Source organism: Eulemur rufifrons, chromosome 14 (genome assembly GCF_041146395.1).
Source record: "Eulemur rufifrons isolate Redbay chromosome 14, OSU_ERuf_1, whole genome shotgun sequence".
NCBI lineage: Eukaryota > Metazoa > Chordata > Mammalia > Primates > Lemuridae > Eulemur > Eulemur rufifrons.
Window position 1 is genome coordinate 16,713,529 of NC_090996.1, and position 233,696 is coordinate 16,947,224.

The 233,696-nt window shown below is 54.3% G+C and overlaps 7 protein-coding genes and 1 pseudogene across 11 annotated transcripts; 5 read left to right on the forward strand and 3 right to left on the reverse strand.

Moving 5' to 3' along the window:
* The first annotated feature begins 10,520 nt into the window (after window positions 1–10,520).
* Window positions 10,521–18,576, forward strand: ZFAND2A (zinc finger AN1-type containing 2A). 2 transcript variants are annotated; one of them, XM_069485875.1, is made up of 5 exons: window positions 10,521–10,737; window positions 11,737–11,834; window positions 12,306–12,400; window positions 14,404–14,535; window positions 17,542–18,576. In XM_069485875.1, exons 2-5 carry the CDS (start codon window positions 11,780–11,782, stop codon window positions 17,746–17,748), a joined length of 489 nt encoding a protein of 162 aa, XP_069341976.1. In that variant the 5' UTR covers window positions 10,521–10,737; window positions 11,737–11,779; the 3' UTR covers window positions 17,749–18,576. The 2 variants fall into 2 exon arrangements, with proteins under 2 accessions (XP_069341976.1, XP_069341977.1); XM_069485876.1 differs by having other exon boundaries at window positions 17,635–18,576.
* Window positions 18,577–20,605: 2,029 nt separating this feature from the next.
* On the forward strand, window positions 20,606–21,153 carry LOC138394061 (signal peptidase complex subunit 1-like; annotated as a pseudogene).
* Window positions 21,154–32,393: 11,240 nt separating this feature from the next.
* Window positions 32,394–155,733, forward strand: C14H7orf50 (chromosome 14 C7orf50 homolog). 3 transcript variants are annotated; one of them, XM_069486654.1, is made up of 7 exons: window positions 32,394–32,443; window positions 32,900–32,964; window positions 42,993–43,084; window positions 43,714–43,843; window positions 148,910–149,103; window positions 154,018–154,099; window positions 154,979–155,733. In XM_069486654.1, the coding sequence occupies exons 3-7, from the start codon at window positions 43,077–43,079 to the stop codon at window positions 155,165–155,167; spliced, it is 603 nt and encodes a 200-aa protein (XP_069342755.1). In that variant the 5' UTR covers window positions 32,394–32,443; window positions 32,900–32,964; window positions 42,993–43,076; the 3' UTR covers window positions 155,168–155,733. The 3 variants fall into 3 exon arrangements, with proteins under 3 accessions (XP_069342755.1, XP_069342754.1, XP_069342756.1); XM_069486653.1 differs by lacking the exon at window positions 32,900–32,964 and having other exon boundaries at window positions 32,400–32,443; window positions 154,018–155,047; XM_069486655.1 differs by lacking the exons at window positions 32,394–32,443; window positions 32,900–32,964; window positions 42,993–43,084; window positions 43,714–43,843; window positions 148,910–149,103 and having other exon boundaries at window positions 154,025–154,103.
* Window positions 81,281–105,014, reverse strand: GPER1 (G protein-coupled estrogen receptor 1). Its single transcript, XM_069486657.1, has 7 exons — window positions 104,921–105,014; window positions 94,880–94,987; window positions 93,750–93,839; window positions 93,526–93,630; window positions 85,287–85,401; window positions 81,688–82,881; window positions 81,281–81,458 (listed from the first exon to the last, which is right to left on the reverse strand). Exons 1-7 carry the CDS (start codon window positions 105,012–105,014, stop codon window positions 81,281–81,283), a joined length of 1,884 nt encoding a protein of 627 aa, XP_069342758.1.
* On the reverse strand, window positions 112,044–127,366 carry GPR146 (G protein-coupled receptor 146). Of its 2 annotated transcripts, XM_069485862.1 has the most exons (3): window positions 127,292–127,366; window positions 117,998–118,261; window positions 112,044–114,515 (listed from the first exon to the last, which is right to left on the reverse strand). In XM_069485862.1, the coding sequence occupies exon 3, from the start codon at window positions 114,489–114,491 to the stop codon at window positions 113,490–113,492; it is 1,002 nt and encodes a 333-aa protein (XP_069341963.1). In that variant the 5' UTR covers window positions 114,492–114,515; window positions 117,998–118,261; window positions 127,292–127,366; the 3' UTR covers window positions 112,044–113,489. The 2 variants fall into 2 exon arrangements, with proteins under 2 accessions (XP_069341963.1, XP_069341962.1); XM_069485861.1 differs by lacking the exon at window positions 117,998–118,261.
* Window positions 155,734–162,167: 6,434 nt separating the features above from the next.
* Window positions 162,168–167,266, reverse strand: CYP2W1 (cytochrome P450 family 2 subfamily W member 1). The gene is made up of 9 exons (XM_069486988.1): window positions 167,093–167,266; window positions 165,829–165,991; window positions 165,399–165,548; window positions 165,117–165,274; window positions 163,777–163,950; window positions 163,335–163,473; window positions 163,075–163,259; window positions 162,515–162,656; window positions 162,168–162,355 (listed from the first exon to the last, which is right to left on the reverse strand). Exons 1-9 carry the CDS (start codon window positions 167,264–167,266, stop codon window positions 162,168–162,170), a joined length of 1,473 nt encoding a protein of 490 aa, XP_069343089.1.
* Window positions 167,267–172,496: 5,230 nt separating this feature from the next.
* COX19 (cytochrome c oxidase assembly factor COX19) lies at window positions 172,497–177,909 on the forward strand. The gene is made up of 3 exons (XM_069486196.1): window positions 172,497–172,586; window positions 173,315–173,430; window positions 177,158–177,909. Exons 1-3 carry the CDS (start codon window positions 172,505–172,507, stop codon window positions 177,236–177,238), a joined length of 279 nt encoding a protein of 92 aa, XP_069342297.1. The 5' UTR covers window positions 172,497–172,504; the 3' UTR covers window positions 177,239–177,909.
* A 10,593-nt stretch (window positions 177,910–188,502) lies between these two features.
* Window positions 188,503–232,605, forward strand: ADAP1 (ArfGAP with dual PH domains 1). Its single transcript, XM_069485864.1, has 11 exons — window positions 188,503–188,626; window positions 201,372–201,502; window positions 208,005–208,096; window positions 215,021–215,103; window positions 224,449–224,561; window positions 225,496–225,642; window positions 229,636–229,719; window positions 230,050–230,112; window positions 230,817–230,888; window positions 231,094–231,322; window positions 231,411–232,605. Exons 1-11 carry the CDS (start codon window positions 188,545–188,547, stop codon window positions 231,437–231,439), a joined length of 1,125 nt encoding a protein of 374 aa, XP_069341965.1. The 5' UTR covers window positions 188,503–188,544; the 3' UTR covers window positions 231,440–232,605.
* Window positions 232,606–233,696: the final 1,091 nt, after the last annotated feature.

The following is a 233,696-nucleotide window of genomic DNA, read 5'->3' on the forward strand; positions in this document are numbered from 1 at the left end:
TAATTATGAAAGAACAGACAAATAGATCCATGGAGCGGGATAGTAAGACCGGAAATGGATCTACACAAATACAGTCTACAAATAGAGTCTACAGCATAGCCCACATGGCAGCATGTGTATGTCAGAATTCACTAGCGGTGTGTTTAAGATCTGTGTACAGCACGTTCCCATATGCACATCCCTAAAGCTCAGAAAGTCTTGGCTGGGCACGGTGGCTCACATCTGTAATCCTAGTACTTTGGGAGGCAGAGGCAGGAGGATGACTTGAGACCAGGAGTTTGAGACCAGCCTGGGCAACATAGTGAGACTCCATCTCTACAAAAAATTTAGAAAACTTAGCTGGGCATGGTGGTGTGTGCCTGTAGTCCCAGCTACTGGGGAGGCTGAGGCAGGAGGATCACTTGAGCCCAGGAGTTTGAGGCTGCAGTGAGCTATGATTGAGCCACTGCACTCCAGCCTGGGCAACAGATCGAGAGCCTGTCTCAAAAAAAAAAAAAAAAGATGAAGAAAAAGAAAAGAAAACACAGAAAAAAACCCAGGAAGCACCTGTGTGCCTCAGAATAAGTCCTGTGGCCCACCATGTGACTAGCCAACCCGATCACACGTCTCTGTCTGGACTCGAGTCACAACACTGAAGCCGGAGCAGCACCTGCCCCACTGGGGCCCTGCATGGCCCTGGGGCCTCCTGACCTGCCCCCAGCACGCCTGGGACACACCCACTCCACCTGCGCCAGCCTTTCTACTGTGAGACACAAGCTGGGGTACGAAGTGGGGGTGACTTTGCCAAGGGCACCCTGTTCTGTTTTTTACCCCAGCCACTAGCTGGTTCCATCCAGCTCAAACCAGAGCTTCCAAAGTACGCTGTGTGCTCCGCGTTTAAGATGCCCGGCTGAGTAGCTGCCAATTACTACACGGAAGAAGGGAAAGGACCTTAACTGTGTTTTATGCCTTTGCCCTGCCCGGGAAATACCGGGCAGGTGGGAAGAAACGGGCTGTGTGCGCAGCCCTCACGGTGAGCGCGTGCAGGCGGCTCGGCAAGGCTGGCCCCGCCTGGTGCCTGGCCCCGCACCGCACCGGCAGGTGGGCAGACAGAGCCGTGGCGTAACTACTCATTACCTCGTCTGTGCCTGTGTTACCGAGCGCAGCGCCTCCTTCCCGGCCCATTTACGTTTTGTAAAAGCTGCATCGCTGCGGTTCTCCCTGTGCCTGCCTGGCTGTCCTGGCACCTGGCACCTTCTGTCCTCCTTCCTGCTTGGACTTAACAGGCATGGATTTCCATCACGTGTGCTCTGAGCAGGCTTGTGGGAGGCCCTGGGGTGCACCGAGTCCGTGACAACTGAGGGACACACTGGGTGGCGGGGGAGAAGGCTCCTTGAACCCTGGGTGTCCCTAGGCAAGGGGCTGGAGCCAAGCCATTCAGAGAACCGAGCCCCGCAAGAGGCCTGGAGCGTGTTGTGAGCCTGTCCATACAGGAGTGGTCTTCTACTCCCAGCTACCTGGACCCTCGGTTTTGCTGCAAACGCCATCCTACGCCAGGAAGTGTTTAGTCCCGGGGAGGCCCAGCAGAGCCCACCTTCCTGCTGCTGACCGCCGGACAGCCCACCCTCGGGTGGCCGCGCACCCAGCCACGGCAGCCCTGCCAGGTTTCACGTGTGTGTCACGCCACCGCTTCTCACCACGCCTGAATGTCCGGAAGCTCCCCTGGAGGCCCTGCTCCACCCGCTCTGGGATATAAAAGGCCGGACGGTAACCAGAGAGGGCAGGAACTTGGCCCGACAGGAGGAGCTGGTTCAGGCCCCGTGTCTTCCAGCCCCTTGGTCCACCTGCCCGTCCAGAAGAGGCAGCACAGAGAGGTGAGATTCTGCAACTTCCTCTTCAGCTTAACCCCGAGCCATTGCAGGGCGGATTCCTAAACAAGCCCAACTGGGGTTTTGGGGGAGGAGAAAACGCCTTCTCTGTGTACCCCAAACTGCTGGTTCTGGTTCTTGTGCTAAAGCAGTGACTGCCCGGTGGTGTTGGTGAGTTGGACCCCTGCCAGCTCTGCCCTTCTCACGAGACAGAGCTCAAAGCCCTTTCTGCTCCGCCTGGCTCTGCTGGCCCCGCAGATGGACCCGAAGCGCCAGGGACGCAGCACAGGCCCCTCCAGGCCAACACCATCCCACGCCCGACGTCAGACCCCGACCACTGAGCTGTCTGAACTCCTGCCAAGAGCTGCCTGGGAGGCTGGGGCAGTGGCTGTCAAGCACCCAAGCTCTGCTGCTAACTCAGGCGGCGATGACCACCTGAGCGGTCACCCCAAATGAGGGGCAGCAGAGCCCTCTCCTGGGGATGCCTGGCTGCTTGTGACCCCAGGGCCCAGCAGGAAGGGCCTAGTGACTTATGGCTACAATGGCCCCCCGCTGCCTCCCGACCCGTCCACAGCAGGGCCCCCCTCCAGGCAGAACTCTCTAGGTGTAATCACGGTACTTTTGGAAGGGCCACACCAGCGGGGCTCAGGCTGGCGTGGGGCTCACTGTCAGCAACAAAGACCATCCTGGTCTAGAAAGAACAAAGTCTGCTTTCAGCTGAGATTCTTTTTTTTAATAAGCATGTTTTCACTTTCCATGCAGCTTATCAGCTAAAATCCTATGCTTTTGTCCCTCCCCCAGACACCCAGAAAAGTGTCCCGCGGGAAGCAGGTCCCAGGAGATCCCTACACACCATCTGGGTGGCTTTGATGTCCCTGAGTTATAACCAGCAAGGCACGGTGTCCCTGCCGCCACTGGGTGTGGCGCCCAGAAGCGACGAGCGTCCTCCTCTTCCTCTGGACTGCAGGGGGCGCCAAGTCCCTCTGAAAGTCAAGCTCGAGTTTGTGGAAAAAAGAAACAATGTTGCAGTCCCAGCCAATATGCACAGATTAAAACAATGAACAAAAAACTAGCTGCCAACCAGCAGATCTTCCCACAAAGAGGCTGCAGGGGCTTGAATATTTAATGCAGAGATTCGAGGCGTAGCCAAGGGGCTGGGAACGGAACTGGAGTCACTGAGAAATCAGGACGATTGTCACTTACTCAGCCACCCCTGGCGGAACACAAACCGATGGCCCTGCCTCACTGTTACCAGCGCAGGCAGGTTCTCCAGCCCGAGTCCTCCTGAACCGAGTCCAAGGGAACCTGAGGGAGGGATTAGCAGGGCTCAGACCAGAAGAGCATTTTTGGTTTATATTCTTTTATTATTTGTTTTTGAGACAGAGTCTCACTCTGTTGCCCCTGCTAGAGTGCAGTGGCGTCATTGTAGCTCACTGCAGCCTCAAACTCCTGGGCTCAAGCGATCCTCCTGCCTCAGCCTCCCCAGTAGCTGGGACTACCGGTGCATGCCACCATGCCCAGCAAATTCTTTCTATTTTTAATAGAGACAAGAGTCTCGCTCTTGTTCAGGCTGGGCTCAAGCAACCCTCCTGCCTTGGCTTCCCAGAGTGTTGGGATTACAGGCGTGAGCCACCCTGCCTGGCCCCAGAACAGAATGACATTTTTGGCGTGGAAATACCAGAAATGCTATAGCGTGAGCATAATCACTGCTGAATGAAACAGGAAAAATAGCTTTCCAAGCCGGAGCAAGAGTACCTGCCTGTTCAGGACAAGGACAAGGGGGTGGCCTCAAGTGTCCCAAAGTTACTTGAGAGCAATTCTCGTAATTCCTCCCAGTAAGTACAGCATAAGGATCGAAATTCAAAAGGAGGCGCCTTTTCCCACGTTAGCGCCTGCGGTGCCAGAGGAGCATTGGGCGCCTTGCAGAACTGACCTCGCCTTGGAAGCTGAGCCTCTGTGAATCAAGATACTGTAGCCGTAGTTACAAACATTGTCAAAATGTTAAGACTCGGGTTAATGTACACAGCTCACAATGTATCTCCTCGTCTTAGTGACCAAGTTACAAGAGAAAGTGGCGGAAAATCCCAGCTCATGTCCGGCAGAGGGAACCGGGTGGCTGCGGGAGGCGGCGGGGCGTTTTTTCCACAAGCTTTCAAGATAAGAACAAGCGTTGCTACCTCGCAGACAAAGGCAATGTCACATCTGAACTTTTCCTGTCGAAACCGTTTTAGGTTGATGGGAGGTGGCAGCCGTGGCTCTGAGACTCCTGTCCACGCCTCCCCCTGCTCCCCCGACGCCACCGCTTCTGAAAACTGAGAAATCGACACTGGTGGGAACCGCTAACGAGACGACAGACTTTGTTCAGGTTTCCCAGTTTTCCCAGCCAGGCCTGGACAGAAAATCTTTTCTAGTCGCTTCCCATGTTTGCCACCCGCTGGGCCAGAGCATCCTCTTGGTGGGAAGAAGAGAATTTGGGTCTATTTCACACCAGCAAATAAGCTCCACTCGGAACAGACGTAGTGCTCAGGTTAAAGGAAATCAATGCGTCCTGGGTGCTCAGCGCCAATAAAGGAATTATTCTGATGGGAGGTTAGAGAAGACTTTACAAGAGTCAGTGTTTTTACCACATTCTCAATGCTGTCTTGTTTTTCTCTTTTCTTATTTTCTGTTTCTTTTTTCTCTGTCACCCAGGCTAGAGTGCAGTGGTGTCATCGCAGCTCACTGCAACCTCAAACTCCTGGGCTCAAGCGATCCTCCTGCCTCCGCCTCCCGAGTAGCTGGGACTATAGGTGCACACCACCACGCCTGGTTAATTTTTCTATTTTTAGTAGAGATGGAGCCTCGCTCTTGCTCAGGCTGGTCTTGAACTCCTGAACTCAAGCGATCCTCCCACCTCGGCCTCCCAGAGTGCTGGCATTATAGGCATGAGCCACCGCACCTGGCCTAATTTTTCTCTTTTCTAATATCGGATTTGCATTTCAAGTCATATACAAAATTTTATATGGACAATTCACACTCATCCCTTATGTTGGGACAGACATTGATCAGGGGGTGCTCTAAGACATGCCTTTCCTGGCAACACGGAGAAGAATATGGAGATGGAAGTCCTTGCATTGGCTTATTAACCAAGGACGGAGTCAGCTAGAGTCCTGTGACCCAGCCTGTGTGATTAAAGGGTCCCTCGGGCTAGATGACACCACGTCAACAACTAAGAGATGGAAGGAGAAACCACGGGTCGTCTCCACTCCACTCAGCTGCTTCTCAGTGGCTCGGGAGCCTGAGCAAGTGTATTTTTTATTCCGTGGGGCTTCTGCTTACTTAAAAATGTGTCCCGAGGCAAATGCTCTGCTGCATCTCCTGTAGTTTATCTCATAATTACTTTCTGGGATTAAAATCTCTGCCGAGCTGTCTTTGCATCTGTGAAATATTTATGTTGTGCATCACGTGTCTAGAGGAACACAGACTTTGATTTCTGCTGGCAGTTTTTACTCTGAGTCCCACATCTGCCTCAGTGACTCGCGTGCCAGCGCCTGTGGCAGCAGCCAGGAGGGGACCTCAGGCAGAGGACAGAGCACCTGCAGGCCGCTGCTCTTTAGGAGACAAGTGCTTAGGGACACTCATCCTGCCTGCCCCTCCTTCCTTGTCGGTGGCACCGTCACTTTGGAATACTCCCTCTGCCCCATTTTACGTGACGGTAGTGGGGCCATCAGTCAGTGTCCACGTAGAGTGGACTTTGATTATGGTGACATTATGTCCAGGTTTTCCCAAAGGAGTCCCTGTTTATGTCTATTGGTCCAATAAAGTATAGATAGCACCCCGTTTTCATTCTCAAAAGTGTTCAAATTAAGATCACATTAATCACCCTAAACATGACCCCAGAAACCACCAGGGCCCATCGGCGGGTTCCGACACAGATGTGGGAGGGAGACACTCGCTGTGCTGGCCCCTGCAGCCGGGGTGCCAGCAACTACATCCCTGTCACGCAGAGGAGGCCACCCTGCAGCAGGGCAGAGGCCACACGCAGGGGTGAGGGTGTCAAGGACCACATTTGAGTTTCTGGATCCAGGCACATCTGAAATTAAGGAGCCAATAAACTCCCCCTTTGGCAGAATCTATTTTGAATTGGTTTCTTGTCACTTGCAATGGAAGACTCCCAGCCAACACATGATCTTGGCTTCAGCAACCTCCCTGGGCCCCGCCCCAGCCGCCATGTTCAAGGGCCCATGGACCCCTCCCCGCCCCCCCAGCTCTGCAAAACCTTCCCGGACACTCTGGCCCTCCCCTTCAGGATTGCCCTGGGGGAAGTTTATTCTCAGTGCAGACAGTGATTACAGCCTCTGGCAAGAAACCTCATAATTACAATGTTTGCATTTATTGTCCAGTTGTTCCAGGATGTGGGATTGTTTTCCTACCAGAGCAACAGGACTGTAAACTCCTGAGAAGAGACAGGAGCCAGCCTAATCTTTTCTTCTGTTTCCATGAGGCCTGACAGGGTGCTGTGCACACAGCGGGTACCCAGTAAATATTTGCTGAGGATATGAATTATAAATGCAGAGGTAAATTGACTATGTGTCCAAGCAGAAGAGAGAGTGCCCTGGGGGAGTGGGCAGTGGGGAGTCGCCTGTTTGACCTGCTGGCCAGGGAAAACATCTGTCGTCATTCATGAGGTGTCCAAGCTTCTGTCACCAAGACTGCGCTTCCTCTGCACACATTCGCTTGTCACCCATTTCAATCTGACCTCGGCCTGCACATCTGGGGCCCGTTCTATAGGTAGCAGTGACCTCCCTCAGCCTATATCTAACAGGTACTTGCAGTCTTGCTCCTTCTGGAAAGTTCTCCCCTTGGCTCCGACAACACCTCCCTCTCCTTATTTTCCTCCTGAGTCCTTCGGTTGCTCATTCTGAGTTAACTTGGTCAGTTCCGCTTTCTTTGCTCTTTAAACATTGGATTTTCCTAAGGCTTTGGGCCTGGGACCTCTTCCCCTCGACGCCAGATCCTTGCCCCGCAACACCTACGACTCAGTTGCCGTGTTTATGGGGATGATCTCCCGCTTTCTCTCTCCAGATCAGACCTCTCCCATCAAAGTACTAACCAGGCCCGACCCTGCTTAGCTTCCGAGATCAGGCGAGATCGGGCACATTCAGGTCAGGCCAGACCTCTCACCTGAGTTCCAGACTTGAGTATCCAGTTGCTCATTCACCAACTTTTCTCTTTTGTCTCATAGTTGATGTGTCCTAAGTTGAAATACTTTTTTCCCCCGCTTATTAGCAAGAATGCTTTTGGCTGCAAATAATAGAAAACAACAACTACAAAAATGCCTTGAACAATAAGGGCTATGTTATCTCCCATTACGAGAAGGGCAGAGACCATGAGACTGGTCAGCAGCCCAACAGCGTCCTGGGTTCTTCCCACCTCTCTGCTCGGCAGTCCCTGTGCTCTGACTTGGCCCCGAGGCGTGGCCCTTCATGTTAGCAAGAAGGCTACTGTGGCCAAGTATCACAAAAGTATCTCCTGGAAGAGGAGGGCTATGTCCTAATGGGCATTTTTTTGATATCCGGGGGCCCCTCTCGTCCTGAAAGACTGGTCACGTGCTCACGCCGAGCCTGCAGGGGAAGCTGTGAAGGGAAGCGAAGTTTCTACCTTCTCACGGCCACTGGTCCACAGCACCAGCGTCTTGCTGCGCCCTTAGCCTCTGCTCTGTCTCTCCTCAATCCACCCCCACACGCTGCAGCTGGACAAATTTGTTAAAGGGCCGTGTGTGTGGTGGGCATAATGCTAATGTGTTTTCTCGCCTCCAGCACTGAGAAGTGTTCTGCCATCAAGACTCGGCTACAAGGTGACACTCATACAGCTGCACGGAAGGGGAGAGCGGATACTGCCAAGACTAAGGAAGTCGTTGCTCAATTTTGAGTGTTAAGTCTAAACTTTTCGGAGTTCATAGCAAGTCACAGTTTTAAAGCAAGGCTTTCAAGAGACAGAGAAAAGGGTTTTCTTGGACTTCATAAGCAGCCTGGGTTTTACATATCACAAACCAGAGCTTGGGAGATTTGCCCTAGAGCAAGAAACCTGAGACTGTGAGGGAGAGGAGGTTTCCTGTATCATGGGAGAAAATCACTTCCCAGGGCTGGAGGAGAAGTCTAGAGAGTTCTTAAGCATCACCTGGGTCGTGATGCTATGAGCCTGAGAACGGACCTGGTGCTCAGCCCACGACCCCCAGTGCAAGGGGGTTGGAGGTGGGCACAGTTAGAGGAACGGAGAGGCAGTGTGGGCACACAGGGGTTGGTGCCTGGAGATGTCTGGTCCCCACGGCTCCCACGTGCGGGAGACTGCAGTAGGGGACACAGGGTGTGGTCAGGCGGGGGTAGGATCGAGGTGGTGCCCTGGGTCCATGCTCCTTGCACACAGGGAGAGCCCCACGTGCCCACGCGCCCCACGTAGAAGGCCGAGGGTTGTTGAAACAGACGTGATCTGGGTAGGACAGGCTTACATTTCAAGTTGTGAGCTCATGATCGGGCCGTGGTGGACTCAGGAGCCTGGGTTTGAGCCCTGGCTGCTCTTGGGCATGTTTCTTAACACCTCTGTGCCTCGGTTTCCTCAGATGTATAACAGGGATCACAACAGTGACCCACTGGTCACTCTGAGGAGGAACACTCTGGCCCCGTGATGCAGAATCAATGTGCTGTGGACATGGTAATGCTGTGGACGCTGGAAACTGGACACTACGATCTGCGACCTCTCCCTTTCAGGTAGACTTCTTGAGACTGGCTAAAGCCTTCCTGCCCTCAGAGGGTCGTGGCATTGCAGATGGCATCTTAGGAAGGCTTCGTGTATAAAAGAACGCCCTGGACCTTGATGTGTTAAGAAATAGGTGTGAGGTGGTCACCTTGCTCATGCTTGGTGGTATTCCCCTTTGTTTCTTGATATGCAGATGTTCAATTAATGACAAAAAACTGAATTTTAAAAATTCTGACTCAATAGTCTTTTTTTCTCCATACATACAGCACAACCTGGTCATATTTAATTTTTTTTTTTTTTCTTGAGACAAGGTCTTGCTCTGTTGCCCCAGCTAGTGTGCAGGGGTGTCATCACAGTTCACTGCAACCTTAGGCGTGTTAATGACTCAGCATCTCATGGTTACAAGGACATCTCCAAGAAGGGAGGGGGCCATGACTAGGCAGGTCTGACCCCCCTACTCATGGCCAGCAACTCAGCTTTACGGTATTTCTGGGGTCCCCTTGGCCAAGAGGGGGTCCATTCAGTCAGCTGCGGTGCTTAAGATTTTTAGTTCACACTGTGAAACCAACGTATTGTGCTTTTAATTTTCAAAAACGTAAGTGTCACATTCTCATTTCTGGGCAACAACTCAAAAGTTCAAGTAGTTAGTTAAGGGAGCAGATTATAAAAAACATAGATTGGACAATGTGGTGAAACTAAAACAAACAAACAAAACCATGTAGGGGGTCAATGAAATTTGTTCACAGGGCTGGTTACAAGGGTGGGGGTTTAGGGGTTTTTAGTTCGGAAGGGTGATAGGCCATCCTGTCTGCAGCCTGCTTTCAAATGGTTCCAAAAAAGACTAATGAAAAAGGAATACACATGTATTCCTTGTACAAAGGAATGTATTTCATGTACAAAACATAACACACACACAGTTGATCGTCATGACCTGTGGATTCTGCATTTGTGAATTTGTGAATTTGCCTGTGTACTAACTGTAATCTCCAGATCAGTACTTGTGGTGGGTTTTGGGGGTCAGATTGTGCGCCAAGACTCCATAAACTCGAGTTGCCCGTGGCCACTGCCCCACTGCTTCAGCTCGCTTGCTGTAAACAAGTGTCCCTCCCGCAGCCTTCTTAGTGCCATGTTTTTCACATTTTCGTGCTTTTTAGTTGATTTCGCCGGTTAAACAGCCCCCAAACGAGTGCCCGAGGGCTGCCTAGTCCCCATCCCACCGCGGCTGCCGTGTGTGTCGCGGAGCTGTCGGGGGACTCACAACGATGAGTCAGCAGTAAGTATTAAACAGGCGCCAGAGACACACACACAGAAACACACACACACACACACACACACACACACACGGGCTCCGCTGGGACCCAGAACATCCCTGGCAAAGCAGCAGGGCTCCCCTCGCCCCCGTACACGAAACAGGTGTGTACAGGGGCGGAGCGATGGGGCAGGTGGGAGTCCAGGTGATGTGGATGGAGACATTTTTGGTAGTATTCTTGCAGTTTTTCTCTAAGTATGAAATTACTTAAAAATACATTAAAAAAAACCAAAAACACAGAGGCATTCTGTCACACCGCAGAGCGGGCGCAGGACGCCCTGGCGCAGCCCGTACCCCTCGGGCTCTCGCGGGGCACAGTGATCCTCTAGGCCGGAAGCCGGGACCGCCTCGGGGCGCTAGCCCTTCCGCCCTGACTCAGCTCTGCGGCGCCTCGTGTCGGCCCCACTGCGCCTGCGCAGAGCCGCGTGGCCGTGACTCGGCGCCCAGGAGAAGTGGCTGGACCCTTCGAGAAAAGGGGACGGAGGGGCGAGGAATGGGCGGGTCGACCGGACCGCGGCGGGGCGGGATTGGCCGGCTAGCTAGGGACGTGTCGGGCCGCTGGGCCGGGGGGGGGGCGGGATTGGCTGGCCTGCGCGTGACGTCATGAGGGAGCGCCGGGAATCCCCGGGCCGAGCTCGCTCTGCGACTAGGCGGCCACGCTTAAATACCGAGGGACCGGAGGCGGCGGGATGTTTCGCTGTGTGGTGGGTGCTGGCGGGCCTCTGGCTCCCGACTTTTTCCCTGTGTCGTCGCTCCTGGGGCGGACCACGGAGAGGGGCGCCCGCTGTCTTGTCTCCGCCACCGTTCGCTTGCCTCGCTGCTGCCGGTGTTCCCGCCGAGAGCCAGGTATGGGGTCGGGGCCGCCTGCGTTCAAGCGCTGTGTTAGGTCCTGCTGGTAAACGGGGGGCAGTCCCGACCCGGCCCCCCGCACTCAGTGGAGCTGCTCGTAAAGTGAGCGGTCTGTGTTGGGGGCCATGCTGCGTGCTGGGAAAGGAATACTCGTCCTGTACGGGTAGAGGGTGTGTACCTTAGACGGGGCATGCTGAGGGTGTCAGGAAAGACCCTTTTGCGGAGGTGACACCTGAAACCGAGGCCGTGGGGGATGAGTAGATGTTAGTGGCAAGAGGACAACCCAAGAGTGTGGAGAGAGCTGAAGGGAAGACCCGGAAAAGGTCGTGGGGACTTGAATTCTGGGAGCGACAGGAGTTTTGAGAGGTTTGGTGGGTACCACATCACGAGGGGACCTCGTGAGTCCTGCGGTGGACTTAAATGCTCTCTCAGGTGCGGCACCTTCACTATTTGTCTACCTGTTTTCCGTGGTGAGTTAGATGCTCGTGCTTCTTGCTAATCAGCTACAGGTTGATGTCATCAAGGAATAATTTCAAAGTAAAACTCAGTGCATAAGGGAGTTAGGCAAGGGACAGAGTTAAGTCTCCCCTGGATAGGGTAGTCAACTAATGTGATTTAGCACTTAGTAACAGAGTTTTGTTTATGTCAACAAGTATATCCCATAGGTGAAATTGTGACTTAAAAATCACTGAGGTTGTAATTTTCACTGGCAGCTGTAAATTGAATATAGGAAGCCTCTGTCAGGATGAGCTGGAATATGGTTTAACTAAAATCTAAATTCAAGGTGAGCTTCATAGACTAGGAATTACAAGGACTAAAAAGCAGCCTCTCCTAATGGAGTTGATTCTGAGTGGCTGAGACCTGGTATTTGTGCTAAAACTCCATCTTATGCTGCCTACAGAAAGTGTTGACTTTAACTATAAATTAAAATCCTGGTGATTAAGTTGAGATAGTCATTGCTTTTTTTCTTAACGATTCTAATTCTGATTCTTGCAGGTGATACGTAACTCTGCCATCAGTGTTTTGAACACTTCTCGTAATGGAGTTTCCCGATTTGGGGAAGCATTGTTCAGAAAAAACTTGCAAGCAGCTAGGTAAGCACTTTTAAGAGAATATTAATAAAAGATGTATTTTATTGACTATTTCATGGGGGAGAACTAGTCCTCTTACATTGATTAGCTGATAATTCTCTGTGTCTTGGCCTTTCTGGCTTTTCTGCGTTTGGGAAGCATGCATGGTGCAGGTTCTGCTCAAACATTGTTCGTTATCATCCACCTAAGGCCAGGTATGAGGCTGGCTGCCAGGGCTAAGTGGATACGTGTGTGCTGCTTAAATACTTGTGATACCACATGAAATGGGATCTCCCTTGAGAACATAACTTCATAGTTTCTTGAATGTTGTTTGGCATTGTGAAATTCACTACCCCAAAACTGTTTTCTCATTTGTGGTCAGTGAGGATGTATTTATCTCATAGTCACGAAACACTTAGTGTAGGTAAATACCTACTTAGTAAGCTCTGTAAGTCTTCTAGTCTTTAAAACACTTTACTGTTTTTGCTTTTTTAGATTTTCTTCCACTAAAATGCGATGCATGTAAACAAGACTTCTGTAAAGATCATTTTACATGTGCTGCACACAGATGTCCCTTTGCATTCATGAAGGTAATTCAAAAGGTTCTAATCTTCAGTCTAAAGCTGAGCTGGCCAATATAGTAGACACTTGCAGCATGTGGCAATTTAACTTGAAATTAAATAAAATTTAAAATCTAGTTTTTCAGTCCCACTAGCCAAAAGTATCTAGTAGCCACATGTGGCCAGCGACCACTGTGTTGGACAGCACAGATGCGGAGCACTTCTGCCATCGCAGGAAGTTCTCTTGGACAGCATGGCTCTAAAACGACGGAGATTTTATCTTCAGGGATGCCTGGAGTCAAATAGTTGTAATCTTACTTTACCTTCACTGCTTGTTTTACGTGTTAAAATACTTGGTTCCTTTGATCCATTACATGAAGGAATAATGTCGCTGTATCTTCATGGGGTGCAAGAAATGTTTTAATACTTGGAATCTAATTAGGCATTAGAGATGCTTGTTCATTTGGGTAAGTTTGCAGCCTTGACATCATATTCAGGTGATCCAAATAAAGCACAGTAGAAACTGAAAGATGGCTTTAAGAACTAGCTCTCGGCCGGGCGCGGTGGCTCACGCCTGTAATCCTAGCACTCTGGGAGGCCGAGGTGGGCGGATCGTTTGAGCTCAGGAGTTCGAGACCAGCCTGAGCAAGAGCGAGACCCCATCTCTACTAAAAATAGAAAGAAATTATATGGACAGCTAAAAATATATATAGAAAAAAAATTAGCCGGGCATGGTGGTGCATGCCTGTAGTCCCAGCTATTCGGGAGGCTGAGACAGGAGGATCGCTTGAGCTCAGGAGTTTGAGGTTGCTGTGAGCTAGGTTGACGCCACGGCACTCACTCTAGCCTGGGCAACAGAGTGAGACTCTGTCTCAAAAAAAAAAAAAAAAAAAAAAAAAAGAACTAGCTCTCGTAAGTCCAAAGTTTGAAGACCCTTACTGGCTTTTCAGATGGCTTCCGGCCTCATTCACTTTGTTTCTGGTGGTCCACAGATTGTCTCAGTGAACTCTGCTCCGTTACCCTGGAGGGGTGAGAAATATGGGTGACTCAGCATTATATGCTGTGATCCTCTTGCCCTTTCTAGGCCCTCGTGGTAGGTGGGGGAGGATGACTCACTGCCCATGTTTACCAGGCACTGATGACCAAGCCGGGCTACCGATCGCTTCCGTCCCTGGGCCCTCCCATGTCCCTGCGTGGGGAGGAGTCTGGTTAGAGGTCATCTAGTAACCTTTATTTCTTAATTTGGGGAACTGGTCCACCGACGGAGCACCACCTGGTGGCTCTTTCAGCTTAGCCCACAGACAGTAAGGCCCCATAATTCCGTGGTTACCTGCTACCCATCCCATGTCAGTTGCCACCTCAGTTTTCTTGTTGGCTCAGATGTTTAAGTGTGCTGGGTATTCAGCTGCTGGGTGGTCCAGTCACCCCCTCCAGAGTCCCCACAGTCTTGGGTTGCAGCTGGCGGTGGTTGTTATGTACCTGACAGCTCAGTCCAGGTGTGTGATCCCTGTCCACTGATGAGTGAATCTCTCAGTGTAAAAGCCACATGGGAGGCCACAAAAGCTGGGGAATTTTTCTTCTTTCTTTTTTTCTTGCTAAGTACAAGTTTGCTTCTAAACTGGGGGATCTTTATGATTTGTGCTTTCACCTGTCATCTCCACTCTGGAGATGTTCGGTAGGTTCTCCTCTCACCTGGGCAGTTCAGGACAGACGGCCGTCCTCAGGTAGTCCTTGGTTGATTTCACCAGCTTCCTCCTTGGCTGCCGTTTACTTCACTGTCTTAGGGTCACTTCTGCAGTTGATTTGCAGTCCCTTATGTGTAAATTCCATTGGGTTTCACTCCAGACACCACACGTTCTGGGGATGCCTTGCTGTTAACCCCTTCAGCTAGCAATGATTCATTCTCATGAGTGGTGGGAATGTAAGTTTTTTGTACCCTGTTCGAGTTTGAGTGCACCATACAATTGCACCTTTTTCTTTGTGAGTTTTGGTTGTCTGAATCTCAGATGTCATCTTACATTCACTATTTTCAGGATGTTCATGTCCCGGTGTGCCCACTGTGTAATGTCCCCATCCCGGTAAAAAAGGGAGAGATACCAGACGTGGTGGTCGGCAATCACATGGACAGAGACTGTAAATTTCAGCCTGGGAGGAGCAAGAAGAAGGTAAGGAGGGTTCTGGGTGAGTCTATGATCTGTGAATGTTGGTTTTTCCCTTGGGGGGGGTGGGGGGGGGTCAATTTTCTAACTATGGAAACTAACCCCAATAGCTTATATACAGACTGAAACCCTAATGCTGTGTTGTTTTCCCAAGTTGTGAATGGCGTGAGTTTTCAAAGTCATATGAACATTCTGTAAATATTAGGGGTCTTAGCTTAGTGTCTTCTTTACAGGAATTTACCATTTTTTCCCCCAAGATGTAGAATTAATGTAGTTTTCTAGAACCATCCTGTTAATGTGTGTTTGTTTTCTGAGGTCCTCCTGATAAAACTTAAGAGGGTGGAAAATTCAAACATTTGGTGTTCTTGCTTTGGCAGCGTCAGGGTTTTCATTAAGTTATTCATCTGTTCCTTGGTAATAAAGGCTGTTGGGAAAAACAGGCCCAGGTCGCCTCTGGCAGCTGCCTTCCTCTCTCAGCGAGTCTTGTCTGTGCTGTCTCCTTTCGCTTCACGACTGTGTTGTTGCTTCCTGGGTTCCTCTCATTTGCTCTTAGTTGCGGGCGTCTCCTGTTCAGAGTGTAGCTGAGGTTCAGCTCTACTCGTCCTGACGCAGTTACACTTGTTCTCCCCCCATGGAGCTGGGCTGTGCTGTCGCTGGCTGTCCAGGTCTCTGCCACTTTGAGGGCCACAGCCTGGAGAGCCCCCTGGCCTTTTTCTCTGGATCTACATTTCCCGTGTTTTGCTCTTTGAGTTTATTCCCATGTTTTAGTGGAAGCACATTCTCTGGTCACCTCCCGGGAGCAAGAGTGAGAGATAAGTCAAGACCATGCATTTCTCAAGGTCTTTATTCTCAGCTTCTACTTCATTGGCTGCTGAGTGTAGCATCCTAGATCTGAAGTCTTCCTGGGATGTCTGATGGGATTGCTCCGTGCCTGCTTCAGAGAATTCCCAGGCCATCCTGACTGGTCCTCCGTGGGTCCGGTTTTCTCCCAGCAGCTTGGAGGATCTTCTCCTTGTCCCATAGTTGGAAGGTTCACATCAGACATTCCTAGCTTAGGTCCATTTGGGCATGCAGTGGACCCTCCTGGACCCTGGAATGTTCTCTTGCATTTCTTTGGTTTCCTCTGCTCTCTTCTCTGCTCTCTGGACTCTTAGTACTGTGGCCTGGGGCTGGCCGGTTCTGCCTGCAGGCTCTGCCCGGGTTGCTTTTGCTCCCTGCCTGCTCTGGAGCTGACTGCTTGTAAAGCGCAGGTGGATTCTGGCCTTCGCTGTCGCTCACCTTCCTGGTCCACTCCCTCAGGAAGCCCCTGAGCTCCGTCTTCCATTCTTCCTCCCCCATCTGGAGGGCCAGCTCCTGGCCTCCAGAGTCTGGGAGTCAAGTGGAGAGCAGCTGGAGTGTGTGTGAGCTTGCTGCTGTCCTCTCGAGGTCTGATTCCCAGGACAGCAGCCTGGGGCTGACCCTCCAGAGCAGCAGCAGAAGCCTGCTCCTGGCATGGGGTGGAGATCACGGGGTCTGCTTCCCAACCAACCTGCAGCGACTTCTCCGCTTATGGTCCTCACCCTGCGCTTCCAGTGCCAGTTTCCAAGCCTTTGGGGTTTTTGTTTCACGAATAGGTTGCTGCTTGGCCTTCCTGTTGGCTTACAACTTGACTCTTCTTTGCCAAGTCTATTGCTACTCATCCACGTGCTTTTTAGCTTCTGAAATCCTGGAGCTGTTTTCTCCTTACTCTTTGCCCTTGAGGGTTTAATCTCAGAAAATCTTTTCTGTCACTTTTGTGCTATTTCAGGAAGGGGCAGGACCAGTACATGTGTTTAGATCTTCCTCCTTAGCCAGAAGTCCAAGGGGAGATGCTTGGCTTGACTCCTATGGAGTGTGTGTCCCATCCGCCTTCTCCTGGGTCTGGGCCAGCCGGCTCCGCACTGTGCCCTCCTGTCGGCCCTCCAGGTTCATTCAGGCTGTTCCCGTCCGAGGCTGGCTGCTCCTCCAGGTGCACAGCTCCTCCTGTCGTCTTGTTCTCTGAAATGAGCACGTGGGCATTTTTGGTTTTTAAAAGAGCTTTTCTTCTAGAGAATTGGCTTTTGTCAAGCTTAAATCAGTTTCTAGTCATAGATCATGTTTTGTAGTGATCAGTTATCTTAATACTTTATATTAAATTGTGTACAGTTACATTACTATACACGTGAGGCCCATTAACTTCGTCTTCGGCTTCAAACCTGAGAACAAAGCCCCATCTACCTAGTCTGCCCACAGAGCCCTTTGTGTGGAGGCTCCCTCCAGCCCCACTGCCCTCGTTTAAACCCCCGGCCGGCCTGCAGCGCTCCCCGCACACCTGCCTCCCCCAGAATGGCACCAGTGTCTGCCCACTCTGGCACAAGTGCACCCTCTTTCGTGTTTCTCATGCCAGACACCGTGTTCTGCCCGCACCCTCATCCCTGCGCTTTGCATGTGCACAGGCCCCTGCACGGCCACTCAGGACAGCCCCGCTCACCTGCCTTGCTTCGGGGCTGCCCGCAGGCTGCTGGACATGCTCCCCACGTTGCTCGCCGCCTTACGGGAGCTGGAAGTGCCTGGGAAGTTATATCACTGCCTGCCCCCACCCAAAGAAAGTGACTAGTGCGTTTGGGGGACATAGATATTCCCCTGACGGGAGCAACCTCCACTGCCCAGAGCTCCCCAGAGCCAGTTACCCTGTGGAGCTATGCTTGTCACACCCTTGTGTGGCTGCCTTTCCCTGCCCAGGTCCCAATGTCCCTGTTGTCTCTTGTCGCTTGGGAACAGCTCTGGTCCATCTTGACACGAATCCCCAGCTTAAATGCAGCCTGTGTATTAATATTTGCCACGTGTAAAGCCTTTCTGCCTCCTTAGTGTTCCTCTCTTTACCTGACACTGGATGGTTGAATGGAAATGTGACATCTTTGTTCCATGTAGATAAAAGCTGTTTCTAATTTGAAAATGAATGGTTTTATTGAGCTTTTTAGAGAATTGCTTATTGAAATAACTTTGCTTTCTCAGATTTTTACATACCGGTGCTCAAAAGAGGGATGCAAGAAAAAAGAGATGCTGCAGGTGGCCTGTGACCAGTGTCATGGCAATTTCTGTATCCAGCACAGACATCCCCTGGACCACAGCTGCACACAGGGGAGCCGCCCCACCAGCAAAAGCTGGGTGAGAAGAGACTCCCAGTCGCGCCTGGGCTGGCTTGAACACACAGTAACATGAGTGGAACCCTGTCACCTCCAAGGCGGGGCGGGGAGCGACCTAGAGCCTTGCTCCATACTGAGTGGTGGCTCTGACATATTTGCTGTTAGGGTTGGGTGACTATGACAAAATTAAAGTTGGATTCTAGTTGCATTAGTTTCCTGTGGGTACTGTAAAATACAAACTGGGTGGCTTCTTTTTTTTTTTTTTTTTTGGACGAAGTCTCACTCTGTTGCCCAGGCTAGGGTGCTGTGGCGTCAGCCTAGCTCACAGCAACCTCAAACTCCTGGGCTCAAGCAATCCTCCTGCCTCAGCCTCCCGAGTAGCTGGGACTACAGACAGGCATGTGCCACCACGCCTGGCTAATTTTTTCTATGTATATTTTTAGTTGTCCAGCTAATTTCTTTCTGTTTTTGGTAGAGACCGTGTGGCTTAAACAGAAATCGATTCTCAGTTCTGGAGGCTGCAAATCTAAGGCCAGGGTGTCGGCAGGTTGGCTCCTGGGGGTTGAGGCGGAATCTGCTCCATGTCTCCCTCCAGCTTCCGTGGTTTTCTGGCAATCTCTAGTGTTCTTGATGTGTAGACATGATCTGCCTTCGTCTTCATGTGGTGGCCTGTGTCCTATGTTCCCTTTAAAGGACACCAGTCCTGTAGTCCATGCTGGTGACCTCTCACTTCTGTAGAGACCCTATCTCCAGATAGGGTCACATTCTGAGGACTGAGGTCAAGGTTCCAGCATGTTTTTGGTTGGAGGGGAGGGGATTTGATTCAACCCCTACCGCTGGTATTGTCAAATCAGTAGAAACATGGGCCTAAACTTGCTGTTGAATAAAAATAGAAACATAAGTTACTTTCTGCTTGCCTTTGCCTTTGATTGTTTCTTATCTTCTCCAAGAGCCAGGCTGAGCGGTAACTGCACACACCTGGGTGGGCTTTTTTTTTGTTGTTGTTGAGACAGAGTCTCACTTTGTTGCCCAGGCTAGAGTGAGTGCCGTGGCGTCAGCTTAGCTCACAGCAACCTCAGACTCCTTGGCTTAAGTGATCCTACTGCCTCAGCCTCCCGAGTAGCTGGGACTACAGGCATGCACCACTATGCCCAGCTAATTTTTTCTATATATATTTTTAGTTGTCCATATAATGTCTTTCTATTTTTAGTAGAGACGGGGTCTCGCTCTTGCTCAGGCTGGTCTCGAACTCCTGACCTCGAGCGATCCACCCGCCTCGGCCTCCCAGAGTGCTAGGATTATAGGCGTGAGCCACCGCGCCCGGCCTGGGTGGGCTTTTTGTAAGCTCGTGCAGGAGCTGAGGGAACACCATCTGACCCCCCCCCCCCAGGTGCCCATTGGTGAGAGCTGCTGAATCTAAGCCATCAGGCCCTCTAAACACCCTGTCTCCGCGTGGGCCGGCCCAGCAGCTCAGGTACTGTCCGAGTGGCACGTGTGAACGTGGTCACTCTTGCATTTGGTGCAGCAGCTCTTCGTCCCCGTAGGGAATACTGAAAGGTCATTGTGCAGTCAGTCACCAACTTACTTTGTCATGAGGACAGGTGACACAGGGCTGGAATGCCACATTACAAATGCTGCTCGTTCCAGCACAAGGTCCACTTGAGCAGTAACACTTGTAGTTGGTTTCTGAAACACCTCATTTTCTCTGTAAGAACCTGATCAACTACTAATAGATAAGACAAACCTAAACTACTCTCTTCTCTGTTAGGTGGAAAGTAAAGTGATGACGTGATTTCTCTGTCCAAGCTGGCACTTTAGCTGGCGGTGGGTCATCTCAACTGTGTAGATAACTTCTGTGCTCTGGTACCTTCATACTTCTCGTGGCAAACAGTCTGAAACTTTTTTTTTTTTTGAGACACGGTCTCACTCTGTTGCCCAGGCTGGAGTGCCGTGGCATCATTGTAGTTCACAGCAACCTCAAACTCCTGGGCTCAAGCGATCCTCCCACCTCAGCCTCCCGAGTAGCTGGAACTACAGGTGTGCGCCACCACACCTGGCTAATTTTTTCTGTTTTTAGAGAGACAGGGTCTCGCTCTTGCTCAGGCTGGTCTCCAACTCCTGAGCTCAAGCGATCCTCTGCCTCTGCCTGCCAGAGTGCTGGGATCACAGACATGAGCCACCAGTCTAAAACTTTATCAGAACTTTTCCAATGAAATATATAAATGATTTGGCAAACTAAACAATTTGAAGGATATTATGTTCCAAGGTGGGTCAAGTTACTGTACCAATAAAATAAAGTGGCTTACAGAGTAGAGGATCGGAGTGAGCCAGATCAGAGGGCGACTCTGCCCTGGGCTGAGTCAGTCAAGGACCTGGTTTTCTGGAAGTTTCTATCACTTAAACACCAGACAGCTGCCTGTAGCTCTGTCTTCCTGTGGCTTCTGTAATGATGTGGTCTGAGCACCTGCCTTGCTAAGGGTCCTTGTCTAGAGGAGCCTGCAGTCTTCCACCCACGGTCCCTGGGAGCACAGCCATGCGCGCATCCCTGGCTCTGAGGGGCCGGGACTCCACTTCGTGGAAAGGTGTTTGGCAGGACTGCTGGTTGTTGACCTTGCCACCACTGACTTCTTAAAATAGGCATGATTGTCAGTAACAAGCTAGCCTTCGAGACAGTTTATTTGCACCTGGACATGATTTCAACACTAAGAAAGTCACAAAATGCCACCTGTTGAAGACAAAGCTCTGTCTGGTGTTGGAGTGATAGAAACTTCAGGAGTGACTTAAAACTACAATAGCAGGAAGAGAGCATAGCATCCTCCAGTGCTGGAGGTCACAGGGGCTGGGTTTTACGGGTTTGGAGAGCAGCAAACCCAATAGAAGCCGGCGGAGCGGGGGTAAGCTGGGTGTGCCCACAGTCCTTCCGGGTTTACAAGATGAGCAAGTACACGCTTCGTGGCCATGACTTTGTGAAGTGATGAATGCATAGGAACATTGACATCAACACTAGTGTTAGGTTTATGCTGATGGCCTCGGTGACACGTTGAGAGTGTTCTGATTGCTCTCCCGGGCTTGGCAGGCCGGCCATGAGACACAGTAGCAGACCCCGGCCCTACTGTCGTCACTGAGCCTCAGTTGCCCTTGCCCGGCAGCCTGCCGCCTGCGCTCTCCTGCCCACCTGGGCCATCGTGCTGGAGCACCTGAGCTCGCTGCCCACGTAGGTGGACTACAAGGCCGGATGCTAGCCGGCACGTGTTTCAGGGAATTCTTTTTCCTGCAATAGTTGGATTTATTGACGGGTACATGGGTGTACTGTTTTAGTTACGGCTGGATTTGCCTTTTCATGTTTGCTGACACTTCCTCCCTGGCCGGTCTATCGCTGACATCCTCTCACGTGGCACCTGTTCAAGACGCAGGCACAGAAGACAAGAAGCCAGGGGAGAGGAAAATTGAGGCTAAAAATAATTGGGGTTTTCATGATTAGCACCTGCTTTTGTTTCCGGTGATAGGAGCTAAATTGCTCCATACCCAGAATATGAGCTAAAACCACCTATGCTGTTGCAGCAGCTGTGTAGAGATTTAGTTCTCTTTATGTTTCATTTCTTTTTTGTTTGTTTGTTTGAGAAAGTCTCATTCTGTCCCCCTGGGTAGAGTGCAGTGTTGTCAGCATAGTTCACAGCAAACTCAAACTCCTGGGCTCAAGGCATCCTCTTGCCTCAGCTTCCCGAGTAGCTGGGACTACAGGCGTCACCACCCTGCCTGGCTAATTTTTCTATTTTTAGTAGAGATGGGGACTCACTCTTGCTCAGGCTGGTCTGGAATTCCTGAGCTCAAGACATCCTCCCATGTTAGCCTCCCAGAGTGCTGGAATTGCAGGTGTGAGCCACCGAGCCTGGCCTTTATATTTCATTTCTAACCCAGGTGGGTTTTGACTTATAAGTAATTTAGACCCTCTTTTCATAATCTTCCTCTGAAGTGTGGAACAGAACACAGAACTATGTTTCTTTCAGGTATACATAAATAATGAAGAAATGCCTTACAAAAGACAGTACAAGTTAATTATCAAAGTTTCATAATTCATCATGAGTCATTAAACTTTTTAATGTTTCTAATTAAAACTCAGTGCAAAAAAAAAAGTGGTCTCATTTCTTGGGACCTTGGGTGTCAGGAAATAAGATGAAACAAAATACCATCCAGGGTCCGTCCCTGTAACCCAGCTACACGTTCCAGACATCTGGTGGGACAGCTCACTGTGCCTGGACCAACAGAATTCCAAGCCGTTACATCCTCTTTTCCCTGGTTTCATAGCTTCAAAATAAAATGGGATCGTATTCAATTTCCATTCTACAAATAGGTGATCAAAACTACATCCGTGCTGTCTTTCAGTCCATGACAGACTGCATGCATGACGGTGGTCCCGTATAATGCTGTATTTTTACTGTACCTTTTTATCTTAACCTGACACAAACTTATTTTTTGCTTTTATTTTTCTTGTATTGCCATAATTGCACGTAGTGATCCAGTAAGGGTAATTATCAAATCTGTCACCACAAACATTTATCATTTCCTTGTGTTGGGAACATTCAAAATCCACTCTGCTATTTGAAAATGTCCAATAAACTTAGTTACCCTACAGTGCTACAGAACACTAGAACTGTTCCTCCTATCCAGCGATACTATACCTTTTGTACGTTTAGGTGTGTTTGAAAACACAAATACTCGCCCTGTGTAACGATCGCCTGCGGTACCCAGCACAGCGTGCAGCGTCGTGGCTGAGGAGCCACAGGCCGTGCCATGCAGCCTAGGTGTGAAGTGGGCTGTCCCATGCAGGTGCGTGTAAGCGGCCGTTGATATTTGCTCTAGGCCAGTGGTCCTGAAGCCTCAGTGTGCATCCGAACACCTCAAGGGCTGTTCCACAGAGTGCTGGGCCCCGGCCCGGAGTTGCTGATTCTGTGGTCCGGGGGAGACTGAGAGTTTGCACTTGCAACTTCCAGCTGATGCTCCTGGTCTGGGAACGGCCCTGAACAAACCACTTTTCTGCATCTCCGCTCTCCCCTACAGCAGCCACTAGCCACGTGTGCCGTGGAGCACTTGGAATGTAGCCAGCACGACTGAATTAATCTTAAGTTTAAAAACTAACAGCTCAGTTCAGAATTTAGAAAACTTTTAAACATGCGAGGGACTTGGGTATGTGAATCTATTTGGTCAACTGTAAACTTTGTGAAATCTAATAACAGATCGGGTGTCTGATGAAAATTTTTTTGAATTTTTCTATTTTAAAAGAAAGTCTTCGCTGAGTGCAGTGGTGCACGTTGGTAATCCCAGCACTTTGGGAGGCTGAGGCGGGGGGATGGCTTGAGCCCAGGAGTTCGAGGCTGCGGTGAGCTGTGATTGCGCCACTGCACTCCAGCCTGGGAATCAGTGAGACCTTGTCTCTAAAAACAAAACAAAAAAAGTCTTGAGAAACAATGTTGTGAAAATTTAACATCCAAATTGAGATGTGTCCAAATTAAGAATCAAAACCACACTGGGTTTTGAAGACAACACAAAAAAAACTTAAAGTATCATTGTTACAAGTACTGTTTACATGTTGGAATGATATTTTAGACATGATAGTTTAATAAAGCATTAACATTAACTTCATGTTTTGTTTCACTGTGACTACTTGAAATGTTAAGAAGAGATTGGCAGCTCGTGTTACATTGCTGTTGGGTAGCGTTCTAGATCACCCACCAAAGGACAGAGGCCATTATCCACGTTTTATCAGGAAAGGATTGTCACTTTGCTTATTTTTCTGTATTCCGATCTGACTGGAATATCGAAGTGTAAAACTGAAGAGCTTTCAGAGACGCTCAGATCACGTAACATTTATTTTAAGCACGAGGTGTTACTAGTTAGACCTTCGAATAGCCCAGAGGGTGTGAGTCAGGGAAGCGCAATGCCCTGTTCCGACCCTGCCCGCCCGCTCAGCGTCTCCTGCTTCCAGTGGCTTCTGTGCGTTTACAAGGGTCATCTTCACAGGCAGTGACTCTGTGCTGTGCTCTGTGCTCCCTGCTGCTTCCTCCGTGGGCATCTCCCGCTTGCACACGCAGCCTGGTTCACAAGCAGCTGCCTGCGTGCCAGCGTATCGATGTGACTTTCCTGCCATGTGCTGTCGCTGTGCACTTAGCGATGTCTCGTTGGTATTGCTGTGCTGAAGGGAACATAGATCTTAAATCCCGATCAATTTCCCCACATCCTCATCAACTATGTTTTTACTGGTATAGTTTTTTCCTACCTGGCGACAACATGCCTGACTTTGAATGAGTACATCTCTCATAAACCAAGTCGGACATCTCTTTCTAATAACTGCCCACTGGAAGAACGTAAGCTACGGGGGTCAGCAGGTGCCGGTGCTGTCGCGCTGCTCACAGTGGGGCTTGGGTCTGCAGGTGGCAGGATGCCCAGGGATGGGGGAAGCTACCCGTGTATTTTAAGTGTCGGTAGAAAGTGCCAATCAATATTAATGGTAGAAAGTGTGGAGAAATGTTTTAGTGGTAAAACTTTGCATCAGAGCATCACACAGTGCAACTGGATCTGTGGCTGGTGTGACGTTCACAGGTGCCGAATGTTTTCTCTTGCTGGGATGGACACTCGGTATCAGGTGCTTGACGTCTTCAGTCGTAACTGCCTGGCCCACAGCAAGCTGAGAAGCGTGCCACGTGATGTGGCATTGTTCCCACCTCGGTTGGTTTCCTGTTTTCCCCTGGCACAGCCAGTCTTTCCAGGTAGGGCCCAATGCCAGGCGATCGCTCTGGTGTCTGGTGTCTGGTCAGAGCCCGGAAGACAGGTTGCTACTTGCAGTTCTGGCATTTGGGCTGCAGTATCGAACATTTTCACAAGATGTCCCCAAAAGGCCTTTGTCTGAAGCCGGGGTAGGCTTGACAGTGTCAGATATCGATTCCCGATGAGAAATTCGGTACGGCGTCACAGGAAGAACGGATATAGCCAGCCCATCAATCCTAACTCGGTTTCTGTAGATTAACAATGTTAAAAGGGCTTGGGGATATTTTTTAGTGTATTTTTAATTAACTTTCCAAATGTATTCTTTGCAAAAAGCCTGAGACCAAACTTGAAAGATTGGTTCTAAAATGAGTTACTGAAATAGGCCAGTGGCTGAAATATTCTTCCTTTTCTAACTTCTGAGCTCGAGAATGAGGATCTTTCACGTCCCCAGGCCTGCAGATGTCCCGAGAGCAGCACTGTGCTCGGGGAGCACGAGAGAGAAGCTAGTCTGAGTTCTCCGCTTGGTCCCGTGTGAACTTCTGGCAGATAAATGTTGATTTGCTTTGTTTTGCTGAAAGGATATAAAGACTTACAAACACAGTTTATTACACAAGGTGAATAAAGCAAAGAGGAGAGTGTTTAGGCCATGATGTTAGCTGAGTGTTGTTTAGGGAGATTGTTGTTTTTCGTTTCTTCTGTGTGAGTGTGCTGCCCTTCCTGTTTTGTCAGGACGGCGGGATCGGGGAGCTCTACTGACATTTGGAGAAGGCGACACACACTCTTAAGCCACATTATGAGATCTTAGAATACATCAAAAGCTACAAAAAGTACCCTTTAAAATGACCTTTTAAAAACAAACATACCAACAGCAAAGCAGCCGTTTAATTGTACATTCTGGAGGTTTCATTCCGAACTAAACTAAAGCTGCTTTTGTAGATAGTTTTGCTGTGGCTGACTCTTAAGAAGGGGGGGAAAAAAAAACAACCAAAACCGTAACAGTTCATTAAGAAGAAGATATTCATTCACGTACCAGTGTTTCCCTTTGCTGGTTTTACGTAAACATCCCTGGAGAGTGTGAGCGGTTAGAAAGGTGCCTGTTTCTATAGCAATCAGGTAGAAAGCTGATGGAATTCTAAGGGAAAGGTAAAATTAAACTCTACCAGACTACCCGGTGTTAGTGCACACTCAGGGTGTCCACTTTTGTCCTGTCCGAGGGTTTGCCCTGTTCCCCAGGACTTCTGTGCTGTCTGTGCTTAGTCAACCACGACGTGGCGGCAGCCTCTGACTCTTGGTTCTGTCGACACGACATGTTGCCTGCGCTGCAGACCCCGGGGCTCGTGGAGGAAGGTGAGTCTTGGAAGTCTGGTCTAAAGCAGTGGTTCTCAAACACATTCCAGTGTCAGAAACCCAACCGGTGTCGGTGTTCTGTGGCAAACCAAGAAACACAGCTCAAATAAATTCAGTATTCTGGCAAACTGAGAGACGACATACGCTGAAATCTAGTCTAAGAAAACAATAACAAACATCACAGATGAAAGATGAAGTTTGTAGGAAGAAAGATAAATGGAAAAATTGTATTACCATATGTTTTGCTGTAAATTAGAAAAGACATTTTTATTTAATTTGAGGGCCACAGGGCCTTGGGAGATGGTAAAGAATATTTTGCAAGAGTTGTTATTAAATAACAGCTAGTGTTAATAATATAGCAGGATTATCACATTTCCTGATGTTCAATTATTTAAACTATAAGCTTAGAGCAGGATCATTTGTGATTTTTTTTTATAGATCTCAAAAGAATAGTAAAGTTTGTTTAAATGAGCACTTGCTTATAAAAGTATAAACTCCATCTACATAACCAGGATGGCGTCGTTATGTGCAAAACTGCTTCTCATGTGGCCAAAGAATGATTTTGTGATGATTAGTGGAAATTGCTATGACTTCCGGTTTTGAGCGTCACATGTTATTTCTGTAGTATTATTATTATATGGCTCACAGTTACGAAACAGGTGTCGGCTTGTGTTTGGCGAATATGAAGCGTGTCCACAGGCCGTCAGGGTGGTTGTGGAAACCCTGGAGGAATCTTCATTAGAAACATTTTATCCTCTTCAGAATCAAAAGCAAAATGAGTATTACAACATCTGCATTTTACTGGCTGCTGTGTGAAGCGGAGGTGGGTTAGAAGGCCGAGTGGGGTGAGGAGACCCCTGCCGGGCGTGGCAGCAGAGGTGGTGGCTGCAGGCGAGGGACAGGGGAGAGAGGATGACACCAGTGCTTTGCGCTTTGGCTCGCCCATGCGAGAAGGAGCAGGTGCAGGAGGCAACGTGGTGTTTGAGGTGCTGGTCAGACCACGGTGTAGAGGCCACGTAGGCGAGTGGACATACAATTCTAGAACTCAGCAGGAGACGAGTGGGCTGGAGGTGGCATTCGGGAGCTGTCATCATGGGGTTGGGCTGAAAGCCATGGTAATGTGAAATCACGGGGAGTGAGGGAGGGAAGGTAGGAGGAAGGGAAAGTAGCAGTTCTGGGCCCAAGACTGAGCTCTAGGGAATATTGCCATTGAGGAAAAGGGAAAACAAGAGTTTAGTATCTTAGAGATCAATAACGTAATGTTCAATAATGTAGGAAGTGAGTGATACTTCCTTAAGATCATAAACCTCCTCAAACAATAAATGAATGCAGTAAGGTAATAGGGTATAAAACTAACACACAGGAATCAATAGCCTTTGTTCCCATAAACTAATCAAGAAATCAAATGAAGAAATATTGGAAGAGAAAAAGTCCCATTTACAATGGCAATAAAGATGAAATAATTAGGAATAAACTTAAGACATGAAAGACCTATATTGGATAAAACTTCGAAGCATGTATTTCATGTGTCTCATGAAAGACACGGAAGTAGATGCAAATCAGTGGGAAGACAGTCCTTGTTCTTGGAAGACTCAACACCCAGGAAAGACATGAGATGAGAGTCTGCAAGGACGGCCCTTGGACATAGAAAGGAGTGTTCAGCTTCATTCATTCGGGGCCCATCTGTAGTCTCCCCACCACCGCCTGGGATCAGCTGGTTCTCCAAGGAGCCCTGGTTCATTTTAGTGGGAGGATGGTACTTAGAAACCGCTTTCTGGGTGCTAGGAATGCAGTTGGAATGTCCTTCAGCATTTCCAAAAATAAAAATAAAAATGAGGCCAGGCGTGGTGACTCACACCTGTAATCCCAGCACTCTGGGAGGCTAAGGCAGGAGGATCACTTGAGCCCAGGAACTTGAGGTTACAGTGATTTAAAATGATGCCACTGCGCTCTAGCCTGGGTGGCAGAGCAAGACCCCGTCCCCAAAAAAGAATTATTTTTCTATATCCTCTCTCAAGAAGATGACTTTCTGGGCTTTGACATGATGGCAGCCTTCAGCAAGTGGTGGAGATGCCGTAACTGCCCGGGTCGCAGGTACAGGGAGGGGTCAGGGCGCTTGGAGGGGTAGGCGTGTTAGAGCAGATGTGCTGTGAGAGACCAGAGGACCCAGCAGTAACCACTTCCCCTGAGAGCCCCACGGCCCCTGCTGTTCACTAAAGCAGTAGGGACTGGATAGGGGCCCACACTGCTGAGTGGCCCAGTGGCGGCTGTCCTCTGCGGGCCAGGCTTGAGCGGAGGGGGACTGCGGTAGAACTGCACGCCCAGTGCCAAGTGGGGAAGTCAGAGCTGGGAGGTGACTTGCTGTCAGAAGCACAGTGGGTGACACTACCTAACAGGCAGCAGGGCCGGCATGACAACCCAGAAACAAGGTGCACAGAGACCCTCCCTAATGGCTGACAGACTGTGGTGTCCCTAACGGTGAGACAGAGGGGGCAACAGACAGAGAGCTTGATTTGCGTGCTTAACACATATGGAGAGCTGATGAGCGAAGGCTGCTGTCAGCCACCGCCAGAGGAGGTCACAGTCCCGGGTGAGTTTGCAGACACAGCTGGTCATTTCCAGACGGACATGGGTCTGAGTCCCCCTGAGGATCCTGCAAGGCCAAGGCAAGTGTGTAAGATAAATACTCTCCCAGTCCCTCCTCCCAGGAACCACGGGCCCAGAGGAGCTGCACACGGACAAGGCCATCTGCAGAACTTTGGAGGCCGGTGGATACAGGGTTCAACTTGGTGCTGCTACCAGGGGTCCTGGCTGCCCTGTTAGATGGGGCCTGACAGTGGCCAGGTGATACATGGAGTCCTGGGCCACGTCTGTCTCACAGTGGGTCCAGTGGAGCCACAGACTCACACTGTGGTCACTTGCCCATCCCTAAATGTGAGTCGAGATGAGAACACTTAATAGCCGACAGACCTTCCAGTCGGATCTCTGATCCATGGAGTAAGAGCTGCTGCAGCAGGAAAGGCCAGACAGAGCCCCCTGAACACCCTTCCCGGCCAGGGCAGAAAACCAGAAGCAGCACCTCATCCTGGGTGGCGTTGCAGAGACCAGCGCCCTTCTTAAATACTCAGGGGACGAGGGATTCCCTGATGGACGATGGCGAGTGCTGCCACTGGCTAAGTGGTGGCCCCTAATCACATCTGCTGTGCCGGGAGTGTCTTCACTCAAACAGATCAACACGGCCTTTGGCACCCGGTTTATGACTATTGATCTATCCCCATCGAGAGAGAATTGAAAACCATTTGTATTCTCATGGGAGGCACAGCAGTTCACATTTATTGTCTAGGGGCTGCATTCACTCTCCTGTTCTCTGTCACAGCGTCACAATGGACAGTAGCTAAAGGGACATTGGATGTCTTGACATTCCAGTGACCCACTGTATTGATGGCATGATGCTAGTCAGACCCAGTGACCAGCAGATGGCGAGTACTCTGGGTGCCCTGATAAGATATGCATGTCAGAGAGCAAGATATAAACCCCCGAGCCTCAGGAAGTGGCCACACTGGTGAAGTTTTTAGGCGTCCCACGGTCTGGGCCTGCCAGAACATCCCCTGTAAGTTCAAGATCGTGTTAGTGCACCTTTTACTCTGGAGGTCACAGCCTCTCAGATGGCCCCATGGATGACCACCTCCTGGTGCTCATGCTCTTCTGGAATCCTCTCTTCTGGAGTATGAACTGACCAGAGCTGAACTTGGGACTTTTTTTTTTTTTAATTAGAGACAGGGTCTTGCTATGTTGCCCAGGCTGGTCTCGAACTCCTGGCCTCAAACTATCTTCCCACCTCGAGTTCCCAAAGTGCTAGGATTACAGGGTGAGCCACTGTGCCCAGCCGAGACTCACTTCTGATGGACAGAACATGACAGAGTGATGGAGGCCACTTCTGACATTAGGCTGCAGAGGCTGTGGCTTCCCACTTGTACGTGTCCTCTGTTGCTCACTCTTTCCTAGGGAAGCTGGCTGCCAGGCTGTGAGCTGCTCCGTGGAGGGGCCCATGTGCCAAGGAGCTCAGGGAGGATTTTGGTCCGCAGCCAGCGAGGACCTGAAGCCCTCAGTGCAGTGACCTCCGAGGACGGAATCCTTCTGAATACGTGCGAGTGGGCTTGGGGGGGGGGGTTGTCCCAGACAAGCCTTCCGAGGAAAACGCAGCCCTGGTAGACAACTCAACGACACTGTGACAAACCTTGAGGCAGGGATGCAGAGCTATGCCACACCCACATTCCTGACCACAGAGACTGAGATAATAAATACTTGTTCTTTCAGGCTGCTAAATTTGGGGTTAGTTTGTTATACAGAAACAGAAAACAAAGACAATCTTCTACCTCTAGGAAAGAGTTCTCTTTCTCTTGCTTGGCAAGATTTGGAGTTTGGAGGCAGCATATATCATATTTAATATGGCCACCAAGCACTTACTGGGAAACTTGGAAGTGTGCTTTTTGAGTTTTGAGTGGAGCTGCCCATCATGGGCATTTTCAGATCCATGAAGTTGTAATGTTTGGTGGGTGTGTCAGCAATCCATTGTTCCATGAAAATGGGATGTCATTTTTCTTGATTTTCTCTATTTTCTATGGAGTACTGGACATAATATATGAACAATTATCATTTGGAGCCTAGGATATTATCCTCTTCTAGAAAGAATATACCTTTTCTTCTCTCAGCTGGCTAGTTTGGCACCAGCAATAAATCCTGAATCACTTGAATGCAATTTCAGAAATTGAGGTGAATTTAAGGTGGGTTTCATGAAATCCCTGCAAGGGCTGGTCTATTTCTGGTTCACATTCACTCCTGCAGTGTAGCCTTCCAGGGTCTCAGCCAAAGATGGGGCATTTACAAGAACCCCTCCCCTAAGTAGTCCTGGACTGTGGTCCCCCAACCCACAAAACTCAAAATCTCTGTTTAAGTTCTCACCCTTTCAGCTGCCTCTTCCAGAATTGACTGACCCCTGAGTGAAAAATGGCCCCAAACGTTGGGCTTACCTCGGGGTTTCCTTTTGCTTCTGTTTTTTTGGCTCCATAATATTTTACTACTAAATTAGCACTTTGATGCCATAAAACAGATTTTTAAAAGGTCATATATATATATATTTTTTTCTTTTTTTTGAGACAGGGTCTTGCTCTGTCACCCAGGCTAGAGTGCAGTGGCATCATCATAGCTCACTGCAGCCTCAAACTCCTGGTCTGAAACAATCCTCCTGCCTCAGCCTCCCAAGTAGCTGGGACTACAGCCTCCCAAGTAGCGGGGACTACACTCCGCTAATTTTTTCTATTTTTAGTAGCGACGGGGGTCTCCCTCACATAGGCAGTAGAGGGAAGCCCCAATCTCCTTGTTGCATCTCCTACCTTGAGGGAACCACTAATCTGAATGTACTGTATAGTTCTTATGGCTATGTCACTACTACATTTGTATACATTCATACACAATGTATAATGTTGACATTTTAAAATTGTACACAAATAGTGCTTAACAGTACCTGTCCTTTTTATTTTTTAGCATTGTCAATCTAAAAGGAAGCAGCTGAGGAAAATTGACATGAGTGTGTGCATGTGTATGTCATATAAGTGCTTGAGGATAGCAACCCAGAAGCATAGATGCAAGTTGCCCAGAAAATACATTCCAATTAGCAGCAGTTACAAGTGCATTATGTTTTTTTTAAAGAAAGGGTCTCACTCTGCCCCCAGGCTGGAGTGCAGTGGTGTCATCATGACTCACTCCAGCCTGGAACTCCTGAGCTCAAGCTATCCTCTCTCCACCGCCTCCCAAAGTGCAGGGATTACCGGTCTGAGCCACTTCGGCTTTTTAAAAAAGGCAAAAATGGAGGACAAGGAATGGGTTGATAAAAAGTCCTTTGTCAGGAATTCTCATTGGCTTACAGAAATAACATTGATTAGTGATTGGCTATACATTGTTAAGCTACAGGGTGTGGTTTTAGTGACTGGTGTGGCATTGTCAGGTCAATTTATGGCTACTTGTGGCAACAGCAAGCAGTTTCAAGAGATGAATACACAACTCAAAGTGGGGAGTAGGACGCGATGTCTCATTTTAATCTCCTGGGGCCTGACAACGAAAGGACTTGCATTCCTCAGATAACAGTTCTTTTCTTTCCTCAGTACCCACCCTGTTTGCACCCTGATTTTTAAAAGCTCAGCATTAGGTTTGAGACCATCCCTTAGAACCCCTGCGAGAGCTCCAAGCGCGGCTGCCCTGGACCCTCGCTGGGGCACCCACCCCAAGCTCCCGCACGCCGGGCAGCCCCGCGGGCACTGGTCGGGGCTGCGGCTCCCACACCTCCCCGCATGGACCTTGGCGCTGGGGGCCGGAACCCGCCCGCCTGCAGGTACCCAGGGAGGGAAGCTGCCTTGGCAACCGGCTGCTCTCCTAGCAACCAGCGGCCCCCAGAGATGGCGTCATCATCCCGCGTCCGGGCCGGGCCCCGCCCCCGTGAGGCTGCCGCTTGCCATTGGCTCGCGGGAAGACGGATGCAGGTCTTGGCCAATGGGAGGCACCGCGCGCCCGAGGGCGGGACTGGCGCGTGGCCTGGGCTCAGGGCTCTGCCGGAAGCCGGCGTCGGCGGCGCGGCTGGCTCGTGCGGTGGGCTCAGGTGGACGCAGGTAGGCGCGTGGTCCCGCGGCCGGGTGGCTATGAGGGCACCGCGGCGACCCCGAGCCCCGGGTGGGCTTTTGCGAGTGTCCGCGGGACTGCGGCCCCTACACGTGGGTGCGCAGGGGCCTCGCGCGTTGGGACCAGGGGCGGCCCTGGGGTCCGCGGAGCTGTGAGGAGGGCGGCCCGGCCTGGGGTCCGACACCCGCGTCTGCCCTCGGAGGGCCCAGCGAGGTGGAGCTGAGGACTCCGCTGGGTTCTAGGCCGCAGGGCCGTCGGCCCTTGCCATGGCGGTGGCCTTAGTGTTTTACTCTGTGGATGCGAGTGGCAGTTCATTAAGCCTTAGCTGCCCTGCCATGCTTTTAAGCTCTCACTTTCTATCATAAGCACGCTTTGCGTTTCCTTTCATCTTTCATTCATTTACACAACATTCATTAGGTTCCTCTTATGTGTCGGCACTGTTCTAGGCGCTGGGCGACAGCTGTGAACAGAGTGGAGACAGGTGAGCCGGCGTTCCAGAGGGGAGAGACAGGTGGGTAAGGTGCACACGTCAGGTGGTGGTAGGCATCACGGAGAAGGATCAGAACGGGGAGCAGGTGCAGGAGGAAGACACTAGAAGAACATTCCAGGTAGAGGAGACAGCAGGGAGTCCTGGGGTGGGGGGGTGGCGCAAGTGAGCAGGAGAGAGAGAAGAGGTGAGGTCTCAGAGACTTAAAAGGCCTGCAAGGACTTTGACTTTCCTCCAAGTGAAAGGGGAAACCTTGGGAGGTTTTCGAGCAGAGGTGAGACATAATCTGACTTAGGTATTTTATTTTATTTTGTTTATTTATTTTTTTAGAGGCAGAGTCTTGCTCTGTTGCCCAGGCTAGAGTGCAGTGGTGTTTTCATAGCTCACTGTAACCTCGAACTCCTGGGCTCAAGCGACCCTCCTGCCTCAGCCTCCCAAGTAGCTGGGGCTACAGGCATGCGCCACCACACTGGGCTAATTTTTTATTTTTTTGTAGAAATGGGTATTGCTATGTTGCCCAGGCTGGTTTTGAACTCCTGGCCTCCGGCGATCTTCCTGCCTTGGCCTCCCAAAGTGCTAGGATTGCAGGCATCAGCCACCGCACCTGGCTGATTTAGGTATTTTAAAAGTCATTCTGGATGCTGTGTTGGAAATCGACTGGAGGGGCAGAGACAGAATTCTGTGAGAGATCAGTCAGAGGCTATGAATGAGCTATATGGAAGGTGGTGGCTTGGACCAGGATACTAATGGTAGAGGCAGTAAAAGGTAGTCAAATTGTGGATGTATTTCAGGAGCCAATAGGATTTAGTGGTGGGTTAGAAGACTGTGAAAAAGAGGGGAGTTGTGGATGGCACCAGGGTTTTAAGCTTGAGCTAAAATTTGAATTTCATCAGATGGCTGTTTATGGAGAGGACAGACACTGGGAAGGTCAGGTTTGTGGAGGATGCTCAGGAGTTTTGATTATGACATGTTAAGTTTGAGATGATATGTCTATAGGTGAGATAGATAGACATATATATGGCGCTATATATATGGTTGGGTTGGCAGTGTAGTTCAGGGAGAGGGTTAAGAAGAGACCTCTAAATATAGAAAGCTAGAAGTCATCAGCATCTATTTTACATTTGGAACCACATGACCCACTGAGATCACCGAGGGAATGAGAAAGCTGAGCACTAAGCCTGGGGTCATCCAGTGTTCAAGGTCAGGGCAATGAAGGGGCAGGTGTGGTGTCTGCGCTGGGCACCAAGTGAAAAACGCATATCAAGAGGGAAGGAGGGATCAACTGTCAAACGCTGCTGGCAGGTCAAGTAAGTTGTGTAGTGAGGATTGGCAATGGGATTGAGCCACCTGGGTGTCACTGTGGTAGGGTGGTTGGGGCAGAGGGCTGATGGGGGAGGGTGCACAGGTAGGTGGGGAAGGAAGTTAGAGACAGTGCAGTTGGACAGCTCTTGAGGATTTTGCTGTAGAACAGAGGTGTGAGACTGTGTGGAAGGGCATGTAGGGTCTAGAGAATTGTTAAGATGTGGAAGATCATAATTGATTCAGTAGAGGGAAGAGCTGATGACACAGGAGAGGAGGAAATTGCTTAGAGTGATGCCCTTGAGTAGATGGGGGTGGAAAGAGAGGAGACCTCTTGCTGAGTGGAAGGGTTAGTCTTGATAGGAGCGTGGACGTGCTGGTTGATGGGCAGATGTGGGAGCTTGTGGGAGTTCCCTCTAATTACTTCTGTGTTGTCAGTGATCAGGAGGTAAGGCCATCCACTGAGAACACAGAATCTGGAGAAGATGTTGGAGATTTTGGGGATTAGGAGAGGTGAAGGGGTGAATCAGTCTGGAAGAGGAGCTAGAGTAGGGAAGTGTAGTGGAACTGCCAGGCAGCACTAAGATCTCCTAAGGTGAGTGGTTTTGAATTTAAACTGAGACAGTCAGCCTAGTCTTGTGGGTTCCCCAGCCACGTGAAGTTCCAGGCGTGGAGCAGACAACAGGCGGGTAGGCACCATGAAGGGAGAGAGGTACAAGGGAGCTGCCAGTGTATGTGTGAGGGAGTGATGACAATGCTGGTCCGTGGAAATTGTGGGTGTCAGAGCAGAGAGGGATGAGGGACATTAAAACATAGGATCAGCTGGGTGCAGTGGCTCATGCCTGTAATCCTAGCACTCTGGGAGGCTGAGGTGGGTGGATTGTTTGAGCTCAGGAGTTCAAGACCAGCCTGAGCAAGAGCGAGACCCCGTCTCTACTAAAAATAGAAAGAAATTAGCCAAACAACCAAAATGTGTACACACACACACACACACAAATTAGCTGGGCATGGTCGCACATGCCTGTAGTACCAGCTACTTGGGAGGCTGAGGCAGAATGATCACTTGAACCCAGGAGTTTGTGGTTGCTGTGAGCTAGGCTTGATGCCACAGCACTCTAGCCCAGGGAACAGAGTGAGACTCTGTCTCAAAACAAACAAACATAGGATCAACAGGTACAGGTCTTAGTGGAGTTGTTGAAAGATTATTGGACTCTGGGGTGCCCAGAGGAGAGTGGCTGGAAAGGACTGGAATGATGGGAAGTGGGCTTGGTGAGTGGGATGCTTGGCATTGAAACGGCGGTGGGCTTGGAGTTACTGCAGTGACAGGCTTTGGTATGGCCATGGGAGGGAGGGAGGGAGCAGGTAGAGTCAGTGAGCAGAGTGGCAGAGACCAGGGAGGCTGCTCCTCTAAGTGGGTGAGTCAGAACTGGGCTTGCCATGGGTTGGCGTAGACGGGCCAAGCCACAGTCCTGGTGCAGGCTCTAGGGCCAGCTCCTAGACTCCTCCACTGATCTCTTAGGGTTTGTGGATTGTGAGGGCCCAGACCCGCTTTCGAGGTAGGCTTTGCCCAGTGAGTTGGGAGGTGCCCCTCTCTCAAACCTGCCAGACCACAGCAGAGGTCACTTAGATGTGCTGGGTGAGAGCCACAGCTGCAGCTGTGGGTGGTATTTTCAGGTTTAAAAAAAGATTTTGTTTTTCCCCTTTAGGCAGATTTATTTTTTGAGGTTCTGTGGAGTTTCTTTTCAGCCCTAGAGACCTGCAGGTTTAGCCTGTTTTTGTGGTCTTATCCTCACTGGTGACAGAGCCCATTTCCCTCCCTGTCTTCCTCCTGCTTGTCTGACCCTTCTGTCTGCTTTCTGCTTGTGGCACTGTTTGCTTCTTTGAACACTTTTGAGCTGGTATTTTAATGTAATTTTTTTTCTTCTTTTATTGTAGAAATTATAGAAAAGTATAAGAATAAAACATTCTTATGATCCTACCCTCTACAATGTTAATATTTTAGTGTATTTCCTTCTAGTTTTTTCCTTTGTGCATATTTGTATATAATTTTTCTTACAAGATGAGGGTCATGTTGTGTATGCGTAGATTTATACCCTCTTTTCATATTACTCATATGACGGAGTGTTCTCTGACACAGTCGTTGATGGTTACGTGTAGGAGTATTCCTTTGCACAAAGGAGTCATTCATTTACCCAACCTGCTATTTGTGGACATTTATGGTGTTTTTAGTTTTTTAATATTACAGATAGTGTTGCCATTATCACCCTTGTATATAAATCTCTCCCCATGATTATTTCATTAGGATAAATTCCTAGAGGTGGAATTACTAGACCAAAGAACTTGATGGACTTGGTAAAGATTATAAAATTACCTTTAGAAAGGCTGTACCAATTTATTCTCCCGTTAGCAGGGTGTGATAATGTCCTTTTCATCATTCTTGGCCAGTAGTGGATAATATAATTTTAAAAAATGTTCTATGTAAAAAAATGACATTTTAAGACCTACCAAATTAGCTAAGAGCTTTAGGAGGCTGAGGTGGGAGGATTGCTTGAGGCTAGGAGTTTGAGCCCAACCTGAGCAACATAGCAAGACCCCATCTCTACAAAAAAAAAAAAAAAAAATTAGCCGGGTGTGGTGACACATGCCTGTAGTCCCAGCTACTTGGGCAGGAGGATCACTTGAGCCCAGGAGTTGGAGGCTGCAGTGAGCTATGATCGAGTCCTGCACTCCAGCGTAGGTGACAGAGTAAGGCCCTGTCTCAAAAAAAAAAATGTGTATATAGTTAAAACACTCAAATGGTACTGGAAGACTTAAAAACAGCAGTCACCTCTCCTCACCTCCTGTCATGCTTCTCAGAGGCAAGCCCAGTTTAATCTTCTAGCTGTTTAGACTAGATTTACTTCTATATTTCTAAATAATATGCTTATCGTGAGATTTTTTTTTTTGTTTACCAATTTTGGGCTTAATCTGTTGATGTCCTACTCTGATAGGTGTGCCTCAGTTTCCTCATCTATGTGCTTACCTCATTGGTCACAAGAAGTAAATGGCTAATGTATGTAAAGCACTGGGCATACGTACTGATTTTAGCAGTGATTACGAGGATGGTTAGTGTTCTTAACATCCTGCTCCCTCCAGACCCTCTTCCAGTCACCACATACAGCAAAGAACTTCAGTTGGCATTGTTTTGTAGAAGTTAATCTGAGTCACTAGATTTTTTTTTGCAGAAAGGCCTGTAAGGAAAAAATAACATTGATAAGATGTCTTGATGCTTTCTGACACAGTGACGTCAGGCTATCTATGCGCTGCTGCTACTGCCTTGGCTGGTAGACATGACGCACAGCTTTGATGGCACAAATATGGTTCTCTACAACAAACCCTTCAGCAAATGTATTTCCCCTCCATTTATTTTATTTATTTATTTTTAAAACAGCACTTGGGTATTATATTTTTAAATTTATGGTCAATAACTTGAGAGAGATTACAGTTTGTGGGTTTTTTTTTTTTTTTAGTGTATTTAGGGGTTGTACAGCCATTACCACAGTCTAATTTTACAATTTTTTCCCTTTTCCCAAAAGAAACCCTGTACTCATTAGCAGTTACTCACTCTTCCTTCCCCCTGTCCTATCCCAAAATAACCACTAATCTTCTTTCTGTGTCTATAACTTATCCTGGACATTTCATATAAATGGGATTATACAATATATGGTTTTTTGTGAGTGACTTCTTTCACTGAGTATAATGTTTTCAAAGTTTATCTATGTTGTAGCAGGTGTCAGTATTTAATTTCTTTTTGTGGCTAAATAATATTCTGTATGAATATGCCACATTTTATCTGTTCATCCATTGGTGGGCTTTTAGCTTGTTTCCACCTTCTGGATATTATGGATAATACTGCTATGAACATTAGTGTACAAATTTTTATGGGGATGTGTTCATTTCTCTTGGCTGTATGGCTAGGAGTGGAATTGCTGAGTCACATGGTAACTGTATGTTTAACTTTTTGAGGAACTGCCAGACTGTTTTCTAAAATGGCTGCACCATTTATGTTCTGTCAGCAATGAATGAGGGTTCCAATTTCTCCACATCTTCATCAATATTTGTTACTGTCTTTTTTATTCTAGCCATCCTAGTGAGTGTGAAGTGGTATCTCCCTTGATTTGCGTTGCCTAAATGACTAATGAAATTGAGCATCTTTTTTTTTGGAGAGAGCCTTGCTCGGTTGCCCAGGCTGGAGTATAGTGGTATCATCATGGCTCACTGCAACCTCAAACTCCTGGGCTCAAGGGATCTTCCTGCCTCAGCCTCCTAAGCAGCTGGGACTATAGGCACATGCCACCATGCCTGGCTAATTTTTCTATTTTTGGTAGATGGGATCTCACTCTTTCTCAGGCTGGTCTTGAACTCACTCCTAACCTCAAGCGATCCTCCCACCTCGGCCTCCCAGAGTTCTGGGATTACAGGCTTGAGCCACTGTGCCTGGCCTTGAGCATTTTTTTATGTGCTTATTGGCCATTTTTGTATCTTTTTTGGAGAAATGTCTACCTGAATCCTTTGCCCATTTTTAAGTTGGGTTATTTGTCTTTTACTGAGTTATAAGAGGTCTTTATGTCTTTTGGGTACAAGTCTCTTGTTAGATAAATGATTTGCAGCTATTTTATCCAATACAGTGGGTTATCTTTTTACTTTCTTGCTACCATCATTTGCAGTACAAAAGTTTTAAATTTTGATGTAGTGCAATTTATCTGTTTTTTCTTTTGCTGCTTATGTTTTTGGTGTCATATCTAAGAGCCCATTGCCTAATCCAAAGTCATGAAGATTTACTTCTAGGAATTTTATAGTTTTAGTACTTACATTTAGGATTTTGATCTATTTTGAATTAATTTTTGTGTATGGTGTGAGATAAGGCTCCAGATTCATTCTTTGGCATGTGGATAGCCAGTTGTCCCAGCACCATTTGTTGAAAAGATTCTTTCCCACTAAGTTGTTGTGGCACCCTTGTTGAAAATCAGTTGGCCATAAATGAAAGTAAACATCATTTTCTGTAGTAAACATTCATTGTCTCAAAGCTATGAGTCACTGTCTCTTAGAACCATTAAAAGAAACATTTCTATAATATGGAAAAGTCTTTTCCCCTTTTTTAGCAAATAGACTTAGTGATTGAGTTTTTTAATGATAACATACAGAATGAATATAGATTTAACTTTTATAGTAACTGGTATGTAAATATTTGCTGAACTTTTCTTATTTCTCTCACAAGGTAATTGGCTGGTGCAGTCCTTTGTCTTTTCCAAGCCCCTGTGTGAACAGTCTCTCATTCTTTCAAGATTTCTTATTACACTGCTAATTGAAATTTGTAGCCTCTGGCTTCAGATACTTTTTTTTTTTTTTTTTTTTTGAGACAGTCTCACTCTGTTGCCCGGGTTAGAGTGCTGTGGCATCAGCCTAGCTCACAGCAACCTCAAACTCCTGGACTCAAGCAATCCTACTGCCTCAGCCTCCCTAGCTAGGACTACAGGCATATGCCACCATGCCCGGCTAATTTTTTTCTATATATTTTTAGTTGTCCGGTTAATTTCTATTTTTTAGTAGAGACGGGGCCTTGCTCTTGCTCAGGCTGCTCTTGAACTCCTGACCTCGAGTGATCCTCCTGCCTCGGCCTCCCAGAGTGGTAGGATTACAGGTGTGAGCCACCGTGTCTGGCCTGCCTTCAGATGCTTTTTAACGATAAGGCTTAATTAAAGAATGTGGAGCTTGGAATTTCTTGATTCTGTAATAGTAATATTCTTTCAATGTGGTATAATCAATGACAGCCCCAAACAGAACAGAGGAAGTCCTTGGTGCTGGCTCTGTCGTTTGGCACGGGGCCTGCTGCTGTTTGACTGTTTCCTTGGTTTCTGCCCTCGCCTGGAACCCCAGGTTCACCTTGTACTCCCCTGGCTCTTTCTCACAGATAATGGTATTTAGACCCAAATTTGGGCACCGGGTGTACTCATTGCCCCTGAGCCCTTTCCATTATGATCATCCTTTTTGAAATCACTGCTTTCCTTTAACCCTTTCTTGCTTTCCTTATTTTTGTGTAGCAGTTATGTCTGTCTGTCTTCCTGAGAATGTGAGCTCCATGCGGGCATGTGTGTGGCTGTCTGGTCCAGCCTGGAACAGCTCCTGGTCTGTGAAATGCACCCCGAAGGTGGTAACAGAGTGAACAGTGAGTGACAGCTTCTAGGCAGCATGTGGAGAGCAGGATTGCGGGTGGCAGGATTGCAGGTGGCAGGTGTGTGTATACGTAATGCCACCCACCATGCCTGGAGATGTAATTTTCCCATTTGCCCCTGTGGACAGGGGAGGCTTATGTATTAGTAAGTCTGTTCATGCAGGAGAGGGACGCCTGGGTGAGTGGGTGTGAAGGCAGGAGGCTCTGCTCAGGACACTTGTGACCTTGGCACATCTTTGGGGCTTCCTCTGTCCCTGGCCGCTTGGCATGTCATGGGCTCAGAGCCTCTGCACCTGCTGCATGGCACTCCCCTCCCTGGCTCACAGTCTTCTCTGGTCATGCTCTGGTCCTCATAGAGGCCTCCAGACATGCTCTTGTGTCTCTGTGAATCTCCTGTCACACTGGGCTCACTTTATCCTGCTTATTTTCTTGGTAGCATTTATCTCTGTGTAAAAGTGCAACTCGTTTACTTGTGTGAGTAGCCTGTCTTTCCCTCTGGAACGGGAGCTCCAGGAGGTCAAGGCTCTTGTTTGCCACACTTTTTGCTGTGTGTTCAGCATCCACGCAGTGCCTGGTGCAGAGCTGGCTGTTAGTAAATATTTGTTGAAGGAATGAGTTGTATTTTTGAACATCAGTTGATAGAGTTCAAAATGCATTCTGTTATCAGGGGAAGGGATACCATTCTGGTATCACTGGGTCTGTGTGCCCACCCCATACACACGCAGTCTTGAACAGCATCTCTAAGGTATACAAATATATATCTATATGTTATTAGATATAAGGGTTTGCCGCGTCATGACATTTCACTCAGTGATGGACTGCATGTGTGACAGTGCTCCCCTCTGATTATAATACGGTATTTTTACTGTGCTCATTCTAAGTTTAGATGCAAAAATACTTACCATAATGTTACAGCTGCCTGCAGTGTTCAGCATAGTAACATGCCGCACAGGTTTGTGGCGCAGGAGCAACAGCCGTACTGTATAGCACAGCCTAGGTGTCCAGTGGGCTTTGCCATCTAGGTGTGCGTAAGTCCTCTCTGCCGTTTGCACAACACAGTTCCTAACAGTGAATTTCTCAGGGCATAGCCCTTGTGTTAAGTGACACATGACTATTTAAAAATCTGGAATATGGGGAATGAAGCCACTGGGGTGAGCTCAGGATAAATAAAAGGAAGTTATTCGTGATTTGTCAGAATAAAAGTTGATATGAGTAGGCCTTGTAAATAGAATTTTAAAGGACTGTTATTAAAGAAGAATCTTCATTTTTTAAGCATTCAACCTTGGGAAAAAAGCAAAATAAAACAGAGCTGTAAAAAAACAGAAAGTCCCTTGTAATCCCACCTCCTATATACAAATGAGGTTACAGCTTTTGTTTATATCCCTCAGACAATTTCATATATATGTGTATGTATGTATATATGTGTGTGTGCTTTCTCTGTTATTATTGTTATTTTTAGTATTATTTTCTTAGAAACAAAATTGGATAAGGCTACAAAGTATTCTCTTTTCCACTCTGTGTCTGTAGTACCACCTCATTTATTTTAATTTCTGTGTGGGATTTCACCCTATTGGTGTGCCCTGATTTACTGATTTGATCCTTTATTGATGTGTGAGTCATTTCTACTGAAGACAAGTGTAACGAACAGCAGTGTTTGTGTCTGTATGTGCTGGTTGTCAAAGCATGTCTCTCAGTGCCAGAAGCACCTTTCATACCCTGCACGTGAGGCCCGCATCATAGCTTCTGGGATGCTGGAAAATTTTCTGTTTTCAGCACCTTTTTAGGTTCCACCCAGTGAGGGCAGCAGGGGAGACTGGAAGCTGGTGGATGGTGGGAGGGTGGAGTGTGAGGGGGACGTATAGATAGGAGTGGCAGTTGAGGTGGCAGGTGTAGAGGTGGGTGTGAGGAGGTGGGGTAGGGGTGAAGTGGGGTGGGAGTGAGGGGGTGGGGTGGGAGCGAGGGATGGGGGAGGGGCAGTATAGGTGTGAGGGGGAGGAGGGGTGAGAGGGTGGGGGATGAGGGGCAGTATAGGGGTAGGGGGAGTAGGGAGGGGTGCTGTACGGGTAGGGTGGGGGCTAGGGGCCTCTTCCTGTGCTTTCTGTTGCTCCCTGCAGCAGCAGGCTGGTTAGTTAGTTCCTGCTTCTCCGTTCTAGAAGCAGCCTGACCACCCCCGCCCCGTCCCCCAGGTCCCTCCCCAGAGGTCCCAGGGTCACAGCCAGCATCTCTCCACCAGGTCCAGGGCTCTCTGTCTCTCCCCCTCCCATGTGCGTCCAGGTCCTGGCAGCCTCTGCCATTCCTCTTGGTTCCCTCATGGCACAGTCCCACAAAGAAAATTGGTTTTACAATTCATGAGGTTCTTTTCTCTTTTTTTTGAGACAGAGTTTCTACTCTGTTGCCCTCAGTAGAGTGCCATGGCATCAGCCTAGCTCACAGCAACCTCAAACTCCTGGGCTCAGATGGTCCTCCTTCCTCAGCCTCCCAAGTAGCTGGGACTACAGGTGTGCGCCACCATGCCTGGCTAATTTCTTTCTGTTTTTTGTAGAGACGGGGTGTCGCTTTTGCTGAGGCTGGTCTCAAACTCCTGACCTCAAGCGATCCTCCTTCCTTGGCCTCCCAGGGTGCTAGGATGACAAGGTGAGCCACCGCGCCTGGCCTCTTTTCTGATTTGTGCTTGGAGCTCTGGACACTGCTATGCTTGGGAAGATAGACCTCGCCAGAGGCATCTCAGGTCCTCAAGAGTTCAGATGAGGCATCCTGGGCTCACCGTGGTCCCCCACCCCTGAGTGCCTCTGTAGTGCCGTGGCTTCCCCAGTTGATGGCAGAGTCTGAGTTAGTCCATACTAGTAGAAAATAAAAATAATTCAGAATGTTCAATAATTAGAGAATAGACAGATTTCACCTTTGGAAAATTATGATTTTGTCTCTAAAAATGGCATCTCTCTTAATCTTGAAAGCTTTGTGCTCATGTTAAGTTAGAAATACAGAATATATAATCTATGTATAATTGCAGCTATGATAAATAAAAACACTCAGAAAAAAGAAAGGAAATACATCAAAATGTTAATTTGGTTGTCCCTAGGTGATAAAACTAGGGGGTTTGACTTTCTTTTAACTTTTGTTTATTTTGCATATTTTCTGAAGTACCTTTGTATTTCTTTTATTATATTATAGGAAAATGCTCTCCCCTGCTTTGTTTAAAAATGATATACAGCCTAAGAGCTTTTATTTTCTAGGTCTTTAGCAATTTAGTTTCTCTGTTGCAGGATGGCAAAACAGAAGAGAAAAGTTTCTGAAGTGACAGAGAAAAAGAAGAAGAAGTTGAAGAAAGCGTTAGCAGAAGAGACACTGCTGGCACCTGAGGCCACACCAGGCCATGAGGAAACGCACCCCCAGGTAAGGCTGCTGCGGGTGCCCACGTGACGCTCACCTCATCCTTCTCGGGATCTGCTCTGGTAACCACCTAACCCTGAGGGAGAGTGGGAGCGCTCCCACTGCCGGTCTCTCTCTGGATGGAGCAGAGGGTGGACACGTTACTCGTGGACTCGATCAGCGGCTTCTAAAAGCAACTATGGGACAAATAAGAATTTTAGTACGTCTCAGGTTGGAACACCATTACTGCCTTTCTTCCGCCACCAAATCTCCAGACTGCCGTTTTGGGTGCTGTGTTTTTTTTTTTTTTCCTCTTTTTTTTTTTTTTTTTGGAATGGGTGCTGTGTTTTATGGGGGACTTTGATGGAGGCGCACAGGGTGGTGAGGGGCCTGGGGCTGGGCCTCTGGCGGTGCTCTTGGGAAGGGGCGTTTGGGGTGGCAGCTTTGCAGGTGGAAGGGAGATCGCTCCTCACGTTGACAAATGCAGCAGCAAGGCCTAGAAACCTGCATTTGGAAACTCACATTTATGTTCATGTCTAGCTTAATACAAATACTGGGAGTTTGAAAATCACTTGTTATCATCACTTTTGAAACCATAAGCGGTGGATTACGAATAACATTGTGATTTGAATAGCCACCATCATTCACTTAAAAAAATACATGAACTATCTCTTTCTGAAGTTACATATTTTTATTCTTGGAAGTGTTTTATTGTTCACTGTATGATACTTACTTGCCACAAAAGAAGTACATACATTTAAATTTAAAAGATAAAAATTTTGTTACCCAGTTCTGAGCATTAAAATTTTTTCTTCTATGTTGAACTGTTTTTATAATTACTAGTATCCAATTGACCAAAACAGCATAATAGATTGCAGATTTTGACAAACTGTTCAACATTAAGTAAAATCTGATTAGGTGTGCATCACAGAATGATAATGGCATTATCATATGGCATTATAGTGCATAATGGCAGGGCTTTTCATGTTTTTGCAATTAGTCCGTGTATCTATGGATGAATGTTACTTACTACTTGAATGAGACGGTTTAGTATTGGTTTGTTCCTGTTCTCCTTCTAGATATAAGTGCTGAGTAGCCTTATTCCCACAACTAAGAAAGTGGAAGTGGAAGTTTTGTTGTAGCAGTGTTGCTTAATTCCATGAATTCTATGACCATTATGTGATTTTTTTTGGCACACACTATCAAAATTTATTTTAAAGTTCTATCATTAAATGACAACTTGATGAGTTCCTTTAGTTATTTTGGAAGAAAGGATTGGAAACCACCTGACTTGTACAAGGATTTGCTGCTGGCTCATTACGTTTGTTCACTTTTATAGCATGATGCCAAAGTGTCTAGGTTTTTACGCCCTGGGATGGTAGGCAGTGGTAAGATACAGGGTGGCAGGGGTCCTTTCTTGATGAAATGGGAAAGGAGCTGTTGTGCAGAGGGGCCTGGCGGGACAGCCCACTCTGGGCTTTTCTTTGGAACAGTTTTCAGCAAGAGTGTGCACGCCGCAGCCAGGGCTCTGGGCGTGGACTCCCTGAGACCACACGTGCTTTGGGGGCCTTGCAGAGCCTCCTGTCCCTCAGGGCGTGTGCTCAGGCTGTGACTGCTGTTGCACGTCCTCAGATTCCAGCCAACAGGGCAGCTCTTAGCTTGCGGGAACCAAGTGAGAGAATGTGCACATGGGGCTGGTAGAAGTGTGGGAGCTGTGGGGTGCAGGGATCAGGCAAGGGTGTGAACAGCAGGTAGCCAGACAGCACCCCAGACCCCCAATTTGTCCTGGGCTCTCTTTGGCCAAACTCCAAAGGCCAAGGTCTGGCGGCTGCTTGAGCTTGGAGCACCTGCCGCCTGTGCCCAGGGGACAGTCCAGCGTCTTACCCAAGTCTTGCTCTGAGTTCTGGCTCTTAGCAGGCTGCTGCATTCCTGTTTCCCCAGGCCAGCTGCCGCTTGCTCTCCGTGCTCCACAGCTTGAGCCCCAGTTGTGTGAGTTCTGTGTGGTTTCCAGGTTCCAGATGGAAACTGGTTTCCTGAGAGCCCTTTGAGCTCTTGTTCTGTGGTCCAGCCCACCCCGACCCCGCAGAGCTCAGTGTCACGTGGTTTTCAGGCCATTTCTATCGACACTTCCCTACTTTTTCTAGGCTCCTCCAGTTTCTTTAAAATAAACTCCACACTGTCACTTTGGACATTTTTAATTTTGTTGTAAAAGTTCTAGCCTTCCTTTCTTAACGAATTGTCTTACCTGACCTCTGCTCATAGGCTGCTGGTCACCGCAGGACCCACAAAACTGTCGGGTTATTGTAAATATGGTCAAAGGTTCCCGCCTAAGCTAGGTAGTGACGTATATCCTTTTTATTTATATTCAAGTAATTTTTAAAAATATGTGATTTTTCATTATTAAAATATATGTTGATTAAAAGAAATTTTGGAAAAAAGAGGAAAGAAGAAAGCGTTTTGGGGTATGGTTCCTTCTAGTCTGTCTTTTGATGCCTAGATATTGGTTTGGTTTGTAACATATAGTTACTGGTAAATTCACGTGCGATTTTTAGTTTTCTGGCCAGGCATGTGTTGGCCCCCCTGGCTGAGCAGTAGAAAACAGGCCTTGAAATGTCTGCTGGCTTTTGGAGGAGGTTGCTGTGGGAAGAGGGCCAGGGGTCAGCCTGGCAGAGACTGCCGTTGGTGCAGCCCAGCTGGCCAGCAGGGGCCGGTAGCCACACTCCTTCTGAAGGGAGTTGGCTTTCTGTTGGATTTTCTGGAAAGTGCACATGACCGGGGGACTAGTTTCCAGGCTCCTGGGAGGATTTTCAGACTGGCCTTTGTGACTTTTGCTGTGACTTGGGGGCCTATGTCCTGAAGCCCCCTCCTGTCATTTCCGGGAGCCAGTATCGCGTTCTTCCTTAAGAACACATCCTGGTCTCTGCTAATGAAATTCTTTCTTCACTCACTTTCTGGTTCTCATGGGAAATTAATAAAAAAGAGGTATCAGGCATTTTTTTAAAGGAAAAATATTGAAAGCTGAACCTAAGTACTCAAGAAGGGTGGGTCACCGAGGCCTAGAGAGCGGCATTCCTTATAACCGGAGGAGCTTGTGGAAAAGTACTGCGCTGCCCTCCCTCCCTATCCTGCAGTGGCTCCTGGGTGAACCTCTGGAATCCACAGTGGAGAATGGAGATGCCTCTGTCCCCACTTGGGCCACTGTGTTGTCTTCCCAGAAATGTCCATCTGGGGAGCCTGCGGGTCACGGCCTCGCCCTGGGCCCTGAGCAACCACTTCCCACAGCACAAGCGCTCTGTCCTTGCGCCAGGGTAGTCGAAGTGTCCCCAAGTGGTGGAAACTTCATCGCCCCTTGGGGAGCGGTTTCCGTAGAGCTCGAGCTCCCGCTCAGGCCTGTGGACTTGGCGCAGGAAGCTGGGGGCTGGGTGTGCTCCTCTTCCTGTTCCAGGTTTGCCTAATGCCACTCTGGAGTGTGTGGAGTGTGTCTGCTCCATGGCTCCAGGCAGTCAGGACCTCAGGTTCGCTTCTCCATGCTTTGCTTGCTCAGTTCAGCGTCCCACAGGCCCTTGCAGGCCTGAAGTGCTGGAGGACTGGGAGGTTTGTGATGGCCGGAGGGACAGACAGGAGAGAGTGTTACTCCTAAGTGCCTTTCCAGGGTCTGGGTGATGGGGTCTGTTTGGCTGTAGGTCTTAGAAAGGACCTGCACCTGCTGTTCTCTCTCCCTCAGTTCTGCTGCGTAAGAGACTCCTGGTGCTGGAGGGTTGGAGTTTGCAGGCCTTTCCTCCTCTGGGATGATGCCCTAGGCCCAGGGGTCTCGGGGTTTGCCCTGTCTGCTTCCTGTTTGAAAGTTACACCCTCTCCGCTGAGCCTGGGCTTAAGAGTTCTGTCTTCAAGTTATTTTAACCCTCCCAGGGCTGGCTTCCCACCTCGGAGGGTCGTGTGGGTTACATTTGAGGGGCAGTGCGTCAGAGGGGCCTGAGGGCAGCAGGCTGACACCAGGCCTGCTCCTCACCCATCTGGATGGCTCGGCGGGAGCAGGTTGTGCTTGCTGGTTTGGCATCTCCTGACTTTCCCCCTCTCTCCTTCCCCCTCTGATCTCACTGAGGGGGAGACTTAGCATTTCTCTGTGTGTCTGAGACCCTGAGCCATGTGGAGGGAAGGTGGCATATGTGAGACTGTCATTCTCAGAGCCAGTTGGTGTCTGCAGGGGTTTGGAGGGCACGTCTGATGAACTGGCCATCTCTCTGCTGTTGGTGCCACTTGGCCGCCTGGGAATGGGCTTGGGGCAAGCTAGGGGGAAGGTGGGCTCTCTCAGTCGACTGCTGTTGGCAGAGCTCTTCTCATTTCCTCCCATTAGTAAGAATCCCTTATGTTTGCGAAGCACTTTCCCATTTACAAAAGCATCTCGGTGGCCCCCAAGGTGCCAAGGGGCTGAGGCCTGGGTGCTGTGCTGGTTTGCAGACAAGGTGATTGGAGCAGTCGGCTCGCTTGCTCAGTCACCTGGCCAGCTCATAATAGAGCAGAGTCTCACCCCTGATGTCTTGTCTCGGGTTACTTTGTGGAGCACACTAGCAGAGAGTGGACGCTCACCCCTTTGTGCAGCCGGGCTGAGAGTTGCCCTCAGAGCCAGCGGTGGCTCAGCTGTGTGCAGTGTCTGTGTGATGCAGCGCCATGTAAGGAATATCCCCGGCGCTGCTGGCATCTGCTCTCACTGGCAGCATTGGCGGTGATGATGGAGAAGACCTCAGGTGTGCGGAACACACTGTCTCACGTTAGGAGTGGCACTCTGCAGTACACCGTGACAAGTAACACTCAGAAGGGTAACAGCCACTTTTCCTTCAGAACACGTATGCCATTGCTAGGCTGATTGGTTTCTAAATTCCAGAGGGCAGCCTTTTTCATCCCTGTGTTTTCATGGGCTTTGCTGAAACCTGCCAGTGGGACAGCCAGGGTGAGGGAGGCCAGCGCCAGGATGCAGGGCCAGAGGTGGTGTTAGATAGAAAGGAAGCAAAGCCACTCAGTTTGGACCATGCTACGTGGTGGCTCTTTATTTCTCTTTTCATAATCCTGAAAATCAGATGTGAATTACATGGGCATAAAACCATCAAATAAGGTTGTGAACTTTATGGCCTTGAGAATTTGCTCAGAGCCAAAATACTTCATACCAATGGTATTTTGCACCAAGAAATATCACTGCTCTGGCAGAGGGTTTTTTGTCGTTAAACTCTTGGTGAGGAATGGCTGCCAGTCTTCACAGACAGCTCCCTGGGAGCCTGAATTGTTTTTCTTAGCAGAATTCCACCCTACTCCCTACATTGTCTTTATTTTCTACTTTGTGATTTCTGAATACTGGGTTGTCAACTGATAGACTCTCCCAGGGATTTAGAGATGGATTAGTCATCCCACATACCAGAGAACTGAGACCCGGGGAACTTCCATGACTCCCCCGAGGCCTGTGCAAGCTGGTTGAGGTCGTAGTCCCCCCTCCTGTTTGTCGGCTAACCGTGTTGCCTCCTGTGTTCTTTCACTTTTGTGGCTGAGTAATATTCCATTGCATGGAATTATCGCAAATTTGTTCATCCATTTAACAGTTTTTGGACATTGATTGAATTGTTTCCAGTGTAGGGCTATTACGAATATGCTATGAGCATTTGTGTGTAAGTCTTTCTTTGCTTTCATTTCTTCTGGGTAATTTCCTAGGACTAGGATTGCCAGATCGGATCAAAGTCTGTCTGGAAAGTATCCAGCCATTGTTAATGTAATGAGAACAGTTTGTGGGACATCGATGTGGCCTGGCAGCTGAGGCAAGTGGACTGGAATGAGCATGTGTGAACAATGAGGACTTCACTGTACTAGTCAGTGGGGCACTAGACACCGGTGAGTGAGCGTGTGTACCATGTGGCTGTCATGTTCAAAATGACTGAGCGGGTAGAGCAACAAATCTGCATCAAATTTTGCATTAAGCTTGAACATACCTCTGCGGAAGCTATTTGGATGACTTAGAAGGCTCTTGGGGACGATGCAATGAGTGCAGCCCAAATAATAGTGTGGCACAAACGCTTCAAAGATGGTTGAGAATCTGTTGAAAGTGATCCACATTCTGGGAGGCCTGCAACAAGCAGAACCCCTGAGGATGTTGAACGTGTGCAGGTTAAGAGACACTGGGAGAACTGTGTGAGGTCCCAGTGTGCCTCCTTTGAAGGGGACTGAGGCTTCATTGTCCTGTGTACAATGTTTGTTGTATCTTCTTCAACAAATGTCTCTATTTTTCATATTATATGGCTGGATGCTTTCCAAGCAGACCTGGTATGTTTAATTTTTTTAAGAAACTGCTAAGCTGCTTTCTGAAGTGGCTGTCCCATTGTGCGTTTCCACCAGCAACACGTGAGGGTTCCGGCGGCTTCACATGTTTGTCAGCACTTGGTGTTGTCAGTATTTTCACTTTTGGCTACTCTTGGGGGTATAGTTGTGTCTTACTGTGCGTATGGTTTTAAAAAAAAGCTTTATTGAGGTATAATTGACATATAGTAAACTGCACTTTTAGAAAATGTGTTGTTTCTCATTTTGGTTTTAAGTATTATAAGAGCATTTGACTAGTGGTAGCTGCTGATGAACATCTTCTGTGATTTTGGCCACGCATACATTATCTTTGGTGAAGTGTCTGTTCAGTTCTCTTGCCCATTTTTATTGGGCTGTTTTCTTACTGAATTTTGAGAGTTTGTTATATATTCTGGTTACAAAGTCTTTATCAGATTTTTGTTTAGCAAATATATTTTCTCCCAGTCTGTAGCTAGAATTTTCATTTTTCTCAACAGTGGCTTTTGAAGAGCAGTTTTTAATTGTGATAAAGTCTAATTTATCAATTTTTCTTTTACAGTTTGTGTTTTTTGTTAACATGCCATTTTGGCTTAATAAGTCCTGGCGATATTTCCAAGTCAGTGTGGATGCATCTGCCTTACTCTGTACGACTCTTAGGTGATGTTTCATTGTATGGCGGTAACATGGTTCAGTTAGCTGGCCTGTTAACTGTTGTTTATCCTGTTTCCAGCATTTACCCATGAAAACATGCTGCAGTGTGCATGTATGTTAATTTGTATAAGTATGTGGCTGTTTCTCTTGGATACATACTTAGGAAGGAATGGCAGGCTGGAGGGTTGATACATAGTGTCTAAAGCCTCCCAATTGACATGTTCATTTCCTCCCATTACAGCTAGGGTTTGATGTGATCCATCCTTTTGCTAATCTTGTGGGTGAATAGTAGAATCTGTTTTAATTTGTATTTTCCTGATTGTTAGTGAGACTGAGACATTTTTCAGTTATTTACTAAGCATTTTGTCTTTCTCCCCTGAATTTCCTCATCATTTATTTTGCCTGTTTTTCTATTGAATTGATTGTCTTTTTTTTTTTTTTTTTATTTCAGCTTATTATGGGGGTACAAAAGTTTAGGTTATGTATATTGCCCAACCCCCCCCCCCCCCCAGTCAGAGCTTCAAGCGTGTCAATTCCCCAGACGGTGTGCATCGCACTCATTCTGTAGGTATACACTCATCCCCTCCCCCTCCACATCTACCCGACACCCAATTGGTGTTATTCCCAAATGTGCACTTGGGTGATGATCAGGGAAACCAATTTGCTGGTGAGTACATGTGGTGCTTATTTTTCCATTCTTGGGATACTTCACTGAGTAGAATGGGTTCCAACTCTTTCCAGGAGAACATAAGAGATGCCATATCACCATTATTTCTTATAGCTGCGTAATACTCCATGGTATACACATACCATGTTTTACTAATCCACTCATGTATTGATGGGCATCTGGGTTGTTTCCACATCTTTGCCATTGTGAAGAGACTCTGGAGGGTGGGATGGGAAGATCGTGTGAGCCCAGGAGTTTGAGACCAACCTGGGCAACATAACAAGACCCTATCTCGGCCGGCGCGGTGGCTCACGCCTGTAATCCTAGCACTCTGGGAGGCCGAGGTGGGCGGATCGTTTGAGCTCAGGAGTTCGAGACCAGCCTGAGCAAGAGCGAGACCCCATCTCTACTAAAAGTAGAAAGAAATTATATGGACAGCTAAAAATATATATCGAAAAAATTAGCCGGGCATGGTGGTGCATGCCTGTAGTCCCAGCTACTCGGGAGGCTGAGATAGGAGGATCGCTTGAGCCCAGGAGTTTGAGGTTGCTGTGAGCTAGGCTGATGCCACGGCACTCACTCTAGCCCGGGCAACAGAGTGAGACTCTGTCTCAAAAAAAAAAAAAAAAAAAAGACCCTATCTCTATAAAAAATAAAAAATTAGCCGAGTGTGGTAGCATGTGCCTGTAGTCCCAGCTACTCAGGAGGCTGAGGCGGGAGGATTGCTGGAGCCCAGGAGTTCGAGGCTGCAGTGCGCTGTGATCGTGCCACTGCATTCCAGCCTGGGAGACAGAGTAAGACCTCGACTCTTAAAAGATTTTTTGGTATATGTGTTTCACATGCTTTCTCTCAGTTTGTTTCTTGTCTTTTGACTTTGATAATAGTGTTTTCCACAGGAGCTTTGAATATCTATGCAGGTAAATTGTCAAGTCTTTTTTTGTTTATGGTGTCTGTTTGGTTTTTTTTCCTTCCTTAAGAAGTCCCTCTCTCTCTCACAATTAATTATACACATATTTTCTTATATATTTTTCTCTAAATTTGGTACTTTTGATTTTTATGTTTTATTTTTTAAACAAATTTAAGTTTTTATTTGTGTTTTACGTGAGATAGGGATCTAACTTTTTTTTTCTGAAAGAAAGATAGTGTCCCAGTATCATTTACTGACTATGCTATCCTGTTTTAAAAAATTTTTAATCCCCCTAATTTTGGGGGGGTTTGCATTCTGTCCTATTCATTGATCTATTTTTCTACTTTTTACATAATGCTTTAAAATATTTATATTCTGATTAGGTGATGTAGGCAAATGGTACCAAATTCAAAAGAAGCAAAAGAAGGTGCAGTGATGTGCGAGTCAGTCCCGGTACTTGTTCTCCCACTAGAGAGATTTTTACCAGTTTTCTTAGGTCTCCTTCCAGAGATTTAATATTCACAGTACATATTTTTTGTATCTTAATTTTTGGTTATGTATTCTTTTTTTCTTTTTAATGAAGAAACAATTGTGTATTAAATACCCACAGTTTACCAGACATTACACTGCCTGGTTAGGATGTAGCTAAATCAAGCTCTTCTGGAGCCAGGAAACAGAAACGTACTCATTCTTTTGAGGGAGTGGGGGTCCTAATATTTTAAAAACAGTATCTTTATTGAGATGTAATTCACTTACCATAGTATTCACTTATTTAAAGTCTACAATTCATTGATTTTTAGTGTATTAACAGAAGTGCACAACCATCACCACCATTGATTTTAGAATATTTGCCCCAGAAAGAAATCCCTTACTGATTAGCAGCCATTTTCCATTTTCCTCCATCCGCTCAACCCTAGGCAACCACTAATCTACTTTGTGTGTCTAAAGATTTTGTCTATTACGGACGTTTCATACAATGGAATCAATCATACAATATGTGGTCCTTTTGTGTTTGGCTTCTTTCACTGAGAAAATTGTTTTCGTTATCCTTGTTGCATGTATCAGTACTTCATTTCTTTTTTGGGGGCAAATAATATTCCATTATATGGATATATACCATATTTTATCTATCCATTCTTCAGTTAATGGACATTTGTATAGTTTCTGCTTTTTCGATGTTAGGAATGCTGATATGAACACAAGTTTTTGTGTAGATATATATTTTCATTTTTATAGACCTAAGAGTGAAATTGCTAGGTCATGTTTTGTACACATCTTTGTCAGCACTTGTTTTCTTTCTTTTTTTTTTTTTTTTTTGAGACAGACTCTCGCTCTGTTGCCTCGGCTAGAGTGCCATGGTGTCAGCCTCGCTCACAGCAACCTCAAACTCCTGGGCTTAAGCGATCCTACTGCCTCAGTCTCTCGAGTAGCTGGGACTACAGGCATGCGCCACGATGCCCGGCTAATTTTTTCTATATATTTTTAGTTGTCCAGATAATTTCTTTCTATTTTTTTAGTAGAGATGGGGGTCTCTTGCTCAGGCTGGTCTCGAACTCCTGACCTCAAGTGATCCTCCTGCCTCAGCCTCCCAGAGTGCTATGATTACAGGCGTGAGCCACCCCACCTGGCAGCACTTGTTATAATCTATCTTTTTTATTATAGCTATTCCAGTGGGTGTGAAATGGTGTCTCACTGTGGCTTTGAGTTGCATTTCCCCAATGACTGATGATGTTGAGCATCTTTTCATGTGCTTATTGGCCATTTGTATATCTTCTTCAGAGACATGTCTGTTCAGATCCTTTGCCTGTTTTTTAACTAGGTTGTTTGTATTTTTATTGTTGATGTGTAAGGGTAGAAATATCTTTTTTTTATTAATAAGCTTCTCTTTACTTTGTTGTGAATCTATTATCCTTTCATTTATCCTTTCTGTTAACTTAGAATCTTTTTCTAAAGACAGTAGTCATGTATGCTCTTTAGGGTAGCTCAGTTTTTTAAAGTGCTGGTCATCAAGATAATTAATATTTTTAAAAATTGAAATGAATATTAATAACATTCAAAGATAGGTAAAGCACTTCTAATGTACGATGGAACTCAGTAGGGCTTGGTGAACTGAATTAAATCCCTAGAATTCGAATGGAGGCCTGATTTGAGCAGGGAAGTCATGACTCATGAATGTGTCAAAGACATGCTGTTTCTTTGTATGAATGTGCCACATTTTGTTTAATCATCAGTTTGGTGGATCTTTGGGTTGTTACTGCCTTTTGGCTATTGTGAATAGTGCTTCTGTGAGCATCTGTGTGCCAGTTTTTGTTTAGATTCTTTGGCTGTATACCTAAGGAGTGAAATTGCTGGATCATATGGTAGTTCTGTGTTTAACTTATCATGGAACCATTGAATTTTCCCATAGCAGCTGTACCATTGTACATTCCCAGCAGCACTGTGTAAGGATCTGTTTTCTTCCTGTCCTCACCAACACTGTTTTATATTCCTTTTTGGTTCTAGGTATCCTAGTGTATGTGTGAAATGGCATCTCATTGTGATTTTGAGTTACATTTCCCCAATGGCTAATGATGTTGAGCCTCATTTCATGTGCTTATTGGTCATTTGTATGTTTTGGGGGAGGAAATGTCTTTTTAAACCCTTTGCCCATTTAAAAATGATTATTTGTCTCTTTATTGTTGAGTTATAAGAGTTCTTTATAAATTCTAGGTTCAATTCTTTTATCAGATGTGTACCCTGCAGATACATTCTCCCATTCTGTGGGTGTCCTTTCACATTCTTGATGATGTCCTGTGAAGCACAAAAATTTTTAATTTTGTTGAAGTCCACTTCATCTGTTTTTTCTTTTATTGCCTGTGCTTTTGGTGTCATATCTAAGAACCCATTGCCAAATCCAAGGTTGTGAAGATTTATACACATTTTTTCATAAGAGTTTTATCATTTTAGCTCTTATATTTAAGTTTTTGACTCCTTTTGAGTTTATTTTTGAGTATGGTGTAAGGTAGGGATCCAAATTTTACTCTTTTGCTTGTGAATATCTATTTATCCCAGCACCATTTGCTGAAAAGACCATTCTTTCCCCATTTGAAGTGTCTTGGAATCCTGGTTGAAATAGCTTGTTCTTTTTAAAGAGTTGCATAATATTTCATTATCTTGTTATAGCATAATTTATTTAGCTAGATCTTACCATACCATTTAATACTTTGAGTTTTTTTTTTTTTTTTTTCTTTTTTTCTTTTTGAGGCAGGGTCTTGCTCTGTTGCTCAGGCTGGAGTGCAGTGGCATCATCACAGCTCACTGCAGTCATGAACTCCTGGGCTCAAGCGATCCTCCTGCCTCAACCTCCTGAGTAGCTGGGACTACAGGCTGCTACCATACCCAGCTAATTTTTCTTATTTTTTATAGAAATGGGGTCTCATTATGTTGCTCAGACTGGTCTCAAACTCCTGACCTCAAGCAATCCGCCTGCCTCGGCCTCCCAAAGTGTTGGGATTACAGATGTGAGCCATTGCACCGGCAATACTTTAGTTTTTAAAAAATGTGTATTGATATCTAGTAAAGTAAGTATGTCTTCATTGCTTTTTTGGACAGTGTTCTTGGTCTTTGTCCTGTATTTCTTGTTTGCATGAATTTTGGCATCAGCTTTTAAATTTTGTGAAAATTTTTTTGTGATTTGTAGAGGCTGTCTTTTGTGTCATTCAGGAAAGTTTTATGGTTTTGTTTGTGGAGGTCTTGCCTGTTTCTTGTTAGGATTATTCTTAGGTATTTTAGAGTCTGCTTTTTCCTTTGATTTATTATAATGGTTATTGCTGGTGTATAGGAAAGTTATTGATAATTTGGATATTGATCTTTTTTTTTATTTCAGCATATTATGGGTGTACAAATGTTTAGGTTACATATATTGCCCTTGCCCCACCCAAGTCAGAGCTTCAAGCATGTCTATCCTCCAGATGGTGAGCACCCATTAGGTGTAAATATACCCATTCCCTCCTCCCCCCTCCCGTCTGCCTGACACCTGATGAATGTTACTACCATATGTGCATGTAAGTGTAGATCAGTTAATACCAATTTGATGGTGAGTACACGTGGTGCTTGTTTTTCCATTCTTGTGATACTTCACTTAGTAGAATGGGCTCCAACTCTATCTAGGATAATACAAGAGGTGCTAGTTCACCGTTGATTTTGTGGCTGAGTAGAACTCCATGGTATACATATACCACATTTTATTCATCCACTCATGTATTGGTGGGCACTTGGGCTGTTTCCACATCTTTGCAATTGTGAATTGTGCTGCTGTAAACATTTGAGTGCAGATGTCTTTTTTATAGAATGGCTTTTTTTCCTTTGGGTAGATACACAGTAATGGGATTGCTGGATCAAATGGTAGTTCTACTTGTAGTTCTTTGAGGTATCTCCATATTACTTTCCTGGATGTTGCTCTTATATCTGACAATCATGCTGAACTTTCTAATTTTAATCTATTACTTTGTCAATTGATTCTCTGCGGTTGGATTTTTAAAGTAAATTATAATGTCTGCAAATGGTGACAGATTTATCTCTATCTAATATTTATGCCTTCTCTGTTTTTCTTTTAGCAATGGAAAGGACTGTGGAGATGGTGTTGTAAGTAGTGGCCATGACCCTTAGTAAGCTATGTAATTCACAGTTTTCAAAGCAGGACTACACTGGGTTTCTGGGTAACCACAATCTGGTGTTTTAAATTATTGCTGGATAAGCTACATCATACTGTGGTTTTCTTGTTTTGGTTTCCATTGAATTCTAAAAGAAATGTTTGTACTGCTCTCTGTCTCAATGACAGGGTAGGCAGTGAGCTCGAGATGCTGACTGTATTCTTGTAGCAAACAAGGACAGACTTTGTTGATCTGTTTTGAATAATGTAACACTCAAAGGCAACTTGGTGGTCACAGTTGGTCTGTAAGAAGCTGTAGTGTTATCCTGTAATGGAAGTGTTAGTGGGGTTGGTTACCAGCCCTGGCCTTCCCACCAGTCCTAACTCAGCCATGTGGTGTGCCCCTGCTGTCCTGGCAAATTCTGTCCCAGCTTTCTTCTGGGAGTCTGTCTTCTTGGCCTGGCCAATCTTTCAGTTATTCTTCTATTCTCGTTTTCTCACATTTTGCTTGTCGGACCCTTAACCTAACTCTTCTGTAACTGATGGAATGCAGAGCAGCTCACTGAGGTCAGGTTAGGTGTTTAACTTGTTCACTAAATATATATTTAAAATTGCATTTCTGTGTTGCTAAAAATAGAGGTTTTAATGGTGCATTAACATATGCTTTAATGTATAATAGGTCATGCGAGTGTTAATTGTTTTTTCCAATGGATTCTAATAACTTGCTGAAAGAGTTCTGTTGTTTTATACAGGAAGACAAATAAGGCAAGATTTTTTTTTTTTTTTTTATTGTGTGGGAGGAGGTAGGGATTAGGGAGCTGCAGGAGTCCTGTTTATAGTAATTTGCACTGGATTTCCAGCATATATTTTGTTGCAAAAATGCAAGAATGTGAAATTTTCCTGCTGCCAAGTAACCATGTTGCCTAATGTGTGGGTTTGCAATTGCACCAGTTACTGTTGGGTGGGAAAATCTCACAAAGCCTGAGAACACTCAACGATGGATGGGTTCTGACCCTGGAAGTAATTAGCGGTTTCCACTGGTTGCCCCTCATGTGCATTACATAGCAAAGAGCTTTTGGATTGTGTGTGGAGGTGAGCCTGGCCACAGGATGGATCCTGGGTTGGAGGTTTTCATGTCCCTGGGAAGTGGTGGCATCTGTGGAGGTTTCTGGTCTCAGTAAATGCTTTGGGAGCATTTAATAAAATTCAACATCCAAACATGATTAAAATTAAGTAGTTTCTCCCCTCACCCCAAGAAAAAAACCACTTCTCTAAAAAAACTAGTAAAGATTTATTAGAAAATCAGACATATCTTTTTGGATCTTATTTGTCTCAAAAAATGAGTGTTTCTTAAGAACAAGAGACTTTAAAGTGTTTCCACCAAAGCTTTAGCTTTCAAATTTTTCTGACTGCCCCCTAGTATGAGACAGACATTTATATGTGCACACAGCATACACAAAAGCAAAACAGAAACTACTCTAGTTATTTCAAGCAGAAAGGGATTTAATGAAGGGCGTTTGGTGTTTATGACGTTGTTGGAAAGGCTGAGGGGAGTTAGGGCAGCTCCCTTCCAAGTCGGAACCTGCAAGAAACAGCTGTGTGGTGGGGGCAGCTCTCCCACTGGACTCTCCACCCCAGGGCCTGGGCTCTGCTTCTATCCGCTTGCCCTGAAGGCTGCCAAAGCCGAAGGCCAGACCTTCAGGAACCTGGGAATTGCCCAGACAGAATGGCTTTTGTGCCGCCTGTATCTCCGAGTCCCAACTGATGCCTCAGTTTGGGCCTTCCTCTTTTGTCAGTTCTGGTGCTTTATGAAAATGATTCGTTTTAATATTTTGGTCATGTTTTTGGTCACCGTTTCTCTCCCTGCTCATCAGAGAGTTGGTCTCAGTCAGGGTTTGGCAGATGTCTTCTGTCAAGGGCCAGCTAGGACATGTTCGGGGCTCTGGGGCCCTGTGCTCTGTCATAGCCACTGAGCGCTGCCGTCGTGGTGCAGAGCAGACTGGACAATGTGCCAGCCAGTGGGCCTGGCTGTGTCCAGATAAATGCTAATTTACTGCAATAGGCTGGTGGCGGGATTTGGCCGAGGGGCTGTAGTTTGCATTCCCTTGGTCTAGCCCACTGAAGCCAGGCATGGAAGTTCCCCAGGCTCTTCTGCTGGTGAGAAGCGTGAGCCTCCACCCCACAGCCTACATCTGGTGGAGAGCCCCTTCCCGGACAGAGTTCTTGACATCCAGGCAGCAGGTCTTTTTGCCTTAAGTTCCTGGGTCCCAGAGTATGAAAAGAAGCCCATTGGTGGCACTTTGAGTAAAGGACAGCCAGGCCCTTATCTGGGCCAGTGGCTTTAACAGTCTGGCTGCACCCAGGAAGGTTGGCAGGACCCTGGGCTTATGTGGGAAATAATGAGGCTGTGTCATGGCTACAGTGGGAAAGGTTGCCATGGCACCACTTACACAGAGGACTAATTAGGAAAAGAATACAGCATCTGTGAGCAACAAGAGAACATTTAGTTTGAAATATAAAATTGGTATCTACATTGATGAGAAGTTGAACCACCAAGGGATTTGTGCTAAGGTTCCACTTCTTCCTGATACTGGACCCTTCATTCTCTCCCAGGAGACAGGCCCCTGGAATCCAGAGGCTGAGTGTGGGCCCTCCTTCCCTCGTGGCCCCCTAGCCTCAGCCCTGCTGTCTCGTGGTGGCAGCTTGCGGGGCTGAGCCAGTGTCAGCCTGTGCAACAAAGAAACCGTGACGGGAAATCCCAGAGGGAACCGTGTCACAGTTTTGAAGGCTGGTGGTGCTAGCGGACAGAGCGTGCTTGCTGGCTTGCCAGGGGGTGTCTTGGCTCTCTGCTGCTCAGCGTACGCGTGGAGGATGGTATCTGTCCTTAGAAATGCTCAAGCTTAGATAGGATGGATGTTTTAAGGGATGCACTAGAGAGGATTCCTGGGAGTGGGAAGTGGAGTAGGTGACCTCTGAGTCCCCTTCCAGCACTCCAAGTCTTATTCTGTCTGTGTTGCATCCTCTAGGGTGAGCAGATCCATCAGGAACATCTGATGGTCCTTGTGGAGTCTTTTCAGGGAGATGGACACAGACGCACACATTCTAAATGTCGGGCTGAGCGCTGGGCCTGCAGAGTAGGGGAGCTGTTCCTCCGGGGGTCAGGCGGGCGCGTGGCATTTGGCACACAGGCCGTTGCATGACAGCATGAAGGCAGAGGGCTCAGCGAAGACTGTGCAGTGGGGCACTCACTGTTATTTTCTTTTAAAGAAAATTTGTCTTTGAAATAATTGTAGGTTCATTGGAAGTTGAACCTACATTGTAGGAAGTTGAAAAAACATGTATTGGCAGGTCCTGTGTACTCTTTGCCCGGTGTTCCCCAGTGATGATACCTTGTGCCATACACTGCATGTCAAAATGAGGACACTGACATGGATGCAGCCCACAGAGCTGACTCAGATTTCACAGACTTCTTGTGCGCTGTGTGTGTGCGCGTGTGTTCCCATGCGGTTACATCAGGTGTGATTTCTTTGACCCCTATTTTGGTCAAGATACAGAAATATTCTGTCGCCACACGGCTGCCTGGTGCTGCCTCTTTATAGCCATTGACTCATCCATTGAATGAAGGACATTAGGTTGTTTCTAGAGTCTTGCTTTTGGTATAAAGCTGCTATAAATATTCATGAACGTAAGTTTTCATTTCTTTGTGGTAAATGCCCAGAGTGTAATCGCATACATGCGCGTTTAGTTTTTTGAGAAACTGCCAAACTGTTTTCCAGAGTGGCTACACTATTGTACATTCCTGCCACGAACACATGGGTGGTCCAGTGTCTCTGTACGTGCATCAGCATGTGGTGTTACCATGTTTTGTATCTTAGCCATTCGGATCATGGTGCCCACATCTTGGGGAGGACAGCAGCTGTTGTCCTAGGAATTAGGAGAGGCAGGATTGACACTCTTGTTTTTTCAGGGTTTGGTGATATGTGCTGTTGGCCTTATCAATTCTAGAAGCTGCCAGGTGGCCTGGTACTAGGGGAGTCTTTCTGGCTCCGTGTTGGGATGTCCTACTGTGTTCATGTTTGATGTGGCCTTGTTTGCCCTGTTTGTCTGTGACACTCTTGTCCCTTTCTCCAGCAGTGTGTTGTGGGTAGCCATACTAGCCACCCCAGGCCCCGCCCAGATCGAGCAGGTGGAGCTTGGGCCACAGGGCACAGGTTTGTTAGCAGGCCAGCGTTCTTTCTCCTCTTCGCCAGCGCTTACGTATTCGTGTGTGCCTCTCCGCCTCCAAGACGGGTTTTCTCAGGCTGTTTGTCAGATTGGAAGGACTGTGGAAAAGTTGGAGGCTCACCAGCGTTCCTCACTGCTGTGGAAATCTGACAGTCCTTATTCTGGGCCAAAGAAAACAGGATCCGCTTCCCCATTCTCTAGAAAACCCAGCTGTGCTCATGTCTATGTCCGACGCTTCACTCGCTGCTGTGGTCAGCTAGGGAGATGTTTGTGGGTATTACTTCCTTGGGGTCAACAGAAAATAACTCAGCGAAATGCAATTTTAAAAAAGCAATGTTTACTATTTTTTCTGAGTTATACATGATTGAGTAAAAAAAAATTAGAAAATACAGAAAAATTACAGAAGAAACTAGGAAGACTGATTCTACCACCTTGTGATAACGCTACAGTTAATATTTTGGAGTACCCATGCATCCTCATGTTTTTACACTGGTGTATTTTCTTTTCCATATGTAGTGAGTCCTCACTTACTGTGGACTAGAGCTTCCTGGAAACTGGGACTCAAAGTGAAATGATGCTTTTTTTTTCAACGTTGTTTCATTATATCATTGATGAGAAAAAATGGTTTCATTGCCTAAAGTTGTAGTTTCAAAGACTCTGTCCCATCAGTGATGTTAAGTGAGGACCGACTTTATCAGAGAGCTTGTTGCCTCATGTCAACCCTGGGTGCTGTGGTTTTTTTTTGTTTTTTTTTTTCATGTTTTCCAGTGTGACAGAGAGAAAATGATAGCGCGTGATTGTTCTAATTCAGGGTCTTTGATTACTGCTGTGAGGGGTCGTTTTGCATGCACTTATGGTCATTTGTTTTTCCTTTGGGAATTGCCTGTGGGTGTTTGACCAGTTCTTTTGCAAAGTTTATCTTCTCTGTATTGATTTGAAAACAAGCTTTTTATTCTAAGAGCCCTTTGTCTTTCCTTTGTGGGTCCCATGTTTTTCTAGTTTTGCTGTTTGTGTTAATGGCTTTTGCCCGAAACAGGTGGTGCCCCCCAACCCCGCCGTGCTGCCACCAAACTCCACGCTCCTCTGTGCTTCCCTCTCAGCCCTCAGGATGTGGCCCACTGCCCGTCTCCCAAGACCCCCAACACCCGCTCCCACTCTTCTCCCCATAGGAGTGGCGGAGGGCTGTGGAGGGAGGTACAGCACAGAGAGCGCTGGCTGTCAGAGCACCAGGGCCCTTGTTGAGGGACAGTGTCCCAGTTTGCCGTTGGATGTGGAGACTCTGAGCCAGGGGATGGCACACACTGGGAGAGGGCGAGGTACGTCTTCAGGTAAATTTTCCTTTCAGGAGCTGCCTCATGAAGATAGATAGTCCTGCTCCATTTCCCTCGTTCTTTGGGGAAGTTCCCCCCTGATTTTGACAATAGATTGTTTAGCTTAGCTTTTAGTGGTGGTGTCCTTTTATTTCTAGTGTCTTCAAAGGCATTTTAATGGGAAGCTGGGAACAGCTGTGTGGGAATTACTAGCTACGTGCCATTCCTTGGTGGCAGTCCCTCCACAGACTAAGTATTTGACCCAGTGCTTGAGTTTTTTTTTTTTGTTTTGTTTTCTAGGAGTCTTTGGGCATGCTGGTTTGCCTCTGTGGTTGGCTGTTTATTTTGCTCAGCATCCTCGTCAGCACTATGTGCTGTGTGGCGTTTGCTGTTTACACTGTCTACCCGTACACTCCAGCTCATCGTCGTCATCTCATACCCAGCATAGAGCTTGGTGGCGTGTCTTCTCAGTGACACTTGTGGAGACAATGGACGTGGTTATACTCATGTGAAGTGAGGAGGGAAGCAGTTGCCTGGTAGAGAGAGGGATGTCTTTGCTGGCATCTGGGTCAAAAGTCAGAACTCTGGGCCCAGAGCTGTGGTTGCACCTGGGATCAGGGAGCTGGTTCTGATTTAGTCCTCAGCTCCAGTCTAGGCCCTGCTGCTCACAACAGTGTGACCACAGCAGGTTGTTGAAACTCTCTGTTTTCCTACCGGAACACTATCCTCTAGGGTTGTTGTGGGACTGAATGCTGAGCTGGAAGTCAGATGGTGTGTTGAATTGTAATCTTTGAGAAGGGGAAGTGTGAAAGTGTTATGTGCTGTTATAACCAAATGGGAATGACAGAGGAGGCCTCGGGCCACATGTGTAGATCCTGAGGTGATCCTAAGGCTCACACGTGGTTTTTAGCCTATTGGGGCTAAGACCACTTCAAGAGTCTTAATTCTTTTATTGGATTAAAATATTTCAAAGTAACAAATACGTGCTCATTATCAAAGTTTAGATAATACAGATATATAGAACTGTGAATATGGTAGGTTGGTTGACATGGGAAATAGTCTCTTCTGCTTCAAACATGTACAAATACTGGAGGAAATATAACAGCAGTGTTGTTTAACATAGCCAGCTCAAAAGCCAGACTGGCGAGTGAAGTGGAAGCTGGATGGCCCCAAAGGCATCCAAAGTGGGTGTATACTATGGGGCTGGTGTTTTAACAATGACATGGCAGTTGGGGATGATCTCAGACTCTCACACGGCAGATACCAGAACTGAGCTCCTGCTCTAAAGCCAGAGCCACTTGTCTTTAAAATGTGAATTATGAACTCCTATTTGCTGGCCCAGAAATGTAGAGGGAAGGTAGGGTGGGTGGAAAGTCATTCACATAGACGCAGAATCCCAAGGCTGTGTGTCAGTGCTAGACCCGCATGTGCACTACCTCCACAACATGGGAGCTCCCGGTTGAGGAATTAACACATAAGCTTGTTTGGACCAGTGAAATTCATGGACTCTCCAGCAGAGACAAGAGCAGAACTAACCCATAGGGACTCTCAAGGATAGAACTGCTCCCCTACAGATTTCTCCACAGTAGAAAAAGACAATCCATGGAGGAAGAGAACCGTCATGAAAGCTAGCAAGTAAAACAGGTGAATTCACAAGAGCCACAAGTCATAGAAAATCTGGAAGACTTTGAATGTTTGAGATATTTGAAAGGCCAACTTGAGAAATAAATAGGTAGAGTTGAGAAGGAATCGTATTGAAATACGAGAAGTAAAAATATGGTCGTGGCATTAAAAACCAAGCTGACAAATAATAGACTAAACATGGCTGAAGAGAACATTAGAATCTGGAAGATAGATGTGAGGAAATGATCCATCATGTGCATAGTGAAGTATAGAAATGAAAAATAAGGTAGGAGAGATGGAAGAATAAAAGATCTAATATATTTAACAGAAGTTTTATAAGGAATGAATAGAAAGAATGGAAGCAAGGCAGTATTTGAAGAAAAAGATTGCTGAGAAATTTGTGAAATTGATGAAAGACTGTGTGTATGTTGAAGAACCATCCAGTACCAAACAGAATAAATAAAATAAATTCACACCTAGATAACTGAATGAAACAGCAAAACATCAAAAAGAAAGAGTAAATCTTAAAAGCTGCCAGAGAGGAGAGGCTGATTGGCTGGGAGGGAATGAGAAGGCGGCAGGCAGTCTGCAGGCTTCTGCCCGCCCTGCTCCAGCTCAGCCGAGGAGCACCTGGCCCGTCTCTGACTGCCCAGGTCTCTGGAGCTGGTGAAGATGGACTTCTAAGGAGGAGCTGGTGGAGCGTGGGGGAAGGAATCCAGCCACCTGCCAAAGGCTCCCTGATAGGAAAGGAATGTTTTCAGCACGGGGGCTCAGGTCCAAGGGAACAAGTTAGCTTCTTGGTGGCATTTCTACAAATGATGGCAAATTGTGAAAGATAAGATTCTAGTTATCTAAAGCTGGGGTGAGAAATGTGTTTAATGGAAAAAGGACCATTTTGATGATGATAATGGTTTCTGGAAGTTTTCAAGTGTTGAAAAGTTTTGACCGAGTATAGTGTCTGTTTCCATGTTCTTTTTTTAGAAGAAAACTGAGCTAAGGAAAAAGGTGAAAAAAAAAAAAAATACAGCCACATGCTGCCTAACTCCGTTTTGGTCAACATTGGGCTGCATATAGAGGAGTGGTCCCGTAAGATTATAATACCATATTTTTACTGTGCCTTTTCTGTGTTTAGGTGTGTTTAGACATAAATACTGTTCATTGTGTTACAGTTGCCTACAGTGTTCAGTGCAGTAACATGCTGTACAGGTTTGTGGCCCGGAGCAATAGGCTGTACAGTGTAGCCAGGGTGTGCTGTAGGCTGTGCCTTCTAGATTTGTGTATAAGTGCAGTGGAGGATGTGTTTCTGAGAATGTCTCCTCATTGTCAAGCAACTCATGACTGTGAAATCTCTGTATCTTTTTTCCATGAGAATTCTATAGAGCAGTAGTCCCTCACCTTTTTGGCACCAGGGCCTGGTTTCATGGAAGACAGTTTTTCCATGGACCAGGGTAGGGGAGGATGGTTTCTGGATGGTTCAAGCACATTACATTTATTGTGCAGTCAGACCTCTCTGCTAATGATAATCTGTATTCGCAGCCGCTCCCCAGCACTAGCATCACCGCCTCAGCTCCACCTCAGATTATCAGGCATTAGATTCTCATAAGGAGCCACAACCTAGATCCCTTGAGTGTGCAGTTTACACTAGGGTTTGCGCCCCTATGAGAATCCAATGTGGCCACTGATCTGACAGGAGGCAGAGCTCAGGTGGTGATGTGAGCGCTGGGGAGCGGCTGTAAATACAGATGAAGCTTCACTCGCTTGTCTGCCACTTACCTCCTGCTGTGTGGCCCAGTTCCTTTATCGGTCACAGGCTGGTATCAGTCCACAGCCTGGGGGGTTGGGGGCCACAGGTGTACGGGATGGCCTGGTTATCCTGTCATCGTTTGCTCACTTGGTGCAGCTGCCCTTTGCTGCTGAGGAAGCAGCGTGGAGGGAAGGGGTCCTGCTGACCCGGATTCCACACCAGCCGACTCGTGGGAGCTGGGGCAGTTATGGGCTCCACCCCTGCAACATGGGTGTCTTCTGATTCCTTTTCTTGCAGTGAGCAAGGCTCACATCCAGTAAGCCCTGTTTTCTCTGCCTTCAAAATACACATGGAACACTCCACCTGAGCCTCCGTCATCTTCACCAGGACTGTATTTGTTCTCCAAAGCTCCTGGCATCCTGCACGTGTTGGCTGGCACACTCTTTCTCGTGTAAGCCAGACCACACTCTGCCAGGACTGCATGTCTACCCTTCACCACACTGTCCGTCCTGATCTGGCCCCACCTCCCCGTCCCCACCATCAACCCCTTCCTGCCTCTTCCTTTCTGCCTGCTGTGTTGTCCACACTGATTGTCGCTCTGTCCTTGGCCCTGCACACTGCTGCTGCCCAGAACACAGTGGGCACTCAGAGGTACTTCTGGGGTCCTCGTTCTGGCTGTAGTCTGCACTGCCCTCTTATGCCCAGACACCCACGTACCTGTCTTTGTTTGGGTAATCTGTAGAAAGAACCCACTTACCTGTCTTTGTGGTGAGGTGGGAGTGTTCCTCACATGAAGAGTTATGCTGTGGTCATTGCCCCGAATCTGTTTGCAGAGCATGGATGGGCTGCGTGCTCTGTGGCCAGGTGTCAGGCAGGGCATAGAGTCTAAGCTGCTCGGACAGGAGTGTCTAGGAATGGTGAGGGGTGATAAAAACAACTATTTCAAATAAAGTACACACAGCACATGCCTTGGAAATGCTTTGCCCTTCCTGTTGAATAAAATTCACTGAAATAATAAAAAAGGAAGGTGTAAAAAGGAAAGTGACCCACTCCCTCTACCCTTTCAGCAGTCGGCTCTCTCCCTTGTATGTTCCTTTCTGTTCCTTTTATATGGACTCGTGTTTCTGAGACAGTTGAACTCTTAACATAGATTCAATTTATAGGTGGCCATTTTTAACATTCTTAACTAAAATTTTAAAAATAAAACTTTTCCCGTCTTTTAAAAAATAAAACATGCCTATCATGAAAAATACAGAAAACATGGAAAAGTTTAAAAAGAGAAATGTTTGGTACATTTTAGCATATATGTAATTTTTTTCCCAGGTATTTTAAAAAGCATGGCTGGTCTCAGGTTTCGAGAATAGCTTCACTGCTGTGGTTTGTGGGGTGACTAATGATCAGACTCTCCCAGTTTATATAGTCCTTTTGCTGTTTTTGAGGCTGGACCATACTTCGAAGGGCCAAGGTAACGTCAGGCCACCTGGGTTGGCAGCTGCTGTCCTTCTGAGGCGTCTGGTTCCCAAAGGCCCAGGTTGGTCACCTGCCTCGCTCCATGACATCCCTGGGGGCCCGAGGCTGGGGTTACCACCCTCAGTGTCGAGAAACCTGTTCCCACAGCTGATGACAGAACCAGGCCAGGACCTGGGTATCCTGATGGAATCTCTATTTCATGGCTGTTTTTCCCCCTCTTGGCTTTGGAAGGGGCAGGTCATATAGTCACTATCTTGGAATCGTTAATCATGGAATAAATTTGATACTTTAAGTGTAAGTGGAATTTTGCTGCAGAGGTGCCAAGAGCTTATTTGTGATTTGTGCATATTCCTTCCCAGGTAATTTTGTCCGGTGCTGTAATGTCCTTTTCCTTTATTATAACCATTTAACATTTTTCTTTTATAAGATTATACATATTAATAAAATAGAGAATGTGAAAGTCTAGGACTTCCTGTCTTTGCCCTTTCTTCAGCTGAGATTATTTCCATTTCCTGATTGTTCAAAGGAAGCCTCTGAGTTATTGTTCTCAGCTAAGTGACTTGACACCACATTTATTCAAGGGAGCTTATTTCATTATAATATTCACTAAGGTTTATAAGGAATATTAGTCATTGGCTAATCAGACAATGTACTCATGAAAGTTTTCCAGTTTTGGGTCTAAAATACCAGAATGGACAGATGAGGCTGCATATTTGTACAATCTTTTCAAAATTATTTTTGTAATGGTATGAAAAGATTTCCCAGGACGGAGTATTCACAGCTGGGAAAACAGTCGTTGCTTTGAAGATGGTTTTCCCAGGCACAAAGCTCACGTCTCCTGCTGCTAGGACCGTAAACAGTGTCTAGTTTAAACTCACTGTGCTCTTGGCGGCTTTTAATGGCATAGGATGGCGTTTTTCCACATAAGCTGCACTGTCTCCTCTCAGGAGTACACTCTTACTGACTCAGAGGAAGCTGTGCTTCAATTTGCCCAAATACCCACCCGAGTGCAGCTGTGAAGGTGTGGGTGTCAGTATATATGCACACTTCAGAGGTCATTGACTTCTCAGGTGTTGATGAGCTTTCATTTTGTGCTCATAGGTGATATTTTTATTTTTATTTGCTTATTTATTTTAGAGACAGGGTCCTGCTGTGTGGCCCAGGCTGGAGTGCAGTGGCACAATCACAGCTTACTGTAGCCTCGAACTCCTGGGCTCAAGCAGTCTTCCTGTCCCAGCTTCCCAAGTAGCTGGGACTATAGGTGTGCACACCGTGCCTGGCTGATGATGTTTTTAAAGACAAATAAATAAAAATTGATGCTGAAGCCCTGGCCTTGCTGTGGGTTTGGTCTGAATGATGTCTTTCCCTCCCCAGGGTCTCTGTGGGCCTGACAGGGCCCTGTACACGCTTCAGGACTCAGCACCGCTGCCGCCTCAATCCAGCACTGTGGTCCAGCATGGAAGTGTGAGGTGGTAACCAGGCAGGGTCTGACACGTGTGGGTGTAGGTCATTGCAGTCACCATGCAGGCACCTCGAGCAGAGCAGGACAGATGCCAGCTCGGGCTGTATTAGGGAACATTGAGACCCCAGAACACAGATGGGGCAGAAATCTGCCTCACCACCTGGAGGTGAACGGCCCAGCTTGGGATGTGGGCTGTTCAGGGACCTCGGCTCTTCCATCTTACTGTTGTGCCACCTCTCAGCGGTGTGGTCAGCCCACCCCGTGCCAGTTCTGGGACGGGGTGACCCTCTGCGCTCCTGTGTTCCATGCGTGACGTGGAGACAACGGAGGGCCTGGCTTGCGTGAGATGGCATGCGAAGGCAGAACACAGTGCTCGCATGTGGCAAGCACGAAATACTGCTATTATCTATTTTGTTTAAATTAAGTCATAAATGAAAATGTGGTCTGAGTTTCTTAACTCTTGGGTTTCATAGTGGGAAGTCAAGCTTTCTCAACAGTTTCATCGGCAAATGCCTGATGATGCAGTTGAACTTTAGAAATTGAAATACAAATAAAGGATAATTCGTGTGATGATAGCCTTCTCAGCCACAGATATTCCGAGATGACTGCATGTTTTTGTAGGGTGGAGTGTCATGCTGACAGCCATTATGTTGATAACACCTGACAGCTGTTTTTTTCTTTAAATAAACAGTGAATTATGCCTTCCCCTGGGTGGGGTTTTCTACCAGTAACTGTTTCTATTAATAGTTTCATACTTTCATGTGAGGGAAGTCACCAACCCAGTGGATGAAGCTGTCATCCTAGCCCAGCATGGTGACTTGTCATTTGCCACACAGTCTGGCTTGGGTGTGTTCATTGTCTTAACTGGCCAAAGTACAGAGAATGGCCTGTGTGCTCCTTGGGTGATAGTAAACGTACTTTGAATGACGTTAACAGAGCACCATTCCTGTGGGCCAGAGATGGGGGTTTTGAAATCTGCACCTCCCCAGGGGTCTGTGGCACTTGCCACCCTCATCTGCCTTCTAAACTGGGTCCTCCCAGAGAGGGGAGCCCAAGTCTGCCAAGATGGATACATGGATGCCATGTGGTGGGGGGGGGGGGAAGCCATGTGTGTGTGTGTGTGTGTGTGTGTGTGTGTGTGTGCATGCTCTCCTGTGTGCATGTGTGCTTGCCTGTGCACATGAGGTCCTAGGGTTCCTATAGAGAAGGTTCCTGCCCTCACGGGGTGCCCGTGCTTGGTGGTTCTGCCCCCATCTTGGCCGAGCCTTGCTCCTGGCCTGAGAGCCCGGGCTCGAAGCATGCTATGTAGGTCCCTCCAGCGGGCGGTGCTCTCAGTACAGTGTTTGGCGCTGGCAGGGTAAGAGAAAGGCATTGCTGAGCAGCTCTGCGTCCTGAGACGCTTGTGGGGTCCAGACACTGGTGGCTTCTGTCTTGGTTTGCTCTTATGAGGTGCTGTCACCAACATGTCTAGAGAAGGGGTGTGAATTTGTAGCTAGGGGTGAAGGTTAGAGATATTGTGATGCGCATAAATTGAGATTCCCCATAGTTTGTGTTTTGTAAGAAGTAAATTCAAACATGTGGCCTTTTCTTTCTCCTGCCCTTGAGTTCTGTTCCTCAGAACAAATACCCCCAACTCTCACACGGCCGGCTCATCTAAGTAAGTGACTTGAAAATTATGCCTGTCCCAAGGCTTACACCACCTTATGGACCTTTGTTTTTAAAAAGAAAATAGAACTTTGCCCAAGAAGACAAGTGAGGGGAAATGTCTTTCACACTGCAGCAGGCGATCGTGTGTGGTGTAGGAGCTTCCCACAAAGCCAGGAGCCTTGGGATGGGGCAAACTGAGCGCTGCAGCCTGGGAGCCGCGGCTGGCCTGGTGCCGCCAGTGAGGACCCAGTGAGACCCACCAGGCCATGGCGCAAGGCGCCTTCTCTCGGGCTCCTCACCTGGCTTCTTCCGAAAGGAGAGGGCAATTTATTCATCTCCAGAGGCAGGTCTTTTCTTCTGGATAAATTATATGTACAAAATGCAGTCGTAATTTTTTTTCAAAGTTTGTTTGTATTCATTACTGGCACATTAAACTTTACTTGGGAGTTTTTAAGGGAAAATTGTACATTGCCGGAGTGGAAGGGAGGCAGGGAGCCCAGTGTGTCTCTGGGTGCTTGTGGAGGAGCATGCCTTGAGGGGGTCTCACCCCTGAGCGGGACCTGCTGAATGGGAGCAGCAGAGTGTGGGTGACCTTGAGAAGGGGCTGACGGGCTGAGGGGCCCCACCTGGAATGGGCACAGCTGCCGCAGAGGCACTGACTGGGGACTTCGGGTGGGAGTGACGCTGAGTAGCCAGCAGCGTGTGTCCTTCCCTTCCCCACGCTCCCCCAGCCCAGTGCCCAGCCCGCTGCCCCTGCTAAACTGACCGTTGTCGGGGAGGCTTCTTCCCTCCAGAATGTATGTTGAGGCAAAGAAGAATCGCTGTCCTTTTTCTCTGAGGTTTTTAATTCTGTGACTAATGTTCCTGATGTCACATCTTTCCAGGCTTTATTTGACTTAAGTTTCAAAAACAGGTGTATGGAAGGTGGGGTGTGGTTTGAAACGCCCCTTTGGTTTACTGAAGAAGTAAGACCATTTTGTTTGGAGAATGACAGTGACTTCATTATTAAATTCTAAGTTAGGCCTAGAGTTATAAACTTAGCAATTGTGATTAAGTAGAAGAATTTTATTTACAGTTGCAGATAAGCATGATATATAGTAGACTTTTTTCCTTCCTTTTTATTTTCCTCCTCTTTTTTACTGTCAAACGTGGAAATTGGAAGATACATTCAACTTCAGTGAAACCTTGCACAGATCAAGAAATAAAACTATGCTGCATCTTATTATAAACCATCTTGCTTTTCCTTTTTTTTTTTTTAAATGAAGATGTGGAGGGTTGTGAGAGCGGGGTGCTTAGTTTCCTTGTTTGTTTTTGTTGAGACGGAGTCTCACTCTGTTGCCCAGGCTGGAGTGCAGTGGCCTCTCGTAGCTCACTGCAGCCTCCAACTCCTGGGCTTAAGCTCTCTTCCTGCCTCAGCCTCCCAAGTAGCTGGGACTACAGGCAGACACCATGGTGCCTGGCCGACTTTTTTTTTCTTTTTGTGGTAGAGACAGGTCTCATACTTGCTCAGGCTGGTCTCGAACTCCTGAACTCAAGTGATCCTCCTGCCTCGGTTTCCCAGAGTGCTGGGATTACAGGCGCAAGCCACTGTGTCCAGCTTCCTTGCTTTTCTTTAGAGCCGTACTTCCCATGTAAGCGTCCCTAAATAACACAGTTTGATTTTATTTATATTTGAACTTTGTATGGATGAAGTTGTGTTACGTATTTTTTGCATTTTATCTTTTAAATGCTACACTTTATAGATATCCATGCTGTTATGTATAGCTCTGTTAATTTTTATCAATGCATGGATATACCATAGTTTATCCATTCTTATATTGATATCACTTGAATTGTTTCCAGTTTTTGGTGATTATAAACAATGCTGTGATGAAACTCTTACGTGTGTATCCTGTCATACATGTGCGCAAGTGTGTCTTGGGTATACCTGGGGTGGAATCTTCATTTCCTGGACAAACCCACTGAATGAGTTATCTGACTCAGAGCTGCTCACAGAGGTACAGTGAGGGTGCCGGCTGGGGCTGTCTGAAGGCTCAATGGAGGTGCTCTGCATCCCACCTCCCTCGGTGGTATCGGGAGGGACTTGGTTCCCCGTGGGCTGGTAGACTGAGGGCTTCGGGTCCTCACTGACTTTGTCAAGGAGAGAGCGAATGAGCAAGAGTGCAAAAACTGGGCATCCCAATCTCAGAAGTGCTGTCCTGTCCCTTTTGCTGTGTTGTGTGTTAGAAGCATGTCGGCAGGTACAGCCCACATGCAAGGAGGGGATCAGCCTGGCTGTGACTATCCGGAGTGGGACCATTTTAGAAGCAGCCTCCATATCACAGCATGTTTTAAAGTTTGGTCTTACAGTTTATATTACCACCAGCAGTGAATCAGAGTGCATCATAAGCCTTTTTCTTGATGACACTGGTCTGGTCAAGCTTTTTAATAATCTGTGGGTTTCAGTAGCATTTCAGCATGGGCGTCTGTGTCTGTGTCTCTGTGCCCGAGTTATTCTTGTTTGCAGGAGGTGGGCTGACCTCAGAACTAGAGGCTAGAATCCTGTGACCTCCGTGGACTTCCTGGCAGACTGTGTGTGTGCCGTGAGATGGGGTCTGTGGGCTTGGGGACACCCTTTCCAGCGTCTCTGGGGAGAGAGAGTTCTCAGTTGTGATGACTTCTGTAGGCAGAAACCTTCTGGTTTTTTAACTCTGCCAAGGAACTTGTAATTCTTGACTCAGCTGGCCATTGGCCATCACCTCCTGAATAAGAGCGGGCAGAGTGAAAGGATGAGATGGTGAGTTGAGACAGCAGCCTGCTCTGATCTTCTTCAGTTCTGGGTGGTGGACATTTTTGAGTCAGCAAAGAAGATGCTGTGTTGTTTCCTAAAGACTAAATGTTCCGAGCAGGGCTGTGGCCATGTGAGTGATGCCCACTGCCTTCCTTGCTTGTTGTGACTTCGTGGGGTAGCTGGCATCTCCCTGGCACTGTGGCTGTCTCCTCCTCTGCAGTGAGCTGCAGGCTGTGTGGCTGACCTGTATCCACAAGCCCTCACTGAAGGCCCACTGCCAACAGAGCCCTGTGCTAGAATTTAACATGAACACGGAACAGTCCATTCTTACAAGGAACTTACAAGGTTACAGCAGGGAAGACAGACTCCTAAGTGGGAGGGTAGGTCAGAGCAGGAGGCCACAGATGAAACCGGCTCTTCAGTAGCTGTGCAGGCGGCTACTGCAGGGCAGGGCGCAGAAGGAGGCGGGGCAGAGCTTTGTGTAAAATGCTGTTCATTCAATTGTGTTTTCCCCTTTAAGAGACCTCATATCAGTAGATGTTTGAATTCAACAGAACCAGCCCCCCGTGGTCAGCTTGGAGGGTGTCGGCTTCTCTAAGAATAACTGGGACCTTTCCAGGACTCCCAGCAGCTGATTTCTTGTGATAAGTTTCAGGTTGATTCCACCCTAGTATTTAGCTTTTAAAACCCTTGTTCCCAGACGTGGTCCCCCGCCCACAGGACAATGGCAGAAATGAGATTAACTCAAACAGCACAGACTCAGGCATGTGTAGAAGCTGAGTCTGCAGTTGTGTGCACTGTATACGCCTGCTCACGTAGCGTGAGTGTCGACTCAGGGGCCATCTGGCATGCCAGGAGCCAGTGCTGGGGCTGCCCAGGCCTCGCGTCCCTTGAAACTAGTGCTGCGACTGTCTGAGTGGACCTTGGGCAGCCCTGATGTGGCCATGCCTGGTGTGGAAGGGCCTTTCTAGGCCCCCCACCCAGGCCAGGAGTAAAAGGTGGCCACACTGCCCCTCCTCTGTGACGGGAGCTCCCTCCTCACTTCTGTGGGACTCCCCCATATTCCTACCCCAGAGCCCGGTGCTCCCAGAGGACTTGCAGATTGACTGTGGGCCACAGCTGTCCTTTTGGGGGCTGGGGGTGAGACAGGTTAAAGTGCTCAGATAATGGCTTTCACCAGAAGAGCTCTTGGAGGGGCCCAGGTGGGGCCCAGGGGCTGAGGATGCACTCGGTGGACAGTGAGGGCTTCGAGTCTTAAGGCCATTTCACAGATGGCCTCCCTTCTGCCCCTCCTTGCCCTCTTATTTCTGGTACCAGCTGGGCCAGCTCACTCCCCCATGTTCCAGAAAGCTAGAAAGGCAAAGTGCTAACTAAACCTAAAATTGAGGTCTCCAGTGGCAATCTCTGGAAGGGTGCTCAGTAAGTACTTCCCAGCCAATTGGACATTTAGAGAAGTGGACGCTTTTCTTCCCTACGTCTTGATTGAAAGCTCCTGATGCAGGAAGACAGAGCCAGAACCTCCTCCTTGATCTGGGAGGAAAGGCAAAAAACTTGAGTGTGCTGTGCCTGTGCCCATGCAGGAACATGCCTCATGCACCCTTGGGTCTCTGCTGTTTTCCAGGGGTATGGATCAGAAATCTAATATAAAGAGCGAAAGTGACTTCAATTATAACGCTTTAGCCGAGTACAGTGGCTCATGCATATAGTCTCAGCACTCTGGGAGGCCAAGGCAGAGGATCGCTTGAGCTCAGGAGTTCAGGACCAGCCTGAGCAAGAGTGAGACCTTGTCTCTACTAAAAATAGAAAAATTAGGTGGGTGTGGTGGCGTGTGCCTGCCAGCTACTTGGGAGGCTGAGGCAGGAGGATCACTTGAGCCCAAGAGTTTGAGGTTGCTGTGAGCTATGATGATGCCAGTGCTCTCTAGCCTGGGCAACAGAGTGAGACTCTGTCTCAGAAAGAGAAACTAAGGTTTTCTAGAGTTCTGAGCAAATTGCCCCAGTGAAAAGCATCCAGGAACAGTGCGGAGTAAATGAGATGATGGTTTATGTTTCATTTCTGCCTTTCTGATGCGTGTGTCGAACAGTGGTGGCTGTGCCACTAAATGGCCTGGCCAGTCTGGCAGGTCTCCTGGCCCCCTGGTGACAGCGTGTGGCAGGAGGTTGAGCTGGCCTCCACCACCTTATGAGTGATCCCAGAGAATGGTTTGTAAATTCAGCTTTAATTTTTATTAACGTTCTTTTTCTCTATTTTTCATTTAAAAGCATATCCAAAGACACCCCAGATAATTAGTTTCCCACTGTGGAAAGGAAAATAAAGCTTGAATTACTAGGTAGTGAGTAATAAGAGAAAACTTTAATTAGAAGCTTTATGATAAATATTAGAGGATAGCTTCTAGGATTCCAGATGGCTTAAACCTTTCCATTTTCAGGAATTGTTTTGTGGCTGCTAATGAGGTGCATGCAGAGTGCTGGGCATCACCCCCTCTGTGGGTGTAGGCAGGTGGGCACCCTCAGATGGTGGCATTTATTTCAGAGGTCCTGGGTGGTTTTGCAGAGACTAGCGTGTATCCAAGAGGGGAAGGCCAACTGTGGGAACATGACCCGGTGCTTGAATACTGTTATTGTTTAAACAACAGCTTTAGTGAGATAGAATTTACATACAAAAAATTCACTCTTTTAAAAAAAGTGTACACTTCAATGGTTTTTAGTATAGTCACGGACTTGTACAATCATGACCACTATCTAATTTTAGAAATTTTCTTCACCCCAGAAAGAAGCCCCATACCCTTAGCAGTCACTGATCCTCCCTCCCCGCAGTCCCTGGCAACCACTAGTCTACTTTCTGTTCTTGTAGGTTGTCTACTCTCTACATTTCATATAAGTGGAATCATATAGTATATGGTCCTTTTACATCTGATTTATTTCACTGAGCGTAATGATTTCAGGGTTCATCTATGTTGTAGCTTGTGTCAGTGCTTTGTTCCTGTTTGTGGTTGAGTAATATTCCACTGCATGGATGTACTGATTTTGTGTATCATTCATTGATTGGTGGACATTTGGGTTGTTTCCACCTATTGGCTGTTGTGAACAGTGCTGCTCTGAACATGGGTGTACAAATACTTGTTTGGACATCTGTTTTCAATTCTTTTGGCTATATCCATAGATAAAGAATTGATATTCTGAACACGTCGTCCCATGTGCTGTGACACCTGTGTGCACACTTGTGCTCACACTCCATCCGTTGTGTGTACAATTCCTCCCCCACACCTGAACCATTTGGGGACAAGTTGCACACATCAGGACCCTCTGCCTCCAGATACGTGAGTATTTCCTAAGAGTGTGATTCTGCATAACTGCAGCAGTTACCCGTCTTGGGAAATGGCACACAGATATGATACTTTAACCTGCCAAAGTATTCCAGTTTTGTCCCTTGACCTCGAGATATCCTTGATGGCATTTTTTTTCTTCCTAGTAGATCAGGATCCATGTTATGTTTAGTTGTCACATCTCTTTTCTCTTTCCGAATGTGGAGCAGCCACTGTGCCTTTGTCTTGTGTGACTGTGACGTTGTTGGTGCATTCTGGCTCCCTGTCCCCATGTTGGATTTGTGTGGTATTTCTCCCTGAACAGACTCAGGGTGTGCATTCTTAGATTACAGGATGGGAGACACGCATCCCCAGGGCATCACTTCTGGACCTCGCCTCTTCTCGGTGACGTTGATGTCGTCACTCGGGGGCTGTCCCACCTCTGTGGTGTGGCGACTCTGCCCGTGTGTAATGCGCGTCTGTGGGGACACATCAGGCTCTGCAGGACCCTGCTCCTCCAGAGCACCTGAGACTCAGCCTTTGTCAGTGCCTCTCGCCTATACTGGTCCCACTGTGAAAGCTGTAGAGTGATGGCTTTCCAATGCCAGGACCCTCCACCTTCCCCAGCCAGCACGGTCACACTCAAGAGCCCTCTGTTATTTGTGCATATGTCCCTTTATGTGCTGTTTATTTTATTTAAATTATATTTATTTATATCTGTTATTGGAATGGAGTCATGCATTCTTATTTTTTGACAGTGCCTAATTATTTACTCTTCTTAATTATCTTAATGCTCAAATTGTCCCGGATTTGGTTAGTAGAGCCCTTCAGTGTCTCCTTTGGCTGTGACCTCGTCATGTTCTTGGGGCTTTTCTTCCTTCTGGCAGAACCGTGCGTTCCAGGCTCATCCTGTCCCTGTCCCGGCCCTGCTCCCCCGTTTCTCCCAGGAGCCTGGCTCCTTTTCAAGGGTGCTGGTACCAAAGGCCAGATCTGGTGCCAGGGGGACTGCGGCCACTTGCGTCTTCTTTTCCAGACTCTTTGAGCGGGCAGAGCTTGGAATATATAAATATGTGTGTTTGTGATTATGCGCATACATGCCATATGCATGTGTACACACAAGCATGCTCATGAGTGCACACACATACATAGCTACTTATACCTAGTGTACACGTGTGTACATGGGTACATTCACATACTTATTCTTGCTTTAGAAATCTCGGGTTTACACTGATACTTTCAGTTCCTGTCCATTCCCATGGGGTTCTCCTTGCCTGCTGCACCTCCCTTCTCATGCTGAGAGAACCTGGGCTCAAGGACATGTGCTCAATTCATAAAATATCCAAAGTAGTTTCAGAATGGCTTCACTCAAACCACTGCAAAAGCAACCTACTAAAAAGATCTGTTTGTAGTCCCCCCCCTGCCCCCCACCCCTCCCCCCGCCAAAGGTGTGTAGCAGGTGAGGTTTATAAAGTCAGTGTTGCCGTCCTCACCAGGGGGTCTGGGAAGGGCAGGAAGGGCCGTGTCACCCTCATGTAGTCAAGAGTTAATTATTAAGCACAAAGGAAATGATGAAGTCATAGTCAATGCTAACACAAGGGTTTTTCATATGCTTACAGTTAGGTACTTTTGAGCTCTTCATGGGGTTTAAAAAGCATTAGTGTTCAGGAGAGAGCTGGGTTACCAGGAAACAACAAAGCAATTAAAACGCCTTGATTTTATCATATGGGTTCCTGCCCAAAATAATTGAATTAGCCTCGGTTCTCAGACAGATGCTTAGAGCAGGGCATGGGTTTGGATGGAGTCCCTGCTGTGTGAGCTTATCTCATCTTGCCTGTCTCACAGACACCAGCTCTGGCATCTCAGGGTCGAGGAGACTCCAGAGACCTCTGTCCCAGTGTCTGGCTCAGTAAGGGTCCCTTCCTGTTAAGTCAAGACCCCAGTCTTGCATTTGTCCTTCTTGTGGGCCTGTGGCTCGCCTGGTGCACATCTGTCATCTGCTGGACTGTGTCACAGGTCAGGACTCGGTGGCAGGGCTGTTTCCCGCCCCATCAGCCTTAGGCAACTACCACCTGAAGAAACCTGGGGCTGAGGGGGGCCTTAGGGGGGCAGGCCTGATAGTTCTGAATGATCAGAGTGGTGTCTGTTGGTGCAGGAAGGCGCAGGTTTGTCCTGGTGGTCTAAGAGGTGGAGCAGAACCCCTGACGGCAGCTGCTTCTGTTGTAGCACAGGGAAGGACTCCAAGGAAGTCACCGCTGGGCCAGGTGGCGAGTTGACCTAGAGGGATGAATTCCCTGTCCCTTGATTGATGTTTTGGGGCTTTGTCAGCTGTAGTTCCTCGGGATGGGGGGGCTCTCCATTCTGCCTCATTGACCCCCTGGTGCTAACGTGATTTTTGCATCGTGTGCTTTTGCCCACGAGATACCAAGGGCTGCTAGTGCTGTGGAGGAAGGAATGTGGCTTTGGAGCTAGGGAGAGTGAGGTTTAATTCCTGGCTACTCCATTTACCATTTAAGATTTTGAGCAGCAATAGACCCTCATAGTACCAGTATCTTCATCTGAGTAATGGGGGTGATATGTACCTCGTAGGATCATTATCACGGTCAGAGAGTAGACCTTACTGTCTGCCTTGTTCCTCCTCTGTCTCTCCATTACTGCCCTATCAGAGATAAAAGGTAAAATATGTTGGGTCTCTAGTCTCTGCATATTTTTAAAGCATCTGTCCTTTACCAGTTTTCAAACTGGGCAGGAACGGTGAGCACATTTGGTGAGTGCTTTGCGTGTAGTGGGTGCCCAGTGGCAGCCACAGCTCACGCTTCCTTTCTCTGGGTGTCTCTTCCTGTTGGCAGCCTGAGGTCAGAAGGAGGACTTAGTGTCAAGCACTCATCTTGTAAAAATGTCACCCTCTCTGACCATGTCCTCTGCACTGGGGAGGAACACCACTCGGAAGGAGGGCGAGTCACATCATTGGGGCCTCAAAGGGTGGCTGAAGGGCAGAGTATATTAGGACCTCTCCCCACTTTGCAAAGCAAGGGCTGTAAGGTGGTGTTTGCAGCTTTTGCGGGTGTGGTGATGGGCAGGGTGGGCCCCGGAGGGGCGGAGGGAACACTCCAGCACCTGAGTGTTCTGCAGGGCAGCACCACGTGTGAGCATGTGTGGCCACCCCACGGGATCCTCCACTTTCACTGGACCTGTGGTGCGTGGGGACTGTCGTGGGAGGCTGTTGGCTGTCCTGTTCTCAGGCTTTCAAGCAGGGTGTGTGTCGAGAGAGCAAAGCCCTAAGTGGACATGAGTCCTTGGAGACGCTGCTTCTGCAGTTCACAGTTTGGAAAAGACTCTGAGAGGAGCCCTGCCCTGTGGGGATGAGGTCACAGGGAGCACAGGCACCTCCTTGCTGTCAGGCTAGGCCTTCCGCACCCACGGGTGCATAGCCTTGTGGGGAGAGAACAGTTTGTTAGGCTCACTGCACGGTTTGGTTTAGGCTTCAGTTTTGCCATATCCATTAACCACCTGTTCTCTTTCCAGATACTTTCTTTAAATTGCCTCCCTTTTCCTTTAAATTTCCTTATAAATCAAACTTTAATTATTGTAAATAAAAAAACAGTATCATGGCTTTACATGGAAAATAACCGTTACAAATGATTAAAACTAAAGTGGTTCATTTCTCCTTTGGGGAGCCCTGCCCCAGCTCCCTATGCGAGTTCTGTGAAGACCGAGCTCCGCAGCCAAGCTGCGGGACCTGCTCTGGCTGTACTTGGTAGTGTCAGGGAGGTGGGCCCACTGGGGATGGGCGAGGCAGGAGGAGTGGGAGCAGTGGTGGTCAGGCCTCAGCCTGTATCGTGGTGGTGGGGGCCTCCCAGCCAGGGGCTCTGTGAGCACCCTGCGTCGCTGCGGCACCTTGGCGTAGGCCCTTTAGAAAGTGAAGGTATGTATGCGGATGCTGGGCAAGACTGAGACCCGCCCTCTGCATTTGTAATAAAACTTGTTTTGGTGCCCAAAGACCAAGCAGTACAAGTGTCAGACTGTGGCATTGTGGACATCCATGAGACCCATAAGAGAGTTCTCTGGGCCGGGAGTGAGTTCTGTGAAGCTACGGGGCTCTGCTTTCTGTGTGGGAAAGGAGTGGTTCTCCCTCTGAGGGCCCCACCCACGCTCACCGCTCACCCCACTTAGAGCCCCTTAGAGCAGGTGGAAGAGTCAGCACGTGACCCTTTATTGACAGAGGCTGAGCATTACCAGCAGTCACCAGTTATCTGTTTTTACATTTTAATGCGAATGTTTACATGGCACCTCCTTGTCCCCACTGTTATTTTCATAGAGGTGACTTCTCAGCCACTCAGCCAGTGTTTCACTGCGGCACCTCGCTGACAGTCTCGCTGCACATTAGAGAACAGCAAAGACTTGTAAACAAAACAGCGACTAACAGCATCTCAGAGCCATGGGTGGGTGTCCCATTCAGGGAGAGCCCTCCTGGCTAATGCAGACTGAGCTGCCTCATGTCCTGGTGAGGCTGCAGCAGAGCAGTTGGTGCCTTTCTGAGAGGTGAAGGGTGCTCAGGTGTGTGAGAGCACTCGATTTTCCCTTCCTCTATGACTTACGGTTCACTGGTTAGCTAGTGAACTACAGATCGTAGCGTGGAGACACACCGCCACGTCCAAGGTAGATCAGGTGAGTGCATTCTGTCTCCAGGCTTCATTCCCCCCCCCAAAATGGCAGATTTATTGCAGGTTTACCTTGTAACTAAGATATTTCCTCCAAAGTGGCCTCTCCATTTGGCTTTTGTTGGACAACATCAAGAATTGTTTTTGGCTGTGGGACACAGGTGTGCAGAGAGGAGCCAGTGATAAGCTGGTCACCAGTGGCCCTTGGATATCGGAGTCCCACGGCCTGCAGTGAGTGTTTCTGGGTTGTGGTGGTTCTGTGTGAGCAGTGTGAAAATCAAGGAGGACTTGTAGTGAGGTTTCCTCAAGAGCCCCAAGGACGGGTGACCAGGGAAGTGTGACTGTCACTGAGGCACTGAAGAGACCATAGCAGTGTCTGACTGAGGTTTAGAAACAGCATGGCCTGTCCTTCTGCCCTCCGCGCCCTGGCTTCATGTTGTTCCTGGGAGGCACGCCACCTCGGGCTGTGTCCTTGAGGCTCTTCACACTGCACTGCTGAACTTCACATCCGACTGCTCCGTGCTGTCTGGGATGACCGCCTTCAGGGCAGCGTGACAGAAGCGATTCAGAGCTGGCAAGCTTGTTTTCTGTTCAATGTACAGCCTCAGCTTGTCCCTGAAGGTCTCCCCGAGAAAGCTGTAGATGAGGGGGTTCAGGCAGCTGTTGGAGAAAGCTGCGAGGTTGACAATGTGGCTGGTCAAGGGGTAGGCGTGGCGGAAGGACTGTGTGCAGGGTGCAGCCTCTGGCTGTGCCTGCTGCAGGAGGTGGACACTGATGAAGACGTTCTCTGGCAGCCAGCAGATGAAGAAGACGAGGACCACGGCCAGGATCATCCGCAGGGCCTTCTGCCTCCGCGGGCGCAGGCCCCGGTGCCTATGGGCCTTGACCAGCACACGCACTATGAGGGAGTAGCAGAGACCGATGATGGCAAAGGGGACCACAAACCCCAGGGTGACCTCTAGCCACTGGACCTCCTTGACGTCTGCAAAGCAGAAGCAGAGCTCCTCGGTGTGCTGCAGCTGGGCAGCGGTGAAGGGCACGAGGGTGGCGGAGACGGAGGCCATCCAGATGAGGCCACAGCTCAGCCTGGCGTGCTGCTTGGTGCGGAACAGGCCGGCGCGCATGGCTCTGGCCAGTGCGATGTAGCGGTCGAAGCTCATCCAGGTAAGGAAGAAGACACTGCTGTACATGTTGATCTGCAGGAAGAGGGACATGAAGGTGCACAGGACGGCGATGTCGTAGTACTGCTCGTCCAGGTTGAACACCTCGATCAGGGAGTCCGCCACCAGGATGAGGTCCGCCACTGCCAGGTTGATGAAGTATAGGTCGGGGATCGTCATCTTCTCACGGAAACTGATGTTTACCACTAGAATCAGGATGTTGCCCACAAAACCGATGGGGAAGAGGAAGATGGTGTACAGGCACGAGAGGAAGAGGCCAATCACGTACTGTTGGTGCTCGGAGAGGTCCCCGGTCTGGTTCCCAAGGGTGGTGCCGTGGAACGGGTGGGACAGGTTGGGTTCCAAAGCGGTGCTATTGTGGGCTGCGGGCTGCAGGGTGCCTGAGTAGAGCTCCATGCCAGAACCGTGGCCTCGGGCAGCCACATCCAGTCTCCACACTGTGCAGCGTTCAGGATTTGCCGAAAGGCTCACAGAAATCTGTTTTAAACAATGAACCCATCTTTACAAAGGAAGGTGGCTCTCCTTGATGTGAGCCAGACATTTGTAAGACAGGAAAGCACATCATAGGTTCGCGTGTGACAGTTTGGATTTGTTAACTCTCCGTCGACATCACCTTACGGGGTTAACTGGAGGCTGCCAGTGCGGTGGTCCTTTCCTGAGGGCGTCCGCTGTGTTCAAAGCGCACCTGTGCTGCTTCTCTCTGGGCACCTGGGAAGGTATGGGAGAGATTGAGTCTCATCGTATGGCCTTGCCTTCCAGCAAAGCCTGATGCCGCCGGCCAGGTCTCTGTAGTGTGTCCCACGAGTACTGGGCGGGGGACAGAACTTTGGGGTTTTATTATCTTGGAGAGACAGTTGTCACCGAGCGGAAGCAAAAGAGGCAGATGTGGAAAGTGTCCTGTGTTCCCTGCTCAGGACTCCCCTGGTTGCTGAGTCCAAGCTGGGCCGGGACCATGAGTCACCCTCGCAGGCCGGGTGACCTCCCCTAACGGTCAGATCCAGGCTCGTGAAGTCATATGGGCGCTGAGTATGGGAATCTTAGGAAAACTACTCCTTACTAGGAGAGGAAGTAAAACTTACTCCAGCAGCTGTTGGGAAGAGAGATGAGCTAGAAAGGAAAAGCTCAGTGTTTCTGAAAGTGGATCCAGAAAATGTCAGTTGTGGAAATTAAAGCAGAATCTTTTCTCTTACAATAAAATAGATAAAAGAAATTTAGCTTTTTTGCTAATGCTGGTACTAAGTTTGAGTGCTGAAAATAAAACTTTCTTTCATAACACAGAATGAAAGAGAATAAAGAATAAAATGGTCATCATTGATTTAGCAAATGGTTTTTAAAATTTTATTCAGTGTTGTAACAAATTGTTGTAAAGCCTAATATATTTTTGTAGTGGTGTTTGTCACCTAGAAACTGGGTAAAGAAAATCTCCTTCAGCGTCTCGTTTATGGCGGGATGGACGACTGGGCGAGGCTCGGCGGCTCTGCTGGGGGTGGAGGGGTTTCTTGTCGCTTGAGTCACTGTGTGCCTGGACGGTCTCTATGGAGTGGAGCAGGGTCCTCAACCGAGGGACCTTGGCAGTGTCTGGACACATTGGGGGTGTCACAACCTAGTGGGTAGGGGCCAGGGGTGCTGCTGCACACCCCGCATGGCACAGGACAGCCCTTCACCTCCCAGCAGAGAGTTATCTGGCCCCGTTGCCAGTAGTGCCGAACCTGGAGTAAACTGACTTGTCCCATGAAAATGGATTTGGGTGGTTTTTATTTTGGGAGTTTTCATTTTACCCTTTGAGATCATTAGGAATTATTTTGAAGTGTTGGAAAACCAGACTAGAGATTTATCGACCTATAGGTTAAAAATACTGTTTTACAAAAAAAAAAGAAAGAAAAAGATAAATCACTGCCTTCGTGTCCATCATTATTTTAAACGTATTCAATAACATTTGTTTAGCTGGGGTGGACACATTTGCTTTTATTAGCTATTTTGCATTCTTTAGTCATCTCTAGCAAATGATACCAATTTGAGCAGGTAAATGTCACTGTCCCCAGACTGTCTGTGATAGTATAAAGCCTCTGTGTTTAATCTCTTCTTAAACACTTCCCACAGTGCTTATTTTGCTCTTTACATGTGGGAATTCTAAAAAGTATTAGATTGCAGGTTTAGAGGAAAGTTAAGGGTGAGCAGAACCCTTAACATATGTTTGTTCTCTTACCCAAATTTGTTAAATAAACTCTGGGGAAAAACAGTTTAAAAATGAATCATTCATTTCTTTCCCTTGTATATGAGTCTTTTGATCCTTGACAAATGCTGTTATTTTCACAACAGTCTAATGAAAAGATACATGAACCTAGTGTAAGATTTCCTGCTGGCCCAGTATTCTCATTAATATTGACCATAAGTTTATAAATATAAAGGTGAACATTAAATAGTTTGATATCATTTTATTTTCAATTTCCACTGCTTGTTCAACATATGTAGAAAAATAAGAGCACATTTTTGTCAGATCTGTTAGATCTGTGTCTTTATAAAGAAATATTAATCCCTCTATGGCTCTTTGGGTTGTAAGAGGGACTAAGGTACTATAGTGCAAGGCAGAGCCGTGAACATCTTATATTTTGAAGTGAGACATATTCTTGCTTTAACAGAATACGACCGCACACTGTCGTGGCATTGTCAGTGTGCGCTGTGAAAGGTGCTCCAGGCAGGGCCCCTGCTGTGGTTGCGTGGAGACCACTGGAGCTGCCCGGTGTTTCTCACTGGACAGTGGTCTGTACCTTGAGTTTTGGAAACTGGATAAACACCTCAGAGGGTGAGGTGTTGATCCACGTCTGTCCCCTGTGCCGTAGCAGGGCTGCAACCCAGGTGAGACACCTCCGCCCATCTGTCCCAGGGGCTGAGCACTGGGCTTACCTGTGGGCAGACTCTGCATGTCCCTCGGAGCCTCCTTGGCCCTCGCTGTCAGGCTGGAGGTGGTCTTGCAGGTGGAGCACCGTCCTGCAGGTGGAATCCAACCTCTGGAATGATGCTGAGCAGGAGTGAGAAAAAGAAAAGAGACCCCGCCCTGGGGAGCGCTGGTGGGGACGGTTCCCCCAAGGAAGCTCCTGCCTAGCCTGCAGCCCCCTTGGCACCAGGCTTTATAGGCTTCCCAGGCCCGCTCTGGCCCTGGACTGGCTCTCAGGACTGGCTGGGCTGAGCTTCCTTTTAAGGCTAGCATTAACCACTTTTTTGCTGGCCTTTTTTCTCCCATGCTTTGGTAATGAGCTCAGTCCCACCAGACATTTTTATGGAAGTTTCCACTTTCACTGCTTTTCTTCACCCATTGATATAAACTTTTTTTTTTTAAAGTTTGAGGGGATTATACTGTTTATCCTTTAGATAATAACCTATCATTGTTTGTTGAAACAAGCAATATTCTTGCCTATTTTAGCAACTGACTTTAAAACCAAACACTAAATTTTGTAAGTTAACACAGTACCATGTGAATAATACATAGAGAATTTAACTTACAAATTTCACAAAGACATTTGCAGAGAGAAATTTAAAGCCAAGAAATAGCAGGCATTTTTGACAAGTAAATTAGGAACCTAAGTACAGGTTGAGCCATTCCTAATCCTGAAATCTGAAATATTCAAAATTTGAAATTTTTTGAGCACCATGATGCCACAAATAGAATATTCCACACCTGACCTCATGTGACATATCACAGTCAAAATGCAGTCCAAACTTTGTTTTGTGCATGAAATTATTAAACATACTGTGTATAAAATTGCCTTCAGGCTGTGTGTGAGAGGTATATGTGAAACATAAATGAATCTTGTGTTCAGACTTGGACCCCATCCCCAAGATACCTCATTATGCATTTGAAAATATTTCAAAATCCGAAAAAGTCTGAAATCCAAAACACTCTGGTCCCAGCATTTTGGATAAGGGATGTTCCACTTGTAGTTTTTCTCTAGGTGTCAGCTGTGTCTCAGCGCAGTGGCTGTCCCAATCCACCTGTCTCACGGGTGTCGGTAATTGGCTGAAGAGGCCTCTCCCCCTGACATTGTTGCCGATTTGCTGACCTTGTGTGGCCAGCGGATAAAGTCCCCACGTTCCCAGTGTCTGAGCAGCCGTGTTTGGGCTGCCCTCTCGAAGTGCCCCACCTGCTGGCAGTTAGAATTCTGCCGCGGCTCTGGAGAGCGGCGCAACCCCAGGGAGGGCTGGGAAGGGCCCGGCGCCTGCTGGTTGGGTCCACTGTGAGGACTTCAGGCACCTCGGGCCCTGGCTGCTCAGGCCAGCCATGGGGTCTTCACAGAAATTAAATTACAGTTGATCGCATTTATACTTTCTTCTTGGTATCTTTTTGCCTTTTTAATTTTGTGAAGCTGTGAGATTGAACTCTCAGTGTTCTTTTGAACACTGAGTCTGAATAACACAGATCGTCGCAGCCTGAGGGGCTTTGTGGAAGCTGCATGTGCTCTTCCCGCAGGAGAGCTGGCCGCAGGCTGGAGGGAGTGGCGGTGTCCACGAGGCCGGCCGGCCGCACACGGCCCCTTTCTATTCTGCTATGAGTTTGTTGTACGTGAGCCTCAGGCCTTCTGTGTGATGACGATTAAAAATCTCTTTCAAATACATATTTTAGGAAATATACACACTTTTAAACAGTGCTGTGTTAAATTTTTTATGGAAAAATACTAACATTCAGGGTTCCTTCTGGCTGTAGAACTTCTATGACTTTAATATGTTAGGTTTTTTTATTTGAATGATGAAGAGCTGATTTGTACTTAGACATTTTTTGACCAGCTGTGAAGTCAAGGTGACTTCAACATTAAAAATGCCTGAGACACCATTTTGAAAGATGTGAGTCATGAGAAAGTACAACTTCCTCTTAGGTTAAATAAATAAATAAAATAAAAATCCAAACCTTGAAATAGCCAAGGCATGTCACTTAAAAATAGCTGCTCCTTACTCGAGAAAACCCACAGCTCATGGCTTTGCCGCTTGTCCCAGGGGTTGAGGAAGTGCTTCAGACTGTCTCGGGGTTCCTGAACACGCCACTTGCACACCTTTGCAGCCGAGGTGAATTTGCTTTGGGGTGGTCGAGTAGCTGATGCTCTTTGATCTTCTGCTTAAGGTGTAGAATCAGATAGCTGAATTGGGGCTAAAAGGTCTTAGAACCTTCTTAAAACACTCAATGGTTAAGTGACTTGTCAACCATCATGCAACTAGTTAGCATAAGGGACAGCACCCAGACTGCAGGAAGTTCAGTCCCTGAGACCTCGTTAATGCTTTCGTGGGTAAGGGGATGAGAGGAGTCTGTGGAATTTTTGTCAAGCATAAAGACCTTTTGTTGATTTTAAAACCTGACATTTAACGAATGTTCCTGTGTGCTGAGCCCTGTGCCTGGTGCCGTGTGCACATTGTCTCGGGTGACTCTCCTTCAGCGCCTCTGGGGCAGGGGCTGTCATTCCCCTCCTCCACTGCTGCAGAACTGACCAGGGAGGGAAGCCTCACAGCTGGCAGCATGGATCCGGGACTGGCCGGCTCTGGGGCTTCGGGCTTGGCTCCTCACACCAAAGGTGTTCCATGTTAACGGTCATCTTCAAATGTACTTGTGTCATGGTCAAATGTGTTGTCTTTATGAATGTTTTAAAAAGTGAAAATATTTTCCTGTCTATCCCCAGCGTAGGGTAAATGGAGGGAACTTCAAAAGGAATCCAGCCTGATCGTTCCTCATTGCGTTACATTTGCAAATGCATCCAAATACTGGATAATGCATATAGCACAAAAACGCCAATAAAACATGGCAGTTTGTTCTTGGCTTCAGAAGTCTGCCCAAGTGAAATGCCACAGAGGAACTGCCCCCACCACCACAGCTGAGAAGCCCCAGGGCTGGGGTGCCTTCCTGGCGTCCTCTCCTTCCACCGTCTTGTCTTGTCCTCGTCCTCACCCCCAGTTCCCTTCTGTGATGTGGAATAGTCCCACCACCTCCCCCAGGAATGGGCGTCATCAGGGTCTCGTCCTTGGGTCCTCTGTCCCTGCTCTCAGCAGTGGAGCTGCAGGTGAGATGCAGGTCATGACCCAACGCACCCAGCCTTCGACAGCCCCAGCCTGGTTCTGTTTCCCCCTACCACTACTGGGCCATTGAGTTACCCTTTCTGGGACTGCGACGTGGGGATGCAGGGGATTGTTGTGTTTACAAATCTAGGTGGTTCTGTAAAATACCAAATTACCCCTGACCGTCTGCTTTCTTAGGGTGGGGCTTTCTCTTCGTACCCCCTTGCTGCTGCTGCTTTTCATAGGCGGTGGCCCTGGGCAGGGGTGGAGCCGTTTGCCTGTGATGCACCACAGTTATCTTGGCTCGTGTGTCCCTGGGTGCTCACTAGGAAGACAGCATGTCGTCAGAAGTGTTCATAGGATTACTTGCGGGATCTGGTTTACAGCGGAAACACCCGGCTTTGTGAGTGAGAAGTTTTAGAGATAACGTGTGTTGGAAAACACGACCTGAGGCTTGGAGAAATACGCCGTGTGTTTCACATGCAACGTTTTATCATTTTCCCTGATGATCCATAGTCAAGGGCAGCAGAGAGCTCCTTCCCACACCTGTAGGGCACTGCTGGTGTCACCCCCTCTGTGTCATGCTTCACAGAATGTTTTCAGATATTTGATCCTCACAACAGTCTGGAGCGTTCAGCAAGGCACGTGCCAGTAACCCCCTTTTATAAAGAAAGACCAGGTCTCAGAGAGGCCGGGGGAGGCTCTGTGCAGGCAGGAGTACCATCCTTGGCCTGGTGAGGAAATGGTGCACACCCACAGTGACTTCCTCTCTCCCGATTCCTTCAGAATCACCCAGGATATTGGCTCATGCCAACGGTGGAACCTTTGTTTCTGGGCGTGTGTCTGCTGGGCCTGGAACCGTGCAGTGAGGGGCAGGTGCCTCCCTCCCTGTGGGCCCAGCCCTGAGACCCAGCTGTCACCTGAGCTGGTAGAAGTGGGTGCGTCTTGGTGCAGGCAACCTGGCCCTGTTTGTTGTAGGAGGTGAGATCCCGGGCGCAGCTGTGAGTGTGCATACCACCCACCACAGCATGCTGAACACAGGTGCCACCTCCGTCATCTGATGCTCTGTCCTAGAGAGTCGATCCCAGCAGTCATACCTTCTAGCCTTTTCCATCATGAGAAGGCACTTAGCGTGCTCAGAGACCATCACAGCTGCTCAGCCCTTCAGTACAACATCTGCCCCCCAGCATTAAGAGCAGGTCAGCCACTCTAAGGGAGCAGTGCCGGTGGTTGTGGTGGTGTTGACTTTGGGACAGCTGGGCTCTTCTTGGTGGCAGGGAGCATTATGGGTATTTTTCTCCAGTTCTTTGGGAGTGGTGTACCAGTGGCAGCCAGGACCCGGTGCGTGTAGCTTACACAAGGTGAGCAGGCTGGTGCACGTGGGCTCTCCCAGAAGGAGAGACTGAGGACCTGGGTCCTTGCACTAGCCCAGCCTTCTGCAGCCCCCAGACGAGTCTTCAGGGAGCCCCAGGAGAGATTCAGGCCACAGTGGCTTCTCCCCACCCCCAGTTCTGATTTTATCTATTTAAAGTTAAGATTTCATGGACTCTTTCTCTGGATAAAAGTATCCGCTTGCTGCTAGAACCACATTCCTAGAAGTTTTCTTTTTTTTCTTTTGGCTCTAGATTTTTCTCTTGGCTTTAGATGCAGAAAGCTCCTTGTTCTCAGTTTGTGTCCAGAGGGTTGCAAGAAGTGGGGTGAGTGGCAAGCGCTGGACACAGAGGAGCAGGGTCACCGGGTGACAGCCCCGCCCCACAGGGCCAACCCAGGGCCTCGGCAGGGCCTGGGGTCCTTCCACGCTCTAGCATTTGGCTTCCCCATCCCCTGCTCCAGTCAGAGCAGGACTTTTTTTAATGTTTCACGTGTTGGGCCCCCTTATAAGTGTTTGTTTAAAGAAAGGATCCTACTATGAGAAAGAAAGGGTTTGAGAACCACCAATGTACATTTTTGTGGTTGGATTTCTAAAGTTATTCCTTTAGCTGAGCTACTTAGAAACAGTGTAATTGAATTCTCCAGGCTCATCAGGAATCTCTTTCCCGAGGGGTAGAACCAGCCTTTTCATGGAGCCCTGAGCACGCATGAACTTCCAGTCACCTCATCTGGTTCTAAAACTAACAAGCTTTGGCATCTATTGTGGTGTCTTTATAAATCAGTTTAGATGCTTCCACTTCTGGCCATGAGTGCATAATGTAAGTGAACTTGCACTCCTGTCACAAGCCATTAAAACTGGATAAATTATAGGAAACAACTGTTTTCAGGCCTCAGGACAACAGGCGGGGCAGACGTGACCTCTGAGACGAGGGAAGCCCGAGGGGGTGAGGCCCTGTGCTCACCCGGCTTCCTGCTGAGGCGCCTGTGGTCCACGGCACAAGTTGGGAGTTCCAACCTGGCCAGGCTGAGGGGACAGAGTCTAGATTTCTGGGAGGCCGAGGGAGCTGGAATTGTTAGGATACAGTCCTGGGAGATGAGGCACCACATAGGGAAAGAGCCCCAGAAATCTGAAGAGCAGTTACTGGGATCTTTGGCTGCATCTGTGAATGCGTAGTATGAAAATTCATAGGCCCGTCCGGGAATAGCTGATGGCAGCTACAAGCCGAATGACTCCCAGAGTTTATATCATGCTCCAGCCAGAGCACGGAGACATCTTTGAGCAGGTGTGACAATTGGTGGAGACCCCAGAAAGGGCACACTCTAGTGTTCAGGTGAAACTAGCCCTGGAGGTTGGGCCTCTCTAGACCCTCATTAACAAAGCTACAAGGCAGCTCTCAAAGGAATCATGCCCATCCGCAAGTAAACTGCCTGCCAGAGTACACTGCAGTTTTCTTTAAAGGCAGGCAGTAAAATTCAAGCACTCGATAAGGAAAACTGACAGTGTCCAGCGTCTAATCAAAGTGACTGTGTCGTGTGAGGAAGACACCGTAGCTTCCCAGCTGGTGCTGTTTATCCTTGCCTGGTCATTCCGGGGAAGGGACACTTTCCCTTCCATCCTCTCCCAGCTTAGTTTATTGTGTGTCTTCCCTGCTGAACTCCCCCGGGGGCTGTGAGCAGCCCTCACTCCTGCACATGGGTCATGTTGAGGGTTTGTGAATATAAATGAGTAGATGAGGAGGGAGAAATAGATGGGTGGGGGGTTGAGAAAGCATTTAAAAATTTTAATAGTATATTACAGAAGTTACTTAACTGTATAAGAGCCAAGCTCTTTTTCTCCTGAAGAAATAAAGCAAATATATAAACATTGAAAAGATAAACTCACAAAAGAGATGCTTTTATTCCTTAGTTTGCAGACTAACACTAAAATAGTCATTAAAGTTAAAAGCTATTGAAGGTGCAGATTTCATAAAGCCGGAGAGACACCTTTCCCTTGCATGTCTCTTTATTCAACCAAGAAAATATTGATATAAATCCAGCAAGCGATGAATGTAAATTTTGGAATTAGGGGAATTACTGTATCTTAGATTTTTATATTTCATATGTTACTAGCCTTTCTCTAAACAATGTCAGATAGAATAGACAGGGCTTTTAAAACATAGCACTTTTTACTGACCTGTCTAGAAGTGTCGTCTGTCTACCAGGTCACAGTGGAGCAAAAACTGCCTCGGGATGTCATCACTGGATTTATACCAGTTATTTTAGTGCTTTTAAGCTTGTGGTTAATATTCTCAGAGTTCCGATTTTAATGATGAATTTTTAAAAGACAAAACTTCTTTGTTTTTAGCAAGATTTATGTTCAACTCTCTGGCAGAGTTGAAGGCTGACCAGCTACAGCTGTTCAGGACCAGATTATAAAACCGGTGGTCCCCGACTCATGATGGCTTGACTTATGATTTTCAGTGTTACAACAATATGTGTTTGATAGAAACTATTTCACATACCTCTACATCATTGCTTTTCACTTTCATTACAGTACTCAAATTACATGAGCTATTCAACACTTTATTATAAAATGGGCTTGTGTTAGGTCATTTTGCCTAACACAATAGGCTAATGTGAGTGAGCACATTTAAAGTAGGCCAGGCTGAGCAGGGATGGTTGTAGGTTAGGTGTATTAGATGCATTTCAACTACGGTGCTTTCAACTTACCATGGGTGTAGCAGGACATAGCCCCATCGAAAGTCAAAGAGCATTTGTGTGGCCATAAGTTTATTTGAATGTCTTTATTTTCAAGATTGCTTTTTTTTGTCATTTGGTTGAGGTAAGGGTAGAGAAAGATACCAACGAGTAGACAGACTGATCATGGAATTCCCTGATGACAACTGAGACCCTTTTTGCCCAGATCACGTCTGTGTTTGTGGCCGGCTTTCCCTTCCCCTGAGCTGCATCCTTGGCTTGCAGGTTTCCTTTAGGTGTGATTGTTGGTTTGGGCTAAGTTCCCAGACTGCTTTCACATAAATTGAGTTGAATGCCAGAAAGCTGATTTTTAATTAGCACCTTCCAAATGGTCATATCCTCTCCCTTGGATCTTTCCAAGTAGATTGGAGTTTCAGCAAAGGAGTAATGCTTCCTAAATATCAGGAAGATTTTCCCACTTGCCCGTGGGGCTTGTGTCCAGCAGTCAGGGCCTCGGACTCAACTCCCTGCTATTTTCAAAGAGACGCTGCTGTCTGCCTTCCCCCTCTGTGCCTTCGGATGACACGCAGAACAGGGTAGCCAGAGAGTTCACACAGCTCTCCCCACACGGCCAGTTCTGCAAGATTCATGGGGTGCTCAGCCCTCGGGGAGCCACAGTCCCTCTGTGGTGTCAGCCTGGCCCACTGGAGGAAGGTGATGTTGCAGGAGAGTCAGCCAGCAGTGTCAGGGGCACCACCACCTCAGCAGAGGCCACTTCCCGGGGAGGAGCCACCAGGCCAGTCCGACAGTGAACAGGGCAGAGGACCAGCTGAGGACAAGGGCCCAGGCCAAACCTTGCAATTTTATACTTGGGCCAAGTGGGCAGCAAGTCCGCCTGGCACATCGTGGTTCTGGGCAGCCCCCTAGATGTGCCCAGCAGGGCCATCCCTGCTAGAGCACTGCAGAAGGCACAGCCCAGAATGTCAGCTAAGCCACCTCGGGCCTCTGGGTTGCCTTAGTCCTGTGAGCAGACAGAACGAGGTGCCAGGCCACCTGCACATACGGAGCACTGAGTGGCAGATGTTGGCGAGGAAAGAGAGGACCCACAGCACAGATGGGCTGTGGGCATCTGGCAATAGCGTCACCAGGACGTGGGTGACCACGAGGCCTGAGAGGGGCACGTCCAGGGCCCCAGCCGGGTGCAGCCCCATCAGAAGGCAGTCAAGTGGAAGAGTCCAGTCACTAGGCTTGTGCAGACAGAGAAGAGCCACACAGATGTGTGCACACCTGGAGACATGCTCTGTGAAGCTGTGACGCCCTCAGCAGCCCGGGGCACGCAGCCCAGGTACTGCATCCAGAGCGTGTCGTGCAGCCCATCTGTGGGAAAAGCACATGGCGTAACACACGAGGGGCTCGCTCATCAAGGGAGTCAGTGCTTGCTGAGGGGACAGTGTTTTCCCAAGAGGGCCCCTAACTTTCAGCCTCTGCTGGGGACAGGGAGCCCGAGCCAGTAAGTTAGGGGTGGGACCTGGGGACCCCGAGGTTAGGGTGCAGGCTGCTCTCCGGGCCACACCATCTGTGTCACTGGAAGCACGTTCAGAAGGAGGATGTCTGGGCCTAGTCCCGGGAATTGCTGTTTTCACAGCCTCCCTCCCCAGGGGTCCTGAGGCTCACCCTGGGCCCACTAGAGGGCAGGTGCTGGGGTGGGGACGAGGATCCCAGCACCCTCGCTCCTCCCCTCGCTGCTCCAAACTAAAGCGCGTTCTTTGTTGCAGGCACGTCTGGATGCGCTCTGTTGAGAGCTGTGGGCCCCACTGTGATAGCCTCTGGGCAGCAGTGTTTCTCTCGCCAAAGAGGAGTTTGGTGAATGATTTTCAGGGAATGGGGTTCTGGGAGTTACAACTGAGTCCATCCAGTGCTTCCTGCTTTTCTGGGTGAGGCCTCTGCCCCTGTGGGAGTTGTTGTCTGGAGTCTGCATTGCTTGGGAGCAGAGGTGACTATGTATTTGCAATCTGCCTTTGGGGCCCAGAGAGATTCTGAGAAAGTCTAACCCATTCCATCCTCTCTTAGGGAACTCTCACTGCTCTTCAGGCTCTTGGCGCTAGCTCCCTGGGCTTGTCACACCCCTGCCCTTTCAGCTGGAATCCTTCCGTCACAGCGGAGCTGTAAATTCCTGGGTAGGGCTTTGGACAGCAATGCTGAGGGACTCTGAGCTCTATGAGTCCACCTTCTGTCACTGAAATAATTTTGTTTCCATACAAATGTCCCCTCCCTCCCTTCACATTTTACCTAAATAGTAGATGAGGTTGGGAGATAGTATTGCTATTTATTGAAAGGACATTGAAGGCAATAAAACTGGGAACAACTTTAATGGATGCTTGAAGGTGGGCCTGGCTCCACAGCCAGCTTCATTTTACCTGTGGGGCGGCCACAGCGCCAGGAGGGCTGCTGGTCTGGACAGGGCTCAGGCCCCTGCTGTTCCTTGCTGATGGGCCAGGCCAGCAGCTGCACAGCGTGACCGCAGGCTGCAGATGTGAAGCTCAGCGCAAAAGCCAACGAACAGCCAGTTTTCTCCTGACATAGCAACTACAGTAGTGTGCTTTGTGTCTCCAGACCTTGCTGTTCGTTTGGAAACGTGTTTGTTATATACGCAGGCTGTTGTGTAGTACCTGGAATCTTTGTGTACACAGGTTTGTTACTCACTTTTTCCACTCGATATATCATAGATACCTTTCTGTGCCTATGTATGTATGTGTCTGTCTCATTTGTCCGACAGCCACATGATATTCTATAGACTAAACGGCACATAGCAAAGTCTCTGATTAAACTCTTAACAGTAATCAATAGTTCCCTCCTCTGGGACAATATAAGGACCATTAGGTCGGGTGCAGTGGCTCACGCCTGTAGTCCCAGCATTTTGGGAGGCTGAGGCGGGAAGCTTGCTTGAGGCCAGGAGTCCGAAGCTGCAGTGAGCCATGATCTCGCCACTGTGCCCCAGCCTGGGCGACAGAGCGAGACCTCCTCTCTTTTTTTTTTTTTTTTTTTTTTTGAGACAGAGTCTCACTCTGTTGCCCAGGCTAGAGTGAGTGCCGTGGCATCAGCCTAGCTCACAGCAACCTCAAACTCCTGAGCTCAAGCGATCCTCCTGTCTCAGCCTCCCGAGTAGCTGGGACTACAGGCATGCACCACCATGCCCGGCTAATTTTTTCTATATATATTTTTAGCTGTCCATATAATTTCTTTCTATTTTTAGTAGAGATGGGGTCTCGCTCTTGCTCAGGCTGGTCTCGAACTCCTGAGCTCAAACGATCCGCCCACCTCGGCCTCCCAGAGTGCTAGGATTACAGGCATGAGCCACCGCGCCCGGCAGAGACCTCATCTCTTAAAAAAAAATAGACATACAAATATATAGACTTACATATTGTAACCTCAGGAAATCCTCCCCCGAAATTATATAATAGTGTTCTGCATTGTAATTCGGTCTAATTTTTCAACACCCATAAATGCATGAGTGTTTCATATAATCAGTATTTAGGGGTGACCATGTGCAGCCTACTCTTGGTTTTCATCTCCTCTTGCAATTCAGATCTTCCACGGAGAATAATTTTCCTTCTACCTTAGGTGGATTGTTCGAATTTTCTTCAGTGAAAATCCTGTAGTTTTTGCTAGTGCTGAAAACTCACTCTTTGCATGTCTAAAACTTGATAGTTTTCTGGGGTTAGGATTGTACAGTGGCCTTTGTTCATCCCACTTGGGGTTCACTGGGCTGCTTAAATCTGTGGTTTAGTTATTTTCATCAGTTATGGAAAATCCTTAGCTTCATGTTTTCAAATACCACGTCTGTCTCCCCCTGCCCTTTCCTTTTAGGGACCCTGATCAAATGTTGGGTAGTTTCACTGAGTAGTTTCTTCACACCTGTCTTGCAGGTCACCTTTTTTATGTTTAGCTGTGACCAACCTGCTCCTAAAAACTTACATCCTTTAGTTTTTAAATTCAATTTTTGTGTTTCTTATTTCTGGAGATTCTATTTCAGTCTTTTAAAAATCTGACACTTTTATAGGTTCCCATTCCTTGAAGATACCTTCAAACTTATCTTTTAATTTCTTTATGTTTAGAAATAATTTGTAAATGAGAGTGATTTACTCCAAAGAATACTTGCTTTGCTCCTATGAGGCCCCTGGGCTCCCCAGTGCCTGAGCAACAGGCCCATGCAGCCCCGAGGCCGGCCTGGCGGTGCCCCTGCGAGATGCCCACTCCTGCGGCCCGGCCCCTCTGTGGCCGTGGCACTGGCGCAGGCCCTGCGCTGTCAGCACAGGTGTGGCCATTCTGCCAAGTGCCCTCTCCACAGCGCCGTCCCTTCTGTTCTGCCTGGTGGCACCTTATTATCTTAGCATCTTTTGATTATTTTGCTTTTAGAGGGCTGTCCACCCCCCCCCCCCCGGGGTTTTAAAAAAATCTTTTTTTTTTTTTTTTAACTGATTTTTCAGTATTGCATGGGTTAATCTGGGTATATGCAGGCTGTTGTGTAGTACCTGGAACTACATTCCAGGAGCCCACCATTCCAGAAACGGGAGGTCCAGGGGCAGGGCTCTGCCTGGGTCGGTGGGCTCAGGTGGTGAGTGTGTGGCAGGCAACCTGAGGCTCACAGCCTGCCCCTCACCACCGAGGAGCCCATTTAGCAGGCCCCCGACTGCTCCTTTTCCAGTCTTGTTGGCTTCCTTGTTTTTAATTTTTATTTATTTATTTGTTAATTTTGAGACAGGGTCTTGCTCTTTCGCCCAGGCTGGAGTGCAGTAGCATCATCTTAGCTAACCACAGCCTCCAACTCCTGGGCTCAAGTGATCCTCCTGCCTCAGCCTCCCAAGTAGCTGGCACTACAGGCATGTGCCATCACACTCTGTTTAAAAATTTTTTGTAGAGATGGGGGTCTCACTATTGCCCAGGCTGGTCTTGAACTCCTGGCCTCCCAAAGTGCTGGGATTACAGGCATGAGCCACCGTGCCCAGGCTCACCTCATTTTTAGATTGGGAATGAGCACAGTGCCTCCTCAAAGGAACTCCAGGGCCACGGGAGGGCCACATGGAAGTGCTGCACCAGTGTTGGCTCCTTGCAGTTAGCTCGGTGCTTGCTGTATCTGGCGCCCAGGGAACTGCACCTCTCACGGGCCTGCAGTTCACCCCACAGGCCTGAGCGAGGACTTGGCTCCGCACCATCTCCAGGCGTGTTTCTGGCCTTTTTGGTTTGAAGAGATATAACACTGAATTGGGCAGTTTGCTGTCCACCGGAGGCTTAAGGTGACGAATGATCGCCAGGACTCTGAGGGGCATGGAAATTAAGAATAGTGATGGGACTGAGAGGAAGTGATGTGCAATGTTTGTTTAATAAAGGCAAATTGGAAAGAAGATCTTTTCAACATCGACCGCAGGCCAGAAAACAGCATTAGGCTGTCAGATGTCTGATCTCCGTAGCCGGTCAGCATCTGGGGCATATGGTGTGGACGGCATGTGTTGGTCGTGTGGGTGGCGATGTTTGGGGACATCTGCCATCCTTCCTCCGGTGCTGCCCGGCTGCGGCAGTCTGCTCTGCTGGGTGGTGTGGTTGTGGCTGGGCCCCGGGTCACCCAACAGCGGGGGAGGAAGGCACGTGTGGTACCTTGAGAGGCCTTGAGAGCATACCCTGGACTCTCCACCTGATAGAGGAGGCTATTCACTGCTTTTTGCCTTTTTTTGAGCTTTTCTCCAGAAAAAGAGTGGACCTGAGTCAGGAGGAAAGAAGCTTTAGCTTTTAGCCACCTTCTCATCTTCCCTGTGCCATGTGTGGTCTGGGCGAGAGGCTGGGGCCCCGGGTCCCTACCGGAGTATGCTTGGGTGGTTACCCGACTCCTGGGGCTCAGTTTCCCCACCTGTGTGGCAGATACCAGACAACCACTTCCTGGCTGGGGGGCACTAAAGGAGAGGAGGGGACCCTGCGCACAGGTGGGCACAGGGCAGAGGCGGCCTCCTGCCTGCACTTGAAGCCTGGGGATGCCCAAGCTGACAGGGTTGCACGAAGGCTTTTGTTGTGATCCTGTCACCCCAGCCTCCTTGAGGAAAGGGCAGGTTCACAGACCCAGGTGCCATGGGGACAAAGACAGGCTCACCTGACAGTGGGACCTAGGAAAGAGGGGTCCTCACAGTCGATGTCAGCAGCTCTCCCGAGTTCCTGGTCTTGGCAGGGCCAGTCTGGTGAAGAGTAGGTGGCTCATTCAGCTTTACCCCTCCCAGTCTGGGAGCACTAATCCACCACCCCTGTGCACCTGTGGAGCTGTGTTGCCCTGGTATCCGCAGCTGGACCCTCTGTGGCCCTGGGTGACATCACAGTCGGGAGGGCCCAAGCCCTCCTTGGGAGCCTGGGTTTGGTCTGCCACCTAGTCTTCCCCACCACTCTCGTTTTACCTGAAAAGATAAGATGACAAAACTCGAAGACGCTTTCCCTGGAGTGGTCACAATTCCAGTCCCTCCCCTCCTGCCCCGGCCCCCTCACATCCTGAGCTACTTTCTCACCTTGACAAGCTCTCACCTCTCCCATGCCCCCCCACATTACTCCCAGAGACAGTGTGTGAGAGATAGTAGGACTGCGCAGGGGTGGGACGGGCCTGGCTCTCCGAGTTAAGACTGTGGCTCACAGTTGCTGTGTCTTGAGTGCCTGCCGTGTGCCAGGCACCTTCCAAAGTGCTTTATGTTTAACTCACTTGAGCTGCACAGTTTTCCAGACGGGCAGGTACAGTGGTAACCCCAAGGGCTTACGGGGACTGAGCCTGCACAGTTCAGTTTTCTAGATGGGCAGGTACAGCTGTAACCCCAAGGGCTGGGGAGACTGAAATACAGAGAGATGAGGTAGTTTGGCCTGGTCACCATGGTCAGTGATGTCATCAAGATCTGAACCTTGATGGTTTGGCAGAAAACCTGTACTTTTTTGATGGTCATTTGTAAGAATTTACGTATGGTAAGGGGTACCTTTTGGTGTACACCGAGTAAGCATCTAATCATGTGACCACCACCACATGCAGCGTAAGGAACGGTTCCTTGGTGGCCGGCTCCTCCCCCTACCACTGGTGGCCACTTGCTCCTGTGATGTTGACTTTCCAGACTGTCGTGTGGTGGGATCTGCACACACGGGGCCTTTGATCTGGCTTTTTTACGTATCGTGATGCATTTGAGATCCACTCGTGATGTTGCCTGTTCCAAATGGTCATTACTTTTTATTGCTAAGCAGCATTAGACTGTGTAAATGTACCAAAGATTGTTTATTCATTCACTGTTTGAGTGACATTTAGGTTCTTTCTGGGTTTTGGCTGTTGTAAAGCTGTTTTAAATATTTGCATATGGTTTTTTACAAGAGCATAAATTTTCTTTTTTCAAGAGCGACTCCCTGAGAGTGGCTGCTGCTCTCAGGGTGAGAGTGTGCCTAACTCTGCACAAGCTGCCGCTGTCCCAGCCAGAACCTGCACTTCACCTCTAGCAGAAGCAAAGGTTCTTACTGAGTCCCAGAATTCCCTGGGAAGAGGGATCAACCCCCTTGGTTTGTTTTGGTGGCCAGTTCAGGCCAAAAACCAGGGGCTTCTGGGACTCTCCCCAGAGCCGAACAGAGGGCTGCCAAGGTCAGGTTGTGGGGCCCTTTGGGAGCTCCCCCAAGGCCAGAGCCTTGAGAATTTTGTGTTCTTTACGGCAGCATTTGGCTGTGGCTCCTTAAATAGTCCCTCAGAACGGTCCTAGGAAGCATGGGCCCCAGCTTCCCCAGAGCTGCTTCCCCAGAGCTAGTGCCAGCGACCCTGCAGCCCCCGCCCCAGCAATGAGGGTTAGTGTTTCCTGAAGGCCCAGGAGGAAGTCAGCCTGGTGCTCCTCCCTCCGGCCGCCTGGAGGGGCATCCAGCTGGTGGTCCCTGCCCTCTGCCGGCGTCTGGAGGGGCTGCCTTCGCGCTGCCTTCTGTTACGCATCTATGTTTTATGGAGTTGAGAGTTTACGTCCATTGGGAGTTCTGCAAATTCCAGTCAGCACGTCGGCTTATTGAATGTTTTCCATGCTGCTTCCATTTTTAACGGATAAGTAATCATCATGGTGCTGTGACAATAGTTGAGTAAACCCTTATCCCTAATGTGGACATTTCAGTTGTTTCTGAACTTTAGCTTTTATAAACACATTCTGATCCTGTGCTTGTTTTACAGATCATTCCAAATGGCTCACAGGTTGTTTTTCTGTGCAAAAGCAGCATAAACCTTTGAGGTCAGGGTTCTCTTATGTGATTTGGCAGTGTCCCTGCAGGCAGGCAGCACAGCAGAGAAGCAGTGCTCAGCATGGCCCAGGCATGGGACCACCTGGAGATCTGCCAGCTCACTGTCACCTGGCACCGCCACGGCCCTTGGGCCTGTCCCGTGGGCCTGTTGGTCTCAGATTTGAATTGTTTGGGAGTTGTAATTTTAGACTTCATCATGTAAAAGTCTCACTCAGAACATAGCTTTGGCTCAGAGTATCAAGGCCTGTGAAGATGTGTCCTGTTAATCAAATGGTGGAGGATGGGCAGGAGTGGTGGTACCAGACACGGGGCAGGACACTGGGGAAGCAGAGCCTCTTGCGCTGCCTTTGTGACGGAGCTGCCCTGGAGAGCCAGGTTCCGTGAGTGTGTCCATCCTAGTCTCCTCTGGGAGCCGAGCAGCCTGATGAGTCACTGTGCCTGCTCTGCGCACACGCTGGTGGGGTCCTGCCTGGCCAGCTCGTCATGGAGGTACAGCCACTTGAGAGGGCCTCAGGACTGACGTCAGGGTGGCATCGGGGAGCCAGCCCGGGGGCCACCAGCTTGGCCCTGGACCCTTGGGTCTGGGGTGGTGCAGGAAGCTCTCACCATGACAGTGGGCAGCGTAGACCCTACCTGCCTGAGAGTCAGCCCAAGCAGCTCCCCCTTTCCTGCCCTTCCTTTCTCTCCCTCCTGGTGCTCCTAAGACTGTCCAATTCCAGGAGCTGTTTTGAATGTCTTTTTTGGGTATTGGGGAGAACCTCACTGAAGTACTACCTAAGAATTAAAAAGGTTTCATTTTGCTCTGAGTCTTCCAAAGAAAGCACATGCACCTCCTCTCTCATAGCCACAGACATGTGAACACACATGCACACGCATGCACATGTACACCTGGGCACACACTGGCATGCGTGCACACACACCCACACCCCCTGAGAGAGCGAGCTCCTCCTGGTCTGTGTGTGCTGGGGCCTTCTAGGGGGTCAAACCGTGGGCCTGGCTGCTGCAGGCAGCTCCTTACTGGCAGGGGACCTGCCTGGCTGTCCCTGCAGCCTTTGTGGGCACATCCTGCTTTCTGCGTGCGCAGGGAGGCCCAGGACATGAGTGGGCGGACTAAACCCTCCTGTGAGGACAGACTAGGGTGCTGGGCCTTCCTTCGAGAAACCCGAACATTTCCCAGGCGTCCCTTTCCCTCCTCAGCAGCTGGGTGTTCAAGGAAGGGATGAAGGGGGTGCTCTTTGCTTTTTGTTTTTATTCAAGACCCATTTTTTAACCCCACCATGAGAAGCATTATCACTGTGCTGACTGCTCTGAGTAGAGAGGAGAGTTGAGCCAGCAGGAGAGGACAGACATCTTGGTCTGAAAATGGTCGTTTCTGTCCCACTGGAGCCTGGCCCCACGTTTGCCCAGTGCTAGCTGGATATAGCATCTCTTCCCAAAGCAGAGCCTTGGAGCAAAGCTGTCCCCTGGTAGAGGCCACTCTGTGGGAACCAGGCAACACATGCCTAGAAGGCGCCTGGCCCTGCAGGCCGGAACAGACACCATCCCTGTTGTCATGGGCCATGTGCGGCCAAAGCCCACCAGAAGCTCCTGGGGCTGGATAGCTGGGGTGGCTCCCTGGTTGCAGGGAGGGAGGGCATACACCCTGGGGAGCCACAGCATCTCGTAGGGGGCGGGAGAAAACCTGTGTAGGATTTGGGGCCAGGGTGGGTGATTTGGAGGAGGGTCCCAGGAAGCAGGGATTTGCTCGACATCCAACACACTAAGTCATTCTGTGTTTGGGGAGCTGAGTGAATCTTATCTGTAGGGGGAGGTGTGGGGAGTAAAGCCGTGATTGGTGAAGTGCCGTCGCTCATTGTAGGGAAGGCCTTCTGTGGTCTCCCTTTCCAGTGGGCTCAGAGACCCTCATTTGGTGTCGATGTCTGTGAGGTTGTTGACAGGGTGTGAGGCCCAGCTGGCTCCAGCCTTTTTCCTTCCCTCACGGTCATAACCATGGCCCTGGCTCTCTGCAGTCATTGCAGCCCTCAAGGCAAGTCTGTCCATCCTGCAGAAGTCAGCCTCGTCAGATCAGGTGTGGGCAGCACGAGAGCCTGGCCTGGGCTGCGGGTGTGAGTGTCTAGGTCCCTTGCAGAGCAGGGCCACTCTCCTCTACAGGCCACTGGCAGGAGTGGACATTGGATTGAGTGCCAGGGCTGTGTGTGGGTGCCCTCCCCTCCACAGGTCTCCCCTGCTTCCGCTGGCCCTTGTTGGTGGGTCGGTCATTCACTCAGGGGCCTCGATGGAGCCCTGAGCTGAGGTGGGGTTGGGGAACACCATGCAGGGCTCCTGAGGCACCTGGCCACAGCCGAGTGAGCGAGCTGGAGGCTTGGCTCTGCATCAGGAGGACCTCAGCCTCTGTCCACAGCAAGCACCGCCTGGCCCCAGCCAGCCAGTGGCCGCTTTGCCCAGCTGTGAGGCATCTGCAGCATCTGCGAGAAGGTGGAGCCCAGGTCTTCAGGTCAGAGGCCTGTGGTCCCAGGCAGACCCACAAGCCCCTTGGAGCGTACTAGCGGTACATCATCACGGAGCATCTTGATGAAGATGTGAAATGAGGCAGGCACGAGGTCTCGCCTGTGGTCACAAGCATGGGCCACGGGAGCGTCACATTGGACTCTGCCCTGAGCACAGAGCCCACCTTGTGCAGGGCTAGCGGGGGCCCTGCTTGCTTTGAGAGTCGAACCCCAGTCCCCAGGGGGTTCATTCCCCGCTGCTGTTAGAGGAACTGATGTGTCTGGGCCCCTGCCGGGCCCTCTGCAGTTGGTCGAAAGAGCCCGCCATTTTCAGTTTCATGCCCTGTGAAAACATACACGTTCCAGATGTGCCTGCTGTGAAACGTTCATTGTATTCTGCCAGATCAGCCTCTCCACGTTCCTACTCTGCGATGAAAGCCCAGCAGTAGTGACGTATCTGGCAGCTCAATCAACACCCTGATGTGTTTCCTGACCGTCCACAAACCTTTCCCAGCTCTGTCTTCAGGGGACAGACCGTAGCCACTGTTAATCCTTCCTTAATGAGGACAACCTGGGCAAGCTGCTCCATCATGTCCAATTCCAAATGCTAGAAAAATAAATTGTATTTTCTTTTATTTAACGGAACCACCTGTATTATAAAGAAACTTTGGTTTTTAGAGAGAAACTTCCCACAGCTATGAAGTCGCTCCAGCCTCTCGGCCAGCTTAAACTCTGCCCTGACTCTGGGGTACCCAGAGAGGGGTCAGAAACAGCGGAGGTTGGTGGGCAGCTGTTTCCCAGAGAAAGTACACACAGCACTCAACTGTGCCAAGGCCCATGCCTGCTGCAGTGCGAGCTCAGCCCCATCTGTCTCGCCCTCCTCCAGCTCTGTGCTCCCCAAAACAGGCCCAGAAACCTGCAGTTCCGTGCATCACTCAAACCACACACTGCGTTTTAAACAGCATCTATTGCGGCCAAGTGTTCCTGTAGGGAGTCAGTTCAGTACTAGGGAAGAGGTGACATGCAGCGTGTGCCTGTGCTCTGGGCACCTGAGGGCTTCCAGCAGTTTCCCTGCAGGTCTGTGCTAGTGCATTCACAAATCAGCCCCTCCCAGAAAGCAGGCAATGTTTGCATCTTAATAGGACCTAAAATCCCACCCGAGAACCAAGAAAAAGTGCTCACACCTGTGTAAGCCAAGAGCATTTTCCCTAGAGCCTTGCTACACGGTCCTGAGCTACAGGGCCGGGGGTTGCGGCCCTCTGCCCCCAACAGGTTGAGCCAGAGGAACAGCAGAGCTCTGGCCTGGATGTCAGGTGATCTGTGTCCTGCACAGCAGAGGACCCCCTTCATCACTTTGCAGCCTGTGCCCGGAACTTCAGGACGTGCCCCCCTAGCTGTTCAGGGTCACTGTGGGGTCTTCAGAACCCCTCTCTCCTGGCTTTGCCAAGGAGCCTGAGGCACTGGGTGAAGAAGAGCCCCAGGCTGAGCCCCAAATTCCCGAAGGGAGAATTCCCCTGCCCTACCGAGGAAAAGGTCTTGGAAATTAATCAGAGACCAGCTTGCTTTCTTCATAGCCTCCCTAGGGCCAGCACTGCTGGACGTAGACACGGGTTCTTTGCACTGTTCCCCTTGGTGTTCGTGCCCCTTTTATGAAGCTTGCCCCAAGTTAGGTGGACCCTCGGGGACACAGAGCCAGCCCACCTGCAGTCGCTGGCACACCCAGGGAAAAGCCCAGGTAGCCGCAGGAGGACTGGGCAGCTCCCAAGCTGCCTGGGGGGCTCACACGTGCCCCCATCTCGGGATCCCTAGACAAGTGCAGGCTGTTCTGAAAACCATTCACGGGGAAGGCCAAGCCCAGGACCCAGGGGTATTCACTCGGGGCCAGGCACATGGGGCTGATAGTCAGGAACCAACGACTCTGGGGAGGGGGCAGAATGTGGGTTCCTGGAACTACCGAAGGCCCCAGGATGGCTGCCACTGGTGCCCACAGAAGAGATTTTGGGTCAAGGGAGAAACCGCAGACTGCAGGTCCCACTCAGTCTGTGGGACCCATTTCCTAACGCCCTGGCCCTGCTCAGAGCCTGTGGAGGGGCCACATCCCGCCTGCACACTCATGTGGGGGGAGGCCGTACCTAAGGAACCACAGCCGGCCCAACCCCTTCCCTCCTCCAGCATCGTCAGCATCTAGTCCAAGCCCCTGGTCGCAAGTGGACTTCACAGGTCACCAGAAGGGATGGCCAGGGATGGGGTTCCTTATGCTGGGACACTTTGTGGGGAGGGAAGGGCTGTCCCCCCTCTCAAGACATTACTTTGCCCCTTGCTCATTTGTCCCCTCAGCACAGCCCTGTTCTGGCATTTGTGGGCCAAAGATAGGCCCTGAACCACATCGCACCCAATGCTGAGCAGAGTGTAGGGTGTCTTGTAGGAGCCTAGCTTAATGCTAAAATCTTACAGCTCATACTGTGGCTGTGCTTTTATGCAAACGGCTTAGAAATCATAGGCATTTTTCCACAAAAACCTGCTTACCTGTGGCCAGGGGAAATCCTGGTGGAGGCGGTGGTTTTTCTGGGTGGGTGCCTGCCCCAACCACCTTGTCAGCTTGTTCAGGAACTCAAGCAGGGTATGCCACTCTTTGCTCTTCAGGAGCTGGTTTGGGGTGAAAGCCGTAGTAGGAAATCATTGAATTGTGTCCGTTAACTTTGATCCTTAAGGCAGGAGCAGGGTTTCCTCTGCTGGGCCTCAAGGCTGTGCTGGGCAGCCACTGCTGATCTGCCTGGAACGTGCGGGGCCTTAGACGGCCGCTAGAGGAGCGCCAGAGCCTCAGAGGCTGGGCCATGTGTTTAACCCTGAAGACAGCTCTGCATCACGCGTCACCCTGCCTGTAGCTTGAGAACCAGGCACTTTTGGTTCTATAGCATTTGCTCACAGAGCTGATGGTGGGCGGGCCCTGGAGAGAGCCTCTGGGTGGGTGGTTTTAAGATATTCCTGCTCCTTTCTCACGAAACATGGAGACATAATCTGCACACAGTGAAGTGCACAGACCTCAAGTGTCCAGTTTGGTGAATTTTGACAGGTGCACACACCTGTGTAATCAGCACCCCATGCAAAGACTGTTTCCATCATTCTAGAAAGTTTCCCCCGGCCCCGCCCTGCTCCACCGCCTGCCCTATGCTCTGTCATGTGTAGGCGTCTGTAGCATGTGCTTGTTTGTGTCTGGCTGCGTCTGCTCACACTGTGCTTTGAGGTCCACGTGTGTTGTTGCATGTGTGGTGGTCACTCCTTTTATTGCTGAGCAGTGTTCCTTGGATACTGGGCCGCGTCTGCAGTCAGATGCTGTGCCCCCGCCCCAGGCCGCGTCGTCCCTCCATTCACCTGTGGAGGGACAGCTGGGCTGTTTGCAGTTTCGGGCTCTCATGAACAAAGCTGCCACGAACGTTTGTGTGCAGGTGTTTGTGTGGCCGTCTGTTCTCGTTTTTCTTAGTAAATAGCTAGAAGTGGGATGGCAGGGACAGATGGGAACTGTGTTTAGTTTTGTAAGTATCTGCCAATGGCAGTAGGCTTCGGCGCACCCTTGCCTCAGCTGCAGGCTTAGTGTGTGTCAGCGGGCAGGGGTGGCAGAAGCTCACAAGGTGCCCTGGACAGGTCGAGGCAGAGCAGGGCTGGAGCCAGGACCTCTTTCTGCGTAGGGTTTTAACCTTTCTCCAAGTGACGTTGGAAAGAACCCTCACGGCCTACGGTACTTCACAGAAAGGGTTCTGCGACTAGATAAGATTGGGAAATGCTGAGAGCACTATCTTCCTTCTGGAAGTTTTATGTGCAGTGACAAAGTCTGCACGCCCTTCAGATGAGAGTCACCCATCACTTTCCCGACACCCTCTTCCCTGGACCCTCCCCTGGTCCCCACCGCTGCTTTCTCCCCCTTTCCTCCTTTGTGTCTCTTCTCACTCCGCTGGACCCACGACCCCTGCCCCCTCATGCCTGGCGAGGCTGCGGGTTTCTGGAGGCCTGGCAGCAGGGGTTCCTCCCTGCCATGGGACCCTCAGTGGGGTGGTCTCTCAGGGTCCCTGCTGATCCCACCTCTAATATTAATAGTCACAAGCCAGCATGACTTGGCCAAGGGAGACGCCCCCACACGACCTGGTTTGGGTGGGCCCAGGGTTGGCTTGGACACCTGTCCAGGCTCCAGTGTGGCCCCAGCCTCTGCCTGCTGGTGCCTTTGGGACGTCACCTAAGCTTTGAGCTTCAGTTCCTCCATGTGTGTCAAAACAGGTTCATATTACCCACCTACCACTCAGGGTGTCACATCTGCCTGGAACCCGGCCGGCACTCCATGTTCCCCGTTCCCTGTTCCTGCCCCTTCCTTCTTTGGTCCCCTGCAACCTCTCCACGGCTCGGTACCAGCTGCAGCATGGGACAATGTGTGCCTTTCCTGGAGTGTGGTCGTCGCTTACTCAGAAGCTGTTGCCTGGTTCCCTTCAGAGCACACAGTTTGCTTTAGAGACTAAAATCCTGTGTGACGCATTCTTTGAAGGCTCTTCTGTGGTGTGGAAAGACCATGTTTCTTCCTGTCAGTGCCACAGTCCTTTGGGGTCTAGAAATCACTCAGGGCAGGTCTGTGTCCCCTTCAGCAGTGTCTGGGACGTACCTGCGAGGTGCCCGGTGCCCCTGCCTGGAGCCCGCCACCTCGTGCGTCACCTTAGTTCTCATGGTGCCCATCTGGGGATGGAAACAAGCAAGACCCCCCGAGGAAGGGCAGCCAGGCTCACATTTGTTGAGCACTGCCAGGTGGGGGTCTCTGCTGTGTGCTTTCTAGGAATGATCCTTTAATTCTGACAGCAGCCCATGTCACGGAGGAGGGTGCAAGCACAGACAGGCTAAGAGCTTGTCTAGGTCACACTGTGGGTGCTGGGCCAGGCTCAGGGTGGCTGCCCCCCAGTGTCTGCTGAGCCGGCAGGAGAATGTCACCAGCAGCCTGCATCTTCACATCAGATTAAGTCACCCAGGGATTCAGCCAAACCTATATGTTATAACTCGGGGCAGTCACAGCATTTAAGATTGGTATCTGCTGCTTATTATGAAAAACAAAAAGTGCAACATGTCTCTGGGCTTCGGTTCCTGTGACTCTTCCCTGGGGTCCAGAGCCCCCTGACAGACACAGGGTCCTTGGGTACTTAGGGGATCCCTATGCTCTCTGGGGGTCTCCCATCCTGCAGCTGACATGTGTGAAATCTCTTCCAGTAACTTTATTCCTGGTAAGGAGACAAACACGTGTGTGTCCACTTGTGTGTGTGTGTGTGTGTGTGTGTGTGTGTGCGTGCGCGCGCTTACATGCGTTTACGTGTGTGCTGTGTGGCTGTGTGCTTGCACTGCTTTCGGCTTAAGCACACTCAATATCACTGGAACGGACTCCATCCCTTGACTGCTGCTACTGTGGATGTGTTTGACTCTGTCTCCAAATCTAGTCAGAGGGACAGCAGGCTGTCTCCTGGGGTGTTGCACTTTTACGCAGAACTTTGCAGCACTCTGCCTGACAGCCCTGCTGTGCAGTAGGATCACCCTTCTGTGACATGAACCAAGCGGAGGTCAGGGGCCGTGGCAAGCCCGCAGGTCCAGAGAGGCTTCCTTGAGAGAGGAGGTGCATGTGGCCTCCACCTCGTCATAACTGGATGCCCCTCAGTACCCCCGGGGCTGGCAGAAAGTACAACAGACAAACAGCACCCAGGGCAGGTGAGGACATGGAGCTGCGAACACCTGAGGGCCCTTCAGGGAGCAGTTTGGTGAGCATGCACCACCGAGGGTGTGTCCACTCCTGAGGAATATACTCCACGGAGGGGCATGTCTTAGGCACCGAGACAGCCCAGGTGTCCGTCGGCAGCAGAATGTCTGAGTGCATCGTGATACAGTGAACTTGCAGTGTACGAGACAGCAGAAAGATGACGTAAACTCCCCAGATGGGCAAAAGTAGCCTCATTTCTTAGGGACGCATAACTAGGTAGCAGAAGAAAGGAGAAAGCCAGGGTGGTGACCAGAATAGTGAAGGGCATGTCACCTTGCCTGACCGGTAGCCTAGCCCCGCCCACACCTGCGCAACCTGTGCCCAGGTCTCAGGACGCTTCCCTCCAGGCCGCAGAGCTTTGCTGTTTGGGAAGAGCATAGGGTAGAGGAGTCAGGCGCCCACTCCTGGTGGCCAGGCCCAGCCAGCAGCGTCAGGCCCGTGCTCATTCTTGACCAGCCAAGCGGAGTCTGCAGCAAGATGGGGCTGCTGGTTGCACGTGGGGCCGCCAGGTGTGGAAGGAAGGAGCCCAGGCAAGGGCATGGAGGACGGGTCAGGCACTCGCTCTGGATCCAGACTGGTCCAGCTGCCTGTGAGCCGAGCCAGCCAGCCGGGCAAGGCAGACCAAGTCCGTTTCCTCACCCCCCTGCCCTCTCAGCTGCAGGGGCACAGCCAGCACCAGCAGGTGGGAGTTCATGCCCCGCAGGAGTTCTTATGGCTGCTCACTAAACTGCGGTTCAGTGAGGGGAGGTGGCTGCTTCTGGCAAGTTCTGAGAGGGATGGATTCCTCAACTTGCTGAGGGGCAGGCATCCAGAGAATTTCATAAATCCACTGAATTCCCAGTGGGGGTCAGGGAAGACACAGATGAGGCAAGACTGGCCCTGTGTCGAAGGGGAAGGTGCTGGTGATGAGGACACGGCCACCCACTCCTCCCACCTCTGTGTGCGCTAGGTAGTTCCATGATGAAAGACTTAAAACACAAAAGAACCAGGAAGATTCTCTGGATTGGAATGGCTTTACTTGAGTTGAATGCCACTGGCGTTTACCTCTCCTGATCTTAGTCCTGCATTGGTCCCTGGAGCACAGACTGGACCATGAGGAAGGCTGGGGGTGCAGCAGGCGCGTGGGGCACACAGTAGGCCCGCAGCAGAGGCTTTCATCCAAGACTGCATGTTCTTTGTTCATACAGAGTGGGTGTGTTCAAATCATGTTTTGTTCTTGGATGATCAGTTATTCCTTCTCAAATTGATGGAGCGCTTGCTGCGTGCAGTATGACGTCAACCATTGCCACGCAGACCCCTGTTCAGTGGGGTGGGGGACAGACAAGAGCTCCCACCCCTGCTGGAAGCCTCGGGTGTAGGCAGTGATTATTTTGTTCTTATTTCTGGGGCAGTAACGTCTGTGTGCTGTGAGGCTGGATCCTTGCCAGCCTTCATGGCTGACCTCCCTAGTAGGGTTTGAGATGTTCTTGTCACCGTTGAAGACGTCAGGTCTGGAGCAGTGCAGGGCCTGTGTGGGGTGGACCAACTCTGGCTCACTGGATTGATGCAGTTTCTGTGAAGGGGAGTTACACGGAAGTAACTAAAGTGTTGAGACTTACGTAATAATTTGAGGGGAAATGACCGATTTTATGATACTTTGTGTTGGTTTTCTGACATACATTACACACCCCTAGAAATACACATTTTAAAAAATTCAGAAATTGAGTAATAAGTATCAAATAAATAGTTTCAAATGTGTGGGATTTTTTCAGCAGTTTCTTTTTTTCATATTCATAGAACTTCAGGCAAACAGGTACAGCCATTGGGAAGGAGTCAACAGATTAGAAATTAGAAGGCCCCCAAATTTTTCAGCTGGGTTTACTTGTTTTAAATTCAATAACCTGACATGTAATTTGACTCTTAATTTATTCCTGGTTTATTATTTGTCAAGTGGTTTTTATAAAAGAATGAATGTTTGATTTCTTAATATAATTGCCACAATTAGCATTAGATCCAGTCTCTTGCAATAAATTTTATAACCTTTAATGAAGTAAATCCAAGATTAAAGTTACTTTTTAGAATCTTAAATAATGAAGCATGGCAAGGTTTTGGTGGATAAACAAAAACGAGATCATCAGCTTTTAAATTATAATAGTCAAGAGGTGTTGATAACAAAATTGACAACCCTTGAACATAAAACCTTGAAAAACTTGCATCTGGTGTCTTCAGACTGTTGAAGATATAGAAGATTGAGCTCACGGTCTACCTTGGCTTTTTCACAATAGCTCCTTATTCTTCTCTGAGGAGTGCAAATTTTCATTTTTTTGGAGACAAGGCAGAAGTATTGGGGATGGTACATACAAGGAGGTAGGCAGCCCCAGAGGCACATGGGCCCCTCCAAGATGGATCTGGCAGAGGACCCTGTGACCAGGTGTCCTAGGAAAAGCTGCCTTCCACTGGTGGGAACTGGAGGCCTGTAGGCAGCAGTGGAGGGGAGGCTGGGAGGGCAGGCATCCCAGGTAGAGGGGAGGGTCTGCACGGGGGGCCATGCCTGTGCCTGCCTGCGTGGGGCTCCACCCGGAAGAGCTGACCCGGCTGTGGTGTGTCCACTGGACCCCTCCATCCATCCCCAGTGGGGTGGGGTGGGGCTGGTTAAGTGCATGCCAGAGATGAGACCCCCAAGGACCCTCCTACTTCCCCAGTAGACCCCCAGAAATTACCCAGTTTGCACCCAAAGCCACTGAGAAATTTAAAAGGAAAAAAAGGTGATTTGGGGCCCTCCCTCCTCTGTTTGGGGAAGACCAGTTGGATGGAGGAACTAGGCAGAGGCCCCAGCGCCTCTCCTGAGCCCTGTTGTGGGGTCTGCCTTGTTCCCGGGAACTCTGCCAGGAGCAAAAGGTGCTAGAAGGCCTAAGCCAGGAAGAGGGTCTCTTGTTCTAAACAAGGATGCCACTGCCACAGACCAGCCCTCCCCAAAGAGCTGGGCTGGCCTTGGCCCTGGGCCTGCTCACCCGCAAGAGAATTACAGATGGTTCAGCATCCGCCAGCTAGCCAGTGCCGGCTGCAATCTTCAGGACCACTTTGTCATTTCTCCACCAAGGGTTCCAGGCAGAGCTGTGAGGGCAGGAAGGCTGCCCTGGCCTCGAGAGACAGACCTCCTGCCCAGCTCTGTGCTTGGGAAGGAGTGGCGGGAGGGAAAGTCAAGCTTACAGCTTAAAGGTTGGAATGAGACACTAGCACACCTTAAAACAAAAATTCGACAGTCAGAAGCAACTCTGAAAACTTCTCTAATCATAGGATCAGGAAATAGGGCGAGTTCTGTATCCCAGCCACTAGACCATGGACACCTCTGTGCCAAGGGACGGGGAGCCTCACCTGTGTCACCTCTAGATCTGGGACACCTCTGTGCCAGGGGAAAGTGGGAACCTCATCTGTGTCACCTTTAGACTAGGGACACCTCTGTGCCTGGGGGAGGGGGTACCTCACCTCTGTCACCTTTAGACCAGGGACACTTCTGTGTCTGGGAGAAGGGAGTGCTTCACCTGGGCCATCTCACGGCTAACATCCGTGTAGCTCCTAACGGAACAGGCTAGGCTGGGCTACCTCCCACACGAGGCTACGGGGCCTCCTGCAGTTGCGATGCTGGTCCCTGGCCATCCCAGGTAGCCCAGCTGCAGGCGTGTCCTGTGACTCCCCAGCAGACCTCATGGGGCACTTCATCCAGCCGTCCAGACCTCTCTTCCCTGGGGATGCCCTTTCAGTCTAGCATTAAGTTAGAAATCCTAACAGCATTTTTCTTTCTTCAGTTTATTAGACTCTGTAGTTTTGTGCACACTTTGAAGTGATGTTTCTGTGGGGGCCGTGGGCATGTCGAGTACATTTGGTGGGTAAGGAGAGAGTGTCGTGGTTGTGCTACTTAATTATTCCCAGTTTAAAACCTGCTGTGGCTCAGGCACATTTTTCAGGAACTACGTTAAGAACACATGTGTCCAAGGCACATCCTAGAGGCCAGCCCACCCGCCAGCCCCAGTCGGTTACCAACATGCCTTTGTAGAGTTTCCTTCATTTTAATACTTGTCATTTTCCTATGACACCAAAGAAATGAGGAGGAATCAAGTATTTTAACAATTCAGACACAGTATAAATAGTGGCTTTAGATTCTCATCACTTCATGAAAGCCCGGTGTCAAGGAGGCTACGGGCCTGGACCTTAGGGTCATCTCCAAGAGAAAGTAGGTACGTTAATAAGAACGCAGCAGATTCTTCACACCAGGCATCTGTTGCTTTGAACAACACGGCCTTGGCCTAAGAGTGGCCTTTGAGGAAAAACATAGAAAACTTCAAGAAAAACACCCTGTGCTGTTCTGGCCTTGGTGCATCTCTTTCTGGGGAGGACAGGCGAGAGCGCCAGGGTAGCAAAGTGCCATGCGTCCATCGGAACTTCAGTTTGTGTCCCAGGAGGGAGTCAGCAAGGGCCTTGAGCTCAGCTACCCGACCCAGGCCACCTACAGGCCACCTACGTCAACACCTGCTGCAGCCCCGTGGGGTCCGGGGCGCAGTGCTGGCGCCCACAGCGCATCTTCTTCATCAGCCGCCCAAGCTTGCTAGGGAAGCTTTTGTTCATGTGGCGGTAAAGAAGGGGCATCACAAAGCTACTCGAGAAGGCCAAGACTTTTGATAGATCCTTCGCGAGGTGCACTATCCCTGCGTAGTAAGCGTCCACTGGCTTCCCGCGAGAGACCAGGACCGTGTGCCCCAGGAGGGTCAGGTAGTGAGGCGTCCAGAGCCCAAACTGCGTGCACACCGTGGCCACCAGGAGCCTGTGTGCTGAGGGGTCCAGCCTCCCCGCATCCTGGTCGAGCGGCGTGTCCGCCTTCTGGATGCGCGAGATGAGCACCAGCCCATAGATGGCGGCTGGTGCCGGCACCACATAGCCGATGAGCACCAGGATGGCGTCAGCGGCCTCTGCGCTCTGCATCTTGGCGCACTCCAGGACCCGGGAGGACACGCGGCTGCAGATGTAGAAAAGCAGTGAGGAGAAGCTGGTCAGCAGGGCCCCGCCCCAGATGAAGCCGCACACGTGCCGGGTGTTGTGCACGCTGGCCATGTGGGTCCGTGGCAGTGCGCGCTCAATGTAGTGGTCGAGGCTGAGCAGGGTGGTGGAGTATGTGGCCACCAGGGAGGACACGTTGAACGGGATCAGCAGCGCGATGTGCGCCTCACTGCTGATGCTCCATGGGGCCCATGCTGAGCCAGGGGTGCCGAGGAGGCACACTGGGGCCAGAGCGTTGAGGACCAGGCCTGCCACGGCCATGTTGACGAAGTACACGTCTGGCATGGTCATGCTGCTCTTGCTGTGCAGGTTGGCCAGCACCAGCAGGCCATTGTAGCAGAGGCCGACGGGGACGCCTGCGGCCAGGCAGAGCAGTGACAGCACGGACAGCCCAAGCTGCAGGTCCTGGCAGGCAGGCAGCTCCTCACTCCTGCCTGTCCCGTTGAGCCAGCCGCAGCCCCACATGGCGGCCGGTGAGGCTCTGCGACTCTGCGGGAGGAAGGAACAAGAAGTCAGCTCATGTCCCCTTCCCAGGGCAGGGCCAGGACTGGTTCATAAATACAGAGGGGGGCCTCCTACCAGCCAGGGGGGCTCCAGAGACCAGAGTCTGCCCTGAGAGAACACAGTCAACAAATGACCGTCTGAAGTCCTGGCCTGGGCTGCTGTGGCCAAAGCTTATAATGCTGCAGTAACGTCAGCGGCCACGGTGAGTCTCCCTGAGCCTCTTCCTGAGAGAGATGACTGTGGTAAGCCATTGACAGGCTCTTCAAAACTGCGACTTTAAGTGAAAGGATGTAAACTGAAAGCCTCATTGACAGAAACGGGTCAAGTTGGGTCAAGTTTCTACGGCTTATTTCTGGTCATAAAAACATCACCAGACTTCCAAGCAAAGACCCCAAACACTTCTAATATTAAACATTGAAATAAATGTGAGCTACATGTACATTTAAGAAAGGTCAATAGAAACAATTGAGATAATAATTATCCAACTTTTGGTGAGGTGTTTGGTGGTGGTGGTGGTGCTGGGTGAAATCGGGATAAATGCTTGTGCGAGACTATACAGAGCACCTCCTGCCACCACGCAGCCCGCAGACAGGCACAAATACAGCAGGTCACTGAGCGCGTCCACACCACATCATTTATTGCTGTGCATTTGTATGATTAGTGTAGACTTTACAAATTTTTATTTTACGGTAATTTGTATTCATTCATTCATTTTCCAACCCACTTATTCCAGTTCAGGGTCGAGGGTGGCCAGCGCCTATCCCGGCAGCTCGGGGCACAGGCAGGTACCAGCCTGGCCAGGACGCCGTCCAGCGCAGGGCTCGCACATCCACAGGCAGACATGTGCTGTGGGGACACCGCATTAGCACCATGCGAAGCTGTGGGATGTGGGAGGAAGTGCAGACCCCACACAGACAGTGGCCCCAGCCGGGAACTGATTTTTTTTCTCATCAACATCAGAAGGAAGTATTGCTGGAGAGCCTGGGTGATGGGTGGTTTACTCTGGACGCTCCTAACAGAAGCTGTTCAGTGAGTGCTCCACGCCCTCCACTTTGTCCTGCTCGGTCCGACCCGCCACAGTCCTCAGCGCCAGCTGGTAGTGTGGGGGTTCTTCTCCACCAGGAGGCGGCTCCTCAGGGCCAGAAACCCACCCTGGCTGCCGGGCAGCACCTCGTGCTGCAGCCCCCAGCCCTGGGATGAGCTGTCCCCACCCAGCTCCCTCCAGCTCCTCGCACTGACGTGCTGAATGCCTGCCCTGTGCTGGGCGCTGCCTCACGCAGCCGTCGTCTGGTGGGACGTGGAGATGTGTCTGCTCACATGCTGCTTGCTGAGCAGAGCAAGAAGGCTCGTGGGAGCCTCACAGGAGCATCCGTGGGCCGGGTGTGAGCAGCTGTGCCAGCTCTGATGGACGAGAGCTGAGCCTGAAGGGGCTGTGGCCCCGGAGAGCCCACGGCACGTGGCATGGGACTGGAGCATGAGCTCCGCACGTCCCATGTGCTCAGAGCTGCTCTGCAGGCACCATGAGGCCTGAGTGAACATCTTGATGAGGTTGGACGGGCCCAGCGCCGTGACTTAGCGGTTTGCCCCGTGCCTGTGGGTACTCGGGTCCTGCCAGTGCTGTGAGAGATGGGCAGTGTGGGCGGGGCTTCCCTCCCCGTGCTGGGGTGGCCCTGGCCCAGGACCTGGTGCTTCAGAGGCAGCGCAGCGCCTGGGTTCAGGGCAGAACGGTCTGTCGGTCATAGCCGGTGAGAGACTCTGGGCACACACCCAGTCTTGTCATAGCTGAACAAGAAATTGGCAGGTAGAGCCACGATACAGTGTTCCCTCCTCTCCCAGAGAACAGATATTCTTCAGGAATGTCCAGTTCTTTGGGGGAAACCTTACATTCAGAATGTACTTGGCTCAGCCAGATCTCCTGCTCTCACAATGAAAGAGCGTCCCAGCAGACACAGCAAGCATTCCTGTCCCCAGAGGCAGGAACACAGGGAGGAAGTCGGGCTGCCGAGGGAGCAAGAGGCTCAGACCCTGCTCTGGGGCAGCCTGCGCCCGTCCCACAGCACAGCGGCACTGCCCTGCAGGTTTGCCTCACACCTCCGCACTTCATGTCCCCAGAGCCAGCGCGTGGCAGCGGGCAAATGGGTACATGGGGGAATTCCTTTGGGACTGATCCTCAGATGTGGGCGGGAAGGACACTGAGTGAGCGTGTGGTTGTGCAACCCTAATGAATGCCACCTGGCAACCTGAGATGAGTGTCAGGTGGTGATGAAGGTGCTAAGACTTAGGCCACACCGGGTGCCTGCCCACACATACAGGTCACATCACTCCAGGGAGGAGTGTTCACTCTCGTCCACGACGTGGACTTGGGTCCTGAAATCTAGACAGCTGCTCATCACCCTCTGGCCATCTGTCCCTTCACTAGCCACATCCTGACCAGACCTCCTGGGCTGGGCTGGCGGCACCCATGGGTACTGTCAGGGCCAGACCCCTCTTGGGCAGATGGCACAAGCTCCAGGCAGGCAGTAAGAAGTAGCTGCCCTCCCAGAGCTGGAGAGGGCGTCCCTGCCTCCATCTCTGAGCTGACCTGGCACCTGGTGCTGGTCTTGCATTCTCTTCTCCTTCCTGTTCCACTGTTTTCCCACCCCCAATCTTGGCCACCCAACTCCTCAGTGGCCAGGGGCTGGAGGACCGAATGCCGTCTTCCATGTACGTTTGCCCCCCAGCACCCACGTGCCGCGCTGCTTGGCTTTGGCTGTGAGTGGGGGCTGAGTAGGAGTCCCCAGTTTGGGGACATCATCCACGAGACCCCACTGGCCACGAGTCCCAGGAAGCACTGTGCTCTCGTGTGACCCCTGTGAGTGGATGTCAGCGAGCAGAGTGTCTCCACCCCAAGAGCAGCCGGCCTGGCCTGGCCTGGTATGGCATCCAAGGCCCCAGGGTTTGTCCGAGCTATTCCCAGGTGTTCCCACACTGGGGACAAAAGGTGTGAGGTTGGCAGTGTCCTCTGAGGAGGAAGGGCCCTCATGCACATGACCCATGTTGTCCCCTGGCTTTATTTACAAGAGGGCCACAGTCCAGCTGGGGCCACCTTCACCTGCCAGATCTCACAGAGGCCCGTTCCCTCCTTGGTCCTGCTCTGGCCCAGCCCCTTGCGTTTAAAGATGTCCCCATGGCGGCAGGCTGCACGGAGCCCTTCCCGCCTCCTGGTCAGCTCTCAGCCTCCACTGCCCTGCCAGCTGCTGGGTTCCTACCTTTATTTGGGGTCCCACGTTTCTCTGTGCCGTGGACAACTGACACCGTCAGAGAGCAGCATGGCAGGACGGCTGCCAGAGAGCCAGAGGGGCCTGCGCTGTGCTTGCGCAGAGACCCGCAGCCTCCGCATCTGCAGCACCGTGCGCGGTGCCAGAGCAAGAGCGCGTGGCCCCAGGATGCAGGCACACCACTTGTTTTTCCTCCAGTAAATTACTCACGAAGTTCCTGCCTCCCTTGGCAGGCGCAGCGGCCCCTCCCTCTCTGTTTACAGCCAGTTTCAAGAAGCCGAGGTACTGCCGAGATGGGCGGCTGTGGGATCGGCGTGTGGCTCCTTGGGGGCTGGTTAGGTGCAGGCAGAGGCTATGGCGACTGTGGCACTTCTGCCCCAGGTCCGTGTGGCCACTCCTGATGGGTGGCGTGCCTCAGAAGTTCAGTCACGCGTCCCCTTTTTCCTTGAGGAAATAAACTGAATAGACGCTTGTCTGTAGAAAACAGGACAAAGTAGTTGGACCTCACTGCGGGTCTGCCGTAGAGAGAAGCCCTGGCTGCTCACACTTCGGCCCACAGGAAACAGCTCTGGGAGACACAGCAGAGGCAAGGGGCAGGCTCAGAGCCGAGAGTGAAGAGGGAGGTGTGTTCTGCAGCCTCCTGACACGTGTGTACCCCCGTCGCTGTGCACATATGTAACATCAGTGCGGTTTGAGAAGAGCTGAGCGGGCCAGGCAAACTGAGTGTTCCAGTGAGGGCTGGACCCAGCCCCAGGGTCCTCCTGCAGACGGAGTCGAGCTGGGCTGGTTTGTCCGATCTGCGCCCTCTGTGCAGGGAGCTGAGGCGGGAGCTGCCCGGACTGCCAATGCCTGCCCCAAGCAGTTCGAGCAGGAGGGCAGCCAGCACGGGGCTAAGAATGGCCCGATTCTTGGGAGAGCATCACATGGGGTAAAATCTGCTTAGCATTTCCTCCATGCGTCCCGTGCTGGTGCGGCCCTGGCTCACCTAGTGTCACTCAGCCCAGGCATGCGGGAGGGCAGGTGGTGACCCTCAGTGCTGGGCTTTGGACTGAAAACATACCTAAGTAAACTTTTATGTACTGACAGCTTGTAAATACTGAAGAATTTATAAACTTTTAAAGCTAGAGATAGCTTCTATGTGTAGTTCATTACGTATTCAATTACAAGGATTTTTGTTTCAAATTAAGATTATAAGCTAAAAGCTGCCTGTTTTCATTCACTTTCAGCCTAAAAATGACACACTCTGCTTTTCTGTTCTGACATTCTCCTTGGGAAGCACCTCCTCTTACCAGGTGTTACTTAGAGATCTCGGGAGCAAAATGACTTGTGGATGGGTGGCTTCGTGGGCTAGTGCTGTAGGGGATGTTCATAAAGTTAAAAAATGAGTTTCGTCTGTGTTAGGAGCTGGGTTGAGAGGGGCGAGGGGCAGCTGGGGAGGGCAGCTGTGCAGCTGACGGCAGCCGTCCAAGCCAATGGTGCCGCTCTGGCGGGGCCCCCTAGGCACACTCATTGGAGCCAGTCTGAGCACTGCCTCCACCTGCAGGGTGTTGGCCGTGGCTCAGGAGTGACCCAACATGAGATGGGGCTCTGAAGGCCAGACAGCAGCAGGTTGCAACCCACAGGCGCTGCCAATGCTCTTGGTGGGAGCTGTGCAGTTGGGGCACAGTGGGTCATGTCACCTCTGTGTCCCAACCTCTCCTGCTCAGGGGGCAGTTAGTGACTTACACACACTCACGATAACTGAGGTGTTCCCAAGAGCATTGCGGGGGTGGAGGGTCCTATCCTGTCTAACTTGCTGTTGCGTTGCCGGTCTCCCCCGCCCCAGGCAGTGTGGGCGGAGCTGCCCCCTCCTGCCTCTCCGGGTCTCCTGTGGACTCCACTTCCTCTGGTGCTGAGACTTCCCGCCCTGCAGCATGGGGGGAAGAGGAACACCCTGGAACTCGCAACCTGGACTGGGCCGTCTTTCCAGTTAACCAGGCTTGCCATGAACTTCTTTCATGAGAAAGAGGGACTCAGGACTGGATGGAGTGGGAGATTTGGGTTTGGAGAAGAAAAACCCCCAAATTAGTGTCATAGAAGTGGGCTTTTTATCTGACATTCGAAGGTCTGAATTTGTCAAGATTCCAGGAAGGGTCCCTCACTGCATTTCTCTATCTCTCCACAAGAGACAACAGAGAAGGGCGGTCTCTGACCTCGGAGCTGGGGCCGTCTCTCTTGGCTGCCCAGCCCCAGGTGGGGAGCACTCCTGACCTGCACCCAGGTCCTCCCACGTCCACTTGGGGAGCTGCCTGCAAAGGGCAGGACTAACCATCCACCTTCCTGTGGCCCCGCCATCTGCTGCAGTGCCCTTGGCCAGCAGGGACCCCAGTGGGCCCCTGGCCAGGAGTCCCTGTCATCACACCAGGCTCCTGGCCAGCATCCTCCGGCTGCCCCCACCCTCCCAGGCCCTCCTGGAAGCTGCTCCTCCAGCAGGCTGGCTGGTCCAGCCACCTTCCTTCCATTCTTCCCACTGGCCTCTCCCACCCCCGAAACCCACCCCCAGGATTCCTGTGGGACCTGCTACCCACCAGCAGGTCCCGCCCCAGGTCCACATCAGCGCCCACAGTGATGGCAGGAGCAGCCTTCCACAGCCCGTCCTCAGGGGGCACCAAGGACCAGCCCTTCTCTGCCTTGCTCTCCCGTCCTCTCTGTAGTGTCCTCAGCTGAGCCAGGACGCTGTGGGGCAGCCTTGGTTCTCAGGGGACAGTGTGGCACCTAGGCCGGGATGGGAGACTGCAGGGTCCCTGAGTACTATGAGAAGCAGGCCTTGGGCATCTCGGGGGGACGACTGCCTGGGCCCTATAAAAGAATTCATTGATGACAGGAACGTGACTTGCCCTCACAAAGAACAAAGTGGACATACAAAAGGCCAGCGCTGGCCTTGCACCTGCCACTTGCTCCCCAGTCCAGAGGCGGCTGGTGTGGAAGAAGCATCTGGCCTCTTCTTCAGGTGGATGCAGAGAGCTTTAGGTTCCAGGCCCACGGGCCAGTGGTAGTCAGGAACGGGGCAGGCCAGCCTGGCTGCTGCAGAGAGGGCGTCAGGGCCAGGGCTGGCCCCAGTGCGTACAGTGGCCAGAGCACGGGAGCAGGTGTGCTCTCATCTGGGGCAGTGGGTAGGCAGCTGAGGCCCCTCAGCCACCGCAGAACCTCAGCCTGCCCAGCTCAGGGTCTCCAAGCAGCTGTGAGCAGCAAGAGGGACAGGGCTGGATGCCACATACACCAGAAAGCCAGCATCAGAAGTGACGCTTCCATACAGAAAACTCTCTCAGGCCCACGTGAGCCTTGAGGTCTGGGATGGGGAGGGCTCAGACTTCTCTGCCCACATGCTCCTGTGGAGCTTGAGGGGCTGTGTGAAGCCATAAGCATGTGACGGTGTGATCACTTCCTCTGCAGCACAGAGGGTCTGCCTCTTGGACCCTAGCAGCTGTCCCTGTCAGAGGAAGGCTAGGCCAGGGTAGGCACAGCCAGGGCCAGGGGTCAGGGAGCTCCCAGGGGCAGCGTGCCCATCCAGGCTCTGCTGGCTTGCGGGGCCCCTCTGAGCCCCGTCAGGAGGCATGGTAATAAGGCAGCTGCCCCAGCAGAGTGGGGTGAGACCTCACTGACACTGAGGTCGCTGAGAGGCTGGTCGGCAGGCAGTGGCGGTTGTGTCTCTCTGAGGCCCACTGGTCAGGCCCTAGGGAATGGAGCCCTTTGGGTTCCCTGTCCCTTCCCACTTTCTGTGGACTTAGCGGTTTCCAGAGCACCCCCCTCCTGGGCAGGTGATATGCTGAGTATCAGTCATTCACCACAAATAAGGTGGGGGTGTTTTCTTCCGAGACCCCTGCACTGGGCTCCGATTACTGTTTTTCAAGAAGATGCCTCTTCTTGAGGAGTCGTCCAGCCCTGAGAGGGGTCTTGGGCCAGACTTGCTCGTGGGGCTGGCCTTTGTCCCCCTCTCCTTGTGCCGGTGTGTGAAGAGGCCCCTTGCAGGACATCAGCTCAGGCTGTGCGCCCCAGGCTCAAGGGAAAAAGAAAACCAAGGAGGATCTGACTCCCAGCCTGGCCTGAGACTTCTGGTGGGGGCAGAGAGTGGGACGACGCTGAGCTGAGCAGCACGTCCTTGTTGGACAGGAAATCCATGGATGTGTCCACCCCAGGTTAGATGGGTCCCTGCTGTGCTCTGAGCCCCCAGCAAATGGCTTTGGGATCTGTTTTTCTAATTGATAACCTCAAGCCCCTCAAGCACGCTGACCTTCCTTGGAGATCACCGCCAGATGGCCTGAGGCACTTGGCTAGTGTGCTCCAGGGCCCCAGGTTTGCCAGCCAAGGAGCCCCTGGTCAGCCCTTGTGCTGATGGTGAGTCACGTGGGTTCAGAGTGCAGCCTGCAGGGAGGGGAGCCCTGCCCAAGCCTGGCTAGCCAGAGGGGTTAGGAGGGGGTGGCATGTCCTGCGCCACAGCCACCAGCACTGCAGTGCTGTCCTGCTGGGGGTGGAATAGAGACCTCTGCACAGCTGCACAGCCCCAGCCAGGGCTCCACCAGGGACTTGAGGGGCTGCTGAATCTGTGACATGCAGCCGGGTGCAGTAGGTGCTTAACACCAGGTAACTCCAGTCCTCAAGTAGTTTTCTCACTTTGAGAAAGCAGCTCTGATTTAGACACTGACCTGACCCCTAGTCTAACTCATCATACCCTGTGTGAGGGAACTTTAAACGGGCAATAAACTGCACTGCTGCGAGGGCGGCTCGTGCCCTGCAGTCTGCAGGGAGAACTGAGTTAGTGGCGGATGATATCCACGGGGGTGAAAGTGCTTTAAAAAAACCCACATCTCCCCAGCCTTCCTGGGCGGGAAGTGGTTAGGAATTCGGGCTCTGTAGCCAGGCAGCTAGGACGTGCATCCCAGGCTTACTGTTCACAGACTGTGCACCTTTGGCTGGACAGGTAACTTCCTGTACCTGTACCTGTGCCTCAAGTTTCTGCAAGTGTAGGGAACTCCTCATGAGATTGTTAGGAGGATTAAATAAATCAGTTCCACAGGGCACACAGGGTGCCGGTGCTTGCTAGGCCTTGGTTGGTCCTGGCATCAGGAGAACCAGATGCAGACCTATGGCCTCCTCCCAGCGACGTTAAGGCAGAGGAAGCTGTTCTGTGACCTTTCGCTCAGAGTCCTGAACTGACGCATGTGAGGAGGGAGCCAAAGGTTGGTGGGAATGACAGCAATGTGAGCCGTCACAGCCAGGCGAGTGTGAGAAGGGATAACCCCAGAACCCACACCCTGCACGCAGCTCACCGCCCAGGCTGCAGAGGCTTTGCAAAGCATTAAAGTCTTTGTGTTCTGGGTTTGGGCTTTGGTGACAACACAAACAATGAATTTCCTGATGTTTCACTAGTGTTAAACCATACTATAAATACTCACTGCTCTGGCCTGTGCTCACTGCCTTCAAAGAAACGTGCAGTTGGGAACGAGAGCCTGCTTCAGGGGTCTTAGTTCTCTTTGGTTTGTAATTTGTGGAAACATCTCGAGGCCCTGTGCCACTGAGTGAGCTGTGCAGGCCTCTGTGCAGGGCTCCTCTCCACTGTGAGCGCCCTGCAGTGACATGCAGTATCGACAGGGGGGTGGGCCACATCCAGGATGGCAGTTGGAAGTATTTTATGGTGAGACGGCAACATCTTTCTTCCTATGCCTTATTTAAAAAGAGCCCCCAATGGTATAAACCAGCCTGTTAACAGTGAATCTCTGTAAGCAATGCAATGAACTTTGCCAAAATCCAGGGCTAAATTCATTAGTGATCCCAGTGGAGATGGGCTGCCTGGCACGGACAGGGGGAGTGTGGTGATGGTGACTCAGGTGATGGCAGGAGCCCGCCACCTGGGAAGCCGCAAGGCAACTGGGTCTGTGCAAGTGTGAGAGACAGAGGCACAGAACTGGCAGAAACAAAAAGCCAGCAAAGAGGAAGCGTCCCGTTCCAAGGTGGCTGAGCTAGTTTCACTAAGACCATAACACTTTATTTGCTTGCCTCTGTTAGTCAGGAACTTCTATCCTCTGTTGTCGAGGGCTCCTTAGAGCTGGGGCTTGCCAGTCCCACAGAGTGAAGGCCACTGGAGTTAGGGTTAGGGTCCAGGTGTCTTTTCTGCTGCCGTCTTTGCATGTGCTGAGCCCGTCCTTGCTGCCCTGTGTCCACTCACCAAACACTAACCCATCCTTGACGTCTTACTGTGGGCATCAGCAAGCGCACTTGGGAACCCCCTGCTCCCCGACTGCTGTCTCCACACCCACAGCCAGTCATGCTGGTGCAGATTCTGCTTCCACCCTCCTTCCTGCCTACCAGGGGCTCTTTGAAGGTTGGGAAGCTTCTCTTTACTTGTGCTCAAGCAGCCTGGCTGACCGTTGAGTGAAAACTGAAAGAGGATGTATTAGATGACGTAAAAGGCTTTCCCCAGGGTGAGTGACAGAATTTCCTGCTGCGCAGAGCAGAAAGGATGGCAGACAGGGTGGGCAGGAAGTGCCTTTTGTTCTAGGACAGTGGTCTTGCCGCTCAAGAGATTTAGATTTGAGTGGACATACAATCGCAAGTCCGGGGGCGCCCCAAGAAGGACCGTGGGGAAAGGAAAGGGAAGGGAAGGCGCTCAGCCTCCTGCCTGAGGAGCTGGTAGCTTGTTTCTGTGTGAAGTAGACCTGCTGTGCACCAGGAGACTCTTGACTATGGGTGAATGTTCTGGAACAATCACAATGCTTTGAAAATGACTCCTGAATGTTTGTTTCCTTTTGCAGTAATGGGCAGAGGCTTTGGCGACAATTAACATCCAGCTCTTCGGAGCCTGACGCTCCGGAAAGGCTGATGTTTTCATAGGTTTTTCAATGTGGAGAGCTTACGCACACTGATTCCTATCACAATCACCCTGCCTTCCGGGGGGGATAAGAAATGGTTCATTATATAGACAGGTTGTTTTGATTTTTGTAGCTGTTGCTTTTTACAGTTCTAAACTGCAGAGTAGTGAGAGTGAATCAGGCAGCCCGTCTTATATGCACAGAGAATGCCTCCTTCTCCATGGAAAACAGTGAGCGTGTTGCTGGCTCAAGGAAGGACTCTGGGGGGACTAAGACTACGCAACCAGTTCCCCGGCCGGTGAGGAGGCTGGGCACTGGTGCCAGGAGCCGTGGTTCTGTTTCCCTGGAAGGAGATGGGACACACATCCTTTGTTTATGAAGTACTAGTTACTTGGGCTTTCTTGTTCCCTGACTAACTCTGTTGGAGGCTAATGCCCTTTCTAGATACACCAGACCAGGGAAAAACAGAAACAAACAAGAAAGACTTCCTCAGAAATTCAAGGACCAGACTGGGAACAGACAGTCTCCATTTCAGACCCTGGGCAGGCTTGGCACCTCACCTGGGCCCCAGGTCTAGCCCAGCTTTTAGCTAGGTGTGGTCTTACCCGCAGGGAAGTGTGCTGAGCCACAGATCTTATCACGGTGGTGGTTCTTTCCGAAGGAGGAAGCAGCCAGGTTATTTTTACTTGTCAAATTTGGCTTGCTCAGTTCACTCTGGTTCTAATTAAAATGGGGGACTCCTGGCAGAGCTCCCCTGAGTGTGTGGGAAGGGAAGGGACCCACAGTGGACCTGCGGGGGTGCCCAGGACACCTGCCCCATCTGGTCCTGTCCCTCTGCTACTCAAGGGTGTTTTGTTTACACGTGGAGGCTCCGAGCAGACCACTTGCTCCTGTGGGTTCTGCACCTCAGCACCAGCTCCAATTAGAGAGAAAAATCTACCATTTTACTCTTCAGACTGGTCCCCTCTGCTCTTTGATACCTGGGTAGGGTTTTGGGGTCCTGGGCCTCTGAGACCCTGTGGACAGATGCAGCAGCCCACAGCTGCCCCATCAGGCAAGTGGGTGGCGAGAGCCCTGGAGGGTTGAGGAGCTGCCCTGCCTGGGAAGCGCTATTTAAAGAGAACAAGACCGCCAGGGCATCCTGTGTACTAGCACATGGCCTGGCTCTGCAGCGATAAGGCCCATCCCCAAGGCAAGGCCCTGGTGTGTCTCTTTCAACAGTGTGTTTGGGTCATTAAAGGCCAGGTGGTAGTTATTTTTTTAGGAGTCCAAACGACATCGTAGGGGCTGTGAGATGGATGCAGCTTCCTCAGGGAGAAGCATGTTCCTCTTTCTACTTGTAAATGACACAAGCATATTTCCCCAGCCAAGGATCTTTGCAAGTATGCCATTTAGTGTTTGTTAAATACATATAATCCGGTTTTACATCCTAACCTGAGACCCCACATGGCCCACATTAGGTGGATGTACTTGACCTTTCTCTTTCATCAGCCTACTAGGGTGTGAGTTACAAGGACGCCAAGCCAACTTTTACATTTACATTCTGCCCCAAGTCTGCTGCGTTCCTCTATCCTCCGGCTATCCATCCCCTGGTCTCCAGAGAGGCAGAACAACGCAGGGATGTGAGCACCTGTGTGGCTCAGCACGGGCTCCACTGCTCTGGGCCCTGTGTCCCATCAGTGAAAAGGCACAATAAGCACTCAAAAAATATCAACTATTTTTTTATGCCATTTATCTTTAGAGATCTTCATTTGGTTGGGAGGGCTGGACATTGTAGCAGCTCTTTAAGGAGCTGCACAGCAGGTCGTGGGTAGTGTGGCCACACAGGAGGTCTGATTACAAACAGGGCCTCTTTTCACTCTCACCATGCCCCAGTTAGGGCGGTAGAGTATCTTGTCACCATTATGCACCAGCAGCTTGGGAACATGGTCAGACCATTTTATTCAAAGTTCTAGAGGCCTTTAAAGCTGGCTTCATGCTGCTCAGTTAGGATGGGAGTTGGTTATTTAAAGTGGAATGGAGATCTCAAATAAGTACATCTTCCTGGATAAGGAGGAGATCAAAGATGACAAATGCTGCTCCGGACAGCAAATATAAAGTTATCCTCAGGTTTGCCACATAGCATGCATGGCAAAGGTGAACCATCACAACTAGTTACAGCAGGACACTCGGACCAATGCCTAGTTTACTGACTTATTTCCTTTAGAGTGTTAATTCTTGTTGCTGGTATATGGCATTTTGGAGGCCAGAGGACATTGCCTTCCATCGAAGCTTTGAAGGAGCCTTCCTGTGCCCTACCAGCTGTCATCTGAACAGACATGACACAGTAGACATGTAGACACAGTCCCCAAACTTCCAAAAAAATGTTAATCATAAAAAAGGACAGAAAGCTACAACCACAGCGGCCCCAAAGCACACGATCGGCGCAGTGCCCTGCCAGGCACGGGAGGGAGCGGTGGCCACTGGGCCACCGGCAGCAGAGCGCTGCCCTCCGGGGTTCATGACCCGGCGCCCGCCCCGCCCGGTTCGCGGAGGGCGCCCTGCACGGACAGGGTCCTCCCGCAAGGGCACGGCGCCCCGCGGGGCAGCGGCCAAGCACCCGGGGACGAGACTACTGTTCACCCAACCAACCCGATCCAGGCTCCGGGGCCCCACTCACCGCTCGCTGGGCGGCGGCCCACGCAGTCGCGGGCGGGCGGGCGGCAACGCGGGGCTGCGGGAGCTGCGGGGCACGGCGCGCACGCCGCCCGGACCCTGTGTACACACGTGACCGCCGCCCCGCCCAGCTCGGCAGCCGAGCGCGGCATAGCCTGCCTGGCCCCGCCCCAGCTCCGCCCCGCCTGGCCCCCAAGCGCAGCGATAGCCGGCCTGGCCCCACCCCGCCACCCCGAGGGGCGACGATAGCTGGCCTGGTCCCGCCCCAGCTCCGCCCTGCCCGCCCCAGCTCCGCCCTGCGCCACTTATGGGGAGGATAGCCGGGCCTGGCCCGGTCCCTCGCCTCGGGCTAGGCCGCGGGGGCCAGCGAGGGGTCGCTGGCCGGTGCGGTTGGGGTGCGAGGAGGCTCTTGCGTAACTAAGACTGGCCATGCGAATTGCTCGTTCGCCCGACTCCCCGCGGAGGGGACACTGAGGCGCTCCTGGAGGTTCTTGCTCACTCCTTTGGTGCCTAACCCGGTTCCCTAAGCAAGGCCCTTCCTGTTCGCTGAATCAGAGCAAACAGTGACCCCCATCTGCGTGGTACAGGGCCCACCGCCCTTGAGGGAAGTGAGTGCTTGCAATCCAGTACTTCCCTGCGCCTGCTCCTCTTCCCCAGGCTGCTCGCTGTTTCCAAATTCACCCATTATGTCCTGGCCTCAGGAACTTCTTTGTAAACTGAACTGGTTGCAAGAAAACCACTCTTAAAGAAACAATGCATTGCTTGCAGTCTAATTTTGTACCTATTGTTATAATTAAATATTGGAAAAGTTGAAAGAACAGGTCATTTTCTCTAGTGTAACTCTCGTGGTGAAATGGTACCCCCAGCAGCACTCTCCAGTTCAGGATCTGAGGATGTGAAGCCTATGAGTTGCAAGTTTTCATGCAGATGTGCTGTGTCACTAGGGCTGAATGGAAGGCGGTCGTAAGCATAGTAACCACCTGGGCGCTCAGCCCAGGGTGCTGCCTGCCTGCTGTGTCAGGGCTGCACCTTGCCCACCCTACCTGACAGGACTAAAGAGGGAAGTCGGGGTCAACTCCCTACTCTGGTTGGAAGGCAGGGAGAGCCGGCTCTGTGCCCAGGTCCCTGCAGACCTGTGGCCCCACTTCCTCTGCCCTGCTGTCAGCAACTGGCTTCCCAGCCCAGGACAGGACCTTGGAGGCATGAGGGATCCAGCCACGGCCACACATGCCGGAGACGCTGCGTATTGATCTCACTTGCCCAAACTAGTTGCAGCCAGCCAGTGCTGACACCCAGGGCTTATTCTGTGCCAGGTTCTGTTCAAGGTCCTTAAGCAACATTTTGAAGTAAATACTTCCATTTTCATCAAACTTAAAACTCCATTAGTGCTAGATATGCCATTGTTTTATGGGTTACTAAAAACAATCTGCCAATTTCTTACATACTATCCAAGAAGCATCCTGATTTTAGAGATACTAAAGTGGGAAAGAAAATGTGCCTTAGCATCAGTAAAATGCAGTATTATCATCTTCATTTAAAATTTTTTTCTCCTTTTTTTTTTTTTTTTTGTTTACTGGCAAGTATATAGAGCAAAACTTTTTTTTTTTAGAGACAGGATCTCACTTTGTGGCCCAGGCTGGAGTGCAGTGGCACGATCACAGCTCACTGCAGCCTCAAACTCCTGGGCTTAAGCAGTCCTCGTGCCTCAGCCTCCCAAGTAGCTGAACCGCAGCCGTGCACCACTATGCCTGGTTACTTTTTGTATTTTTTGTAGAGACGGGGTCTCACTATGTTGCTCAGGCTGGTCTCAAACACCTGACCTCAAGTGATCCTCCACCTTGGCCTCCCAAAGTGCTAGGATTACAGGTGTGAGCCACTATGCCTGGCCTTCATTTTAAATTTTATTGAGAAAATGTAAGCAGCTTGCCCAAGGTCACACAGTGAGAGTGGAGCCAGGATTTTAACCTGGGTGTTCTCTTGCTTGATAAGGGTTTGGGAGTTCTGGGTCCTCTTAGCAACCTGCCTGAGAGTAAGTTGGATTATCTCCATCGTGTAAATGGCCTAAAACCTCAGAATTCCTGGCCAGAGTCCAGCCGTGCTGCCTGGTCCTTGGAATGGCTGGTTCAATGGAGCTTGCCCACGAGGTGCTCCGTGGCTGGGAGGACTGCTGCTTACAGCTGAGAAGCGCTGGAAGTTAGCTTCATCTAAGCCACTTAGCTCTCAGTCACCACAGTCTGCCTTATCTGCAGAAAAGGACTTCTTCCGTCAGGCAAGCACATGGTCAGGGATGATGGCAGAAAGTCTGTGTGTGTCAGAGGGAGATACTCAGAGTGAGCTCAGCCAGGCCACGATAAGCACATTATGCTGGGATGTAACACACTCCTGCTGTTTCCTGCTGGCTCCTCCCAACTGTCCAGCAACTGCCATGCCGAGCTCAGCTGACTGGGCACACGCGAGGGGTGCAGGAGGGTGTGTGGCCCTGACTCCTGGCTTTCCAGTGGCCTCCTAGTCTAATGCTGATGTCCAAAAATCACGTGGAGTTGACTTACCCTGCCTTGCTGAGGAGGGCGCCTGGTGGGCAGTCACGTGCTAGCCCTGGGCTGTGCCTTTGTAGCTGTGACACTGCTCACACTCTGGTACCCTAATCACACACTCCTCTCCGCACCCCCTGCCAAGGGCATCCGGGACTGCTGGTTGGGACTGGAGAGTGGCCCAGCCATGGTCCTTCCCTGGGGGATGGAGGGGTGATGTGACAGGCTGGCTGACTTTCCCCTTGAAGATGCTCCTTCTCTTAGTGATCGTGCATTTACAGGGTGAGTTTGATCTCGTGAGATGTTAATCAAGGATGGGGAATGTTTGAAAATTAACTTACTAGTTCTTGTGAGTGTGGTTTATGAGGTTTTTTCTGGCCTGTATAGATGTGCTACTGTAAATTAATGTCATTCAGGGACCCAATAAGTTGTAGTAAATGTTAATAAAGAAATGTGGAGATCTTGGTAAAAGACCAAGTCCTTTGCCCTGAGAAACCAGCAGGGACCACCTGGGGAGTGCGTGGCCTCTGTCCTCCCTGAGCACTGTCTGTTCCTTCTGTGCAGATTCCATCCTATTGCTTCGGACCAGGATCTTTTGTGTTTTCTGCAGAAGCAGATGTTCCCACTGGTGACATGAGAAGTATCCAGGACAGGTTTCTAACCTTGTAGTCAAGCTTTCTGGCCTAATGATGACGCTGAGTGGCATTGGTAGCTGGAGGCCAAGAGCGCTGCCCTTGCCGTGCAGGGCCCGGCATACCGTGGCCATTGGGACTCATGGAGTGTGGCCGCTACAGTAGTTGGGATGTCTGCTGTGCACATCTTCTCAGCCCTGTTCTGAGCTGCGCCCTGCATTTTTGTGGGTGAGCTGAAGTGTACAGAAGCTGTCTGGAGCATCTGCTCGGGCCCATGGGAGACACCGGCATGGAAGGAGTCAACATGGGATGGGCGGTGGGAGCATGCTGGGCTGTGGGAGCCCTGGAGAGGGGCCACTGAGACCCCCAAGGAAAGTGCCTGACATTAAGCCATGGCCCCAGTGGCCCTCGGAGCCCTGTCCCCCCACCACCCTTTCCAGCCTGAGAGGTAGGTGCTCCACACTCCAGCACCTGGCATAGCCCGCAGTGGTGCTCCTTCGGCTTAGAAAATCTGGCCCCACCCAGAGAGCCACTGGAACCACCCAGGGCAGCTGGGGTGTGGGGCGCAGGAGCAGTGGCTATTTGGCTGGCAGGTGCCAAGAGGAGAGAGCCCTGGTAGGTCTTCACACTCGCCTGTCAGGAGCTGCCTGCTCCAGCACCTCCTGTTGCATGCATGCCAGGGAGGATGCTGTTTCCCGCAGGCCAGGACCCCAGCGACCCCTGTGAGTGGTAGGGCGTGAGGCAGCAGGGGCAGGGAGGGCACTGGCTGCAGGGAGGCTGGCCATCTTCGCTAGGTGACCAGGCTGGGGGGCCACCGCAGCAGGCGAGGCCCAGCAAGGATGCTGCCTGTGGTCAGTGTGCGCTGTAGGGAGGACCAGCTCTGCCCTTGGGGACACGGCCTCCATGTCCTCCTCTGGCTGTCCCTGTGCTGTACTCCCAGTTCTGCCCTCAGGGACATGGCCTCCAGGTCCCTCCTGCTATCCCTGCACTTTCAGCTCTGACACACTGGCCCAGGCCTCACTGTCCCCACAGCCACTCCACCTGCACCACTTGATGGGAGCACACCAGTGAGAGGCATGAGGAGGAGGGTGGGCACGGCATTTACGGGACACCCCAGGGCCTCACAGGCTAGTTGCTGTGTGAGATAGCTGCTGGGAAAGCCCCTCTCTCGTCGGCGGTGTCCACAATAATGGGAAGGATGTGGGCACCACAGGGACTTTGTGCGCGTTTGTATCTGTCTTTTCCTTCATAAAAGTGGTAGGCATGGTCTCAGTGAGTTGTGGGGTTCCCTGAGGATCTTTTAATGGAGCTTCATTGCCACCCCAGCTCGTAAGCCATGTTGACAGTCGTTACCCTGCTGCATCACATCGGAGACAGGTGCTGCCGTTCCCAGGCCCCCTTGCTCACTGTGATCCAAGGGTGCCTAATTCCCAAGAGGACATGAACGCAGCTGCAGGGCCAGGCAGGGGCCTTAGGACAGAACTCCCAGCCGCTGGCTTTGTGCGGCCTTCTCTGGGCTGTCTTCATCATGCTTCCTCTCACGTGCACAGGTTCCGTGCAATTCCTTGCCCCAAAGTAGAATTCCCGGTGGCCACAGGTATCATTTAGAGAGGTCAGGCTCTCTGGAGGTGACAGACTCCCTGACCACAGCAGAGGAGGAGGGCTGCATGTCATCAGGACATCCTGTAGCTCTCCGTGGTCAGATGGGGAACCTGAGTCCGAGGGGTGAGCCAGCCCACCAAGGCCACACAGCGAGTGAGTGGTAGGGCCTGGACCAAGAGAGGGCAGAGGGGTCTGGCGGGTTTCTGACCCTGCAGTGAAGGTGAAGGTGCCAGTGGGTGCTTCTGTAGTGGGCGCTGTGCGGGGCCACAGTGGGCCTCCCTGGCCCTTCTCCCCATGCAGAAGGGGCAGCTACCGCAGTGTCTCTTGGTGTATCTCTCCCAGGGCCTGGCTGTGGGGGTAAAGAGTCAGGGGCAATAGGGAAGATTTTCAGCATGTGTGTTTTTTGGGTGCTGGGCTGTGAGTCCTCAGCTGAAAATGGGACAGAAAATTTGATCCTAGGAGTCCCATGAAACAGCAAGTTATTCTTGGACTTTTGGATTATGGCTCAGCAGTACAGCCTCAAAGGCTCCTTCCCAAGTAATCTTTGAAGTCAGACTGTCTCCAGAGTTCAAAGAACAACAGCATTTCACTGGACACATTTGAGCAAGCTTTTCTGCCACATTTTCAGCCAAGGATGCACGATCCAGCTTCCAGATAATACAACTAACAAAAAACATGCAGTTCCTTAGAAAATGTCATTCTGTGTGGTTATGTATAAATTTATTAACATACATCGTATGTTAGAGCTACATGTGGAAGTATTTATTGGGGGAGATAATATGACATCTGGGGTGAGGTGAGGGAGGTGGAGAAAGATGTTGATCGTGAGGATTCATTACACTCTTCAACTTCCATGTACGTTTGAAATTTTCCACAGTAACAAAAGTAGAAGAATAGGGAGGGAGCGAAAGAAAAAGTGCGGTTCCTGGAGGTGCGATGAAGGCAGGCAGGCCCAGTCCGGTGCTGCCTCCTCAGCAGAAGCCCTGGGAGACCCTCACTGCTCAGCTGTTCCTCTCTGTGACCATACTAGAAAGGCTCGTGGGGTTTGAGAGAGGGGCCGCAGGCCCAGTCCTGGTAGAAACCGCACGTGGAGCCCGTGCCTTCTCCTGACACCAGCACAGAGAACCTTTCCGGTTTCCGACCCACTCTTCAACTCCGTGCCTAGCCACCTAATTGACAGATCATCAGTAGCCTTTTTGTTGGCTGTCCTGGCACTTGGTGTCCTTGTCTGGTGTTGAAGGCTGTTAGCTTCCAAAGTTAGAGCCTCTGTCACTGATTGCGACCTCACAGTATGATTTAATGCAGAGGCACCAAAGCTGCAGTTAGGAGGGGAGGCGGCAAACACCTGAAGGACTAGAAGCTTTACTCTGGGGTCTGTCTTTCTCTTTCCAGATCTTTAATCAGGATTATAAATAGTACACAGGAAAGCGCTTTGTTCATCCAGTGGGAGTGGGGAGCCCACAAGGGGAGCTGTGTGTGCCCTGGCGTTTGTCTCAGACAGCGGCAGCAAGTACTTAGAAACACAACTGCACTTCTTCAAGCTTGCCAGCGCCCTGCCCATTGAGACACGGGCTGCGCCTCCTACCCAAGAAGCCCAGGAGCTCTGAAACTAGAAGGGCAGCCGTTTCCACAGCAAGGAAGCACCCAAGTCCGCAGACCCGGCTGCCATGGGAAGGACAGTCTGCAGCGTGCCTCGTCCAGACAGGGCCTCAGACGGTGTCCTGAAGGAGCCTGCAGAGGAGATTAGTTAGGGGTTTTGTTTTCTTAACCCAATACAACCTGTCAAAATGAAGGCATGAGGGGCCCAGGCTCACCTGCCCAGAAAAATGTGGGCTCAGATCTCAGACTGCATGCTGGGCAATATACAGGCCTGGAGTCAGGTGATGACTCGAGCCAGGCAAGTTCCCACCAGGGGATTTATTCCTTGTGCCTCGAGGGTGGGGCTGTCCCCATGGATCTGCAGCCAGTGTGGGCGCCACGTCCTCTGGGCCTCTGAGAGCCAACCAGACTCAAGGAACAAAAGTTGCTTCTTAGGTTAGGTTTCTGTTCTCTTTTCTTTTCTTTTCTTTTTTTTAATTTTGTATTTTGAAATAGTTACAGATTCCCAGGAAGTTGGACAGCAAGCACAGAAAGATCCCTGTGCCCTTCCCTCCGCCCCTTCTTCAAGGTCTCAGTCTGCGTGACTGTCACACACTGTCAAAGCCAGGAGCCCACTGGTGCCTGCTGCTGGCCCGCGCACGTGCCTGTCCCCACCGCAGGGCTCCTCCGCAGCCCTTTCTACTCACCCCTTCCTGGCAGCCACTGGTCTGTTCTCACTTCTGTGTAGTGTGTGGCCTTGGGGACTGGCTTTTGTCACTCATCATAATGCCCTGAGACCAGCCTGCGTTGTCACGTGGATCAATAGTTGTTCCTTTTCATTGCCAAGCAGTTTTCCAGGGTGCAGATGTGCTGGTGTGTGTTTAACCCTTCTCCAATCTTAGATCATTTTTGTTGTGTTCAGTTTTGGGCTATTACAGATTTAAAAAGTTGTTATGAACAATTGTGTACTGGTTTTTGTGTGGACATTGGGTTTTTATTTCCTGATTGCTGGATCATGTGGTATGTGCGTGCTTAGCTGTTTAAGAAATGGCCAGACTGTTTTCCACTTCATGTTCCTGTCAGCATCCCGTGAGAGATGAGGTTCCTCTGTGTCCTCACCACGTGCGTGGTGTGTTTAGCTGTCCTGGTAGGTGTGTGCAATGGTGCCTCTTCGTGGTCTGTCTTTCTTTTTCCCTGACAGCCGGTGACGTTGACCGTCATCTTTGTGCTTATTTGCCATTTGCGTGTCTTCAGTGAGATGTTTCTTTCTGTCTCCTCATTTTCAGGTTCCTTGTATGTGGCTTTTGCTGCATGTGTGGCTTGTGACTATTCTGCCCCAGTCCACAGCCTGTCTTTTACCTCTTCATAACAAGAAGAAATTTTTTTTCCAATTCTGGTGAAGTCTGATGTATTAATTTTTTTTTTCAATGTAGGGATCTGCTTTTGCTATCATATTTAAGAACTCTTCACTAATTCCTAGGTCCCAAAGGTTTTCTCCTATGTTTTCTTCTAAAAGTTTTATAGTTTTACATTTAAATCTATAATCCGTTTGAGTTAATTTTTGTGAGGTTTAGAGTTTTATTAATAGACATTATTTTTTAGAGCAGTTTTAGGTTCACGGCGCAATTGAGCAGAAGGCACGGAGTTTCCTATGTACCCTCCCCCACGTGCACAGCCTCCCATTATCAACAGGCCCCCAGAGTGGTACCTTTGCTACAGTGGTGGCCCTACATTGTCACCCAGAGCCCACAGTTCATGGTAGGGCTCACTCTCGGTGTTGCATTCTCTGTGGGTTTTGCTGAGTGTGTGATGATGTGTCTCCCACTGCAGTATCACACAGAGTAGTCTTGCTGCCCTGAGAACCCCGTGCTCCACCTGCTCACCCCCTTCTCCCCCAGCCCCTGACACCCACCGATCTTTCCACTGTCTCCATCATTTGCTTTTCCAGAATGTCATATAGTTGGAATCCTATAGTGCGTAGCCTTTTGAGATTGGCTTATTTCGCTTAGTAATATGCATTTACAATATTACATTTAAGTTTCTTCCATGTCTTTTCATAGCTTGGTAGCTAATATCTTTTAGTGCTGAATAATGTCCCATTGTCTGGACATACGACAGCTTATCCATTCACCCACTGAAGGGCATCTTGGTTGCTTCCAAGTTTGGGCAATTATAAGTAAAGCTGCTATAAACGTCCACGCACAGGGTTTTGTGTGGGCATAAGTTTTCAACTCATTTGGGTAAATACGAAGGAGCGTGACTGCTGGATCGTAAGGCAAAAGTATGTCTTGTTTTGTAAGAGACCTCCAGCCTGTCCTCCGAAGTGACCACACCATTTTGCATTCCCAGCAGCAGAGAGTGAGATTCCTGTGGCTCCACATCCTTTGCAGCGTTGGTGGTGGTGTCAGTATTCTGGATTTGGTCACTGTGATGGGGTGCACTGGTGTCTGGTTTTTATTTGCAGCTCCCTAATGGACACATGCTGTTGAGCATCTTTTCATGTGCGTATTTTCCATCTGTCTGTCTTCTTTGGTTCAAGGTTTATTTATTTATTTATTTATTGCCTCTAGATGTCCCATTGCTCTGGCACTGTTTGCTGAAAGACTCCTTTCTCCATTGAATTGCTTTTACAACCTTTTTCAAAACTCGAATTGTTAATGTGGGGCAATTTCTGTGTTCTTTATTCTTTTCTGCTCACCTGTATTCCTCTCTGTCCATCAGTACCATGCTGTCTTGATTACTGTAGCTATGTGATAAGTCTTGGAATCTGTACAGTGATTCTTCTTAGTTTTTTCTTCTTTTTCAATGTTGTTTTAGCTATCCTGGTTTCTTGGCTTTTTAATATAAATTTTAGAATAAGCTTGTCTTGAGCTACAAAAAAATCTTGAGATTTTTGGTAGGAATTGCATTAAACCCGTATATTAATTTGGGGAGAATTAACATCTTTACTATGTTGATTTCCAATCCATGAACAGAGTGTCTCTCCATTTATTTGGATTCTTAAAAGTTCCCCTCCTTGGTGTTTTGAACTGTCCCATACATGTTTTTATCCCATACAGGTTTACAACTAAGTATTTCATTTTTGTTGAGCGAATTTTAAGTGGTGGTATTAATATTTCTGTTTCCAAGTGTTCATTGTCAACGTATAGAAATATAGTGACATGTGTACGTTGGTCTTGTGTCCTTGCTGAACTCCCTTGATGCCAGGGATTTTCCATCCTGCCACGTGCAAATGCAGACGTTGTATTTCTCCCTTTCTGCCCTGTGTGCCTTTGGCTTCCTTCTCCTGTGTCATTTCACTGGACAGCACGTCCACTACGACATGGAACAGCAGTGGCAAGAGTGGGCACCTTGCCTCCTTCCTGACCTCGCAGATGCTCCTCATCAACTAGCGGACGCTCGCCTCTACCGCTAGTTTTTTGAGAGTTTTTATCATGAATGGATTTTGAATTGTCAGAAGAACAATCAATGTGACCATGTGATATTTCTTCTTAACCTTTTTGATTGGATAGATTTGCTGATTGATTTGAATATTGCAGCCGTGCATTTCTGGAATAAACTCTACTTAGTCATGGTATATAATTCTTTATATATGTTGCTGAATATGATTTTTTACATTGATATTTACAAGGGATATTAATCTATACTTTTCTTTTTTGTACTATTTTTATCTATTTTGGGTAGGGTAATACTAGCTTAGTAAAATAAATTGGGATATGTTCCTTTTTCTTTATTCTGGAAGAGATTGTGTAGAATTTGGTGTTAATTCTTTAAGTGTTTATTAGAACTCCTGAGACTCTATATCCTGTGTCAACACTGTGGGTCACAGAAGAAAGACCCCCACGCTCCCTGGGGTTTAACAAAGTTTTCCTGGAAGAGGGGGTGTCCATGCAGGGTCTTGAAGGGTATGCAGAATTTGTCAGGCAAACAATACGACTTGTTTGGGAGGAGTGGCATTTGGTAAAGAGGTACCACACACACAGGCATTGTGTTTGTGTTGTGTTTTTCTGATAACTCATCATGAAATTTCTTGGAAAGTGATTTCTTGAGACTCTAAAGTTCCACCTCCTGTGGAGTGTTTTCTGTCATAGACTGGCCGATTTGTGATTTTCTTGCACCACTCCCTCTAGTGGGGGCTGTAGGAGTCCACAGGTGCCACTGCCACACCCGTGGGTGCTAGTGGTGTGGCTCCGAGGCTTCAGAGTCTCTGGCACTGGGGCCTCCACTGCCAGAGGCCACTGGCTCCCGTGACCCTTGGCAGATGCGCCCTGCCACCAGCACAGGGAGGGTGCAGGCAGACAGGAGCCTTCCAGGGCTCTTCCCTTGCTGTGGCTGACAGCAGACCCAGCCCCCTGTGGCCTCTGCCCACAGCCCCCAGGTTCCATCCCAGAGACACTTTCTCTCCAAGCAGGCTGAGCAGGGGGAAGTGCCTGCATCTCTACAGGCTGTGAGCAGTCAGTCCTCTGGATCCAGTGCGCACGTGTACCAAACCTGCAGCGTTTCCTGTGGATTTCACAAGCCTAATTTCTCTGGGAGATGACATGCTTGGGAAATGGGGCATGCTGGCCAAAAGCAGTTTGGTTAATAAGAATGTGTCAGACCAAGTTTTTCCAGAGTGACGCAGAGTGATCCATGTGGTCTTGGGGTGCTTGGGGGGAAGGTTTAGGATGAGGTTATTCTCATCCCTAGTGCGTCCCCCCCGCATGCCCTGCACTCTTGGCCCTTCCCCAGGACTTTGGTGCTTGCCCTCCGTCCCCTCATCTCAGCTGTCCCTCTGGCAGTACCTTCTCGCCTTGAGGTCTCTACTCAGGGCCACCTGCCAGTGCCGCCTCCCCCACCTCTGCCCTCCCCCAGCCATTTCAGATCACAAAAAGTAAGCCCACCCTTCCTCCATCCCCCCCCCACCTAGCTTTTCTCCTCAATATTAGAGTCTCAACGTCACCTCTCAGTAGGCAGGCATTTTTGTCTGTTTTGTTACTCACGGTCTACTTAGCACCCAGGACAGCATCCAGTATGGAGAAGTTGCTTAACAAGTATCTGTGGGATGTGCCCATGTCCACCCCCTTCCTGACCAGGCCCTGCTGAGCTGCTGGGAGGTGGGGCTCCCGGGGCCCCTCTGTGTGGACACGGCCACTGCTGAAGTCCGGGTCACATCCTTGCTGCTCCACCCATAGGGCTGTTGCAGGTCCCCCAGCCCACGATGGGTACGGTAAGCAGCCCTGCACCTGCTGCTCTGTGTCGGGGCCCAGGGCCAGAGGCAGGTGGGAAGTAGGCATGGCGGCACCTGCCTGGGAAGAACTCCACCTGCCAACACCGCATGCCTGTGGGTGGCTTTGTGTGGGAGGGAACAGCACAGCCCTACAGGCCAGTCACTGGGCAGAGAATGGCTCTGGGAGGAACACTGGCTGGACATTTCACACCCTTACTGAGTCTCAGGTTCCTTCTCTGTAAAGTGTGGACAGCAGGATGATTGGGAGCTTGAGATGAGTGTGGTGAAGCCTTCCTCGTGGGCCACGTGTCCTTTGCTGGCACCTCACCCCCATCCCACTGGGGCTGGTAGGCCGTTCCACTGGGGCTGGTAGGCCGTTCCACTGGGGCTGGTAGGCTGAACCCTGTGGGCTGCACCCTCTTGCCAGGCCAGCTTCTCTCTCCCACTCTCTTTGTCCAGTCTCCCAAAGCAGCCCTTTGAAGTCACCAGAACAGTGGGATAAAGGAACCTGGTCAGAGGGGGCAGGCTCTTGTATGCTAGCAGGTGGCTGCCTTGGGTTGGAGGTTTACTCTGGAAAGGTGCCAGGAAGTCAGTGCGTAGGGAAATGAGTCCATTCCATGAAACTAGTAGTCTTGGAAATTCTTAACATCTCAGTGGCACAGGGATTGAACAAGCAGCACACCCAGCACAGAGGCAGCCTGTGGTGGCAGGCTGGTCCCCATCCCCCGCCCTCCCTTTGTCCACCAGCCCTGGCAAGGCCTCTGCAGCCCCGCAGCGCCGCCCCCACTGCACGACTGAGCAAGCCCCTGCGTGTGGACAGGCCCGTGGGTGGGTGGAATGGCCAAGAGTAAAAACATGAACAGCTGCAGTCTTGGCTCCAGGACCCTGCAGATCCTTATCAGGCTGGGCAGCTGGGATACCCACGCCCAAGGCGGGAAGCCCACGCCCTCCCGCCCGAGCCCAGCACTCTAAGAGCCCTCAGCAGCGAGCAGAGCCTGGTGTCCCCTTGGGCCAGGGGGCGGGTGGCAGCTGCCAGCTCCCTGCGCGCCCCTCCCGTGCTCTGCAGGCTCTTGGTGCCAGCCTGTGGCTGCGGTTTCCTTGAACCATAAATTGATCCGTGGTCTTGGAGGAGGGAACACAAACTCTAGGAGATGTTCAGACGTCATGTGTGTGGTGAGGACAAAGCGGTGCGATCCAGTCATTTGTTCAGTGAGCATTTACTGAGCATCCCCCTTCGCGGGGCGCAGTTGGGATGGTGCTCACGCCGTGCGCTTCGTTGCTCGAGCGTAATGCGTCGTCTGCGGGCAGTGCTACCTCGCTCCGGGGGTGCTGCAGAGGGTCCGTGGTGTCCCCTGACGCTGAGGGTGCAGACTGGTCCGAGCAAGGAGTCGGGGGCTGCGGCCCGGGAATGGGCGGAGCCCTGGCACCGGGGTCCCGGGTTGGCTGCGGGCGCTGTGGGAGTGGGGGCCGCACGCCGGAGCCAGATTTGGGGACACATTATGGGCAGGGAAATAGGAGGTAGCTCGGGGCACTGCTCCTGTGGCTTCCTGCGGCTGGTGTCGCGGAGTAGCTGCGGGGCCTGCCCTGGCCCCACTGCCGGCGTAGACCCGGGCCCCTTCCCTACGCCTCCTCGGGTGGTGCCTATCGCACAGGCCCCGCCCCCGCGCCGGCGAGCTTGCGTCACGGCCCAGCCGGCTGGATCTGGTTCCAGCCGAGCCGGGCCGGCCTGACATGCGCAGTGCGCGGGAGCTGCGGCGGGCTGTGGACGCGGGACTGGGTGTGCGCGCCGCGGGTCGGTCTGGGTCGGTGTCTTGGCGCCTGGGGAGACCTGACAGTCGGGGTGCAGAGGTCAGTGCGCTGGGCCGTGGGGGCAGGCCATGTCCAGGGAGGGCGGAGGGGAGGCCCGGGAGGAGGGGCTCTCGCCCCGCCCGGCACTCGGGGCCGCCCCACCGTGACAGGTGCCTGGCCAGGGCCACGTTCCCACCTCCCACCCTGCAGACCCCAGTCTAGGCGGGCCAGTCTCCCGGGGCAGCCTTTTCCGACTGAACAGCCCCCTCGAGCCTCTCCTCCTAGGCTGTGGCCTCCTCTTCTGCTGTCCTGGAGGTGGCCTGGGGTTCCAGGCCCTGCCAGGCGCTCTTCCAGCTCTTGCATGCCACTCCTTCCAGGGAAGGTGGGGGTGGCCCGGAAGCAGCCCTCCCTGGGACCCCAGGACCCGGAGCTCCTCGGACCCTCGGAGTTCCAGAGCCCTGCGTTCTAGTCTCAGCCCCACCGCTGACCACTGTGTGACCTTGAGTCTCCCCTCTCTGGGCTCAGCCTTCTCATTCATCAAACTGAGGAGTGGTCTGCACTACGTCCCTGTGCCTGCCTGCAGGGCGGTAGGCCCTTATCCCCTTTCCCTGGAGGGAGAGAACCCATACTCAGGGCCTTGTAGACTAGGGCATTCTTGGGTTTGGCAGGCTCACCCCCACGTAGCTCGTTAGATATCCGTGTTTTGCTGCAAAAGTCCGCAAGGGTATTAACAATTTTGCCTTTGAAATTATTTGGCTATGAGTAACTCATTTAATTGGCAGTGTGGTTTTTCTGAATTCCTTGTCTGTCCTCAGGAGTTCATGCAAAGTGAGAAAACCTAATCCATACATTGTTCCCCAAAGTGATGAAATGTTTTGGGAGCCTACATTTAACAATTAATGAGATTAACATAATGATACACTTTATAGACATTTAATGAAGCATTTATTAATTTTGATTCTGCTATCTCTTCCTTTTTGAGCCAATAACATGTTTTGTTTTGTTTTCTCCCATAGCTCAAACATTTTTGCAGGCCCTTGGACGGCTTGCGGATGTGGTGCTACCTGCAGGCCCAGAGGATGGGAGGACCTGGTGCCCAGGCGCCCCATGGAGCCAGGGTGGGAAAGGAAGGGGCCCCTGAGATGAGAATTTAGTTTGGGTGTTTTCGGTTTATACTCAAAGTCAAGGCGGTTTTCTGACAACATAGGGCACTCAGGAATAACACAGTCTAGAGACTGCGAGATTGAAATGAAACAAGTGCATTTGAAAATCTTATCATGCAAAACTGTGGGTTTTTTCCCTGTGGGGGAAGCAGTGTCAGACGCTTTTCCTCCTGTGCATTCTACGCAAGCTGGAGTCTGCGTCAGTGGAGTTGGGGAGATGGATGTCTTTGCACTCTTGGAATATGTTTTTCAAGCATTAAGAATCTGATTTTTGTTAAAATGGCAAGGTTAGCATTGACAAATTAGGAACAACTGTCAGCTGATTCCTCCAAGTTGTTGAGAAGCATGTTAGTGTGTTAAATGTTACTTACTTACAACTCCTATGCTTTACTTTGCTCAACTCTGCCTGTGTGGCCATCAGCCTGCCAGAATCGCATTCCCAGCTTAAAAACAAAACGCAGCCTGGGCTTCCCAGTTAGTCGTGCATTTCCACAGATGAAACAAAGTCAGCTTAGAATTTTAATAGCTAGGAAGGAAAGGGCTTGGCATCTGGAAGCCCCGCTGTGTGTGTGACCTTTGCCTCCCATCCAGTTACCACGTGTGCCTAGAAGCTGTGGCGCCTAGAAGCTGTGGCGGTGGCATTGCACATCACATGGGCTGTTTGGCCATGCAGTGTGCAATAGTGGGGGGAGGGGGCGGCAGTAAATACCAAATTGTTAGACAGTGTCCCTATGCCTAGAATCACATTAGAGCCTGTATGGTGGTCCTACACATGGATAAACAAATTGCTATACAAAAGGGGAACTGGAGGCAGGAGGCCTGTTTTACTTTCCTACATAGGGGTGAAAATCAACCCAAAGGCTGAGCCAAAATTCTGGGAGGCAGTGAGGGCTGGACGCAGGGACAGCAGGGGCAGGGCCTTTGGGTCAGGAGGCCAGTTCAGGTCCTGCCTCTGCCAAGCAGTGAGCCAGACAGGCCCGTGCCTTCCCCACACAAGTGCTTTAGCTCCCATGGGCCTGCGTCAGCTGGGCTCTCACGTCCTCCTGTGTCCCCTGCACCGTCCTGCAGTCTCAGGAATGGCCCTCAGCTTGTTCTTCTGCCCTGTCTGGGAGTCCTTGGAACAGGGCTTGGATCTTGTGTCCTGCCCTTGCCAGACCCCTGCCCTGTGACCGAGGCGACTGCAGTGCTCTGGAGGGAGGCCAGTCTCACCAGCTTCCCCTTGGGCCAGTGCTGATTCCAGGCCATTGCCTTTGAGCAGCAGGTGCTGACCTGCCCATGCCTGGAGCAGGGTCTCTTGTGGTCACAGCTGAGCTGCAGCTGGCTGCCAGCTTGTAAGGGAAAAGGTGCCCAGGTGCCACATTTGCCTTCCTGGGCTGTCCCCATCAGCAGCACCTCCTTCCCCACCCTCCCCCAACACTCGGGGGTCTTTGTCTGTCTGCCTACAGAGAAGGGTGAACTCTCTGGGGATGGCTGGAAGAGCAGTGACATCAGAAAGTAGATAGACGGCCTGAGAAATGGTAAAACGAGCACTAGATAAAAATAGCAACTCACAGGATCTCAGGACTGTTTTGTTTCCAGAAACCTGACCTGGTGTCTGTAAAAGCGTTCTTCTCAGGACAATCAGACTGAGTGGTTGGTGGCTCCACTGTCTGCGCCGAGGAGGGGCTGAAACCAGAGAGCTCTTTGTGCAGATGCTTGGGGCCTCCGGGGGCAGGGGCAGAAGGGCCCTCATCCCTTGCCCCTTATCTTGGCATTTACAAACTGCCTCACACCACAAGTTTTCATTTTAATCCTTGGGTTAGAAAAAAAGCAAAAACAAGTTGAGTTTCTAACATTCCTCGTGGAATTCAGCACTGGTTACCAGAGGCACCTTGTGGCTACCACATCTGTCATGTCCCATGAGTATGTTTTCTGGTTTGTTCTGGTGTTTGTTGTAACCAACCTGGGTCGCCAGTAATGCAGCTGGGAGGGGGCTTAGTGCGCTGGGTCTGTGGGGACCCTTCTCTGAGGATAGCTGTTCTGGAATAGCTGAGACTGGAGTCGGGTTTTCAGTTCTGAACCACCTACCCCCCCTCAACCCTGGCAGGGATAGGGAGACTGTCCCGCTGTTGGCCAGGGCCACAGGGTTTGTAAGAAGGAAGTCATTGTAGAAGAGCCTCCAGAGCTCTGGCCTGGCTGTCGGGGCCGTTGCCCCAGCCGTGCCATTGTGTGCTAAGACTAGACACAGCCTCTCCCCGGAAAGTTCTCAGGCCCTCTGTAAATCAAAGAGCTGGGCTTTTGTCAGGGATCTGGAGCCCACAGCCTTGGATGTGTATGTGTGCAAGTGTGTGTGTGTGTCCGGACAGTGGGTCCAGCAGTTCTCAGCGTGTTCTCCAAGGCCCCGGTGGGATGAGATGGAGGACCTGGTACGTCTGGGTGCGGAGGGTGTGGGACAGGGTGGAGGCTGCCTGGAGGAGCTCCGCTTTCCAACGTCTCTCCTGTGTGGTGCAGAGGGGAGGCCTGACATTCCGTCCTTGTCCTTACCCCAAGTCTCATAAGTTCAGGGAATTTGAACCTGGATGGAAGGAGGGAAAACCATGCGTGTTTTCACAAACTTTCAGCTGACAGTGTGTCCTCCTGCCATGAAGGCTGGCCACAGACTGAGCAGCCTGGGCCAGGCATCCCCTGTCCCGTCACCTGGGGGCACCTCACACTGTCACTTGGGCTCAGCTCTGTGTCACAACTACAGGAGCTGCCAGAGCCCACTTGGATTTATCACCTGGTGTGTTGATGAAGCACAGATACCACTGGGTCTCTGGCCTTTAATGTTCTGACTGCAGTTTGTAGTTTGTATCCTTGTGCATCTGTGTGTCCTACTTTACATGTTTAAACGTCATTCTGTGAGGGGCTGTGGCCAGAGGATCTGGAAGGAAGCCGAGTCCGGGCGAGGAGCTGCCCCGCAGGAAGCTCCGCAGCGGGTCGGGGCGGCCGCTCTCCCTGTCCTCCAGGAGCTCACGTGTGCCTGCCTGTGAGCGCCTCGACGACAGAGCCGGCGCCCGTCCCAGTGTCTGCGTCGCCGGGAACCACGGAGCTGCCAGCGAAGCTCACGGGAGATAGCTGTGTTTTACAGCAGCTCGGTGGCTCATGAGAACAGCAACTTCTGGAATTGTTGGTATGGGCGAGTCTTCTGGAATTACTTGTATTAGTCGGGATATCTTGAGCCAAAGGGAAGAGGGAATTGTATTTTCCTTCCCTCTGTGCAAGGAGAGAGTAACTAAGTATCGTGTGTTGAGACGAACATTTTGTCAGGGGAGGGGGAGAGGTTGAAGAGTTTAACGGTTGCATCTATACGTTTGTCTGATGACAACACATCTGCTGTGTATTTCTGAGCGTTGAGAAGACCCCATCGATCTTGTGTTCTCGGAGCTGTGGAATCAGCGTCAGGACCCCACGTGTGGCCTTGGCTGCTCTGCAAAGGTTGTCGTTGGTAGGGGCACGTGAGTGTCCTGTTACCTCCCTATGGCGTGTGCTTCTATGATTGTCTCAAAGGATAAAGCTTAATTTAAAAAACACTTCCTCTTTGTTTTTCATTGTTTCTCAGAAAAAGTAATATGCTACTGTGAGTTACCTTTTTGAATTTTCATAATTGGGATAACAAGTCTGATTAAGGCTTAGTCTCCAGCTGGGCCAAATCTGGGAAGGACTTGGCAGGCGGACTGGGACTGGCTGAGGACTCCTGGGTTGGGCTGGCGGGAGGGGGCGGCGTTCCCTGATCTTGGGAAGGCCCTTGCAGGTGGCAGGCAAGCTCCCTGCTTCTCTGGACCTGGGTCTGTCATCCTTGCACGAGTGGTTAGGACGACAGCTCTGGAGTCACTGAGTCACTTACAGGGAATGACCAGGTGCCACTCAGCCTGCCCAGGGCTCTGGTCCTGCCCCCATCTGAGGCACTGTCAGCACGGTTGAATACAAACAATGCTCACAGTGTTCTTGGTGGTTTGTGAACAGAGGCCTGTGGATTAAGGGCTGGTCACTCTGCCCGAGGGGCCTCAGGGCACAGCCTGTGGGGGTTGGGGGGGAGGGGAACAAGGGCCTGGGCTGTCCCATCTGTGGCCAAGTCGCGGAGTCTTTGGGACTCTGTTCTCACCTGTCATCAGGGTCGGGCTGGGGGCCTGTTGTGCTTCCTGCCACCCCTGCTGGGGGGTGGGGCTGCAGGACCCTAGCCTCTGCAGCAGCTACTCTGTGTCCCTCTAGCGGACGTCCAGACTTCTGCTCCCCACGGCCCACACTTTCCTCCTCACGCAGCGACTACGTGCGGAAGGCCGTGCTCCACAGCGCATTCACGTCCCAGGCGCCGTACTCCATGATGATTCTCCATGCGCACCTTTTCTAGTCCACTAACTCTGTAGGGTGGGCTGTGGGTTTGGGGACCGGCTGGGCAGGATGTGTCCTGCGCAGCCGGACCTACTGTTGGGGCTCCAGGCCCTCCGCTGCCAGGCGAAGCCAGTCGTGCTTTGGGACCCACAGAAGCTGCGTCTTGGGAGTGGGTGACAACTCCCTGGTGTCCTGGCTCCAGCCTGGACGCTTTGTCAAAGCAGCACTGGGTGGCCATGGTGGGCTGTTGAGACGCATCCGCAAGACGTCGGCTTGTCTTCTGCCCTAGCTCAGTGTACTGTGATATCGGTTCTGTGAGCTTGGTTTTGCCGAGATGAGACGAAGGTATGTGAGCAGCCCAGCTCTGCCCTCCCTCGCTCGGTAAGAGCCTCTCTCTGTCCGAGTCTGATTACAGTGGCAGCCACCACCCGGGGTCCCGCCAAGGGCTGCGTTTCCTCCCCAAGGCCTCAGCTCTGACATGTCAGACCCTTGCAAATGGTTTGATTTCCACTGAGAACTTGGAGAGAGAGTCCTGGCCTCTGCTCAGCCCTGGGGACCTCAGGAGAGCAAGACGCCCAGGGATCCTGCAGTCCCTGGGAAGGAGGGCTCCAGGGGGCAGGAGCTGGGTGCTCCCTACCTGGCTACAGCCCATCGTGTGCGCGTGTCCTGCTGTCTGCCCCTGCTGGCCTGAGGCCCCCTGGGCCCCAGTGTGGCTGAGGGTCCTTGTGGCTCTCCAAGGACCCTCCTCTCCAAGACACGTGCTTCCCTGGGGAGTATGGAACTTGGGCTGTCACCACTGCCCTGGTTGGTGCTGGCAGCCAGCCAAAAGGGAGAGTTGATTCTAAAGAAGCTGTTCCTATGGGTTCCATGCCTAATACAAGACATGGTCCCTGTTGGACCTTCAGGAAACCCTGGGAGAAGCAGGTGGACCCCGTAGGCCCCTTTGGATCTACCCTCCCTGTGGGGCTGCCTGGGTCTCCCCCACCCGTGACCACCCCAGGCCAGCGCCTGTGGCCTGTGTTTGAATCCCTGCTGCTGCCTCAGCCACAGCCGCATCCTCACCTCCCAGCCTCCTTCCCCCAGGGCTGTGTAGGTGCTGGGAAATGTGGCCTTCCTTCCTGGAAGGAAAGCCAGGGGGTCCTCAGGGAGTGGTCAGAGCCCTCTCTTGCATGAGCAGGCCCCTCAGCCTTGGGGGCAGCAGCCACACCCCTGGGGCCAGAGGCTGGGCACCATGTTTGGGGTGCTGCCGGCATGGACAGGGCTGATGCTGCCGGAGTGTTTAGGGGGTACCAAAAGGTCATACCCGGTGGCCCTCACGGTGGGGGGAGGCAGATGCTTTCCCCCTCCCTGCCTCTCCCCCACCTGCTGGGCTCCCTCAGGGCAGCACCATGGACCCACAGGCCCACCGCTGGGACCCTGGCTGCTCAGCTGGACTTTGGCCCAGGGGGCTGATGCAGCCTGTGTGGCCCATAGCAGCAGAGACTGGGCCTGCACTGGGGTTTTGCTTCTTTTTTGTGGCCAGACTTTACAGGGTGCCGACCTAGTCAGCCGGCCAGCCGGCAGCCCGGTACAGGCCAGACTCCCTGGCGATGTCTTTGCCATCCTCACCCTTGACATCCTCGTTAGCTCAGCAAACCCCCCTGGACCCAGCCTTGCTGCCACCTCTCCCTGCCTGGCCCCTCCTATGGCCGCTCTGGAAGCCCCTGTGTGGTCTGCGCCCTATTTCTTGTCAGGCAGCCCTACCTTGTGGTGAGGCTGCCAGGAGCTGTCCGGGCGCAGCCCCTGAAGTTCGCTCTGCTGTAAGTTCTGGCTCTTTCTAAAAAGGGGTGGGGGAGCTGGAGAGAGCAGCTCTTTTGTTTTAGAAGGTTCAGGAAGGATCCCATGTAGAGTGGGAACACAGATGTCATCTGGGGGTTGGCATTTTATGAGGGAACCTGCTGGGGAGGAGGGGAAGGGGGAGCCCTTGCTTTGCTGCTTTTCCTGGGGGTGGGATTGCAAGTGGGGGGAGGATTGCAGGTGGAGTAGCAGCCCTGATCCCGCCCCACACGTTTCCTGGCAGCTCCTGACCTGGCTCAGAGTAAACATGGACATTCTGGCCTTTGCCAGGAAAGGTGAAGCATGTAGACAGCAGCTGAGGTCACCACGGCAGCCCCCCCACCCACCCACTGGAATGGCCTGGCTGCCACTTGGCCCCTGCCGCTTGGTGCCCTCCAGCCTTGCAGGGCCTAATGTTGATTTGTGGGGAGACCTCTGCTTCCCGGACAGGGTGTGGCTGGGGAGGACACTGCAACAGGGAGTGAGCAAGGCAAGAGCCCCAGGCAGAGTGGTCCCCAGGCAAGATTTCCCTCCCTCCGGGGTCTTCGCTGAGAGGACCCTGTAGGAGCAAGGAAAAGGAGCAGCCCCAGCGGGTCCTGGGCACCTGGGTGCTCACACACAGCCCACCTGGGCCTTCCTGCGTGAGGGGGCGGGTAGTGATGCCTCTGTGGCACCAGTGAGGGGGAGGGGAGGTGTCTGCAGTCAGTTAACCTTGACACACACTGGGTTGAGCAAAGTTAAACCTCAGTTTTCTCCGCAGAACTGGCCGTCCTCGTCTGAGCCGTCCCCTGCACTGCTGCTCAGTCTTGGCCAGTGTGGGGTCTGCGGGGGCGGGGGCAGACGGAGCCTTCAGCCGCCGTCGGTGGGGTGTGGTGAAGCCCTGAGCAGCGCACCCTTCGGAGAACCTTCATCTGGCCCAGAAGCCTAACGGGGAGGCTGTCCCTTGACTTTCAGGGGGGAGCAGTGTGCACAGCAGTGCCGGACTCGGACCCCGAGCTATCCCCGGAGGAGAAGAGGGTCCTGGAGAGGAAGCGGAAGAAGGAGCGGAAGAAGGAAGAGAGGCAGCGTCTGCGGGAGGCGGCAGTCACCACACAGAACCTGCCGGCCAGGCACTCAGGGGCGGAGCTGGCCCTGGCCTACCTGTGCGGGTGAGAACCGCTGGGCACCAGGCTGTGCCTCCCTTCCCAGGCTTACCTCTGCTGTGACGGGAGTGTTTACACCACAGAAGTCGGGACATGCAATGCGTGGGGACTGGTGGGGAAGCTACAGCTTCAGCATCACGCCCTGTGAGGAAGGTTCTAGAGCAGGGGGCATTGGTGTCTGCACCAGGCCTACGCTCCTGCTGCTGTGTTCTAAGCAGCTTAGGGTCTCCAGGTCCTTTAAGAAGCAGCAGCAGAGCCATCTGTGCAAGAATAGGGACTTCCGGTTGGGCACCATAACCCATGGTCTGGCCAGGGTGCCCACCTCAGGGTCCAGCCCACCCAGATAAACTGGCCGACTCTGAGGGGCCCTGGGCCTGGGGGTGCTGGGCAGAGGCCTGTGTGGAGTGAGTTTGAAGCCGGAGGACTTGAGGAGTCATGGTGGGAGGTGGATTCCGGGTCCTGTGCAGCTACCTGGTGCCCAGGAGAGCAGCTGTGAGCCGTCTGAGCTAACAGACCAAGAGAGGAGACCCAGCCAGGGCCAGGCAGAGGCTGGCTCAAGTGCCAAATAATTAGCTGACAGTTTTATAAGAATCTTTAAAGATTCATGGAAAAAGGAGGTCACTGTGAAATTACAGATTTGTTTGCAGAGGAACATTTCTAGGGAAGTAGAGTCATGTGTTCCAACGGGACATACCAGGAAATGGGTACTTTTTCCAAAGCACCACCGACTGGTACTAAAATGCCGGCCTTGGGCCATCACACTTGGGCATTTTTTTTTGGTAACAGTTTTATTGAGATAAAATTCACATACCATAAAATTCACTCATACAAAGTGTACAATTCCATGGTTTTTAGCATATTCACAGAGTTGTACAACCATCACCACAACCAAATTTAGAACGTTTTCGTCACCTCAGAAAGGAGCCCCGTGCCCTTTAGCTGTCGGCACTCCCCGCTCCCTCTGCCACACCGCGTCTGCTTCCTGCCTGTGGGCATCTGCCTGTTCTGGACGTTTTCTTTAAATGGGAACACACAACCTGTGACCTTTTGCTTCTGGCTTCTTTCGCTTTGCACAATGTTTCCAAGGTTCAGCCAAGTTGTATCACGTGCCAGGACTGCGTTCCTTTTTGTGGCCAAATAATGTTCCATTGTATAGATGTGCCTTATTTTATTCATCCATTTGTTGGCTGATGGAGACTTTCTGAGGAGTGTGAATAGAGCTGCTATGTACGTGAGTACAAGTCTTGTGCACACATATGTTTTTACTTCTCTTGGGCACGTACCTAGGAGCGGAATTGCTGGGTCGTTTGCTAACTCTGTTTAAATCACGCAAGGAACTGCAGACTTTTCCATAGCAGCTGCACCATTTCACATTCCCGCCGGCAGAGGGTTCTCCACACCATGCGGACACTCGTTATCTTCTGACATTTTTATTATGACTGTCCTAGTGGCTGTGTTGCTGTGGTTTTGATTTGCAGTCTGGTGCAGATTTAAGTCCCCAATTCGGAGAGTCCAGTAGGCAGCTGGGCCCCCCTCTTTGGCTCCTCCCTGAGTCTGTGATGGACTTGGGGTGCTGCCACCCCACAATAGTGGGGGGCACGCAGCTGAAAGCATGCCATTGGACATGTGCAGCACATGAGTGGTACACCAGGAGCCCCCTGGGAAGGGCCAGGGTGCCCCGAGCTGGGAGGATGGTTTCCTCTGGAAGTTGGCCTGCTGGCTGGCGCGAGACTCCTGAGCTCTCTCTGCCCCTCTGGCTCCACCTCCCACCTCTGTTGCCTTCTCTGAGCTGGGACTGACAGCCTGTGCTGGGCCCCTGTACTCTGTCATATTATGAGCCCCATCTGGACCCCATCTTTAAGGACTTGGACTGCTGGGGGATGCAGGGTCCTTTGGGCCTTCCCTTGCTCGCTGGCTTCTAGACAGTTAGTGGAGGCTGTCTGGCTGGCGGATTAGGATGGAGGGTGGCCACTCCTGGAACCAGTGTCTAGCAGGAAGGGTCTGCCCTGCCACGACACACCCTGTGGATGCCCTAACCGAGGATTGGGGCCTTCTCATCTCTTCCTAGAGCCCTCGGATGCCCTGAAGGTAGCTGGAGGAGACTCTCAGAGGGCGGGGAGGGGTGCGGTCAAGCAGGCCCCTGCAGGGGAAGTAGCCTGGGTTCAGGTTAGGTGTGGGCACACCTGCCTGGCATGGGTTTTCAGAGTCAGAGAGCTCCCACCGGCAGAAAGCTTTGGGCCAAGTCATGACAGGAGCCCATGAGGAACAGGCAGCATCGTCGTTGATACTGTTGCTTCCAGAGTATTCCTGGGGCAGAAGCAAAACAAGCCGTCTGGAGCCTTCAGGGATGGGGCTAGGGCATCTACGCCTGCGGAGCGCTCGGCTGCAGTCTCGGTCTGCGACCCCCACCTTCCACCTCCAAGGGGGTTTAGCACCAACTCCAGAGGGCAGAAACATTCTGGAAGACACTCAGGTGGCAGTGTTGGACTCAGGCCAGAGAATGACATGGGAGAAGAAGGTTGGTCAGAGGCCCACGGGGGGATCTGTTAGAAAATAGTTTTCTCCAAAGGTGCTACTTTGTTCATGACACAGCCCCTCTGTGAAGGGTGGGGGTGGGGAGAATCCGCAGCCCCGGTCAGGGCAAGGCCCCGACTCCCAGGTCAGCTCACCCAGAACCCGGCGGGGCCAGGGCAGCTGGTACCCGCCTCTGAGAAGACCAGGCTTCCTCCAACGCCCATCTCTGGGCCATTGGCACCCACGGGGTGTGACCTGGTCCTCATGGTTTCTCCCGTTCTCTTTAGACCCCCCCAAAACCTCCCCCCTCCCCATCTGTGTGGATCCTGGAATCCACCCCAGCCTCCCACGTGGTCTCCCTGTGAGCCTGCTCTGCAGCCCCCTCCGAGCTCGATCTGCTCCAAGGTGGGCCACAGGCGCTGCTGCCCAGATCACTGCCCTGGGTCCCAGCACTCTGTGCCGGGGGCTCCTCCAACCTACTCCCCACTGCCTGGACCCCCCTCCCCCCAACCCGGCCTGTGCCGCCCCCTTGCACTCACACTGCTCCCTGCGGGTCAGAACGAGACGTTCAGCAAAAGGCCCCCGTGTGCAGGTGCACCTGTGTGGCCTGCGCAGAACAGGCGGAGCCGAGGGTGGGGAGCTGTGTCCAGTGGGGCAGGGTTTCAGTTGGGGAAGACAAGGGTTGTCACACAGCACAACTGTGTGAATGTGCCTAGTGCCCTTGAGCTGTGACTTAGGAACGAGGAGGGTGGGGAGTTTTATGTGAAGTGTATGTTACCCCAGTAGAATAATCCACAGGCCTTGGCACTGGTTGGACATGTGTGTGACCCTGTGTGTGTGTACATGTGTGCACATGTCCTCTCCGCCTGCAGAAGAGCAGCTCAGGTTGCTGATGCACCATCTGTGGCTGAGCACGTGGGGCCAGAGCACCCCAGTTTCTTGGCTGAAGAGGATATACGGTCCTAGCACGGGCACATGCCCAGGGCTCTGTGCTGCCTCCTGCCCAGGAGAACCTGCCTGGCACAGGCTCTCGGTGCCGCCCTGAGAGACGTACTTCTCGGGATGGTGCTGTCCATGGCGTGAGACCACTGCGTCCCAAGCTTGCTTGGGCCGTCCTGCTGCTCCTGGTCCTCTGCAGGCGCCACAAAGCACAGCTGGGAGGTCACTGTAGCCAGAGGTTCCCTTGGGGGCCGCGGGTGTGAAGCCTGGAGCTTGGGTGTGGCCGAGTATAGGCTGGACCGGGGAGCAGGTGGACTAAAAAGCCTGGCGGGCGGCCACACAGCCATGGACTGGGCCGTCCAGCAGGATGCAGACGGAGCTTGATGGGGCCTGTCACCGTCCCCACCTGCATCCTTGCTCTGGGCCTGGCTGTTCTGCCCAGGTGCCCAGGGCAGGCGGGATTAAGGACAGCTGGGGCCGCTGCCCCCACTTTCTCCCGACAGCCAGCCCTCAGCGTGGACCCCGTCCATACAGCGGGGTGAAGGGCAGGGCCTGGCCTCTTGGCGGTGGGGGAGGGACCTGGCCCACTCCGTGTGTGGCGCACACAGATCCTTGGTCTTCACCCTGAGGCCACTGCCCTGGCCTGTTGCTGAGAATCCTCCGAGGACCCCCCAAGGATGCCGTCAGCGTCTGGCCAGGAGTCTGCCCTGCCCGTGGCTGCATTTATCTCCAGAACCTTCTCTCTGGCACTGACCTGCAGACTGGGAGACCTAGGGTCATAGGTTGCTATGGGGCCCAGGCCCCAGGCGACTATGCCGACCATGGAGGTTGGGCCTGAGCAGCCCCCACCCAGGGTCACTCGGGAGACGTTGCTTCGGGTGCTCGCCTGGCACCGACCCTCCTTCTCTCCCTCCCGACACCTCTGCCCACCAGGCAGACCCACAGCCTCTCCACCAGGTGCAGTCCACAGAGACCACACAGTAATCTGCGCAGGGAGTTTACTGCACACGAGGGTGACATGCAAGTGCAGGGACAGCCCCCTGGGCCGGGACACACTCCAGCACCAGGCCCAGGGCCTGGCTTCCCCACACAGACCCGCCTGGACACGGGCATGTTCACATCAGGGTAAAGTCATGGGGCTGTAGGGCTGGAAGATGGCCGTACACCATCTAGTCCTCAACTGGTCCTGTCACAGCTGCGGATGCCCAGATTGGCCGAGGGGCCCCACAGTGTGTGTGCAGAGGTGACACGTCCCCTGCCTGAGAAACCTGACTCTGCTCTGTTGCTGCCCTCAGCAGGTCCCCTCTTCACCTTGGGCAGGGGACAGTCTCCATATAACACCCACGGCCTTGGTGTTCAGCACGTGGGGGGCTCCTTCCCCAGGGAAGAGGGTGCCCAGCGCATTCAGCGAGGCCGGGTGCACGGTTCCTTCCTCCGCACCCTGAGCTGCTTGTCTCGGTTTCCCAGGTGGGCCCAGAAGCACAAGGATTGGAAGTTCCAGAAGACGCGGCAGACATGGCTCCTGCTGAACATGTATGACAGTGACAAGGTGTGTGCACGTTGGGCCTGGCAGCAGAGGCTGCGGCCGGGAAGGACCGTCCTGAGGGCCCCGCGGGGGGAAGTGGAGCAGTGTCTGCCTCCAGCAGAGCCGCTATGGCAAAGGCAGGCCCAGCTCATGGAGCCGCCTGCCCCCCCGTGTGCCCGTGTGGGGCATGTGCCACCTGTGTCCAGAAGCACTTTTCAGGGCAGTGTATGAGATTTGGCCTCACAGGATGAGAGAAGATAGAATTTAGCAACAAAACCTGACATCTGGGAGGGGCTGGAATCTCCCGTGTCTGTTCCAAGGCTGCACGGCCCACAGTTCCACGGTTCCACGGTTCCCACAGGGCAGCCACGGCTCTTCCTGCCACGACAGCTCCCCTGAGTCTCAGTCTCGTGAGATGCCAGGCTTGTCGGTGCCGTGTGTGTACGTGTTGGTGGGTGCAGGGTGGGTGGGCGCAGTCTCTCCTGCTGTGCCTATGTCTGCAGACACACCGGGGGGTTGCCCATGTCCCCAGCATGTCACAGCAGTACTCACCAGCCTCAGACCCACTCTCCACTCTCTTTTGGGTTTGCTCTCCCTGAGTTGGTTTCAAGGGCAAGGAACACAAAATAGCTAAGCTGTCGTAAAGTAGAAGAACAAAGTCAGCACATGTAGCGCACGTACACTTCTCAACTGCAAAGCCACAGCGATCAAGACAGCGTGGCACAGGCTGGAAGACAGCAGGACAGGCAGAGGGCACTCCTCTGCCCCCATGCAAGGGCGCTTTGGGCTGGCTGGTCCCCTCGTGGGTCCAGGGGTGAAGCCAGAGGTACCAGCTGCCCTGCCGGGTGCCTTGAGGCCTATGCTGCCCGGGCCCCTGGCCGACTCTCATATCCTCCCTGCCAGGTGCCCAACGAGCACTTCCCCAGCCTGCTGGCCTACCTGGAGGGACTGCAGGGCAGGGCCCGTGAGCTGACGGTGCAGAAAGCGGAAGCCCTGATGCTTGAGCTGGACGAGGCAGGCGCCGGAGGCCCAGACCCGCTCCTGCTGGCGAAGGCCCAGCGCATCCGGCAGGTGCTGCAGCTGCTCTCCTAGTGGGGCAGGTGGTGTGACGGGGCCCTCGCCCCAGCTCAGGGCAGTCCTTGGACCACGCAGGATGCAGCCGACCACCTCCTCCTGGCCGCAGGGGCCCTGAGGGGCCTTTCCAGCTCCACAGACCCACGACGGACCCTCCCCACCTACCCTGCTTGCCAGAGACCGCTTGTATATAACAGGTTTCGCTACCCGTCGAGGAGAAGGTGGTTGCTCTGAAGTGACTCAAACACACTGGTCCCTGAACATGGCCCTCAAGCCGTGGGGGGTTGGTCTTTTGCTTTTGAGGGAAATGTCTGATTTTCTACTAGGGATGGGTGATGGATGTTTTAGAAGCTGGGCAGAGCTGGCTGTGGTCCTCACGTTCCACTGGGCGGCCCAATGTGGGCCGTTTGTTCCTGGTCCCTGCATCATGGCAGGTCGGGCTGTGGCATGTCCACCTCTCCCTAGACGGTGCCTGGCCTCGCTGCCTGGTCACAGGAGAGCCCTGTCTGGGCTGTGGGGTCAGACCGCGTACCTGCGTGCACGGACGGACTCTGCTGGGCGTATTTTCAATAAAAACAAGCGTACCTTGGGCCGTGGCTCTTGTTCTGTGGACTGTCAGGTGCTTTTCCTCGATGCACTCGGGTGGCATCCGGAGTGTCGTCACTCGCCCTGCAGCCTGCCATTTCCAGGTGTCGGCAGTGACCGTCCCGGCTAGGAAACATGCTAACTGCACAAAAGCAGGACGTGCTCTTCCTGTTCCCAACAAAACTGAGTGATCTGAGATGTGCTGTCACAGTTGGGGTGGCCGTCAGGGAGGGCCACAGTGACCACGGAGCTCTAGGCCACAGTTGGGGGTGCTGGCCAGGGCCGAGGGGGAGGTGTGGGCTGTGTGCTCTGGGACAGCCCCAGGGAGGGCTGAGGCCAGGGCCGGGCTGGCGGCTCTGAGCCTCCTTCATGAAGCAGGACGTTCAGGCTGCTGCTGCCACCTGGAAGGGCTGTGTCTCTGCCTGGCCGGGTGGCGCATCTGTGTGGCAGTTTTCAACAGCTCCACCTGGTCTTCGCCGCTCCTCCCACACAAGGCAGAGTCTCCTTCCTTCCCCTTGAACCTGGGTCAGCCTCCAGCCCGGTGAGGTGCAAGCGGCCCCGGGGGTGGCGGGGAGAGGGATACACCCGGGACCTGCCACAGTGTTGGGAGAAGCTCCGGCACATGCGGATGCCGCCTGTGGGGGCCCTGCCCTCGACCACCCCGGCCATTGCCGAGCTGAGCTGTCCCCACCAAGCCTCGCTGCACGGGAGCAGTGTTTCTGGGCACGAGTGCTGGGGAGTGGACAGGGCGGCACACACTGGAGCTGCCGCACGGTGCCGGTCACGACCCAGTGAGGCACGCGCTCAGGACCCTCGTTCTGGGCGAAAGGGCTTGGGCCTCCTGGAGCCGTCCCCAGCCTGGCTGGGCTTCCCCGGCCATGGCCCTCTGGGAATTATCGCCTCAATGTGTCCCCAGCCAGGCTTGTGACCCTCAGGTGTCTGCTGTCACGTCTGCCCATGGCAAGAGCAGGATGTGACCAGAGCCCAGGAGGTCGGTCCTCTTCCGTCCGGTCACCTATAACCACAGACCCTCAGACTCTTGGGGCTGGAAGGGACCTTAAGGGTCATGTCCCCCAAGTCTCATCTGCACCCCACCTGGCTGTGGCCCCCCACACCCACACATACACAGGTCCTGCTCTGTATGTCACGACTGGCTGGGGTGGCCGCTGGAGATGGCACGTGAGGAGTCCAGGTGAGACCACAGGCAGGCGGGCACCTGGCACAGCACGAACCTGCAGCTGAGTGAGGTGGCACCTGCAGTCCAGGGTCCCAGCATCACAGCCCCGAAGGGAGGCCACTGCAGAACAGAAGGTGCTCATGAGGCAGAGCCACCAAGGATGGCCTCAGGCAGTCGAGAGTCAGGGCGCCTAATTGTTCCTAAGCTTTGAGGCATCTTAAATAAATACACCAAGAAATTTGCATGGAGCTGCAGGTGAAAAAAAAAGAAATAGGTAGCGACAGAAGATCTGCAAAATACAAAGAAGGGGCAGACAGTTTTCAGGGAATCAGGGTTGATGGATCAAGAACCATGGCTCTGGGTTTCCTGCCAGCCAAGTCAAAAAGGGAAATGTAATGGGTACCAAGTCCTCATCGCGGGTTAATGGGAAAAGGTCTTGGAGACCTGAGCCTCTGTCACTTCAGCTCAAACATTCCCCCCTCAGGTGGTCATGAGGTGCCAGTCTCAATAGCGGCTCCCTGGTGGAGGTGCAGAGGGTGGTGATATGGAGATGTCACCTAAGACAGGCTGTTGAGGCCTAACTTGAACCAAGTGCAGAGGACCAAGCCATTCCCCAGAAATGGCACTCTGGTGAGACCTCAGGGGTAGCCCATGTGGGACTCTCTGAGCCCCTGGGGCTGCATGTGCCTGGGAAGAGCTGTGAGTCTCTCGTTCATCCAAGTGTGCACGGATAACTCGGGCCTGCAAAATTCCTGATGGTGGCTGCTCTTATCCCCTCCCAAAGCCCCGCAGACTGGAAACAACCCAATGTCCATCGGTAGGTGGATGGGTAAACAAAGTGTAGGCTACTCGGCATCCAAGGGGAAGAGCTGCTGACACGGGGCCACGGGGAGGGTCTCAAGTGATGCGGCTGAGCCAGAGGCCAGACAGGTGGGGATGTACCGTGCAGGTCCAAAGGTGGCAGGAGACCCATGATGGCTGGAAACACATCAGAACATGGGTCAGAATCGGCGTAGAGATAGGTTGAGCCTGACCCTGAGCTCACCGAGGGCCTGTGAGGCCACGGAATGTGGGGCTGCACGTTACCCAGCAAGGCAGATAGATACACTCCCAACTGCAGACACCCCAGGCCTTGCCTTCAGTTTCACAAGGGCCTGGGTCCAGGGAGGGCAGGGCGGAGAGTCTGGCCTGTGATGGGGTCAGCGTCAGGGCATCGCGTGTAAGGGCCGTGCAGAGAGGCCCTAGGACGCCTGGCTGAGCTGTGTGAGCCCCTCTGCCCACTAAGGCCCAGCCAGCCCCTCCGGCCACCTGCCCCCTTCCCCTCACCATCCAGCATGGGAAGAAGACCCCCTCGCTGAGGGAGTGCAGCAGTCACCTGGGAGGGCTGAGGGCCTGGGTCTCGAGCAGAGGAGGGGCTTCCAGACCCCCGACTCTCCTGCACGGTGGAAGGAGCTTCGGGACATGGGCCAATCCCTGAGCCAAGACCCCTGCCCTGTGGGATGTGTACGTGCCCAGTGGGCGCCGGTGCAGGTGGCGTGGGTGGTTAACAACCTCCCCATTGGCAGAAGGCTCTCTCCACCCGAAGCCCCACCAGCCCCGAGAGCTTGTTCTGCGGTTTGCTTACGGCTCAGGGACTGGGTGTGTTTCGTTGACTTAGGGGATAACGTGAAGCTCATGTGCGTGGCCGGGGGCCAGCCCTGGAATCAGAAGCAGATCTGGCGCCAAGAGCTGCCTGCCCCGCCCAGAAGTTTCCTTCCCTCGTGACCCAGAGGCAGGTCCAGGGCAGGCGCTCCCTGCCAGTTGTGAGGATGCCTCCAGGGAGGGTTTGCCCACGTCGTCAGAGCAGTGGCCTCCGTCCATCTGCCCCTCCCACGACGTCCACGGCGGCTTCTCCCCTCCTCCGCGGTGCGGAAGCCGTGCTCACTGCCCACCGGCTCCCTGGGACACAGGACCCCCCAGGTGAATGGCCAGACTCGACGTGGTCCACCCACATGGGGGGATGTCATTCAGCCTCAAAAAGGAAGGAAACCCTGACACCCTCTGGCGTGGGTGGACCGTGAGGACATAGCTGATCACAAAAGAACACATCTTATGTCCCTTAATGGAGGTCCCCAAAGGAGTCAGACTCAGAGACAGAAAGTAGTAGCACAGTGGGTGCTGGGGGTCCGTGTTTCACGGGGCAGAGCTTCCGTCTGGGAAGAGGAGAAGGTGGTGGTGACGGCTGCACAGCGCTGTGCATGGCCCTGACGCCGCCGAGCTGCGCATTAAGCATGGTGAACACCGTGTTGTACATCTAGTGCGTATTTTATCACAATTGAACAAAACAACACTCAGCCGTGAGGCCAGGACAGCCTCTGCCAGCCCGCGTGGAAACGGTGACGCGCCCGGTCCTGCCGCGGAGAAGGCGGCCTGTGGGCCCCCAGGTTTGGGCCTCACCCAACCTCCCTCCCCCCCAGTTCCCCCCGTCCCTCGTGAGCCGTCGTCGGTGTCCTGCTCGTGCCTCGGGAGTGAGTTCAATAAAGCTTTGACTCCTGCTCACGCTGTTTTTGCCAAGTTACGCTTTTTCACACCTGAGATGGTGCATTAAGACTGCCTATTTGGGGGCGAGCAGGGGCCGGGTGGCGGTTTGGGAGGTTTGTCCTCTGAGCCGCGTGACAGGTGCGTGTCAGGGGCAGGCGCCAGGCCCGTCGCTCTGCTCCAGCGTCCTGCGTGTCTGTCGCAGGGGAGCGCCGTGAGGCGAGAAGGACCAGTGTTCCTTCCTCAGGCCCTGGGCTCTCCTGGGCCCCCACTCTCAGGTCCCCCCACAGGGGCCAGGAGGGGGGCAAGTCCTTGCCCAGAGCCCACTCCCAAGGAGCCGACTGGGGGGTCTTTGGATAACAGCTCAGAAGGGCTTTTCCGCAGCCCTGGAATGTCCCCTCCTGCTCGGAGGAGCCTCTGCATCAGCTCGCTGGGGCGCAGCTGGGGCGGACAGGGTCTCCCTGCACCGTGTGCCCCCCGCTGGTGCTGGGAGAGGCTGGGGGCACTGCCACCACACCGCCATACTCTCTGCCCCCCGTGCTGAAGTGTCAGATACTCCAAACGCCCAGGAAGCGAACAATGAAACCAGGGCTCAGTACCCGCCACCTGGCCCCTCTCCAGAAGCCCGTGAGAGGACACAGCCGAGCACCCTCCTCTCCTGTCACCCCTTCCCGTCCTCACAGTGTGGGGCTCAGCAGGTCTGGGAAGCAGGTTAGGAAATGGGCCGCTCCCAGCCCAACATTGTCGAGTTGCCCGATGGGGTCCTGGTCACTCGACCGCGCCCTGGGGGACTCGCTGCAGCCCCTTCCTTTCTCCCCGAGGGCCACCTCCCCGTGCATGTGGGGGCCTGCCCTGGAACCCTGGTAGGGGACCCTGTCTATCCGGTCACCCGCTGTCCCACGTGGTCACCAGCACCATGGCCGGCACACATCACGACAGTACGGCCAGACGTTTCCGTTGTTGCCACTCGGTGCTGCGCCGAAGCAGCACCTGATCTCTACGTCCAGGGCTCCCTGCACGGAAGGCGCCCCTTGGACTGTGCATGTTCACCTGCATCATCTGATGCCTGATGCTGGAGGCCAGCCCAGAGCCGCCATGTGCCATGCCCACTGCACAGTGACGCGCCCTGGTCACAGCCTGCAGAGGTCGCCACCTCCACCCCGCCAGGCTCCCGGGCCAGCGGCCTAAACAGAAGCCGGTTTCACGGAGGGTTGCCAGACACAACGCCGGGCCCAGTAAAGTCTGGATTTCGGACAGAGAGACAGTGTGTTGGGTACGTGTGTCCCTTAGAGGCCCGAGTTCGAGAAGTGTGCATCTTGGGTGTGGGGGAGGACGGAAGCTTCGCTGGGCTTTGGGCACGTTAGGGCCTCAGTTTCCCCATCTGCCTGAGGGTCCCATGAGGTTGACGCCCAAGCTCCGCCGTCACCCCAGGTGGGTCCTGGATGTAGCTGGTCTTCCTGGTGGCCATCCCTGCCTGGCCTGGCTCCCACCGAGGGGGTCTCTGGCCTCCCCAGGTTGGGGGTGGGGGTGCCGGGCAGGCCCCCCAACCCAGGTGCTGGAGGTTTGCCTGGGGCACCCCTGTTTCCCCACAATCCCCCACGGCCCCAGCTCTGAGGAGGCCAGCATGGGGTGACCCTCTGGGTTTGGGGCCTATGCATGTCCTCTCCCTCCATAGCAGCCACCACCCTTCCTGTGCTCGGCCGGCCCCTTGGACGGATGTTCTCAGCCTGGGGTGCCTTAGCACCCTGCACCCTCCCGACAGTGTGCTGGTCCCGAGGCTACTGTCACCCACTTCGCAGGTGGGTAGAGTGAGGCCCAGGTCAGCTCCAGGGCCCAGCAGACAGGCAGACCAGGGAGCCTCGGGCTCCAGCACCGCCCCTGAAGGAGCGTGTGGCCACATGGAGGAACACACGGTTGGCCTGCCGTGCCCACAGAGGACCAGGGCAGCACCCAGTGACTGGGCTCGAGGTCCCAGTGCTGTAGGACCACCTCCTGGGCGCAGCCCACAGGAGCTTCTGGAATGGGGTGGGGCCTGCAGGAGCCCCAGCCGGACCCCCGGGGCCTGGCCGGTGCAGGCCCACATGCCCGGGATGCCTGTCTGAGGCTGGGCTCTGGGTGGCCGTCACCCGGCCCAGCCGCCACCTGCCGTCTCCCACCCCCCCAGCTGGTGGGGAACTGGATGAGGTGGGGAGGCGCAGCTGGGGTTGTGGGGGGTGCGCTGCAGACCAGGCACGGGGCGTCCCACAGGGCCTGGCAGGAGAAGGCCTGATGTAGCCAGAGGCAGCTGCTGATCCCCTGGGGTCTGGGGGTTCGTGAGATCAGTGAGGGGGAGGCAGCCCACGTCTGTGGGGGGCCTGGCTGCCCTGGGGGAGAGGCCGGAGGGGGAGGGGTCTACAGTGCCCGGGGTGTGGCGCCTGGCAGGGGTCTCAGGAGGACCAGGGCCAGGGTGGGGCTGTCGGGAGGAAGGGGCACCCTGCCCCCATGGTGCCCGGATGAGGGTTGCAATTCCAGCCCCCACTGGGGGGCTGCTCAGGCCACCGTGGACACCGTCTGCGGCCGGAGCTGCCTGTCTGGAAGACGCAGCCCTGTGGTTGTCGCAGGCGAGGTGGGAGCCCAGCGAGGGACCGATGCGGGGACATCTGCCTGCCCACCCGTCCGCAGGGACCCGAGGAGCACTCCCGAGCTGGGGGGGCCTGGTGCTGGGGGCCCGGCCCCTGGCGTTTGCTCGCGGGAGTGGCCCTAGGGCCTGGGCACTGCACACAGGGCCTGGGCCCGCGGCCGCATGGTGAAGGCCGTGGCGGGCGTGGTGTCCAGGGCTGCGGGGCTCACCCCGGGCGGGGGCAGCAGGCGGTACCTCTGGAGGAGGCCGGCAAACAGCAGGAACAGCTCGGTCCTGGCCAGGCGCTCCCCGACACAGACGCGGCGGCCTGCGAGGGAAACCAAGGCACAGAGGGGGGTGCGCTGGGCCTGCCCCTGAGGGGGTGGGGATACCCCCAGGGGCGGGGAGAGCAGCCCCTGCAGCCCCCAGCGCCTGGGGTGGAGTCCTGGAGGCTCCAATCCCGGGGCACCCGTGAGGGCCGCTATACCTGCGGAGAAAGGCAGGAAGGCCTCGCGCTTCATAAACTGCCCGTCTGCGTCCAGGAAGTGGCCCGGGTTGAACTGGTCTGGGGTCTGCCACTGCGTCTTGTCCAGGAGCACCGAGGTCAGCAAGGGGATCACAGGCGTGCCCTGCGCGCAAGGAGGGCAGAGAGGGCCTTGGGCTGGGCAGCTCCCGACACAGCCGCCATACCTGGCGTCAGCCAACCTCACAGGAGACCCCTGGGACACATGGTGAGGACCCTCAAAGGATACAGTGAGGACCCCCCCAGGACACACAGCAAGGACCCCCAGGACGCACAGGGAGGACCCCCCAGGACACAGCAAGGACCCCCCAAGGACACACAGAAAAGCCCCCCAGGACAATGAGGCACCCAGGTCTGCAGCTGACGTGGGGCTGGCACAAGAGCTGTGATTCGGGGGGGCTCCTGGCTGAACCCCTCTCCTGCTCCTGACGGGGCAGCCCTGGGCCGCCGGGCACCAGCCCGAGGCTCAGCCTTCTCGGGCCCACCCCGAAGGGGCGACGAAGGCTCGAGCCCGGCCCTCCCACCTTGGGGAGCAGGTAGCCGCCCAGCTGGACGTCGGCCGCTGCGCACCGCGGCACGTCGGGCAGGAGCGTGATGTAGCGCTGCACCTCGTGGAGCACGGCGCGCGTGTAGGGCAGCACGTCCTGGTCCTCTGGCCGGGGAGGCCGCCTGGGGCCCAGCACGCGGTCCAGCTCCTCCTGCACCCGGCCTGGGCAGGGGGTGGGCTACCGTCAGCACGAGCCTGCACCCTCGGCCCGGGGGTCCCCACCGCGAGGGGCCTCACCCTGCACGTCCGGGTGCCTGGCCATCAGGAGGGCGGCCCACTGCAGCGTGGCGGACGTGGTCTCCGTCCCGGCCATGACCATGTCCAGGGTGCAGGCCACCGCATTGGCCTCGGCAAACAGGCCCTCAGGGTCGTTCCCCTGCAGAGGTGAGGGCAGAGCTCGGCTAGGGGTTCTGGGTTCAACCCCACCCCTGAACCCAGGCCAGCCCTGGGCTGGAGAAGACAGACTTGGCGGCAAAGACGGAGAGCCCTGAGACCCCTGAGGTCTACCTCAGCCCCTGCCCGTGAATGCCCACTTCACAGATGAGGAGGCTGAGGCTCTGAGAGGCCCCCAAGCCCTTGGTGCAGGACGGGCATAGACCCTCCCCAGCCCTGTTCCCCCTGGGGTGGGCCCTCTGGACTCCACACAGCCCTCTGACGGGAACTCTGGCCTCGCCCACACCTGGCCCCGCTGGGTCAGGGCGTCCACGTAGCTCTGCACGGGGCGTCCCCCAGGCTTGAGGGGCTGCGGCGCCGCCAGCAGTGTCCTCAGGATGGCGCGGATCTGCTCGATCTTGCGCAGGACAGGCCGGTGCAGCTGCAGCAGCGCCCCAAGCCAGGGGTACATGTTGAACAGCTGGGGGCACAAGGACAGACGGTGGGTGGGGTGAAGGGCGAGTCCGGCCGCCAGCAGGTGTGTCCAAGTCCAGGGGCTCGCGCTGCCCCAGGCTCCGTGCTGGGGGTGGGCACTGCCTCGTGGGAGGACCAGGGGCTCAGAGGACGCCCCGGGTTGTGTGTGGGGGGAGACATCTGGCGGGACACACCGGGGTGGGCCTGTGCAAGTCACAGCAGGCTGCCTGTCACCGAGCCCCTCCGTGCGCAGAGTGAGCGAGATGGAGGAGGGGAGGCGGCCACCGCTGTGGAACCTGCTGGGAGCCGTGGACGAAGAGCGTGTGCCCACTTCAGCGCGGGGCTGGCACTAGCAGGTGCTCGATGAATGCCACCACCACCCGGCTACGCCCAGTACGACTCGCCTCTCCAGGACGCTGGCAGTGGCTGGTGGCAAATCCCGCATGTCACCTCTGTGTGAGGACTGTTCCGTTGCCCTGGCTGCCCCTGGGGAGCCACATGGAGCCCTGGGGCTTCCACCCTTGGTCGGGGCCAGCCCGGCTCCCACGGGGAGGCAGGGTCACCCTGAGGAGGCGCGCCCCGCTGCATCCTGGGCCCGGCTGCCGTCCCCATCACACCGCGGCTGCGAGGGACCATGAGCTCTGAGCCCACAGAGGTACGGACGTCACACCTGGACATGTACGCTTCGGCGCGTGCATAGCTAAATGTGGTAATGGCTAAAAAGACCAAAACTTTAAATTTTGAAGAATGAAATGTACACCCCAGACCCCGGGAGTTCTGAACATCAGAAGGACCAGCTTTTGTGGGTTTGGGGGGTTATGAAGGATGATGACAGCCAGAAGGTGCCCTGGTTGTCAGAGCTGGGGCGGGGCACGTGGAGTCCACAGCCCTGGGAGGAAACGCCTGCTCCCCACCCGCTAGGTTCCAGCAGGCACGCCTGCTGCTGATGGGGGCGGGGCAGATGGGGATCCCCTGCCGCAGAGCCCCCACTTCAGAGAGCACAGCGGCTGCTCTGAGGCCAAGTGATGTCTGGCGGACAGATGGCAGCCCTGAACTCGGGGCACTCTCTGCAGGGCGGGGACCTGCTGGGTGCCCCAGTCCTGCCTCCCGCCCATCTCGGGGTGCTCAGCTCCCGGTTCCACCCCACCCGAGGCTGGGGCAGTGACCTCTCACCTGCAGGCCAGGGGACCCCAAGAGGACCATGACCTCGTCAATGAGACCCAGCAAGGACACGAACACGGGGTCTTGGTAGTCAAAGCGCCGGCCAAACAGGAGCGCGAAGGTGACGTTGGAGGGAGCCCAGCCGAGCAGGGCCAGAGGGAAGGGCTGGCCTGCGGGGACAGACCTGGGTGGGTGGGGGCTGCGGGGAGCCCCAGCAGAGCCAGAGGGAAGGGCCGGCCTGGGACACAGGCCTGGTTATGGGCTCAAGAAGGGGCGTCTGCGGCCCCCACCCACCTCCGAAGCTGTCCAGCTGCCCCGCCAGGCACTTCAGCTCCTGCAGAACCTTGTCGGCCACCGGCCCCCGGCCCACGCCCAGGCTGTGCAGGGTGCGCACCGTGAACTGGCGGGCGGCCCTCCAGCGGGCCCCAGACGAGAAGAAGACGCCTGGGGGCCAGACGGGGCGCCCGGTGAGCCATGCCCCCTCCTGGTGGAGCCCCCCCCACCCCGGTGGTGCCTGCAGGGAGGGGCTGACCCCGCTGGGGGGGGGCCTGGCTGGGACCTCACCCCATCCCCACTCCCGCCCTCTGGGTTGGCCTGGGCTGGCCCTAGCCCCTTGTGACTTGGGATGGGAAGACCCCAGCCCTTTGGTCCCCGGGGCACCCGGCCTGTGTGGACACCTGAGCTGGGGCTGCGCCTCCCCCTGGCAGGAGCCCCGCACACCTACCCCCACCCCGCTGGATGAGCTGGAAGATGGCGATGGGGGGCCGGTCGGCCAGCGCCTGCCCCGTGCCCACCAGGGCCTCCCTCACCGCCGCGAGCCCCGTCAGCACCACCGTCCTCTGGCGCCCCAGGTGGATGGTGAAGACTGGCCCGTACCGTTCCGAGAGCTGGAGGACAGGCAGGGGTCAGGGTCACCCGGCAGCCCCACCCTGTGGGGGTGATGGGGGGAGGGGCAGCATCCAGCCTGGAGACCCCCAGCTCCTCCAGGGAGGAGGTGCCACCGCTGGCTGCTGGGCATGGCTGGCGTGGGTTTTTCTTTTCAGCAGAAACTCTTGGGGGGCTCTTTTGAGCTCCAAGACCAGGCAGCAGGGTGGGGCCATCTGCTAGGGCGGCATGTTCTTGAAGGCCAGGGTCTGTGCAGAGGGCAGGCCTGATGGGCCCAGCCCCCCCAGACCCCAACCCACAGCAGAGGACAGAGCAGGGCCAGGCCGACGGGTGGGTCCGGGGCTCTGACCTTCTGGGCTGAGTGAGGACTCGGAACAGTGACAACAGGGCCGCTGGGTCGGGGCTGCCCTCTCCCCGTCTCACGGAGGGACCAGGGCTCGGGAGCGGGAAGTGAGCACTGCTGGGCACATGCACGCTCGATGCAGCTGGACTTGGACCTGGGCCTGTCTGCTGCCCCTGGGCCCCCACACGCTGGGTGGTGGCCTCAGGGGCCCCGGCACTGGGTGGGACCGGCGCCCCGAGCCTGGCGCCTGCAGCTAGGTGGAGCCTGTCCCAGGGAAGTGGGGGCTGCTTCTGCCCCAGCCGTTTTGTGGGTCATCCTCAGCTTCTGGAGGGGACCTAGGGGGGCAGCCCCCTCCTCTCTGCCTGGGGGAAGTCACCAGGCAGGTGTGCACGGGCAGTTCTGGAAACAGGAGCTGCATCTGGGGGCCTGGGAGGTCTCTGGCAAGGGCCCCGGAGACCACATGGGGGCTGCTTTGGGGGGTGGCACACTGTGCCGTGGGCGGGGGGCAGGGCTGTGCCCTGCTTCACCCCTGGCCAGCTCCTGGCTGTGGGACAGGGCAGCCTGCCCTCAACTCCAGCCCCAGGAAGGAGGGGCACCCAGCAGACCTCCCCCTGCCCCAGGACACCTCTGCTGCCGTCCAGGTTCTGTGTCCAGACCCCAGAGCATCTGCCTTCCCCTCTCTGCAGGCCTTTAGCAGCCAAATGCTACCTCCTCCAGGGAGCCCTCCAGATTGCCACTCCTTAAGGCTGCTCCAACCTACCTCCATCAGTGACCGGTCCTGCTGGGACACACGGAGCAAGTGCAGGTTCCCCACGAGGGGCAGTGGGCGAGGCCCAGGGGGCCATCGGGGAGCCGGGGAGGGCTTTCGGGCACAGGCACAGAGCAGCCCCCAGAGCCCCAGGAGCCCCAGGAGCAGCAGGAGCAGGTGAGCCATGATCACTGCGGTGGTGAGGCCCCAGCTCCCCTCCTGGGCCCCGCTGCCCTCAGCTGCATGGGGCCTCCCTCCAGGGAGGGCGCACCACGCCCCACCCACTGCCACGCCCCGCCCACCACCACCCCGAGAATGTGGAATGAGCAGTTTGCAGGCGCAGCCCCAGGCCTGCGGGGAATGTGGGGCAGGGACGGGGGCCACAGGGCCACCTGTGCTGGGGGGTCCTGCACCCCCATGGCTTGCCGGGGGGCCCCAGGGAGAAGAACACTGTTCTGTCCCCGACTCAGTTGGACCTGCCAGTCCCAGCCCCTCTGCCTTGGTCTCCCCATCAGAGCCGGGGCCCACAGGGCTTTGGAGCCTGGGCCTGGCTCTGAGGGAGGAGCCCCCACCCTCCCCAGGCTCTGAGCCACCCCCGAGGGACCCTCCCAAACATGTCCCCAGTACATCCAGCCCTGCGCCCAGTGCCCAGAGGGGCCATGAACAGGAGTAGAGACCCCGGAGCCTTCAGCGGCTTTTCAAGGGCTGCTACCCGGGGATGGGGCCGGGTTCAGATGCCCCCTTTTTTCTGTGCCCTGCTCCTGTCTCCTAAACCCTGGGCCAGGCTAGGGGGAGGTGGCCGCTTCGAGGGGTGGGCAGGCTGTTGGCACCAGAAGTGGCTGGGCCTGCTTTGTGCTGCCTGCCCCGACACGAGCAGCCCGACCCTGTCACAGCGGGCCAGGCCCCTCTCCCTCTCCTCGGGGCTGTCTCGGGGGCCATCTGTGCCCCACACAAACTGCAGAGCAGAGGCAGCGGGTCCCTCTCCCCTCCCAGGTTTGTCCCCCTCGATCAGCCTTGAAAGGAAGCCCCAGCTGCAATTGCACACCTCCTGTGATGGGGAGCTCACTACCACATCCCGCTGTACAGCCGTGGGGCTGGGGCTGGGCGGCTCTCTAACCTGAGGGATCTCTGGGCCATTAGAGCTGAACGCCTGGTACCAAGGTGGCTACTGGGTGTCCAGGCCCCGGGGGTTCTGCCTGCCCAGTAAAGTTCACTTAATTCATTCAGGGAGCACTTATTGAGTGCCTGTTGTGTTCCAGGCTCTGCCAGAAGCTAGGGCTACAGAAATTGGTGGCACAGGGATTCTAAAAGGGCCAGAGGCAGGAAGGCAGGGGATACGCATAGAAGATGTGGAGTCAGAGCTGGGGCTGGAAAGAGGAGTCGGGCTCTGCCAGGCTCACCGGGGAAGGGCATCTCGACAGAGGGAACAGCATGTGCAAGGGGGGCTGACATGAGGGAGGAGAGCTGGGCGGGCACAGGGCGCCACTGGAGCCATGCCGGGGGCTTGAGTGGAGAAGGCAGGACGCAGGGAGCTTGGGGGCCTGGGGACAGGGGTCTTCCTTCAGGTGGGTGAGGCCTGGGCACAGGAACAAGCCATGCTGCGCACGCGGTCCAGGTCTCGGTGCTGTCCACCCAGGCCGGCCCACTGGGCACCTGTGCACCCCAGGAGCAGGCACGACCCCCGCCGCTCACAGCTGTGAGGTCCCCGTAGCTGCCGCGGCAAAGTACAGACTGGCCTTAAAGAAATTGTGACGGAGCAACGCGCCCTCTCACAGCCCTGGAGCACAGGAGGCTGAGGCCACGGCCCGCAGGGCTGGCTCCTTCTCAGGGAGAATCTGCTCCAGGTCCCTCTCTGGCTCCGGGGCCATCCATGGCCCACAGCCACCTCGCTCGTCTCAGCGTTGGTCTCACGTGGTCGTCCTCTCCATGCTGCTCTGAGCCTCCTTTTCTGTGTGAGGACACTGGTCCTTGGGTTGGGGTCCACCCTGATCCCAAGACTGTCTCATCTCGAGAGCCTCACCTTAGTGACATCCACCAAGACCCAGTTTCCAAGTCAGCTCCCATCCAGGTGACACGTCTTTGGGGCCACAGTTCAACTCACTGCCACATCTGGCTGACGCTCCTGTGTATGGACACGAGTGTGCGGTTTTCTCCATTCAAACAGATAACACGCACACACATGCACACCCCCCCGCCCCACACACACGCGTGCACGCACGCCATGAGCCTCTCTCCCCACCGCTGTGTCCTTCCAGAGAGAGCTCTAGCTGCGCCCCCGACTATGGGGGGCTTTATTAAAAACAGCTTTACTGATGTACAATAAGCCGAGTGTTCGAAGCGCACAATTTGGTGAGTTCTGACATACGCATGCACCCATGAAACCTTTTCCAGATCAACATAGTGAACACTGTCACCCCAGAGTTCCCTGGTGCCCTTGTGTATTTCCTCCCTCCCTTGGGACGTGCTCCGCGTTTTATTTTTAACGTAACTATGCTCCCGGGGAGCAGACAGAGACCCCCTCCGCCTGCTGCCTGGTCCGTGGGTGTGGCCCGGCATGCACGTTTACGTTGATTTCCATCTTGGGCTGTCGCAAAACATCCTGCTAAAAATATCTGCGCGCATACTTCCTGGTGCACGGTTGTGCAGGATGCCGTAAAATACATTCCTAGAAATGGGATCGCTGAGCCAAGGGGTTGCTCCTTTGTAAACATCTGGTGGACATCCAGCGCCCCGCAGACATGTGCCCAGTCTCGTCCTGGTTGCTCAAGCAGGAGCCTGGGGGTTGTTCTGATTAGCCCCGAATGGCCAGAGGCTCGGCCCTGAGTGGTCGATCCCGGTGGCCAGAGGCTGTGCAGAGCAGCTGGCTCAGGTCACACCTGGCCCTAACACCAGAGGTGGGGGGTGGGTTCCCCCGGAGGGGTTGGAGTCAGGGAGACCTGGTTCCAAACTCAGCCCTGCGCCTGTCAGCTGTGGCAGGTGGCAGCTTCCAGGGATGGCCGCAGCAGAACCTCTGACCACATGCTGTTTTTGTATAATGCAACATTGTTCTCCTATTGAGAGGAGGGGTCTGTGTTCCTGCCCTTGAATCTGAATGGACACTTGTGACCACAGTGGAGGCTATCCTATGTGACCTCTGAGGCTGGATTACAAACGATGATGCAGCTTCCACCTGGTTCTCTGGGGCACCTGTGCTCAGGCCCCAGCCGCCATGCTGTGAGGAAGCCCACGCAGCCCGTGGAGGTCCACAGAACCATGGCCGCGCTCCCAAACCACAGCCAGTGCCGGCTTGCCAGCTGTGTGAGTGTGCCATTGTGAGTGGGTCCTCCAGCCCCGCTGGTGCCACATGGAGCTGCTCCACGAAGCCCTGCCCAAACGGCAAGTTCATGAGCAAAGCAAATGATTGCCATTAAGTTGGGGGGTTCGTCATGCAGCAATAGGTGACTCACACCCTAGCTGTAAAATCCTAAGCAAGGGGTTTGCCCCCTTTGAGTCTTGTCTTCCCTTCCCTGTGTGTGAGATAAGGAACGAACTGGGTTCGTTCATCCAGAAACTATTAATCGAGTCCCTAAAGTGTGCCAAGCACTCTTCTAGGCTCTGGGGACGTCGAGTGGAAACTGCCTAGCATATATGTGGTTCAAAGAAGGTTCCTTCTCCACTTTTCATATCTGTGAACTGCAAAAGGAAATTCCTTCCTCTTCTCTCCCAGCTAAGATCTTGTATACATCAATAATCATTTGCCAGGGAACAGTCAGTTAAAAGCTAGCTGTCACCTCCAGGTCACAGGGCCCTCGGGTCCGCCTGACCGGGAGGCTCAGGGCGGCCTCCAGGGAGGGGCGTCGTTTCCTGCGGAGTGGTCTCCAGTCGAGTGGGAAGCTGTTTGCCATGCAGTAAAAGCTGCTGTTTTCACAGCCCTGAAAACGTATTAGTGAGTAACCCTGTGTGCAGGTCCTGGTTCCAGCCGGAACACGGCTGTTTGTATGACAAGAACAAGGTGCAATTTTCCTTTTGTAGTTTTAAGTGGGTTCAGAGCCCCAGGGCGATCAAAGCCCTGACAACCTGACCGGGATTTCCAGCAGCCCTGGGCCCTCCCTTTGGGCCTTGGCAGTGAGGTCCCCTCTGCCCCGTGGTCCACAAACATTCGGTGCCCGACGGGCTGGCTCTGGGCACGCAGAGCAGAATCCACCCGGGACGCCTTCTGGAGGAGGGCGTCTGCGCCAGGCTTGAAGGGCAGGCCCTGGGGTGGGGCTGGTCAGGACTCCTTGGAGGGCATTTGTCTTCCAGCCCCTCTGGGAAGTTGCTGGAATTGGCTCCTCCCAACACTGGAAGTAACCGTGCTGTTGGGCCACTTCAGGGGCTGGGGGCGGTGAAAGGGTTTGTCCAGAGAAGCACTTCGGGGCGCTCTGCGTTGCTGGGGACCTGATTTGCATATTGCCAGGGCCTGGCACTCGGCTGGTGCGCGGCAGTTGTTAAGTGGGCAGGCGGATGCATGGCAGCTCGTGGTGCTCCATCATCCAGCTGAAACCGGGCGGGGTGGGCAGGGGTCCCCAGGGAACAGCACTGGGCAGGGACTGCCGGGCAAGGGTGGGGCTTCACTGAGCCTTAACTACAATAATAAGCGAGTGCCAAGGGTGTCACTGTTTACAATACACTTTTATTCTGTTACAGGTTGAATTGGACCCCACCCCCATTCCTATGGTGAAGCGCTAACCCCCAATTCCTTAAAATATGACCTTTGTGGGAAATAGGGTTGTTGCGATGTAACTAGTTAAGATGACGTTATTCAGGGGCCCTAACCCAGCATCACGGGTATCCGTATGGAAAAGGGACATTTGGAGACAGGAACACAGAGCACCCGTGGAGGTGGAAGCAGAGATGGGTGGTGCTTTTGAAGCCGAGGAGCACGAGAGTGACGGCACCCTCAGCGAGGCGACAGTCCTGGGACAGCCCCTCCCCAAGCCCACACCTGGGACCTCCGGCCCCAGAGCTGAGAGCAAGTTTCTGGTGTTTGAGCCGCTCAGCCGCGCCTGGGCGAAGGAAGGTACGTTCCGTCCCGGTGTAGTTCTCACCCGGCTCCGTGCGGACGCGGAAGCCCGGCCCCGGTGGCTGTGTGTCCTCGGGCGACCTGCGCAACCTCTCTGAGCCTGTTTCCCCAACCGCACCGGATGGCGGCTGGGCTTCTGCCGCCGGGTTGCTGCGAGCATCCGACGGGACAAGAGAGCACTGGGCAGCCCCTGCCCTCCTCAGGGTCCTCCGGGTCCTCTGGGCCGGGCGGTGGGAGTCCAGCAGGGCCGGGCGAGGGAGGGGATGGGGCGGGGGCGGGGCCTGCTCGGCGCTCGGCGCTCCCGGGGCTGCTCGGCGCTCGGCGTTTGGCCGGCCGCCCTGCGTACGCCGCGCGTGGCGCTCTCGGGATCCGGCGCCGCAATCATGTCGACCGCCATGAACTTCGGGACCAAGAGTTTCCAGCCGCGGCCGCCGGACAAGGGCAGCTTCCCGCTGGATCACTTCGGTGAGCGCCGGAGGTCGGCGGGCAGGGTCGTCCGTCCGCGCGCCGGGTCTGGGGTGTGGTTGGGGTGCGGGTTTGTGGGAGTGCAGTTCTGGGGTGGTGTGGTCGGGGGGTGCGGGTTTGTGGGAGTGCAGTTCTGGGGTGGTGTGGTCGGGGGGTGCGGGTTTGTGGGGGTACAGGTCTGGGGGGGTGCGGGCTGGGGTGCCGGTTTGTGGGGGTGCAGGTCTGGGGTGGTGTGGTCGGGGTGCGGGTTTGTGGGGGTGCAGGTCTGGGGTGGTGTGGTCGGGGTGCGGGTTTGTGGGGGTGCAGGTCTGGGGTGGTGTGGTCGGGGGGTGCGGGTTTGTGGGGGTGCAGGTCTGGGGTGGGTGCGGGCTGGGGTGCCGGTTTGTGGGGGTGCAGGTCTGGGGTGGTGTGGTCGGGGGGGTGCGGGTTTGTGAGGGTGCAGGTCTGGGGTGGTGTGGTCGGGGGGTGCGGGTTTGTGGGGGTGCAGGTCTGGGGGGGTGTGGGCTGGGGTGCCGGTTTGTGGGGGTGCAGGTCTGGGGTGCACCGTTAATTTTTTACTGGACTGACTTTACCTAAACATTGTAGATTTGTTTTTTCCAGCGTCGAGTTAGGCATGTTTCTGAGGGAAACAAGCTTTGAAAGGAAAAGTAGCACAGTTCTTAAGGCAGCTGTGTAGGTGCATCGTGTTGCACTTTTAAAAGAAGACACTGTTTTCTTTTTCCTTCTAGGTGAATGTAAAAGCTTTAAAGAGAAATTCATGAAGTGTCTCCGTGACAATAATTTTGAAAATGCTTTGTGCCGAAATCAGTCAAAAGAATATTTAGAATGCAGAATGAACAGGCAAGTACAAGCTAACAGTAAGGACTTCCACCCCACTTCTCCGACCAAAACATTTTCTTTCCCCAAAAGGCTGTGCAGGAGGCCTTATCATATCAGGCCTTGGGCTCAACTTGTGCTTTTCTTTTTTAAATTTGTTTTTCCATGTGTCTGCGCCTTCAAACAACTTGTGTGTTTCAGAACTGTAGAAATGTTTGCCCTTGAAAATGAGGCTTAGCAGATGAAATTGTCCTAAAAGCTGTTGAGCAATCTTGGGAGCCTTTTCTTGAGTGACAGCATTATACACGATTGCATTCCTCAGAGCATTTTCTTCCAGATTTGGGTGCTACTGATCTGTCATTAAGGTTTCAGAATTGTACAGTATAAAATGCTCACTGAGCCAACAACAGACTGAGGGTTGTGGGCCTGCAGTTTATTTCTTTCACATTCTCAGACCATAAAAATATGCACTGTGTTGTTTTGTTCCACATAGAGCTGTTTGGAATGTGACAGGGAGGACAATAGATTATTTAGGACAGGATGAAAGATGAGTGATTCTTCCTGTCTTAACTAGAATTCACCAGAGCTCACTTTTTTTTTTAGTTGATATACACACAGAGACAGAGTACACTTTTAAACAAAACATTTACATTTCTATGATCCATAAAGCTTTTACTTAAAACAAGAGCTATTTTAAACCTTAATGCAAAAAAACATGTAATGTATAGTTGTATAATGGTGGTGGGAACTTTTATTTTTGTTTTTAGAGGCCATAATTAGCTCACTAAGGAATTCAGTCTTCAGACAGCCTTGTCCCTCCCGAAGACAGGTTGACAATAACCAGTCCCCTTTGAGCTCTCTTTTCATTTTCCCATAATGTTCTCAAACATTTCCCTCAAGGAAAATCTCTTGTACCTTTCAGGCCACACCTGTGTGTGAGGGTTATCAGCATGGACATTTGGGACTGTAAGGGTGATGGGCCCTCTTAGCAGTGTGGCCCCCCTGAGGCTCTTGTTTTGAGGGCCACGCGGGGCCCTGCCCTTACCTTGTTTAAATAGCCTGTCAGTTGGAACTACATGTTTAAATTACTGCCCAGATTGATTAGTCCTTTTTTTTTTTTTTTTTTGTTTTTTGTTTTTGAGACAGAGTCTCACTCTGTTGCCCAGGCTAGAGTGAGTGCCGTGGCGTCAGCCTAGCTCACAGCAACCTCAAACTCCTGAGCTCAAGCAATCCTCCTGTCTCAGCCTCCCGAGTAGCTGGGACTACAGGCATGCACCACCATGCCCGGCTAATTTTTTTTCTATATAGATTTTTAGCTGTCCATATAATTTCTTTCTATTCTTAGTAGAGATGGGGTCTCGCTCTTGCTGAGGCTGGTCTCGAACTCCTGAGCTCAAACGATCCGCCCACCTCGGCCTCCCAGAGTGCTAGGATTACAGGCGTGAGCCACCACGCCCGGCCGAGATTGATTAGTGTTTAGGAAACTGAAACTAAGAATTTGTTCTTGGGGCTGCCAGGCTTTAGGGACAGGCTTCACAGTTGGTCTCTGTCTGGGTGTGACGGTGTGCAGTCTCCTGCCTCTGGAGCTCGGTGTCCTGATCCCAGGACAGTGTGGAGAGGACGTGGGTGCCGCCACTTCTGGTGGTTTCGATGATGGGCTGGGCAGCCTGGAGGGGAAAGTGCGGGGTGCGCTTCCAATGTGGTCGGTGTTATGACTGGAGAGTTTTGGTTGGGTGGGTGCTTAGGACAAGGGTCAAACACAGAGAAGTGGAGGACAGCCTGGCGCCCAGGCTCAGCGTCCGGATCCCACACACCTGCTGCTTCACCCCCCACCCCGTTTTCTTCCTTCCTTTTTCCCTTCTGTACTGAAATCCCAGATGTTGTTTTTTTACCCCCACTTACTTCCATGTGCATCTTTTAAGAAAATGGACAACGGTAAAGTTTTCAAAGTCGTCCTGTGAAGAGTTGGACCATGTTGGCCTGACGTGAGAGTATATTGTGTTTTAGATGACTGCACTTTCTCATAGAAAAAATTAAGATTGGGATTCCAGCAACCCAAGCTGTTGGCAAAGACAATGACGTGTGCACATATGAGCTAAGATCTTAAGCCTCTGTGATAATTTAGAAGTTCAGTTTAGTCCCCACCCTGGGGAGTGGGCGGGGCTGTATGACATGCGCTGGCGGGGTGTCTGCACAGGCCGGCCAGGCAGCCCCCTCCGGGGATGGTGACGGGCCCGACGGGGATGCTGGGGATGCTGGGCGGGTGAGGGAGATTGTCCTCAGAAGGCCCCGCACGGCCGAGGGTGAGTGTCAGTGAGTGTTCATTGTCATTATCATTGTCTAAGAATATGGGGTATATAAAAATTCAGTTGCACTGAATCATGAATTTAATGCCTCAGAAATGATGTCTCAGAGAGAGCCCCTCTCTCTCCCCCTGTGCCACGCATGTAACCTGGCCTGTGGTGGTGTCCTGGCCAGCAGAGAGTGCTCGGAGGCCAGTGTGTGGCCGCGAGCCCAGGGGACGGCAGCAGGGCTGCCACCATCTAAGATTCTGCCCTCTGGGCTTGCAGCTGCCTGCCCGGCCCACAGGCGTGTGCAGGTGAGTTGGGGCGGGAGGAGTCCGGGCACATTGTGGCCTTGGGTGTCTCCAGGCCTGACTCGCCACCTTGTCCAAAGCTTTTCTTCATCTTTCCGACATGAAAGGATCTTCTCAAGTAGGTGGCACCTACCAGGTCTCGGGGGGGGCCCAGAGTAGCGTGCCGGCACTGGTGGGGCTCCCTGGGTGCCAGGCCCCGGGCTGGCAGTTTCATGTTAAATCCAGAGTAGACGCACCAGCTCACACCTGCGTCACGAGAGCACAGAGGTGGCGACGTGCGGGTGCCCAGGGCCGCGGCTGTCCCGAGGCTATGGGAATCCAGCTGCAGAGTCACCACTAGGCAGCTTGGGCGGCCTCTCTGACACTGGTGTCGTCCCCCACTCCCCAAGGAAACAAACCAACAAGGTCCTCTGCCCTGGAATGTGAGCCCTGGGGGGCAGGAGAGGCGGGAGGCCCAGCAGGGCACTCAGTGTTGGGCGTCTGGGTCTTTTTGGCTGTGACTAAAGCCACACAGCAGAGGCTGGCACACACGTGGCTGTAGGAGAGGGGCCACCGTGTGGGGTCGGTGGGTGGGACCCAGCCTTGGCGCTGCGCCGTGCTGCCTGAGCCAGAGCGAGTGGAGCCGCCGCACACCCTGGGTCTGAATAGCTGGGTTACAGGTGAGGCTCATGAATCATTAAACTGTGGCTGCTGCCCTCCTGCCCCCTCAGGTGTGTCCTCATAGCTACCTGGCGGCCAGGTGTGAGGAGTTCTTAGACTCTTCGCCATCTGTGCCCAGTTGGGCTCCACCCTGGGCCCTGGGGCTCAGGCCCTCCTGTGTGGACCCGCGCTGTGCACGTCTAACCCTATCCACACGCTCCACGGCTGTCCTGAGTCTGCAGGTGCACACCTGCTCCAGCAGGGCGGGCTCAGAGAGCCCCTCGGGCCCCCGGCGCTCGGAGCGTGGCTCTGGGTGGCAGGTCCTCGTGGCTCCGTGGGAGGGGTGTGGCCCGAGGGCCCGGGCCAAGGGGGCTGCTCTCTGGGGTCTGTTTTCCCAAGAAGTAAAGCGGAGATGACAGGAGCCCCTGGGTGTGGGGGTGAAGCGATGGCCTTGTGGGGACACCTGCCGGCCGCCCTGTGCCTTCCGCCCTGACATCTCCCCATTTTGTTTTCTAGGCAGCTGATGGCTCAAGAGCCGCTGGAGAAACTGGGATTTGGAGATTTGATAGATGGAAAATCAGAGGCGAAAAATGAATCTTGATGAGAAGAGCCCTGGGCTGTGTTAAGCGGTTGCCCAAGTTGGAGGACACTGCCACCTCCTTCGATCCCGGAGGCCCACATGGCTGTGCCCCGGCCTGGGCCCTCAGGTGCCATGAGACGCTCCCGTGGAGTCCAGGCAGACGGTCCCATGGAGACGCCTCGTCACTAGGGAAGCGACTTATCTTGTGAAGCTCCCTGATTATTTTCAAGAGTTATTATTCCTTTTAGATCCTTGTTTTCCCATCAGGGAGGGGTTTGATCCTTAGCCCCCACGTAGGACGGGTTCCCAGGGAGGCCGCAGTGGAGGTGCAGATGCAGCGTGAGTGTCGGCCACGGGGACCTGGGCCCTCTGCGGTGCTGGGTTTGCAGCACGGAGGAGCTTTTCAACACCAGCGTGCGAGATGTGCGCAGACCTCAGTCTGCTCTGTACGCGGAGATGCAGAAAATAACCTTTCCCTAGCACAGCGGGCTTCCTTTTTGTATTCATAAATATATATGCCAATTCATTTCCTTTTTTTAAAAAAAACAAAAGTAGAATACAGAAAAGGAAGTGAGAAATCATTTGGCTTTGGACATACTTGACTTCTTGATTTTTTTCTGGTTATGCTTGAACACCAAATACCTTTATAATCAAAGGGTCATTTTCTGATCTGTATCAGACTGTATTTAATAAAGCTAAATATTTAATTCCAGTAACTCATTTATTGTAATTGAAAGATAGAACGTCAGTCTGTTTGCACTTAGCTTACACAGGCCGTCTTCTGCGTCTCACTCTGACAACCCACACTTCTGTGACAGCCAGCGCTCGCCCGGGGCCCTGAGAGGACGTGTCCGGCCAGTGGCCTTGCCGTGCACGGTGTCCGGGAGCACCCGGCGTGGTGCTCCCCGGGAGGGTGGCTGCAGACCAGAACTGTCAGTGGACACTGAGGTTAGCAGGTGGAGTGACGTGAAGCGGGGTGCCTGCCGAGTCTTGGGAGACCCTCGGGGTGCCTGGTGTTTACAAAGGAGCAGTGGCGATGTCCCCGTGGAGGTCGCCTTGGCCAGAGGAGGTAGGCTAATGACACGGCATCATCTCTAGTTTTCTTGCCCAAAATGGGTGATTGTAGGAGACAATCAGACCCAAACTGAGGGACATTCTGCAAAACAATCGCCAGTACACGTCAGCAGTGCTACACGAGACGTTCTTTGGGGAAGCTGGTCTACAAACTCTTCCCTAGTTTTGCACCTCTTAGGAAGTCTGAAATTATTTTGAAATGGAAAGTTAGAAAAAATGTTGTATGGAACTCTTTGTAGTTGAAATTTCTGTATACAAAATTGAGTAAATTCTCATTTTGAAATGAATTCAGTGAATTTTTTTCTTTTTTTGAGACAGAGTCTTGCTCTGTTGCCCGGGCTAGAGTGCCATAGCATCAGCCTAGCTCACAACAACCTCAAACTCCTGGGCTCAAGCAATCCTTCTGCCTCAGCCTCCCGAGTAGCTGGGACTAAAAGCATGCGCCACCATGCCTGGCTAATTTTTTCTATATATATTTTTAGTTGTCCAGATTTTTAGTAGAGACGGGGTCTCGCTCTTGCTCAGGCTGGTCTTGAACTCCTGACTTCGAGCGATCCTCCCGCCTCGGCCTCCCAGAGTGATAGGATTACAGGCGTGAGCCACTGCACCTGGCCAAATTCAGTGAATTTCAAGTGGGGCTGATGCAGACATAAATAGTTTCACCAGGTCACGGGAAAGGCAGTGACATGGCCCAAAGACAGTGCCACTGTGGCCAGTGGCTCCTTCACAGGGAGCAGCAGCTTCCTGGTGTTGCCTGTGGTTTGCTAGGCCCGAGCTGCTAAAAATGCGATGCCGAAGAGTCCAGGCGTCTTGTCTCCCTGCCATGAAATAATTCTCGGTAGTTCATCATTGTAGAGAATTCATTTTACTTCTCGTGTGCACTTGTCACGATAAGCCAATAGCCTTGTGAGAAGGTGCCCAAGGACAATCTCCAGAACATTTTCCAAGTGTCCTCGGGCATGAGATAAGCCAGGAAGGTCCCAGTCGCAGGCCTAGTCCCGGAGTGGCCTTCCTGGGATGGTGAGGATTGACCCGGACACCTGAGGAGCCCCTCCCTGGTCCGGCCCCCGCAGCTGGGCTGACGAGCTGGGCCTCGTTCACACAGGCCTTGGGAGAGCTTGGGCACGTGGCCGGGTCCTCTGCCCTAGCTGGTGCTCCCTCTGCGTCACCGGCCTGTTCGACCTGAAGCTCCCCGTGTCGGCCGCCGGTCGCTACACTGACAGATGGCACAAACTCGGGCTGAAAGCAGCACAGATATATTTCATGCGACTGTTCTGGAGGTCAGAAATCTAAAACGGGTCCCCAGGACCAGTCCCCTCTGGAGGCTCTGGGGAAAATCTGCTTCCCCACCTTCGCCAGCTTCTCGGGTGCCTGTGCTCCTTGGCGGGTGGCCCGTCCCTCCGTCCTCAGCCAACAGCACAGCACCTGACACTCCTGCTTCCCTCATTACAGGGACCACGGCGATCGATACTCCAGGGTGGTCTCCCCATCTCAAGACCCTTAACGTAATCCCATCTGCAAAGTCCCTTTGCCATGGAAGCTGCCATATTCACAGGCTGCAAGGATGAGGACGAGATGTCTCTGGGGACAGTATTCTGCCACCAGAACATCGGCAGCAGTTCTCGGAGGGGCCCTGGAGCAGCAGAGGGTCCCCCAGTCTGAGGCCCAGTGGCCGTTGCTGAGCTGGGGACCTCAGGTGTCCCCGAGGGAGTTGGGCAGCTGCAGGGGACACGGTGCTCTCGGGGCTTCTCTGCAGTATCCGCAGCAACCAGGTCGTGGGTGGGATTTCCTCAGGACTCAAGTTCATTAAAAAAATCCCATCTTTTTCTGAAATCTTTGGCGTGCACTTTGCTGCCACTTCTTGCTGGGAAATGACACAAAGACTGGCTTGTACTTAATAATAAACAGGAACAGAAAATGTTTAAAAACAGCCACTGCATGTGTGGCACGATCCCCATTCTTGCAAGGTGCTTGTCCATCTAGACACGTCCCGCCTTCGCACAGATACGGAGAGAGGTTTATAACACTGCGCAGCAACGGTCAGCGGTACCCAGGTAATGGCGTGTTTGCGGGTACATGGCTTTCTTCCCTGTGTTTTTCTTTATGACTGTATTTTATAACAAGGATGTATCATTTTTATAGAAACAATAAAATCATTAGTTTAAAAAACCTCATTGTGTTGAGTTGTAATTATATGTCTTCTCTAAATGACAAACCTATGGTTGTAATTTTATATTGTCTACGAATCTAGCCCGTCAGCGTATTTCTCCCGGTAGACACTGTGCTGGCTTTTGTGTTGGAACGCGGCAGGGCGCTCGCTGGTTCCCGCAAAGCACGCGGAGCGGGCGGTGGGGCAGGCGTGTTGTCGCCTGCGGGGCGGGAGGGGGTCCAGCTCAGCTCCCTGCGGACGTCGTGAGCTCTACGAGGGAGGCACCCGGATCCTGTCTGTCAACTCTGGCTCCCCAAGGGAAGCCTCAGTGTGGTCAAGGACTCGGCCCTCGGGAAGCGCCAGGTATTGGACGTGCTGCTCCCTTCGCCTGGGAGGCTGGAGAGGAGGGACAGGCCACACACAGGGCTGCTTTTCACCCGAGCCGCCCTTCCACAGCGGTCGTCACCTGACAAGAGGGACGCCCATCTTTGGTGTGCATCATCTCACCCACCTCGTGCCTAAATCAGACCTTCTACTGATATTAATATGTTTGTGGACGAGAAAGCAGGAGTCTTATTATTGCAGGAAACACTAAAGCACTTTCTATTAAAGCCACAGAACAAGTGACTTTATCGTAACACTGTGAATTAGGAATCTCCGGTCTCTTCTGGAGGAATGAAATCAAATTTCACAGCTCTGTGCTGAGATTACAGAGAGAGGAGAAGGCCCAGAGGGCAGAGAGGTGCCTCCCGGGGAAGGGCCCCGCCTGGGGCTGGCGTCGACCCCACCGCAGCTGGGCTGCATCAGCTCCGTCCAGCTGGCGGCCGTGGAAGAACATTACCCGCCACTTAGTTTCATCAGGGTAAACGTGCATCACCTAACTGCGCCCGGGATGCTTGATGAGACACACCGAGGCGTTAAGAAGCCCCTAATTGGTAGGGATGTGAGGTATTGATGAGTTTTCTTCCTGGAGCTGCAGGGAGGCGTGGGCAGCGTGTGCTCCTCACCTGTGACCCTGCTCCCACCTGCTGCCGTGCGGGCCCACGTGGGCTGAGACGGCCCATCATGCTCAAGTAGAGGCAGAGCGGCACAGATTTTATCCTCAGCAGTGTAGCTGGTGCCCTCTGATGACTCAGACTCTGGAGGGGTGAAACGACCAACCCTGAGGATAATCATCGCCCCAGCGGATCTGCAAGTGAGTCCAACCTGTGCCCACAGCCGCGCAGAAAGCCGTGGGCATTTCTCATCCAGAGTAGCAGGTTCCCTCGGGCTGGGACCGTGACTGGTCCAGCACCTCCGAGACGCTTGGCACCTGGCAGACTGTTTACTCAAACACCAACAACAAACAACAACACAGCCAAGCAGAGTCGCCCTCCCCACGCAGAAATCCGAGAAGAGAGACAAAAGCAGAAACAAGAGAGAGCCAGCTTTCCTGGGGCAGGTGCCAACGGAAAGACCCTGCCCGGGGAGACCCGTGCCAGCGTGCAGACTGCGCAGGCTTGTCAGGGGCCAGCCTTGAACTGGGTGGCGTGTGGACGTCCTCGTGGGATGGCAACGTCCCTGTTCACAGGGAGGCTGAGCTGTGCCCTTCCCGGAGAATGACCAGAGGCCTCCCACGCCAGTCCCTGTGCCGCCTGGGTCTGCGGACCAGGCACGTTGAGCAGGGATGGGCACCCTTGGGACTCTTGGCCAAGACAAAAGAACCGTGGCCTCTTCCTTTCTGGCCTCCAGGGTTCTTTCCAGAGCAGCCCCTCTCGCCAGGCACCGTGACCTTCTCCTGCTTCCGGCCCGCGAAGGCAGGCTAGGTTTGCCGCTCCTGCTCCTCCGGTAGGTTCTCCTGGGCCAGAGGGAAGTGACCTACCTCGTGGTACGGAGCATGCCAGGGCGGGGCGTCGCTGGTTCCCTGCAGGGGCCCAGTGTGGCAGACCCCGGGCGGTGCAGAGCAGGGGGCTCTGAGACCAAAGTGACGCCAGAGAGGAGCCGTCCCGGGAACCACCTCCCTGGTGAGGCGAAAGCCGTGGGCGGGAAGGAGACTTCCCAGCCCGGCTGTAGACAACTCACCAGGTGGGCACAGGGGCAGCTCCCACAGCTGGCCTGAGAGCTCAGACAGAGCCAGGTCAGGAGCCCGTCCCGAGGTGCGACGTCTGGACTGGACCCGAGCCGTGCTCTGCCCTGGAAGGAGGCGCTGAGCACACGTGTGTGGCCCTAATGACAGGGAGTCCAGGCAAGATGTCGGGATTTGGAGTTGCGGGGGGGGGGGGCAGGTGGCAGGCTGGCCCACTAAGGCGAGGGGCTGAGGGGCTGAGTGGCTACCCTGCGTTTCTGGGCAAGAGCCCCCAGGGTGGACTCCAGGGCTGCAGCTCTCCTGGAGCTGGTTTCCTGCGGCCCCTCGGCGGGGCTCAGCTGGGAAACCCTAACTCCCGGAGTTTCCCGGAGCCGGGATTCTGTTACCTTCCAACCTGGATTCACATAGCGCAACAGACACTGGAGTTGGCAGCCGGTGATGTTCCCTGAGCTGCCAGGGAGGGTCTGCGGTGCTGTGGACGCAGGGAATGGACAGGGACGGGGTGGGAAGACCAGGGAGGTCCGCAGAGGGGTCCCCTGGATGGAGGTGCGGGGTGCGGGGGAGCACCAGGCGTCTCCTCCCCAAACTTCACTCGGGTTATGACGGTGGGGGCTCCGCCGGCCACACGGGCTTTACAAAAACCCAGCGACTGGGGCAGGGGACGGAGCCAGCCCCTCCCATTAACCCGCTGGGTCAGCGCCACCTTCCAGGAAGCAGAAACGCTGCGATCTGGTGCCCCCTGCCGGGAGGTGGCGACACCGCAAAGCCCCAGGAGGGTCACCTGGAGGTGCAGGGCCAGGTGGGGGCCGTCACCTGGATGCACACGGGGCAGTGATGTGCGCAGCTGGCCTTGAAGTGCCAGGAGCTAAAGGTGCAGCCAGGGCTTCGCCCCAAGGCCCCAGACCCTCCTGGCAAGGCAGCTGGCTGGGGGCTCGGAGGATTTGCCGCCCACACGCCACTTACTCCTGTGCCAACTCCGGTTCTGGGGGAAGAGATGGGGGAAGGGGGAGAGAAAAGATGGCTACATAGATGACAGATGGAGACGATGGCAGGTGACACACGATGGTTGGATGCAGACGACAGTAGGCAGGTGATGGTTGACATAGATACAGATGATGGGTGGGTGGAGACAGAGAGGGAGGGAGACAGAGCGACTACACACAGGGGGGGCCTCTCTCTGTCCCCTGTGCCTGTCCCAGGCCTGTCCTGACCTGCTGGTTTGCAGGCTCAGGTCAGCCCAGAGGCCACGGCTGTGTGCAGTGGGCAGAGCCAGATGCGTCGTGAGCTGCTGCCACGCCACTCCCGCCCTGCCACGCTCCACGGAGGTGGCAAGGCTTCCTGCCACCTCCATCCAGGGACAGTCAGTGGGGTCCCCTATGTCTGCCTCAGTCTCCCCGTCAGCTGCAGGTGCATGAGGTCAGCCCTCATAAGGCCACTGGGGGTGGAGTGGACCCTCAGTGGGGGCCCAGTGGGAAAAGCTACTGAGTCCGTACGCAAACACGGGGGCTGCCAGGTGGCCTTGCTGTGTTTGGGTCTTCAGCTTAGCACTGTGTGTCAGGTTCGTCCTCGCGGCGTGTGGTGGAACAGCGTTCTACCGTGTGGACAGACCACGCTGTTTGTCCGTCCATCGACGTGCCGTGGCCGCCTTTGGCCATCGTGAGCGACGCTGCTGCAAACGTGTTCGAGTCTGTGTGGACGTGTTCCTTCAGTCCCGGTGCACACCTGGGCTTGCGTTTGCCCGTCACACGTTAACTCCACGTTTGACCTTTCGAGGAGCTTCCAGGCTTTCCCAGGGAGGCTGCCCCGTTGCACGTTCCCGCCGGCACTGTGCGGGGTCCCGGTGTCCCTCCATCCTCACCAACACTTGCTGCTGTCTGATTTTTTAAATTCTAGCTGTCCCTGGACTCCTTCACGTCCTCTGCTGGGTGTGGGGCGCGTCTCGCTGTGGCTGTGAGTGGCATTTCCCTGGCGACTGACGATGTCGAGTGCCCTTTCACGTGCTCACTGGCCGTTTGTGTCTCCCATGGAGAAACGTCTGTTTGCCCGTCCTTTGCCCGTGTTTTAGTGGGGTCAGTTGTCTTTTTAATACTGAGTTGTAAGAGTCCTTCATCAGTAAATATTTCTCGAGGTTGCACCAATCTGCACAGGAACTTACAATCTATTGCCAGATGGTCGTTGCGGAAGGAGACTGGGCTGGGACGGGAGGGCAGCCCCAGCACCTCACAGGGAACCCGGCCCCGGAGACCCTGCTGGTCCCGGCCCCACAGCATGGCTGCCGGGGAGCCTGTGTCCGTGGCTGGAGGGACTGGGGGAGGGTGGGCGGCTCCAGGCTGCTGCCGGCCCCGGGTCTTGTGGGCGCCTGGCTCTCCACGGCCCACCTTCCTCCTCTGGCCAGACATTGTTTCTCTTTGGGAAACTAAGCAAAACATATTTGTAAATGCTCCAAAACCTGGTAAGCAAACCTGTGCGCTCGCCATCACCATGGAGAGGCCCCAGCCTGTCCTGGGGAGACCCCTGTGGACCCCACCTCCTGCGGGGTTCCAGGGTCCAGCCCCACTCCCAGAAAGTGGCGCCAAAGGGGCTCCGCAGGGCTGTTCCCAGGGAGTCCCCCTCTCCCTTAAGCCTCTCCTGGGCAGAGCTCTTTAGAATAGCCGCGGGGCCGCAGACCATCTTTCCTCCTGATTCTCTGGTCTCTGGGTCATAAAAACATTCCCCTTTGTTGGGAGTAGGGCGGCGGCCACGGCAGGAGTTGCCTGGGTGCGAGCTTGCTGCGAAACAGGAACTGTTCCCGCCACAGGGAGCCCTTGTGGGGCGGCACTCCCCACTCCCCGCCTGCACTGTCAGGCCTTGTGCACGCTGGGCTTCCCCTCCTGGGAGCCGAAACCCCGTGCACACTCGGGCATGCAGTGCAAGGCAGGCCTCACAGCCCCAGCCCCCTCCTCCAGGGCAGGCCCTGGGGTCCCCTGTGGGGGCCTGGCCGGGAGGAGGAGGTGGGGGCTGGCGCCCGGAGGAGTGTGGTCACAGCCTCCAGTCCCCTGGGAGGGCCCGGAAGGCCAGGGAGCCCGAGGCCTGGGGCTGGCCCTGCATGGCTTCCATCTTGCCTAACCCCAGCCCGACCCTCTCCTTGCTCAACCCAGAGCCACCAAGCCATGGGGGAGGGGAGCAAGGGTCCAGTTCCCGCTCCTCCCCCGCAGGTGTTGGGGCCAATTCAGTCAAGTAGTCCCTGTGTGGAGCCATCTGGGGTGGTGGCCGAGACCTTGGAAGGCCACCCCACAACCCTCAGGCCGAGATGCTCAGCCTGACTGTGAGGGTGGGCAGCTCGCAGCTCCGCATCCAGGCCGTGGGGACGGGACGTTGTGATGCCAGGGCCCGTGTGGCCCCCGTGCCCTCCTCCTCATGGCGTGGTCTGCCCAGCCCTCTCCTGGGTGGCCCACCAGCTGGGCCCTTGCCACCATCCTCCACGTCTGTGCTCGTGGCCCCCGTGTGGACCCCCTTCCTGCACCTTGCATTTGCTTTGGTGGCCCCACCACCCCAGGGCACCTGAAGCAGAACCCAGGGGCCTGACTCTACCCCAGTGGCCTCCTTGGCGCCACCAGGCCCTGAGGCCCAGTCCCTCCCTGAGGAGTGTGTCCTGTATCTGCTCCCCTTCCATGGGTGTGTCCCCCACCCCCACCCAGATGTCTCCCGTAGGACCCCTCAGGCCTCCCCTGATCCCCTGCCCCTCAGGACAGGGTCGGGCCTCCCAGGTCTGACCTTCAGAACCCTCCACCCCAGTGGCCACACGGGACCTGGAGGTGTCAGGCCCGAGGCCTTCGTCCCACCATCTTCCTCACCTCTACCCCCAGGGAGCTGGCGCTGACCTGGGCCCGCGGCTGGTGAGGCTCCCTGCCTTGTCCTCCTTGGGACGTTGGCCTCACTTGGGGGACTGTGAGGTCGTATGCATCTGCCCAGGAGGGCAGGAGCGGCCGGATCCAGACCCTGGCCAGGCTGGGGGACAGGGTCATTGAAGGACAGGCCTGTTCATGGGACCTGTGGAGCTTGTAGGAGGGTGGCCAGGCCGGTGTCCCAGAAGGGAGAAGGCAGGAGCCGAGCCCCTGTGGCTGGTGCAGCTGAGGACAGTGGGGGCACAGCTCGGCTGGGCAGGCCCAGGGTGCCGGGCAGAGGGGCTTAGGAGCTCTCAATGGGCACAGCCTGGGTTTCCTTTGGCTTTGGGGAAGAAAACACACACCCAGACTTGGGCTGTGGGGTTCCCAAGGTGGCTGACACCCCCTCTGCTTCCATCTGTCTCCAAATGAGATTGATCCAGACGGCCTGGGCCCTGTCTCGTTCCTGGGGACGGGAGGTGGAGAGGGAGGGGAAAGAGGCCAGTGGGCGAGGCCCCCCAGGCCCGTGAGAGACCCGCTCGTGATCAGAGTGGCCTGTGGGCCTCCCATGTGGGGCATGTGCTCGGGAGATGCTGGAAGTGACTCCTGCCCTCAGGGGCTCACAACGGGGTCTGCTGCCTAGGGAAGGAGGCCTGGGGGGCGGGGGAGGGGCGGGGAGCCAGAAGCTGGACCAGCAGGGGACCAGGGATGAGAATGCCACCCTTGCCTGAAAGGCCGTGACAGTTAAAGGGAGCAAGCAGGTGATGCTGCGGGGCCTGCGTCTCGGAAATCAAACCAGGACAGGGTGCCGTGTTCCGCCTGGAGACAGAGTTTATAAGCTCCGTAATCCCACGTAGGGCCAGACGGTGCCACTGGTGGCTGAGTATCAGTGCAGCCCTGGTGTAGGGCGCTCGGGAGGGTCTGCCAGCTTGTTGGACGCCAGTACCCATGGTCCCAGAGATGTCCCTCTGGGCGTGACTCCAGCCAGACATGCAGAGGTGCAAATGCGTGGGCAGGTTGTGTGGCCTGTCCGTGGTCCGATGGACCGAAAACGCCCAGCTGCCCCCAGGCCAGTGACTGGGTGAACAAGGTACCGCCCAGTGGAACCTTTCAGTAGAACGCAGCCACCAAAAAAGGAGGTGATCTGTGTGTCAACGTGGAGGTCCTTAGGTTTGTTAGGTGACACCATACAACCAACAGAAACCCCAGTGCTGATTGAGGGACTAGGGATTCCGTTGCTGTAAGAGGCCACAGAACATGGACCTTTCTGGAAGGTGCTGAGGAATTGTCTGCTAACGGCGGATGTCTGGGAGGTGGGAGGGAGGGGCCCTGATTGTTCAGTCTGGTGTGTTTCCATTTGCTTCTAACAGGATGTATTGCATTAAAAATTTAAGAAGAAAATGGAAAGAATTTGAAAAGATGCTGAGGCCTGCAGAGGAGGGACACTCAACTCTGGGGGGAGGTGACATCAAAACAAGGTTTTTGTTGTCTGTCACCTCCCCCATGTCACCCTCCTGTCAGGGTCCCTCAGCCTGTCCGACGCAGGATGTGTGTCTGGTTCCCTGTGCCCACGCTGGGCCTGTCTGTGGTTGCTGCCCGCTGGGCACAGTCTGAGGGTGGAGGGCACAGAAGGACTCTGGCCTCAGCCCCTGGCACACCGAGTGTCATCGCAAGCTGTCTCTTGGGGGCGGGGGCGGGATAGTGTGAGCCCTCTGGTCCCAGCTCTGGGCGCGCCTCCTGCAGCAAGCACTCCTGGTGTCCCAGGGGACAGTCAGGGTGGAGAGCCGGGCAGGCCCCCGCCCTCCCGCACCAGCGACTGCACCACGACCCCCTGGGTGGCCGGGTACTTGGCTGGCTCAAGCCTTCTCCAGGGTGTCAGTGGCACCGCCCCAGGGGGTGCAGGGCGGGAGCGCTGGGTGCAGGGCGGCGCGGGAGGAGGCCGCCCGCCCGCGCCGCTGGGGGCCGCCCGCGGGCCGTGCCGGCCAGAGCGCGCCGTGCGCCCCGGGCCCCGCGCCGCACACGCTGGGCGGCCGCGGCGGCGACACGAGCGAGCGGGCGGCGGCAGGAATGCGGAACCGGCGCGCGGGCTGAGGCACCCGGGATGGCGCAGGGGCGGCGGGCGGCCTGCGCGGGGTCCTAGCGAGCTGGCAGCGGCGGCGGCGCCGGGACAGCGGCCATGGCCGGGGAGCGGCGCGGGGCCATCCTGGAGCTGCTGCGGCGGCCGGGGAACGCGCGCTGCGCCGACTGCGGCGCCCCGGGTAGGTGCGGGCTCGGGTCGGCGGGTGCGGGCTGGGCCCCGGGGACCGGGCGGGGTACCGCGGACGCCTCGGGGATGGGGCGCTGGCCACTGGCAGGTCTTCATGGCTGGGGCGCGGCTGGGGCGCACCTGCGGGTACCCGGACGTCGCCCCGGCGTGGGCCGAGCTGGCGGGTACCTCCCGCGCCCCCGCCGCCCGCCCCCTCCCCTCCCCCGCCGGGCTGCGTGTCTCGCTGTCACCCGCGGGCCGCCCGCCGTGTTTCGAAACCTCGGCTCCGGGAAGAAAGAGGAAATCGTGGCGGGCGCCGGCTGCAGGGAAAGAAGGGGCCAGCCGCCTGGGGATGTCCGCGGGGCTGTGGGGTCCACCTGGCTCCCCCCTACCCAGTGGTGACGTCATGCCCTTCCAGCTGCACCCCCAGGAGCCACCCTCTTGCACTGCACCCAGGGCAGGGAAGGGAGCCCTGGGAGCCAGAGGGCACCCCTCCCCCAGCACCTGCACCTGGCTGCTCAGGGGCAGGTGGCAGGACAGGTGGGGCCCCGGGAAGGATGGGGACCGGAGACAGGCCCTCGGTCCACCTGCCACCCTGTCGCCCGGCTGGGCATCTCGTAGACTGTGTTCCTTGGTGGCCCTGCTCTGGGGCGATTTCCAAGGTGCTAGAGTCCAAAGGCACTAGAGTCCCCTCCCTTCGGGACCACTTGTCCTGCTATTGGCTGTACCTGGAGCCCTGGGCTCTCAGATCAGCCCTGACTCTGCTCCTGAGCTGTCGGGTGAGGACCAGGCAGGGCCAGCCCCTAGAGGCTCACCCACTCATGCCACCCATGGCAGGGATTGGCCTCACTCAGGGCTGTCCTCCAGGCACACCAGGAAGGTGGGGACTCTAGACTGAGCCCCTCAGAACAAACCTCACCGTGGGGTGGGAGCCCTGCGTGTGCCCCCTGCAACCCTGGCAGGCTTTTCTGGGAAGTAGGACTGGGTGGAGGTGGCCTCCCCCGGCCTCCCAAGGCAGGGCAGCCGCAGAGCCCGAGCACGGGGGCAGGCTCGCCCTCGCCGCTGGCAGTGCCCTGCCAGCCCGGCTGGCTCACCCCGACTCTCCCCACCGCCTGTTCCAGACCTGTATTTCCACTTGTCCGGGAACACTTACCGTGCCAGGGAGAGGCGGGTGAGAACGGCAATCAGCTCCCTGGGCTCTCCGACCTGGCCCGGGGCTGGCCCAGGGGAGGAAGTTGGCCTTGTTCTTGAACCTCTCCGCTCCCCCCCCCCCCAGCCACACTGCCCAGGGCAGCTTCTCTGGACAGAGAGCCCCTCTCCAGCCACCCTCGGGGCCTCCAGCCTGGTAGGAGGAAGAGGGGCTTCCCTGGCCTGGCGGGCCCTGCAGTGGCGCTCTGTCCCAGGGACGTTGCCGTGCCAGCCTGGCCCCTCCGTCCAGGGCCGGTGTCCTGGGCAGCCTCACTGAGCTCTGGGGCACAGTCAGGGCCCCCCGAGGCCCAGCACTTCCTGGCACTGGGCCAAGCCTCTGGGGTTTCGGGATGGGTCCGTGACATCATCATCCTGTGTGCCGGAGGCCTCATGGGGCAGGCAAGGCGAGTGGGTCGCTCCTGTTTCACAGCTGGGCAAATGGAGACCCTGACACTTGCACTGTCTTAGGGGACACAGGCCTAGGCAGCCCAGGTCCCTCCTGCCCGCACCGGCCTCCACAGTCCCCCCTGCCCAGGTTGTGGGATGGCCACGTGGGTACTCTGGTCTGCCCTTGTTCCGTGCTGCCGTGGGGTGCAGCGGGGGCCCCCTGTCCCTGCAGTGGCCTAGATGGTGACGAGGGCCACGCCGGCAGTGTTGGGGCGGGGGTGGGCAGCGTGCTCCACTGTCATCAGCACCCTGTCACGTGGCCGGCTCACGGCTGCTCTTCCCAACCGTGCCAGCAGGAGCAAAGCTTCACAAGCGTGAGGGTCCCCACGGCACCCCCTCTGGGCAGCAGGGCAGGCCCAGGCCTGGGCCTTCCGGGGTAGACTAAGTGTGCACTTCTGTGGCATCAAGCACATTCGCAGACCCCACCTGCTGGCGTGTGAGGGCCCCCTGGCCAAGGCAGTCCCAGATCTCGGCTGCCCCCACAGAAACTCCTCCCAAACCCTCCCCATTATCCACCCCGTGGTGGGCTCCCCCGGCCTTGAACATGGGGCCTACCCAGCAGGTGTCCAGAGAGACTTTTCTCACCACAGGGCTGACTGGGTGTGTGGGTGTGCTTGCGTCCCCTCTCCTGCGAGACCTGGGTGGGGGTCTCCGTCCTGGGTGGGGAGGGAGGAGGTGGCTCTGTGCTTCCTCCGAGATGGCTGATTGGAGCAAGTCACAGGTTCTCCCCCTTGCGCCTTGGGCCGTCCAGTGCCCGGCAAGGGCTGGTGTGTCTCTGCCCTGTAACTGGGTTGGGGTGTGGGTGACAATTCTGTGGTACTTTGAAGCCTGTCGCCTGGAGCACCTGGGCCTTCGGTTCCGGAGGTCTGGCTCTAAGAGGAGATCTGTGTTTCTAATGAGGTCAGATGGTTTAGGACCATCGTGTGGAGGCCCAGGTGGTTCAGGAGTTGCTTGGTCTTTCTGCACGGAGACCTGAAGCCCCAGCCAGATCCAGCCTGTGAGGTGGCCCAGGACCCAGGGATGACAGAACGCATGTCCCCAAGGCCCCTGGGGTGGACTCAGAGCGCCAGCTCCTCGTTCAACCCTGGAAGGCTTCAGGGCAGAGGTGACATTTCAGAACATGCTGGTAGCTGGGCAGATGCACCTCGGTGGGGAGAAGTTTCAGGAATTCGGCCTAGTGTGGGTGGGGGTCTGCTGAGTGGGGGGCTGGGCAGACTGGGTTTTTAAAAAAATTTTTTTTGTTGTGAGAAAATACATATAAGATAAAAATCTACCCTTTCAATCATTTTAAGTGTGCGCTTCTGTGGCATTGAGCACATCCACAGTGTGGTGCGGCTGTCACCACCGTCCACCCACAGCGCTCTTTCCATCTTCCCAAACCGCAGCTGTCCCCGTGGAACCCAACTCCCAGCCCCGCACCCGCCATGCTACTCCCTGTCTCTGCCAGTCTGACTCCTCTGGGGCCCGCGTGTGGGTGGAATCACGCAGGATTTGTCCTTTCGAGACGAGCGCACTCGGCGTCACGCCTGCAGGGCTCATCGGTGTCGCAGCAGGGCCAGGGTGCCTTCCCTTGACCTGCGTGATCTTCCGCTGTCTGGACGGACCGCGCTTCGCTTATCCCCTCACCCCGGTGGACACTTGGGTCGCTGCCAGGTTTTGGCTGTCGTGAACGCTGCTGCGAGCGAGGCGTGCGAAGATCCGAGTCCCTGCTTTCGATTATTTGGCGTTCACACCCCGCAGTGGAGTTGCTGGATCACTTGGTAATTCTATGTTTAGCCGTTTGAGGAACCGCCAGACTGCGTCCCTCTACCTGGTTTTGTGCTCAGGCCACAGGCCGGCAGGACCCGCGTGTGCCTCCCACCCTGCGGGCGGGGGCTGGCCGTGGCCTCAGAGGCATTTACTGCGCCCCTGCGCCAGATGCCTCTGGCGGGTGCCTCACCTGTGAGGTGGCGGCATGATCCCGTTTCACACGTGGAAGAACCAGGGCTCGGAAACGGGAAGGGACCGCGGCAGGGTCCGAGGGCGGCAGAGGTGGCTTGTGGCAGTGCTTCTGGGGAAGCGAGGAACACTGTGCTGTGCGTTGTGTGTCTTTTTCTAGAACATTCTCAGTGGGGGAGTGGTCAGCATTGGGGGAGGGGTGAGGAGTGGGGGGCTTACGTGGGTGAGCCCGGAGTCTCAGCCAGGTGGGGAGGGAAGGGAGGAGGTGGAGGGAAGTGGGGGGAGGGGGAAGGATGGGGGTGTGGGTGGGGGAGGGGAGGTGGGGGCGGCGCCTTCCCCAGGCTCTGACGTGGGGCTTAGAAGGGCAGATAGGAGAGGCCGAGCTGATGGGAGAGCGTCTGGCCTGGGCGTGGAGCTCGGGCAGGTTGTGGGGTGGCTGGGGTGTGGTGGGGGGGAGAGAGCTGGCCCCTCTGGGAGTTGCGGGGAGCAGGAGGAAGGAGCTGGGGCCTCGGGCTTGGTATGATGGAGCAGCAAGGAGGCTGTGTGCCAGGAGCAGAGCGGGCCGGGAGGCTGCAGGGCCACTCAGGGCTTGGGGGACCCTGGGCCTGAGCTCTGGCTCTGGGTGCGGTGGGAGCCACGGGAGGCGTGTGAGCAGGAGTGTGCTGAGCAACAGCTGTCACAGGAGATCTGGGGGAACAGGCCAGCCAGGAAGCAGGAGGCTGGGATGCTGCTGCCAGGACCCAGATGAGGGATGGTGGCTTAATATGGCGGTGCCGTGGGGTGGGAGTCCAACCCTGAGTCTGTGGAAATGGGGGCAACGGGATGTGGAGTGTGCTGGGCAGAGGAGCAGGGCCTGCCAGGGTGAGGGAGAAACAGGTAGGGCGGAGGAGACAGGCCTGAGCGTGGCAGTGAGAAGCCTCTGCCGGATGTCGGAGGGGACAGGTGGCCGCTGAGGAAAGAGGCCAGGGGTAGAGATGGGGGTATCATTGCATCGAAGTCTTGGTCTTCTATTTTTTTTTTTTTTTTTAAGAAATCAATGTGAAGGGCCGGGCGCGGTGGCTCACGCCTGTAATCCTAGCACTCTGGGAGGCCGAGGCGGGTGGATCGCTCGAGGTCAGGAGTTCGAGACCAGCCTGAGCAAGAGCGAGACCCCGTCTCTACTAAAAATAGAAAGAAATTATATGGACAACTAAAATATATATATACAAAAAATTAGCCGGGCATGGTGGCGCATGCCTGTAGTCCCAGCTACTCGGGAGGCTGAGGCAGTAGGATCGCTTAAGCCCAGGAGTTTGAGGTTGCTGTGAGCTAGACTGACGCCACGGCACTCACTCTAGCCCGGGCAACAGAGCGAGACTCTGTCTCAAAAAAAAAAAAAAAAGAAATCAATGTGAAATTCACATACGATACAGTTCACCACTTGAAGTGAAAATCCAGTGGCATTTAGGACGCTCACAACGCTGTGCAAACACCACTCCCATCTAGTTCCCAGAGCACGGCTTTTACAGCCCAGAGACCAGTCGAGGTACAGAGAGTGCCAGGTGGGGCTGGGGAGGCTGGGCCTGGGTCCAGGGATCACTAGCCTTGACTGCGGGGTGGAGGGGACAGCCCAAGGATGGTGGCCGGAGGGTTACGTGGGGTCGGTCGAGGGGATTCCCATGTGGAGCATGTTCAGGTGCTGCTGGGATGAGCCGGCTGCAGGGATCGGGGTGGGTGGGGGAGGGGCAGGGGGGCTGAGCGTTCAGGGGCCCACCGAGGCTCATGCACACCTACCGTGTGCGGGACCACAGCGCCTACTGTGTGTGTGGACCCATGGTGCCTACTGTGTGCAGGCCCTGCCCCTGACGATGGATGGGATCCCTCAATGACAGGGGCGGCAGGGCCTGCCTTCCAGCTCAGATCCCAGCAGGGACACAGGAATCTGCGCCTCTGAATGACAAAGGAAAACCAAGTGGCTGCTGGAAACAGAAAGTGGAGCAGGAGGGAGGGGACCTCTGTGTGCCTGTCGGGGGGGAGCATGCACGCCTGCCCCTCGAGAGCCCTGGAGCCCACGTGACTCTGAAGGGCAGCAGGGCCCTGTCTGCCCCTCCAGCTGCCCACTCTGCCCCTGCCAGTGCCAGTGGTCACACCGGGACCCGGGCAAAGGTCTCTGCCCTAGCCACCGTCTGCACCCCTCCCCCCGAGCCTGGGCCTTGGCTGAGGGGCCACACCTGCTCCACCCGCCTCTGCAGGGCGGATGTGCTCACCTGCCCAGGTGCCCCAGACCAGCTCCCGGAAATGGTGAGGGGCTGAGTCACCTGGGGCTGCCCGGGAGAAGGGGGGCAGAGCCAGGGCAGACGGAAGGGCTGGGGGAGTGCAAGGAAGCTGGTGGCCTCGGGCAGAGCCTCCCAGAGGACAGGCAGGGCCGGAGACAGCGGGCTGCAGCCTCACGCCCGGCTCTGCCTCCCACCCTGCCTCCCGGCAGGGCCTCTGTCCACTCCGCACGTGGGCCGGGGCCCAGGTGTCCTCGTCTGCCTGGCCTCCTGGCCCGTCCTCCCCTGCGGGGCCAGCCAGCCTTTGTCCTTGCTGGAAGTTGGGGGACTTTAGCTCCCCCTTTCCCCCACCACATGTGTACAGTGTACACGCGCCAACAACAGCCTCGGGGACTGTCGGGATTTCCTCTTGGGGAGCCGGGGTCCTGCCAGAGGCTTTTAGGGGCGGGGCTGGGATGGGCTGGATACAGGCACAGCCCAGAAGGGTTGCTCGGTGAATCTGTCACCTTATCCCATACGGAAGTGGCCATATTGCAGCTGGCCCTGTCCTGGGGGCCACTCTCCCAGAGCCCAGAGTTCTTAAAATGTCACTCAGAGTCATGCACCAGGGCTCCCTTCTTCTTCCAGGGTGTGAGTCCCCAAGGCTGGAGTGCAGTGGCATGTTCACAGCTCACTGCAGCCTCAGACCCCTGGGCTCCTGCCATCCTCCTGCCTCAGCCTCCATGGTTCCCTCTTTAAAATAGAGACTCAACTGAAAAGCCTTCCAAGGCACAGGCGGGTGCTGTGGTGTCTGGACGGGGCCTCTAGGGGTGGTGAGTCCTAGGAGCGGCAAGGGGCCGGTGTGCCCCCCCAGTTGTCCCCAGGGGCTGGGAGGATCTGGTTTTTTGTTTGTTTTTGAGACAGAGTCTCGCTCTGTCACCCAGGCTGGAGTGCAGTGGTGTCATCACAGCTTACTGCAGCCTCCACCTCCCAGGTTCAAGCGGTCCTCCTGCCTCAGCCTCCCGAGTAGCTGTGTCTACAGGGTCGTACCACTACGCCCAATTCTTAAAATTTTTTGTAGAAGTGGGGTCTTGCTATGTTGCCCAGGCTGGTCTTGAACTCCTGGGCTCAACTGATCCTCCTGCCTCAGCCTCCCAAAGTACAGGGATTACAGGCATGAGCCACCTTGCTCAGGCTGGCGTGGGATCTTTAAATCGGTTTGCTGGGTGAAGGGCGCACGCACAACTCGCTGATGAGGGCCTCCTGCGTGCTAGGCAGGCCGGGGAAGGAACCTGCCCAGCGCCCCTGGCTCTGAGCAGGGCTGCGGGTGGCTGGCCACACCCTGTCTGGCCGGGAGCAGGGCTTTGGAGCCGGCTCTTTGCTGGTAGAGGGCACTGGGCAGTGCCTTGGAGCCTTCAGCCTGAGGCTTGGGGCGAAGGGGCCACACTCCTTCCTCCATGAAGCTCCTGCCAGGGCCGGGCCTTTGCACGTGCCACTCCCCCTGCGGCATGTCACCCTGCCATGGCTGGTTCTCGCGCATCCACGGCGCTCAGGGCTCTGCTCCTTCCTCCCGGGGGCCTCCCTGCCCGGCTGGCCACCCGCTGCGGGTGTCCCTGGGCGCAGAGGAGAGCTCTGCTGTGCGATTGAGGGTGAGGGCCTGTCCCCTGCCAGGCTCGAGTGTTGCTGGGGAGGTTTGGCTCAGGGGTGGCAGGTGGAGCTTTTGGTGACAACACCTCCTCTTTCAAAGTGTCTTTCTGCCTCTTCTCACCAGGCCCAGGGGGAGTCCGGGGTGGGGGGAGGGGGCAGAGGCGGGTCGGGACGGGGCTTCCCCTTCAGCCTGGGGCCCTGCAGGGTCCTGCCCTCCCAGGCTAGGTCCTCCCCGCCCTGGGGCCTGCTTGGTGCCATCGGCCCAGTCATCTCACCCGTCTGAGCCTGAAGCGTAGGACATACTAACCCGTGAGACTAATGGGAGTGGAGAGAACTTGGAGAGGCTGGAGGTCTCCGTCCTCATGCAGAGCCCACACCTCGATCCTCCTCTGCTCCTACATGGGCCGTGACCAATGCTGGACCCCTGTCTCCTGGTGGACCTTAACAGGTGCCGGAGCCTCGCTGGCCCTGGGAGGTGGGGGCCCACAGGTGAGCAGAGGTCTTGCCTGCAACCAGGCCAGAGGGTCCAGCCGGGGGGCTGCACCCACCCCATAACCCCTTCCTCCCTCACCTGCCCAGGCTCCGGCCAGCCCCAGGCACACACTTCCAGGAAGGTGGGACGGGGCGGGGAGGGCTCTGGGAGACAGGTGCAGTGACTGAATCCCAGCTCTGCCACCGTAGGACCTTGGGCGAGTGTCTGACCCTCCCTGGGCTCCATTTGCCTTATTGTAAAACTGGACCAATGACGGGTTGCAGCCCTCAGGGTGGTTGTGGTTGTGGGGATGGCCCGAGAGCGTGTGGTCAAGCACCGTGGAGGAGAGGGTCTGCCGAGCCCCTAGGGACAGCAGGGGAGGGGCTCTGGCTCAGCCTGGAGGACCTGGAGGGTGCTCAGGGGTCAGTGACCGGCCCTGCGGTCCCTGGGGCTCTGGCTGGGCTCTGCGGCAGCCCCCGATCCTTCCTCTGCCACGGCCAGGCCTCAGGCGTGACCCACAGGGTCCCAGCACCAGGCACCCGCTGGACGTGGCTGCCTGGGGTCTGGAAGAGGGTCCCTGCCCATCTCCCAGGGCCAGACACACAGGTTGAGGTGGCAGATATACCAGCTTCCTCTTAAAATTCACCTTTGTTGAGTGTAATTTTATACACAATAAATGCACCCATGTAAGGGACAGTTGGAAGATGTTCCTGCACTCACGGTTCGGATACAGAACATCTCGTCACCCAGGACATTCCCTCGGCCCCTGTGCAATAGCCTCGCCCCTTCTTCCTGGTGACCAATAATGTGGAGCGTTTCTCATGCTTATTTTCTACCTAAATAACTTCTTTGGCCAAGTGTCTGCTCAAGTCTTTTGCTTATTTTTGTAATTGTGTTGTTTGTTTTCTTATTACTGAGTTTTGATAGTTCTTTGTATACTTTGGATACAAATCCTTTCTCAGATACCTGATTTGCAGATGTTTTCTCATCCCCTCAACAGTGTCTTTCAAAGGGCAGATTCTTTTTATTCATTTTTTTGAGACAGAATCTTACTCTGTTGCCCAGGCGAGAGTGCCATGGCGTCAGCCTAGCTCATAGCAACCTCAAACTCCTGGGCTCAAGAGATCCTTCTGCCTCAGCCTCCTGAGTAGCTGGGACTACAGGCATGCACCACCATGCCCGGCTAATTTTTTCTATATATATTTTTAGTTTTCCATCTAATTTCTTTCTATTTTTAGTAGAGACGGGGCCTCGCTCTTGCTCAGGCTGGTCTCGAACTCCTGAGCTCAAGCAATCCTCCCGCCTCAGCCTCCCAGAGTGTTAGGATTATAGGCGTGAGCCACCACGCCCGGCCCTTTTTATTCTGATGAAGCCAATTCCTCTCTCTCAGTAGATTCTGCTTTTGATTTGTATTTAAAAAAATCTTTGCCTAACCCAAAGTCACAAAGATTTTTCTCCTATGTTTTCTTTTAGAAATTTTATGGTTTTCCATTTTACATTTAGCACTATGATGCATTTTGAGTTCATTTTTGTATATGGCAAGAGGTATGGATCAAAGTTTATTGTCATGCAGGTGATAATCTAATTGAGCCAGCACCGCTGGTAGAAAGATGATTCTTTCTCCACTGAATTGCCTTTATAGCTTTGTTGATAATTCCTCATCTGTGTATGTGTGGGTCTATTTCTGGATTCTCTGTTCTGTTCCATTGACCTGTTTGTTTTCATGCCAATACCACACAGTCTTGATAACTGCAATCTTGTAATAATTATAATATATATTTTGGAATTGGCTTGATTTCAATTTTTTAAAAATCCTATTGGTATTCTGATTGGGATTGTATTGAATCTGTGTATTAATTTGGCTGGAATTTATGTGTTAATACTATTGAGTCTCCCAAACCATGAAAACCATATCTCTTTCACATTTATAGGTCTTTAATTTCTCTGAGCAATATTTTATAATTTTCAATGTGCTGTCTTTCATATCTTTCATCATATTTATTCCTAAGTATTTCATATATTGTATGCTTTTATAAGTGGTATTTTAAAATTTTCCATGTCTCATTGCTTGTTGCTAGTATGTACAAATATAGTTGAGTTTTGTATATTTATCTTGTATCCTGCAACTTTGCTGAACTCACTTATTGGTTCTAGTAGTCATTTTACAGAGTCCGTTGGATTTTCTACAGAGATGATCACGTTGTCTGTGAATGACAGTTTCATCTCTTCCTTTCCAATCTAGATGCTTTTTATTATTATTTTTCTCTGCCTTATAGCACAACTAGAATCCCCAGTTCAATGTTGAGTAGAGGTGGTTGGAACAGACATTCTTGTCTTGTAGCTGATGTTGGGGGGAAGCATTCAGTCTTTCTCCACTCAGTGTGATGTTTGCTGTGGATAATATTTCTCAGGTGCTACATATCAAGTTGAGGAGGTTCCCCTCTAGTCTTAGTTTCCTGAGAGTTTTTATCAGGATGTTGCATTTTGTCAAACGATTTTTCTGCATCTATTGAGAGGATCATATGGTTTTTCTTTTTCAATCTGTAAATATGGTGAATTAACATTGATTGATTGTCAAGTATCAAACCAACCTTGCATTACTGGTATAAACACCTGTTGGTCATGTTGTATTATTTTTTTATATGTTGCTAGATGTACACATCTTTTTATGGACCTTTGGGTTTTTGTTGGGTAAATACCTAGGTGTGGAATGGCTGGGTCATATGGGCTATGTAAGTTTAACTATATAAGAAACTGCCAAACTGTTTCCAAAGTGGGTTGAACCTGTTTACACTTCTGCCAGTGGCACATGAGAGTTCCAGTTGCTCTGCATCCTTATCAACACTTGGTAATATCAGTCTTTGAAATTTTAGACATCCTAGTGTGTGTGTACTGGTGTGTCATCACAAAACCTTTTAAAAAGGTACACACATCCTGCTCTTTCAGTGACAAACTTGTGTTGCCCTGTTCCCCACACACTTAGCAGGCTTTCATCATCTTATGTAAAAGGTCTTGGTGTCTCCATCTCTTAACATAACCTCCTGAGCCCTCTTTAGAAGTAGGCTGTGTGTGCAAACAGGTATGTTTATCCTCGCACACAAATACCAGGAGAACAGACCGGCTTGGGTCAGACAGTCTTCAATTTCACACCAGTGGGACCTTGTGCCCACGCAAGACATTGGGACAGTTTGTAACCTCTCCTTGAGCCTCACTTGTATCTGGTTTGTCAGAGACAGACGATGTTACCAATGGCTTTGAGCCATCAGTTCTTGTCACAAGCCTGCCTTGGGCTCACTCAACTGCCTCACGCCCATTTTTCCCTCTAAGCAGGAGGCTGACAAACTTTTTCTTAAAAAGCCAGAAAGTAAATATTTTAGGAACATACAGTCTCTATCGCAACCACTCAACTTTGCTGTTGTGCGAAAGCAGCCGTAGACGTCTATAAACAAACGGGCATGGCTGTGTTCCAGCAAAACTCTCATGAGGACAGCCAGCCGGCCTGCGGGCCGCAGTGCCAACTCCTGCCGAAGGATTGTGCGCGCACGGCTTCTCCCGGGCCAGGAGCTGGACGGTCGTCCCAGAGCCCCTGCGTGAGGATAAGGGTGGGTGGGCACAGGCATTCCGGCTCCTTGGCTGGGCAGGAGCTTTGGTGGCCTTCATTTAGCCATCCTCTGAAGTTCTGGATGGGCAAAGGTCATGAGAACTGAGGCCTGGGTCCATGTTGGGCCTCCACCTCCGGTCACAGGGTCCCTCCGTCAGCCGAGGGTGGACACACAGCAGCACTGGGCATTTCACTGGCCGGGGGTGGGCCCACGGCCACACCTGACTGCTGGGAAGCATCTTGCTGTAAACCAACCTCATCCAGGAGAGACTTTACCTAAAATGAAAGCATTTCAGAGATGACTCGCCCCTTCCCGGAGAGTATTCCCTAGAGGGGCCCGTCAGCCCGTCCCAGCTCAGCTGTCTCGATGGGACGTGCAAGATGAGGGGAAGATACTGAGTCACACAAGTGGCCGCTCGCCGACCGCCCAGCTTAATGGCTCTGCGTTCCTTGCTGTTCCCCTTGCCGCATGTCAGCGTGAGACGCTCAGACGCACACAAAAGTGGACCCGCCGTGCCACGGCGCTCACACACCCCATTCGGATTCAGCCATCGTCAGCGTCTTGTCGTGTTAGCTTCACCCACACACGCACGTGTATTTTTGTTGAATCTTTTAAAATAAATGAAACTGAAGATGCAGAATCCCTAGATACGTCGGCACGCGAGGTCAAGCCACAAGGCACTGTCACACCTAATAGAATCAGTGTTGGTCGTGTGCCGTCACCTGACCCTCTGTGTCGTAGCAACGTTCACCGCTATGGTTTGCCCAGTTGGGGACGTGACTTGCGTTGGTTGTGACGTATCTCGTACGATCAGAATCCTCCACACTGGGATGATTCGTGTGCACAGACGACCCCCAGGGCAGACACCCCCAGAAGGCACACATGCCCAGCTCTGCCTGGGGTCTCTAGAAGGCTGGGGTCGGTCTCAGGGGTGTGGGCTTCTGGCAGGGTGGGGGTTCGCTCCCGGGGCCCAGCCCCCAGCGTGGAGCCCTTGGCACTGGCTCTCAGCAAATGCCCCGTCCGCGTCAGGGAGCAGCTGGGCTGGCCAGGGGCTGCTCATCTGTGGGCCACAGGGACCCCAGCTTGGGGCCCCCAGAGCTGGCAGATGTGTGGGATCTCCTGTGTAGCCGCCCACTGTGAGGTGGGGGTGGAGGCTTCTAGCTGGGAACCCCGTGATGCCTGGTCTGACGCTCCGTGGCTGAGCCTCCCTGAACTCTGGCCTTTTCCTTCCAGATCCGGACTGGGCTTCCTACACCCTGGGCGTGTTCATCTGCCTCAGCTGCTCTGGAATCCACCGGAACATTCCCCAAGTCAGCAAGGTGAAATCAGTCCGCCTGGACGCTTGGGAGGAGGCCCAAGTGGAGGTACGAGCTTGAGTGAGGGGCCGGGGCAGGGGGTCCTGCTGCCACCCTCAGGGTGACCCGGCCCTGGCCTTGCTGGGCCTCGGCCACTGGGCAGCCAGGCTGTGGCCACCTGGGGGGCTTGGGCTGTGGTCCCTGCTTGGGGCTCGGGCTGTGACCCCCCAACCCGGAGTCTCAGGCTGGCTGGAACCCGAGGCTGTGTGGCCGGGCAGCCGGCAGGACCCGGCCCCTCCAGCAGCTCCTCCTGCACAGCTGCCCCGCTCCCTCCGTGCCGGGTCCACCTCCCTCCTGGGGTAGCTGTGGGCTCTGCGGCGGCTGCAGGGTGCGCCTTTGGTGCGTGAGGGAAGTGGGTCACCGACCCCCATGCCACAGAAGCTCCTGGCTCTGGCCCTCGAGTCCCCACACCTGGAACTCAGCAGGAGCAGACTGTGCGGGGCAATGGGCCCCTCTTGCTTTTAGGGTTTTATGGCTAATCCTTGTGGGGGCCACCCACCCACTCACTCTTTCGTTTTTTCATCTGAGAAGTGTTCACCGTAGTGCTTCACATGCAGGGCAGGGAGGGTGGAGCTGGGCAGGAGTCGCTGTCCCCTGGGATGTCCTGGGCAGGGGAGGCGGGCACAGTGCTGTTGGGGCAGCAGGTAGGGCCCGGACAGCCAGACCCCAAGGGAAGGGGGGGAAGGGCATCCTAGACAGAGGGCACGGCGCGCGGACCCCTGCGAGGAGCGCTCCAGCCCTCTGAAGACAGGGCCTGGCGGCTGGTGGGTGGGGATGTAGGGCCGTGGCTGGGGGCTACGTGGCCGTCTGGGTGAGGGCAGGTGGCCAGGAGGCTGCAGGGGCTGGGGAGGGTCTTAGCTGGGAGGCCTGGAGTGCGCCCCAGCTGAGAGTGACCAGCGTGGGCATGGTAGTTAGAAACGCAGAGGCCCAGACCCGCGCAGATGGACCCACCGAGACAGACTGCATGTGGCGAGGGGACCCCGAGGGTGGGCATGTCCCCTGCGAGTGCTGGTGGGACCCTGGCCCTGCTTGGGCTCCTCACCTTGAATTCCCCTCGCTGACTGCGAGTTGGACATTTGGTTTGCGATATCGGTCCCTTTTGCCAGGTAGTGGATTATCTGAGCTTCAGTTTCTCTCTCTAAAAATGGGCAGGATGGACCCTGGATTGTCCCCCTCCCTGGAGGGACAGAGTCAAGTGCCAGTGTCACAAAGGCGATGAGGCGACATCCTTGCCACCGTCCTGGGAGGGAGCACGAACTGGGGTCCATGGGACCCACACTTCCTAGGCTGGGGGAGGGGCCACTTGTCCCAGCAGTTCCCTGCCTGGCCTTTGCCGTTGCAAACACTGCACGCCGGGAGGCCGGCCCTGGAGCTGCGTCTGGAATCTGGGCAGCCCGGCTGGAAACAGCACAGGTGGCGTCATGCCAGGCAGGGAAGGCGGGAAGGCCCCGGGTTCTGCCTGCAGAGGTGAGGTGGCCGTGGGCCCACAGGGACCAGTGGGCTTGCAGGGCCAGGAGGAGATTCCTGTCCTTGGTGGTCTGCATGTTTGCACGTGGGATTCGAAATGAAGGTGATGGTGGAGAGGCCTGGCGGCTCGGCCTGCAAGGCTGCTGGACCCCTGGCCCAAGGCGGAGCCGGGGCTGCCGCAGCCTCCTGGGCCCCGCTGGGATCCCTCACTGGGCCCCTTCCCTTTCCTTGGCTGGGGGTCCGCTAGGGGGATCCCAGGCCCTTGCAAGGTCTGGGGCCACACCTGCTCCCGCCCACCTGGGAGAAGCAGGGTGGGCAGCCGTGACCCAGGACTGGCCTGGCACAGAGAACCTTCTCTTTTTCCCTTTTCTTTTCTTCAGCTTTATATTCTTCTGTAACATCTTTTTTAACAATCACTTCATTGTGAAAACAAGTCACATACCGTACAATTCACCCTTTTAAAGTGTACAATGCAGCGGTTTTTAGCATATTCACGGGATTGTGCAACCGTCACCACAGCCAGTTTTAGGATATTTTGATCATCTCAGAAACCCAGTGCCCTTTAGTGTCAACACCCCCACTCCAGCCCTGAGCAGCCACACGCCTACTCCTCGCTCTGTAGCTTTAGCCTGTTCTGGACATTGGGCGAGAGTGGAGCCACACGCTGTGGCTTCTCTCCCCTTGCACGATGCCTTCGAGGCTCGTCCGTGCTGTAGCCTGTGCGGCGCTTCGTCCTTTTTTCAGGCTGACGCTCCATCGCGGGTGGACCAAGCTTTGTCCGTGGGTCCCACAATGGACACTCAGGCCGCTTCACCCCATGCGATGTACTTTATTTTTTTTTTTCAAAATTTTTATGGGGATACAAATGTTTGGGTTACATCTGTAGCATTTGCACCGCCCAGGTCAGAGCTACAAGGGTGCCCCTCTCAGACATGCATAAGGCACCCATCAGGTGTGAATTCACTTATCCCCCTCCCACCTGCCCAACACCCGATGAATGTTACTTCCATATGTGCACATGAGTGTTGATCAATTAGTACCAATTTGATGGTGAGTACACGTGGTGCTTGTTTTTCCATCCTTGTGATACTCCACTCAGTAGAATGGGCTCCAGTGTACTTCACTGACCACGTACCACGCGCACGGGGCACGCACCCAGCAGGCCTAAAGAGCACCATGGGGCGTGAGCTCCCTGCCTGCTGGGCCTCCGCCTCCCTGCACGCCTAACCCTAACCCTGAGCCCAGCCTGGGGCTGGCGCTTCTGCCACTAAGAGGTGCTCTCTGCCCGTGGAAGTGCAGCGCATTTCACACCATGCCGGAGCCCCCCTGCCCCCTCCCCATGGCTGCAGGGGAGCCACGGCCTGTTTGCCCCTCTGGCTGGACATGCAGGTTGTTTCCAGACTTTTCTGACTGTGACCCCTCAACCCGTGAACGTGTGGGAGTTTCCCAGTAGCCTAATTTCCTGGAAGCGAAAGCTCGAGGTCAAAGGCGATGTGGTTTGGTAATTTTGGAGAGATTTCTACCGAACCCCCCCCCCCCCCCAGCAGCCACTCCCAGCCCCGGCAGGCTGTGGGAGGGACGCTGCCCGCTAAGTACCCGCTGCCGGTGCGTCGGCATTGCAGGCCCGACAGCTGCAGCAGTGCTCGCGAGAGGTGGAGATTTCATTTGGAATTTTCTCATCCTAAGTGGAGCGGAGCATCGTTGACATGTGTTGCAGTCGTGTGAACTGTCTCTTCGTACCTTGCACCTGTCTTTCTGCCACATGTTAGCTCTTTCATCTTCTAGGGGTTTTCGGTGTATTAGAGACATCAACCCTTTGAGATTTTGGCTGAAAAGATTTTTTTCTAGGTTGTCTTTCGAATTTGCTCATGGTGGTTTTTGCCGTGGAAAGTTTTTTTTACTTCGATGTAGTCAAATTGCTAAACCTATTCTTGTGTGGTTTTAGGGTTGAGAGCATGCTTAGATGGGCCTTCTCTTCCCAGGGTTATTTTTTAAGTAACAGCTTTGTTGAGGTATCTGTTACATGCCACGCAGTTCACCCTTCTAAAGTATACAATGCAGTAGTCTCAGTATAGCCAGAGCTGTGCACATATCACCACGATTTAATTTCAGAACATTTTCTTGTCCCCAAATAGAATCCCACACTAGTTAGCATGAACTCCCCACCCCCAGGCCCCAGCCCCTCCTCAAGGCAGAAAGACCCACTTTCTGGCTCTGTGGACTCACCTGCTCTGGACGTGCAGAGGCGGAATCACAGTGTGTGGTCCTTTGCCGGGATTATTTCCCTGAGCACATGTGTCCGAGTTGCAGCGTGTGTCAGTGCTTCATGCCTTTTTACGGGTGAATAATACTCCGTTGTACGGACAGACCACGTTTTGTTCATCTACTTGTCAGTTGACGGACGTTGGGGTGGTCTCAGTCTCCAGCTGTTACCAATGATGCCTCGGTGGACACCCGTGTGCACATTGCGTGGCGTGCCTTCACGTCCCGTGGAACGCAGTGGAATTGCCGGGTCCTCTGTACCTGTATGGGTGATGTTTTAAGGAACTGCCAGACCGTTTTGTCAAAGCGGCTGCACATTCCCATCAGCAATGTCCCCCCACGTCCTGTCCAGCATGTGTCACTCTCTGTGGCATTTGCCACCCTGGGCAGGGGCTCACTGTGGCTTTGATTTGCACCCCTGATGGTTTAAGGATGTTGAGCATCAACTCGTGTGCTCACCGGCCATTTGCGTATCTTCTCGTGAGAAATGTCCATTCACATTCTTTACTCACTTTTTGCTTTGTTGCCCGGGCTAGAGTGAGTGCCGTGGCGTCAGTCTAGCTCACAGCAACCTCAAACTCCTGGGCTTAAGCGATCCCACCGCCTCAGCCTCCCGAGTAGCTGGGACTACAGGCATGTGCCACCATGCCCGGCTAATTTTTTCTATATATATTTTAGTTGGCCAGATAATTTCTTTCTATTTTTAGTAGAGACAGGGTCTCACTCTTGCTCAGGCTGGTCTTGAACTCCTGACCTTGAGAGATCCACCCGCCTCGGCCTCCCAGAGTGCTAGGATTACAGGCGTGAGCCACCGCGCCCGGCCCCTTTACTCACTTTTAAACTGAGCTACTTATCTTTTTATGATAAGCGAGGAGTGTTGATGTCCATAATGTTCCTTATACGTTCTGGACACAAGTCCCTCGTCAGATAAAGGATGTACACGTAGTTTTTCTTGTTCTGTGGGTTGTCTTCCACTTTCCTCTTAGAATATTTTGTATTTAAAAAATACAAAAAGTACAGTTTATATTCTCAAGGAGCTATCTATGCCATTTTTGTTATTATTGAGGTGAAATTCACACCATAAAATCAACTATTTTATAATAAACAGTTCAGTGGCATTTAAGACATTCACAGTGTTTTCAACCATCCTTTGCATCTTGTCCCCAGACACTTCCTCACCCAAGGACGCCCGAGCCCCTCCCCTGATGTATCCTTTGAAGCATAAAAGTTTTTAATTTTGACAAAATCCCATTTATTTATTTTTTTCTGTTTTGTTGCTTGTGCTTTGGTGCCCTACCTACGAAACCGTCACCTGATCCAAGGCCACGATGTCCTCGTATATGTTCCTAAAACTATTTTTAAACATCACCCCATGATTTTATCCGCTGTTTTTATTGTTTAATTTTTTGAAATTAAGTGTTTAATTGGAATTTGTTTTAGTGAAAGGTGTATCCGACTCCACTTTTTCTCCTGATGGCTCCATGGTTTCCCAACACTTTTCAATCACCTTGACGTTCTCCTGTCGATTTGAGACGTCACCATCCCCGTGTGGACCCACCACAGCCTGGGGACCTGTTCCTGAAGTTGCCATGTGTTCCCTTGAGCGAGGCGACCTGGTCAGCACTTCACAGTTTTGCTGAGATAGTGTGATAAAATGTTTGCTTATCTGTAGGAAGAATTTTCATTTTCAGAATTTCCTAGGATATTTTTGCTTGTTAATATTTTTTTCTTGAGACAGAGTCTTGCTCTGTCACGCAGGCTGGAGTGCAGCGGCGTCATCACGGCTCACTGCAGCCTCGAACTCCTGGCCTCACGTGATCCTCCTGCCTCGGTCTCCCCGGTAACTGGGACGACAGGCGTGTGCCACAGCACCTGGCTGGACATTTCTTGTTAAGCTGATTCTTAGGCTTTTGTCCAGTAGCTGTCATAAATAGGATCTTTCCTTCTGTTATTTCACTTCACAGACTGAAGTTTTATGTAGAAAAGCCATTGATTTTAGAATTTTAGTTTGGTGCCAGTATCTTGTGGAATTGTGTCGCTTGTGACTTTTTTTCCAGTTGATCCTCTTGGGTCCTCCGCGAGCACGGGGACTCAGGCAGAGGGCACGCAGCCTCGGGGAAGGGCCGGCCCCCACCTTGCCCTGCGGCTGGGTGCTGTGGGTCAGGTCCCCGCAGCCCCACTGGCTCCCTCCTGCCCTGCCCGATCGCCACACCCAGCTGAGGCACCATCTCCAACATGCCCCACATGGCCCCACCCCAGGGCCTTTGCACTGGCTGTTTCCCCTGCCAGGACACCCTTGTCACGGTCGGCCTCCTGAGAGCCTTCCTGGGCCCTGTGAAGGAGCCTCCACGCCTGCGCCGCGGCTGCTCATTTCTTTCTTTGCAGACGTGTTCTTGGTCCCTGCCTCTGTCTGCTCAGAGGAGCCACCCGGGCTGGGCCCGGGTCTGCCTGTGTCCAGGCCCCCGTCTGGTGCATGTTAGCAACTCGCTGAGCACGAGTTGGATGAGTGGATAAGCCCAGCCTTTCGGGAGGCAGCGAGGGGGGCATCTCCGGACGGCGCAGCCTGTCCCGACAGGACGCGCCCGGGGTGTGTCGGGCAGGGCCCAGAGGCCGTCCTGAGGAGGGGGCTCTCCTCTCGGCCTCCTTTGCCGAGGCCCCTTTCTTCAGGGACACCAGCTCCTTCCACGCACAAGGGGAGGGTAGATCGCTCAGAAACGGTGTCCCCGGGAGCTACCCTGGGTCTGGGGCTCCGGGCGCTCTGACCCTGCCCCCTCTCTTGCAGTTCATGGCCTCCCACGGGAACGATGCTGCAAGAGCCACGTTCGAGTCCAAAGTGCCCTCCTTCTACTACCGGCCCACATTTTCCGACTGCCAGTAAGTACAAAGCGGCTTTGTCAAGGTCACTGGGCCACAGCTCCGGAGATGGCTCCGGGAGGACCCACGGGTGGGGTGGGGTGGGGGCAAGAGCCGTTGGGAACGTCGGCCGGGGCTGTGCTGCGCCCCCGGGGCCCCAGCATCCCCCACATGTGCCGCTGTGCCTGCCCCGCCCCCCCCAGCACACAGACTGAGGTTCTCCGGGGCCAGTGGGGGTCCCCACTGGGGCCTTGGGGGACTCTCAAGCAGTCCCCCTGCGTGCACCCTGGTGGTGTGGGAGGAACACACGAAAGCTGCTGTCAGGGGCCCGCCCAGCTCCCGCAGGGAGGCGGTGATGTGGGTGCTCCCTCTGGGTGGGAAGGTTCTGGAGTCGTTGGGAGGCTGCAGAGAGAGGAATTTGGGGCTGGCTTGGGCCCTGGTCAGCATAGCACCAGTGACCTTGGGCTGAGCCTCAGTTTCCCCATCTGCCCAGCAGATGAGGAGCGAATGACACGCACCAGTGCCCTCCTCTCGGCCCGTCACAGGGGAGGGGCCTGTGGCCCCAGCCCCACCTGGGCTCCCAACCCCCAGCTCGCTCGGCCCATCCTGTCCTGGCCCAGCGGCTACCCGTTTCCCACGCCCACCCTGTGCCTCCTGCGTCCCGACCTTGGCCCAGGCCACCATGCACGCGGAGCACCCGCCCGCCTCTGCGCAACCTTGTCCTGGCTCTGGTGTCCCAGCTTGGGCCGCTGGGCTGCGTGGGGGCGCTGGGCAGGCTCCCCGCGGGTTCTCCTGGTCGGGGGCCTCTGATTCCTGCGTCTTCTGCGCCAGCAGAAGGGAGGGAGGGAGTCCGGAAGTTGGGGGGCAAGGGGCTGCCCACACAGCCCCCGGGACAGGGCCTTCGGCGAGGCATGTGTCTGCCAACGTTGGTGGCCGCCTTTGCCAGGCCAGCACCAGGGAGGGGACATGCCCACCAGGCCATCCTGGGGCTCCTGGGGCCCTCGGTGCCCCACAGCTGCTCCACGGATCTGCCCATCTCCTGCCTGGACCTGCTCCCCACACCTCCCTGGTCCGGGCACCACCCCTCACCAGGACACCCACGTGCCCCTGTCCTCCCAAAGCAGGACGGTCCCCGTGGTCAGTCAGAGCCCCCTGCTGGCTGGTGCCGACTGTCACTCAGGCGTGGCGTGGAGGCCAACGTCCGGCTCTCTCGTGGTGAGGACCTCTGAGAGTGGCTCGGGAAGGACCCGGGGCGTATGACCCCCCCAGCCCGGAAATCCCCATCACAAGGGTCAGGCAGGGGTCACCCAGACAGAGGTGGGAGGGGCCAGCCTGGCCAGGTGGGGCCAGTGCCCAGGCCAGCGTGTGGCGGGGCCAGTCCTGCAGGCTCCCTGCACTTCCCCTCTCTTGGCCGAGAGCCGTGTGCTGTGGGATCTCTGGGGGCCAACCCCCCACCTGCAGGCCCCTCAAGGCCCCCACTGTGCTGGGGAGAGGTGCGGTGAGGGCAGCCCTGTCCCGGCCTCCTCATTCCCAGGCGAGGGTGGCCCTGCCCTGACCTTGTTCCCAGGCCCGGGTTCCGGCCCCACCTGGTCCCCTGTGTGCTCGGCTTTCTTCTTCTGTTGACTCACCCTGGAACTCACCTTGTGAACCCAAACACCCCCGGCCCCGCCCAGGGCGATACCTGTGGAACCGCAGGCGGGCGCAGCACTGTGTTTGCTGACGCCTCGTTAGATGAGCCTGAAGCCCTCCCAGGGCCCCGGGAGGGCGGGTGTCGCTGCCGTGGGCCTGCCCTGACTTGGGGAGCTTGGAGCCAGAGTGGGCTCTGCCCTAATCTGTGCCCAGGAGTTGCTGGTGGGGATTGTGGTCACCCTGGGGCATCTGTGTCCCCAGTCAGTGGACTCCATGATGGGGGAGTGGGGTTGGAAGTTGTCACTGGGTCCAGAGGGCCTCAGAGAATGTGAAGGGCAGGAGGGGTGGGGGAAGGAGGAAGGGAAAGGGGGAGAGGGGGAGGGGGAGGAGGAAGGGGAAGAGGAAGGGGAGGAGGAAGAGGGAGGGAGGAGGGGAAGAGAGGGGAGGGAGGAGGAGAGGGGAGGGAGGAGGAGGGGAGCAGGCAGGGAGAACACACTCCACTCTGCATGCCGTGGGCTGCCACCCGCAGACTCCCTGGGTCTCAGTGGAGGCTGCTCAGGTTGCTGCGGGGAGGAGGGGCTGGTGGGTGTGTCTAGCAGTGACTGTCACCCTATGTGTTTATTCATAGTTGATGTGGGGCTACCGGGCATCTTCTTGGTGAGCCTCCCGTGAGCCTGGGAGGCAGGTGCCATTGGGATCCCACTTCCCGGGTGAGAGGACAGGAGCTGGCAGCCCCTCCGGCCTGCACTGGTCACCCCCCAACTGGACAGGCCTGGGACCCTGCCCCATCCTGAGACCACCCCCTACCAAGTGCTCAAAGGAAACCCAGCCCGGGCCTGCACGGCGCCCTCAGTCTGACTCGGGGCCGGTGCTAGCGAGGCCGCTTTGGAGACGTGAGTTTGCGGCCGGCAGCAGGCCACCGTGTGGTCGGGGTCACCTCCCAGCTGAGGGGCCCCAGGTGTAAGCTGTTGAAGCAGGAGGGCAGTGTGGTGTATAAACTGCGGTGTCTGTGAGGTGGCAGGAGGCAGGGCTGTCTCGCTGTTGGCTGGAGCTGCAGGACGCAGGAGCGAGGGCAGGAGGAGGGGCCGGGCTGCGCCGACATCCCCCACCCCCTCCGGCCCCAGGCAGCCTGGCCCAGGTCCAGGGTCCGAGGTGCAGGGCTCCACACGGAGGCTGTCTTGAGGCTGAACGCTGCACGTGTCTGGGTGGCGTCTTTGCAGGTGCTAAGAGTAGCAGGCAGGGACACGGATCGGGACAAACTGATTCTGGAAAACCTGAGTTCACACCCCACTGCCTCCCACCCCACCTGCTGTCCACGGGGCAGCAGGACAGGCACGCTGGGCCTCAGTTTCCTCAGTTGTAAGAGGGGAAGGGTGCCACCCACCTCCAGGCCGTCGGGAGGAGAGCCGTGGCCAGGGTCGTCTCCCAGGGTGGGCTCCTTTCTGGAGGGTGGAGTGCGGGTCTCGGGGGTCCCACGTGTGGCTATTTTTAGCACAGGCCGAGACTCGGGGCAGAGGCCAGTAAGGGGCCCTCGAGTCTTCACCCTGATGTGGGGAGGAAAGTCGGAAGGGGCCGCTCCTCTCGGTTTTGCTGCTGGGTGGAACCGGCCCCTCCTGCTTCCTGTGTGGTGAGGCTGGGCCGGCGGCAGGGCCCCCATGACACTGGGGCACAGGCAGCACCCGCCGTGGGAGGTCACAGCTGCCACCCCAACGCCTGGGCCCCACAGGCGGGCAGGGGGGCCCGTTGCCCATCTCAGCTTCCTGACTCAACAGAGCGCCACAGAGCGGCCGAGTCTGCCCAGCCTGGGGGCCGACGCTCGAGGCCGTGTCTCCACGGGCCTCTCTCCAAGGCTGGCTGATGGTCACTTCTGCAATGTCCTTGCGTGGCCGTCCCTCCGTGCACCTGATTTCCCCATCGTGAGGGCACCCGTCACCCTAGACTAGTTCCTGGTTGAGCCCCTGTTTCCCTCCAGCACGTTTGAGGTCCTGGGGTTCGGACGCAGTCCTGGGACGGGCACAGCAGGCTCAGGAATCACCGGGGGTTTACAACGTCCTCAAGTCCCTGCAGCAGCAGCTGGCAGAACCAGAGAGAGCGCAGATGCCCGGGAGGTCGGGTGCCCAGGGTGTGTCAGCTCCACAGCCACCAGGGCCACTGGGACCAGCCTTGGCTGGAGAAGGGTCTCAGGTGGGGCCCAGTTGGGGAGCCCTGGGGGGGGGCGGAGGTGGGAGGGGGCGCTGGGACTCAGAGGAGGGGCGGGCTTGAGTGGGGGCGCCCTGTGAAGCCACCCCAGCGCCAGTGGTCACTCAAGTCCTGCCCCACCCAGCCCCCAGGGCCTGGTTTGCTCTGGGTTAAGGGGACCCACCCTGACCCAAGGGTCCCAGAGCTGACGGGGTGGCTCCCTGAGCCCTGCGCACACAGGACGGACCCCAGGGAGGGGGGATGGAGGCCTTCCGGCCTAGCCCAGGTGCCCCAAGCCCCTGTGTCATTCTGGGCCCTGTGAGGGGTGAGAGCCCAGCCGTCTAGTGCAGGAGGGGCCTGGCCAGATGGCCTTGGGAGGGCAGGGCCAGGACCTCGGTGATTGGCTGATACGAGACCTGTCATGAGGGAGGATTCGGGGCAGCCCTGCTGGGCAGGGCAGGATACGGCCACTGAGCTCCCAGTGCTGGCCCCGAGGGCTTCCTCCTGCTGCTGCTTCTAGAAGCTTCTGTGTCAGCCCTAGGAGGCCCTGTGTGCAGGTGCGAGCCAAGGATGCCTGTGTCCACGCCACGGTGGTGGCCTGGGCCTTGATGGTCCCCTGCCCTGATGGCTGTTTGTTGCAGCCTCCCTCGGTGTCTGTGTGGTGTCGATGGCCCTGGCTCCCCACACGGCATCAGGTCCTGCCTGCAGCTCAGAGGCCAGAGCCTGGGGTGCTGGAGGGAGCGGATGCCCCCATTGTCAGCCCCCTGGCCCCCTGTGGGGGACCGAACGATGTCCCCCAGAGATGTGTTCCCGTCCGACCCGCAGTACCTGTGACAGTGAACTTGTCTGGAAGTCGGGTCTCTGCAGGTGTGGTCGGGTTAGGTGAGGTCGTCCGGGGTAGGTGGCCCCATGCCCCGGCGGGCACCTGGTAGGAGGCCCAGAGGGGAGGCTGGGTGAGGACGGAGGCAGAGGCCGGCAGTGCGTCCGTGGGAACCAGCCCTGTGGCGCCTGCGTTTTAGACTCTGGGTTCCAGAACGTGAGACGTTTCTGTTGTCCCCAGTTTGGGTGATTTGCCGTGGCAGCCGCGGGACACTCATGCCCACGGTGCTGGGGGCCCAGGACCTGGGCCGAGGTGGGGGCTGCGTCCGGAGGGCCTGTCTCCCCTCGGATCCGCACGGACCAGCCCCGGCCTGGCTCTGAGACCACCACGTGGCCAGAGTGAAGCAAGAGGTCTCCTCTTTGCCTTTCATGTGGAATTGGCTGGAAACGGAAAAACCGCCAAGCTGGGGGATGCGCTGGGGCTGGAGTCAGCCTCTTCTAGGTGTGGCTCGTGCCCTTTGCGATGGTGGCAGCTGACCCTGCTGTGACCGTGGACAGAGAAACCACGTGGCTGGGCCAGCAGGTGCGGGCCTGTTGCTCCGAAGTCTCTCTCTTCTGCAGCCATGCTCGGGTATTCATCCAGGAGTTTCCCCGAGGCTTCCTGGCCTGACCCCTGCTATCTCTGTGTCCCCTGCGAGGTGGGAGTTGGGGCCGGGGACAGCTGAGGAGGCCAGGGTGTAGGGGACGGGGAGCACAGAGAGCTCATGGTCCGAGGAGACACGGATGAGTCCCCTCCTGCGCCTATCTGGCCGCTTGGAGAGATGTCAGGGGCAGGGACAGCTTCGAGGAGGGGCTGAGGGGACCCTGGCGGGAGTGCTTGTGGCTGTGGTGGGAGGTGCACAGAGCCAGGTCCAGGCCGCTCCTGCGCAGCCAGGAGCCGCAGCCACCCTGGGGATGGGAGGAGCCGGGCTCCAGGTTTGTGCCTCGGGCGCAGGTGTGTGTGGACTCTGGGGCTCTGCCAGCCACCTGTAGGTCCTATCCTGCCTTCTGGTCAGCTGTGGCCTTCCGGTTCCCAGTGCCTCCCTCCTGGTGAGGCCAGGGCCTTGTCACCTGCATGAGCCCAGCAGACCTGGGCTGAGCCCTGGGGCCTCGGATTCCCAGCAGGGGCTCCCGGCCTCTCCCTGCCGCACCCATGGCTCCAAGCCCACTTCGGGGGTCACAGGAACTCCCTGGGGACCAGGATTCTCCCCAGAGATCCTTCCTGGTGAGTCTGGAGGCCCCGGGGCGGGGGGGGGGCTTGAGGCCCAAGAACCGCAGTGTACGGGCAGGAGGCTGGGCTTTTACTGTCAGATCCCAGCATGGGCCCAGCCTCCCTGACAACCACGGAGAAGCTGGTTAGAGGAGGTGATCAGTGGGAGGTGATCTAACCATAAAGGGAAGGAAATTCTGACACACACTACAGCATGGCGGAACCTCACACGTTATGCTGCATGAGAGCCAGACACGGAGGCACATGCGTGATTCTGTCTCTGTGCACGGCCAGAAGGCAGAGCCGTCTCTACAAAGGCAGAGGCGGATTATGGTCCCTGGGTCGGGGGTCTGCTGACGGGTGTTTCTGTCTGGGAGGTACAAACGTTCAGGAATTAGATGGCGGTGATGGTTGCACAACCAGACGCTTTAAAGGGTGAATTTTATGGTATGTGAATTATATTTTAATTGCTTTTAAAAAGAGGAGGTATCAAAAGGCAAAACTGGCCGGGCGCGGTGGCTCACGCCTGTAATCCTAGCACTCTGGGAGGCCGAGGAGGGAGGATCGCTTGAGGTCAGGAGTTTGAACCAGCCTGAGCAAGAGCAAGATCCGTCTCTACTAAAAATGGAAAGAAATGATCTGGACAACTAGAAAAATATATATAGAAAAATTAGCCAGGCATGGTGGCGCATGCCTGTCGTCCCAGCTACTCGGGAGGCTGAGGCAGTAGGATCACTTAACCCCAGGAGTTTGAGGTTGCTGTGAGCTAGGCTGACACCATGGCACTCTCGCCCCGGTAACAGAGCGAGACTCTGTCTCAAAAAAAAAAAAACAAAAAAACCCCAAAACAAAGGGCAAAACTATTTGATTATCGAACCATTTTAAAAATCAGACTGGCGGGCCCAGTGCCCGAGTGCCTGACCCCGCAGTTCTCTGGGGTCTCCTGCCCCGAGGGCAGCCCTGGGTCTGCTGTGGGTGCCTGGGGCCTCCTGAGGGTCCCGAGTCCCGCCCAGGCACGTGTGGGTGGATCGCGGTAGCCTGCACGGCTCAGTCTCCTCCTCTCTCCCCAGAGTCCTGCGGGAGCAGTGGATCCGTGCCAAGTACGAGCGGCGGGAGTTCATCCACCCGGAGAAGCAGGAGCCCTACTCGGCAGGTGAGGCCCGGGCTGGCGGCCGCGCCTCTGGGATGTGGGCTTCTCTGTGTGTCTCTGTCTCCCACTGGCTCACGGTGTGAACCGTGTCCCTGACCCCTTGACTCCTGTGCAGAGTCCCCCTGCTGTGTGTAGCGCGGCCCCTACGTAGCGGTGCATGTGGGAGTCCCTCTCCGCCCCTCCTCTGCCGGGGGAGGCGCCCATCCTGCTGAGGCGTGACCCAGGTGGGGAGCAGGAGAGGTCTGCCGTGGTGGCGGCACCCACGCCGTGGGAGGGCACGGCCAGGCCAGCAGCCTCCGCCTGCCCCTGGGCCCAGCTGGGAGCTGTTGGGTCCCCTGTGTTTGGCAGAGGCGTCCAGGCAGCATCCCGGAGCTTTGTGGACTGGGAGGGTCTGGGCAGGTGTGCCTGAGAGGGCGGGGCACGTGGGGTCCTGGGAGACCGGCCCCACCCCTGCCCCAGTCTCCCCACCGCTTGCCAGTGGGCCGGGCCTCAGCCCGCACCCCTGCGTCCACTTCCGCTTTCTGCTCTGCGGCGTGTTTGAATCCCTGGTGGTTCGGCGGGTGTGGTGGTGGCATCTGTAGTCTCAATTACTTGGGAGGCCGAGGCGGGAGGATCGCTTGAGCCCAGGAGTTGGAGGCTGCGGTGAGCTGTGATGACGCCACGGCACTCCAGCCTGGGCAACAGAGCAAGACTCTGTCTCAAAAAAAAAAACCAAACAAACAAACAAAAAAAAAAAACCTACTGAACTAAAATTAAACCGAGAGTTCAATAAATAAATAAAATCCGGTGTTTCAAGTGGGAACCCCCTAGCCTGAGCGGGCTGGGAATCTTCCGGAGGCTGATCTGCGCATGGTGGGCTTGGGGACGGGGGCGTTGGTGGTTCCCCCCAGAGCAGCCCCAAGGGCTCCGTGGGAGGGGCTGTCCTCTGCGGGGCGGCTGCCCGGCCCGGCCTGGGTGTGGACTCCAGCTCCTGAGGCCGGGCCACTCCTGCACGCAGGCCTCTGCCTGGGCTAGGCCGTCACAGCTGCTGGGACCCCAGGGTGCCCTGGCCTGGCCCTCTGCATGGGGCCAGCCAAAGAGGTCCTTCCGGCAGGTGAGGCCTGCGGATAAACCCGAGTACAGCAGGGACTGGCTGCCCCCAGCCCCCACCGCCAGGCTGGTGCCAGCGCAGGCTGCAGGCAGGCACTGGGCTGAGCACTGACCGTCCACGTGTCGTGCATGGCTCACGCTCACAAGCACCCCTTCCTGCACCATGTCATCCTTGTCCGACAGGGGAGGAAATTGCGGCAAGTGAAGGGACAGGGCCTGGTTTTGAGCATCAGTGCAGCCAGCACAGGTGGATCGGGAGGGCTGGGCACCAGGTGTGCTGGCCGGTGAGGCTCGTCGGCCCCTCAAGGGGTGGGTGGGGAGAGACGGCCCCACCCACCCCAGCTCTGGCCCTGCGACCCGTGCACTGCGTCCCTCCGCCAGCGAGAGCCTCGTGCGTGCCAGTGCGTGAGAGAGAGGCCCCGGGGAGCTGGACACAGGACTGCGTGTGGCCCGGCCATCCCCAGGTGTGCTCAGGAGCAGTGAGAACAGGCATCTCGGCGGTCCTGGCGCACAGCGTCCACGCGGCACTATTCACTGTCGCAGAAAAGCAGAAGCTGCTGACGCCATCAGCTGGGAGTGAGCCGTGGTCTGTCCGGACCGTGGGACGTTACTCGGCTGCGAGGCGGGCGGAGCTCTGACGCGCTGCAACATGAACACGCCGTGGCAGCGCCACGCCGAGTGACGCAGGACTCACCTTGTGACTCCGTTTCTACGGAACGTCTGGAACAGGCAGACCCACAGGGACAGAAAGTGGATTAGCGGTTGCCGGGGGGTGGGGTGACTGCTGACGGGCACAGAATCTCCTTTTGGTGGCGTAGAACGTTCTGGATTTAGGCTGAGGTGGTGGTTGCCACATGAACTAAATGCCACTGAGCTGTTCACTTCAAAGTGGTGAGTCAAGTTTGCGACGCCTGGTGACGTGGGTGGGGCTGGGTGAAGGAGCCCACCGCCCCTGGCTGCTCAAAGCCCTTCCCGGGCCCCCCAGGAGCGGATGCGGGTGAGTGGGAGGCTGGCCAGGGTGTGGGGACACCAGGCCGCTCTGCTGGCCAGAGTAACCCCTTATCCCCCCGGGGGGCTGGCTCAAGGGCAGTCATCGGTCCCTGTCGGTGGGCCATGGGGGGACCCGGTGCCAGGCATTCAGGGAGGGGCCTGTGCTCCTGCCTCGCCCGGGCAGGCCCAAGACTCTCTTCCCCCCCACAGTCCCCAGACTCTCTTCCCCCCCACAGTCCCCGGGCACCCCGTCCACTCGAGACGGGGATCGGCGATCCCTGGAGTGTGGGGAGTGCGGAGGGAGCAGACCCCAGCCTGTCCTGCAGCTCCCGACCCTCCGTCGCTCTGGCCCCGCCTGGAACCCCAGCCCCCTCGCTCGCTCGGGGAGCCCCAGGGGAATCCTCCTCCGTGCCGCTCTGTTTCCCGACACGAGTGTCTCGGCAGTTTATACTAGGACGGTGTGCCACCTCACCCTAGAGGTGGGTGCGGGCTGGGCGGACGTAAGCATGTCGCCAAAACTTGTGTCTGTCCTTGTATCAGGACCTCTGGTTGTGCCTGACAGAAGATCCAACTTAACTGGGCGTGAGCAAAACGGGAGACGGGTCGGCTGGAGTGACTGTGGCTTCAGGCACAGCTCGACCTGGGGGTTCGATCGGTGGTGTCTCGACTTGGTTTCGGCATCTCCACCTTTCAGTTTGGGGTCACACCAGCCCCCCCTGGTGGCAGCTGTGCCCCAGCAGGTCCACTTCATGTGCCCCTCGCGTGTGCTTCCAGGAAAGGCCGAGTGTGACTCATGGAAGTGTCGAAGTCTCTGCCCCTCTGGCGCTGACTGGTCCGGGCTGGGCAGGGACCAGGGAGATGGACCCTGGGTGTCACGCACCTGTCTTCAGAACTGGGAATGTGGGTTCCGGAAGGTGCAAAACTGTTGCCAGTTTGGAGAGTGGGAGAGTGAGCGTCCTGCAGGTGACCTGGGTGTCAGGCCCTGGTGCCTGCGTGGGCCAGGGCTCAGGAGGCCGTGACGACCGCTGTGAGCCAGGAGGCCTCCCTCCTCAGGCCCGAGGTTCCCCCGTGACGATGCTGGTGAAATATCCCCAGCGCCGCATGTGTTTAAGAGGAAGCTAACAGCTCTCGCGTGACGTTGGCCAAGGGGACGGCGGGAAGAGAGGCCTGGCAGCAGGGTGGGCTCAAGGGGCACGGAGTGTCTCGGGCCTTGCACACTGGCCTCCCAAGGCCACGGCGGAGCCCACGGCTGCTTCTCACGCCAGGCCTGGTGAGGCAGCACAGCCTCGGCCCCGGCTCGTATCCCACCATGGGGACCAGACCCCACCCTCTGTGTACCCTACTGTCTCACCGGGGTGGCGGGCGCCTGGTGTGAAGACGGCAGTGGGGTGTGCGGGTGGGGTGTGCAGGTGGGGTATGCAGGTGGGGTGTGCAGGTGGGATGCACAGGTGTGTGTGCCTCGCAGTGCTGGCCCTCGGCAGGGAGTTGTCAAATGTTGTCGGATGACGTGGCCATGTGTTAACCGGGCAGGAGTAAGAGCCCCTTGCAGCGGCCACCTGAGACCAGGTGAGTAAGGGCTGCCGGAGAGAGTGTTGCCGTTGTCTCCCTAAACACGGGAGCCATTTAGGTGAGGCAGGAGGGTTCCGATGACAGCCGTGGAGATTGAGAGAAGACCAAGTGGGTGAGGTGTGGCAGGGCGGGGTTGGGTGTGGCCGGGGCGACGGCTCGGTCTGTGCAGAGCCGCTGTGCCCGCGCCTCCCTCGGAGCCCCGCCAGGACGGGGTGCTGCTCCCAGTCCCAGATGGTCGTGGGGAACTGGGGGGTTTCCTCCCCACCTTGGAGCCGCTGGCACTGAAGGCGGGTCTGGACATGCTCTCCCCAGAGAGAGCCACTCCCACACTGGAAGGGATGGTTTGGCACCTTCCGGCCCTTTCCGCCACGGGCCTCCTCCCTTCTGGGCACTGGGCGGCCGTCAGCACCGCCTGTCCCTGGCTCTGAGCACTGCACAGTGGGACGTGACCCCAGGCCCTTGTCTCGACTCCGGGAGGGTGGCAGCCCACGGGGGTCGATGGCAGAGCCCAGGGCAGAGGGCCGAGGAGGCCTTTGTGTTCTAGTCCCGTTTCACTAAAGCTGTTGTACCCAGAGTGGCGACGCTGCCCCCTCACCCTGAGCACTCACGCCCTGCCCGCGCCTCCCTCTGGCAGCCATGCTTGGGGCTGCGCTTCCCTGCCGGGCCTGACATTTATGGGGACAGAACCTGGGTGTGCACAGGACATGGGGGGTCATCAGTCTGTCCCTGCCTCTCCGGAGGCCTTCGACACGCCACCCTTGGGACTCTGCCACCCTGGTCGCATGGGGAGCGCCAGGCACACTGGCCAGAGAGTTTGGACACCAAAAGCCTGGCTGCAGGAAGCCCAGGCCATGTGGCCCTGTGCAGGGTCCCGCCAAGCACAGCCGCCACACCCCACAGGCTCCAGGCGGTGGCCTCTCCTACCCCCGCCCCAGCCCTGCAGACCCTCTTGGAAGCCGGTAGGAGTGAGGGGTGGGTGGGCTGAGTGCGTCAAGCCTGGTGACCGTCCCTGCCCCAGGCTGTGGTCTCGGGTTGCTGCAGTGGGTGGGTGTCAGGCCAGGGCGGACCCTCAGGCCTGCCCTGGAATGAGCCAGAACCATGGGCTCCGGCGCTCCAGGCTGGAGCTGGGTTGGCCGGGGCTGCAGGGCTCCTGCTTCCCTTGTGGCCTCCCGGAATCCAGCGTTCAGCGCCGGGTTCTGGAGCTCCTGGCGGCCGAGCTGGGCAGTGTGAGCCGGAACGAGTAAGGACACAGCGGGACCAGAACCCAGAGAGTCCGCAGCGCTGTGAACAGATGGGGGCGGGAGGACGGCCCTTCTGACACAAGAGCTCCGGTCACCAAACAGCAGCACGAAGTGGGGCAGAGATCACCCCTCGCACGCAGTGAAACCGCGGCAGAGACGGACGCGGACAGACACAGCCCCACGCACCTCCCCACGTTCTCACTCACGACCAAGGAAAAGGCGGGAACTTTCCTGGGGAGAACCCCGCGGATGTCTCCGGCCCTGTGCCCGAGGTCGACCTCACCAACGTGGACACCTCCACGCAGCCCATGGAGGCAGAACTTCTGTGGCCCCAGGTGAACCCAGGCCGGGCAGCCAGCCCGGCCCCTCCCTCTGCAAACGCCTCCTTCCGCCAAAGTCACGGGTGTGGGGGTGCCTGCAGGCCCCTCTTGCGGTGACCCTGGGGACAGCGCTGCTGGCTCCCTCCCCAGCCAGGCCCCCGCCTGGGGCCAGAGCCTCAATGGCACCTTTCACAGGGGCCTGGACAATGCCCCGTGTTGTCCAGAGGGCCAGGCTGCCCCGTGCCGCCTCACCACAGACACCGCGCTTCCTGCCTGAGGCTTCGGACCCTGTGCCCCATGGCGGTGGGAACAGTCTGACCTTCCCAGGCCTAGGCCCTGCACTCTCTGAGTGATGGAGTGTTGTGGGGGGGGGAAATCTCATGCCTCAGTTTCCCCATCTGTGTAGTGGGGACAACATGGTGTCCAGCACAGGATGTTACTGGAGTGTTGCATGATGTCACTTGTGGGTGCACGGTCAGCACGAGGCATCCCTGGGGTCAGATCCCTTGAGGCAACGGTGCTGTGGCTTGGCTGGGAGGCGGGAGGGGCTGTCCCCTCCCTGGACGGGCAGGTGCCTTGCTGGACTCAGGACGTCTGCCGCGCTCCTGAGCCTTCTCCGTCCACCTGGGGTCGGGTTTGCTGTGCTTGTGCGTTGGGGCCCCATGCGGGTCTCCAGGTTTGGGGCTTATGGAGCGGGGGGTGTTCTGGGGCTAATCTGGCCCTGAGGGGCAGCCCCCCGAGCTGTGCCTCCATGAGTGTGGGGGTCTCTTAGGCCCATCTCGTGCCACAGGCCCTGGCCGGCAGATGCACCAGTGGGGCGGCAGGGACCCAAGAGTGGGGGTGGACAGAGCCGGTGGCCTGAGCAGCAGGTGGGGAGGAGGCAGGGCCCTCAGCAGGTGCACAGAGGACACCTGTGACCCTGGGAGCCTCGCCCAGCAAGGCACGGCTGCCCTGCTGTTGGTCACTGGGGGGCGGGGCAGCAGCTAGAACCCGAGGCCCGGAAATAGGTCGTGGCCCTTCGGAGGCAGCTGGGCGTGAGCTCAGGGCCTTGGTCTCTCTGGTGCCTCCCCAGGCTGGGGCTCTGCGTCCAGGGGCCACCCCTCCATCGGGGCACCCCGGGCAGGAGACAGAAGGCAGTACGGGCCCACGGGCAGTCACCACCTGGTGTCATCCCAGAGCAGGGCCGCATGTTCCTGGCCTCAGGTTAAGATAAACTAACGCACAAGTTGCACACGTGTAGCGTGACATACACACGCTTTGCTTGTCCTGTTACAGCACAGTTCCCCGAGCTGTGGCAGGTGCGAGACATGGAACAGCTTTGTCACCCCAAACGTCTGCGGGGCCCACGGGCAGTGCACTCTGTGGTTGGTCCCCAGCCCGAGACCACTGTCTGCTTTCGGCCTCTGGTTTTGCCTTTTCCGGGATGTCATTCGATGGAACCGTTTGGGCTTTTGGGTCTGGCTTCGTGGGTGCTCGGGGGTTCCTCGGCTGCGGGTGGAATCCGTGCTCGGGAGAACCTCAGTTGTTCGCCCTTCCCTGGCCGTGTGCTGACGGTGACGAGCGAAGCCACACTGTGCGTCCGTGTGCGGCTCTCGCACCATCGTGGCTTTCGTCCCCTGGATGTCCGCTGCTCCCGGGTCATGTGATGAGTGCATTTAACTTTGTAAGAAGCCGTGGAGTGGTCTCTGGGATCTCTGCCACTTTGTACACCTCTGTCGCCGGGAAGAGCCACTGCCCCCACGCTTGGCCACACCCAGGGAGGTCGGTGCTTGTGTGTGAGGTGGTTTTGCCATCCTAGCAGGTGTGGCGGGATCTCATCACGACTAATGATGCTGAGAATCTTTCCACGTGCCCCTTAGGCATTCCGTGGTGGGGTTCATGGAGTGTGGCCGGGCCCCTGGCTCCCCAGGTGGGACTGGACCCGGCACTCTGCAGGGCCTGGTACGCAGTAGGTGTTCAATAAATGCAGGGCTCACCCTCCAGTCTCTGCCCCAGGACTGGCCAATCCTTTCGCAGCACACGGGCGCCCGGGCACAGCCGGCCCGGGTGTCCAGCTGTGCAGGTTCTGGCCGGGGAAGAGGCCCGAGACCCCAGGTCAGAGACCACAGGGGTGGACACGACGCCCAGGCCTTCCCAGGGAGGACATGGGTCTGTGCACGCCAGGCCAGCTGACTGAGGGGTGAGGCCAAGTCCGGGTCCTGGCCAGGGCCTTCCTAAAATACCACTCCTGTTGCCTGTCATCGTGCCTGAAATTAGGCACCGTGGCGGCTCGCTGTCGGGAGAGCCAGACGGGCAAGGGGAGCGTCCCCTCCGTCCTGTGGCTTTGCACTCACATATGGAACGGGCGGGCGAGATGGCAGGGACGGCTCCGCCTGCCCGGGTGCCTTGCCCGCTGGCCCAGTGGCCCTCACGCTTCCTGAGGCGCTGCTGCCACCTGCTGGGCATCCGGGGCATGGCAGGGGCAGGAGCCGAGTCCCTGAGCCGGTGCTGGGCGGGGTGTGCAGGGGCCCAGCCAGCCCCAGCCTTTGCTGGCCAGGTGACCTCGGGCCAGGCACGGGCCCTCCCTGAGCTGTTTCCTCGTCCGTACAGTGCGATGAGCCTCTGAGGTCCTCCTGGGTGTGAATGAGGCCCCTGCCAGGGCCCTGCGTGTCCAGGAAGCACAGCTGGGTGTCGTCACACCGGCCCGCGGTGAGGATGCTGCCCCCAGCACTTCTTGGCGTCCACCCTCAGCCCGCTAAGTGCTGGGCAGGAGAGGCCCAGACGCTGTAGGAAGAGCCAGCCGGGCCAGGTGCTCGCTCAGTCAGTCAGCAAACACTCTGAGTAGTTCCTGCTTGGGCTCGGGGGACACGGTGGTAGACCTCCCCGACTCCCATAAAGGGGACTTGCCCGTGGCTGATGTGCCAAGGGGCCGGGGGCACATCAGCCTCCCACGTGCTTGAGAGGTGCTGGGCCTCCAAGTTGTGGGGGGCGAATAGGCCTGAGCTGGCCCCGTCCTGAGACAGGCCGAGGGCTGTGTCCCCAGAGGCACCAGCTGCTCCTCCGTGCCGCCAGTCTGCTGCCTTTTTACGGCCACATTTCTCAGAGAACAGAGAAAATAGCCCCTGGTTTCTGGCGCTGGGGATGGGGCCGTCTGGGTGGTCGGGGGCACCAGGCGGTGGAGGGGCGCGGTGGTCAGCGCTGAGTGGGTCTGGCCCGAGTGGCTGCCGTCCCTCGCGTCCACCACAGATGAGCGGCCGGTCCTCAGATGACCCCTCACGGGGGCTCCGTCCTTCTGCCCGGAGACAGCTGCTCTGAGACCCAGCGTGGAGGCCCCGGCCGAGCCCCCGGCCCCTCCCCTGGGGAGACGCCGGCCGTGGCCTGAAACCGGACACAGCCCCAAAGCCCGGCAGCTGGTGAATGGTGGCCGTGGCCCCTACACGCAGCGACACGACGTGTCTCCCGTGCAGACCCGAGGCAGGACCCACATTGCCTGATCCCACTCAGCATGAGGTCCCAGGACAGGGAAAGGGGTGGGGACAACGTGCAGGATGTCCCAACAGTGCTTGGGGGCAGGGCGAGGCAGGGGCACATGGTGTTGGCCACGGTTCAGTGGCTTGAAACCACCCGTGTTTACCCTCTCTCCGTCCTGAGCTTGGAGCTCCTGAACGAGCCGCCTGGGGCCATGGGAGGTCTCTTTCTGTGGTCACGGCTTCTCCATCTTCAGATCTCCCCCCAGCAAGGCCCTTGGCTGCATCTGCAGAGTCCCTTTGGCTGCCAAGGCGACATGCCCAGGTCCGAGGACCCCAGGCGGACACCCTGGGGCCATTCTGCTCAGCGCAGGTGACCACGTGGGTGTGCACAGTGTGAAGCTCGAGCTGCCGCTGGTGGCCCACTTCCCGCATGTGGGTGCCCTACCTGGAGCAGCAGCACCAGAGAGACCCCGCGGCAGCAGGTGGCCGGGGCGCGTGCTGCTTCTGCACCAGGGCAGGCGGGGTCAGGCCCCGGCTCTGCCCCCTCTGTCGGGCTCCTGTCGATGCCCACCCAGGTGGGGCAGGGCCTGGGGACAGGAAGGGGACGCTGGCCAGAGTCCTGGCACCTGTGCTTTCCTCGGGGCCCAGCTCTGGTCCACCGCCTGTCTGACTGTGTCCCCTCTCCCCCAGGGTACCGCGAGGGCTTTCTCTGGAAGCGAGGCCGGGACAACGGGCAGTTTCTAAGCCGGAAGTTCGTGCTGACGGAGCGAGAGGGGGCCCTGAAGTATTTCAACAGGAGTGACGTGAGCCAGGCACGGGGGGTGGCTGGGGCCCTCCCAGGGTGTGTCCAGGCCTCCAGCTGGGGTCTGCAGTGGCCCCCTTGGACAGCAGCTTCATGTCCTCAGCTGCCCTCCTGGAGTCCCAGGGGCCATGTGGTCACCCCCATAGGAACCCCCAGGACCCCCTAGAACCCTCCCCATAAAGGAACTCCCACAAGGACCCTCTAGGAAGCCCCCAGGATCCCCCTTGTGATGAGCACCCCCCACGAAGACCCCCAGGACAGGCCTGCCCCGACTGCAGGCCTCCGTGCTGCGCGGCCACAGCTGTCTAGGCTCGGGGGAGCTCCCTGTGTCAGGGCCCAGCCGAGGGGTGGAGGGGACCTTGTCACCCCCCGCCCCATGGAGCCAACCAGGACCCTGGAAAGACCCCCACTTGCCTTGGGGTGCCCTGGAGACAGTGGTCCAGGGATGGGCGAGCACATCGGCTAGAGTGGGGTCTCAGCAGGGCAGCCCAGGATCACAAGAGCGTGTAGCCTGGTGGTCGGGGCCTCCCCTCTGCCGGGGCTGGGGAGGGCCCATCAGCCTGGCTGCCCCTACCAGAGGGGCCTAGCATGGCAGTTCGCAAGTCCCCCACCCAGTGGGCAGACACTGGACCAGGAGGCAGGGACAGGGTACCTGGGACAGAAGGGGGGCCCAGAGGTGGTGGCGGAGCTGACTGCTAGAGAGGCAGAGAGGGGCCACCTGCCCATCTGCATGATGTCCGCATCATCCCTGGGAGGGAGATACTGTTACCTTTGATTTACAGACCGGGAATCTGAGGCTCAGAGAGGTTAGGTAACTTGCCTAAAGCCACACAGCACTGTGGTATGCTCCCAGCATCCGCAGAGCCTGGCCTCCCTGCTCCCTTGAGTTGAACAATGGCCCCTGCCTGGCGCTCAGACGCAGCCTTGCTTCCCAGGCCAAGGAGCCCAAGGCCATCATGAAGATAGAGCATCTCAATGCGACCTTCCAGCCAGCCAAGATCGGCCACCCCCACGGCCTGCAGGTCACCTATCTGAAGGACAACAGCACCCGGAACATCTTCGTCTACCATGAGGATGGGAAGGTGGGTCATGGGGTCTGGGCTGCCCGGGAACCAGGTTGCCACCCCCACCGGTGGCATCTGCCCCCAGCACCCTGTGCCCTCTGGGGTCCCTTTGGACAGGGGCCCGTCTTGGGAGAACTGGAGTCGTACGTGGAGGGGAAGGGATAGCAGCGTCCTTTTGGCCACCACTAGCTCTGCCAGGGGGATAGCCCAGCCCTTGGTGCCCCACGCCTGCCCCTCCCACCACCCTGACACCAGCATCTCTGGAGGGCCAGGGCCAAGCGAAGCTCCCCCAGAGTCTGTCCTTTGTCCTTGTGCTGGACCACAGGGGGCGGCGTGGAGCCTATCCTGCTGCCTTGGTGTGTCTGTCTCACCAGATGTCTGTGCCTCGGCTTAAAGAGTTAAATGGTCCTTAAGTCTTGAGAAACAGCAGTTGGAGGCTCCTCCCAGCCTCCTTTGGGAACTTGTCCCACGTCTATAAATACCCTGTGCGTGGTGCTGCAGATTTGTCCATTTTAGGTACCATCTGACGCCCGCCCAAGTGGAAGATGAGCTCCGCTCCCTGCAGCCGCGGCTCCCACGTGCCGGCCGCGGCCGCTCACAGCTCGGGGTTTCCAGTATCATGACCGTGTGAAATGCTAGTCAGACCTGGCCACAGAGCAAGCGGCAACTACTTTCCTCTGCTGTGCACGTTTTATCTTCCCGAGAGCTGACAGTTGTGTTTCCCCGTAATTAGTTAACTGTGTGCTCCCCAGATGCTCCAGGACTGTGTCTGGATGTAGCCTCTGACCGCTGCTGTCTGGAGATGTCTCTCCCGCAGTCTCATCTCTCTCCTGGGGGACCCTGCTCCCGGGATCCCAGGTCTTGTTTGGTTTACTCCCTCCTTGTGTTGGAGCACACCCTCAGGCAGCTTTCTGGCAGGTTGCCTGGGGGCTGGCACATTTGACGTTTTCTCTCTTCCGCTGGTCTAGCGTTTGGCTAGATGTGGCATTCTCGGTTGGAATTAGTTTTCATTCCTAATTCTGAAGGCTTTGCACCACTGACTGACCCCTCCTCCCTCCCCGTGCGTTTGTCCCCGGGGTTTTGACGGTTTCTGATGGCTGCCTTGGCCTGCGTCCGTCTCCTCTGTGCTGGTTGCTGGGCCCGGTAATGCACATCCCTGAGATCAGGGGATATTCCCTTAAATTATTTCTTCAGTAATTTCCTCCCTCCACTTTCTCCATTCTCATTTTCCTGAAACTCTGATTATTCAGACGTTGGTTCTTTTAGCCTGGTTCTCTCATTTTTCTTCTATTCCCATTTTTTCCTTTTTTCTCTACTTTCTAGGAAATTTCTTCAACCCTCTATGGAGGGTTTCTTTTCTGCTCTCAAAGTTGTAATTTTGCAGAGCTCCTTTTGGATCTTGGGATATTCCTTTTTCAAACACTGTTCTTGTTTCATGATTGTAGTATCTTATCTCTAATTATTGATGTTAGTTTTTGAAGCTTTCTTATCCCTGAAAAATGTTCTTTTCTTCTAAGTTGCTATTTCCTGTGGGTTTGCGGATTTGCTCTGACTTCCTTGTGAGAAATTTCTCCAGGTATCTTGGGATCTGGGGCTGGCTGGATTCTCCAGAGGAACTCCCGCCGCCCAGTGCGGATACACGTGGGCCCTCGTGGGCCCCGGCGCTGTGGGGGCTGAGAAGGGGAGGAGGGGCTCTGCATTCAGCGTGTGGGGTCCTTGGGGCCGCTGTTTCTGGAGCACACACACACTGTGCCTCTTTTACCCTTCCTGGAGAACGAACCCCCATCTCCTGCCAGGGCTGGGGGAGGGGCAGTCTTTTCGCCGGTTCACCTGCTCAGGGCCTCCCACTCCCGCTGCCAGGGGACCTAGGGCTGCTAAGGACCAGCCCTCGGGGTCGTGCACTATCCATCGGGTGCCTCTCAGCTCTGCCCTCCTGGCTTCGGTCCCGCTCAGTCGCTCAGCACTTGTGCACCTGTTTGCTTCCTCCACCTCACAGGTTCAGGCCTTTAGAAAAATCACTCAGGCAGCGTGAAGAGGTTCTAGGAGGGAACCCAGCTCGGGTGTGAGGAAATCTTCAGCCTTATCCAGAAGCCTCCGCCTTCCCTTTCCTTGAGGGGAGACTGAGGCCAGGGGATGCAAAGAGGTGGCCACAGAAACCTGGGGGCTTCAGTGAGACATGAAGGACCCACCAAAACCCCACTGTGAGGAGTATGAGGAAGGCGGCAGGTAGCATAGTGGGAGTGGCCACCTAGTCCTGAGGGTGGGAACAGCGTTCCTCGAGAGGAAGGGGCAAGTGCAAAGGCCCTGTGGCTGGCGAAGCTGATCCAGGACAAGGGAGGCAGGCGAGGAAGCAGGTGGAGAACACAAAATGGTCCCCCAAGGTGGGCTGGCCATCGCCTGGAGGGCATGCCAAGGACTTCTGCCTTTAGTGGGGTGCAGTGGGAAGTGTTGGGGGTGTCAGGCCCCAAGGTGACCTCTGGCCCTCCCGCTGGCTGTGGAGGATGGCACGAGGGGAGGCAAGAGGCGGCTGCTGCTGAGCAGAGACAGTGGTGCTGGGCGGGGTGGGGGGTGCACTGGGATGGGGCTGGGCACTGGCAGAGCTGGGTTCCCGGCGGGGCGAGGTCGTAGCCAGATCCGTGGAGCTGCCACCATCCCATGGAGGACAGGGCACGGGGTGGCACTGGAGCACCAGCCTGTGCAAGGGCAGGTAGAAGGGGCCCTGTCCTGAAAGCCAAGGGGAGGCGCCTCGTGGGCAGGGGGTCAGGATTCGGGAGTGGGAGTCACCAGTGGAGGGGCTGGCATGCAGGAGGGGTGTCCCCACAGAGACCAGGTAAGTGGAAAGGCCTGGGTAAGTGTGAGCCATTGCAACCGCAGAGGGAGGGTGTCACCAGCAGAGTGAGGTCTCGAGGTGGGGTCTGTAGTACAGCGTGGGTGGGCGGGCCTGGACTCTCAGATGGGGGGTGTGGGGAGGGCAGGGCAGGGCAGGGCAGGGTGGCGGGGGCATGCTGTGGGCTTGGTGGCCGGGCCTGGGTGGGTTTGGCACTGTGCTGTCAGAGGGGAGGGCCATGGGGTAGGGGTTGGGTGGAGCAGCCAGAGGAGGGTGGAGCTAAGCAGGAGGGGCCTATAGGGTGGGGCCTGGGATGAGAGGCAGGAGGAGGGCTGAGGTGGGCGTGGCCAGTGAGGGGCAGGGCAGGGGTGAGTGAAGGGGGCCTGTGGCATGAGCTCTTGGGCAGAGGGTTAGGGTTAGAGGGGCCACAGGGCACAGGTGGCTGGAAGAGGGTGGCTGGAGGTCCTGCTTCGTCCTGGGCTGGGGTTTGCCCACGGTGGGACAAAACCCAAGGCTGAAGGGGCCGGGCAGAAAGGTCGGGAGACTTGTGGGCTGCGGGGTCCTCTGTCTCCTCCTGGAGTGCAGTGGCCAGGAGAGGCCGGAGCTGAGGGTGGGGCTGGGGCCTTGATGGGGGGGCCGTGCTCCAGGCTGACCTGGACAGGAGGGGCCCAGCCCAGGAGCTGGGCAGACCCAGGACTGGTGCTGGACCAGGGCCCCCAGGGCACCCCACAGTGGAGCTGGAGGGACAGAGGAGGGGCCGAAGGGCTCCAGCCCCTCCACCTTCTCGCTGGGGAGCGGTGCTGCCCCTCCCCGCAGCTCCAAGTGGGTCTATAAATAGATGAGCTCCCCCCCCCACCCCCCACCCCCCACCCCCCACCCGACCTGCACAGCTATAAAAGAAGGATCTTCACAAAAATAGCTCAAGCTGAAAGGAGAAGAGGCCGGCCAGGGCTGTGGGGGCTGCTGGGCTGCCCCACCCCTGCTGTGCACGGGGCCCTGCGCCCACCTCCTGCCTGAGGGGCGACTCCTCTGCTCCCCTGGAAGCCTCCGAGGAGGCAGAGCCCAGGGGGAGTCGCCTCCCCCTTAGAGAGCCCTGACTCCTGGCCCCTGGTCAGCCCAGCCCTTCTGTCCCCCCTCGGCCCTCGGCCCTCGGCCCTTGGCCCACACCAGCCTCTGACCCCTAGGAGATCGTGGACTGGTTCAACGCGCTCCGAGCTGCCCGCTTCCACTACCTGCAGGTGGCGTTCCCTGGGGCAAGCGACGCAGACGTGAGTGGCTGCCCATCGGTCACCTCCTGGGGCAGGGGGAGGTGGGGGAGGTAGATCTCTCAGCTACATGCCTGCCCCCTAGTCTGGGATGACTTTGAGCCCCGTGGTGGGTCAGGGGACTGGCTGAGGGCCCACCCTAAAGTCACCTTCTGCCCCGTTCTGGGGGACTTTAGCTCAGCTGCAGCAGATGGGGGGGGGCAGCCAGCCTAGGCCCCGCTCTCCTGCCTGGAGGGGAGGGAGCCTGGCTGGGAGGCCCTTGGGGGTAGGGGCTGAGCCAGCTCCTGAGGGGCCAGCCTCCCCCCGCCCCCACATACGTGTTTTCCGCCCCAGCTGGTGCCGAAGCTCTCCAGGAACTACCTGAAGGAAGGCTACATGGAGAAGACGGGGCCCAAGGTGGGTGCACAGGGTGTGCGAGGCCGGGGCCTCACTCCCAGCTCAGCCTCTGTCCTGCTGGTTCTGTTGCTTGGGCTGCCCAGGGCAGGGCATGGGGTGTGTCACAGAGGGTCTTAGGCTGAAGCACCGGCGACTCCCTGGTGCTGAGCGTTTCTAAGCTGGTCATCTTGCTACAGGCAGCCGCAAGATGTTCTGTAACAGCAGGTCAGCTATGGGTTGGTCCTCGCAGCCCCTTGTCTGTGCCCAGCTGGCATCCCAGCTGACCCAGGACCAGCGTCCTGGGCTTTGGGTCTGGCCCCACCTCCTGCACCTCTTCAAGGGACCATGTGCCTGCGTGGGCCAGGCCCCATCATGCCACCGTGCCATTCCCTACTGTGTTGGGGCAGACAGGAATCCCCAGGACCCTGGGTGCCAGGAAGTGCAGGTGTAGAGGGCCCTGTGACTGAGACCTGGACCCCCCCTTGGGGCCCCCCAGGAGGGCTGGAGACACAGGAGCGAGAGGGGGTGCTGGTGTGGAGGGGTGGGAAGGGCGTGCAGGCGGGAGGAACAGCACGTGCACAGACCCCTCCTGCACTGGCGTGGACACAGGACCAGCAGGGCCCAGCAGGCCTGCGAGCGCTCCCACACCTTGCCCCGGTGGCGGTAGTGAGCTAAGACAGCTGGAGGCAGGGCCCTGCTGGTCACTGGCCCTCTCTGACCCACAGCAAACAGAAGGCTTCCGGAAGCGCTGGTTCACCATGGATGACCGGAGGCTGATGTACTTCAAAGACCCCCTGGTAAGGAAGGGCTGCAGCCCCAGAGTGGCTCAGCCAGCCCGGGCTGCCCTGTCACCTGTGGGAGAACTGGTGCCTTGCTGGCGGGGGAGGGGCTGCACTTCCCGCCCTGCCTGGGCCTGCCCAGGCTCCGCTCTGAGCACAGCTGGGCTGGGAGTGGAGCCACCCTGTGCCTGGGACCCACCCCCACCTCAGCCTGGTCCCACAGGACGCCTTTGCCAGAGGGGAAGTCTTCATTGGCAGCAAGGAGAGCGGCTACAAGGTGCTGGACGGGCTCCCGCCGTCCACCCAGGGCTACCACTGGCCGCATGGCATCACCATTGTCACGCCCGACCGCAAGTTCCTGTTCACCTGCGAGACGGAGTCGGACCAGCGGGAGTGGGTGGCAGCGTTTCAGAAGGTGGTGGACAGGCCCATGCTGCCCCAGGAGTATGCAGGTGAGGGTGAGGCGGTGGCGCGGGCCTGCCCCTGGGTGGCCTGGGCTCCCTGTGCAGCGTGACAAGCCTGGTGCTGTCCCCCTTGCAGTGGAAGCCCACTTCAAGCACAAACCCTAGCAAGAGGTGGTCTGGAGGCCCGAGACACTGGACTCACTGCGACGTGGCCAAGCCGGCAAGGAAGTGGCCAGACCTCGGGGCGTCCTGCGGAGGCCAGCTGTCCCGGACCCCCTGCTCCTGGGCAGCCCCAGGCATGGCCAGGTAGGGCCTGGGCTGTAGTCACTAGGACCGTTTTCTCTGGAACCTCATTGCAGGACTTCCAACCCCTCATGCTGCTGCGACCACACCCAGCCCCTGGGCCCCCTGCCTGAGGGCCGGGCGGCTCCCTGCTCGGGGCAGTGCCCACGGGCCCCCCTAGGTCCCTGCCACCTGCCTTCCTAAGGGAACTTAGAGGCCCCAGAGCGGGACCCTCGTGACCAGCACGGTCAGGCTGCTGTGGTCAGTGGGCGGTGGGGCTGGCATGGCCACTGGGACTCTGGGACCTGCCGCATGCCCACCCTGCCCCGGGCCCTCCTCCCCCTCCCCCTCAGCTAGTATTTATTGAGCGTATGTCGGGCCCAGGTCAGGGTGGAGGTGGACAGCCCTTACCTGCAAGGAGCTGACCCCGCAGGTGCTGCTAGGGGCAGTTTTCCAGGCAGAGCAAATGGTGCGCACAGGTCCTGGGGCCCCAGCAGCTGGAGCTTCTGTGCTCCTGGCCCGGAGGGGTCAGCCTAAGCGCTGCTAGGCTGCTGCGGGACTGGTACGGCCGCCCCCTTGCTCGCTGGGCATTTCTACCTGCCCAGCTTGGTGCTCGCTGACCAGCGACCCCTGCCCACCGGCCCTGACCTTGTAGCCTTTGAACCCTTTGAGGACGATGGCCTGAGCCTCTGAGAGGCCACCAGCGGCAGGTGGCAGTGCTGCTGGCGACCGGCAGTCCTCCAAGGCCTTGTATTTATTTCCCACCCAACCTCCCACGCCGCGTCCTGCAGTCCAGGACCTTGCTGGGCTCCGAGGGTTCCCCATGTATGAGAGCTGTGCAGAACAGATCCTGGCCATCTGCGCAGGCTGGGTGGGGCATGTAGGCGGGGACACCCCTGTGGTGACCTGGTGGCCCAGGCCCCCTAGCCCTGCCCAGCTGAGCTGTGCCCCAGGGGAGCCCTGGACGAGCGGGAGGGTTCCTAAGGCAGGGATCCTGCCGCCCCTGTTGCAGCCTGGAATAAAGTGTGGCTCTGGCGTGTCCCCAGCTGTGTGTCTGATGCTGGGGTGGGGAGGGGACCGAGCTGGGAACACACGGCCCTGCCCCAGCAGCCTCCACCTGGGCAGAGACAAACAGGAGAAGCCACGCGTCGGCTCCCAGGGGCAGGGCCGGATAGGGTGCTGGTGCCCCTCGGGGGGCCTCGAGCCGCCCGCTGGCCCGCAGCACTAAGTCCAGGTTTGTGGTGCGTCTGAGCTCGTCATGCAAAGGGGAGATGTGGCTTCCCATCCCAGGCACAGGGCCCGCTCCCCAGCCCCCCACTCGCCCCTACAGCGGCTGTGGGCAGAGGGCCCAGAACCCTCACCTGACCTCCACCTGGCCTGGAGGACAAGCCCTGCCCAGCACTGAGGGCTCTGGCGAGGTCCGACGCAGCCTTGTGTCTTCCCACAGAACATGCTGAATCCTACTTCTCAAGTGAGGAAACTTGGACCTCGCAGGCCTCCCAACCCCAGCCTGGGGGGTCCCCAAGGCAGCTAGGCTGGTGCTGAGGACACAGGCAGGGTCCCCACACCCTGGAGATGGGGCCCACCTTGGCCCTCAGGGATGGGGCCAGGTGCCACCGTCCACTACTGCTCTTGGACGGTGAGGCAAGCAGTCGGTCCTGGGTCAAACATGAGGACCCTGGGGTGCCCCTGGATCTACCCCACTGCCTGGGGTCAGCCCTGACCACAGCCCTCTTGGGCTGATCTAGACCCTTCCTCCACCATGGAAGTGTGGGCACATGCCCTGCATGCTGGAGTGCACATGTGTACCTTATATGTGTGCGAGTACGTGTGTACCATGCTACCAAGGACACTGACAATCTTAACCTTCTAAAAACCCACAAAACAACTTTCTAACTGGAAGGAAAACTCTTTCAAACACGGCAGGAAACTCACAACCCACAAAAGGCTGGTCACTTGGATTATGCGAGGACCCCTGGCAGGGGCCAGCGCAGAACTGGCTGGGCTGGTGGTGGTGTCAGGGCCGCTGCCAGGTGTACTCTTTGTCCAGCACCGCTGCCTGGACCACGGGGCTTTAGGGATAGCAAGCCCGTCCTGCTGGCATCGGTGGTGGCATCTCCTGAGTTAGGTGGTCACAAGC

Bases quoted from the DNA above. Each gene is read 5' to 3' on its own strand.
- ZFAND2A (XM_069485875.1), top strand. From the start codon at position 11,780: ATGGAGTTTCCCGATTTGGGGAAGCATTGTTCAGAAAAAACTTGCAAG. The intron at 12,401-14,403 runs GTAATTCAAAAG...CACTATTTTCAG, and splicing joins GTCCCTTTGCATTCATGAAG to GATGTTCATGTCCCGGTGTG. The intron at 14,536-17,541 runs GTAAGGAGGGTT...TTGCTTTCTCAG, and splicing joins CTGGGAGGAGCAAGAAGAAG to ATTTTTACATACCGGTGCTC.
- C14H7orf50 (XM_069486653.1), top strand. The intron at 43,844-148,909 runs GTAAGGCTGCTG...CTTGACTTTCAG, and splicing joins ATGAGGAAACGCACCCCCAG to GGGGGAGCAGTGTGCACAGC. The intron at 149,104-154,017 runs GTGAGAACCGCT...TCGGTTTCCCAG, and splicing joins GCCCTGGCCTACCTGTGCGG to GTGGGCCCAGAAGCACAAGG.
- GPER1 (XM_069486657.1), bottom strand. From the start codon at position 105,014: ATGGGGGCACGTGTGAGCCCCCCAGGCAGCTTGGGAGCTGCCCAGTCC. The intron at 94,988-104,920 runs GTGGGCTGGCTC...TCACATCTGCAG, and splicing joins GGGTGTGCCAGCGACTGCAG to CCTGCGGTCACGCTGTGCAG. The intron at 93,631-93,749 runs GTGTGCACACAT...TGCCCCTCTCAG, and splicing joins TTCACAGAGCATGTCTCCAG to GCCTCGTGGTCACCCACGTC.
- GPR146 (XM_069485861.1), bottom strand. From the start codon at position 114,491: ATGTGGGGCTGCGGCTGGCTCAACGGGACAGGCAGGAGTGAGGAGCTG.
- CYP2W1 (XM_069486988.1), bottom strand. From the start codon at position 167,266: ATGGCTCACCTGCTCCTGCTGCTCCTGGGGCTCCTGGGGCTCTGGGGG. The intron at 163,951-165,116 runs GTGAGAGGTCAC...TTGTGCCCCCAG, and splicing joins TGGGGTCCCCTGGCCTGCAG to CTGTTCAACATGTACCCCTG. The intron at 162,657-163,074 runs GTGGGAGGGCCG...CCTTGCGCGCAG, and splicing joins GCGGCTACCTGCTCCCCAAG to GGCACGCCTGTGATCCCCTT.
- COX19 (XM_069486196.1), top strand. From the start codon at position 172,505: ATGTCGACCGCCATGAACTTCGGGACCAAGAGTTTCCAGCCGCGGCCG. The intron at 172,587-173,314 runs GTGAGCGCCGGA...TTTTCCTTCTAG, and splicing joins CTTCCCGCTGGATCACTTCG to GTGAATGTAAAAGCTTTAAA. The intron at 173,431-177,157 runs GTACAAGCTAAC...TTTTCTAGGCAG, and splicing joins AATGCAGAATGAACAGGCAA to CTGATGGCTCAAGAGCCGCT.
- ADAP1 (XM_069485864.1), top strand. From the start codon at position 188,545: ATGGCCGGGGAGCGGCGCGGGGCCATCCTGGAGCTGCTGCGGCGGCCG. The intron at 225,643-229,635 runs GTGGGTCATGGG...TCTGACCCCTAG, and splicing joins TCTACCATGAGGATGGGAAG to GAGATCGTGGACTGGTTCAA. The intron at 229,720-230,049 runs GTGAGTGGCTGC...TTTCCGCCCCAG, and splicing joins CTGGGGCAAGCGACGCAGAC to CTGGTGCCGAAGCTCTCCAG.